This window comes from Procambarus clarkii, chromosome 49 (genome assembly GCF_040958095.1).
Source record: "Procambarus clarkii isolate CNS0578487 chromosome 49, FALCON_Pclarkii_2.0, whole genome shotgun sequence".
Taxonomy (NCBI): Eukaryota; Metazoa; Arthropoda; class Malacostraca; order Decapoda; family Cambaridae; genus Procambarus; species Procambarus clarkii.
In genome coordinates, this window is record NC_091198.1 from 29,672,240 (window position 1) to 29,960,597 (window position 288,358).

The 288,358-nt window shown below is 45.7% G+C and overlaps 1 protein-coding gene across 1 annotated transcript; it reads right to left on the reverse strand.

The window, feature by feature from the left end:
• Positions 1-18,188: 18,188 nt before the first annotated feature.
• LOC123763248 (tyrosine-protein kinase HCK) lies at positions 18,189-190,360 on the reverse strand. Its single transcript, XM_045750359.2, has 4 exons — positions 190,281-190,360; positions 167,897-168,384; positions 151,773-151,905; positions 18,189-21,045 (listed from the first exon to the last, which is right to left on the reverse strand). The coding sequence occupies exons 2-4, from the start codon at positions 168,372-168,374 to the stop codon at positions 20,955-20,957; spliced, it is 702 nt and encodes a 233-aa protein (XP_045606315.1). The 5' UTR covers positions 168,375-168,384; positions 190,281-190,360; the 3' UTR covers positions 18,189-20,954.
• Positions 190,361-288,358: the final 97,998 nt, after the last annotated feature.

The window sequence follows — 288,358 nt, forward strand, 5'->3', positions numbered from 1 at the left end:
TATTTAGATACATCTGTGAGACTCTTTCCATATATAGAGTTTGATACGAGTTTGAAAGACTTTTTTTTTATCGCGCATTTGGTACTGGCACGTTCACGAACATTGGTTTCAATGAAGTCTTTAAGGTAGCTCTCCTGCTCGAATTCGTAGATGTCGTGAACTTTAGCTACTTCTAATCCAACGCGGGTGAGCAACTGTAACAAGTCAAGACTAACCAGGTAGTCTTTCTGAGGAAGGTGAGAAGCAATTAATTTAGAGTTGTTTTTAGGCAGACCGCGACTTTCTTCTGTAAGAATATTCTTACTGTAGGGTGAAATGTGATCCTCAGTAATGCAAGTATGTGAAACAACTAGGGGCAGTTCATCTGTATACCTAGCTACCTCCGGTCGGACCTGCAGTGTATCACACAACACCCAATACCCCTTGGTCCCGTCACAAGGGATATTCTCCAAGCCTCGCTCTAGCAGCACGTCACGCTCATTGTGTGTCAGTTTCCGAATCCCCCCACGAGGGAGCAGTTCAGTCATACACGCCCCGTAAAGACTATTAAAATCGAGGTAAATGACGTAGCTACTATCTTCCCCTAGATCTAAGCCTGTGTGCTGGTTCTCCACATTCGTGTACTGTCTCGTCACACTGGTGAACCCACCTCGGAGATTCCGACGAAGTAAATCATATAACAATGGGTCTGACACAACATCAAGTTGAACTTTCAATTTAAGCAAGAATGCATCCCAAGCAAATGAGGGTAAAGAAATATAGTGTGAAATGTCTAATTTGTAGAGAAGAAGCATGGTGTCTCGCCAGACTGTGAACACATCAGCTAGCAAACCTGTGTCCACTTTGAGGTAAAGGAGCAGATACTCCCCTATGTTGCGACATTTAGCCAAATCAAAATTTTTTAAGGCTTGTTTATAATCTTTTTCTGACAACTCTTCGTCTTTTAGTGTATTGTAAAACTTATCGCGAGAAGGAAGGTGTGGTTCATCCAACACACTCATAGAGGATAAATAATCATAGCAGAATGATTGTTTACCCTTGAGCAGTTTTGGGATGGCCGCTTTATTTACACCTTTTAACATAGCCAAAGTGAATGTGGTAGGTTTCCCACTATCAATATGATCCTTGGCTATTCTTCCTAGCGAGCCGTTGAGAAGGGCTAAACTATACAAAAATCTTAAGTTGTTCACATCAACTTTCATAAATTAAAATCCATCCTTAGCTAATATATCTATTTCACTCCCTGGTCTATCTCTCATCTCGTTTAGGATTACTCCTAAATTATAGGAAGCATTGTGGGAAAAAGTGTATAGGAACTTGTATGAATTTATACACTGCAAATTACATCTATCACAGTAAGCTGCTTGATAATTGTGGAATCTTACTGTGTGGTCGTGATGACGGACTTTGATTACATCTTCTCCGTTAAAAGGTTCATCACAGAGTTCACAGGCCGTTTTTGTCTCAAATATTGCTTGCTGTTGCTGCGACATGTGAAGTTCATAGGATACTAACCCCTTCTTGATTCTAGCCCATGACGCTTCTAGCGTGGTTACAAAGTGATTGGCTGCATCTTTACCTAAATAAGTATCTTTCTCAACAATATTCATCTGTCTGTCAATGATAATGTACGCATACGCTACTGCGTTGTGACATGATTCTATCATTCCCGTAGCGTTCGAGTGGTCTAACATGCACTCAAAGTCATAAAAGCACATGAGACTAGGACCATATCCCCGTCCATAGTTACGGAAAGTAATCTTCCTCTCTGGTGGGTAAAATTTGATAGTCTGATGTACTTTGCATGTACTTTCATGAGCCTGCATGGGTCCTGGTGGGAGTGATATCAAACAACAATGACAAAAGCTGTGATGACTTGGGATGTGATCTGGATTGCTGCGCATATTACGTACATATTGGTTAAAATCCTTAATTAATACTAAGTGTTGAGCTTCCAACATCAGCAATGGTATGACATCTGTATATCCTCCTCTTCCCTTCCTAGCTAGTGTAATGTAGTGTCGTTGTCATTGTCGCATAGCATTTTCATCTCTTTCTAGTGAATAGATGAATATACTGACTTTATTAATTTTCTCTACCTTGTGAATATCCTCGAATGTTACTGCAGAATTGACATCTGCTGGCCAATTAATGTGTCTAAGAATCCATCTCGCTTCTCCACACCGTTTACGAATATTATCTAGATGCATCCCCTTGGCTAAACATTTATAAGCAGCAACACACTGCATAAGGCAAATATCAGCCTCTCCCTCTGGATTGAAAACCAACTGCTTTCCACGCAACCCTTCAGGATAGTCTACATGCGAGCCTAATCTTATCGGGTGTTCAATCTGACCACAGTTAATGTAAAACCCGGTGAGCCGCTCAACCAAGACATTGGACCCCTCCCTCTCTCCCAGGTACTGGGATATTTTCCCTGTCAATTCGTCAGCCCAAAAATTAATAAGTGTATCTACTTCCTCTCGAGTTACTGTTCGCCCCTCACCTGTATTGGAAACCCGTCGTTATTTATAGGATCCAAAAGATTCTCCTCCTCCTCACCGTCTTGTACATTTAAATTCCGCACATTTAGAGTGATGTCTGGGTAAGTTAGGAGTGATGGGTGTTGCGGAGAGAAAAGGGCGCGTATCTCATTAATGAAAAATTCACTGTATGTTCTTAGATAGAGTCCTGGGGAGGTGTTAACATGTTCTGGTATGGAGAATGAAAGCCGAACATACCCGCCATTATAGTTATCAATTCGATCCAGCAGCTGAGGTTGAATTTCTAGGGCAGGTGGGGGAGAGGGAGAGAGAGGCGGTGGGGGTTATGGGGGAGGGTTAGGGGGGGTGGGTGGTGGTGATAGTCCCTCTCCGAGATGAATGGGCGACACTGCGCGGTCAGCAATTATGCCAGACGGTGCTAACCACTCGCCCAACCACTGTATATATATATATATGTATGTATATATATATATATATATATATATATATATATATATATATATATATATATATATATATATATATATATATATATATATATATATATATATATATATATATATATATATATATATATATATATTGTTGGGGTTCTCAAGTTCTCTCTCTACTCGGTGAGCAACCTTAACTGTACCTAATCCTGGCAAGGTCGCCAATGTTGGGGTTTATACTCTATTCTTACTCTGGGGTGACCACCAGTTATCTCAAAGGTCACTCACCGTAGCCCAGCAGGTCTTCACTCTAATCCTTTCGGCGCCACTGCACACCAGGAGAGTATCCCAGTCAATCCCAACCGGCCTTCTGATTGAGAAGGAGTGGGAACACACTTACAATACAATACAATACAATTTTATTTAGGTAAGGTACATACATACAATAAATTTTTACAAGGATTGGTGGACTTAAAGGTAGAGCTAGTACATACAATGCCTAAAGCCACTATTACGCAAAGCGTTTCGGGCACACTTCTTGTTTACTTAACTGTTGTGTGGCCCGCCCCAACCATAGGGCTTTACTATTAACCACAAGGTCGCCAACTGGTGTTTTCGGTGTCCAGTAACACCTCAGTGGACTGGTTGAATTAGTGGTAGCCTTGGCAAGGTCACACTCAAAGGATCAGGAATCCGGCAGGTACTTACTCTTATCACTCTTTGCTTTCCAGTATAATATAGCCACAAGATCAATGGAGGGGATGATATAAACACAAAAGTAATTTTGTATTTTACTTAAAATGCATGAAAGATGTCACAAGGTCAATCAATAAATAGATCAGCTGATCCTGGCTGTGGCCGGTAGTTCCCACGAATATTATGCACTCACTAAGTGGCAACACCTCCCCCTCTCGTCAATGTCAAGAACAGCTGATCGCCTGGCTCCGCGCGAAAGTTTATTGCTTGTTTTCTAGATTCACGCCCGCTGTTTCTTTAAGTTCTCCAATATTACTAGAAACTCGCACACTCGATATTGGCAACAATAGCACGTATTACTTAGTTACACTATACTCGGGCTCAAACAGTCGTTTCTACAATCAATGCGACAATGACTCACTGTAATGGTTTTACCTGCCCTTCATTCAATGATATATTATGAAGTATTTAACACTGGAGTTTTCAGTACTTTCTCTCGTGGGCGATAACACAATAATTCACTGTACTCACAAATGATTAATCACTGCATGAACATAGACATATATAATGTATATAAATCAGACATCAATAAATGGTAAATAAATAGTTTCTGGGCACATAGCCTAACTTCCAAATACTGGCATAATATTATATATAATTTATCACTATATGTTCTCATCAAAGTCTCTAGAAAGATATACAAAACACAGTAAATTTATCACTTGTTCCAGGTGCCTGTACACACCAATAATAAACATGAATATTATAAGTACTCTTGATAGCACTATCCTGCACACTGGTGCTTTATTGTGACATGGGTGAGGCTTGCTCACGACATATAAAATCCTCAGGCTAGATAATATAGCCGAATAATATAGCTAACTAAAGGGGAATGGGGAGGGAAACTAGAAACACCTACTTCAACCTATCCTCCGATGAGAGTTGAGTTGTAGCTCCTGGTCCTCGTGTCGGGAATGCCCCCACACGCACGTTGTCGGGTCCTACCGGAACCACTCGTCGTCCCACCATTTAGCGCGTCGTCTCCGTGCCTTCTTCCCTGCAGGTCCGTACTCTTCCTTGACTTCTTGTAGGGTTGGAGCCGGTCTCCTGGCCGTCGACTTCTCCCAGCAACGGCTGCAGCCTACGTCTCAGCTGCAGTCGGTTGGAATCCCCCAATAGTCCTCTTCTTCCTCTGCTACCCAGTGGCTCTGTCAGCCACTACGCCGTCACGACTGGGTGAACTGCTTCAGACGTCGCCTACGTCACTGCACAGTCTTCACTTCTTCTTGCACAGTACCTGACTGGAGCACTTGTTGCTCAATAACCGTCGATTCCCTCTCTGGTTCAACACATGAACTAGGGAAGGCCTCACAGAGTACTGGCAGACTTCAGGTGACGCGTAAATCCACGGGAGCGGGAAACAACTGTCAAACTGACAGGACCAATCATCGCACGTCCAACCTCCTTGACTTGTCGTGTCTGACTGCTGGCGCCAGCGCGGCGCGCTGCCCGGACCCCCTTCCTTCGTGACGTCACTTTCGCCATGGGAGGTTTTCATTGGCTCTCGGTGCCACATTGCTGTCGGTGACCAATCCGGTGCCATTGACGTCACACAGTTTTGGCGGGAAACAGGAAAGCCGGCGCCATCTTGGCTTCCTAAAGGGCCTAAACCACAGGCCAAAATATTATTGTTTCTCAAATTTCTCGGCTCTCCGAGAAGACTCCACTCTCCCACATATATCAAATTGAAGCCTGCTACGTAGAGAACGCTTGGGTAAAGTGGACATGACTCTTACTGCAGGCGTGGGAGAAATATAAGGGGGGGGGGGAACACCGTCACATACCCCTCCCCTTAAAATAAGAGTCATGGCAGGTTAGTGCATACGGGATAGGGCATCTGCTACTACGTTGTCCTTCCCCTTGATGTGCTTGATTTTGATCTTTGTCAGACTCTCAGTGTTGGTGAGACGGGTGCCGTCCGCCCTGGACCACTTTCCTTCCTCCTCCGGGAGTTCTCGGTCCCCCTGTACACACAGAACCGTCTTCCGCTGGGGTTCTCGGGACACCGTTCCGTCCTGCCTGGCGGCTCTTCCTTCCACAGTGAAGAAAGGTCTCAGGCGGTCTACGTGACACACCTGTTTCTTTCGGGGTCTGTCCGGCTTCCCAATCTCGTACGACACTGGACCCAACCGTCGCAGCTCTTAGTATGGTCCCTCGAACCGCGACTCGGTCACCCTACCTTTACCTGGCAGCAAAACCATCACTTGGGATCCGACCTGAAAATCCCTCTGCGCAGCTCTCCTGTCGTACCACTCCGACATCTTACGCTGCGCCTCCTTCAGGTGTTTCCCAGCCAGTTCCTTCGCTAGGGTGAGACGTTCTTTGAACTTCTGGACATATTCGTTCACCGTTCCCACGGTCGCTCCTGGTGTCCATCGTTCCCTCAGCATGGACAGCATGGCATATATAACATAGATAAATGGAAAGTAAGCCTTCTCAGGACCCACACGTCCTCCTTTGGCCTCACTAATCAATTCGGGGAACTCCTCCTGCTGCAACTCTCCGAGACGAGTGCGGTCTACCCCTAGAGAACTGCTGAGGGTCACCTGCAACTCACCATTCGGGCTACCTTCGTCCTCCGCTCGTTCTCCGGGTCCTACGAAGAGGTGATCTATTCCCAGGCTGTCGGACGTCTCCTCAGCCCCATCAGATCCACAACCTCCTGGTTCTTCGCGCTGTCTCGGCATCACAGCACAAACTGGGAACGCCACCGGTGCGATTCCCTTCTCGCCCCCACAGGCGTTCAACTCTCCGCCTGTCTCCTTGTATTGTTCTAGGCACTCTTCGCGTTTTACAAGATTCGGAAGGACATATCCTCCACACGCGTCATTTCCCAAAATGACCTGCGCCTCCATCTTGGGCATTGATGTACAGACTCCCACCACAAGGGTCTGGCAGCCATAATCGGAATCCAAAGTTACCTGGTGTAGGGGCATCCTCACTGGGCCTCCCACAGTGGTCACGCTTGCCACCCCCACACTGGTACTTTCGTAACCCTCGGGGAACAGGGTCTCACTCACCAGGGTAAAATCAGCCCCAGTGTCTCTTAGCATCTTCACTGGGATGGGGTCTGCGTCCCCCATCCTTACGGTTCTTTGACACACGAATGGGTGAACTTTCTTCTCCCCATCCAGCACGGGTTCATCCCGCACTCTCTCGGCCCTCTGGTCCTCGAACATCACTAAAGCAACGTGTCCCCGCTGCTTAGGGCGTCTGCATTCCCGCGCGACGTGTCCGATTATTCCGCAGTTGTAGCAGCGGACCCTCGGCGGAGACCATCCGCCACCGCTCGCCTTAGCACTGCCTCCAGAGGCCGTCGCACCCTGTGTCTTTCTCGCACCACTTGTTGACTCCTTGGTCGCAGCAACCGCTCCCGAGCTCTCCGCTTGGTTCTTCTTGATCGGCTCTACAGCCCCTTTTGATCCTCGGGTGTCCCAACTTGAGAGGTGGGACTTGGGAGAACTCGCTCCTGTCCTCCATCCATCCGTCCTTCTATAAGTCCTATTGTTTCCGACGTATACGGGTGGTCGGTGCTGTCCCTCTCGGCGCGGGCGTAGTGCTTCCTCTAACATGTCGGCTCGGTCGGCTGCGGCCCTCAGGTTCTTTATGTCCGCCTCCTTTATCCTCACCCTGATCTCAGGAGAGAGCACGGACATAAACTTTTCCATGACCATTAGTTCCTTGACCTCATCGACCGACCTCGCTCCTTCAGAGTCCAGCCACTTAAGGAACTTTCTTTCCATGAGCCTCACCGTCTCCGCATGAGACTTTCCTGGTGAACGGGTACATTCCCTAAACCCCTTTCTGTAACGCTCCGGCGTGAGCTTGAAGGAATGGAGCACAGCTCTTTTAACCGCGTCGTAGTTGGTGCATTCTTGGAAGTCGAGCATAGTGTAGGCTTCACGAGCTTCACCTGTGAGCCTCCCTTGAACCAGCTCCGCCCACTCCGCCCTCGGCCACCTCTTCAGAGCAGCAACTCTCTCAAAGTGGTCGAAGAAACTTTCGGCTTCACTAGGCACATAGACCGGCAGGTCTCGTTCCCTCACTCGTCGGTCTTCCTGTTGTGGTGGAGCAGGTGCACCTAGTCCTAGTTCAGCTCGCTTCAGCTCTACCTCCTTGTTGGCTTCTATTTCCAGTTGTCTCAGCCTAACCTCTCGCTCGTGTTCTTCCCCGCGTAGCTGTGCTTCTCGCTCTTGTTCTTCCCTGCGTAGCTGTGCTTCTCGCTCCTCACGCTTCATCTGTGCTTCTCGCTCCTCACGCCTCAACTGTGCTTCTGCTTCTCGCTCTTCTTTGCGCTGCTGTGCTTCTCGCTCTTCTTTGCGCTGCTGTGCTTCTTCTCTCCTCAGCTGCGCTTCTCGCTCTTCTCTGCGCTGCTGTGCTTCTTCTCTCCTCAGCTGCGCTTCTCGCTCTTCTCTGCGCTGCTGTGCTTCCAGCTGCAGCTTCATTATTTCCAGCTTAAAGCTGTGCCTGCTGCCGCTGGATCCCCTGCTGCTTCCACCAATGCTCAGGTGTTCTCCCACACTGGCAGGTGTTTGGGGCCGTTCCTCCCCCAAAGCTTCGTCTCGTGCCCTGAGCTGTGCCATTATTTCTAATCTTCTTTCTCCTACTCTGGCAGATCTCAGCTTTATTCCAAAATGATTTGCTATTGCCTGTAACTGTGCCTTGGTGCACTCCTCCAGCACCTGTTCATCTCTAGAGTCAATAAACCTTGCTACTTTATCATCCTCCATCTTGTGCTATGAGTGATAACCTGCACCTGATCTCTAACACCACTGCCAAGTACCACCACTGCAACCTTTACTTCGATCGAAATCCTGGCAAGGTCGCCAATGTTGGGGTTCTCAAGTTCTCTCTCTACTCGGTGAGCAACCTTAACTGTACCTAATCCTGGCAAGGTCGCCAATGTTGGGGTTTATACTCTATTCTTACTCTGGGGTGACCACCAGTTATCTCAAAGGTCACTCACCGTAACCCAGCGGGTCTTCACTCTAATCCTTTCGGCGCCACTGCACGCCAGGAGAGTATCCCAGTCAATCCCAACCAGCCTTCTGATTGAGAAGGAGTGGGAACACACTTCTTGTTTACTTAACTGTTGTGTTGCCCGCCCCAACCATAGGGCTTTACTATTAACCACAAGGTCGCCAACTGGTGTTTTCGGTGTCCAGTAACACCTCAGTGGACTGGTTGAATTAGTGGTAGCCTTGGCAAGGTCACACTCAAAGGATCAGGAATCCGGCAGGTACTTACTCTTATCACTCTTTTCTTTCCAGTATAATATAGCCACAAGATCAATGGAGGGGATGATATAAACACAAAAGTAATTTTGTATTTTACTTAAAATGCATGAAAGATGTCACAAGGTCAATCAATAAATAGATCAGCTGATCCTGGCTGTGGCCGGTAGTTCCCACGAATATTATGCACTCACTAAGTGGCAACACCTCCCCCTCTCGTCAATGTCAAGAACAGCTGATCGCCTGGCTCCGCGCGAAAGTTTATTGCTTGTTTTCTAGATTCACGCCCGCTGTTTCTTTAAGTTCTCCAATATTACTAGAAACTCACACACTCGATATTGGCAACAATAGCACGTATTACTTAGTTACACTATACTCGGGCTCAAACAGTCATTTCTACAATCAATGCGACAATGACTCACTGTAATGGTTTTACCTGCCCTTCATTCAATGATATATTATGAAGTATTTAACACTGGAGTTTTCAGTACTTTCTCTCGTGGGCGATAACACAATAATTCACTGTACTCACAAATGATTAATCACTGCATGAACATAGACATATATAATGTATATAAATCAGACATCAATAAATGGTAAATAAATAGTTTCGGGGCACATAGCCTAACTTCCAAATACTGGCATAATATTATATATAATTTATCACTATATGTTCTCATCAAAGTCTCTAGAAAGATATACAAAACACAGTAAATTTATCACTTGTTCCGGGTGCCTGTACACACCAATAATAAACATGAATAATATAAGTACTCTTGATAGCACTATCCTGCACACTGGTGCTTTATTGTGACATGGGTGAGGCTTGCTCACGACATATAAAATCCTCAGGCTAGATAATATAGCCGAATAATATAGCTAACTAAAGGGGAATGGGGAGGGAAACTTTAAACACCTACTTCAACCTATCCTCCGATGAGAGTTGAGTTGTAGCTCCTGGTCCTCGTGTCGGGAACGCCCCCACACGCACGTTGTCGTGTCCTACCGGAACCACTCGTCGTCCCACCGTTTAGCGCGTCGTCTCCGTGCCCTCTTCCCTGCAGGTCCGTACTCTTCCTCGACTTCTTGTAGGGTTGGAGCCGGTCTCCTGGCCGTCGACTTCTCCCAGCAACGGCTGCCGCCTACGTCTCAGCTGCAGTCGGTCGGAATCCCCCAATAGTCCTCTTCTTCCTCTGCTACCCAGTGGCTCTGTCAGCCACTACGCCGTCACGACTGGGTGAACTGCTTCAGATGTCGCCTACGTCACTGCACAGTCTTCACTTCTTCTTGCACAGTACCTGACTGGAGCACTTGTTGCTCAATAACCGTCGATTCCCTCTCTGTTCAACACATGAACTAGGGAAGACCTCACAGAGTACTGGCAGACTTCAGGTGACGCGTAAATCCACGGGAGCGGGAAACAACTGTCAAACTGACAGGACCAATCGTCGCACGTCCAACCTCCTTGACTTGTCGTGTCTGACTGCTGGCGCCAGCGCGGCGCGCTGCCCGGACCCCCTCCTTCGTGACGTCACTTTCGCCACGGGAGGTTTTCATTGGCTCTCGGTGCCACATTGCTGTCGGTGACCAATCCGGTGCCATTGACGTCACCCAGTTTTGGCGGGGAAACAGGAGAGCCGGCGCCATCTTGGCTTCCTAAAGGGCCTAAACCACAGGCCAAAATATTATTGTTTCACAAATTTCTCGGCTCTCCGAGAACACTCCACTCTCCCACATATATCAAATTGAAGCCTGCTACGTAGAGAACGCTTGGGTAAAGTGGACATGACTCTTACTGCAGGCGTGGGAGAAATATAAGGGGGGGGGGGGAACACCGTCACAATATATATATATATATATATATATATATATATATATATATATATATATATATATATGTCGTACCTAGTAGCCAGAACGCACTTCTCAGCCTACTATGCAAGGCCCGATTTGCCTAATAAGCCAAGTTTTCCTGAATTATTATATTTCCTCTAATTTTTTTCTTATGAAATGATAAAGCTACCCATTTCATTATGTTTGAGGTCAATTTTTTTTATTGGAGTTAAAATTAACGTAGATATATGAAAGAACCTAACCAACCCCACCTAACCTAACCTAACCTATCTGTATAGGTTAGGTTAGGTTAGGTAGCCGAAAAAGTTAGGTTAGGTTAGGTTAGGTAGGTTAGGTAGTTGAAAAACCATTAATTCATGAAAACTTGGCTTATTAGGCAAATTGGGCCTTGCATAGTAGGCTGAGAAGTGCGTTCTGGCTACTAGGTACGACATATATCTATATATATATATATATATATATATATATATATATATATATATATATATATATATATATATATATATATATGTCGTACCTAGTAGCCAGAACGCACTTCTCAGCCTACTATGCAAGGCCCGATTTGCCTAATAAGCCAAGTTTTCCTGAATTAATATATTTTCTCTAATTTTTTTCTTATGAAATGATAAAGCTACCCATTTTATTATGTATGAGGTCAATTTTTTTTTATTGGAGTTAAAATTAATGTAGATATATGACCTAACCTAACCAACCCTACCTAACCTAACCTAACCTATCTCTATAGGTTAGGTTAGGTTAGGTAGCCGGAAAAGTTAGGTTAGGTTAGGTTAAGTAGGTTAGGTAGTCGAAAAACAATTAATTCATGAAAACTTGGCTTATTAGGCAAATTGGGCCTTGCATAGTAGGCTGAGAAGTGCGTTCTGGCTACTAGGTACGACATATATATATATATATATATATATATATATATATATATATATATATATATATATATATATATATATATATATATATATATATATATATATTATTAAATATGACCGAAAAAGTAAGATTAATAATTCTAACACGGATTTTCTCAATCTTTCGTACATTACGCTTCACTGTTGGAGGTAAATCAAAAATCAATTCTCCAAAATTCATTTTTATTTCTAGTCTGACGCGACACGGGCGCGTTTCGTAAAACTTATTACATTTTCAAAGACTTTAGTTCACAAATACACAACTGAATAGAACTTACGTATCTCCGATTTTATTGCACAACTATATTCTACCCACCTCAAGACTCCGCTCCAATATAAAAGCATCAAGAAATATGGACCAATAGGCTTTCTACAAATACTTCTATTCAATATCCATTGTTTCGTGTTCTGTCTTGTGTTGATGAAATTAATACCCAATTAATACTCTTGTTCTGTCTTGTGTTGATGAAATTAATACCCTATTAATACCACATTTTGTTCTGTCTTGTGTTAATGCCACATCACCCCTTCCACCTCACTCAAATGTAGATATAAAATCGGAGATACGTAAGTTCTATTCAGTTGTGTATTTGTGAACTAAAGTCTTTGAAAATGTAATAAGTTTTACGAAACGCGCCCGTGTCGCGTCAGACTAGAAATAAAAATGAATTTTGGAGAATTGATTTTTGATTTACCTCCAACAGTGAAGCGTAATGTACGAAAGATTGAGAAAATCCGTGTTAGAATTATTAATCTTACTTTTTCGGTCATATTTAATAATATATATATATATATATATATATATATATATATATATATATATATATATATATATATATATATATATATATATATATATATATATATATATATATATATATATATATATATATATGTCGTACCTAGTAGCCAGAACGCACTTCTTAGCCTACTATGCAAAGCCCGATTTGCCTAATAAGCCAAGTTTTTATGAATTAATGGTTTTTCGAGTACCTAACCTACCTAACCTAACCTAACCTAACTTTTTCGGCTACCTAACCTAACCTAACCTATAGAGATAGGTTAGGTTAGGTTAGGTAGGGTTGGTTAGGTTCGGTCATATATCTACGTTAATTTTAACTCCAATAAAAAAAATTGACCTCATACATAATGAAATGGGTAGCTTTATCATTTCATAAGAAAAAAATTAGAGACAATTTATAATTCAGGAAAACTTGGCTTATTAGGCAAATCGGACCTTGCATAGCAGGCCGAGTACGACGTTCTGGCTACTAGGTACGACATATATATATATATATATATATATATATATATATATATATATATATATATATATATATATATATATATATATATATATATATATATATATATATATCGTACCTAGTAGCCAGAATGCACTTCTCAGCCTACTATGCAAGGGTCGATTTGCCTAATAAGCCAAGTTTCCCTGAATTAATATATTTTCTCTAATTTTTTTCTTATGAAATGATAAAGCTACCCATTTCATTATTTATGAGGTAAATTTTTTTTATTGGAGTTAAAATTAACGTAGATATATGACCGAACCTAACCAACCATACCTAACCTAACCTAACCTATCTTTATAGGTTAGGTTAGGTTAGGTAGCCGAAAAAGTTAGGTTAGGTTAGGTTAGGTAGGTTAGGTAGTCGAAAAACAATTAATTCATGAAAACTTGGCCTATTAGGCAAATTGGGCCTTGCATAGTAGGCTGAGAAGTGTGTTCTGGCTACTAGGTACGACACACATATATATATATATATATATATATATATATATATATATATATATATATATATATGTCGTACCTAGTAGCCAGAACTCACTTTTTGGCCTACTATTCAAGGCCCGATTTGCCTAATAAGCCAAGTTTTCCTGAATTAATATATTTTTTCTAATTTTTTCTTATGAAATGATAAAGCTACCCATTTCATTATGTATGAGGTCAATTTTTTTTTATTGGAGTTAAAATTAACGTAGATATATGACCGAACCTAACCAACCCTACCTAACCTAACCTAACCTATCTTCATAGGTTAGGTTTGGTTAGGTAGCCGAAAAAGTTAGGTTAGGTTAGGTTAGGTAGGTTAGGTAGTCGAAAAACAAATAATTCATGAAAACTTGGCTTATTAGGCAAATCGGGCCTTGCATAGTAGGCTGAGAAGTGCGTTCTGGCTACTAGGTACGACATATATATATATATATATATATATATATGTCGTACCTAGTAGCCAGAACTCTCTTCTCAGCCTACTATTCAAGGCCCGATTTGCCTAATAAGCCAAGTTTTCCTGAATTAATATATTTACTATAGTTTTTTTCTTATGAAATGATAAAGCAACCCTTTTCTCTATGTATGAGGTCAATTTATTTTTATTGGAGTTAAAATTAACGTAGATATATGACCGAACCTAAACAACCCTACCTAACCTAACCTAACCTATATTTATAGGTAAGGTTAGGTTAGGTAGCCAAAAAAAGCTAGGTTAGGTTAGGTTAGGTAGGTTAGGTAGACGAAAAAACATTAATTCATGAAAACTTGGCTTATTAGGCAAATCGGGCCTTGAATAGTAGGCTGAGAAGTGCGTTCTGGCTATTAGGTACGACATATATATATATATATATGTATATATATATATATATATATATATATATATATATATATATATATATATATATATATATATATATATATATATTTTGTGACGGTGTCCTCTCCAGTTTCTCCCATATGCCAGCTGTTAGAGTCATATCAGCTTACCTGCAGGTTCTCTGAGGTGCAGGGAATCTTTTGATGTATGAGGCTTCCAGAATGGTTGCTTATTTTGGGAGGAATTTGCATTTGTAAAGTTGCAGGGAAGTGGAAAAGTCGCTCCCTGGGTACAACAAAATGGCGCCCTCTGGACTGCAAATCCACCATTTTGTGTACGGCGCCCCGCCGGTCGGTGATTGGCTGGCTGAGGTCACATGACTTCGTTGACCAATCAGAGCCCGCCCCAGGGTCTGTGACGTCACCGAGAGACCTGGCCCGCCCCCTGGAGCTCTAGGCGCTCAGAGATACTTGGCGATTCGTTGAGAGCGGACGTGCGCCGATTGAGCTCTCTGGGTTCCGAGGTCTAAGAGCCGCCTTAAGTGGATATACACAGCCTGACGAATGTATAGTGACTAACAAGGACTGCAGTACTTCAGGGAAGCGCGAGGAAGCCTAATCCAGCTGTGTAAGGGCGCTGAGGACCGTGTGCTGATAGTCTTGGAGAAGTCGAGAGTTACGACGGCTGGAGGAGTGAGTGAGTGACTCGTCGTCAGTGGAACTCCAAAGCATTCAAAGCAAACTCTACAGAGGTTTTGGTTTGGTGGGCTGTCCGGAAGAGTCAATCTATCGACCCTCAACGACATAACACTATTATTACGACCCACTACGTAATACACACTTTGTATTCTTCCTGCAGACCTTTTGTGATAAACTGGGATCAAGCGACACCAACCTGTTGCAACACGTTGGAAAGTATCGTCGCAGTAGCCTCGAGGCCCATACCTGTTGACTGCTCATGTGTTCCACTGTTGTTCTCAGACTGAAGTCTTCTGATCAAATAAGACTATCAGTTATTAAATTAACACCAGCAGAACTAACCTTAGAATAATTTTCCTGTCAATCGATAAATTATCCATTGGTAGGAAATGAGTAAATAATCCCCTAGTTATGTGTAGAGAATAAGATATCAATAGATTTATTTGTTCCCACATAGAGATGTGGGAGCACTTAAATCCTTACAGTCCACTCAATAAAACATACAGATTGCTAAGCTATCGTAATAAACAATAAAAAATCTATTATACATCATAAATTATAATTCATTAAATTAATCAATTAATTATCAATTAAATTAAACATTCATATTCCCCGAGTCAGATTCCCCACATTTATGATGATGACTTATTCATCAACATAAAATGAAGAGATGCAGCAATGATAATGACTTTGTCACTAAAAAAAAGAGATACGGCACGCCTTGCACACAAATGCTTAGACTGCATTAGTGAAGAGGCAAAGCAGATTGGTCTCAAAGTCAGCCCCACCAAAACAAAAGCCATGCCCATAGAAAATAGTGAAGCCCAAAATCCAGCTCAAAGTAAAGGGTTAACCAATTTAATGGGTGGACACTTATCAGTATTTAGGAATAATCCTGGACACATAAATTTTAATGCGAGGTCATTTACTTGCGAGTGAGAACTGCGGCTCGGACGGCAATCCTCAGGTTGCTCTCCTCCCTCTCTGTAGGAGCCAATCTGCAAGTCTTTCGCACATACTATATACAGGCAGTCAGGGCAGTGATCGACTATGCCGCACCTATCCTCACAAGCCTATCACATCCATAGAGGGAAAATATTGAAGTAGCCTAAAACAATGCTATGAGAGCTGCCATGTGAGCCCCTATGTGAACCAGGCTTGAAACTTTAAGACTGGAAACGGGTTTGTCCTCTCTTCAAGAAGGAATATCTTAAAGAACAGCTACGATTATCAGTAAGATAATTGTTTTCCCTGATCCAGTTCCAGTACGACAGGCCTTGATTGTTGGACTTGGCCAAAACAACGGAAACTCTAGGGCTGCCAGAGCGGTCAAAACCGTAAACAGACTACACTTAAAAAGTATGATTATGGATAGAGGAAGTGATCATCCACCCCAACTGGAACATTATCTAACACAATGCACAGTTACAAACCCATTAAAATTTCAACTTAAATTCAACAGAGCAGAAGAAGTTGTTAAACATATATGGCAAAATCTTACTGAAGCGACCATACGAGTCATAAATACTCATACTCCGCCCAAGTAAAACAGAAACAAGCAACACTTAGTGGGCCAGCCAGAGGCTTAGGGCCCGCGCAGGAATATTCCTGCAAACAAAAATCCACTCCCAAGCCACACTTGTTCCCCACGGTGGGGGGAGTCTGCCTTTAAAATAGTAATAGAAGGTCTTCCGTTGAAAAAGGCTGCCTATGATCCAACAACCCTAACGTGAATCATACAATAGTAAATGAGCAGCATAGCAGTAGCAGGAGCCACCCAGATCTTCACAGACGGATCGGTGGACACAGAATATAAGAGTTTTGGTGCTGCTCATTGCACGGACAACGAACAGGCATATTGGAGATTGGGAGGATTAGTATCATCAACCCAATGTGAGTTGTTTGCCATACAACAGGCATTTGCATATGTGATTGTACTAAACACTCAAAATGCAATCAAACACTCAAAAGCTGCACTTCAAATATTAGGAAAAACACTGTAAAGACAACTTGGAAATAATTACCACCAGTTTGTATCTTGCAGCAAAAGATTCAACATAACCCTAAACTGGATCCCATTCCATGCTGTAATCCCATACAATGAAACTGAAATAATCCTATGAAACTTCTAAATTGGCAATTGTCATCCAGTGATACATGAAATAATCCAACCCAACCCTGATTAAATAAAAATCAACGTCATAAAAAACTGGCACACCTCAACAAAGTCCATCTGCACCAGAGAGTAGCAGAAGATTCGTCCTCTGCAATATGGTATCATCAGGCCACCATGTTAGACAGGTTAAATATCCCAAAGAGAATCCACAGGGAAATAACAGTTCGGTTATATAGACTACATCAGGGTTACCGAGGTTGGTGAACCCCGACAGACGGAATGCATCTTCTGCCAAACAATCATAGAAAAGCCGCTACTTCACTATCTCCTGGAATGTCAAACAACCAACGACCTTAGAAGAGCTTTAAGAGTTCCTTAATCTTGCAGTAACCACCCTGGTTGATACCTGGTTGATGGGGTTCTGGGAGTTCTTCTACTCCCCAAGCCCGGCCCGAGGCCAGGCTCGACTTGTGAGAGTTTGGTCCACCAGGCTGTTGCTTGGAGCGGCCCGCAGGCCCACATACCCACCACAGCCCGGTTGGTCCGGCACTCCTTGGAGGAATAAATCTAGTTTCCTCTTGAAAATGTCCACGGTTGTTCCGGCAATATTTCTTATGCTCGCTGGGAGGACGTTGAGTAATCGCGGACCTGTGATGTTTATACAGTGTTCTCTGATTGTGCCTATGGCACCTCTGCTCTTCATTGGTTCTATTCTACATTTTCTTCCATGTCGTTCACTCCAGTACGTTGTTATTTTACTGTGTAGATTTGGTACTTGGCCCTCCAGTATCTTCCAGGTGTATATTATTTGATATCTCTCTCGTCTTCTTTCTAGTGAGTACATCCTAGTGAGTTTCTAGTTCAGTACCCTGAAGCCATCAACACTGCCACTCTTTAGGTATACACTCTCATAAATATTATCAAGCAGTATTCTCCTCCGCGACAGCAGCTTGACAATTTAAATGCGACCTGAACTTAATCTAATTAATTTCAAGAACATATGTAAATGAAGCAGAATAAAACAATGGGGCAATACTCATAAAAGGTGATGAAAGACACATTCGCAACAAAACAGAATTTATTAAACAAACTTACTCACTAATACACGATAATTCACGTTACATTAACTCGAGAGTGTGACTGCAACAGCTAAGCTATACCTGGGGCAGAAGGACGCGGTCCCACCACTCTGGTAAACGCGAGATCTCAGTCATGCATGGACAAAAGGTACAAAATGAACTAACTGAACACTTAAGAACACTGACTCAATTGTTATTCAATTGTTGTGTTACTCAATTGTTGTGTTATTCCATCATTGTGATTGCAGTTGCAATTAATAATGATGGATAACACAACAATAATCAAGACAACTTCTCTTCCTATTTCACTTGTCACTTGAACTGCAATAATCAAATAATTATGCTGAAACTTATCACTTGAACTGCAACAATCAATTAATTATGATAACACTTGTCACTTGGACTGCCACAATCAATTAATTATGATAACACTTGTCACTTGGACTGCCACAATCAATTAATTATGATAACACTTGTCACTTGGACTGCCACAATCAATTAATTATGATAACACTTGTCACTTGGACTGCCACAATCAATTAATTATGATAACACTTGTCACTTGGACTGCCACAATCAATTAATTATGATAACACTTGTCACTTGGACTGCCACAATCAATAAATCATGCTAACACTTGACGGCGACACACAAGTACAACACTGTAATGTAACAAAACACAATAGTCCATATATGAGAAAATGTATCATAAGTGTCACCTTGACACAAAACTGAATGAAATACTCACCCAATGGTGGCTGGTAAATATTACGTTTCACACACAATCCGTAATACCAATTCGATAACAATACCGCACTACTAAAATGCACACAAGTATTGCATATATTAAGTGTGGTGTATGTAACACTTTTTCCAGTGGCAGTGAACGGATACAGTACCACACAGACTGCTGTACCGACACCTGTCCTGTTGCTTCCTTGACCAATCTACCTCTCACCTGTACCGGGTGACAACGAGATCAATCCAGGTCAGACCATGCAGAGATCCTTTACTGCGAGAGGCCACTCAGTAAAACATCAAAACTATTGGGACCGACTTAAATGCCTAAACTATATTCTCTAGAGCGCAGGCGGGAGAGATACATAATAATTTACACGTGGAAAATATTAGAGGTGCTGGTTCCAACCCTGCATAAAGAAATAACAAAAAAAAGAGACCAGACGGCATGGTAGGATGTGCAGAATACCCCCGCTGAAAAACAAAGGTACAGTAGTTATGCTGAGAAAGAATTCTATCAACATCAGAGGCTCGAGACTGTTCCATACGCTTCCAATACACATAAGGAGCATAATTGTTTGAACCCTCGCATTGTTCAAGAAGAAACTTAATAAACACCTCTAAAGGATATCTGATCAACCAGGCTATGATTCAAATGTCCGGCTACGAGAAGCCGCGTCCAGCAGCCTGGTTGACCAGTCCAGGACCCAGTAGGCCTGGTCGAAGACCGGACCGCGGGGACATTGAGCTCCGAAATCATTTCAAGGTAACGTTAAGGCCGGCCTGTCATTCACAACACACATACATGGATTGATGGACTGTAGTCGCTCCGAAGTAATACTGTAGCAATGACAGGACGTGGTGGCATGTGAGTAACACAGTTGACCCAGGGTGTCAATCACGACAGTTTCCTCCAAGTGGAGAGGGGCCATGACGTCACGACTACCTCATGGCTGAGGCCCACGTCCACTGGATGGTTGGCCTCCTCTCTCCCTTCCCTGACTGCAAGCATGAAAAGTTTCCTCTGACTATTTGTCGAGGGTAAAATCCTGAGGAGGATGTATATATCCAACTTCTCCTCGCTGTAATTAACAAACGACTAGATATGTACGGGCCCTTGCAATACCCCTGGTCTTCGTATGCCATGAGCTCAGTGCCTAATATCCAACAAGGTATACTTGAGTCTTGAATTAACAAAACTCAACTTTGTGCACACACTCTGTGCACTCCTAAAACATTCTCGAAAATTCAACTGTCACTGCAGCCCGTCCTCCAAACAAAGTCCCAAAAGTGATTCCATCCTCCCGCCAAACTCCCTGTTTATGAATGAAAAGCGGTTTACAAACGACTCACAACTGATGACGTTCGAACACTTCCGGAACAAGTGCTTCACTGACGAAATGTGTTCGAAACACAACACTATAAACAGCCCGTCCTCCAAACAAAGATCCAAAAGTGATTCCATGCACAGCCCGTCTTCCAAACAAAGATCCAAAAGTGATTCCATGCACCAGCCAAACCCCTTGTTTAGGAATGAAAAGTGGTTTACACACGACTCACAACTGCTGGCGTTCGAACATATCCGGAACAAGTGCTTCACTGACGAATTTTGTTCGAACCACAACGCTGTAAATGCTTCACCCACGTACTACAAATACAAATAATCGCCAGCAGAACCTAAACACCTAACCTAACCTATTCTATGCCTATATATACACAATATACTAATATCTTATAATATTAATTTATACTTGCGAAAATTCCCGTTTTGAATGAACAGCATGTTAAAATTTATGAATGCGTCTGTGGGGTTGACCGCTGGATGTAATGGACTTGAGTCGAGGACGGGTTGACCTTCAAGGTTCAGAGGAGTTCCTGGACCTCGAGGGGGGAGAAGGTTTAGATTTGCTCCCGGATCTCGAAGGGGAGAAAGTTCAGATGTGCTCCTGGACCTCGAGGGGGAGAAAATTCATAGGTGATGTGATCCTGGACCTTGAGGGGAAGAAGGTTTAGATGTGCTCCTGGACCTCCAGGAAGGTAGAGGGAGCGTAGCCGTAGGTGTTCTTGACAAGCTCCATCACAAGCCACCAACTCTCGTCTCTGTCCAAAAGATATTCAATGTTAGGGTTCTGTAGTTCTCTGTTCGAAGGGTTTATACTACACTACTTCTTTGTTCTATTGTATTAATGTTCAGGACTACTGTTCCTGGTGTGTACTATTGTATTAGTGATCTGTACTACACTGTTCCTGCTGTGTACTCACCTAATTGTGCTTGCGGGGGTTGAGCTCTGGCTCTTTGGTCGCGCCTCTCAACCGTCAATCAACTAATGTACAGGTTCCTGAGCCTACTGGGCTCTAGCATATCTACATTTGACACTGTGTATGGAGTCAGCCTCCACCACATCACTTCCTAGTGCATTCCATTTACTAACTACTCTGACACTGAAAAAGTTCTTTATAATGTTTCTGCGTACAATTGTATTGGTGTTCAGTACTACCCTGTTACTGCTGTGTACTATTGTATTTGTGATCTGTTTTACACTGTTCCTGCTGTGTACTATTGTATTAGTGTTCTGTACTACACTGTTCAGGTTTTGTACTATTGTATTAGTGTTCTGTACAACTCGGTTCCTTCTGTGTACTATTGTATTAGTGCTCTGTACTACACTGTTCCTGCTGTGCACTATTGTATTAGTGTTCTGTTCTACACGGTTCCTGCTGTGTACTATTGTATTAGTGTTCTGTACTACACGGTTCCTGCTATCTACTATTGTATTAGTGTTCTGTATTACACTGTTCCTGCTATCTACTATTGTATTAGTGTTCTGTACTACACTGTTCGGGGTTTGTACTATTGTATTAGTGTTCTGTACAACACTGTTCCTGCTGTGTACAACTGTATTCTTGCTCTGTACTACACTGTACCTGCTGTGTATTATTGTATTAGTGCTCTGTACTACACTGTTCCTGCTGTGCACTATTGTATTAGTGTTCTGTTGTACACATATCGATACTTTGGTGACATGACGCAAGGCTAGCAGGACGTCGTGTACTTACTTGAGTCACAACAGTCGTCAGAGAGGGTTGTACTTTGTTTATCTTCTGGCAGTAGGAAGAACCCTAACTGTGTTCTCCTTCAAGAGGAGGGAATCAAGTAGGCGTTTATGTGTGAAGCCTGTTGGACGACTTCTCAGCCGTGCTCCTGACCTTATGTACTCAAGTCTGGAGCAGAAGAGCTGTGAGGCCGTCATAAAGAAACTTTGTTGGATGTCTTAGAGGACGACTTCTGGGAGCGCCACAGCTGAATGCCCTCGAGATACAAATTCTGCGGTAAGCTCATATAACAGATGTTACAGGGGTTGTGTTTGCTTGATCATGTGCCCAGATCATGGCAAGTGTTTATGTTTATAGGATATACATTTTTATTGTAGCAGTGAGCTAAAATTGAAGGTTACAGATAAGAGAACGTGCTGGAGGGAAGAGTGGTACATCTTCCATCGCCGAATGTCAAGTGGTGCCTGAGTGGGGGAGCCCCATAGCCTCGCGTCAGGGTTGGTGGCCCCAGCGATGTGTCAAGACATGTACCCAGAGTGGACTCACCGAGGATGGGGAGGACCATCGCAGCGCTGCATTAGTGTTTATAAAGATGGAGGAGTTTTATTTTCTGTGAATACATTTAATTACGTTTTATTAGGAAAACATTTATTATGGCATGGTGGTGGTGGATTTACAGGTTTGTTTGGGAGAACTGCAACGTTTGTGTGGAAGAAGTTAGTGAGAGTACTTCGTACCAGAGGAGGAATATGAGCATAACTGCAAGGTAGTGCAAGACTACAAGTTGAGGAGTGCAACTCCAGAAACATAATGAATTCTCGAGTAGTGTGGGAAGCTACACGTCGTTTGTGCGAAGCGTTTGGAGAGAGCTTCACTGACGTTTAAGGAGGACTTCATGTGCAGCTGATTGGAGGAACTGCAGGAGTTCCTTACATTATATTTTGAGGGCCCAGATTGATGATTGTAGTTGGGGACCTCGAGTAATGGAACAGAGGATCATATGGACCTTGATGTTAAAGGGAATGCTTGATTGCGTTTTGGCATGAAAGGCTCAGTGCAAGGTGAGAGATTGATTTTTTGTAAAGTAGGAAATATGTGAATATTTTTATTGTGCCATGTATAAAAATATTTACAGCCTAAAGCCTATTTACAGCCTATTCACAGTCTCCGTGGTGTAGTGGTAAGACACTCGCCTGGCGTTCCGCGAGCGCTATGTCATGGGTTCGTATCCTGGCCGGGGAGGATTTACTGGGCGCAAATCCTTAACTGTAGCCTCTGTTTAACGTAACAGTAAAATGTGTACTTGGATGAAAAAACGATTCTTCGCGGCAGGGGATCGTATTCCAGGGACTTGCCCGAAACCTACGCGTACTAGTGGCTCTACAAGAATCTAACAACTCTTGTATATATCTCAAAAAAAAAAAAAAAAAAAAATAAAGCAATGAAGGGAGCTGAAGATTGAAGACTGAAGTTTAAGCAGCAGCCTGATACAGTTATAGGATGGAGCCATAAGGAAATATTGGCAGTGTGAGCCGTACCCCTGAATAAAAAGGTGACGCTGAACCCCCACTCCCAGAACCAGACGCTTGCCAGGGTGATCTCCCACATAACTGCAAGCACTCCAGTGTCCATTGCTGGTCGACGGACGGTAGCGGGAGTGTGGCTGCCGAGGTCGGCTGTTTGTTCTGTCAGGGAGTGGTTGGGGTCTCTGTTCGACGGTAAGCGAATATCAAGGTTGGTCTAATAACCAAGTTTCATTGTATAAAAACCTCCCCCCCCCCACCTTCTGATAGAACAACTGGCCGACCCCTCACAGTGTTCAAGAGAGAACTGGATAAGCACCTCCAAGGGATACCTGATCAACCAGGCTGTGACTCGTACGTTAGGCTGCGAGCAGCCGCGTCTAACAGCCTGGTTGATCAGTCCGGCAACCAGGAGGCCTGGTCGACGACCGGGCCGCGGGGAGCTAAGCCCCGGAAGCACCTCAAGGTAAGGTAGGTAAAGTAATGTACATCTGTTACTGCTGTGTACTACACTGTTAATGTACTCTACAACTGTTACTGCAGTGTATTACACTGGTAATGTAAAGTACTACTGTTACTGCTGTGTACTACACTGGTAATGTACTGTACTACTGTTACTGCTGTGTACTACACTGTTATGTCTGCGTAATACACAGTTAATGAGGTGTACTACTCTTTATATTCTGTTTATTACACTGTAATAAAGTATAGACTTTGCTAAACTGTTAGTGGTATGGTCTGGGGTCTGACAGCTGATTGGACACAGCTTCGGATTCATAGTCCTGAGGTTCCGGGTTCGATCCCCGGCGATCGAGGAAACAAATAGGCAGAATTTCTTTCACCCTGATGCTCCTGTTACATAGCAGTAAATAGGTACCTTGGAGTTAGACAGCTGCTACGGGCTGCTCCCTGGGAGGGGGGGGGGGGCAGGACCTACATCGCAGAGCCGTAGTACCAGCATAAAGATGTTGGAGTGAGGATTTTATTTTCTGTGAATATATTTAATTATGTTTTGTTAGAAAAATATTTTTATTGGCATGGTAATGGAATTGTAGGTTTGTTTGGGAAGGAGTTTGTGGAGAAACTTTGAGGTTAGAGAAGAAGTTAATGGAGGAACTTGGAGGCGGGAGAAAAAGTGTGTGCTGAACTGTGTGGTAGAGCAGAACTACATGGTGAGGAGTTGATTTCAAGCAGTATAGAAGAACTACATGTGTCTCTGTGGAATCAGTGGTGAAACGTCACTGCTGACGAATTAGAACTCTGTTGTGCAGCAGATTGGGAGAACTGAAGGAGTGCCTTTCCTGATATTTTGGAGAACCTAGGATATATATTGATGTTGAGCCTCTAGAAGCAGAACAGAGGATCTTGGTGGACATATAATTGTATAAGGGGAGTGCTTGAATGCTTATTGGCATGTAACATGCAGTGTAAGGGGAGAGATGGATTTCTTCATTTGTTGGGGAATACCTATGTAGAAAAACACCATATTTCTGGTATTTCAGCCCCAAGCTGAATTTCATATACTTTTAGGGCTGAGGACACAGTATTGTTGTGACAGGATTTCAGCCCCAAGTAGTGAGGGAGTAGTAAGTGGTAAGCCAAGAGTTGGGCAGCCACTTGATATGGACAGTTGGTGAAGCCAGGATATGATATTGGAATGCTACCGGGTTGTAGCAGGTTAGAGTGTTGTAGGAAAATGTTATATTTTTTGTCATGTATTGTGTATCTTTTCTTTATATATTAAATGTATATGTTAGCTGGTTTTTGCTCTTGTCCGGGTGAGGTTCCCCAGAAAGTGGGAGAGAGAGAGAGAGAGAGAGAGAGAGAGAGAGAGAGAGAGAGAGAGAGAGAGAGAGAGAGAGAGAGAGAGAGAGAGAGAGAGACAGAGAGAGAGAGAGAGAGAGAGAGAGAGAGAGAGAGAGAGAGAGAGAGAGAGAGAGAGAGAGAGAGAGAGAGAGAGAGAGAGAGAGAGAGAGAGAGAGAGAGAGAGAGAGAGAGAGAGAGACGTCATGACTACGGACACGGTGGCAGAAGATACTAATTCCCGGAAGGGAGATGTAGGAGATCATTTCAAACAAGGAGAGAGTGGGGAGTCACGGCGGCTCGAGAAGGGTGTGTACCCAAGACAACGACTCCAGTGTTCGAGCCGCACCCCAAAATATGTGATGCTGAACCCCTCTCCAAGATCAAGAGGCATACAGGGCGATCTTCTAGGTAAATTACAAGCACTCCAGTGTCCATTGCTGGTTGACCTACGGTAGTGGGAGTGTGGCTGCTGAGGTCAGTTGTTTGTTCCGCCAGGGAGTGGGGACACTGTCCACCTGTACGCAAATAAAATTCTGGTGCAACAGCCAGAGCTCTCTTTTGGAGGTTTATGTCTCAAAAGTCACAACTCCCCCTCAGGGCAGAGCAGTATTTACCTAGTTGTGCTTGCGGGAGTTGAGTTTTGTTCTTTTGGCCCGCCTCTCAACTCTCAATCATCTCTTACTAACTACTAACTATTTCCCCCCCCCCCCCCCCACACACACACACACACAGTAAGATGACAAAATTATGAGAAGGATTAAAACAGAAGAGGACTGTTTGAGGCTTCAAGAAGACCTAGACAAGCTGAAGGAATGGTCGAACAAATGGTTGTTAGAGTTTAACCCAACCAAATGTAATGTAATGAAGATAGGTGTAGGGAGCAGGAGGCCAGATACAAGGTATCATCTGGGAGAGGAAATTCTTCAGGAGTCAGAGAAAGAAAAAGACTTGGGGGTTGATATCACGCCAGACCTGTCTCCTGCAGCACATATCAAGAGGATAATATCAGCGGCATATGGCAGGCTGGCCAACATACGAACGGCATTCAGAAACTTGTGTAAAGAATCATTCAGAACTTTATATACCACATATGTCAGGCCAATCCTGGAGTATGCAGCCCTGGCATGGAGTCCATATCTAGTCAAGGATAAGACTAAACTGGAAAAGGTTCAAAGGTTTGCCACCAGTCTAGTACCCGAGCTGAGAGGTATGAGCTACGAGGAGAGACTACGGGAATTAAACCTCACTTCGCTGGAAGACAGAAGAGTTAGCGGGGGATATGATCACCACATTCAAGATTCTGAAGGGAATTGATAGGTAGATAAAGACAGGCTATTTAACACAAGGGGCACGCGCACAAGGGTACACAGGTGGAAACTGAGTGCCCAAATGAGCCCCAGAGATATTAGAAAGAACTTTTTTAGTGTCAGAGTGGTTGACAAATGGATTGCATTAGGAAGTGATGTGGTGGAGGCTGACTCCATACACAGTTTCAAGTGTCGATATGATAGAGCCCAATAGGCTCAGGAATCTGTACACCTGTTGATTGACAGTTGAGAGGCGGGCCGAAAGAGCCAGAGCTCAACCCCCGCAAACACAACTAGGTAAGTACAACTAGTTGAGTACACACACACACACACACACACACACACACACACACACACACACACACACACACACACACACACACACACACACACACACACACACACACAGGAAGCAGTTTATAACAGCTGTCTAACTCCCAGGACCTAATTTACTGCTAGGTAACAGGTGCATCAGGGTGAAAGAAACTCCACCCATTTTGTTTCTGCCATCACCGGGGATCAAACCCGGACCCTAGGATTATGAGTCCAGAGCGCTGTCTACTCAGCTATCAGGCTCCATGTGTATGTGTATGTGTGTGTGTGTGTATTCACCTAGTTGTGCTTGCGGGGGTTGAGCTCTATTCTTTCGGCCCGCCTCTCAACTGTCAATCAACTGTTTATAAGGACTATTTTTTTCCACACTACACACACACACCCCAGGAAGCAGCCCGTGACAGCTGACTAACTCCCAGGTACCTATTTACTGTTAGGTAACAGGAGCATTAGGGTGAAAGAAACTCTGCCCCATTGTTTCTCGCCAGCGCCCGGGATCGAACCCGAGACCACAGGATCACGCATATAGCGTGCTGTCCGTTCAGCCACCGGCCCCCGAGGGTGTGTGTGTATGTGTGTGTGTGTGTGTGTGTGTGTGTGTGTGTGTGTGTGTGTGTGTGTATGTGTGTGTGTGTGTGTGTGTGTGTGAAGAGATCGGCAGTATATGTACTTGGAGAGTGTGAGGGAGTATATGGGAGAGATTGGGAGGATATGTGACAAGCAGTGTGTGGGGGGGGGGGGGGGGGGAGGTGTGTGTACAGATACGGGTAATATGTGTAGATTCTTTCATTGATGAAGGTTGTATCTAGTGATAATGGTGTTAGCGATATGGCGAGAGTGGGAAGGTGTGTGTTAAGGGGCTTATATGGAGGGTGTGTAATAAAAAGTTCAGGTAGGTATATGTGGCCAGAGATGGAGAGGTTGTGAGTGTAGTGAGATGGTAAGCTGTTTCTGAGGGGTGATTGGGATGGAATGTGTGTTGGGAGATGGGGAGAGCGTGCATGGGTGGACCTGCACTCAACTATCACCTGTGGCTCCTTGTAGCTGTTTGCACGCAACAACGGCCACACCCTGGTAAACCGCCTCGTCTGACGGGCAAAACCAGGTGAGGGTAGACGATGGTCTGAAACCCTCAGTGAGTAACAACATGTCTACCTATGCCTGGGAAGACTGGACCCGGCGGACTGTACAGAGGAAACCACCAGAATGGATCAAAAGGCAGGAAGGCGGACCCAGCAAAGCGTTGTGGAGCCCAACTAGGGCGCAGTGATACACCGAGAACACAACTTGCCGTCTTCTGCATCCTAACCTGCCATCTCCTGCCATCACAACTTATCTTGCTGCTGCTGGACACAAATAGGCTGGGATGAGAGAGTGAGGTTGACTATTTAGGCAGCTCTTCCTCACTTTCTTCTAAGTCATGCACACGTCATGACTTTAACGCATACCGCACAACCTTAAGTCCTGTGGTGATGGGCGACTGGTGAAGAAGGTGTGGGTACACTGGAAGCTGAAGTCACACACCTGTACACATGTGGCTCAGGGCATAGTGTCACTCTCTACTGTACCGAGGCAACAGCAGAGTTCGGCAGCCACCTGGGTGTCTGAGTAGCCCTCTTCAGGACACACTCTGCTCACCTCCAAGGAAGAAGCAGTTAGGAACGGTACCTACCTGCTACATAGCCTACCTACATAGCTACATAGCTACATAGGTACCTACATAGCCTGCTTCAATTCACCCTGGCTAGCAAGCCGCGGCTGGTGGGGATCATCAAAAGCTTTCTAACAAATACAAAAAAAAGTGAGAGTGATCAATCTGGGTACTCGGAACGTTGGAACTGTGCTGGATAACACCATCGCCGGGAAGATCTTGGCACGTATTCTGCTCAACCGACTCCTTCAGCACCTTGAGCAGGGGCTCCTATCTGACTCCTTCAGCACCTTGAGCAGGGTCTCCTATCTGACTCCTTCAGCACCTTGAGCAGGGTCTCCTATCTGACTCCTTCAGCACCTTGAGCAGGGTCTCCTATCTGACTCCTTCAGCACCTTGAGCAGGGTCTCCTATCTGACTCCTTCAGCACCTTGAGCAGGGTCTCCTATCTGACTCCTTCAGCACCTTGAGCAGGGTCTCCTATCTGAAAACTTAAGCAGCTTCTGCGCCGAACCTGGAACTGTCGATACGATATTTGTTGCATGACAGCTCCAAGGAAAAATGAGTGTGTGTGTGTACTCACCTAGTTGTACTCACCTAGTTGTGCTTGCGGGGGTTGAGCTCTGGCTCTTTGGTCCCGCCTCTCAACCGTCAATCAACAGGTGTACAGGTTCCTGAGCCTACTGGGCTCTATCATATCTACACTTCAAACTGTGTATGGAGTCAGCCTCCACCACATCACTTCCTAATGCATTCCATTTGTCAACCACTCTGACACTAAAAAAGTTCTTTCTAATAACTCTGTGGCTCATTTGGGCACTCAGTTTCCACCTGTGTCCCCTAGTGCGTGTTCCCCTTGTGTTAAATAGCCTATCTTTATCAACCCTGTCGATTCCCTTGAGAATCTTGAATGTGGTGATCATGTCCCCCCCTAACTCTTCTGTCTTCCAACGAAGTGAGGTTCAATTCCCGTAGTCTCTCCTCGTAGCTCATACCTCTCAGCTCGGGTACTAGTCTGGTGGCAAACCTTTGAACCTTTTCCAGTTTACTCTTATGCTTGACTAGATATGGACTCCATGCTGGAGCCGCATACTCCAGGATTGGTCTGACATATGTGGTATATAATGTTCTGAAAGATTCCTTACACAAGTTTCTAAAGGCCGTTCTTATGTTAGCCAACCTGGCATATGCTGCCGATGTTATCCTCTTGATATGAGCTTCAGGAGACAGGTCTGGCGTGATATCAACCCCCAGGTCTTTCTCTCTCTCTGACTTTTGAAGTATTTCATCTCCCAAGTGATACCTTGTATCTGGTCTCCTGCTTCCTACTCCTATCTTCATTACATTACATTTGCTTGGGTTAAACTCTAACATCCATTTGTTCGACCATTCCTGCAGCTTGTCCAGGTCTTCTTGAAGCCTCAAGCTGTCCTCCTCTGTCTTAATCCTTCTCATAATTTTGGCGTCGTCAGCAAACATTGAGAGGAATGAGTCTATACCCTCTGGGAGATCATTTACTTATATCAGAAACAGGATAGGTCCAAGTACAGAGCCCTTTGGGACTCCACTGGTGACTTCACACCAGTCTGAGGTCTCACCCCCTCACTGTAACTCTCTGCTTCCTATTGTTTAGGTACTCCCTTATCCACTGGAGCGCCTTACCAGTTACTCCTGCCTGTTTTTCCACCTTATGCATCAACCTTTTATGGGGTACTGTGTCAAAGGCTTTCCGACAGTCCAAAAAAATGCAGTCCGCCCACCCTTCTCTTTCTTGTTTAATCTTTGTCACCTGATCGTAGAATTCTATCAAGCCTGTAAGGCAAGATTTACCCTCCCTGAACCCATGTTGATGGGTTGTCACGAAGTCTCTTCTCTCCAGATGTGTTACTAGGTTTTTTCTCACAATCTTCTCCATCACTTTGCATGGTATATAAGTTAAGGACACTGGCCTGTAGTTCACTGCCTCTTGTCTGTCACCCTTTTTGTATATTGGTACTACATTAGCAGTCTTCCATATTTCTGGTAGGTCCCCCGTTTCCAGTGACCTACTATACACTATGGTAAGCAAAGTGCTCCTGCACACTCTTTCAATACCCATGGCGAGATTCCATCCGGCCCAACAGTTTTTCTCACATCCAGTTCCAAATGGTGCTTCTTGACCTCATCTCTTGTAATTTCGAACCCTTCCAAGGTCGCCTGGTTTGCTGCCATCTCTCCTAGCGCCGTGACTTCTTGTTCTATTGTAAAGACCTCTTGGAACCTCTTGTTGAGTTCTCCACACACCTCTTTGTCATTCTCTGTGTACCTGTCCTCGCCCACCCTAAGTTTCATCACCTGTTCCTTCACTGTTGTCTTCCTCCTGATGTGACTGTGTAGTAGCTTTGGTTCGGTCTTGGCTTTATAAGCTATATCATTTTCATACCTTTTCTCAGCTTGATCTTCTCACACTGACATACTCGTTCCTGGTTCTCTGGTATCTCTCTCTACTTTCTGGTGTTCTGTTATTACGGAAGTTCCTCCATGCCCTTTTGTTCAGCTCCTTTGCTTTCATACATTCCCTATTAAACCACGGATTCTTCCTTTGCTTCTCTGTTTTTTCCTGTCGGGCTGGGACAAACCTGCTTACAGCCTTCTGACATTTTTGGGTGACATAGTCCATCATATCTTGTACGGACTTGGTTCCGAGTTCTGTGTCCCAATGTATATCCCATAGGAATTTATTCATTTCCTCATAGTTTCCCCTTTCGGTACGCCAGCCCTTTGGTTCCCAGTTCTTTTTTGGGGGTGATAACTCCCATCTCAACCAGGTACTCAAAGCTCAATACACTATGATCACTCATTCCCAAGGGGGCTTCCAACTTAACTTCCCTTATATCCGACTCATTTAGGGTAAATATCAGATCAAGCAAGGCTGGTTCGTCCCCTCCTCTCTTTCTTGTCGGTCCCTTGACGTGTTGACTTAGAAAGTTTCTTGTTGCCACATCCAGCAGCTTAGCTCTCCATTTGTCTGGGCCTCCATGTGGGTCTCTGTTCCCCCAATCTATCTTCCCATGGTTGAAGTCTCCCATGATTAGAAGTCTGGATCCGTTCCTGCTAGCCACAGAAGCTGCTCTCTCTATTATATTGATGGTGGCCAAGTTGTTTCTATCATATTCCTGTCTGGGTCTTCTGTCATTCGGTGGGGGTTATATATGACTACTATTATAATTTTCTGTACTCCAGTTGCTATGGTGCCTGAAATGTAGTCACTGAAACCTTCACAGTTCTGAATTACCATCTCTTCGAAACTCCAACCTTCTCTTAGTAGCAAAGCTACACCACCTCCTCCTCTCCCTTCTCACTCTTTCCTCACTACATAGTAGCCCTGTGGAAACACTGCGTTTGTTATGATTTTCGTTAGCTTTGTTTCTGTGAGTGCTATTATGTCTGGGTTTTCTTCTAGTGCCCATTCTCCAAGTTCACTTGTTTTATTTGAAATCCCATCTATGTTAGTGTACATCGCCTTGAAGCTCACTGTCTTCTGTTCATTTTCATGTCCCTTTCTTGGCGAGCATTCTGCTGGTGTGGGAAGCTGTTCCGTGGGTGAGAGGATCTGGGAGGTGGTTTGCAGGGTCTCAGAGGATTTTGGGGTGGGGGGTGGGGGTTTATGGGAAGGGGGGACAGGTAGGGTGTGGGTTAAGGAGATAGGGGGGACATGGAGAATGCGGGGTGAGGGGGGAGGAGGGATAGGGAGGGTATGGGATGAAGGGGGAGGGGGGACAGGGGGGGGAAAGTGGGAGGGGGGCATGATGGGAATGGGGATGGGGTGTCAGGATCAGAATGGGGTGGGGGCAGGTAGGGTGAGGGGAAGGGAGGGTTTCTATGCAGAGGGGGGTGGTGGTGTTGCCCTCCCCTCTGGTGTTGCTGGGATGCTGGTTTTGGGTTCCCCTCTTGTCTCTGGGACTGTTGTGTTGGGGGCTGTGATTTCCTGGTTTGCTCCTCTCTCCCTGCGCTTCCTCCTTGCCTCTGCTGCCCTGGCTCTCTCCTCCTTCGTCCTGTCCCTCTGCAGGAATACTTTTTTGTATCCCTCCACATGCTGCAGACGACTCTTCCTTTCAAGAATATCCTCCTTCGTGGTTTCGTTTGTAAACACTACCTTTACAAGTCGGTTTCTGTCCTTGTTGTACCAGCCCAACCTGAAAATCTTCTCAGTGTTATGTACAGCCCCTTCCATCTGTAACCCCTTCAGTAGCCCATGTACTGCCTCTCTATCCTTGCCATTCCATTCTTGCCTGTTGGATCCTTCTTGTTCTTTGATGCCTACAACTACCACTGATCTTTTTCTCTCCAGCAGTTGAGTGGTGCACCTTGCTGCTTCCTGTGACGTAGCTGCTTGCATCGCTACCTCCCTCACTGTGTCCATTGCTTCTGAGCTCTTTTTCAGTATGTCCGCAAATGTACACAAGTCTTGGTGTACAAGGTTTATAACAGTCTTCTCGTTGTTAGCACTTGTTCTGGAAGGCTGGTGTGAGTAATTATGACTATTACTTGTGTTGCTTAAGGCTTCTTGCTTAGCCTCAGCTTTAATTACAGCTTCGGCTGCTGCTGCAGCTTTAGCTTTATCATTTTCTGGTTCAGATTCACTGATTATTACAGGTTCACTAAGAGTTTCATCTGCAACTTCACTTGTTTCTCTGGGTTCCTGTGAGGAGCTAGTTAATTCAGTAGCCTCATGCATTGAATTTATAGAATTCAGGGAATATTGAGAAGAGCTGTCTGAAAATTGATCAGACTCTGTAAATAAATTATTACGTGAAGTTGTATTAGATGAGATGGTAGAAAATGAAGGTTGAACTTCAGTTGTTGTTCATTCTTCGTCACGACAGACTACCCACAAATATACAATCTAGGATGATGCATCAAACGAGAATGGTATACTTAACATGAGCGTATCAAATACTAAGGTCTGCCGAAACTGCGTCTGCCAGTCCCAGGCGTCCACTGCTGTGTACGCGTAATTACAGGCCGTGGCTTCAATTGTTGACACGTTATTAACTGGCCGGGCACTGTAGAACACGTGAGGAGGTAATTGTTGACTATTGGTTGAGTTGCAACGTAATTATTGTTGGAAAACTCTTCAGTCACTACCACGCGTCTCGCCTCTCTGATCGCCAGGAATGCCTCGTGCGCAGTGGCGTCTCCGTCTCCGCCCTCCCTCAACCCGTCTCTCGCATTCACAACAGAAATTACTAATCACGGATAATTCTTTTCCGCGTAATTACTTGATGTAATGCGTTAATAAGAACTGGGTTGCAATTATAGGAAATTAAATAATATCATATTCTCGTTAAATGGTGTTAAACGAGAAATGGAAAGGATGTCTATTCCCTCCATAGCATTCGTACGTAACAGATAAAACTGCTACAAGATAATAATTTCAGTTAATAACTCTCGGTTTTGGATTATTGGGAGTTATATTTTCCGTAGTTAATTATTACACGGAATACTGTTAATTTTAGAGAACCACATTCAATTTTCTAACATATTGGTAATAAACGTGTCTAGATAGACATTATCTGACGCAATTTTGTTACTCGATGTCGTGAGAATTCTAGCACTAATGCGCAGATAAAAAATGTTAATTTATGTGGACACTACCATTAGTGAAATTAATAACTACTGTGGTTAGTATATAATAATGATGTATTAAAATACAATGGTAGTTTGTTAGTGTTGGAAATTTCCAACAACGTATATCAGAAACAGTATAGATACTAGGACTGACCCCTGCGGGACTCCACTAGTAACGTCTCGCAAATATGAGATCTCACCCCTCTCAGCGACTCGCTGTCTTCTGTTTCTTAGGTACTCCCTTATCCAAAGGAGTACCTTCCCTTTCACTCCTGCCTGCATCTCCAGCTTTTTCGCTAGCCTCTTGTGTGGTACTGTGTCAAAGGCTTTCTGACAATCCAAAAATATGATGTCTGCCCACCCCGCTCTTTCTTGCATTGGTCGTAGAATTCAATTAATCCTATGAGGCAGGACTTGCCATCCCTAAACCCATGTTGATGCTTTGTTACAAAGTTCTTTCACTCCAGATGTTCCACTGGCTTTTCGTAGAATCTTCTCCAGCTTGCATGGTATACAAGTTTGGGACACTGGCCTGTAATTCAGTGCCTCCTATCTATCCCCTCCTTCTTGTATATCGGGACTACATTAGCTGCCTTCCAAATTCTTGACAGTTCCCCTGTTACCATTGATTTGTTATACACCATGGAAAGTGGCAGACACAGTGCTTCCGCTTGTTATTGTGACTCCTTGTCTGCATCCTAGAGAATCTTACAATCTTCATCTGTTTCAACCCTCCTCATTTGTTTTGCATCATCTGCAAAGATCGATATAAAAGACTCAACTCCTCCAGTCAATTCATTTATATAAATGAAGAATAGAATGGGTCCAAGCACCGATCCTTGAGGCACCTCGCTTGTTACTCAACGCCAATTGGACTCCGTGCCTTTCACTGTCACTTTCTGAGACCTGTCTGTCAGGTAATTCCTTACCCATGATAGTGCATCTCTGTCTACTCTTGCCTGCCTCACAAGTTTGAATATTAGCCTTCTGTGTGGTACTGTATGAAAGTTTTTTTTTTGCATTCCAGAAATATGCAATCTGCTCATCCTTTTCTGTCTTGCCTTAAACTCGTTACCTTATCATAAATCTTTAGGAGGTTTCATCCCAAATCCTTATCAATACCCCTTCCAAGTGCTATATATTCGTAATGGCTTGGCACTTTCCCATGATAATACAATCCTCTTCACACCAGGAGATTCGTAAGGAATGATTTTCCTTCCCTAAAGTCGTGTTGCTTAGAGCTTTAGCCGTTCATTACTTACATTTCATTACAAACCTATTTCTCTGTAAGCATGCCACTAGTCTTAACCTTATAATTCTTACAAGAGCTTTGCAAGGGATGTTTGTGAACTACACTGGTCTGTAGTTAAGTATCTCTTCTTTATCTCTTTTATTGTAGATTGGCACAATATTTGCCTTCTTCCAGCATCTGGGCAATTACCAGAACCTGGCGCCTCGCCTCAGGAAAAGATAAACGCTCCCGGTGCTTCAAGTTGAGGACGGCTGCCTCATGCTTGTAATGGATTGAGGCACGGGAGAAGGTAGGATAGGCCTCACCGCAGTTGAGGCAACGAGCCTGGGGAGAAGTGCACTCCGACTTAGAGTGACCTTCGCCCTCACACAATGTACAGAGACAGTCCCAGAGCAGCGGAGGGCACCATGCCCAAACCTCCAGCACTTGTTACAAAGCCTAGGAGAAGGAATGTATTCCTGGACAGAGCACCTGGCACCAGCAAGAATGACAGAGGACGGAAGGGTCCTACCATCAAAGGTAATCTTCACAACCGGAAGGGGTTGACGGCGACGACCACGAGGGGGACGAGTAAACGAGTCTACCTGGAGGACAAAATGGCCTTGGGCATCAAGGATATGCCAAATATCATCGTGGCAGTCCTGCAGATTCCGAACACCGGTCGCAACATGGGGCGGGAGGAGAATAGTCCCAACACTGGCATTCAACTGAGCGGTTCTTTGAGACCCGAACAGGGATCTCGCCAAGGCAGGATAAGGCAGCCAAGCGGGAAGCTGCATCCTGAGAAGGAGCAGCAACGGCACGTGTACCGAAACGAGTGGGGTTGAAGGTAACAGAGGCATCCTCGGAATCAACCAGATGCCGATGGAGGGAGAAATCATCAGGAGGCGCAGAATCAAGAGGGAGGAGATCATAGTATTTGGCCCCATGAAGCGGGACCAAACAAGGCCTGATACACATCAGTACGGGAAGGAATCGAGCGAGTGCGGCCGTGGCGAGGACGGCGTTGAGAACCCCCAGAGAGAGAGAGGGGTTAAAAGGCACAGTAGGCACAACGAGAGACTTAGCTGCACCAGGGGACGAAGTGGTCACCACTGGGGGCTTGAGGCTCGACCCAACCACAGAGGAGGGAGGGGAGCTGGGGGAAGAAGTCAGGATGGTCAAAGGAGGAGCAAGGTCGGGGCCCAACGCAGCGGGGGCTACAGAGCCCGGTCTTCCAATACAGGCCGACTCGGGGGCTTGGTCGCCCACCCCACGAGCCTGAGAGGGTTCAACATAAACATTCATCGACATACAGACGAAGAGAGACAAATTTATCCACGAATGTGCCCCCATACCCACAATGGAGCCACAATTAGAGGCAGGACACCCAAAAGGAAGCTATCGCCGATCATGCCGGGGCCCCCTAGGGGTGCGTCGTGAGTATACGCCCTACAAACGCCACCTTAAGAACCGTCAGTCCGTCGAGATCGGGTTCAGCGACGAAAGGGGGATTGACAATAAAAGGTTCCCCTCGCTCTCGACGTCGGGTACTACAGTTCTACGGGTGCAAGAGTATGCCTCCTCAAGCACCCGGGCGTCAAAATAGAAGAAGTCCAAAGGAATAACCAAAACAAGCAAAAGGTTGGCAGGAAACGACAAGCAGATAGGAGAAGAGGGGGAGAAAAACGAAACATAAGGAAAAGGAAAAGCGATCCGGCACAATTAGAGAAGACAGCAGCAGAAGCGTAAGGCCACAAAAGGACAGAAGGTTGCTCAGGAATCTGTACACCTGTTGATTGACGGTTGAGAGGCGGGACCAAAGAGCCAGAGCTCAACCCCCGCAAACACAACTAGGTGAGTACAACTAGGTGAGTACAGAGGACTGTCCCACGGAGCATCACACTCCGGCAGCCGTCCACCAAGCCCCCTCGTGGCGTCAATGGGCCGGATGGAGAGGGGGCCCCATGCCCAAAAGTTTAGCTCTCATTCCGTGAGCCACTACTGTTGCTCTCTGCAATGCTACAAATGCTTTGTAGTTATCATCATATTCCTGCCTGAGTCTTCTGTTGTCTGGCGGTGGGTTGAAAATTGCCAGGACCACAATTCTTTTTTTCCATCTCCATCAGTGTCCCAATGGTGGAGTCTGTGTATAAATTTTCACTCTTATTCTTGAGTTCTTCAAATTTACACTCGCATTTTACTAGGAGTGCAACTCTTCCTCCTTGCCTTTGATGTCTTTCTTTCTTTATCACTAGGAATCCCTCCCCTCTCTCGGAAATATTACATCGGAGATCATGTTATTTATTTTCGTTTCCACTATTGCAATCAAATCTGGATAATTTTCACTTACTCTTTCTTTTATTTTCTCTGCCTTGTTTGTAACTCCGTCTTCGTTCGTGTACCAAATCTTCAGGCGCTTCCTGGTCACCCTATTCCCAGAGTTTTAAGTGTCAATCACTGGGTGGTGTTATGATCCCGAGTAGTTGAAAAACGAGTCTCCCCTTTGAGAATTATTCTATCAGGCCTGACCTGACTAGAAGGTCAAGGAAATATAGAGGTGAAGGATACATATGTAAAATAATTGGTTTGATTTGACAGATAATTTAAGAATGTGGGCAGTGAATAAGGAAGTAAGTAAATGACTTGACATAAGATGTGGAGAGTTTGCTGGAGGTGTGAGACTCGCTTGAGAGGAGCTTGATCTCACTTGAGCTGAAGAAATCGTGAGGGGAGGGTGTGCTCCATTTGAGCCCCTGTTAGAGAGGAACCCCTGTTTGATTTACCTTCAAGAGGAAGGAAGTGGACAGACGTCTCGACTGAGGAATAGGTTAGGAGGCGTGTCAGCTCAACTCAGGAAATGCAGAAGGTGTTGAGGAGGCAGTTAAAGCAGTTGTGTGTGTAGCTTGAGGCGCCCTGAGTGTCGCCACCCCGTCAGAGAGCGCCCTGTAGGAGACCTTTTTGTAGTAAGCACAATTTTAACCAGTTTACAGTGATTGGCTATAGTTGATTGTTTGCCCAGCGATCGTAGCGAATGTTTATTGATACATTAGACATATTTTATTAAGGCAGAAGGCCTAAAACAAGAGAGTAAAGATGGAGGAACGTCCTGGAGGGTGGAGCGACATCCACCCACTCCGACCGCTGGAGGGCATCTGAGGGGCCAGCTACCTCGAGGGCCCAGCGCGGGCGGAAGATGGACCAGCCCAAATGGGGGAGTCCACACTCACAGCATGTAGAGAGCAGAGAGAGATGTTGGGTGTAAACATAATGTGTGGTTTAATTCGTTTGTGTGTTTATTGGGAAACATTTTTACTGGCGTGTCAATGGGTTGCAGGTTTGTCTGGGGAAGGAGTTGCTGAGAACTTCGAAGTCAGCAGAGAGGGAGTAGTTGATGAGGCGCCAAGGTTGTGGAAGGTACTGAGCTCTGTGGGAGAGCAGCCATACAGTGAGGAAGAGAACCTCAAGGTGTGAGAAGAGGAGTAGTGGAATGAAGTTTCACATGCTTCTGTGATACCAGTGGTGAAGCACCATTGATGCTCAAGGAAAACTTCATGGTGCAGCAGCCTGGAAAAGCTGCGGAGGATCCTGGTAGATAAACCCAGAAGAACCTGATGATGTCAGGGTAGTGAACTCCCGGATGTGGAAGGGAAGTCCTTGTTGACGAATTGTAGGGAGTCGGTAGAGTGTTTGGTTGTCATTAGCATGCAAGACGCAGTGAAAGGTGAGTGATTGGTTGATTACCATTTTTGTGCCAAGAAGTATTTATACTGAAGTATAGAGTTACAACCGTAGGCTGGATTACCTGCAGAGACATGAATATGTGTTCTAGGACTGATAGGAGTTTGTATAGGACTGATAGGACTCCTGATAGGACTCCTTTTTGTATATTGGGATCACATTCGCCATCTTCATTATTTCTAGTAGGTCTCCAGTGACCTACTGTACACTATGGAGAGTGGCAAGAAAAGTGCCTCTGCACACTCTTTCATTACCCACGACGAGATCCCGTCTGGACCAACAGCCTTTCTCACATCCAGTTCCAACAGGTGTCTCTTTACCTTATCTCTCCTAATTTCGAATCCTTCCAAGAGCGCCTGGTTTACTTTCCCCTCTCCTAGTGCAGTGACCTCACCTTGCTCTATTGTGAAGAACTCGTGGAACCTATTGTTGAGTTCTTCTCACACCTCTTTGTCTTTCTCTGTGTACCTGTCCTCACCCATTTTAAGTTTCATCACCTGTTCTTTCACTGTAGTCTTCCTCCTGATGTGATTGTGTAGTAGCTTTGGTTCGGTCTTGGCTTTATTAGCTATATCATTTACATACCTTTTCTCAGCTGCTCTTCTCACACTAACATACTCTTTCCTGGTTCTCTGGTATCTCTCTCTACTTTCTGGTGTTATGTTATTACGGAAGTTCCTCCACTCCCTTTTGTTCAGCTCCTTTGCTTTCATACATGCCCTATTAAACCATAGATTCATCTTTTGCTTCTCGTTTTTTTTCCTGTCGGGCTGGGATAAACCTGCTTACCGCCTCCTGATACTTTTGGTGTGACACAGGCCATCATGTCTTGTACGGACTTAGTTCTGAGTTCTGTGTCCCATTGAAGGAATTTATTCATCTCCTCATAGTTTCCCTTTCGGTACGCCAGCCCTTTGTTTCCCTGTTCTTTTTTGGGGGAGATCATTCCTAGCTCAACCAGGTACTCAAAGCTCAATACACTATGATCGATCATTCCCAAGGGGTCCTCCAACTTAACTTCCCTTATATCCGAGACATTTAGGGTAAATATCAGATGAAGCAAAGCTGGTTCATCCTCTCCTCTCATTCTTGTCGGTCCCTTGACGTGTTGACTTAGAAAGTTTCTTGATGCCACGTCCAGCAGCTTAGCTCTCCATGTGTCTGGTCCTCCATGTGGGTCTCTGCTCTCCCATTTTATCTTCCCGTGGTTGAAGTCTCCCATGATTAGTAGTCTGGATCCTTCCAGCTAGCCACAGAAGCTGCTCTCTCTATTATATTGATGGTGACCATGTTGTTTCTATCATTCCTGTCTGGTTCTTCTGTCGTTCAGTAGGGGGTTAGTTATGACTACTACTATAATTTTCTGTCCTCCAGTTGCTATGGTGCCTGATATGTAGGCACTGAAACATTCACAGCTCTGATTAACCATCTCTTCAAAACGCCAACCTTTTCTTATCAGCAAAGCTACACCATCTCCTCTCCCATCTCTCTCTTTCCTCACTACATAGTAGTCCTGAGGAAACACTGCATTTGTTATGGTTTTCATTAGCTTTGTTTCTGGGAGTGCTATTATGTCTGGGTTTTCTTCTAGTGCCTATTCTCCGAGTTCACTTGTTTGTGTGTGTGTGTGTATGTGTGGGTGTGAGTGTGTGTATTTCACCTAGTTGTATTCACCTAGTTGTGCTTGTGAGGGTTGAGCTCTGCTCTTTTGGCCCACCTCTCAACTGTCAATCAACTGTTTCTAACTACTACTACTACTACTACTATTTTTTTTACATCACACACACACACACACACACACACACACACACACACACACACACACACACACACACACACACACACACACACACACACACACACACACACACATACACACACACACACACACACACCAGGAAGCAGCCTGTGACAGCTGACTAACTCCCAGGTACCTATTTACTACTAGGTAACAGGGGCATAGGGTGAAAGAAACTCTGCCCAATGTTTCTCGCCGGCGCCCGGGATCGAACCCGGGACCACAGGATCACATGTCCAGCGTGCTGTCCGCTGGGCCAGCTGGCCCCCGGCCGTGTGTATATACACCGAGTTGTGTTTGTGTTTGCGGGGGTTGAGCTTTGCTGTTTCGGGCCGCCTCTCAACTGTCAATCAACTGTTTACTAACTACTTTTTTTTCTCAACACCACACACACACACACCAGGAAGCAGCACGTGACAGCTGACTAACTCCCAGGTATCTATTTACTGCTAGGTAACAGGGACATCAGGGTGAAAGAAACTTTGCCCATATGTTTCTGCCTGGTGCGGGAATCGAACCCGCGCGACAGAATTACGAGTCCTGCACGCTATCCACCAGGCTACCAGGCCCCTGTGTGTGTGTGTGTGTGTGTGTGTGTGTGTGTACTCACCTAATTGTACTCACCTAGTTGTGCATGCGGGGGTTGAGCTCTGGATCTTTGGTCCCGCCTCTCAACCGTCAATCAACAGGTGTACAGGTTCCTGAGCCTATTGGGCTCTATCATATCTACACTTGAAACTGTGTATGGAGTCAGCCTCCACCACATCACTTCCTAATGCATTCCATTTGTCAACCACTCTGACACTAAAAAAGTTCTTTCTAATATCTCTGTGGCTCATCTGCGCACTCAGTTTCCACCTGTGTCCCCTAGTGCGTGTGCCCCTTGTGTTAAATAGCCTGTCTTTATCAACCCTGTCGATTCCCTTGAGAATCTTGAATGTGGTGATCATGTCCCCCCTAACTCTTGTGTCTTCCAACGAAGTGAGGTTTAATTCCCGTAATCTCTCCTCGTAGCTCATACCTCTCAGCTCGGGTACTAGTCTGGTGGCAAACCTTTGAACCTTTTCCATTTTAGTCTTATGCTTGACTAAATATGGACTCTATGCTTGAGCCGCATACTCCAGGATTGGTCTGACATATGTGGTATATAATGTTCTGAAAGATTCCTTACACATCTGTGTGTGTGTGTACTCACCTAGTTGTGCTTGCGGGGGTTGAGCTCTGGCTCTTTGGTCCCGCCTCTCAACCGGTAATCAACTGATGTACAGATTCCTGAGCCTACTGGGCTCTGTCATATCTACATTTGAAACTGTGTATGGAGTCAGCCTCCACCACATCACTTCCTAATGCATTCCATTTACTAACTACTCTGAAACTGAAAAAGTTCTTTCTAATGTCTCTGTGGCTCATTTGGGTACTCAGCTTCCACCTGTGTCCCCTTGTTCGCGTCCCTCCAGTGTTGAATAGTTCATCCTTGTTTACCCGGTCGATTCCCCTGAGGATTTTGTAGGTTCTGATCATGTCCCCCCTTACTCTTCTGTCTTCCAGTGTCGTAAGGTGCATTTCCCGCAGCCTTTCCTCATAACTCATGCCTCTTAGTTCTGGGACTCGTCTAGTAGCATACCTTTGGACTTTTTCCAGTTTCGTCTTGTGCTTGAAAAGGTACGGGCCGCATACTCCAGGATTGGTCTTACATATGTGGTGTACAAGATTCTGAATGATTCCTTACACAGTTTCCTGAACGCCGTTCTGATGTTAGCCAGCCTCGCATATGCCGCTGACGTTATTCTCTTTATGTGGGCTTCAGGAGACAGGTTTGGTGTGATATCAACTCCTAGATCTTTCTCTCTGTCTGTTTCATTAAGTACTTCATCTCCTATTCTGTATACTGTGTCTGGCCTCCTGTTTCCACTGCCTAGTTTCATTACTTTGCATTTACTCGGGTTGAACTTCAACAGCCATTTGTTGGACCATTCACTCAGTCTATCTAGGTCATCTTGTAGCCTCCTACTATCATCCTGTGTTTCAATCCTCCTCATAACTTTTGCATCGTCAGCAAACATTGAGAGGAACGAATCTATACCCTCTGGGAGATCATTTACATATACCAGGAACAGTATAGGTCCAAGGACTGACCCCTGTGGGACTCCACTTGTAACGTCTCGCAAATCTGAGACCTCACCACTCACACAGACTCGTTGTCTCCTGTTGCTTAGGTACTCCTCTATCCACCGGAGCACCTTCCCTTTCACTCCAGCCTGCATCTCCAACTTTCACACTAGCCTCTTGTGTGGTACTGTATCAAAGGCTTTCTGACAATCCAAAAATATGCAGTCTGCTCACCATTCTCTTTCTTGCCTTATTTTTGTTGCCTGGTCGTAGAATTAAAGTAACCCTGTGAGGCAGGACCTGCCATCCCTGAACCCACGTTGATGCTGTGTTACAAAGTTTCTTCGCTCCAGATGCTCCACTAGTATTTTTTCGCACAATCTTCTCCATCAGCTTGCATGGTTTGCAGGTTAGGGACACTGACCTGTAGTTCAGTGCCGCGTGTCTATCCCCTTTCTTGTATATCGGGACTACGTTAGCTGCTTTCCAAATATCTGGCAGTTCCCTTGTTGCCAGTGATTTGTTATACACTATAGTGAGTGGCAGGCACAGTTCTTTTGCTCCTTCCATTAGTATTCAAGGGAAGATTCCATCTGGGCCTATAGCCCTTGTCACATCCAACTCTAGTAAACACTTCCTTACTTCCCCGCTGGTAATCTCAAAGTCTTCCAGTGGTTCCTGGTTAGCTATTCCCTCACTTATCTCTGGAATTTCTCCTTGCTCTAAGGTGAAGACCTCCTGGAATTTCTTATTCAGTTCCTCAAACACTTCCTTATCATTTGTTGTGAATCCTTCCGCCCCTATCCTTAATTTCATAACCTATTCCTTTACTGTTGTTTTTCTCCTGATGTGGCTATGCAACAATTTAGGCTGAGTCTTTGCCTTGCTTGCGATGTCATTTTCGTATTGTCTTTCTGCCTCTCTTCTCAGCCTGACATATTCATTCCTGGCATTCTGGTATCTTTCTCTGCTCTCCAGTGTCCTTTTATTCTTATAGTTTCTCCATGCCCTTTTACTTTGCTGCTTAGCTAGCCTACATCTCTGATTAAACCATGGGTTTCTCATCTTCATTTCTCTGTTTTCTTTTTGGACTGGGACAAACTTGTTTGCTGCGTCCTTGCACTTCTGCGTGATGTAGTCCATCATATCTTGGGCCGTCTTTCCCCTGAGCTCTGTTTCCCATACTATATCTGTTAGGAATTTTCTTATCCCCTCATAGTTTCCCTTTCGGTATGCTAACCTCGGTATCCCTCCTCGAGTTCAATAACCCTTCTTCAATCAGGTACTCAAACACCAGTACACTGTGGTCGCTCATTCCTACTGGGTTCTCAAAACCGATTCCTCTTATGTCGGAGTCGTTCAGAGTGAAGACTAGGTCGAGTCTCGCTGGTTCGCCATTGCCTCTCATCCTTGTGGGTTCTCTGACATGCTGTGTGTGTGTGTGTGTGTGTGTGTGTGTGTGTGTGTGTGTGTGTGTGTGTGTGTGTGTGTGTGTGTGTGTGTGTGTGTGTGTGTGTGTGTGTAAAAAAACCATTAGTTATTAGTTAGTGACAGTTGAATGATTGACAATTGAGAAACTGACCAAAAGAGCAGAGCTCAACCCATACAAGAAAAACAAGGTGAATATAACTAGGAGAATACAATACCACTCTTCGCTGCCCAACCCAGGCCTCCATCTAGTTGACTTCAACCACAAAATAGCACTTTTCACTACCCGACCCAAGCCTCCATCCACCTGACATTAACCACACAACACTAAATCTCCTTTGCCTGACCCAGATCTCCTTCCACCTGACTTTACCTACATTACACCACATTCCGCTGATCGACCCAGACCTCCCACCTGACATCACCTCCCACCAATATCACTTTCTGCTGTCTGACCCAGGTCTCTACCCACCTGCCATCACTTATTCAATTCCAATCTCCGCTGCCGGACCCAGGCCTCCACCCACCTGATCTCATCCACACATTACTGCTCTCCGTTGACGGACACTACGCCATCACCCTCACAATATCACTTTCTGCTGCTTGTCCTAGACCTCCACCCATCTGCCATCATCCCACACATTACTGCTCTCTTCTGCCTGACCCAGGCCTCTTCCCACCTGATATTACCTACACAGTACACCTTACCACGTCCCGACCCAGGCCTTATCCCACCTGACATCACCTTCACAATCCCTCTCTCTGCTCCCCGACTTAGGCCGCCACCCACCTGACATCACCCACACAATACCACTCTCCAGATCCCGACCTAGGCCTTAACCCACCTGACATCACCCCTCACAATACTACTCGCCTCTTTCCGACCCAGGCTTTCACCCACTTGACATCACCTACAAAATACCACTGTCCACTGCTCAACCCGTGCCTCTACCCAACTGACATCACTCACACAATATAAATCTTTGCTACCCGACCCATGCCTACACCCATCTGAAATACCACTCACAATACCACTCGCTACTGCTCGACCCTGGACTCCGCCCACCTGACATCACCCACACATCTGGAGGGAAATAACTTTGTAACGCACCACCAACATGGGTTCAGACATGGTAAATCGTGCCTCACAGGTTTAATAGAATTTTATGACCAGGCAACGAAAATTAGGCAGGAAAGAGAAGGGTGGGCCGACTGCATTTTCCTGGATTGCCAAAAAGCCTTTGACACAGTACCCCATAAAAGGCTGTTAATAAAGTTGGAGCAAAAGGCAGGAATAAAAGGGAAGGTGCTACAGTGGATAAGGGAGTACTTAAGCAACAGGAAACAGCGAGTAACGGTGAGGGGGAGACATCAGAGTGGCGAGATGTCACCAGCGGAGTCCCACAGGGCCCAGTACTTGGACCCATCCTGTTTCTAATATGTGAACGATCTTCAAGAGGGTATAGACTCATTCCTCTCAATGTTTGCTGATGATGTAAAAATTATGAGAAGAATCAAGACGGATGAAGATAGACAGAGACTACAGGATGACCTGGATAAACTGGAGGAATGGTCTAGAAAATGGCTGCTAAAGTTCAACTCAGGAAAGTGTAAGGTAATGAAATTAGGCGAAGGGAACAGGAGGCTGAACACAAGGTATCATCTGGGAGGGAAAATCCTGCAAGAGTCAAATAGAGAGTAGGATCTGGGGGTTGATATCACACCGAACCTGTCTCCAGAGGCCCACATCAAAAGAATATCATCAGCGGCTTATGCTAAACTGGCCAACATAAGAACTGCCTTCAGAAACTTATGTAAGGAATCTTTCAGAACTCTGTATACCACTTATATAAGACCAATCCTGGAGTTTGCAGCTCCAGCCTGGAGTCCGTACCTAGTTAAACACAAGACAAAGTTAGAGAAGATTCAGCGGTATGCCACCAGGCCCGTCCCGGAACTGAGAGAATTCAGCTACGAGGAAAGACTAAAGGAGCTGAATCTCACATCCCTGGAAAACAGAAAAGTAAGGGGGAGACATGATAACCACCTACAAAATTCTCAGGGGAATTGACGGGATGGACAAAGACAAACTCTTCAGCACGGGTGGGACACGAACAAGGAGACTCAAGTGGAAACTTAGTACCCAGATGAGCCACAGAGACGTTAGAAAGAATTTTTTCAGTGTCAGAGTAGTTAATAAATGGAATGCACTAGGAAGTGATGTGGTGGAGGCTGACTCCATACACAGTTTCAAATGTAGATATGATAGAGCCCAGTAGGCTCAGGAATCTGTACACTAGTTGATTGACAGTTGAGAGGCGGGACCAAAGAGCCAAAGCTCAACCCCCGCAAGCACAATTAGGTGAGTACACAATACCACTCTCCGCTGCCCGAACCAGGCCTACACCTACCTGACATCACCCTCACAATATTACTCGCCACTACCCGACCCAGGCCTCCACCCAAATGATAACCCACACAATTCCACTTTCATATGTCAGACCTGGGCCTCCACCAATCCACACAATGCTGCTCTCCTCTCTGTTGCCCGACCCAGGCCTCCACCCACCTGACATCAACACAATACCACATTCTGCTGCTCGACCAAGACCTCCACCCACCTGACATTACCCACACAATACCACATTGTACCACATATACCACACGGGGTCTGGTAGCCGAGTACAGGGTCTAGGAGTTGAGAGGGCAGCGAGCAGTACTCTTAATTTTGTGGCCAGGGTTGGATTCCCGGACCAGGCAAAAACAAATGGGCAAAATTTCTTTCACCCTGAATGCCACTGTTACCTAGCAGTAAATAGGTACCTGGGAGTTAGAAAGCTGTTACGGAGCAGCTTTCAGTGTGTGTGTATGTGTGTGTACTCACCTAATTGTACTCACCTAATTGTGTTTGCGGGGGTTGAGCTTTGGCTCTTTGGTCCCGCCTCTCAACTGTCAATCAACTAGTGTACAGATTCCTGAGCCTACTGGGCTCTATCATATCTACATTTGAAACTGTGTATGGAGTCAGCCTCCACCACATCACTTCCTAGTGCATTCCATTTATTAACTACTCTGACACTGAAAAAATTCTTTCTAACGTCTCTGTGGCTCATCTGGGTACTAAGTTTCCACTTGAGTCCCCTTGTTCGTGTCCCACCCGTGCTGAAGAGTTTGTCTTTGTCCACCCTGTCAATTCCCCTGAGATTTTTGTAGGTGGTTATCTTGTCTCCCCTTACTTTTCTGTTTTCCAGGGATGTGAGGTTCAGCTCCTTTAGCCTTTCCTCGTAGCTCATTCCTCTCAGTTCCGGGATGAGCCTGGTGACATACCGCTGAATCGTCTCTAACTTTGTCTTGTGTTTAACTAGGTATGGACTCCAGGCTTGAGCTGCATATTCCAGGAATGGTCTTACATAAGTGGTATACAGACTCCTGAACGATTCCTTACACAAGTTTCTAAAGGCAGTTCTTATGTTGGCCAGTATAGCATATGCCGCTGATGATATTCTTTTGATGTGGGCCTCTGGGGACAGGTTCGGTGTGATATCAACCCCAGATCTTTCTCTCTATTTGACTCTTGCAGAATTTCACCTCCTAGATGATACCTTGTGTTCAGCCTTCTGCTCCCTTTGCCTAATTTCATTACCTTACACTTTCCTGAGTTGAACTTTAGCACCCATTTTCTAGACGATTCCTCAAGTTTGTTCAGGTCATCCTGTAGTCTCTGTCTATCTTCATCCGTCTTGATTCTTCTCATAACTTTTGCATCATCGGCAAACATTGACAGTAACGCGTCTATACCCTCCGGAAAATCGTTTACATGTATTAGAAACAGGATGGGTGCAAGTACTGAGCCCTGTGGGACTCCGCTGGTGACATCTCGCCACTCTGATGTCTCCCCCTCACCATTACTCGCTGTTGCCTGTTGCTTAAGTACTCCCTTATCCACTGGAGCACCTTCCCTTTTACTCCTGCCTGTTGCTCCAACTTTTTTAACAGTCTTATATGGGGTACTGTGTCAAAGGCTTTCTGGCAGACAGGAAAATGCAGTCGGCCCACCCTTCTCTTTCCTGCCTAATTTTTGTTGCCTGGTCATAGAATTCTATTAGACCTGTGAGGCACGATTTACCATCCCTGAACCCATGTTGGAGGTGTGTTACAAAGTTATGTCCCTCCAGATGCTCTACGAGCCCTTTCCTCACGATCTTCTCCATCGCCTTGCATGATATACAAGTTAGGGAAACTGGCCTGTTGTTTAGTGCCTCTTGCCTGTCGCCCTTCTTGTATATTGGGACTACGTTAGCCGTCTTCCAACTTTCTGGTAAGTCTCCTGTTTCCAGTGACCTGTTATACACCATAGAGAGTGGCACACTAAGTGCTTCTGCACCTTCCTTTAGTATCCATGGTGTGATTCTGTCAGGCCCAACAGCCTTTGTCACATCCAGCTCCAGCAGACACTTTTTGACCTCATCACTGGTGAGGTCAGATTCCTCCAAGGTTACTTGGTTTGCCTCCTCATTTAGTGCAGAGGCTTTTCCTTGTTTTATTGTGAAGACCTCCTGGAATCTCTTGTTGAGTTCTTCACACACCTCTTTGTCATTCTCTGTGTATCTGTTCTCCCCTTTTCTCAATTTCATCACTAGTTCCTACACAGCTGTTTTCCTGCTGATGTGGCTGTGGAGCAGCTTTGGTTGTTTCTTGGTTTTACTCGCTGTGTCATTTTCAAACTGTCTCTCTGCTTCCCTCCTCACTCTGAGGTACTCATTGCTGGCCCTCTGATATCTCTCCCTGCTCTCCGGTGTTCTGTTATTTCTGTAGTTCCTCCATGTTCTTTTACAGAGTTGCTTCGCTACCTTGCATTCCTGGTTGAACCATGGGTTTTTCTGTTTTTTTAGTTTTTCTCCTTTTGGACGGGAATAAACCAATCTGCAGCTTCCTGGCACTTCTGGGTGACAAAATTCATCATGTCCTGCACAGTCTTGTCTCTAAGTTCTGTTTCCCATGGTATTCCCCTGAGGAAGTTCCTCATCTCGTCATATTTTCCTCTTCGGTAATCTAGTCTTTTTCCCTCCGATCCCATCCTTGGATAGGTTATCCCTACCTCCACCAAGTACTTAAAAGTCAGTACACTGTGGTCACTCATTCCTATGGGGGCTTCAACTTTGACTTCCCTTATTTCTGACTCATTCAGGGTGAATATCAAGTCGAGTCTAGCTGGTTCATCATGTCCTCTCACTCTTGTGGGTTCCTTGCATTGCTGGCTCAGAAAGTTCCTTGTTGCCACTTCCAAGAGTTTAGCTCTCCACGTATCTGCACCATTATGTGGGTCCCCATTCTCGCAGTCTATCTTTCCATGATTCAAATCGCCCATGATTAAGAGTCTTGAGCCATTCCTGCAGGCAACTGAAGCTGCTCTCTCTATTATATAAATGGTTGCCATGTTGTTCCTATCAAACTCCTGTCTAGGTCTTCTGTCATTTAGGGGAGGATTGTAAATGACTGCCACTATTATCTTAGGTCCACCCATTGTTATAGTTCCTGTTATGTAATCTCTGAATCCGTCACATCCGGAATTTCCATCTCATCAAAACTCCAGTCCTTCCTTATCAGCAGGGCCACTCCTCCACCTCCTCTCCCTTCCCTCTCTTTCCTTACTATTAGTAGTCCTTTGGAAACACATCATCTGTTATGACTCCTGACAATTTTGTTTCCGTGAGTCCTATTACATCAGGGTTTTCCTCTTGCGGCCTTTATGCCAGTTCACTTGCTTTATTGGTAATCCCATCAATGTTTGAGTACATTACCTTGAAGCTCACTTTCTTATATCCAATTTCACCCTCACTCCCTACAAGTGTAGGAGGTTGTTATATGGTCATTGCTACTTGGGTAGGCTCATCCTCCTGTGAGGTAGTTGCCAGGGGTTCAGGGGGAGGTGGAGTGGGGGATGGAGGGCTTAGGTCTTTCTCAGGCCTGCTTGGGGTAGGAAGAAGTCCTGGGGTAAGAGGGCAGGGATTGCTTGGGAAGAGGGCACGCCCTCCTGCGGTGTAGTTGACAGGGGTTTGGGGGGAGGTGGGGTGGGGGATGGAGAACTTAGGTCTCGCCTGGGGCCTGCTTGGGGCAGGAAGAAGACCAGGGGCTGGGAAAGCAGGGGATACTTGGGGTAAGGGCCAGAGTCTGAGGAGAGCCTGTTTTTAGGCTTTTTATCTCCTCTTGTGCTGCACTTAGTTCTATTTACAACTTACATATAGTTTCCCTCAGGTCCTTCAATTCCCCACTGATTTCCTTCCAAGCCTTAGCAATCATCGCCATGTGTGACTCGTCCAGTCCCTCTCCTCCAGCTTTGTTCTGTTGTCTTACCATCCCGCTTGACCTGTATGTGTGTGTATGTGTGTGTGTGCGTGTGTGTGTGTGTGCGTGTGTGTGTGTGTGTGTGTGTGTGTGTGCGTGTGTGTGTGCGTGTGTGTGTGCGTGTGTGTGCGCGTGTGTGTGCGTGTGTGTGTGCGCGTGTGTGCGCGTGTGTGCGCGTGTGTGCGCGTGTGCGTGTGCGTGTGTGTATTTATTGTGGAGTTGGCATGGTGGGGGGTGGGGTTAACTGGTGGAGGGATGGAGGGAGAGAGAGAGAGGGAGTGAAAGGGAGAGATGGAGTGAAAGGGAATGAAGGAGAGGGAGTGAGGGGGAGAGAGGCAGAGCGGGGCAGAGAGGCAGAGCGGGGCAGAGAGGCAGAGCGGGGCAGAGAGGCAGAGCGGGGCAGAGAGGCAGAGCAGGGGAGAGAGGAAGGAGGGCAATCAGGTGGGTGAGGGACGGAAGGTCAGTTCCGGGGGTGAGGGGTGAGATTGGCTGTAGGCTGGTTTGTGCGTGTGTGTGTGTGTGTGTGTGTGTGTGTGTGTGTGTGTGTGTGTGTGTGTGTGTGTTTACACTGGCGTGTTATGGTGAGGGGGGGTGGGGGCTAGTCGCTGACAGTGTAATGTAACACACAGGTGTGAAAAAACTGGTACCAAGCTGAGACTCTCGAGCTACTTTTTCGTATTTTAACTTAAGTCCAAAGCTAATTATTATATAAAAAACACTGTACACCTTGTATGACTTACTCTGAGAGGCACTCGCCTCCAAGTAAACATCCCAAAACACAACTAGATGATCTATGATGCGATGTTCGCCTTAAGTGTTGACGTCCCTGTAGGCCAGAGCTCCTCTCCACGTGGTGGTCCAAATTCTTCCCTTCTCAGCCCGCTGGTGCCACTGTCTTGCCACAAACTCATTCTTTTTAAACAAAATTCTTATCCAACGTTAGAAGAATTCACTATGATGCGTTATAACTGCGTTGCTGTACCCTTCATATGACCAAAAACTATGTTTTGGGCTCATTGGTACGTAAATATCCCGAGAATACTGAACTAATTCGCGGACTGCCGTCCTACCCTTGTGCCTTCCCTGGCTGCCCTCTGTGTGTGTGTACTCACCTAGTTGTACTCACCTAGTTGTGCTTGCGGGGGTTGAGCTCTGGCTCTTTGGTCCCGCCTCTCAACCGTCAATCAACAGGTGTACAGGTTCCTGAGCCTACTGGGCTCTATCATATCTACACTTGAAACTGTGTATGGAGTCTCCATCACATCACTTCCTAATGCATTCCATTTGTCAACCACTCTGACACTAAAAAAGTTCTTTCTAATATCTCTGTGGCTCATTTGGGCACACAGTTTCCACCTGTGTCCCCTAGTGCGTGTGCCCCTTGTGTTTAATACCCTGTCTTTATCTACCCTGTCGATCCCCGTGAGAATCTTGAATGTGGTGATTATATCCCCCTTAACTCTTTTGTCTTCCAACGAAGTGAGGTTTAATTCCTGTAGTCTCTCCTCGTAGCTCATACCTCTCAGCTCAGGGACTAGTCTGGTGGCAAACCTTTGAACCTTTTCCAGTTTAGTCTTATCCATGACTAAATATGGACTATGCTGGGGCTGCATACTCCAGGATTGGCCTGACATATGTGGTATACAAAGTTCTGAATGATTCTTAACACAAGTTTCTGAATGCCGTTCGTATGTTGGCCAGCCTGGCATATGCCGCTGATGTTATCCTCTTGATATGTGCTGCAGGAGACAGGTCTGGCGTGATATCAACCCCCAAGTCTTTTTCTTTCTCTGACTCCTGAAGAATTTCCTCTCCCAGATGACACCTTGTATCTGGCCTCCTGCTCCCTACACATATCTTTATTACATTAAATTTGGTTGGGTTAAACTCTAACAACCATTTGTTCGACCATTCCTTCCTTCAGCTTGTCTAGGTCTTCTTGAAGCCTCAAACAGTCCTCTTCTGTTTCAATCCTTCTCATAATTTTGGCATCGTCCGCAAACATTGAGAGAAATGAATCTATACCCTCCGGGAGATCATTTACATATATCAGAAACAAGATAGGACCGAGTAAAGAGCCCTGTGGGACTCCACTGGTGACTTCACGCCAATCGGAGGTCTCACCCCTCACTGTAACTCTCTGCTTCCTATTGCTTAGGTACTCCCTTATCCACTGGAGCACCTTACCAGCTACACCTCTGTGTGTGTGTGTGTGTGTGTGTGTGTGTGTGTGTGTGTGTGTGTGTGTGTGTGTGTGTGTGTGTGTGTGTGTGTGTGTGTGTGTACTCACTTATCTGTGTCTGCAGGATCGAGTATTGACTCTTGGATCCCGCCTTTCGAGCATCGGTTGTTTACAGCAATGTCTATGGTCCTATTTCCCTATCATACCTAGTTTCAAAATTATGAATAGTATTTGCTTCCACAACCTGTTCCTTAAGTGCATTCCATTTTCCTACTACTCTCACGCAAAAAGAAAACTTCCTAACATCCCTATGACTCATCTGAATTTCCAGCTTCCACCCATGTCCCCTCGTTCTGTTACTATTCCATGTGAAACTTTTGTCTATGTCCATTCTGTCAATCCCCCTGAGTATTTTATACGTTCCTAACATGTCCCCCCCTCTCCATTCTTTCTAGTGTCGTAAGGCACAGTTCCTTCAGGCGCTCCTCATACCCTATCCCTCGTAACTCTGGGACGAGTCTCGTTGCAAACCTCTAAACCTTTTCCAGTTTCTTTGTATGCTTCTTCAGATGGGGACTCCATGATTAGGCGGCATACTCTAATACTGGCCTCATGTAGGCAGTGTAAAGCACCCTAAATGCCTCCTTACTTAGGTTTCTGAATGATGTTCTAACTTTTTTTTTTTTTTTTTTTTTAGATATATACAAGAGTTGTTACATTCTTGTACAGCCACTAGTACACGTAGCGTTTCGGGCAGGTCCCTGGAATACGATCCCCGCCGCGAAGAATCGTTGTTACAACCAAGTATCCATTTTACTGTTACGTTAACCTGAGGCTACAGTTAAGGATTTGCGCCCAGTAAATCCACCCCGGCCAGGATACGAACCCATGACAAAGCGCTCGCGGAACGCCAGGCTTTGTGTCTTACCACTACACCACAGAGACTGAGAAACTTTTGCCAGCGAAGAATATGCTGCTGTCGTTATCCTATTATTATTAATATGTGCTTTAGGACATAGATTAGGTGTTACGTCCATGCCCAGGTCTCTTTCTTGCGTCGTCCCAGGTAGGCAGTTCCCCTTCATTGTGTACTGTCCCTTTGGTCTCCAATCACCTAGTCCGATTTTTAGAAGTTTACATTTGCTTGTTGAACTCTAGTAGACATTTCTCTGACCTTCTCTGCAACCTGTGCAGGTCCTCTTGGAGGATCCTGCATTCCTCATCTGTCACAACTCTTCTCATCAAGTTTACGTCATCCGTGAACATTGACATGTAGGACTCTACCCCTGTAAACGTGTCGTTAACATATATTAGAAATAGAATTGGTCCCAGCACCGATCCTTGTGGTACTCCAGTCGTTACTGTTCACCAGTCCGACTTCCCGCCCCTTACAGTAACTCTTTGGCTCCTTCCTGTTAGGTAGTTCCTTATCCATGCTAGGACCTTTCCTCCCACCCCCGCCTGCCTCTCGAGTTTGAACAGCAGTCTCCGTGGTGTAGTGGTAAGACACTCGCCTGGCGTTCCGCGAGCGCTCTGTCATGGGTTCGTATCCTGGCCGGGGAGGATTTACTGGGCGCAATTCCTTAACTGTAGCCTCTGTTTAACGCAACAGTAAAATGTGTACTTGGATGAAAAAACGATTCTTCGCGGCAGGGGATCGTATTCCAGGGACCATAGGATTAAGGACTTGCCCGAAACGCTACGCGTACTAGTGGATGTACAAGAATGTAATAACTCTTGTATATATCTCAAAAAAAAAAAAATGTGTGGTACTGTATCAAAGGCTTTTTGGCAGTCCAGAAATATGCAGTCTACCCAACTATCTCAGTCCTGTCTTATCCTCGTTATTTTATCATAGTATTCCAAAAGGTTTGTTAGGCACGATTTCCTTTTCCAGAACCCATGTTGATGTTTGTTCACAAACCTAACGTTCTCCAGGTGTGCAACCAGTCGTAGCCTAATTATTCTTTCCAGTACTTTACAGGGGATGCTTGTCAGTGATACAGGTCTATAGTTAAGTGCCTCCTCCCTATCCCCTTTCTTGAAAATCGGTACGACATTTGCCTTCTTCCAGCAACTGGGCAATTCTCCCGACATAAGTGACTCATTAAAGATCATTACCAGAGTCACACTGAGGGCCTGTGCTGCCTCTTTTAGTATCCACGGTGATACTTTGTCTGGTCCAACTGCTTTATTTGCATCCAGTGTTGTCAACTGTTTCATTACCTCCCCTGCTGTCACCTCTATATCTGTATAGTCTTTGATCAACCTGTTCTCGCACTTTCTTTCAGTCAATATTGACTTATTAAACAAGTGCATATGTGACATACTAATTTATTGTGAATAATTTAGTTTACCTTGAAAAGCTTCATAGAAAACACCGACCTTACCTAACCTTCTTAGTATGATAAGATAAGCATCTTATTGTTTCGTAATTACAATTAATACGTAACCTATACCTATAATAGGTTAAGTAATAACTGTAATTACGAAGCAATAAGATGCTTATCTTAACATACTAAGAAGGTTAGGTAAGGTCAGTGTTTTCTATGAAGCTTTTCAAGGAAAACTAAAATATTCACAATAAATTAGTATGTCACATGCACGTATTTAATAAGTCAATATTGACTATACGAAAGTGGTAGAACGGGTTGCTTTCATCTAGGGTAATCTTTTCTAACAATGGGAGCTGCTCAGGCTCGGTAGTGAACACCCCTTGGAAACTGGCATTCGGTGCCTCTCAGATTTCCTTGTCACTTTCTGTATATGCCCCCTCTGTTTTCCTTAGTCTTGTCACTTGGTCGTTCACCGACATTTTTCTTCTTATATGGCTATGTAGTAATTTAGGTTGCTTTTTCGTTTTGATCGCAATATCGTTCTCATAGTCCCTTTCCGATGTTCGTCTTATGTTAATGTAATCGTTCCTAGCTCTGTTGCATCTGATCTGATCCTGTTGTCCTCTGTCCTTTGTCTTCTATACTTCCTCCACTCCCGCCTGCTGGCCATTTTTGCTTCCTGACACAGTCTACTAAACCATGGGTTATTATATTCCCTCTTATTTTTTCCCTTTACTGTTGGTATAAATCACTCTTCGACCTCCTGGCATTTCCGTATGACTAGGTCCATCATATCTTGGATTGTTTTTCCTCTAATTTCTTCCTCCCACTGCACTTCTCCCAGATAGTCCCTTATCCTCCTGTAGTCCCCTTTCCTGTAGTCAACTCTCCTTTCCCAGACCTATTGTCCCATGGTCACAAGTTTGAATTCCATCATGTAGTCAAAGACTAGGACCCAATGGTTACTGGCCCCTAGAGGTGTTTCATGCTCCAAATTCTCGATGTCTTCTACGTTCTGGGTGAAAATCAGGTCTAATAGGCTCGGTGCATCTCCTCCTCTTTCCCTTGTGTCTTCCTTCACATGTTGTGTTAGGAAATTCCTGTCTATAACATCTACTAACTTTCCTTCCCCACATTTCGTCCCTTCCATGGGGATTCCTTGATTCCCAATTTATCTCTCCATGATTTAGGTCCCCCATGACCAGCAGCTTTGCTCTCATTCTGTGAGCTAATGTTGCTGCCTTCTGCAGTTCATCTATGCATGCCTTGTTGTTTTCATCATACTCCTGACTGGGTCTTCTACTGTTTGGTGGGGGATTGTAGATTACCAAGATCACAATCTTCCTCCCATCTGCTGTCAGAGTTCCATGTATGAAGCTTGTGCTCTCATTGGTAACCTGATTTCTCAGGTCTTCAAACTTCCATTTTCGCTTTATTAGGAGTGCCACTCCCCCTCCCTGTCTCCGTGTCCTCTCTTTTCTTATCACCTGGTACCCCTCTGGAAAGATTGCATCCGAGATCATGTCATTTATTTTAGTTTCCACTATTGCAACTATGTCAGGATCTGCCTTACTCACTCTTTCTTTTATCTCTTCTGCTTTATTAGATACTCCATCAGCATTGGTGTACCAACCCTTGAAACTCTTCATGGAAACTCTGGTACCAGAGTTCGCCCTTTCTTCGGGAGTCTGGGGGATACCTGGGGGGTGTCTGGGGGTGAATGGGGGGGTGGGGGGATCCGGGGAGTGTCTGGCAGGTGAAAGGGGTCGGGAGGAGTGCTTGGGGGCGAATGGGGGCTGGGCATCTAGGAAGGTAGGTAGGAAGGTCTGGGGTAGGGCCTGGGTAGGTAGGTCTGGAATAGGAAGGGTATACTGGGTCTGAAGATTAGGGAGGGTCTGAGAGGCAGAGAGGGATCGAGAGGTAGCGTAAGGTTGGGAGTCAGATAGAGGTTGAGAGGTTGGGGGGGGGGAGGAGAAGGATAGAGGGGGTGGAGGGAAGAGGGGCAGATGGAACATTGATAGCGAGAATGGGAGGGAGGTTGTATTAGTCAGGGGGGAACTCAGGGGTAGGTGTGGACATTGGGGCAGAAGGGAGGGAAAGGGAAATGGAGGAAGAGGTGGGGGGCCCCCCGTCCCCCACGGATGGTTCATGTGCCCCCCCTCGCAAGGGTGGGGGTTACATGGAAGGAGAGGGGATGAGGAGGGGTGAAGGTTGGGCGGGGTTTGGGAGTTGAGGGGTTGAGAGCTTGGTGGGTTGAGGGGATGAGGGCTGTGCGAGTTTTGGAGGTTGAGGGGATGAGGGGGACCTTGGAATGTGGGATGAAGCAGATGGATTTGAATGCAATGGGGTCAGAGGGGTCAGGGGATGTGTTGGGGAGATAAGCAGGGGCAGGGAGGGGTGATTTGGAGAGGAAGTGACCTGGGAAGCAGGTGTGAGCTGGTTAGCATGGAGTGGGTCATGGGGTGGGGTTAGCACTGGGGTGTGTAGCTACGCTCAAATGGGAAGAGTTGTATCATGGAGGTTTGCTCGCCCTGTGGGCTATCTGTTCCTCTTTTGTCATGTATCTGTCAATATACACTTTGTAGTAGTTTTTGCTACCTCTGAATAAGTGTTTGTGATGCAGTATGTAATCCACTGTACCAGTGAACTGTAGTGAACTGTACCAGGACAGGTCGTTTCTTGTCACAGTTGTATGGCACAATGCGTCGGTGGACTTGCACCTCATTCCCTGCCATCTCGGCTCTGATATCTCTCAAGATCCCCTGTAGCTCTAAATCTTCAATCTCCATCCTTTCCTGCCTCGATGGTGCCTTGGCTTCAAGTAATCCATGGATTATGATTGACCTCGTTCTCAGTTCAGGGTTATGCTGATCGCCCCCCCCCCCCAGGCTGATCCCCACCCTTGTCACACTCGCTACTCCATCCCCCACCCCTCCCCCTTCCTTTGTCATGCTTCCCTTATTCCTGCCAAATTCATTTGTGAGCCTAGATATTTCTCCTTTCCATTCTACCTTGCTCTTCCTGATTTCCTCTTGAATATAATCCATAAACTCTTGATTGTGTCTTTGAACCTCGTTCTGTATCTTATTATAGATTTCACTTTTAATCCCCTGGATTAGATCATCTATCCAAACATCAGGGAGGCCGGTCGGCCGAGCGGACAGCACACTGGACTTGTGATACTGTGGTCCCGGGTTCGATCCCGGGCGCCGGCTAGAAACAATGGGCAGATTTTTTTTATCCTATGCTCCTGTTACCTAGCAGTAAAATGGGTGTTAGTCAGCTGTCACGGGCTGCTTCCTGGGGGTGGAGGCCTGATCGAGGACCGGGCCGCGGGGACACTAAAGCCCCGAAATCATCTCAAGATAACCTTAAGAATCCCTCTTCTCTACAAATTTCCCAATCATCTTCTCCACAAACCTATCCTCTTCTTCAGTCATAATACTGCTGGACCTAGACGCCCTTCCTGACTTATTCATTGCTATAATCCAACCTAACCCACAGTGGTTCCAAGTACCTTACCGACCTGCTAACACAATAGGCGAGTGAATCTCCAAGCGTCTCTCCACGTGGTGTTGAAAGGGTTGCTGCCGGGGCGAGGTCACGGTCACAGGTCTGCCCCACGCTGCACACTGCCACAGTGCTTCAACAACTATTCTCAATTACGCTACTTATACTGTTTTTCTTCACTACCTTATGGCTTTAGTCAAAACCCAAGCTTTTTCATTCACTTGGATACACTTTTTTACTTCGAAGTAGTCTGATGACACCTGCCACTCCACTAGTGACCCAAGAGCTCCCAACCCACGTCCATCCAACACGACAACAACTGACCAACTGTTGTCTGTTGTGTGTGTGTGTGTGTGTGTGTGTGTGTGTGTGTGTGTGTGAGAGAGAGAGAAAAAAAATAGTTAGTAGTTAGTAATAGTTGATTGACAGTTGATATTCAGGCCAAAAGAGCAAAGCTCATCCCCCACAAGCACAACTAGGTGAATACATTCAGCTGCCCGACCCATGCCACAACCCAGGCCTGCACCCACCTGACATCACCCACACACTGTGGGGTGGGAAGAGTGTCTGTTTCAAAGTGATGTACACAAATATAGATGTGATTACAAACAAGGCAAGTGAACTGAGCAAAAGAGTACAAGAGGTGAACTCGGATGTAATTGGACTCACAGAAACAAAACTCTCAGGAATCATAACGAATGCGGTGTTTCCTCAGGACTACACAGTAATATGGAAAGAGGGAAGGAAGGGGAGGAGGAGGCCCTGCAAATGATAAACGAATGGAGTTTCAAGGAGATGGTTATCCAGGCTTCGGGGGGTTCAGAGACTACATAACAGGCACCATGACAATGGGAGGACCAAGAGTAATAGTAACAGCGAAATATAACCCACCACCAAACAAGAGAAGACCCAGGCAAGAGTATAACAACAAATTGGCAGTTAACACTATAATTGAGAGGGCACAGGCTGCTGCCTGTAGAAACAGATCTCCCCTGCTCTTCATCGGGGATTTCAATTCAAGGATAGACTGGGAGAACAAGGAACCGCATGGAGGTGAGGATACATGAAGAGCTAAACTATTATAGCTGATGACAGAGAACTTTTTAAGCCAGCGTGTCAGGGAACCCACAGGAGTGAGAGTCAACGATGTACCAGCGAGATCCTACCTAGTCTTCACTATGAACGACTCCGACATAAGGGAAATCGGTTTCGAGGCCACCAGTATAAATGAGCGATGACAGTGTACAGACGTTTGAGTATATGGTCAAAGAAGGGTTAATGAACTCAAGGAAGAGAACTGAAAACAAAAGGCTGGCATCCCGAAAGGGAAACAATGAGGAGATAAGAAAATTCCTGACAGATATAACATGGAAACGAGGCTCGGGGGAAAGACGACCCAAGATATGATGGACTACATCACGCAGAAGTGTAAGGAGGCCGTAGACAAATTTGTACTGGTCCATAAGGAAAAAAAATGCAGATGAGAAACCCATGATTTAATCAGAGATGTAGGCTAGCTTAGCAACGAAGTACAAGGGCGTGGAGAAACAATTGAAATAACAGGACACTTGAGAGCAGAGATAGATTTCAGAGTGCCAAGAATGAGTATGTCAGGGTGAGAAGAGAGGCAGAAGGGCAATACGAAAATGACATAGCAAGTCAGGCAAAGACGCAACCTAAATTACTGCACAGCTACATCAGGAGAAATACTACAGTTAAAGAACCGGTAATGAAACTGAGGATAGGTGCAGACAGATTAACTGCAAAAGACAAGGAAGTGTGGGAGGAACTGAATAAGAAATTCCAGGTCTTCACACTAGAGCAAGGAGAAGTTCCAAAGAGAGGGAATGGTTAACCAGGAACCACTAGAAGATTTTGGGATTACCAGTGGGGATGTAAGGAAGCTCCTGCTAGAGTTGGATGTGACAAAGGAATCAATGCAATGGTCATTTAGGACCAGATGGAATCTCCTCTTGGATCTTAAAGAAAGGAGCAGAAGCACTGTGCCTACAACTTTCCATAGTGTATAACAAATCACTGGTAACAGGGGAACCGCCAAAATATTAGAAGACGGCTCATGTAGTCCCGATATACAAGAAGGGGGATAGACAGGAGGCACTGATCTACAGGCCAGTGTCCCTAACTTGCACACTATGCAAGTTGATGGAAAAGATTGTGCGAAAAAAAGATAGTGGAACATCTGGAGGAAAAGAACTTTATAACACAGCATAGCACAGAATTAATTGAATTCTACGACCATGTCACAAAAATCAGGCAAGAAAGAGAGGGGTGGGCAGACTGCATATTTTTGGATTGCCAGAAAGCCTTTGTCACGTACCACACAAGAGGCTACTGCAAAAACTGGAAATGCAGGCAGGAGTGAAAGGGACGATACTCCATTGGATAAGGGAACATCTAAGAATCAGAAGACAGCGAGTCACTGTGAGGGGAGAGGTCTCAGATCGGCGAGGCGTCACCAGTGGAGTCCCGCAGGGTTCAGTCCTTGGACCTATACTGTTTCTGATATATGTAAATTATCTCCCTGAGCGTAGAGAATCGTTCCTCTCATTGTTTGCTGAGGATGCAACAATTATTAGGAGGATTAAGACAGAGGAAAATAGTATGAGACTACTTCATGAAACGGACAGAGAGAAAGATCTAGGAATTGATTTCACACCAAACCACTGGTAACAGTGGTTTAACACTTCAGGACAATGGTCCTGAAGCCCCTATAAAAAGACTAACATCTGCAGTGTATGCGAGGCTGGCTAACATCAGAACTGTCTTCAGAAACCTATGTAAGGAATCATTCAAAATCTTGTATACCGCAGATGCAAGACAAACCCAGTTGTAAGAGGCCCCAGCATGGATCCCGAACCTTGTCAAGCACTAGACGAAGCTGGAAAAAGTTCAGAGGTATGCCACTAGGATAGTCCCGGAACTAAGAGGCATGAATTACGGGGAAAGGCTGCTTGAAATTCACCTCACGAAATTCTCAGAGGAATTGACAAGGTTGAAAAGGATAAACTGTTTAACATGGGTGGTACGCAAACAAGGGGGCACAGGTGGAAACTGAGTACCCAAATGAGCCACAGGGACGTTAGAAAGAACCTTTTCAGTATCATAGTAGTTAACAGATGGAATGCACTAGGAAGTGATGTTGGGGAAGCTGACTCTATACACAGTTTCAAATGTAGATATGATGGAGCCCAGTAGGCTCAGGAATCTCTACACCAGTTGATTGACAGTTGAGAGGCAGGACCAATGAGGAGGAGCTCAACCCCTGCAAGCACAACTAGATGAGTACAACTTGGCGAGTACACAAAACCACTCTCCACTGCCCAACCCAGGCCTCCACCCACCAGACATTACCCACACAATACCACATTCCACATCCCGTTCGACGCCTCCACCTACCTGACATCACCCACAAAAAGCACTCACCGCTGACCGACCTCCACTCACCTGCCATCACCAACACAAATACTGCTCTCCTTTCCGTGTGCCGACCAAGGCCCCCATCCAGCTGACATCACCCACACAATACCACTCTGTTGGAGAAAATTGTGCGAAAAAATCTAGTGGAACATCTGGAGCGAAAGAACTCCAGATGTTCACACAACACCAACATGGTTTCAGAGATGACAAGTCATACCTCACAGGATTAATTGAATTCTACGATCAGGCAACAAGAATCAGACAAGAAAGAGAGGGGTGGGCAAACTGCATTTTTTTGATTACCAGAAAGCCTTTGACACAGTGCCACACCAGAGACTAGTGCGGAAGCTGGAGATGCAGGAAGGAGTGAAAGATAAGGTACTCCATTGGATAAGGGAGAACTTAAGAAACAGAAGACAGCGAGTCACTGTGAGGGGTGAGGTCTCAGATTGGCGAGACGTCACCAGTGTGGTCCTGCAGGGTTCAGTCCTTGGACCTATACTGTTTCTTATACTGTATACGCAAATGATCTTCCAGATGGCATAGAATCATTTCTCTCATTGTTTGCTGATGATGCAAAAATTATGAGGAGGATTAAGACGGAGGAAGACAGTATGAGGCTACAAGATGACCTAGACAGACTGAATGAATGGTCCAACAAACGGCTACTAAAGTTCAACCCGAGTAAATGTAAGGTATTGAAACTAGGCAGTGGAAACAAGAGGCCAGACACAGGATACTGAATGGGAGATGAAGTCCTTCATGAAATGGACAGAAAGATCTAGGAGTTGATATCACACCAAACCTGTCTCCTGAAGCCCACATCAAAAGATGAAAAGAATAACATTTGCGGCGTATGCGAGGCTGGCTAACATCAGAACCGCCTTCAGGAACCTATGGAAGGAATCATTCAGAACCTTTTATACCACATATGTAAGGCCAATCCTGGAGTATGCGGCCCCAACATGGAGTTCGTACCTCGTCAAGCACAAGGCGAAGCTTGTTAAAGTTCAGAGATATGCCACTAGGCTAGTCCCAGAACTAAGAGGCATGAGCTACGAAGAAAGGCTGCGGGAAATGCACCTCACGACACTTGGTGACAGAAGAGTAAGGGGAGACATGATCACTACCTACAAAATTCTCAGAGGAATTGACAGGGGTAGATCAAGATAAACTGTTTAACACGGGTGGTACGCGAACATGAGGACACAGGTGGAAGCTAAGAACGCAAATAAGTCACAGGGACATTAGAAAGGACTTTTTCAGTGTCAGAGTAGTTAACAGGTGGAATGCATTAGGCAGTGAAGTGGTGGAGGTAGACTCCCTACACAGTTTCAAATGTAGATATGATACAACCCAGTAGGCTCAGGAATCTGTACATCAGTTGATTGACAGTTGAGAGGCGGGACCAAAGAGCCAGAGCTCAACTTCGGTAAGCACAATGAGGCGAGTACAATTAGGTGAGTACTCTCTGCTGCCCGACCCAGGTCTCCACCCACCTGACATCAACCACACAATACTGCTCTCCTCTGCCCGACCCAGGTCTCCACCCACCTGACATCAACCACACAATACTGCTCTCCTCTGCCCGACCCAGGTCTCCACCTACCTGACATCAACCACACAATACTGCTCTCCTCTGCCCGACCCAGGTCTCCACCCACCTGACATCAACCACACAATACTGCTCTCCTCTGCCCGACCCAGGTCTCCACCCACCTGACATCAACCACACAATACTGCTCTCCTCTGCCCGACCCAGGTCTCCACCCACCTGACATCAACCACACAATACTGCTCTCCTCTGCCCGACCCAGGTCTCCACCCACCTGACATCAACCACACAATACTGCTCTCCTCTGCCCGACCCAGGTCTCCACCAACCTGACATCAACCACACAATACTGCTCTCCTCTGCCCGACCCAGGTCTCCACCCACCTGACATCAACCACACAATACTGCTCTCCTCTGCCCGACCCTAGGCCTACACCCACCTGACATCAACCACACCATCCTATTTACCAGGAAGGAGGAAGAAATATTTGACATTCAGTACCTTCCTCCCTTGGGTAAAAGTGACATGTCTTTTAGGGAATAAAGTATGCAATGCGTTATAATCTGGAAGGAAATAAGAAGGTTGATGCAATTGAAAAACCTGACTTTAGGAGAGGACATTATGGCAACCTTAGAAATTTTTTTAGTGAGTATAATTGAACAGACTTGTTGCTAGGCAAGGAAGTGAATGAGATCTATGTCAAGTTTTGTGAAATATATGATAGTTACCTTGAGGTTACCTTGAGGTGCTTCCGGGGCTTAGCGTCCCAGCGGCCCGGTCGTCGACCAGGCCTCCTGGTTGCTGGACTGATCAACCAGGCTGTTGGACGCGGCTGCTCGCAGCCTGACGTATGAGTCACAGCCTGGTTGATCAGGTATCCTTTGGAGGTGCTTATCCAGTTCTCTCTTGAGCACTGTGAGGGGGTCGGCCAGTTATGCCCCTTATGTGTAGCGGAAGCGTGTGGAACAGTCTTGGGCCTCTGATGTTGATAGAGTTCTCTCTCAGAGTACCTGTTGCACCTCCGCTTTTCAACGAGGGTATTCTGCACATCCTGCCATGTCTTCTGGTCTCATGTGATGTTATTTCTGTGTGCAGGTTTGGGACCAGCCCCTCTAATATTTTCCACGTGTAAATTATTATGTATCTCTCCCGCCTGCGCTCACGGGAGTACAGATTTAGACTCTTTAGTCGGTCCCAATAGTTTAGGTGTTTTACCGAGTGGATTCTAGCAGTAAAGGATCTCTGCACGCTCTCCAGGTCAGCAATTTCTCCAGCTTTGAAAGGGGCTGTCATTGTGCAGCAGTACTCCACTCTAGAGAGCACAAGCGTTTTGAAAAGTGTCATCATCGGTATAGCATCTCTAGTGTGAAAAGTTCTTGTTATCCAACCTGTCATTTTTCTTGCAGTTGTGGCGGATACTTTATTGTGTTCTTTAAAGGTAAGGTCTTCCGACATGAGTACACCCAGATCCTTTACATTGCCTTTACGTTCTATGTTATGATTTGCCTGAGTTTTGTACGTGGTTTCCGTTTTTATATTTTCATTTTTTCCATAGCGCATGAGCTGGAACTTATCTTCGTTAAACACCATATTATTTTCTATAGCCCATAGAAAGACCTGATCTACATCTGACTGGAGGTTTGCCGTGTCCTCTATGTTGCCTACTCTCATGAAGATCCTAGTGTCATCTGCAAAGGATGATACAGTGCTATAGGTTGTGTTCTTGTCTATGTCCGATATGAGGATGAGAAAAAGTACTGGAGCAAGCACAGTACCCTGGGGGGACTGAGCTCTTGACGGTTGATGGGCTGGATTTTATTTTGTTGACTATTACACATTGGGTTCTGTTGGTCAGGAAATTGTAGATCCATCTGCCTATTTTTCCGGAAATTCCTTTTGAACGCATTTTATGTGCAATAACGCCATGGTCACATTTGTCAAAAGCTTTTGCGAAATCTGTGTAAATTACATCAGCGTTTTGTTTGTCTTCCATAGCATCTAATGCCATATCATAGTGGTCCAGCAACTGCGACAAGCAAGAGCGCCCTGTTCTGAAACCATGTTGTCCGGGGTTATGGAGATGCTGTGATTCCATGTATTTTGTGATCATACTTCTTAGCACTCTCTCAAAAATTTTTATGATGTGCGATGTTAGTGCTATCAGTCTGTAATTTTTTGCCTCTGCCTTATTTCCTCCTTTATGAAGTGGTGCTATCTCTGCTGTTTTTAGGATATCAGGAATAACGCCAGTATCTAGGTTTTGTCTCCACAGAATGTGGAGGGCCTGCGATAATGGTTTTTTACAGTTCTTGATGAATATGGAGTTCCAAGAATCCGGGCCTGGTGCAGAGTGCATAGGCATACTGTTTATGGCTTCTTCAAAATCCAGTGGGGATAGGGTGATGTCTGATATATGATTTGATGTTGGTATCATATCCATGAAAAATTCATTTGGGTTATCAATCTTTAGTGCGTTTAATGGCTCACTGAAAACAGAGTCGTACTGCTTCCTCAGTAGCTCGCTCATTTCTTTGTTGTCATCGGTGAAAGTTCCATCTCCCTTTCGCAGGGGCCCGATACTAGATGTGGTTTTTTATCTTGATTTTGCATTGGAGAAAAAATATTTCGGATTTCTCTCTATTTCACTGATGGCCTTTTCCTCTCTTTGCCTCTCCTGGGTTTTGTATGATTCTTGTAGCTTGCGTTCAATTGTTTCTATTTCTTTACCTAACCTTCTTCGCCGTTCTTGAGATAGCGTGCAACTCTCAAGTTGTTCCGCGATTCGTTTTCTTCGCCTATATAGGGAACGACGTTCCCGTTCCAATCTGCATCTCTTCCTCTTTTTTCTTAGGGGTATGCGGTTTGAACATATTTCTAGTGCTACTGAGCTTATTTTTTCCAGGCACTGGTTCAGGTTTGCATTTTCTAGCTGTTCTTCCCAGTTTATTTCTGTGAAGTCCTGGTTTATTTGCTCCCAGTTTATCTGTTATTATTGAAGTTGAATTTGCTGAAATCTCCTCCACCGGGAATCTGGACTGGTTTTGAAGGTCTACTCCCCATGGTTGTCATAACTTCAATTAAGTTGTGATCTGAGTAACAGGTATTTGTAATCATTATGTTCCTGATCAATTCATCATTATTAGTGAAAATGATGTCCAGCGTGTTCTCCTTCCTAGTTGGTTCTACTATTTGCTGGTTTAAGGCAAACCTGTCGCACATCCGTAGCAGGTCATTTGCATGTGACTGTTTATTTAGGCTACTTCCTGGTATTCTTTCTGATATTACTGTATTAACCAGGTGCTTCCATTTCAGGCGCCGTAGGTTGAAGTCCCCAACCAGGATGATGTTCGGAGCTGGATTTGTGAGGTTTTCCAAGCAGTGTTCTATTTTCATTAGTTGGTCTTTAAACTGCTGAGGGTTTGCCTCCGGTGACTTATATACAAGGACAACAACTACATTTAGGATCTCTATTTTGACTATCAGCACTTCCACCATATCATTTGAGGTGTTTAGCAGCTCAGTACAGATGAGTGTGTCTTTGATGTAGAGGCTGACCCCACCCTGAAGCCGGTGTTTCCTATCACATCTGAAAAGATTGTACTCTGAGATCCATATTTCACCATCATGGTAGTCCTTTGTATGGGTTTCTGTTAGGGCTGCAAACACTGCATTTGCCTCATGAAGGAGACCATCTATAAAGTGAACTTTGTTGGATTTGCGTGTTTTTATACCCTGGATGTTGGCAAATATAAATGATGTTATCGTGTTAATGGAAGTGCTGGATGCCTTACTTGGTGTTAATATCTGAGGCTCTGGTAAGGAGGCCACTGTGTTTGCGTCCAGGGTGTGTTGTTTTGGAAGTGATTCCTCCAGTTTTGGTAGTAGGACGGGTGTTGTCTGGTGTAGTACCTGTGTGCTTGTTGATAGTTTGTATTCCAGTCTTGTGGGTATCTCCGTTCCCCTCTGTAATCCTGTAGTGGTTCCATCTGACTGTTCCTCTCTCTTATATTTACTACTCTGTTTCTGCCTTCCTCTAAAAAATTTCCAGTAGTGTCATATTGATCTTCCCGTCTATAACGCTCTGTACCTCTCACGTGGAATTCCGGACACTGAAGATTGTAGCATTTTTTGTCCCTAATTGAAAATTGACATAATTTAGGGTGGAAGTATCTACACCCTGTTCCAAAACGGCATGTACCCCTCTCCAGCATGTTCCTGCATTTTCGAGGATGCAGAAAATGGCATTTTGCTCCTAATTTTCCATATTTGCATATTCCTTTAGCGTAGAATTTGCAAATGTGTTCCGGTTTTGCGTTTTTCAAGGTATTTATATCTGTGTCTGTCTTGTCTACCTCTTTATTGGAGCCATCTCCGTCTTTCGTTCCAATTCCTTCATTTATGCACTCTGTCTCACTGTTGCTCTCATCGTTTATATTACCTGGCTCTGCAATATTGCTGTTATTTTGTACCACAATAGCCTCTTTCTCCACACTACTGCTGCAGTTCTCTAAACTATCTGTTCCTGAGTTTTGGTCGTTATCCAATGTTGTCTTTTCCCAGTCCGCATATATCACTGGTAGCTTGTCTGTGAATGATAATCTCTGTGACTCGGGAATGTTTTTCATCAGATTAGTTATGTTCTCTAACATTAATCTGTCATCTTTGCAAACCCAGTAAATTCCTTGCCTTCTCATGCATCCTGGAGATACTTCTGTACAGCCGAGAAGGTACAAAAAAATTTATACCAAAACAGAGATGCAGAACTAGGAAACAGGATTGGTTCAACAGAAATTGCGAGAGGGCCGGAGACCAAAAGACACAAAAATGGAATCAGTACAGGAAGAGGCCAAACCCCCAAACATACCAGCGATACAAAGATGCGAGAAACAACTACACGGCATTGAGGAGAGAGGCAGAAAGATATTTTGAAAATGGGGTTGCAGACAAATGTAAAACAGAACCAGGTCTGTTCTATAAATTCATAAACAGCAAATTGCAGGTAAAGGATAATATTCAGAGGTTAAAAATGGAAAATAGATTCACGGAAAATGAAAAGGAAATGTGTGAAACATTAAACAAAAAGTTCCAAAGTGTGTTTGTACAAAATGAAATCTTCAGGGAACCAGATACAATAAGAATTCCAGAGAACAAAGAGTACATAGAGGTGTCTAGAGACGAAGTGGCAAAAATGCTCAAGGAGCTAAATAAGAACAAAGCAGTTGGTCCAGATGGAGTTTCACCATGGGTTCTGAGAGAATGTGCACCTGAGCTCAGCATTCCACTTCAACTGATTTTTCAGGCATCCCTGTGTACAGGAGTTGCAGCTGATGTGTGAAAAAAGGCTAACATAGTTCCAATCTACAAAAGTGGAAGCAGGGAAGACCCCCTTAATTATGGACCTGTATCATTGACAAGTGTAATAGTCAAAATATTGGAAAAAAAAATAAAACTAAATGGGTAGAACACCTGGAGAGAAATGATATAACATCAGACAGACAGTATGGTTTTCGATCTGGAAGATCCTGTGTATCGAATTTACTCAGTTTCTATGATCGAGCAACAGAGATATTACAGGAAAGAGATGGCTGGGCTGACTGCATCTATCTGGACCTAAAAAAGGCTTCCGATAGAGTTCCACATAAGAGGTTGTTCTGGAAACTGGAAAATATTGGGAGGGGTGACAGGTAAGCTTCTAATATGGATGAAAAATTTTCTGACTGATAGAAAAATGAGGGCAGTGATCAGAGGCAATGTATCGGACTGGAGAAATGACACAAGTGGAGTACCACAGGGTTCAGTTCTTGCACCAGTGATGTTTATTGTGTACATAAATGATCTACCAGTTGGTATGCAGAATTATATGAACATGTTTGCTGATGATGCTAAGATAATAGGAAGGATAAGAAACTTAGATGATTTTCATGTCCTTCAAGATGACCTGGACAAAATAAGTATATGGAGCACCACGTGGCAAATGGAATTTAATGTTAATAAATGCCATGTTATGGAATGTGGAATAGGAGAACAGACCCCACACAACCTATATATTATGTGAGAAATCTTTAAAGAATTCTGATAAAGAAAGTCCTGATCACCTGAGGACCACATAAAGAATATTTTGCGAGGAGCCTATGCCACGCTTTCTAACTTTAGAATTGCTTTTAAATACATGGATGGCGATATGCTAAAGAAATTGTTCACGAGTTTTGTAAGGCCAAAGCTAGAATATGCAGCGGTTGTGGGGTGCCCATATCTTATGAAGCACATCAACAAACTGGAAAAGGTGCAAAGACATGCTACTAAGTGGCTCCCAGAACTGAAGGGCAAGAGCTACGAGGAGAGGTTAGAGGCATTAAATATGCCAAAACTAGAAGATAGAAGAAAAAGAGGTGATATGATCACTACATACAAAATAGTCACAGGAATTGATAAAATCGATAGGGAAGATTTCCTGAGACCTGGAACTTTAAGAACAAGAGGTCACAGATTTAAACTAGCTAAACACAGATGCCGAATATAAGAAAATTCACTTTCGCAAACAGAGTGGTAGACGGTTGGAGCAAGTTAGGTGAGAAGGTGGTGGAGGCCAAGACCGTCAGTAGTTTCAAAGCGTTATATGACAAAGAGTGCTGGGAAGACGGGACACCACGAGCGTAGCTCTCATCCTGTAACTACACTTAGGTAATTACACTTAGGTAATTACACAATACCACTCGCCGCTGCCCTATCCAGAACTCCATCCACATTACATCACCAACACAATACTCACTTCTCGACACAGGCCTTCACCAACTTGACATCACCCACACATTTCCACTCATTCACTCAGTTTCATGCGCGTAATGAAACTGAGGATAGGGGCAGAATGGTTCACTACAAACGACAACGAAGTGTGCGAGGAACTCAATATGAAATTCCAGGAGGTCTTCACCTCAGAGCAAGAAGAAGTCCCAGAGATAAGAGAGGGAACATGAAACCAGATACCACTAGAGGAGTTTGTGATTACAAGTAGGGAGGTGAGGAAGCATCTGCTAGATTTGAACGTGACAAAGGCCCGGATGGAATCTCACCATGGATTCTAAAGGAAGGAGCAGAAGCTCTATGCCTGCTCTTTCCATGGTGTACAACAAATCACTGGTAACAGGTGAACTGCCAAAAATTTGGAAGACGCCAATGTAGTCCCAATATACAAGAAGGGTGATAGGCAGGCGGCACTGAACTACAGGCCAGTGTCCCCAACTTGCACTCCATGCAAGATGATGGAGAAGATTGTGCGGAAAAATCTAGTGGAACATCTGGAGCAGAAGAACTTTGTAACACAACATCAGCATGGGTTAAGAGATGGCAAATCATGTCTAACAAATTTAATTGAGGTCTATGACCAGGCAACAAAAATCCGGCAAGAGGGCTGGGCAGACTGCATATTTCTGGACTGCCAGAAAGCTTTTGACACAGTACCACATAAGAGACCAGTGCACAAACAGGAAATGCAGGCAGGAGTGAAAGGGAAGGTATTCCACTGGATAAGGGAGTACGTAAGCAACAGGACACAGCAAGTCACCGTGAGGGGTGAGGTCTCTGGGTGGCGGGGAGTCACCAGTGGAGTCCCCCAGGGATCAGTCCTTGGACCAATCCTGTTTCTGATATACGTAAATGATCTCCAAGAAGGAATTGACTCGTTCCTCTTGATGTTTGCTGATGACGCAAAAATTATGAGGAGGATCAAGACAGAGGAGGATCGTATGAGGCTACAAGATGACCTAGACAAACTGAATGAATGGTCCGACAAAGGGCTATAAAAGTTCAACCCTAGTAAATGTAAGGTAATGAAACTAGGAGGAGGAACTAGGAGGCCAGTCACTGGATATCCGAATGGGAGACGAAGTCCTTCACGAAACGGACAGAGAGAAAGATCTAAGAGTTAATATCACACCAAACCTGTCTCCTGAAGCCCACATCAAAAGAATAACATCAGCGGCCTATGTGAGGCTTGACATCAGAACTGCTTTCAGAAACCTGTGTAAGGAATCTTTTAGAACCTTGTATACCACATATGTAAGGCCAATCCTGGAGTATGCAGCCCCAGCATGGAGCCCGTATCTAGTCAAGCACAAGACAAAGCTGGAAAATGTTCAGAGGTATGACACTAGGCTAGTACCAGACCTAAGAGGCATGAGTTATGAGGACTGACTACGTGAACTGCACCTCACGTCGCTGGAAGACAGAAGAGCTAGGGGAGACATGATCACCACATACAAAATTCTCAGGGGAATTGACAGGGTGGACAAGGATGGATTATTTAACACGGGTGGTACACGCACAAGGGGACACAGGTGGAAGCTGAGTACCCAAATGAAACACAGAGACATTAGAAAGAACTTTTTCAGTGTCAGAGTAGTTAATAAATGGAATGCACTAGGAAGTGATGTGGTGGAGGCAGACTCCATACACAGTTTCAAATGTAGATATGACAGAGTCAAGTAGGCTCGAGAATTTGTACATCAGTTGATTGATTGTTGAGAAGCCGGACCAAAGAGCCAAAGCTCAACCCCCACAAGCACAACTAGGTGAGTACAACTAGGTGAGTACTCTCCCCGACCCACGCCAACACCCACCTGACTTCACTTACACAATACTACTCTCCGCTGCCAAACCAGGGCCACTACCTACGTGACATTACCCCACACAATACCACTCTCTGCTGCCTGACCGACGCCTCCACCTACCTGACATCACCCACAAAGAACCACTCTCCGCTACCCGACCCAGGCCTCCACCCACCTGACATCACCCACAGGATACAACTCCGTGCTGGCCATCCCAGGCCTCCATCAACCTGACATAACCCTTACAATACCACTCGCTACTACCCGTCCAATGCCTCCAACCACCTGACATCAACCACACATGATGATATGTGGGGGGAGGGGGCTGGTAGGGGCCTGGTAGGGGCCTGGTAGCCTGGTGGGATAGCACGCAGGACTCTTAATTCTGTGGCACGGGTTCGATTCCTGCACCAGGCAGAAACAAATGGGCAAAGTTTCTTTCACCCTGCATGCCCCTATTACCTAGGAGTAAGTAGGTACCTGGGAGTTAGTCAGCTAACACGGGCTGCTTCCTGTGGTATGTGTGTGTGTGGTGTGGAAAAAATAAGTAGTTAGTAAACAGTTGATTGACAGTTGAGAGGCAGGCCGAAAGAGCTAAACTCAACCCCCGCAAACACAATTAGGTGAATACACAATACCACTCTGCGCTGCCCGACACAGGCTTCCACCCACCTGACATAACACACACACACACACACACACACACACACACACACACACACACACACACACACACACACACACACACACACACACACACACACACACACACACACACACACACAATTGTGTGTGGATAATGGACTACTAATTATGGGAGACTTCAACCATGGGAAGATAGATTGGAAGAACAGAGACCCGCATGGAGGACCAGAAACATGGAGAGCTAAGCTGCTGGACGTGGCAACAAGAAACTTTCTAAGCCAGCATACCAAAGAGCCAACAAGAATGAGAGGAGAAGATGAACCAGCAATGCTTGATTTGATATTTACCCTAAATGAATGGGATATAAGGGAAGTTAAGATGGAAGCGCCCTTGGGAATGAGTGACCACAGTGTATTGAACTTTGAGTACCTGGTAGAGCTAGGACTTATCTCCCCCAAAAAGAACTAGGAATCAAAAGGCTGGCATACCGAAAGGGGAATTATGAACAGATGAGAAGTTTCCTAAGTGAAATACCTTGGGACACAGACCTCAGAGACAAGTCTGTACAGGGTATGATGGACTATGTTACCCAAAAGTGTCAGGAGGCAGTAAACAGGTTCATCCCGGCCCAAAGGGAAAAATCCGAGAAGCAACAGAAGAATCCATGGTATAATAGGGCATGTATGGAAGCGAAGAAACTGAACAAAAAGGCGTGGAGGAACTTCCGGAATAACAGAACACCAGAAAGCAGGGAGAGATACCAGAGAACCAGGAATGAGTACGTCAGGGTGAGAAGAGAAGCAGAGAAAAATTTTGAAAATGATATAGCAAACAAAGCCAAGACCGAACCAAAGCTACTCCACAGTCACATCAGAAGGAAAACAACAGTGAAAGAACAGGTATTGAAACTTAGAACAGGCGAGGACAGGTATACAGAGAATGACAGAGAGGTGTGTGAGGAACTCAACAAGAGGTTCCAGGAGGTCTTCACAATAGAACAGGGTGAGGTCACTGTGCTAGGAGAAAGGGAGGTAAACCAGGCGGCCTTGGAGGAGTTCGAAATTACGAGAGAGGAGGTCAAGAGACACCTGCTGGATCTGGATGTTAGAATGGCGGTTGGTCCAGATGGGATCTCACCATGGGTACTGAAAGAGTGTGCAGAGGCACTTTGCTTGCCACTCTCCATAGTGTATAGTAAATCACTAGAGACGGGAGACCTACCAGAAATATGGAAGACGGCGAATGTGGTCCCAATATACAAAAAGGGCGACAGACAAGAGGCACTGAACTACAGGCCAGTGTCCTTGACTTGTATACCATGCAAGGTGATGGAGAAGATCGTGAGAAAAAACCTGGTAACACATCTGGAGAGAAGGGACTTCGTGACAAATCGCCAACATGGATTCAGAGAGGGTAAATCTTGCCTTACAGGCTTGATAGAATTCTACGATCAGGTGACACAGATTAAGCAAGAAAGAGAGGGCTGGGCGGACTGCATTTTCTTGGATTATCGGAAAGCCTTTGACACAGTACCGCATAAGAGGCTGGTACATAAGCTGGAGAGACAGGCAGGTGTAGCTGGTAAGGTGCTCCAGTGGATAAGGGAGTATCTAAGCAATAGGAAGCAGAGAGTTACGGTGAGGGGTGAGACCTCCGATTGGCGTGAAGTCACCAGTGGAGTCCCACAGGGCTCTGTACTCGGTCCTATCTTGTTTCTGATATATGTAAATGATCTCCCGGAGGGTATCGATTCATTTCTCTCAATGTTTGCGGACGATGCTAAAATTATGAGAAGGATTAAAACAGAAGAGGACTGTTTGAGGCTTCAAGAAGACCTAGACAAGCTGAAGGAATGGTCGAACAAATGGTTGTTAGAGTTTAACCCAACCAAATGTAATGTAATGAAGATAGGTGTAGGGAGCAGGAGGCCAGATACAAGGTATCATCTGGGAGAGGAAATTCTTCAGGAGTCAGAGAAGGAAAAAGACTTGGGGGTTGATATCACGCCAGACCTGTCTCCTGCAGCACATATCAAGCGGATAACATCAGCGGCATATGCCAGGCTGGCCAACATACGAACGGCATTCAGAAACTTGTGTAAAGAATCATTCAGAACTTTGTATACCACATATGTCAGGCCAATCCTGGAGTATGCAGCCCCAGCATGGAGTCCATATCTAGTCAAGGATAAGACTAAACTGGAAAAGGTTCAAAGGTTTGCCACCAGACTAGTACCCGAGCTGAGAGGTATGAGCTACGAGGAGAGACTACGGGAATTAAACCTCACTTCGCTGGAAGACAGAAGAGTTAGGGGGGACATGATCACCACATTCAAGATTCTGAAGGGGATTGATAGGGTAGATAAAGACAGTCTATTTAACACAAGGGGAACACGCACAAGGGGACACAGGTGGAAACTGAGTGCCCAAATGAGCCACAGAGATATTAGAAAGAACTTTTTTAATGTCAGAGTGGTTGACAAATGGAATGCATTAGGGGGTGATGTGGTGGAGGCTCACTCCATACACAGTTTCAAGTGTAGATATGACAGAGCCCGATAGGCTCAGGAATCTGTACACCTGTTGATTGACGGTTGAGAGGCGGGACCAAAGAGCCAGAGCTCAACCCCCGCAAACACAACTAGGTGAGTACAACTAGGTGAGTACACACACACACACACACACACACACACAATACCAATCTCAGCTGTCCAAACCAGGCCTCCAACCATCTGATATTACCCTCACAATACAACTCTCCGCTGCCTGACCCCACACCTCCACCTACCTGACATCACCCTTAAAGTACCACTTTCCGTTGCCCGACCCAGATCTCCATCTACCTGACATAAGAAAAAAATACCACTCTCCGCTACCCATCCCAGGCCGTAACCCTCCTGATATTACCAATACAATAGCACTCTCTGCTTCTGGACCCAGGACAACCCGCTGACATCACCAACACAATACCACTCTCCACTACCCGACAAAGGCAACTGCCCCCACACATCACCCACACAATACCACCCTCCACAGTTGACCTAGGCCTTCACCCACCTGACATCACACTCACAATACCACTCTCCGCTTCATGACCCAGGCCTCCACCAACCTGACATCACACACACAATACCACTCTCCGCTTCATGACCCAGGCCTTCACCCACCTGACATCACGCACACAATACCACTCTCCGCTTCATGACCCAGGCCTCCACCAACCTGACATCACACACATACTAACACTCTCCGCTGCTAGACCAAGACCTCCACCCACCAGACATCAACCGCACAATTCCACTCTCCGTTTCCCGACACAGGCCTCCACCAACTTTACATCACCCATACAATACCACACTCTGCTGTGTGGTAGCAGAGGAGCAATAAAGAGGTTTATCTTGAGGAGGAGAGGATTTAGAGGAGCAGTAAACAGGCAGCAGGGGAGGCTGTAAACAGGTTTACCCGCCCAGACAGGAAAAAATCGAGAAGCAAAAGAAGAATCCGTGGTTTAATAGGGCATGTATGAAAGCAAAGGAACTAAACAAAAGTGTGTGGAGTAACTTCCGAAATAACAGAACACCAGACAGTAGAGAGATACCAGAGAACCAGGAACGAGTATGTTAATGTGAGAAGAGAAGCTGAGAAAAAGTATGAAAATGATATAGTTAATAAAGCCAAGACTGAACCAAATCTACTACACAGTCACATCAGGACGAAAACAGTGAAGGAACAGGTGATGAAACTTAGAACAGATAGAGACAGGTTCACAGAGAATGACAAGGAGGTGTGTGAAGAACTCAAGAGATTCCAGGAGGTCTTCACAATAGAACAAGGAGAGGTCACTGTGCAGAGAGAGAGATGGCAGTAAACCAGGCGACCTTGGAAGGATTAGAAATTACAACAGATGAGGTCAAGAGGCACCTGTTGGATCTGGACGTGAGAAAGGCTGTTGGCCCGGACGGAATCTCACCAAGGGTGTGGAAAGAGTGTGCTTTGCTTCCCACTCTCAATAGTGTATAGTAGGTCACTGGAAATGGGAGACTTACTAGAAATATGGAAGACGGCTAATGTAGTCCCAATATACAAAAAGGGTGACAGACAAGAGGCCCAGTGTCCTTAACTTGTATACCATGCATGGTGATGGAGAAGATTGTGAGAAAAACCCTAGTAACACATCTGGAGAGAAGGGACTTCGTGACAACCCATCAACATGGGTTCAGGGAGGGTAAATCTTGCCTTACAGTCTTAATAGACTTCTACGATCAGGTGACAATGATTAAGCAAGAAAGAGAAGGATGGGCGGACTGCATTTTTTTTTACTGTCGGAAAGCCTTTGACACAGTACCCCATGAAAGGCTGATTCATAGCTGGAGAAACAGTCAGGAGTAACTGGTAGAGCGCTCCAGTGGATAAAGGAGTACATAAGCAATGGGAAACAGAGTTACAGTGAGGGGTGAGACCTCAGATTGGCGTGAAGTCACCAGTGGAGTCCTATAGGGCTCTGTACTCGGACCTATCCTGTTTATGATATACGTAAATGATCTACCAGAGAGTATAGACTCATTCCTCTCAATGTTTTGCTGGCGACGCCAAAATTATGAGAAGGATTAAGATAGATGAGGACAGCTTGAGGCATCAAGAAGACCTAGAAAAGCTGCAGGAATGGTCGAACAAATGGTTGTTAAACTCTAACTCATGCAATTGCAATGTAATGAATATAGGTGTAAGGAGCAGGAGACCAAATACAAGGTATCATTTGGGAGATACTTCAAGAGTCAGAGAGAGAAACACCTGGTGGTTGATATCACGCCAGATCTGTCCCCTGAAGCTAATATCAAGAGGATAACATCAGCGGCACATGCCAGGTGTGGGAACCGACCTGTGAGATTTATATTTATTTAATTTATATGAATTTATATTTACGTTAATTTATATACTTCGATAGCAATTTGTATGATGTTAAGTGGACTGTATTTCTGCAATAATCTCATAATCTCACAAATCGATCCTCTACACATTAGGGGGGTTTATATTAATTGTATATATATGCAGCCAATCAAACTACAGTATTAACTACATACATTGAAAAGGTTCCTTATCTTATAGTACAGCAGGCCTTAATCCAAACAGGTATAACTAGGATGTAGACACCAAATTATCCTCTTTGAGGTAGCTTCCATCACCCAGTAACTGGTGCACAAAGTCTTGCTTCCTCGTCTTGACCTGTCAAAAGGGCGCTAGCTGTAAAGCCAGATTCCTATATATGACAGGTATATCAGAGAAAATACTGTACATGGAACAATGAAGACCTGGCTTAATTACCTTTAGTATGAGGCTACCACGTGCTCTAACCGGATCACCCTATATAATGACATTAATGGCCATAAATGAAAGATACATGGGTTTCGGAAAGAACACTTAACTTAATTTGTTGACAGCGTGTTGATAATGGTACACCTTTGGTTTCCATAACACTACGTCCAAGTAAAATTAACAGGAGCCGTATTTGCTCCCGTGTGCCTCTGGTCTAAGTATAAACAACAATGGCTGCCCTCCTCCCTCACTCTGACGCCTAGCTTACATTGTCCAGATTTCAGAAAGTGATAGAAGGGTCACATTTACTCTACTTTAATATTGATAATTAAGTTAATTTATATAAGATGTTTTTATGATGGTAAAGTCCAAAGATTAATGTATTTAAGAATAATTCCCACCATAATAAGTGGAGAATATAATAGTATGTGGTGATGATATCCCGTTTTCTATAGACGGTAATTCCACTACAAGTTATGTTTTCTATGGGTTAACTTGTTTATACAACACAGCTATTATCTGTCTGTATGATATATTAAATGGTGTCGGATTTTCCGACATAATTCCCCAGGGGCTGCTCACGGGTCGAAGTCCTATTTAGAACAGACGAACACCGATACTCCTCCTTCGAATTATTTGATTAATTTGATGTTAGTAGTTAGTAATCACACATTTGTGTGTCTGTTCGTACAGGACGGATGTCCCGTACTAGAGTTGCAGGGGTTAGAAGTCTAATGCAATTTCATTTCCCTGTCAACTCTTGAAAGGCTAATATTCAAGCCTTATTACATATTATTTAACCCAGAAGACTGGATGTGATCAAGTACTACAGTCAAGTATGATTCAGGGACTGCAGTGAGATCAGTGACATTAGATATAACTTGAAGTTTCTTCAGGTAACTGGTCACTGATATATAAACACTGAGGCCCATGGAATACATCTTGATTAAATAATAAATGTATCAAATCAGTCATCAGATTTATTGGGGTTTAATTTAGTTAATTGATTCAGAAGATTGAATAGCTCATCATTAAAGTAAAGTATAGTTCTGAGACTGCAGTGGGTTCAGTGACATTGGTCGCAGTGACTTGTAGCTGTTTTAGGCTACTGTTCACTGATTTGCCACTGAGGCCTCATGAACTCATCTTCAGCTTCAAATGATGATACTAACATCAACCTCTGTTGGTATAGTCAGCTGTAATCTCCTTAGTATAATGCTACTGGAGAAATATAATCAGCTGACAAATTTAGATGTCTACTGGTATTGTTTATCTGCAGGCATAGGTCTCCTCAGGCTTGATACTGGGCCTGAGAGTAATTTACCTCCTGCAGAGTTTAACATGGTTATACCCTGATATTTAGTAGGGCTACCGATGAATCGATGACAATAGTCTGTCCCTACAAGGAGACCGAAGTCGGTGAGGTGATCAGACTTAATATTATCTGCCAATTTTATTCCTCTATTTCTCAGGAATTTGGCTGTTGCTCTCAGACCTTGAACTTGTAGGTCTACTGGTATTTTGTCCACAACAATGGCTTGTACTCGACAGACGTACCTGCCTAAACGTACTGATGGTTGTACCACCTGGTAGACTTGAGGTCCTGCATCTGTTACAAACCCTGAGATATTGAATGACATCTGGGCTACAGGCCTTAATTGTAGTTCATCTGCCAACTTTTTAGTGACAAATGTTCTCTGGGATCCTTGGTCAAACAACCCACGGGTATGGACCTTGGCCCTCTTATTCAGGATGGTAATTTGGGCAGTAGGCAAAGTCGTATTACCTTTAGACTTTGCCGATTGGACACTCTTTGTTTTGTTGCACCTTGCAGTACTGTACTGAGGTGGGAATGCTATCTTCCACCTTGGGGTTTGGAGACGTTGTTTTGGTGTCTCTGCACAATGCTGCATGGTGCTGACCTTTGTTACACCTATTACAGGTGTGTAATTGGGTATCACAGTCGTTGATGTTATGTTTCCTGAGGCACCTCGTGCAATGTTGCAAATCTTTGAGTCGCTCAACACGGGCGTCACTATCAGGAAAATTAGGGCAGTGGTACATTGAATGTTTCTCATTGCAGAACAAACATGTTCCATAGCTTCCAATACCTTTGGTGTCACGTTCTTGGGTGACACAGTAACTATAGGCTTGGAGGGTCCCACTGCATATACGCCCACACTGCTACTGTTCCACTTTGGTGTTGAATTATATTGTCTAGATTGATTTGGAGTACCTTTGGTACTCTGTGGTTTACTATTATTGGTTTCTGAGGGTTTTACTTGGTGGTTTTAATTTGTCATGTGTTCGTAATTGATGAACTACTGACTTTAAACCTTCAGATATTTCATTCATGGATAAGATGCTTTTATTGTAATGAGCACTCATTTGTCTCAATATGTCCCTAGGTATTTTCTCTTGGACAATTATTTTCAAGACCCACTCAGCCCCATTTGTATCTGCTGTCAGGCTGAGGGCATTGATCAATGATTCTACCTCCAGCTTGAAGACTTGGAGTGAATCAGCTGAAGCCTCCGGTGGGGGTAAATGCAACAGCTCATGAACTAAATGTGATGTTCTTACTTCTGGATCAGCATAATTATCCTTGAGGAGTTTTACTGCCAGATCATAGCCGTCATTAGTTAATCTCAGATGGGATACTACTGTTTTAGCCTCACCTGATAATTGGCCTTGCAAATAAGAGAATTTACTACTCTTTGGTAAAGATTGTTTTGAGTCTACAAGGTCAACGAATTTGTTCCAAAATTCGTCCCAATCTTCCTCATCTTTTCCTGAGAAAGTGGGTAAATTAATTGGAGGGAGTCGAGCTTCTGCTTGACTCGTATTAGATGCAACTGTTGTTGTTGTTGCTGTTGCCTTGTTCTGGGCAATTAATTTGACATAAGGCTGTAACGTGGCCTGAGTGTGATCTTCATAATTCGCAAGATCAACCATAATGTCGTCTATTTCTGTTTCTGATAAATTGGTGTTGGCAAGTTCAGCCACATATGTTGCTATTTGGCATTTGACTTGCTCAAATTTACCTGCAGCTGCTTGATAATAGCTTTCCAGGTCAGCATAATCAACTTGAGATTGTTGTGACAAATCTTCACATTTCTTGATCTGTCTTGTTAAGTGGCCTTTAAGACCTGCAAGGGTTCTTTTCATTCTCCCTGCATTATCCATACTGGCTAGTTGGTGAAGCCTTGTGGGACTTGTACTTGGGTCGCTCATAATACTGAACAAACTCTAATGATAGCCTAGGGTAAATTCTGCACTCACTAGGCAATAATCCTACCTCTACTAGAGGTTAGCACTTAAAATTAATACACATTATATATATACAATCATACACACTAATGATTTGAGTGATAAACCAGTGTCACTGGAAGTACCTTTAGGTTAGCTCTTCTATATCACCCTAGGATGGTAGAGACACTAATTAATCACTCAAAGGTGTAATGATTATAAGTAAATTATTATATATACACAACTCAACTCGAGTTGATAAAAATTACACCCAAAATAGGGTCTGCACCATTCATTAATGGTGTTAAGTTGTTTAATATAGTACAACTGACTATGGTAATAATGGGACTAGGATGAACAATAAATAGTTCAACTAGTCAATGGTAAATATCCTACCCTGTTGTGGGTTGGCAATTAGTAAATATTATACTGTGATCACTAGTGCAATATATATTAAATAATTCTCTATTTGGAGAAATAATATACACAATTATTGATAATAGCCTCTTAATTAGCCTCTATGAAACTTCTAATATTATCTAGAAGTATTAAATATTATTAGTGACCTCGCGAAATAAACTCCACAAAATTCATAGATAATCTCTCGCGAAATGTAACACCACGAAATCCGTGAACAATCTCGCGACACAGTCACTAATTTGGCTGGCTTCTATATTAGCGCTGTCATTTCACGGAATAACACGCCACCAAATATCTGTGGGTGACCCTGAAACCGCTGATGAGGCAGATCTGAACTGAGCGGGGCTCGTGAACTCGTTCCAGGCAACGCCGCCGTCTTGACTGGCTTTGTTTAAATCACACTGCACTAGTTTATTTAATGAATCCACTGGTTAACTGGTTCATCCGGTACTAAGATGACCAAATGTGGGTTCTAAGGATCAAATAATCCGTCATTCCGGTTCGAAGATGACCAAATAATGTGGGAAACCGACCTGTGAGATTTATATTTATTTAATTTATATGAATTTATATTTACGTTAATTTATATACTTCGATAGCAATTTGTATGATGTTAAGTGGACTGTATTTCTGCAATAATCCCCCCTCCCCGCTCAGCTCGTTGTCGCCGTCTGGGGGCTTAGTGGGCGGCTGCCGGAGTGTGATGCTCCTTGGGACAGTCCTCTGTCCTTTTCTAGCCTTGTGCTCCTGCTGCCGTCCTCTCCAATTCTGCTGGGCATCTTTTCCTTTTCCTTCTGTTTCGTTTTTCTCCCCCCTCTTCTCCTATCTGCTTGCCGTTTCCTGCCGACCTTTTGCTCGTTCTGGTTCTTCCCTTGGACTTCTTCTACTTTGACGCCCGGGTGCTTGAGGAGGCATACTCTTGCACCCGTAGAACTGCAGTACCCGACGTCGAGAGCGAGGGGAACCTTTTATTGTCAATCCCCACTTCGTCACTGAACCCGATCTCGACGGACTGTCGGTTTCTTAAGGGTGGCGTTTGTGGGGCGTATACTCACGACGCACCCCTAGGAGGCCCCGACAAGATCGGCGATAGCTTCTTGTTGGGTGTCCTGCCTCTAATTGTGGCTCCGTGGTGGGTGTGGGGGCACATTCGTGAGTGAATTCTTCTTTTCGTCACGATGACAACCCCTGCTTCGGCTTCTTCTGGTTTACCTTCTCAGGCTCGTGGGGTGGGCGACCAAGCCCCCGAATCGGTCCGTATTGGAAGACCGGGCTCTGTAGCCTCCGCTGCATTGGGCGCCGACCTTGCTCCTCCTTTGGCCTCTCTGACTCCTTCCTCTGGCTCCCCTCCCTCCTCTGTGGTTGGGTCGAGCCCCAAGCCCCCAGTGGTGACTACCTCGTCCCCTGGCGCGGCTCCTTCTCTGGTTGTAACTACTGCACCTTTTAACCCCTCTCTCTCTGGGGGTTCTCACCGCCGTCCTCGTCACGGCCGCCCTCGCTCGATTCCTTCCAGTTCTGCTACCTATCAAGCCTTGTTTTGGTCCCGCTTCGTGGGCCAAATATTTTGATCTCCTCCCTCTTGATTCTGCGCCTCCTGACGATTTCTCCCTCCATCGACATCTCATTGATTCCGTGGATGCCTCCATTACTTTCAACCCCACTCGTCTCGGTACACGTGTCGTTGCTGCTCCTTCTCAGGATGCTGCTTTCCCGCTTGGCTGCCTTATCCTGCCTTGGCGAGACCCCCGTTCGGGTCTCGAAGAACGCTCAGTTGAATGCCAGTGTTGGCACTATTTTGCTCCCGCCCCATGTTGCGACCGGTGTTCGGGACCTGCGCGACTGCCACGACGATATTCGACATATCCTCGCTGCCCAGGGCCATTCTATTCTCCAGGTGGACACGTTTACTCGTCCCCCTCGTGGTAGTCGCCGTCAACCCCTCCGGGTTGTGAAGATTACCTTTGATGGTAGGACCCTTCCACCCTCTGTCATTCTTGCTGGTGCCAGTTGCTCTGTCCAGGAGTACATTCCTTCTCCTCGGCTCTGCAACAAGTGCTGGAGGTTTGGGCATGGTGCCCTCCGCTGCTCCGGGACTGTCTCTCTCTGTCCTTTGTGTGGTGGCGAAGGTCACTCTAAGTCGGAGTGCGCTTCTCCCCAGGCTCGTTGCCTCAACTGCGGTGAGGCCCATCCTACCTTCTCCCGTGCGTGTGTCCATTACAAGCTTGAAGCAGCCGTCCTCAACTTGAAGCACCGGGAGCGTTTATCTTTTCCTGAGGCGAGGCGCCAGGTTCGGCCGGCTTCCCGCCTTATGCTAATGTCTCTTATGCTCGCGTGTTGCGCTCTTCCTCTCCTCGTCCTTCCCGCCTTCCTCAGACTCACAACCGTTTCCGGGCCTTGGACCCTGATGCGCCCACTGCCCCCTCCTCTGTCCCTTTGGGTTCTCTCCCGAAGGATCCTCCTCCTGGTCCTCTGTCTGGGGTTCCCCTTCCTTCTACCCGGTCTGTCGTGTCTTCTGTGTCCTCTTCCTCGTCCCCCTCCGATCCTCCTTCCCATCCTCTTCCTCCATCTATCGGCTCTCCCCACCGCCTGTCGGTGCGGGCGGATGTCCATCGCTCTCCTAACGGCCGTCGTGTGTGCTCTCGTTCGGCTTCTCCTGTTGAGACACTGGAATCCGTTGCCCGGTACGTAGTTGCTGGGACACCTGTCTCTTTAAGTCAGAAGCGTAAGCCTGGCTCCTCTCCTTCCTCTTCCCCGGCAGGTAAGAAGGCTTCGCTTTCTTCCTCAGCTCCTCCTTCTGGCTCTGTTGCTCCTTCCCCTCCCGTTTCAGTGCTTGCGCCCCCTGTTCTGCTATGGAGGTTTCTTTGGCCCCTGCTTCCCTTTCGGTTGCTGCTCTTGCTGGGGTGCGCTCCCCTCTTTCTACTCCCCCTCTTCCTGCTGCTGTCCTTGACTGCTCCTCTCCGTTGTCTCCTCCTCTTCCTCCTCCTCCTCCGGACCCTGCCCGCCCGCCCTCTGATCTGTTCTCCCGTTTCCTTCCCTCCGTCTTTACTCAGTTTACCCATGCCCCCTAACCCTGACTTTGCTGACCCTGATCCCGACCCTGATATTCTTTAACGTGCTCTGTTGCTCTTTCGCCTTTGTTTCTTCCTTGTTCTCTGTTTTTGTCCTTTCTCTTCTCGTCGTTGTCCATTCTTCAATGGAACGTTCGAGGTTATTACGCCAATTTCCTCGAACTCCAACTTCTGATTTCGCGGTTTTCGCCCCTTTGTGTCTGTCTCCAGGAGCCAATGCTTGGTGCTCGTCCTGGTCGTTTTCGTGGCTATTCCTTTCTCTCCCCCCCCCCCCAGCCATTGCTGGGGCTTCTAATTCTTCTGCTCTCTTGATTCGGGCTGATGTTCCCTTTGTTCCTTTACTTTTTCCTTCGCCTCTCCATTGTTCTGCTGCTCGTATCTTTGTGGGGAAATGGTACACAGTTTGTTCCATTTATCTCCCCCCGAGTGTCCCGCTCTCTCTTCCTGATTTGAAACACCTCCTAGACTCCTTGCCAGAGCCTGTGCTCCTGCTGGGTGACTTCAATTGTCGTCATTCTCTTTGGGGTGACGTTCTGACGAATACCCGGGGTCGCCTCCTTGAGCCGTTTCTCCTCTCTTCTTCCCTGTCTCTTCTGAATTCTGGTGAGCCCACTCATTTGGACTCTCGGACTCGCACCCTTTCTTGTCTTGATCTTTCTCTCTGCTCTTCTTCTCTTTACTTAGATTTCACGTGGCAGGTTCTTGATGACCTCCATGGAAGTGATCATTTCCCCATCCTTGTTTCCTTTTTCTCTTTTTCGCCCTTCCCTCTCTTTCCCTAGGTGGCAGTTTGCCAAGGCGGACTGGACCCTATTTTCCCTCAGTGCTACTCTCTCTGACCTCTCCCTTCTGCCCCTCTCTCGCGCTCTCCTCCTTTTTCATGACACTGTCTTCAACGCTGCCCTCCGCTCTATTCCTCGCTCTTCCTCTCGGGGTCCACGGAAGTGCGTTCCCTGGTGGAATGCGGACTGTGCTCGGGCTGTCCGCTGTAAGCGTGCAGCCTGGAAGAGGCACCGCCGTAGGCAGACGACCGATTCTTTTCTTTTCTTTCGGAAAGCGAGTGCGGTGGCCCGTAGGGCCATCCGTACGGCTAAACGTGAATGTTGGGCATCTTATGTCTCAACACTTACGTCCGAAACCCCTCTGGCCCAGATCTGGAAGCGTATCCGCAAGATAGCGGGTAAGTTCGTTCCCGATGTTTCACCGGTCCTTCACCTCCATGATACTCTTGTGGCGGACCCGTTGCAGGTCGCTTCCGAACTGGGTTCCCACTTTTCTTCTGTTAGCTCTGGTCTTCATCTTCCCCAATCTTTCCTTCTTCGTAAACCTGTCCTTGAGTCTCGTCCTTTAGATTTCTGCACTCATCTTCAGCTTCCCTATAATGATCCCTTCTCTCTCTCTGAACTTCGTTCTGCCCTGGCCCTCTGCGGTTCTACGGCGGCGGGCTCCGATGGTATTCATTATGAGATGCTTCGCCATCTCCCTCCGAGCACGTCTCAGTATTTACTGAGTCTGTATAATCGGATCTGGGAGTCGTCGTCAGTCCCTGAGGATTGGCTCGATGCCGTTGTCCTCCCTGTTCGCAAACCGGGTCTCTGGGTACTTCCCCTAAGGACTTTCGCCCTATTGCTCTCACAAGTTGTGTCTGCAAACTCTTTGAACGTATGGTTAACGTTCGTCTGATGTGGTTCCTGGAACACCATCACCTCCTCTCCCCTTCTCAATTTGGTTTCCGCAAGTGCCGCAGCACGACAGATGTCCTGGTGAACTTGGAGGTCTATATTCGTACTGCTTTTGCTGCGAAGACCTCCGTTGTTGCCGTCCTTTTTGACCTAGAAAAGGCTTACGACACCACTTGGCGTTATCATATCCTATCTCAAACTTCATTCTTTTGGCCTTCGTGGTCATCTCCCTCTCTTTCTCCGCAGCTTCCTCTCTCGTCGTTCCTTTCGGGTGCGCCTTGGTACCGCTCTCTCTCCCTCTTTTCAGCAATACGAAGGTGTGCCCCAGGGTAGTGTTCTGAGCACTACTCTTTTTCTGGTTGCCCTCAATGGTCTTCTTTCCTCTCTTCCTTCTGGTGTCTTCTCCGCTCTCTATGTCGATGATCTTACCCTTTGTTGTCAGGGTGATGATTCGCCTTTCCTTCAACGCCGGCTTCAACTTGCCATTGATGCCGTGTCGTCTTGGGCCACAGGTCATGGCTTCAAGTTCTCTACTTCTAAGACTTGTGCCATGACTTTTACGCGGAAACGGGTTGTTCTTCGTCCCTCTTTGTCACTTTATGGTCATCCCCTTGAATACAAAGATTCCGCGAAGCTTTTGGGGTTATTCCTTGACACTCGTTTGTCTTGGCCTCCCCATATCTCTTACCTCCGTGTTGAGTGTTCTAAGGCCCTTATCCTCCTTCGGGTCCTGTCCCATACTTCTTGGGGGGCAGATAGGCGCACTCTCCTTGCTTTACATTCCTCTCTCGTCCTGTCTAAGCTCGATTATGGTTGCCCTGCTTACTCGTCTGCTTCTCCTTCTACTCTTCGCCGTCTTGATGCTTTGCACCATACTGGGTTGCGTCTCAGTTCTGGTGCCTTTCGTTCGACTCCCATCCTTAGCTTGTATGTTGACACTGGCTTCCTGTCTCTCCAGGACCGCCGTGATCGCTACTGTCTTCGCTATCTTGCGCGGTCCTTGCAACATCCTTCCTCTCGCCTCTGTCGTGCTTTAACTTTTACCCCTCCTGCGGTTCCTGTTCCTCTTCACCACCTCCCTCTTTCTGTCCGGTTATCTCGCCTACAGGATTCTCTTTCCGTTCGTATTTCTGATGTTTCTCCTCGTGTTGTTCCTTCCGAAATCATCTCAAGATAACCTTAAGAATCCCTCTTCTCTACAAATTTCCCAATCATCTTCTCCACAAACCTATCCTCTTCTTCAGTCATAATACTGCTGGACCTAGACGCCCTTCCTGACTTATTCATTGCTATAATCCAACCTAACCCACAGTGGTTCCAAGTACCTTACCGACCTGCTAACACAATAGGCGAGTGAATCTCCAAGCGTCTCTCCACGTGGTGTTGAAAGGGTTGCTGCCGGGGCGAGGTCACGGTCACAGGTCTGCCCCACGCTGCACACTGCCACAGTGCTTCAACAACTATTCTCAATTACGCTACTTATACTGTTTTTCTTCACTACCTTATGGCTTTAGTCAAAACCCAAGCTTTTTCATTCACTTGGATACACTTTTTTACTTCGAAGTAGTCTGATGACACCTGCCACTCCACTAGTGACCCAAGAGCTCCCAACCCACGTCCATCCAACACGACAACAACTGACCAACTGTTGTCTGTTGTGTGTGTGTGTGTGTGTGTGTGTGTGTGTGTGTGTGTGTGTGAGAGAAAGAGAAAAAAAATAGTTAGTAGTTAGTAATAGTTGATTGACAGTTGATATTCAGGCCAAAAGAGCAAAGCTCATCCCCCACAAGCACAACTAGGTGAATACATTCAGCTGCCCGACCCATGCCACAACCCAGGCCTGCACCCACCTGACATCACCCACACACTGTGGGGTGGGAAGAGTGTCTGTTTCAAAGTGATGTACACAATATAGATGTGATTACAAACAAGGCAAGTGAACTGAGCAAAAGAGTACAAGAGGTGAACTCGGATGTAATTGGACTCACAGAAACAAAACTCTCAGGAATCATAACGAATGCGGTTTTCCTCAGGACTACACAGTAATATGGAAAGAGGGAAGGAAGGGGAGGAGGAGGCCCTGCTAATGATAAACGAATGGAGTTTCAAGGAGATGGTTATCCAGGCTTCGGGGGGTTCAGAGACTACATAACAGGCACCATGACAATGGGAGGACCAAGAGTAATAGTAACAGCGAAATATAACCCACCACCAAACAAGAGAAGACCCAGGCAAGAGTATAACAACAAATTGGCAGTTAACACTATAATTGAGAGGGCACAGGCTGCTGCCTGTAGAAACAGATCTCCCCTGCTCTTCATCGGGGATTTCAATTCAAGGATAGACTGGGAGAACAAGGAACCGCATGGAGGTGAGGATACATGAAGAGCTAAACTATTATAGCTGATGACAGAGAACTTTTAAGCCAGCGTGTCAGGGAACCCACAGGAGTGAGAGTCAACGATGTACCAGCGAGATCCTACCTAGTCTTCACTATGAACGACTCCGACATAAGGGAAATCGGTTTCGAGGCCACCAGTATAAATGAGCGATGACAGTGTACAGACGTTTGAGTATATGGTCAAAGAAGGGTTAATGAACTCAAGGAAGAGAACTGAAAACAAAAGGCTGGCATCCCGAAAGGGAAACAATGAGGAGATAAGAAAATTCCTGACAGATATAACATGGAAACGAGGCTCGGGGGAAAGACGACCCAAGATATGATGGACTACATCACGCAGAAGTGTAAGGAGGCCGTAGACAAATTTGTACTGGTCCATAAGGAAAAAAAATGCAGATGAGAAACCCATGATTTAATCAGAGATGTAGGCTAGCTTAGCAACGAAGTACAAGGGCGTGGAGAAACAATTGAAATAACAGGACACTTGAGAGCAGAGATAGATTTCAGAGTGCCAAGAATGAGTATGTCAGGGTGAGAAGAGAGGCAGAAGGGCAATACGAAAATGACATAGCAAGTCAGGCAAAGACGCAACCTAAATTACTGCACAGCTACATCAGGAGAAATACTACAGTTAAAGAACCGGTAATGAAACTGAGGATAGGTGCAGACAGATTAACTGCAAAAGACAAGGAAGTGTGGGAGGAACTGAATAAGAAATTCCAGGTCTTCACACTAGAGCAAGGAGAAGTTCCAAAGAGAGGGAATGGTTAACCAGGAACCACTAGAAGATTTTGGGATTACCAGTGGGGATGTAAGGAAGCTCCTGCTAGAGTTGGATGTGACAAAGGAATCAATGCAATGGTCATTTAGGACCAGATGGAATCTCCTCTTGGATCTTAAAGAAAGGAGCAGAAGCACTGTGCCTACAACTTTCCATAGTGTATAACAAATCACTGGTAACAGGGGAACCGCCAAAATATTAGAAGACGGCTCATGTAGTCCCGATATACAAGAAGGGGGATAGACAGGAGGCACTGATCTACAGGCCAGTGTCCCTAACTTGCACACTATGCAAGTTGATGGAAAAGATTGTGCGAAAAAAAGATAGTGGAACATCTGGAGGAAAAGAACTTTATAACACAGCATAGCACAGAATTAATTGAATTCTACGACCATGTCACAAAAATCAGGCAAGAAAGAGAGGGGTGGGCAGACTGCATATTTTTGGATTGCCAGAAAGCCTTTGTCACGTACCACACAAGAGGCTACTGCAAAAACTGGAAATGCAGGCAGGAGTGAAAGGGACGATACTCCATTGGATAAGGGAACATCTAAGAATCAGAAGACAGCGAGTCACTGTGAGGGGAGAGGTCTCAGATCGGCGAGGCGTCACCAGTGGAGTCCCGCAGGGTTCAGTCCTTGGACCTATACTGTTTCTGATATATGTAAATTATCTCCCTGAGCGTAGAGAATCGTTCCTCTCATTGTTTGCTGAGGATGCAACAATTATTAGGAGGATTAAGACAGAGGAAAATAGTATGAGACTACTTCATGAAACGGACAGAGAGAAAGATCTAGGAATTGATTTCACACCAAACCACTGGTAACAGTGGTTTAACACTTCAGGACAATGGTCCTGAAGCCCCTATAAAAAGACTAACATCTGCAGTGTATGCGAGGCTGGCTAACATCAGAACTGTCTTCAGAAACCTATGTAAGGAATCATTCAAAATCTTGTATACCGCAGATGCAAGACAAACCCAGTTGTAAGAGGCCCCAGCATGGATCCCGAACCTTGTCAAGCACTAGACGAAGCTGGAAAAAGTTCAGAGGTATGCCACTAGGATAGTCCCGGAACTAAGAGGCATGAATTACGGGGAAAGGCTGCTTGAAATTCACCTCACGAAATTCTCAGAGGAATTGACAAGGTTGAAAAGGATAAACTGTTTAACATGGGTGGTACGCAAACAAGGGGGCACAGGTGGAAACTGAGTACCCAAATGAGCCACAGGGACGTTAGAAAGAACCTTTTCAGTATCATAGTAGTTAACAGATGGAATGCACTAGGAAGTGATGTTGGGGAAGCTGACTCTATACACAGTTTCAAATGTAGATATGATGGAGCCCAGTAGGCTCAGGAATCTCTACACCAGTTGATTGACAGTTGAGAGGCAGGACCAATGAGGAGGAGCTCAACCCCTGCAAGCACAACTAGATGAGTACAACTTGGCGAGTACACAAAACCACTCTCCACTGCCCAACCCAGGCCTCCACCCACCAGACATTACCCACACAATACCACATTCCACATCCCGTTCGACGCCTCCACCTACCTGACATCACCCACAAAAAGCACTCACCGCTGACCGACCTCCACTCACCTGCCATCACCAACACAAATACTGCTCTCCTTTCCGTGTGCCGACCAAGGCCCCCATCCAGCTGACATCACCCACACAATACCACTCTGTTGGAGAAAATTGTGCGAAAAAATCTAGTGGAACATCTGGAGCGAAAGAACTCCAGATGTTCACACAACACCAACATGGTTTCAGAGATGACAAGTCATACCTCACAGGATTAATTGAATTCTACGATCAGGCAACAAGAATCAGACAAGAAAGAGAGGGGTGGGCAAACTGCATTTTTTGATTACCAGAAAGCCTTTGACACAGTGCCACACCAGAGACTAGTGCGGAAGCTGGAGATGCAGGAAGGAGTGAAAGATAAGGTACTCCATTGGATAAGGGAGAACTTAAGAAACAGAAGACAGCGAGTCACTGTGAGGGGTGAGGTCTCAGATTGGCGAGACGTCACCAGTGTGGTCCTGCAGGGTTCAGTCCTTGGACCTATACTGTTTCTTATACTGTATACGCAAATGATCTTCCAGATGGCATAGAATCATTCTCTCATTGTTTGCTGATGATGCAAAAATTATGAGGAGGATTAAGACGGAGGAAGACAGTATGAGGCTACAAGATGACCTAGACAGACTGAATGAATGGTCCAACAAACGGCTACTAAAGTTCAACCCGAGTAAATGTAAGGTATTGAAACTAGGCAGTGGAAACAAGAGGCCAGACACAGGATACTGAATGGGAGATGAAGTCCTTCATGAAATGGACAGAAAGATCTAGGAGTTGATATCACACCAAACCTGTCTCCTGAAGCCCACATCAAAAGATGAAAAGAATAACATTTGCGGCGTATGCGAGGCTGGCTAACATCAGAACCGCCTTCAGGAACCTATGGAAGGAATCATTCAGAACCTTTTATACCACATATGTAAGGCCAATCCTGGAGTATGCGGCCCCAACATGGAGTTCGTACCTCGTCAAGCACAAGGCGAAGCTTGTTAAAGTTCAGAGATATGCCACTAGGCTAGTCCCAGAACTAAGAGGCATGAGCTACGAAGAAAGGCTGCGGGAAATGCACCTCACGACACTTGGTGACAGAAGAGTAAGGGGAGACATGATCACTACCTACAAAATTCTCAGAGGAATTGACAGGGGTAGATCAAGATAAACTGTTTAACACGGGTGGTACGCGAACATGAGGACACAGGTGGAAGCTAAGAACGCAAATAAGTCACAGGGACATTAGAAAGGACTTTTTCAGTGTCAGAGTAGTTAACAGGTGGAATGCATTAGGCAGTGAAGTGGTGGAGGTAGACTCCCTACACAGTTTCAAATGTAGATATGATACAACCCAGTAGGCTCAGGAATCTGTACATCAGTTGATTGACAGTTGAGAGGCGGGACCAAAGAGCCAGAGCTCAACTTCGGTAAGCACAATGAGGCGAGTACAATTAGGTGAGTACTCTCTGCTGCCCGACCCAGGTCTCCACCCACCTGACATCAACCACACAATACTGCTCTCCTCTGCCCGACCCAGGTCTCCACCCACCTGACATCAACCACACAATACTGCTCTCCTCTGCCCGACCCAGGTCTCCACCTACCTGACATCAACCACACAATACTGCTCTCCTCTGCCCGACCCAGGTCTCCACCCACCTGACATCAACCACACAATACTGCTCTCCTCTGCCCGACCCAGGTCTCCACCCACCTGACATCAACCACACAATACTGCTCTCCTCTGCCCGACCCAGGTCTCCACCCACCTGACATCAACCACACAATACTGCTCTCCTCTGCCCGACCCAGGTCTCCACCCACCTGACATCAACCACACAATACTGCTCTCCTCTGCCCGACCCAGGTCTCCACCAACCTGACATCAACCACACAATACTGCTCTCCTCTGCCCGACCCAGGTCTCCACCCACCTGACATCAACCACACAATACTGCTCTCCTCTGCCCGACCCTAGGCCTACACCCACCTGACATCAACCACACCATCCTATTTACCAGGAAGGAGGAAGAAATATTTGACATTCAGTACCTTCCTCCCTTGGGTAAAAGTGACATGTCTTTTAGGGAATAAAGTATGCAATGCGTTATAATCTGGAAGGAAATAAGAAGGTTGATGCAATTGAAAAACCTGACTTTAGGAGAGGACATTATGGCAACCTTAGAAATTTTTTTAGTGAGTATAATTGAACAGACTTGTTGCTAGGCAAGGAAGTGAATGAGATCTATGTCAAGTTTTGTGAAATATATGATAGTTACCTTGAGGTTACCTTGAGGTGCTTCCGGGGCTTAGCGTCCCAGCGGCCCGGTCGTCGACCAGGCCTCCTGGTTGCTGGACTGATCAACCAGGCTGTTGGACGCGGCTGCTCGCAGCCTGACGTATGAGTCACAGCCTGGTTGATCAGGTATCCTTTGGAGGTGCTTATCCAGTTCTCTCTTGAGCACTGTGAGGGGGTCGGCCAGTTATGCCCCTTATGTGTAGCGGAAGCGTGTGGAACAGTCTTGGGCCTCTGATGTTGATAGAGTTCTCTCTCAGAGTACCTGTTGCACCTCCGCTTTTCAACGAGGGTATTCTGCACATCCTGCCATGTCTTCTGGTCTCATGTGATGTTATTTCTGTGTGCAGGTTTGGGACCAGCCCCTCTAATATTTTCCACGTGTAAATTATTATGTATCTCTCCCGCCTGCGCTCACGGGAGTACAGATTTAGACTCTTTAGTCGGTCCCAATAGTTTAGGTGTTTTACCGAGTGGATTCTAGCAGTAAAGGATCTCTGCACGCTCTCCAGGTCAGCAATTTCTCCAGCTTTGAAAGGGGCTGTCATTGTGCAGCAGTACTCCACTCTAGAGAGCACAAGCGTTTTGAAAAGTGTCATCATCGGTATAGCATCTCTAGTGTGAAAAGTTCTTGTTATCCAACCTGTCATTTTTCTTGCAGTTGTGGCGGATACTTTATTGTGTTCTTTAAAGGTAAGGTCTTCCGACATGAGTACACCCAGATCCTTTACATTGCCTTTACGTTCTATGTTATGATTTGCCTGAGTTTTGTACGTGGTTTCCGTTTTTATATTTTCATTTTTTCCATAGCGCATGAGCTGGAACTTATCTTCGTTAAACACCATATTATTTTCTATAGCCCATAGAAAGACCTGATCTACATCTGACTGGAGGTTTGCCGTGTCCTCTATGTTGCCTACTCTCATGAAGATCCTAGTGTCATCTGCAAAGGATGATACAGTGCTATAGGTTGTGTTCTTGTCTATGTCCGATATGAGGATGAGAAAAAGTACTGGAGCAAGCACAGTACCCTGGGGGGACTGAGCTCTTGACGGTTGATGGGCTGGATTTTATTTTGTTGACTATTACACATTGGGTTCTGTTGGTCAGGAAATTGTAGATCCATCTGCCTATTTTTCCGGAAATTCCTTTTGAACGCATTTTATGTGCAATAACGCCATGGTCACATTTGTCAAAAGCTTTTGCGAAATCTGTGTAAATTACATCAGCGTTTTGTTTGTCTTCCATAGCATCTAATGCCATATCATAGTGGTCCAGCAACTGCGACAAGCAAGAGCGCCCTGTTCTGAAACCATGTTGTCCGGGGTTATGGAGATGCTGTGATTCCATGTATTTTGTGATCATACTTCTTAGCACTCTCTCAAAAATTTTTATGATGTGCGATGTTAGTGCTATCAGTCTGTAATTTTTTGCCTCTGCCTTATTTCCTCCTTTATGAAGTGGTGCTATCTCTGCTGTTTTTAGGATATCAGGAATAACGCCAGTATCTAGGTTTTGTCTCCACAGAATGTGGAGGGCCTGCGATAATGGTTTTTTACAGTTCTTGATGAATATGGAGTTCCAAGAATCCGGGCCTGGTGCAGAGTGCATAGGCATACTGTTTATGGCTTCTTCAAAATCCAGTGGGGATAGGGTGATGTCTGATATATGATTTGATGTTGGTATCATATCCATGAAAAATTCATTTGGGTTATCAATCTTTAGTGCGTTTAATGGCTCACTGAAAACAGAGTCGTACTGCTTCCTCAGTAGCTCGCTCATTTCTTTGTTGTCATCGGTGAAAGTTCCATCTCCCTTTCGCAGGGGCCCGATACTAGATGTGGTTTTTTATCTTGATTTTGCATTGGAGAAAAAATATTTCGGATTTCTCTCTATTTCACTGATGGCCTTTTCCTCTCTTTGCCTCTCCTGGGTTTTGTATGATTCTTGTAGCTTGCGTTCAATTGTTTCTATTTCTTTACCTAACCTTCTTCGCCGTTCTTGAGATAGCGTGCAACTCTCAAGTTGTTCCGCGATTCGTTTTCTTCGCCTATATAGGGAACGACGTTCCCGTTCCAATCTGCATCTCTTCCTCTTTTTTCTTAGGGGTATGCGGTTTGAACATATTTCTAGTGCTACTGAGCTTATTTTTTCCAGGCACTGGTTCAGGTTTGCATTTTCTAGCTGTTCTTCCCAGTTTATTTCTGTGAAGTCCTGGTTTATTTGCTCCCAGTTTATCTGTTATTATTGAAGTTGAATTTGCTGAAATCTCCTCCACCGGGAATCTGGACTGGTTTTGAAGGTCTACTCCCCATGGTTGTCATAACTTCAATTAAGTTGTGATCTGAGTAACAGGTATTTGTAATCATTATGTTCCTGATCAATTCATCATTATTAGTGAAAATGATGTCCAGCGTGTTCTCCTTCCTAGTTGGTTCTACTATTTGCTGGTTTAAGGCAAACCTGTCGCACATCCGTAGCAGGTCATTTGCATGTGACTGTTTATTTAGGCTACTTCCTGGTATTCTTTCTGATATTACTGTATTAACCAGGTGCTTCCATTTCAGGCGCCGTAGGTTGAAGTCCCCAACCAGGATGATGTTCGGAGCTGGATTTGTGAGGTTTTCCAAGCAGTGTTCTATTTTCATTAGTTGGTCTTTAAACTGCTGAGGGTTTGCCTCCGGTGACTTATATACAAGGACAACAACTACATTTAGGATCTCTATTTTGACTATCAGCACTTCCACCATATCATTTGAGGTGTTTAGCAGCTCAGTACAGATGAGTGTGTCTTTGATGTAGAGGCTGACCCCACCCTGAAGCCGGTGTTTCCTATCACATCTGAAAAGATTGTACTCTGAGATCCATATTTCACCATCATGGTAGTCCTTTGTATGGGTTTCTGTTAGGGCTGCAAACACTGCATTTGCCTCATGAAGGAGACCATCTATAAAGTGAACTTTGTTGGATTTGCGTGTTTTTATACCCTGGATGTTGGCAAATATAAATGATGTTATCGTGTTAATGGAAGTGCTGGATGCCTTACTTGGTGTTAATATCTGAGGCTCTGGTAAGGAGGCCACTGTGTTTGCGTCCAGGGTGTGTTGTTTTGGAAGTGATTCCTCCAGTTTTGGTAGTAGGACGGGTGTTGTCTGGTGTAGTACCTGTGTGCTTGTTGATAGTTTGTATTCCAGTCTTGTGGGTATCTCCGTTCCCCTCTGTAATCCTGTAGTGGTTCCATCTGACTGTTCCTCTCTCTTATATTTACTACTCTGTTTCTGCCTTCCTCTAAAAAATTTCCAGTAGTGTCATATTGATCTTCCCGTCTATAACGCTCTGTACCTCTCACGTGGAATTCCGGACACTGAAGATTGTAGCATTTTTTGTCCCTAATTGAAAATTGACATAATTTAGGGTGGAAGTATCTACACCCTGTTCCAAAACGGCATGTACCCCTCTCCAGCATGTTCCTGCATTTTCGAGGATGCAGAAAATGGCATTTTGCTCCTAATTTTCCATATTTGCATATTCCTTTAGCGTAGAATTTGCAAATGTGTTCCGGTTTTGCGTTTTTCAAGGTATTTATATCTGTGTCTGTCTTGTCTACCTCTTTATTGGAGCCATCTCCGTCTTTCGTTCCAATTCCTTCATTTATGCACTCTGTCTCACTGTTGCTCTCATCGTTTATATTACCTGGCTCTGCAATATTGCTGTTATTTTGTACCACAATAGCCTCTTTCTCCACACTACTGCTGCAGTTCTCTAAACTATCTGTTCCTGAGTTTTGGTCGTTATCCAATGTTGACTTTTCCCAGTCCGCATATATCACTGGTAGCTTGTCTGTGAATGATAATCTCTGTGACTCGGGAATGTTTTTCATCAGATTAGTTATGTTCTCTAACATTAATCTGTCATCTTTGCAAACCCAGTAAATTCCTTGCCTTCTCATGCATCCTGGAGATACTTCTGTACAGCCGAGAAGGTACAAAAAAATTTATACCAAAACAGAGATGCAGAACTAGGAAACAGGATTGGTTCAACAGAAATTGCGAGAGGGCCGGAGACCAAAAGACACAAAAATGGAATCAGTACAGGAAGAGGCCAAACCCCCAAACATACCAGCGATACAAAGATGCGAGAAACAACTACACGGCATTGAGGAGAGAGGCAGAAAGATATTTTGAAAATGGGGTTGCAGACAAATGTAAAACAGAACCAGGTCTGTTCTATAAATTCATAAACAGCAAATTGCAGGTAAAGGATAATATTCAGAGGTTAAAAATGGAAAATAGATTCACGGAAAATGAAAAGGAAATGTGTGAAACATTAAACAAAAAGTTCCAAAGTGTGTTTGTACAAAATGAAATCTTCAGGGAACCAGATACAATAAGAATTCCAGAGAACAAAGAGTACATAGAGGTGTCTAGAGACGAAGTGGCAAAAATGCTCAAGGAGCTAAATAAGAACAAAGCAGTTGGTCCAGATGGAGTTTCACCATGGGTTCTGAGAGAATGTGCACCTGAGCTCAGCATTCCACTTCAACTGATTTTTCAGGCATCCCTGTGTACAGGAGTTGCAGCTGATGTGTGAAAAAAGGCTAACATAGTTCCAATCTACAAAAGTGGAAGCAGGGAAGACCCCCTTAATTATGGACCTGTATCATTGACAAGTGTAATAGTCAAAATATTGGAAAAAAAAATAAAACTAAATGGGTAGAACACCTGGAGAGAAATGATATAACATCAGACAGACAGTATGGTTTTCGATCTGGAAGATCCTGTGTATCGAATTTACTCAGTTTCTATGATCGAGCAACAGAGATATTACAGGAAAGAGATGGCTGGGCTGACTGCATCTATCTGGACCTAAAAAAGGCTTCCGATAGAGTTCCACATAAGAGGTTGTTCTGGAAACTGGAAAATATTGGGAGGGGTGACAGGTAAGCTTCTAATATGGATGAAAAATTTTCTGACTGATAGAAAAATGAGGGCAGTGATCAGAGGCAATGTATCGGACTGGAGAAATGACACAAGTGGAGTACCACAGGGTTCAGTTCTTGCACCAGTGATGTTTATTGTGTACATAAATGATCTACCAGTTGGTATGCAGAATTATATGAACATGTTTGCTGATGATGCTAAGATAATAGGAAGGATAAGAAACTTAGATGATTTTCATGTCCTTCAAGATGACCTGGACAAAATAAGTATATGGAGCACCACGTGGCAAATGGAATTTAATGTTAATAAATGCCATGTTATGGAATGTGGAATAGGAGAACAGACCCCACACAACCTATATATTATGTGAGAAATCTTTAAAGAATTCTGATAAAGAAAGTCCTGATCACCTGAGGACCACATAAAGAATATTTTGCGAGGAGCCTATGCCACGCTTTCTAACTTTAGAATTGCTTTTAAATACATGGATGGCGATATGCTAAAGAAATTGTTCACGAGTTTTGTAAGGCCAAAGCTAGAATATGCAGCGGTTGTGGGGTGCCCATATCTTATGAAGCACATCAACAAACTGGAAAAGGTGCAAAGACATGCTACTAAGTGGCTCCCAGAACTGAAGGGCAAGAGCTACGAGGAGAGGTTAGAGGCATTAAATATGCCAAAACTAGAAGATAGAAGAAAAAGAGGTGATATGATCACTACATACAAAATAGTCACAGGAATTGATAAAATCGATAGGGAAGATTTCCTGAGACCTGGAACTTTAAGAACAAGAGGTCACAGATTTAAACTAGCTAAACACAGATGCCGAATATAAGAAAATTCACTTTCGCAAACAGAGTGGTAGACGGTTGGAGCAAGTTAGGTGAGAAGGTGGTGGAGGCCAAGACCGTCAGTAGTTTCAAAGCGTTATATGACAAAGAGTGCTGGGAAGACGGGACACCACGAGCGTAGCTCTCATCCTGTAACTACACTTAGGTAATTACACTTAGGTAATTACACAATACCACTCGCCGCTGCCCTATCCAGAACTCCATCCACATTACATCACCAACACAATACTCACTTCTCGACACAGGCCTTCACCAACTTGACATCACCCACACATTTCCACTCATTCACTCAGTTTCATGCGCGTAATGAAACTGAGGATAGGGGCAGAATGGTTCACTACAAACGACAACGAAGTGTGCGAGGAACTCAATATGAAATTCCAGGAGGTCTTCACCTCAGAGCAAGAAGAAGTCCCAGAGATAAGAGAGGGAACATGAAACCAGATACCACTAGAGGAGTTTGTGATTACAAGTAGGGAGGTGAGGAAGCATCTGCTAGATTTGAACGTGACAAAGGCCCGGATGGAATCTCACCATGGATTCTAAAGGAAGGAGCAGAAGCTCTATGCCTGCTCTTTCCATGGTGTACAACAAATCACTGGTAACAGGTGAACTGCCAAAAATTTGGAAGACGCCAATGTAGTCCCAATATACAAGAAGGGTGATAGGCAGGCGGCACTGAACTACAGGCCAGTGTCCCCAACTTGCACTCCATGCAAGATGATGGAGAAGATTGTGCGGAAAAATCTAGTGGAACATCTGGAGCAGAAGAACTTTGTAACACAACATCAGCATGGGTTAAGAGATGGCAAATCATGTCTAACAAATTTAATTGAGGTCTATGACCAGGCAACAAAAATCCGGCAAGAGGGCTGGGCAGACTGCATATTTCTGGACTGCCAGAAAGCTTTTGACACAGTACCACATAAGAGACCAGTGCACAAACAGGAAATGCAGGCAGGAGTGAAAGGGAAGGTATTCCACTGGATAAGGGAGTACGTAAGCAACAGGACACAGCAAGTCACCGTGAGGGGTGAGGTCTCTGGGTGGCGGGGAGTCACCAGTGGAGTCCCCCAGGGATCAGTCCTTGGACCTATCCTGTTTCTGATATACGTAAATGATCTCTAAGAAGGAATTGACTCGTTCCTCTTGATGTTTGCTGATGACGCAAAAATTATGAGGAGGATCAAGACAGAGGAGGATCGTATGAGGCTACAAGATGACCTAGACAAACTGAATGAATGGTCCGACAAAGGGCTATAAAAGTTCAACCCTAGTAAATGTAAGGTAATGAAACTAGGAGGAGGAACTAGGAGGCCAGTCACTGGATATCCGAATGGGAGACGAAGTCCTTCACGAAACGGACAGAGAGAAAGATATAAGAGTTAATATCACACCAAACCTGTCTCCTGAAGCCCACATCAAAAGAATAACATCAGCGGCCTATGTGAGGCTTGACATCAGAACTGCTTTCAGAAACCTGTGTAAGGAATCTTTTAGAACCTTGTATACCACATATGTAAGGCCAATCCTGGAGTATGCAGCCCCAGCATGGAGCCCGTATCTAGTCAAGCACAAGACAAAGCTGGAAAATGTTCAGAGGTATGACACTAGGCTAGTACCAGACCTAAGAGGCATGAGTTATGAGGACTGACTACGTGAACTGCACCTCACGTCGCTGGAAGACAGAAGAGCTAGGGGAGACATGATCACCACATACAAAATTCTCAGGGGAATTGACAGGGTGGACAAGGATGGATTATTTAACACGGGTGGTACACGCACAAGGGGACACAGGTGGAAGCTGAGTACCCAAATGAAACACAGAGACATTAGAAAGAACTTTTTCAGTGTCAGAGTAGTTAATAAATGGAATGCACTAGGAAGTGATGTGGTGGAGGCAGACTCCATACACAGTTTCAAATGTAGATATGACAGAGTCAAGTAGGCTCGAGAATTTGTACATCAGTTGATTGATTGTTGAGAAGCCGGACCAAAGAGCCAAAGCTCAACCCCCACAAGCACAACTAGGTGAGTACAACTAGGTGAGTACTCTCCCCGACCCACGCCAACACCCACCTGACTTCACTTACACAATACTACTCTCCGCTGCCAAACCAGGGCCACTACCTACGTGACATTACCCCACACAATACCACTCTCTGCTGCCTGACCGACGCCTCCACCTACCTGACATCACCCACAAAGAACCACTCTCCGCTACCCGACCCAGGCCTCCACCCACCTGACATCACCCACAGGATACAACTCCGTGCTGGCCATCCCAGGCCTCCATCAACCTGACATAACCCTTACAATACCACTCGCTACTACCCGTCCAATGCCTCCAACCACCTGACATCAACCACACATGATGATATGTGGGGGGAGGGGGCTGGTAGGGGCCTGGTAGGGGCCTGGTAGCCTGGTGGGATAGCACGCAGGACTCTTAATTCTGTGGCACGGGTTCGATTCCTGCACCAGGCAGAAACAAATGGGCAAAGTTTCTTTCACCCTGCATGCCCCTATTACCTAGGAGTAAGTAGGTACCTGGGAGTTAGTCAGCTAACACGGGCTGCTTCCTGTGGTATGTGTGTGTGTGTGTGGAAAAAATAAGTAGTTAGTAAACAGTTGATTGACAGTTGAGAGGCAGGCCGAAAGAGCTAAACTCAACCCCCGCAAACACAATTAGGTGAATACACAATACCACTCTGCGCTGCCCGACACAGGCTTCCACCCACCTGACATAACACACACACACACACACCACACACACACACACACACACACACACACACACACACACACACACACACACACACACACACACACACAATTGTGTGTGGATAATGGACTACTAATTATGGGAGACTTCAACCATGGGAAGATAGATTGGAAGAACAGAGACCCGCATGGAGGACCAGAAACATGGAGAGCTAAGCTGCTGGACGTGGCAACAAGAAACTTTCTAAGCCAGCATACCAAAGAGCCAACAAGAATGAGAGGAGAAGATGAACCAGCAATGCTTGATTTGATATTTACCCTAAATGAATGGGATATAAGGGAAGTTAAGATGGAAGCGCCCTTGGGAATGAGTGACCACAGTGTATTGAACTTTGAGTACCTGGTAGAGCTAGGACTTATCTCCCCCCAAAAAGAACTAGGAATCAAAAGGCTGGCATACCGAAAGGGGAATTATGAACAGATGAGAAGTTTCCTAAGTGAAATACCTTGGGACACAGACCTCAGAGACAAGTCTGTACAGGGTATGATGGACTATGTTACCCAAAAGTGTCAGGAGGCAGTAAACAGGTTCATCCCGGCCCAAAGGGAAAAATCCGAGAAGCAACAGAAGAATCCATGGTATAATAGGGCATGTATGGAAGCGAAGAAACTGAACAAAAAGGCGTGGAGGAACTTCCGGAATAACAGAACACCAGAAAGCAGGGAGAGATACCAGAGAACCAGGAATGAGTACGTCAGGGTGAGAAGAGAAGCAGAGAAAAATTTTGAAAATGATATAGCAAACAAAGCCAAGACCGAACCAAAGCTACTCCACAGTCACATCAGAAGGAAAACAACAGTGAAAGAACAGGTATTGAAACTTAGAACAGGCGAGGACAGGTATACAGAGAATGACAGAGAGGTGTGTGAGGAACTCAACAAGAGGTTCCAGGAGGTCTTCACAATAGAACAGGGTGAGGTCACTGTGCTAGGAGAAAGGGAGGTAAACCAGGCGGCCTTGGAGGAGTTCGAAATTACGAGAGAGGAGGTCAAGAGACACCTGCTGGATCTGGATGTTAGAATGGCGGTTGGTCCAGATGGGATCTCACCATGGGTACTGAAAGAGTGTGCAGAGGCACTTTGCTTGCCACTCTCCATAGTGTATAGTAAATCACTAGAGACGGGAGACCTACCAGAAATATGGAAGACGGCGAATGTGGTCCCAATATACAAAAAGGGCGACAGACAAGAGGCACTGAACTACAGGCCAGTGTCCTTGACTTGTATACCATGCAAGGTGATGGAGAAGATCGTGAGAAAAAACCTGGTAACACATCTGGAGAGAAGGGACTTCGTGACAAATCGCCAACATGGATTCAGAGAGGGTAAATCTTGCCTTACAGGCTTGATAGAATTCTACGATCAGGTGACACAGATTAAGCAAGAAAGAGAGGGCTGGGCGGACTGCATTTTCTTGGATTATCGGAAAGCCTTTGACACAGTACCGCATAAGAGGCTGGTACATAAGCTGGAGAGACAGGCAGGTGTAGCTGGTAAGGTGCTCCAGTGGATAAGGGAGTATCTAAGCAATAGGAAGCAGAGAGTTACGGTGAGGGGTGAGACCTCCGATTGGCGTGAAGTCACCAGTGGAGTCCCACAGGGCTCTGTACTCGGTCCTATCTTGTTTCTGATATATGTAAATGATCTCCCGGAGGGTATCGATTCATTTCTCTCAATGTTTGCGGACGATGCTAAAATTATGAGAAGGATTAAAACAGAAGAGGACTGTTTGAGGCTTCAAGAAGACCTAGACAAGCTGAAGGAATGGTCGAACAAATGGTTGTTAGAGTTTAACCCAACCAAATGTAATGTAATGAAGATAGGTGTAGGGAGCAGGAGGCCAGATACAAGGTATCATCTGGGAGAGGAAATTCTTCAGGAGTCAGAGAAGGAAAAAGACTTGGGGGTTGATATCACGCCAGACCTGTCTCCTGCAGCACATATCAAGCGGATAACATCAGCGGCATATGCCAGGCTGGCCAACATACGAACGGCATTCAGAAACTTGTGTAAAGAATCATTCAGAACTTTGTATACCACATATGTCAGGCCAATCCTGGAGTATGCAGCCCCAGCATGGAGTCCATATCTAGTCAAGGATAAGACTAAACTGGAAAAGGTTCAAAGGTTTGCCACCAGACTAGTACCCGAGCTGAGAGGTATGAGCTACGAGGAGAGACTACGGGAATTAAACCTCACTTCGCTGGAAGACAGAAGAGTTAGGGGGGACATGATCACCACATTCAAGATTCTGAAGGGGATTGATAGGGTAGATAAAGACAGTCTATTTAACACAAGGGGAACACGCACAAGGGGACACAGGTGGAAACTGAGTGCCCAAATGAGCCACAGAGATATTAGAAAGAACTTTTTTAATGTCAGAGTGGTTGACAAATGGAATGCATTAGGGGGTGATGTGGTGGAGGCTCACTCCATACACAGTTTCAAGTGTAGATATGACAGAGCCCGATAGGCTCAGGAATCTGTACACCTGTTGATTGACGGTTGAGAGGCGGGACCAAAGAGCCAGAGCTCAACCCCCGCAAACACAACTAGGTGAGTACAACTAGGTGAGTACACACACACACACACACACACACACACAATACCAATCTCAGCTGTCCAAACCAGGCCTCCAACCATCTGATATTACCCTCACAATACAACTCTCCGCTGCCTGACCCCACACCTCCACCTACCTGACATCACCCTTAAAGTACCACTTTCCGTTGCCCGACCCAGATCTCCATCTACCTGACATAAGAAAAAAATACCACTCTCCGCTACCCATCCCAGGCCGTAACCCTCCTGATATTACCAATACAATAGCACTCTCTGCTTCTGGACCCAGGACAACCCGCTGACATCACCAACACAATACCACTCTCCACTACCCGACAAAGGCAACTGCCCCCACACATCACCCACACAATACCACCCTCCACAGTTGACCTAGGCCTTCACCCACCTGACATCACACTCACAATACCACTCTCCGCTTCATGACCCAGGCCTCCACCAACCTGACATCACACACACAATACCACTCTCCGCTTCATGACCCAGGCCTTCACCCACCTGACATCACGCACACAATACCACTCTCCGCTTCATGACCCAGGCCTCCACCAACCTGACATCACACACATACTAACACTCTCCGCTGCTAGACCAAGACCTCCACCCACCAGACATCAACCGCACAATTCCACTCTCCGTTTCCCGACACAGGCCTCCACCAACTTTACATCACCCATACAATACCACACTCTGCTGTGTGGTAGCAGAGGAGCAATAAAGAGGTTTATCTTGAGGAGGAGAGGATTTAGAGGAGCAGTAAACAGGCAGCAGGGGAGGCTGTAAACAGGTTTACCCGCCCAGACAGGAAAAAATCGAGAAGCAAAAGAAGAATCCGTGGTTTAATAGGGCATGTATGAAAGCAAAGGAACTAAACAAAAGTGTGTGGAGTAACTTCCGAAATAACAGAACACCAGACAGTAGAGAGATACCAGAGAACCAGGAACGAGTATGTTAATGTGAGAAGAGAAGCTGAGAAAAAGTATGAAAATGATATAGTTAATAAAGCCAAGACTGAACCAAATCTACTACACAGTCACATCAGGACGAAAACAGTGAAGGAACAGGTGATGAAACTTAGAACAGATAGAGACAGGTTCACAGAGAATGACAAGGAGGTGTGTGAAGAACTCAAGAGATTCCAGGAGGTCTTCACAATAGAACAAGGAGAGGTCACTGTGCAGAGAGAGAGATGGCAGTAAACCAGGCGACCTTGGAAGGATTAGAAATTACAACAGATGAGGTCAAGAGGCACCTGTTGGATCTGGACGTGAGAAAGGCTGTTGGCCCGGACGGAATCTCACCAAGGGTGTGGAAAGAGTGTGCTTTGCTTCCCACTCTCAATAGTGTATAGTAGGTCACTGGAAATGGGAGACTTACTAGAAATATGGAAGACGGCTAATGTAGTCCCAATATACAAAAAGGGTGACAGACAAGAGGCCCAGTGTCCTTAACTTGTATACCATGCATGGTGATGGAGAAGATTGTGAGAAAAACCCTAGTAACACATCTGGAGAGAAGGGACTTCGTGACAACCCATCAACATGGGTTCAGGGAGGGTAAATCTTGCCTTACAGTCTTAATAGACTTCTACGATCAGGTGACAATGATTAAGCAAGAAAGAGAAGGATGGGCGGACTGCATTTTTTTTTACTGTCGGAAAGCCTTTGACACAGTACCCCATGAAAGGCTGATTCATAGCTGGAGAAACAGTCAGGAGTAACTGGTAGAGCGCTCCAGTGGATAAAGGAGTACATAAGCAATGGGAAACAGAGTTACAGTGAGGGGTGAGACCTCAGATTGGCGTGAAGTCACCAGTGGAGTCCTATAGGGCTCTGTACTCGGACCTATCCTGTTTATGATATACGTAAATGATCTACCAGAGAGTATAGACTCATTCCTCTCAATGTTTGCTGGCGACGCCAAAATTATGAGAAGGATTAAGATAGATGAGGACAGCTTGAGGCATCAAGAAGACCTAGAAAAGCTGCAGGAATGGTCGAACAAATGGTTGTTAAACTCTAACTCATGCAATTGCAATGTAATGAATATAGGTGTAAGGAGCAGGAGACCAAATACAAGGTATCATTTGGGAGATACTTCAAGAGTCAGAGAGAGAAACACCTGGTGGTTGATATCACGCCAGATCTGTCCCCTGAAGCTAATATCAAGAGGATAACATCAGCGGCACATGCCAGGTGTGGGAACCGACCTGTGAGATTTATATTTATTTAATTTATATGAATTTATATTTACGTTAATTTATATACTTCGATAGCAATTTGTATGATGTTAAGTGGACTGTATTTCTGCAATAATCTCATAATCTCACAAATCGATCCTCTACACATTAGGGGGGTTTATATTAATTGTATATATATGCAGCCAATCAAACTACAGTATTAACTACATACATTGAAAAGGTTCCTTATCTTATAGTACAGCAGGCCTTAATCCAAACAGGTATAACTAGGATGTAGACACCAAATTATCCTCTTTGAGGTAGCTTCCATCACCCAGTAACTGGTGCACAAAGTCTTGCTTCCTCGTCTTGACCTGTCAAAAGGGCGCTAGCTGTAAAGCCAGATTCCTATATATGACAGGTATATCAGAGAAAATACTGTACATGGAACAATGAAGACCTGGCTTAATTACCTTTAGTATGAGGCTACCACGTGCTCTAACCGGGTCACCCTATATAATGACATTAATGGCCATAAATGAAAGATACATGGGTTTCGGAAAGAACACTTAACTTAATTTGTTGACAGCGTGTTGATAATGGTACACCTTTGGTTTCCATAACACTACGTCCAAGTAAAATTAACAGGAGCCGTATTTGCTCCCGTGTGCCTCTGGTCTAAGTATAAACAACAATGGCTGCCCTCCTCCCTCACTCTGACGCCTAGCTTACATTGTCCAGATTTCAGAAAGTGATAGAAGGGTCACATTTACTCTACTTTAATATTGATAATTAAGTTAATTTATATAAGATGTTTTTATGATGGTAAAGTCCAAAGATTAATGTATTTAAGAATAATTCCCACCATAATAAGTGGAGAATATAATAGTATGTGGTGATGATATCCCGTTTTCTATAGACGGTAATTCCACTACAAGTTATGTTTTCTATGGGTTAACTTGTTTATACAACACAGCTATTATCTGTCTGTATGATATATTAAATGGTGTCGGATTTTCCGACATAATTCCCCAGGGGCTGCTCACGGGTCGAAGTCCTATTTAGAACAGACGAACACCGATACTCCTCCTTCGAATTATTTGATTAATTTGATGTTAGTAGTTAGTAATCACACATTTGTGTGTCTGTTCGTACAGGACGGATGTCCCGTACTAGAGTTGCAGGGGTTAGAAGTCTAATGCAATTTCATTTCCCTGTCAACTCTTGAAAGGCTAATATTCAAGCCTTATTACATATTATTTAACCCAGAAGACTGGATGTGATCAAGTACTACAGTCAAGTATGATTCAGGGACTGCAGTGAGATCAGTGACATTAGATATAACTTGAAGTTTCTTCAGGTAACTGGTCACTGATATATAAACACTGAGGCCCATGGAATACATCTTGATTAAATAATAAATGTATCAAATCAGTCATCAGATTTATTGGGGTTTAATTTAGTTAATTGATTCAGAAGATTGAATAGCTCATCATTAAAGTAAAGTATAGTTCTGAGACTGCAGTGGGTTCAGTGACATTGGTCGCAGTGACTTGTAGCTGTTTTAGGCTACTGTTCACTGATTTGCCACTGAGGCCTCATGAACTCATCTTCAGCTTCAAATGATGATACTAACATCAACCTCTGTTGGTATAGTCAGCTGTAATCTCCTTAGTATAATGCTACTGGAGAAATATAATCAGCTGACAAATTTAGATGTCTACTGGTATTGTTTATCTGCAGGCATAGGTCTCCTCAGGCTTGATACTGGGCCTGAGAGTAATTTACCTCCTGCAGAGTTTAACATGGTTATACCCTGATATTTAGTAGGGCTACCGATGAATCGATGACAATAGTCTGTCCCTACAAGGAGACCGAAGTCGGTGAGGTGATCAGACTTAATATTATCTGCCAATTTTATTCCTCTATTTCTCAGGAATTTGGCTGTTGCTCTCAGACCTTGAACTTGTAGGTCTACTGGTATTTTGTCCACAACAATGGCTTGTACTCGACAGACGTACCTGCCTAAACGTACTGATGGTTGTACCACCTGGTAGACTTGAGGTCCTGCATCTGTTACAAACCCTGAGATATTGAATGACATCTGGGCTACAGGCCTTAATTGTAGTTCATCTGCCAACTTTTTAGTGACAAATGTTCTCTGGGATCCTTGGTCAAACAACCCACGGGTATGGACCTTGGCCCTCTTATTCAGGATGGTAATTTGGGCAGTAGGCAAAGTCGTATTACCTTTAGACTTTGCCGATTGGACACTCTTTGTTTGTTGCACCTTGCAGTACTGTACTGAGGTGGGAATGCTATCTTCCACCTTGGGGTTTGGAGACGTTGTTTTGGTGTCTCTGCACAATGCTGCATGGTGCTGACCTTTGTTACACCTATTACAGGTGTGTAATTGGGTATCACAGTCGTTGATGTTATGTTTCCTGAGGCACCTCGTGCAATGTTGCAAATCTTTGAGTCGCTCAACACGGGCGTCACTATCAGGAAAATTAGGGCAGTGGTACATTGAATGTTTCTCATTGCAGAACAAACATGTTCCATAGCTTCCAATACCCTTTGGTGTCACGTTCTTGGGTGACACAGTAACTATAGGCTTGGAGGGTCCCACTGCATATACGCCCACACTGCTACTGTTCCACTTTGGTGTTGAATTATATTGTCTAGATTGATTTGGAGTACCTTTGGTACTCTGTGGTTTACTATTATTGGTTTCTGAGGGTTTACTTGGTGGTTTTAATTTGTCATGTGTTCGTAATTGATGAACTACTGACTTTAAACCTTCAGATATTTCATTCATGGATAAGATGCTTTTATTGTAATGAGCACTCATTTGTCTCAATATGTCCCTAGGTATTTTCTCTTGGACAATTATTTTCAAGACCCACTCAGCCCCATTTGTATCTGCTGTCAGGCTGAGGGCATTGATCAATGATTCTACCTCCAGCTTGAAGACTTGGAGTGAATCAGCTGAAGCCTCCGGTGGGGGTAAATGCAACAGCTCATGAACTAAATGTGATGTTCTTACTTCTGGATCAGCATAATTATCCTTGAGGAGTTTTACTGCCAGATCATAGCCGTCATTAGTTAATCTCAGATGGGATACTACTGTTTTAGCCTCACCTGATAATTGGCCTTGCAAATAAGAGAATTTACTACTCTTTGGTAAAGATTGTTTTGAGTCTACAAGGTCAACGAATTTGTTCCAAAATTCGTCCCAATCTTCCTCATCTTTTCCTGAGAAAGTGGGTAAATTAATTGGAGGGAGTCGAGCTTCTGCTTGACTCGTATTAGATGCAACTGTTGTTGTTGTTGCTGTTGCCTTGTTCTGGGCAATTAATTTGACATAAGGCTGTAACGTGGCCTGAGTGTGATCTTCATAATTCGCAAGATCAACCATAATGTCGTCTATTTCTGTTTCTGATAAATTGGTGTTGGCAAGTTCAGCCACATATGTTGCTATTTGGCATTTGACTTGCTCAAATTTACCTGCAGCTGCTTGATAATAGCTTTCCAGGTCAGCATAATCAACTTGAGATTGTTGTGACAAATCTTCACATTTCTTGATCTGTCTTGTTAAGTGGCCTTTAAGACCTGCAAGGGTTCTTTTCATTCTCCCTGCATTATCCATACTGGCTAGTTGGTGAAGCCTTGTGGGACTTGTACTTGGGTCGCTCATAATACTGAACAAACTCTAATGATAGCCTAGGGTAAATTCTGCACTCACTAGGCAATAATCCTACCTCTACTAGAGGTTAGCACTTAAAATTAATACACATTATATATATACAATCATACACACTAATGATTTGAGTGATAAACCAGTGTCACTGGAAGTACCTTTAGGTTAGCTCTTCTATATCACCCTAGGATGGTAGAGACACTAATTAATCACTCAAAGGTGTAATGATTATAAGTAAATTATTATATATACACAACTCAACTCGAGTTGATAAAAATTACACCCAAAATAGGGTCTGCACCATTCATTAATGGTGTTAAGTTGTTTAATATAGTACAACTGACTATGGTAATAATGGGACTAGGATGAACAATAAATAGTTCAACTAGTCAATGGTAAATATCCTACCCTGTTGTGGGTTGGCAATTAGTAAATATTATACTGTGATCACTAGTGCAATATATATTAAATAATTCTCTATTTGGAGAAATAATATACACAATTATTGATAATAGCCTCTTAATTAGCCTCTATGAAACTTCTAATATTATCTAGAAGTATTAAATATTATTAGTGACCTCGCGAAATAAACTCCACAAAATTCATAGATAATCTCTCGCGAAATGTAACACCACGAAATCCGTGAACAATCTCGCGACACAGTCACTAATTTGGCTGGCTTCTATATTAGCGCTGTCATTTCACGGAATAACACGCCACCAAATATCTGTGGGTGACCCTGAAACCGCTGATGAGGCAGATCTGAACTGAGCGGGGCTCGTGAACTCGTTCCAGGCAACGCCGCCGTCTTGACTGGCTTTGTTTAAATCACACTGCACTAGTTTATTTAATGAATCCACTGGTTAACTGGTTCATCCGGTACTAAGATGACCAAATGTGGGTTCTAAGGATCAAATAATCCGTCATCCGGTTCGAAGATGACCAAATAATGTGGGAACCGACCTGTGAGATTTATATTTATTTAATTTATATGAATTTATATTTACGTTAATTTATATACTTCGATAGCAATTTGTATGATGTTAAGTGGACTGTATTTCTGCAATAATCCCCCCTCCCCGCTCAGCTCGTTGTCGCCGTCTGGGGGCTTAGTGGGCGGCTGCCGGAGTGTGATGCTCCTTGGGACAGTCCTCTGTCCTTTTCTAGCCTTGTGCTCCTGCTGCCGTCCTCTCCAATTCTGCTGGGCATCTTTTCCTTTTCCTTCTGTTTCGTTTTTCTCTCCCCCTCTTCTCCTATCTGCTTGCCGTTTCCTGCCGACCTTTTGCTCGTTCTGGTTCTTCCCTTGGACTTCTTCTACTTTGACGCCCGGGTGCTTGAGGAGGCATACTCTTGCACCCGTAGAACTGCAGTACCCGACGTCGAGAGCGAGGGGAACCTTTTATTGTCAATCCCCACTTCGTCACTGAACCCGATCTCGACGGACTGTCGGTTTCTTAAGGTGGCGTTTGTGGGGCGTATACTCACGACGCACCCCTAGGAGGCCCCGACAAGATCGGCGATAGCTTCTTGTTGGGTGTCCTGCCTCTAATTGTGGCTCCGTGGTGGGTGTGGGGGCACATTCGTGAGTGAATTCTTCTTTTCGTCACGATGACAACCCCTGCTTCGGCTTCTTCTGGTTTACCTTCTCAGGCTCGTGGGGTGGGCGACCAAGCCCCCGAATCGGTCCGTATTGGAAGACCGGGCTCTGTAGCCTCCGCTGCATTGGGCGCCGACCTTGCTCCTCCTTTGGCCTCTCTGACTCCTTCCTCTGGCTCCCCTCCCTCCTCTGTGGTTGGGTCGAGCCCCAAGCCCCCAGTGGTGACTACCTCGTCCCCTGGCGCGGCTCCTTCTCTGGTTGTAACTACTGCACCTTTTAACCCCTCTCTCTCTGGGGGTTCTCACCGCCGTCCTCGTCACGGCCGCCCTCGCTCGATTCCTTCCAGTTCTGCTACCTATCAAGCCTTGTTTGGTCCCGCTTCGTGGGCCAAATATTTTGATCTCCTCCCTCTTGATTCTGCGCCTCCTGACGATTTCTCCCTCCATCGACATCTCATTGATTCCGTGGATGCCTCCATTACTTTCAACCCCACTCGTCTCGGTACACGTGTCGTTGCTGCTCCTTCTCAGGATGCTGCTTCCCGCTTGGCTGCCTTATCCTGCCTTGGCGAGACCCCCGTTCGGGTCTCGAAGAACGCTCAGTTGAATGCCAGTGTTGGCACTATTTTGCTCCCGCCCCATGTTGCGACCGGTGTTCGGGACCTGCGCGACTGCCACGACGATATTCGACATATCCTCGCTGCCCAGGGCCATTCTATTCTCCAGGTGGACACGTTTACTCGTCCCCCTCGTGGTAGTCGCCGTCAACCCCTCCGGGTTGTGAAGATTACCTTTGATGGTAGGACCCTTCCACCCTCTGTCATTCTTGCTGGTGCCAGGTGCTCTGTCCAGGAGTACATTCCTTCTCCTCGGCTCTGCAACAAGTGCTGGAGGTTTGGGCATGGTGCCCTCCGCTGCTCCGGGACTGTCTCTCTCTGTCCTTTGTGTGGTGGCGAAGGTCACTCTAAGTCGGAGTGCGCTTCTCCCCAGGCTCGTTGCCTCAACTGCGGTGAGGCCCATCCTACCTTCTCCCGTGCGTGTGTCCATTACAAGCTTGAAGCAGCCGTCCTCAACTTGAAGCACCGGGAGCGTTTATCTTTTCCTGAGGCGAGGCGCCAGGTTCGCCGGCTCCCGCCTTATGCTAATGTCTCTTATGCTCGCGTGTTGCGCTCTTCCTCTCCTCGTCCTTCCCGCCTTCCTCAGACTCACAACCGTTTCCGGGCCTTGGACCCTGATGCGCCCACTGCCCCCTCCTCTGTCCCTTTGGGTTCTCTCCCGAAGGATCCTCCTCCTGGTCCTCTGTCTGGGGTTCCCCTTCCTTCTACCCGGTCTGTCGTGTCTTCTGTGTCCTCTTCCTCGTCCCCCTCCGATCCTCCTTCCCATCCTCTTCCTCCATCTATCGGCTCTCCCCACCGCCTGTCGGTGCGGGCGGATGTCCATCGCTCTCCTAACGGCCGTCGTGTGTGCTCTCGTTCGGCTTCTCCTGTTGAGACACTGGAATCCGTTGCCCGGTACGTAGTTGCTGGGACACCTGTCTCTTTAAGTCAGAAGCGTAAGCCTGGCTCCTCTCCTTCCTCTTCCCCGGCAGGTAAGAAGGCTTCGCTTTCTTCCTCAGCTCCTCCTTCTGGCTCTGTTGCTCCTTCCCCTCCCGTTTCAGTGCTTGCGCCCCCTGTTCCTGCTATGGAGGTTTCTTTGGCCCCTGCTTCCCTTTCGGTTGCTGCTCTTGCTGGGGTGCGCTCCCCTCTTTCTACTCCCCCTCTTCCTGCTGCTGTCCTTGACTGCTCCTCTCCGTTGTCTCCTCCTCTTCCTCCTCCTCCTCCGGACCCTGCCCGCCCGCCTCTGATCTGTTCTCCCGTTTCCTTCCCTCCGTCTTTACTCAGTTTACCCATGCCCCCTAACCCTGACTTTGCTGACCCTGATCCCGACCCTGATATTCTTTAACGTGCTCTGTTGCTCTTTCGCCTTTGTTTCTTCCTTGTTCTCTGTTTTTGTCCTTTCTCTTCTCGTCGTTGTCCATTCTTCAATGGAACGTTCGAGGTTATTACGCCAATTTCCTCGAACTCCAACTTCTGATTTCGCGGTTTTCGCCCCTTTGTGTCTGTCTCCAGGAGCCAATGCTTGGTGCTCGTCCTGGTCGTTTTCGTGGCTATTCCTTTCTCTCCCCCCCCCCCAGCCATTGCTGGGGCTTCTAATTCTTCTGCTCTCTTGATTCGGGCTGATGTTCCCTTTGTTCCTTTACTTTTTCCTTCGCCTCTCCATTGTTCTGCTGCTCGTATCTTTGTGGGGAAATGGTACACAGTTTGTTCCATTTATCTCCCCCCGAGTGTCCCGCTCTCTCTTCCTGATTTGAAACACCTCCTAGACTCCTTGCCAGAGCCTGTGCTCCTGCTGGGTGACTTCAATTGTCGTCATTCTCTTTGGGGTGACGTTCTGACGAATACCCGGGGTCGCCTCCTTGAGCCGTTTCTCCTCTCTTCTTCCCTGTCTCTTCTGAATTCTGGTGAGCCCACTCATTTGGACTCTCGGACTCGCACCCTTTCTTGTCTTGATCTTTCTCTCTGCTCTTCTTCTCTTTACTTAGATTTCACGTGGCAGGTTCTTGATGACCTCCATGGAAGTGATCATTTCCCCATCCTTGTTTCCTTTTTCTCTTTTCGCCCTTCCCTCTCTTTCCCTAGGTGGCAGTTTGCCAAGGCGGACTGGACCCTATTTTCCCTCAGTGCTACTCTCTCTGACCTCTCCCTTCTGCCCCTCTCTCGCGCTCTCCTCCTTTTTCATGACACTGTCTTCAACGCTGCCCTCCGCTCTATTCCTCGCTCTTCCTCTCGGGGTCCACGGAAGTGCGTTCCCTGGTGGAATGCGGACTGTGCTCGGGCTGTCCGCTGTAAGCGTGCAGCCTGGAAGAGGCACCGCCGTAGGCAGACGACCGATTCTTTTCTTTTCTTTCGGAAAGCGAGTGCGGTGGCCCGTAGGGCCATCCGTACGGCTAAACGTGAATGTTGGGCATCTTATGTCTCAACACTTACGTCCGAAACCCCTCTGGCCCAGATCTGGAAGCGTATCCGCAAGATAGCGGGTAAGTTCGTTCCCGATGTTTCACCGGTCCTTCACCTCCATGATACTCTTGTGGCGGACCCGTTGCAGGTCGCTTCCGAACTGGGTTCCCACTTTTCTTCTGTTAGCTCTGGTCTTCATCTTCCCCAATCTTTCCTTCTTCGTAAACCTGTCCTTGAGTCTCGTCCTTTAGATTTCTGCACTCATCTTCAGCTTCCCTATAATGATCCCTTCTCTCTCTCTGAACTTCGTTCTGCCCTGGCCCTCTGCGGTTCTACGGCGGCGGGCTCCGATGGTATTCATTATGAGATGCTTCGCCATCTCCCTCCGAGCACGTCTCAGTATTTACTGAGTCTGTATAATCGGATCTGGGAGTCGTCGTCAGTCCCTGAGGATTGGCTCGATGCCGTTGTCCTCCCTGTTCGCAAACCGGGGTCTCTGGGTACTTCCCCTAAGGACTTTCGCCCTATTGCTCTCACAAGTTGTGTCTGCAAACTCTTTGAACGTATGGTTAACGTTCGTCTGATGTGGTTCCTGGAACATCATCACCTCCTCTCCCCTTCTCAATTTGGTTTCCGCAAGTGCCGCAGCACGACAGATGTCCTGGTGAACTTGGAGGTCTATATTCGTACTGCTTTTGCTGCGAAGACCTCCGTTGTTGCCGTCCTTTTTGACCTAGAAAAGGCTTACGACACCACTTGGCGTTATCATATCCTATCTCAACTTCATTCTTTTGGCCTTCGTGGTCATCTCCCTCTCTTTCTCCGCAGCTTCCTCTCTCGTCGTTCCTTTCGGGTGCGCCTTGGTACCGCTCTCTCTCCCTCTTTTCAGCAATACGAAGGTGTGCCCCAGGGTAGTGTTCTGAGCACTACTCTTTTTCTGGTTGCCCTCAATGGTCTTCTTTCCTCTCTTCCTTCTGGTGTCTTCTCCGCTCTCTATGTCGATGATCTTACCCTTTGTTGTCAGGGTGATGATTCGCCTTTCCTTCAACGCCGGCTTCAACTTGCCATTGATGCCGTGTCGTCTTGGGCCACAGGTCATGGCTTCAAGTTCTCTACTTCTAAGACTTGTGCCATGACTTTTACGCGGAAACGGGTTGTTCTTCGTCCCTCTTTGTCACTTTATGGTCATCCCCTTGAATACAAAGATTCCGCGAAGCTTTTGGGGTTATTCCTTGACACTCGTTTGTCTTGGCCTCCCCATATCTCTTACCTCCGTGTTGAGTGTTCTAAGGCCCTTATCCTCCTTCGGGTCCTGTCCCATACTTCTTGGGGGGCAGATAGGCGCACTCTCCTTGCTTTACATTCCTCTCTCGTCCTGTCTAAGCTCGATTATGGTTGCCCTGCTTACTCGTCTGCTTCTCCTTCTACTCTTCGCCGTCTTGATGCTTTGCACCATACTGGGTTGCGTCTCAGTTCTGGTGCCTTTCGTTCGACTCCCATCCTTAGCTTGTATGTTGACACTGGCTTCCTGTCTCTCCAGGACCGCCGTGATCGCTACTGTCTTCGCTATCTTGCGCGGTCCTTGCAACATCCTTCCTCTCGCCTCTGTCGTGCTTTAACTTTTACCCCTCCTGCGGTTCCTGTTCCTCTTCACCACCTCCCTCTTTCTGTCCGGTTATCTCGCCTACAGGATTCTCTTTCCGTTCGTATTTCTGATGTTTCTCCTCGTGTTGTTCCTTCCGAAATCATCTCAAGATAACCTTAAGAATCCCTCTTCTCTACAAATTTCCCAATCATCTTCTCCACAAACCTATCCTCTTCTTCAGTCATAATACTGCTGGACCTAGACGCCCTTCCTGACTTATTCATTGCTATAATCCAACCTAACCCACAGTGGTTCCAAGTACCTTACCGACCTGCTAACACAATAGGCGAGTGAATCTCCAAGCGTCTCTCCACGTGGTGTTGAAAGGGTTGCTGCCGGGGCGAGGTCACGGTCACAGGTCTGCCCCACGCTGCACACTGCCACAGTGCTTCAACAACTATTCTCAATTACGCTACTTATACTGTTTTTCTTCACTACCTTATGGCTTTAGTCAAAACCCAAGCTTTTTCATTCACTTGGATACACTTTTTTACTTCGAAGTAGTCTGATGACACCTGCCACTCCACTAGTGACCCAAGAGCTCCCAACCCACGTCCATCCAACACGACAACAACTGACCAACTGTTGTCTGTTGTGTGTGTGTGTGTGTGTGTGTGTGTGTGTGTGTGTGTGTGTGTGTGAGAGAAAGAGAAAAAAAATAGTTAGTAGTTAGTAATAGTTGATTGACAGTTGATATTCAGGCCAAAAGAGCAAAGCTCATCCCCCACAAGCACAACTAGGTGAATACATTCAGCTGCCCGACCCATGCCACAACCCAGGCCTGCACCCACCTGACATCACCCACACACTGTGGGGTGGGAAGAGTGTCTGTTTCAAAGTGATGTACACAAATATAGATGTGATTACAAACAAGGCAAGTGAACTGAGCAAAAGAGTACAAGAGGTGAACTCGGATGTAATTGGACTCACAGAAACAAAACTCTCAGGAATCATAACGAATGCGGTGTTTCCTCAGGACTACACAGTAATATGGAAAGAGGGAAGGAAGGGGAGGAGGAGGCCCTGCTAATGATAAACGAATGGAGTTTCAAGGAGATGGTTATCCAGGCTTCGGGGGGTTCAGAGACTACATAACAGGCACCATGACAATGGGAGGACCAAGAGTAATAGTAACAGCGAAATATAACCCACCACCAAACAAGAGAAGACCCAGGCAAGAGTATAACAACAAATTGGCAGTTAACACTATAATTGAGAGGGCACAGGCTGCTGCCTGTAGAAACAGATCTCCCCTGCTCTTCATCGGGGATTTCAATTCAAGGATAGACTGGGAGAACAAGGAACCGCATGGAGGTGAGGATACATGAAGAGCTAAACTATTATAGCTGATGACAGAGAACTTTTTAAGCCAGCGTGTCAGGGAACCCACAGGAGTGAGAGTCAACGATGTACCAGCGAGATCCTACCTAGTCTTCACTATGAACGACTCCGACATAAGGGAAATCGGTTTCGAGGCCACCAGTATAAATGAGCGATGACAGTGTACAGACGTTTGAGTATATGGTCAAAGAAGGGTTAATGAACTCAAGGAAGAGAACTGAAAACAAAAGGCTGGCATCCCGAAAGGGAAACAATGAGGAGATAAGAAAATTCCTGACAGATATAACATGGAAACGAGGCTCGGGGGAAAGACGACCCAAGATATGATGGACTACATCACGCAGAAGTGTAAGGAGGCCGTAGACAAATTTGTACTGGTCCATAAGGAAAAAAAATGCAGATGAGAAACCCATGATTTAATCAGAGATGTAGGCTAGCTTAGCAACGAAGTACAAGGGCGTGGAGAAACAATTGAAATAACAGGACACTTGAGAGCAGAGATAGATTTCAGAGTGCCAAGAATGAGTATGTCAGGGTGAGAAGAGAGGCAGAAGGGCAATACGAAAATGACATAGCAAGTCAGGCAAAGACGCAACCTAAATTACTGCACAGCTACATCAGGAGAAATACTACAGTTAAAGAACCGGTAATGAAACTGAGGATAGGTGCAGACAGATTAACTGCAAAAGACAAGGAAGTGTGGGAGGAACTGAATAAGAAATTCCAGGTCTTCACACTAGAGCAAGGAGAAGTTCCAAAGAGAGGGAATGGTTAACCAGGAACCACTAGAAGATTTTGGGATTACCAGTGGGGATGTAAGGAAGCTCCTGCTAGAGTTGGATGTGACAAAGGAATCAATGCAATGGTCATTTAGGACCAGATGGAATCTCCTCTTGGATCTTAAAGAAAGGAGCAGAAGCACTGTGCCTACAACTTTCCATAGTGTATAACAAATCACTGGTAACAGGGGAACCGCCAAAATATTAGAAGACGGCTCATGTAGTCCCGATATACAAGAAGGGGGATAGACAGGAGGCACTGATCTACAGGCCAGTGTCCCTAACTTGCACACTATGCAAGTTGATGGAAAAGATTGTGCGAAAAAAAGATAGTGGAACATCTGGAGGAAAAGAACTTTATAACACAGCATAGCACAGAATTAATTGAATTCTACGACCATGTCACAAAAATCAGGCAAGAAAGAGAGGGGTGGGCAGACTGCATATTTTTGGATTGCCAGAAAGCCTTTGTCACGTACCACACAAGAGGCTACTGCAAAAACTGGAAATGCAGGCAGGAGTGAAAGGGACGATACTCCATTGGATAAGGGAACATCTAAGAATCAGAAGACAGCGAGTCACTGTGAGGGGAGAGGTCTCAGATCGGCGAGGCGTCACCAGTGGAGTCCCGCAGGGTTCAGTCCTTGGACCTATACTGTTTCTGATATATGTAAATTATCTCCCTGAGCGTAGAGAATCGTTCCTCTCATTGTTTGCTGAGGATGCAACAATTATTAGGAGGATTAAGACAGAGGAAAATAGTATGAGACTACTTCATGAAACGGACAGAGAGAAAGATCTAGGAATTGATTTCACACCAAACCACTGGTAACAGTGGTTTAACACTTCAGGACAATGGTCCTGAAGCCCCTATAAAAAGACTAACATCTGCAGTGTATGCGAGGCTGGCTAACATCAGAACTGTCTTCAGAAACCTATGTAAGGAATCATTCAAAATCTTGTATACCGCAGATGCAAGACAAACCCAGTTGTAAGAGGCCCCAGCATGGATCCCGAACCTTGTCAAGCACTAGACGAAGCTGGAAAAAGTTCAGAGGTATGCCACTAGGATAGTCCCGGAACTAAGAGGCATGAATTACGGGGAAAGGCTGCTTGAAATTCACCTCACGAAATTCTCAGAGGAATTGACAAGGTTGAAAAGGATAAACTGTTTAACATGGGTGGTACGCAAACAAGGGGGCACAGGTGGAAACTGAGTACCCAAATGAGCCACAGGGACGTTAGAAAGAACCTTTTCAGTATCATAGTAGTTAACAGATGGAATGCACTAGGAAGTGATGTTGGGGAAGCTGACTCTATACACAGTTTCAAATGTAGATATGATGGAGCCCAGTAGGCTCAGGAATCTCTACACCAGTTGATTGACAGTTGAGAGGCAGGACCAATGAGGAGGAGCTCAACCCCTGCAAGCACAACTAGATGAGTACAACTTGGCGAGTACACAAAACCACTCTCCACTGCCCAACCCAGGCCTCCACCCACCAGACATTACCCACACAATACCACATTCCACATCCCGTTCGACGCCTCCACCTACCTGACATCACCCACAAAAAGCACTCACCGCTGACCGACCTCCACTCACCTGCCATCACCAACACAAATACTGCTCTCCTTTCCGTGTGCCGACCAAGGCCCCCATCCAGCTGACATCACCCACACAATACCACTCTGTTGGAGAAAATTGTGCGAAAAAATCTAGTGGAACATCTGGAGCGAAAGAACTCCAGATGTTCACACAACACCAACATGGTTTCAGAGATGACAAGTCATACCTCACAGGATTAATTGAATTCTACGATCAGGCAACAAGAATCAGACAAGAAAGAGAGGGGTGGGCAAACTGCATTTTTTTGATTACCAGAAAGCCTTTGACACAGTGCCACACCAGAGACTAGTGCGGAAGCTGGAGATGCAGGAAGGAGTGAAAGATAAGGTACTCCATTGGATAAGGGAGAACTTAAGAAACAGAAGACAGCGAGTCACTGTGAGGGGTGAGGTCTCAGATTGGCGAGACGTCACCAGTGTGGTCCTGCAGGGTTCAGTCCTTGGACCTATACTGTTTCTTATACTGTATACGCAAATGATCTTCCAGATGGCATAGAATCATTCTCTCATTGTTTGCTGATGATGCAAAAATTATGAGGAGGATTAAGACGGAGGAAGACAGTATGAGGCTACAAGATGACCTAGACAGACTGAATGAATGGTCCAACAAACGGCTACTAAAGTTCAACCCGAGTAAATGTAAGGTATTGAAACTAGGCAGTGGAAACAAGAGGCCAGACACAGGATACTGAATGGGAGATGAAGTCCTTCATGAAATGGACAGAAAGATCTAGGAGTTGATATCACACCAAACCTGTCTCCTGAAGCCCACATCAAAAGATGAAAAGAATAACATTTGCGGCGTATGCGAGGCTGGCTAACATCAGAACCGCCTTCAGGAACCTATGGAAGGAATCATTCAGAACCTTTTATACCACATATGTAAGGCCAATCCTGGAGTATGCGGCCCCAACATGGAGTTCGTACCTCGTCAAGCACAAGGCGAAGCTTGTTAAAGTTCAGAGATATGCCACTAGGCTAGTCCCAGAACTAAGAGGCATGAGCTACGAAGAAAGGCTGCGGGAAATGCACCTCACGACACTTGGTGACAGAAGAGTAAGGGGAGACATGATCACTACCTACAAAATTCTCAGAGGAATTGACAGGGGTAGATCAAGATAAACTGTTTAACACGGGTGGTACGCGAACATGAGGACACAGGTGGAAGCTAAGAACGCAAATAAGTCACAGGGACATTAGAAAGGACTTTTTCAGTGTCAGAGTAGTTAACAGGTGGAATGCATTAGGCAGTGAAGTGGTGGAGGTAGACTCCCTACACAGTTTCAAATGTAGATATGATACAACCCAGTAGGCTCAGGAATCTGTACATCAGTTGATTGACAGTTGAGAGGCGGGACCAAAGAGCCAGAGCTCAACTTCGGTAAGCACAATGAGGCGAGTACAATTAGGTGAGTACTCTCTGCTGCCCGACCCAGGTCTCCACCCACCTGACATCAACCACACAATACTGCTCTCCTCTGCCCGACCCAGGTCTCCACCCACCTGACATCAACCACACAATACTGCTCTCCTCTGCCCGACCCAGGTCTCCACCTACCTGACATCAACCACACAATACTGCTCTCCTCTGCCCGACCCAGGTCTCCACCCACCTGACATCAACCACACAATACTGCTCTCCTCTGCCCGACCCAGGTCTCCACCCACCTGACATCAACCACACAATACTGCTCTCCTCTGCCCGACCCAGGTCTCCACCCACCTGACATCAACCACACAATACTGCTCTCCTCTGCCCGACCCAGGTCTCCACCCACCTGACATCAACCACACAATACTGCTCTCCTCTGCCCGACCCAGGTCTCCACCAACCTGACATCAACCACTACTGCTCTCCTCTGCCCGACCCAGGTCTCCACCCACCTGACATCAACCACACAATACTGCTCTCCTCTGCCCGACCCTAGGCCTACACCCACCTGACATCAACCACACCATCCTATTTACCAGGAAGGAGGAAGAAATATTTGACATTCAGTACCTTCCTCCCTTGGGTAAAAGTGACATGTCTTTTAGGGAATAAAGTATGCAATGCGTTATAATCTGGAAGAAATAAGAAGGTTGATGCAATTGAAAAACCTGACTTTAGGAGAGGACATTATGGCAACCTTAGAAATTTTTTTAGTGGAGTATAATTGAACAGACTTGTTGCTAGGCAAGGAAGTGAATGAGATCTATGTCAAGTTTTGTGAAATATATGATAGTTACCTTGAGGTTACCTTGAGGTGCTTCCGGGGCTTAGCGTCCCAGCGGCCCGGTCGTCGACCAGGCCTCCTGGTTGCTGGACTGATCAACCAGGCTGTTGGACGCGGCTGCTCGCAGCCTGACGTATGAGTCACAGCCTGGTTGATCAGGTATCCTTTGGAGGTGCTTATCCAGTTCTCTCTTGAGCACTGTGAGGGGGTCGGCCAGTTATGCCCCTTATGTGTAGCGGAAGCGTGTGGAACAGTCTTGGGCCTCTGATGTTGATAGAGTTCTCTCTCAGAGTACCTGTTGCACCTCCGCTTTTCAACGAGGGTATTCTGCACATCCTGCCATGTCTTCTGGTCTCATGTGATGTTATTTCTGTGTGCAGGTTTGGGACCAGCCCCTCTAATATTTTCCACGTGTAAATTATTATGTATCTCTCCCGCCTGCGCTCACGGGAGTACAGATTTAGACTCTTTAGTCGGTCCCAATAGTTTAGGTGTTTTACCGAGTGGATTTCTAGCAGTAAAGGATCTCTGCACGCTCTCCAGGTCAGCAATTTCTCCAGCTTTGAAAGGGGCTGTCATTGTGCAGCAGTACTCCACTCTAGAGAGCACAAGCGTTTTGAAAAGTGTCATCATCGGTATAGCATCTCTAGTGTGAAAAGTTCTTGTTATCCAACCTGTCATTTTTCTTGCAGTTGTGGCGGATACTTTATTGTGTTCTTTAAAGGTAAGGTCTTCCGACATGAGTACACCCAGATCCTTTACATTGCCTTTACGTTCTATGTTATGATTTGCCTGAGTTTTGTACGTGGTTTCCGTTTTTATATTTTCATTTTTTCCATAGCGCATGAGCTGGAACTTATCTTCGTTAAACACCATATTATTTTCTATAGCCCATAGAAAGACCTGATCTACATCTGACTGGAGGTTTGCCGTGTCCTCTATGTTGCCTACTCTCATGAAGATCCTAGTGTCATCTGCAAAGGATGATACAGTGCTATAGGTTGTGTTCTTGTCTATGTCCGATATGAGGATGAGAAAAAGTACTGGAGGCAAGCACAGTACCCTGGGGGGACTGAGCTCTTGACGGTTGATGGGCTGGATTTTATTTTGTTGACTATTACACATTGGGTTCTGTTGGTCAGGAAATTGTAGATCCATCTGCCTATTTTTCCGGAAATTCCTTTTGAACGCATTTATGTGCAATAACGCCATGGTCACATTTGTCAAAGCTTTTGCGAAATCTGTGTAAATTACATCAGCGTTTTGTTTGTCTTCCATAGCATCTAATGCCATATCATAGTGGTCCAGCAACTGCGACAAGCAAGAGCGCCCTGTTCTGAAACCATGTTGTCCGGGGTTATGGAGATGCTGTGATTCCATGTATTTTGTGATCATACTTCTTAGCACTCTCTCAAAAATTTTTATGATGTGCGATGTTAGTGCTATCAGTCTGTAATTTTTTGCCTCTGCCTTATTTCCTCCTTTATGAAGTGGTGCTATCTCTGCTGTTTTTAGGATATCAGGAATAACGCCAGTATCTAGGTTTTGTCTCCACAGAATGTGGAGGGCCTGCGATAATGGTTTTTTACAGTTCTTGATGAATATGGAGTTCCAAGAATCCGGGCCTGGTGCAGAGTGCATAGGCATACTGTTTATGGCTTCTTCAAAATCCAGTGGGGATAGGGTGATGTCTGATATATGATTTGATGTTGGTATCATATCCATGAAAAATTCATTTGGGTTATCAATCTTTAGTGCGTTTTAATGGCTCACTGAAAACAGAGTCGTACTGCTTCCTCAGTAGCTCGCTCATTTCTTTGTTGTCATCGGTGAAAGTTCCATCTCCCTTTCGCAGGGGCCCGATACTAGATGTGGTTTTTTATCTTGATTTTGCATTGGAGAAAAAATATTTCGGATTTCTCTCTATTTCACTGATGGCCTTTTCCTCTCTTTGCCTCTCCTGGGTTTTGTATGATTCTTGTAGCTTGCGTTCAATTGTTTCTATTTCTTTACCTAACCTTCTTCGCCGTTCTTGAGATAGCGTGCAACTCTCAAGTTGTTCCGCGATTCGTTTTCTTCGCCTATATAGGGAACGACGTTCCCGTTCCAATCTGCATCTCTTCCTCTTTTTTCTTAGGGGTATGCGGTTTGAACATATTTCTAGTGCTACTGAGCTTATTTTTTCCAGGCACTGGTTCAGGTTTGCATTTTCTAGCTGTTCTTCCCAGTTTATTTCTGTGAAGTCCTGGTTTATTTGCTCCCAGTTTATCTGTTATTATTGAAGTTGAATTTGCTGAAATCTCCTCCACCGGGAATCTGGACTGGTTTTGAAGGTCTACTCCCCATGGTTGTCATAACTTCAATTAAGTTGTGATCTGAGTAACAGGTATTTGTAATCATTATGTTCCTGATCAATTCATCATTATTAGTGAAAATGATGTCCAGCGTGTTCTCCTTCCTAGTTGGTTCTACTATTTGCTGGTTTAAGGCAAACCTGTCGCACATCCGTAGCAGGTCATTTGCATGTGACTGTTTATTTAGGCTACTTCCTGGTATTCTTTCTGATATTACTGTATTAACCAGGTGCTTCCATTTCAGGCGCCGTAGGTTGAAGTCCCCAACCAGGATGATGTTCGGAGCTGGATTTGTGAGGTTTTCCAAGCAGTGTTCTATTTTCATTAGTTGGTCTTTAAACTGCTGAGGGTTTGCCTCCGGTGACTTATATACAAGGACAACAACTACATTTAGGATCTCTATTTTGACTATCAGCACTTCCACCATATCATTTGAGGTGTTTAGCAGCTCAGTACAGATGAGTGTGTCTTTGATGTAGAGGCTGACCCCACCCTGAAGCCGGTGTTTCCTATCACATCTGAAAAGATTGTACTCTGAGATCCATATTTCACCATCATGGTAGTCCTTTGTATGGGTTTCTGTTAGGGCTGCAAACACTGCATTTGCCTCATGAAGGAGACCATCTATAAAGTGAACTTTGTTGGATTTGCGTGTTTTTATACCCTGGATGTTGGCAAATATAAATGATGTTATCGTGTTAATGGAAGTGCTGGATGCCTTACTTGGTGTTAATATCTGAGGCTCTGGTAAGGAGGCCACTGTGTTTGCGTCCAGGGTGTGTTGTTTTGGAAGTGATTCCTCCAGTTTTGGTAGTAGGACGGGTGTTGTCTGGTGTAGTACCTGTGTGCTTGTTGATAGTTTGTATTCCAGTCTTGTGGGTATCTCCGTTCCCCTCTGTAATCCTGTAGTGGTTCCATCTGACTGTTCCTCTCTCTTATATTTACTACTCTGTTTCTGCCTTCCTCTAAAAATTTCCAGTAGTGTCATATTGATCTTCCCGTCTATAACGCTCTGTACCTCTCACGTGGAATTCCGGACACTGAAGATTGTAGCATTTTTTGTCCCTAATTGAAAATTGACATAATTTAGGGTGGAAGTATCTACACCCTGTTCCAAAACGGCATGTACCCCTCTCCAGCATGTTCCTGCATTTTCGAGGATGCAGAAAATGGCATTTTGCTCCTAATTTTCCATATTTGCATATTCCTTTAGCGTAGAATTTGCAAATGTGTTCCGGTTTTGCGTTTTTCAAGGTATTTATATCTGTGTCTGTCTTGTCTACCTCTTTATTGGAGCCATCTCCGTCTTTCGTTCCAATTCCTTCATTTATGCACTCTGTCTCACTGTTGCTCTCATCGTTTATATTACCTGGCTCTGCAATATTGCTGTTATTTTGTACCACAATAGCCTCTTTCTCCACACTACTGCTGCAGTTCTCTAAACTATCTGTTCCTGAGTTTTGGTCGTTATCCAATGTTGACTTTTCCCAGTCCGCATATATCACTGGTAGCTTGTCTGTGAATGATAATCTCTGTGACTCGGGAATGTTTTTCATCAGATTAGTTATGTTCTCTAACATTAATCTGTCATCTTTGCAAACCCAGTAAATTCCTTGCCTTCTCATGCATCCTGGAGATACTTCTGTACAGCCGAGAAGGTACAAAAAAATTTATACCAAAACAGAGATGCAGAACTAGGAAACAGGATTGGTTCAACAGAAATTGCGAGAGGGCCGGAGACCAAAAGACACAAAAATGGAATCAGTACAGGAAGAGGCCAAACCCCCAAACATACCAGCGATACAAAGATGCGAGAAACAACTACACGGCATTGAGGAGAGAGGCAGAAAGATATTTTGAAAATGGGGTTGCAGACAAATGTAAAACAGAACCAGGTCTGTTCTATAAATTCATAAACAGCAAATTGCAGGTAAAGGATAATATTCAGAGGTTAAAAATGGAAAATAGATTCACGGAAAATGAAAAGGAAATGTGTGAAACATTAAACAAAAAGTTCCAAAGTGTGTTTGTACAAAATGAAATCTTCAGGGAACCAGATACAATAAGAATTCCAGAGAACAAAGAGTACATAGAGGTGTCTAGAGACGAAGTGGCAAAAATGCTCAAGGAGCTAAATAAGAACAAAGCAGTTGGTCCAGATGGAGTTTCACCATGGGTTCTGAGAGAATGTGCACCTGAGCTCAGCATTCCACTTCAACTGATTTTTCAGGCATCCCTGTGTACAGGAGTTGCAGCTGATGTGTGAAAAAAGGCTAACATAGTTCCAATCTACAAAAGTGGAAGCAGGGAAGACCCCCTTAATTATGGACCTGTATCATTGACAAGTGTAATAGTCAAAATATTGGAAAAAAAAATAAAACTAAATGGGTAGAACACCTGGAGAGAAATGATATAACATCAGACAGACAGTATGGTTTTCGATCTGGAAGATCCTGTGTATCGAATTTACTCAGTTTCTATGATCGAGCAACAGAGATATTACAGGAAAGAGATGGCTGGGCTGACTGCATCTATCTGGACCTAAAAAAGGCTTCCGATAGAGTTCCACATAAGAGGTTGTTCTGGAAACTGGAAAATATTGGGAGGGGTGACAGGTAAGCTTCTAATATGGATGAAAAATTTTCTGACTGATAGAAAAATGAGGGCAGTGATCAGAGGCAATGTATCGGACTGGAGAAATGACACAAGTGGAGTACCACAGGGTTCAGTTCTTGCACCAGTGATGTTTATTGTGTACATAAATGATCTACCAGTTGGTATGCAGAATTATATGAACATGTTTGCTGATGATGCTAAGATAATAGGAAGGATAAGAAACTTAGATGATTTTCATGTCCTTCAAGATGACCTGGACAAAATAAGTATATGGAGCACCACGTGGCAAATGGAATTTAATGTTAATAAATGCCATGTTATGGAATGTGGAATAGGAGAACAGACCCCACACAACCTATATATTATGTGAGAAATCTTTAAAGAATTCTGATAAAGAAAGTCCTGATCACCTGAGGACCACATAAAGAATATTTTGCGAGGAGCCTATGCCACGCTTTCTAACTTTAGAATTGCTTTTAAATACATGGATGGCGATATGCTAAAGAAATTGTTCACGAGTTTTGTAAGGCCAAAGCTAGAATATGCAGCGGTTGTGGGGTGCCCATATCTTATGAAGCACATCAACAAACTGGAAAAGGTGCAAAGACATGCTACTAAGTGGCTCCCAGAACTGAAGGGCAAGAGCTACGAGGAGAGGTTAGAGGCATTAAATATGCCAAAACTAGAAGATAGAAGAAAAAGAGGTGATATGATCACTACATACAAAATAGTCACAGGAATTGATAAAATCGATAGGGAAGATTTCCTGAGACCTGGAACTTTAAGAACAAGAGGTCACAGATTTAAACTAGCTAAACACAGATGCCGAATATAAGAAAATTCACTTTCGCAAACAGAGTGGTAGACGGTTGGAGCAAGTTAGGTGAGAAGGTGGTGGAGGCCAAGACCGTCAGTAGTTTCAAAGCGTTATATGACAAAGAGTGCTGGGAAGACGGGACACCACGAGCGTAGCTCTCATCCTGTAACTACACTTAGGTAATTACACTTAGGTAATTACACAATACCACTCGCCGCTGCCCTATCCAGAACTCCATCCACATTACATCACCAACACAATACTCACTTCTCGACACAGGCCTTCACCAACTTGACATCACCCACACATTTCCACTCATTCACTCAGTTTCATGCGCGTAATGAAACTGAGGATAGGGGCAGAATGGTTCACTACAAACGACAACGAAGTGTGCGAGGAACTCAATATGAAATTCCAGGAGGTCTTCACCTCAGAGCAAGAAGAAGTCCCAGAGATAAGAGAGGGAACATGAAACCAGATACCACTAGAGGAGTTTGTGATTACAAGTAGGGAGGTGAGGAAGCATCTGCTAGATTTGAACGTGACAAAGGCCCGGATGGAATCTCACCATGGATTCTAAAGGAAGGAGCAGAAGCTCTATGCCTGCTCTTTCCATGGTGTACAACAAATCACTGGTAACAGGTGAACTGCCAAAAATTTGGAAGACGCCAATGTAGTCCCAATATACAAGAAGGGTGATAGGCAGGCGGCACTGAACTACAGGCCAGTGTCCCCAACTTGCACTCCATGCAAGATGATGGAGAAGATTGTGCGGAAAAATCTAGTGGAACATCTGGAGCAGAAGAACTTTGTAACACAACATCAGCATGGGTTAAGAGATGGCAAATCATGTCTAACAAATTTAATTGAGGTCTATGACCAGGCAACAAAAATCCGGCAAGAGGGCTGGGCAGACTGCATATTTCTGGACTGCCAGAAAGCTTTTGACACAGTACCACATAAGAGACCAGTGCACAAACAGGAAATGCAGGCAGGAGTGAAAGGGAAGGTATTCCACTGGATAAGGGAGTACGTAAGCAACAGGACACAGCAAGTCACCGTGAGGGGTGAGGTCTCTGGGTGGCGGGGAGTCACCAGTGGAGTCCCCCAGGGATCAGTCCTTGGACCTATCCTGTTTCTGATATACGTAAATGATCTCTAAGAAGGAATTGACTCGTTCCTCTTGATGTTTGCTGATGACGCAAAAATTATGAGGAGGATCAAGACAGAGGAGGATCGTATGAGGCTACAAGATGACCTAGACAAACTGAATGAATGGTCCGACAAAGGGCTATAAAAGTTCAACCCTAGTAAATGTAAGGTAATGAAACTAGGAGGAGGAACTAGGAGGCCAGTCACTGGATATCCGAATGGGAGACGAAGTCCTTCACGAAACGGACAGAGAGAAAGATATAAGAGTTAATATCACACCAAACCTGTCTCCTGAAGCCCACATCAAAAGAATAACATCAGCGGCCTATGTGAGGCTTGACATCAGAACTGCTTTCAGAAACCTGTGTAAGGAATCTTTTAGAACCTTGTATACCACATATGTAAGGCCAATCCTGGAGTATGCAGCCCCAGCATGGAGCCCGTATCTAGTCAAGCACAAGACAAAGCTGGAAAATGTTCAGAGGTATGACACTAGGCTAGTACCAGACCTAAGAGGCATGAGTTATGAGGACTGACTACGTGAACTGCACCTCACGTCGCTGGAAGACAGAAGAGCTAGGGGAGACATGATCACCACATACAAAATTCTCAGGGGAATTGACAGGGTGGACAAGGATGGATTATTTAACACGGGTGGTACACGCACAAGGGGACACAGGTGGAAGCTGAGTACCCAAATGAAACACAGAGACATTAGAAAGAACTTTTTCAGTGTCAGAGTAGTTAATAAATGGAATGCACTAGGAAGTGATGTGGTGGAGGCAGACTCCATACACAGTTTCAAATGTAGATATGACAGAGTCAAGTAGGCTCGAGAATTTGTACATCAGTTGATTGATTGTTGAGAAGCCGGACCAAAGAGCCAAAGCTCAACCCCCACAAGCACAACTAGGTGAGTACAACTAGGTGAGTACTCTCCCCGACCCACGCCAACACCCACCTGACTTCACTTACACAATACTACTCTCCGCTGCCAAACCAGGGCCACTACCTACGTGACATTACCCCACACAATACCACTCTCTGCTGCCTGACCGACGCCTCCACCTACCTGACATCACCCACAAAGAACCACTCTCCGCTACCCGACCCAGGCCTCCACCCACCTGACATCACCCACAGGATACAACTCCGTGCTGGCCATCCCAGGCCTCCATCAACCTGACATAACCCTTACAATACCACTCGCTACTACCCGTCCAATGCCTCCAACCACCTGACATCAACCACACATGATGATATGTGGGGGGAGGGGGCTGGTAGGGGCCTGGTAGGGGCCTGGTAGCCTGGTGGGATAGCACGCAGGACTCTTAATTCTGTGGCACGGGTTCGATTCCTGCACCAGGCAGAAACAAATGGGCAAAGTTTCTTTCACCCTGCATGCCCCTATTACCTAGGAGTAAGTAGGTACCTGGGAGTTAGTCAGCTAACACGGGCTGCTTCCTGTGGTATGTGTGTGTGTGGTGTGGAAAAAATAAGTAGTTAGTAAACAGTTGATTGACAGTTGAGAGGCAGGCCGAAAGAGCTAAACTCAACCCCCGCAAACACAATTAGGTGAATACACAATACCACTCTGCGCTGCCCGACACAGGCTTCCACCCACCTGACATAACACACACACACACACACACACACACACACACACACACACACACACACACACACACACACACACACACACACACACACACACACACACAATTGTGTGTGGATAATGGACTACTAATTATGGGAGACTTCAACCATGGGAAGATAGATTGGAAGAACAGAGACCCGCATGGAGGACCAGAAACATGGAGAGCTAAGCTGCTGGACGTGGCAACAAGAAACTTTCTAAGCCAGCATACCAAAGAGCCAACAAGAATGAGAGGAGAAGATGAACCAGCAATGCTTGATTTGATATTTACCCTAAATGAATGGGATATAAGGGAAGTTAAGATGGAAGCGCCCTTGGGAATGAGTGACCACAGTGTATTGAACTTTGAGTACCTGGTAGAGCTAGGACTTATCTCCCCCCAAAAAGAACTAGGAATCAAAAGGCTGGCATACCGAAAGGGGAATTATGAACAGATGAGAAGTTTCCTAAGTGAAATACCTTGGGACACAGACCTCAGAGACAAGTCTGTACAGGGTATGATGGACTATGTTACCCAAAAGTGTCAGGAGGCAGTAAACAGGTTCATCCCGGCCCAAAGGGAAAAATCCGAGAAGCAACAGAAGAATCCATGGTATAATAGGGCATGTATGGAAGCGAAGAAACTGAACAAAAAGGCGTGGAGGAACTTCCGGAATAACAGAACACCAGAAAGCAGGGAGAGATACCAGAGAACCAGGAATGAGTACGTCAGGGTGAGAAGAGAAGCAGAGAAAAATTTTGAAAATGATATAGCAAACAAAGCCAAGACCGAACCAAAGCTACTCCACAGTCACATCAGAAGGAAAACAACAGTGAAAGAACAGGTATTGAAACTTAGAACAGGCGAGGACAGGTATACAGAGAATGACAGAGAGGTGTGTGAGGAACTCAACAAGAGGTTCCAGGAGGTCTTCACAATAGAACAGGGTGAGGTCACTGTGCTAGGAGAAAGGGAGGTAAACCAGGCGGCCTTGGAGGAGTTCGAAATTACGAGAGAGGAGGTCAAGAGACACCTGCTGGATCTGGATGTTAGAATGGCGGTTGGTCCAGATGGGATCTCACCATGGGTACTGAAAGAGTGTGCAGAGGCACTTTGCTTGCCACTCTCCATAGTGTATAGTAAATCACTAGAGACGGGAGACCTACCAGAAATATGGAAGACGGCGAATGTGGTCCCAATATACAAAAAGGGCGACAGACAAGAGGCACTGAACTACAGGCCAGTGTCCTTGACTTGTATACCATGCAAGGTGATGGAGAAGATCGTGAGAAAAAACCTGGTAACACATCTGGAGAGAAGGGACTTCGTGACAAATCGCCAACATGGATTCAGAGAGGGTAAATCTTGCCTTACAGGCTTGATAGAATTCTACGATCAGGTGACACAGATTAAGCAAGAAAGAGAGGGCTGGGCGGACTGCATTTTCTTGGATTATCGGAAAGCCTTTGACACAGTACCGCATAAGAGGCTGGTACATAAGCTGGAGAGACAGGCAGGTGTAGCTGGTAAGGTGCTCCAGTGGATAAGGGAGTATCTAAGCAATAGGAAGCAGAGAGTTACGGTGAGGGGTGAGACCTCCGATTGGCGTGAAGTCACCAGTGGAGTCCCACAGGGCTCTGTACTCGGTCCTATCTTGTTTCTGATATATGTAAATGATCTCCCGGAGGGTATCGATTCATTTCTCTCAATGTTTGCGGACGATGCTAAAATTATGAGAAGGATTAAAACAGAAGAGGACTGTTTGAGGCTTCAAGAAGACCTAGACAAGCTGAAGGAATGGTCGAACAAATGGTTGTTAGAGTTTAACCCAACCAAATGTAATGTAATGAAGATAGGTGTAGGGAGCAGGAGGCCAGATACAAGGTATCATCTGGGAGAGGAAATTCTTCAGGAGTCAGAGAAGGAAAAAGACTTGGGGGTTGATATCACGCCAGACCTGTCTCCTGCAGCACATATCAAGCGGATAACATCAGCGGCATATGCCAGGCTGGCCAACATACGAACGGCATTCAGAAACTTGTGTAAAGAATCATTCAGAACTTTGTATACCACATATGTCAGGCCAATCCTGGAGTATGCAGCCCCAGCATGGAGTCCATATCTAGTCAAGGATAAGACTAAACTGGAAAAGGTTCAAAGGTTTGCCACCAGACTAGTACCCGAGCTGAGAGGTATGAGCTACGAGGAGAGACTACGGGAATTAAACCTCACTTCGCTGGAAGACAGAAGAGTTAGGGGGGACATGATCACCACATTCAAGATTCTGAAGGGGATTGATAGGGTAGATAAAGACAGTCTATTTAACACAAGGGGAACACGCACAAGGGGACACAGGTGGAAACTGAGTGCCCAAATGAGCCACAGAGATATTAGAAAGAACTTTTTTAATGTCAGAGTGGTTGACAAATGGAATGCATTAGGGGGTGATGTGGTGGAGGCTCACTCCATACACAGTTTCAAGTGTAGATATGACAGAGCCCGATAGGCTCAGGAATCTGTACACCTGTTGATTGACGGTTGAGAGGCGGGACCAAAGAGCCAGAGCTCAACCCCCGCAAACACAACTAGGTGAGTACAACTAGGTGAGTACACACACACACACACACACACACACACAATACCAATCTCAGCTGTCCAAACCAGGCCTCCAACCATCTGATATTACCCTCACAATACAACTCTCCGCTGCCTGACCCCACACCTCCACCTACCTGACATCACCCTTAAAGTACCACTTTCCGTTGCCCGACCCAGATCTCCATCTACCTGACATAAGAAAAAAATACCACTCTCCGCTACCCATCCCAGGCCGTAACCCTCCTGATATTACCAATACAATAGCACTCTCTGCTTCTGGACCCAGGACAACCCGCTGACATCACCAACACAATACCACTCTCCACTACCCGACAAAGGCAACTGCCCCCACACATCACCCACACAATACCACCCTCCACAGTTGACCTAGGCCTTCACCCACCTGACATCACACTCACAATACCACTCTCCGCTTCATGACCCAGGCCTCCACCAACCTGACATCACACACACAATACCACTCTCCGCTTCATGACCCAGGCCTTCACCCACCTGACATCACGCACACAATACCACTCTCCGCTTCATGACCCAGGCCTCCACCAACCTGACATCACACACATACTAACACTCTCCGCTGCTAGACCAAGACCTCCACCCACCAGACATCAACCGCACAATTCCACTCTCCGTTTCCCGACACAGGCCTCCACCAACTTTACATCACCCATACAATACCACACTCTGCTGTGTGGTAGCAGAGGAGCAATAAAGAGGTTTATCTTGAGGAGGAGAGGATTTAGAGGAGCAGTAAACAGGCAGCAGGGGAGGCTGTAAACAGGTTTACCCGCCCAGACAGGAAAAAATCGAGAAGCAAAAGAAGAATCCGTGGTTTAATAGGGCATGTATGAAAGCAAAGGAACTAAACAAAAGTGTGTGGAGTAACTTCCGAAATAACAGAACACCAGACAGTAGAGAGATACCAGAGAACCAGGAACGAGTATGTTAATGTGAGAAGAGAAGCTGAGAAAAAGTATGAAAATGATATAGTTAATAAAGCCAAGACTGAACCAAATCTACTACACAGTCACATCAGGACGAAAACAGTGAAGGAACAGGTGATGAAACTTAGAACAGATAGAGACAGGTTCACAGAGAATGACAAGGAGGTGTGTGAAGAACTCAAGAGATTCCAGGAGGTCTTCACAATAGAACAAGGAGAGGTCACTGTGCAGAGAGAGAGATGGCAGTAAACCAGGCGACCTTGGAAGGATTAGAAATTACAACAGATGAGGTCAAGAGGCACCTGTTGGATCTGGACGTGAGAAAGGCTGTTGGCCCGGACGGAATCTCACCAAGGGTGTGGAAAGAGTGTGCTTTGCTTCCCACTCTCAATAGTGTATAGTAGGTCACTGGAAATGGGAGACTTACTAGAAATATGGAAGACGGCTAATGTAGTCCCAATATACAAAAAGGGTGACAGACAAGAGGCCCAGTGTCCTTAACTTGTATACCATGCATGGTGATGGAGAAGATTGTGAGAAAAACCCTAGTAACACATCTGGAGAGAAGGGACTTCGTGACAACCCATCAACATGGGTTCAGGGAGGGTAAATCTTGCCTTACAGTCTTAATAGACTTCTACGATCAGGTGACAATGATTAAGCAAGAAAGAGAAGGATGGGCGGACTGCATTTTTTTTTACTGTCGGAAAGCCTTTGACACAGTACCCCATGAAAGGCTGATTCATAGCTGGAGAAACAGTCAGGAGTAACTGGTAGAGCGCTCCAGTGGATAAAGGAGTACATAAGCAATGGGAAACAGAGTTACAGTGAGGGGTGAGACCTCAGATTGGCGTGAAGTCACCAGTGGAGTCCTATAGGGCTCTGTACTCGGACCTATCCTGTTTATGATATACGTAAATGATCTACCAGAGAGTATAGACTCATTCCTCTCAATGTTTGCTGGCGACGCCAAAATTATGAGAAGGATTAAGATAGATGAGGACAGCTTGAGGCATCAAGAAGACCTAGAAAAGCTGCAGGAATGGTCGAACAAATGGTTGTTAAACTCTAACTCATGCAATTGCAATGTAATGAATATAGGTGTAAGGAGCAGGAGACCAAATACAAGGTATCATTTGGGAGATACTTCAAGAGTCAGAGAGAGAAACACCTGGTGGTTGATATCACGCCAGATCTGTCCCCTGAAGCTAATATCAAGAGGATAACATCAGCGGCACATGCCAGGTGTGGGAACCGACCTGTGAGATTTATATTTATTTAATTTATATGAATTTATATTTACGTTAATTTATATACTTCGATAGCAATTTGTATGATGTTAAGTGGACTGTATTTCTGCAATAATCTCATAATCTCACAAATCGATCCTCTACACATTAGGGGGGTTTATATTAATTGTATATATATGCAGCCAATCAAACTACAGTATTAACTACATACATTGAAAAGGTTCCTTATCTTATAGTACAGCAGGCCTTAATCCAAACAGGTATAACTAGGATGTAGACACCAAATTATCCTCTTTGAGGTAGCTTCCATCACCCAGTAACTGGTGCACAAAGTCTTGCTTCCTCGTCTTGACCTGTCAAAAGGGCGCTAGCTGTAAAGCCAGATTCCTATATATGACAGGTATATCAGAGAAAATACTGTACATGGAACAATGAAGACCTGGCTTAATTACCTTTAGTATGAGGCTACCACGTGCTCTAACCGGGTCACCCTATATAATGACATTAATGGCCATAAATGAAAGATACATGGGTTTCGGAAAGAACACTTAACTTAATTTGTTGACAGCGTGTTGATAATGGTACACCTTTGGTTTCCATAACACTACGTCCAAGTAAAATTAACAGGAGCCGTATTTGCTCCCGTGTGCCTCTGGTCTAAGTATAAACAACAATGGCTGCCCTCCTCCCTCACTCTGACGCCTAGCTTACATTGTCCAGATTTCAGAAAGTGATAGAAGGGTCACATTTACTCTACTTTAATATTGATAATTAAGTTAATTTATATAAGATGTTTTTATGATGGTAAAGTCCAAAGATTAATGTATTTAAGAATAATTCCCACCATAATAAGTGGAGAATATAATAGTATGTGGTGATGATATCCCGTTTTCTATAGACGGTAATTCCACTACAAGTTATGTTTTCTATGGGTTAACTTGTTTATACAACACAGCTATTATCTGTCTGTATGATATATTAAATGGTGTCGGATTTTCCGACATAATTCCCCAGGGGCTGCTCACGGGTCGAAGTCCTATTTAGAACAGACGAACACCGATACTCCTCCTTCGAATTATTTGATTAATTTGATGTTAGTAGTTAGTAATCACACATTTGTGTGTCTGTTCGTACAGGACGGATGTCCCGTACTAGAGTTGCAGGGGTTAGAAGTCTAATGCAATTTCATTTCCCTGTCAACTCTTGAAAGGCTAATATTCAAGCCTTATTACATATTATTTAACCCAGAAGACTGGATGTGATCAAGTACTACAGTCAAGTATGATTCAGGGACTGCAGTGAGATCAGTGACATTAGATATAACTTGAAGTTTCTTCAGGTAACTGGTCACTGATATATAAACACTGAGGCCCATGGAATACATCTTGATTAAATAATAAATGTATCAAATCAGTCATCAGATTTATTGGGGTTTAATTTAGTTAATTGATTCAGAAGATTGAATAGCTCATCATTAAAGTAAAGTATAGTTCTGAGACTGCAGTGGGTTCAGTGACATTGGTCGCAGTGACTTGTAGCTGTTTTAGGCTACTGTTCACTGATTTGCCACTGAGGCCTCATGAACTCATCTTCAGCTTCAAATGATGATACTAACATCAACCTCTGTTGGTATAGTCAGCTGTAATCTCCTTAGTATAATGCTACTGGAGAAATATAATCAGCTGACAAATTTAGATGTCTACTGGTATTGTTTATCTGCAGGCATAGGTCTCCTCAGGCTTGATACTGGGCCTGAGAGTAATTTACCTCCTGCAGAGTTTAACATGGTTATACCCTGATATTTAGTAGGGCTACCGATGAATCGATGACAATAGTCTGTCCCTACAAGGAGACCGAAGTCGGTGAGGTGATCAGACTTAATATTATCTGCCAATTTTATTCCTCTATTTCTCAGGAATTTGGCTGTTGCTCTCAGACCTTGAACTTGTAGGTCTACTGGTATTTTGTCCACAACAATGGCTTGTACTCGACAGACGTACCTACCTAAACGTACTGATGGTTGTACCACCTGGTAGACTTGAGGTCCTGCATCTGTTACAAACCCTGAGATATTGAATGACATCTGGGCTACAGGCCTTAATTGTAGTTCATCTGCCAACTTTTTAGTGACAAATGTTCTCTGGGATCCTTGGTCAAACAACCCACGGGTATGGACCTTGGCCCTCTTATTCAGGATGGTAATTTGGGCAGTAGGCAAAGTCGTATTACCTTTAGACTTTGCCGATTGGACACTCTTTGTTTGTTGCACCTTGCAGTACTGTACTGAGGTGGGAATGCTATCTTCCACCTTGGGGTTTGGAGACGTTGTTTTGGTGTCTCTGCACAATGCTGCATGGTGCTGACCTTTGTTACACCTATTACAGGTGTGTAATTGGGTATCACAGTCGTTGATGTTATGTTTCCTGAGGCACCTCGTGCAATGTTGCAAATCTTTGAGTCGCTCAACACGGGCGTCACTATCAGGAAAATTAGGGCAGTGGTACATTGAATGTTTCTCATTGCAGAACAAACATGTTCCATAGCTTCCAATACCCTTTGGTGTCACGTTCTTGGGTGACACAGTAACTATAGGCTTGGAGGGTCCCACTGCATATACGCCCACACTGCTACTGTTCCACTTTGGTGTTGAATTATATTGTCTAGATTGATTTGGAGTACCTTTGGTACTCTGTGGTTTACTATTATTGGTTTCTGAGGGTTTACTTGGTGGTTTTAATTTGTCATGTGTTCGTAATTGATGAACTACTGACTTTAAACCTTCAGATATTTCATTCATGGATAAGATGCTTTTATTGTAATGAGCACTCATTTGTCTCAATATGTCCCTAGGTATTTTCTCTTGGACAATTATTTTCAAGACCCACTCAGCCCCATTTGTATCTGCTGTCAGGCTGAGGGCATTGATCAATGATTCTACCTCCAGCTTGAAGACTTGGAGTGAATCAGCTGAAGCCTCCGGTGGGGGTAAATGCAACAGCTCATGAACTAAATGTGATGTTCTTACTTCTGGATCAGCATAATTATCCTTGAGGAGTTTTACTGCCAGATCATAGCCGTCATTAGTTAATCTCAGATGGGATACTACTGTTTTAGCCTCACCTGATAATTGGCCTTGCAAATAAGAGAATTTACTACTCTTTGGTAAAGATTGTTTTGAGTCTACAAGGTCAACGAATTTGTTCCAAAATTCGTCCCAATCTTCCTCATCTTTTCCTGAGAAAGTGGGTAAATTAATTGGAGGGAGTCGAGCTTCTGCTTGACTCGTATTAGATGCAACTGTTGTTGTTGTTGCTGTTGCCTTGTTCTGGGCAATTAATTTGACATAAGGCTGTAACGTGGCCTGAGTGTGATCTTCATAATTCGCAAGATCAACCATAATGTCGTCTATTTCTGTTTCTGATAAATTGGTGTTGGCAAGTTCAGCCACATATGTTGCTATTTGGCATTTGACTTGCTCAAATTTACCTGCAGCTGCTTGATAATAGCTTTCCAGGTCAGCATAATCAACTTGAGATTGTTGTGACAAATCTTCACATTTCTTGATCTGTCTTGTTAAGTGGCCTTTAAGACCTGCAAGGGTTCTTTTCATTCTCCCTGCATTATCCATACTGGCTAGTTGGTGAAGCCTTGTGGGACTTGTACTTGGGTCGCTCATAATACTGAACAAACTCTAATGATAGCCTAGGGTAAATTCTGCACTCACTAGGCAATAATCCTACCTCTACTAGAGGTTAGCACTTAAAATTAATACACATTATATATATACAATCATACACACTAATGATTTGAGTGATAAACCAGTGTCACTGGAAGTACCTTTAGGTTAGCTCTTCTATATCACCCTAGGATGGTAGAGACACTAATTAATCACTCAAAGGTGTAATGATTATAAGTAAATTATTATATATACACAACTCAACTCGAGTTGATAAAAATTACACCCAAAATAGGGTCTGCACCATTCATTAATGGTGTTAAGTTGTTTAATATAGTACAACTGACTATGGTAATAATGGGACTAGGATGAACAATAAATAGTTCAACTAGTCAATGGTAAATATCCTACCCTGTTGTGGGTTGGCAATTAGTAAATATTATACTGTGATCACTAGTGCAATATATATTAAATAATTCTCTATTTGGAGAAATAATATACACAATTATTGATAATAGCCTCTTAATTAGCCTCTATGAAACTTCTAATATTATCTAGAAGTATTAAATATTATTAGTGACCTCGCGAAATAAACTCCACAAAATTCATAGATAATCTCTCGCGAAATGTAACACCACGAAATCCGTGAACAATCTCGCGACACAGTCACTAATTTGGCTGGCTTCTATATTAGCGCTGTCATTTCACGGAATAACACGCCACCAAATATCTGTGGGTGACCCTGAAACCGCTGATGAGGCAGATCTGAACTGAGCGGGGCTCGTGAACTCGTTCCAGGCAACGCCGCCGTCTTGACTGGCTTTGTTTAAATCACACTGCACTAGTTTATTTAATGAATCCACTGGTTAACTGGTTCATCCGGTACTAAGATGACCAAATGTGGGTTCTAAGGATCAAATAATCCGTCATCCGGTTCGAAGATGACCAAATAATGTGGGAACCGACCTGTGAGATTTATATTTATTTAATTTATATGAATTTATATTTACGTTAATTTATATACTTCGATAGCAATTTGTATGATGTTAAGTGGACTGTATTTCTGCAATAATCCCCCCTCCCCGCTCAGCTCGTTGTCGCCGTCTGGGGGCTTAGTGGGCGGCTGCCGGAGTGTGATGCTCCTTGGGACAGTCCTCTGTCCTTTTCTAGCCTTGTGCTCCTGCTGCCGTCCTCTCCAATTCTGCTGGGCATCTTTTCCTTTTCCTTCTGTTTCGTTTTTCTCCCCCCTCTTCTCCTATCTGCTTGCCGTTTCCTGCCGACCTTTTGCTCGTTCTGGTTCTTCCCTTGGACTTCTTCTACTTTGACGCCCGGGTGCTTGAGGAGGCATACTCTTGCACCCGTAGAACTGCAGTACCCGACGTCGAGAGCGAGGGGAACCTTTTATTGTCAATCCCCACTTCGTCACTGAACCCGATCTCGACGGACTGTCGGTTTCTTAAGGTGGCGTTTGTGGGGCGTATACTCACGACGCACCCCTAGGAGGCCCCGACAAGATCGGCGATAGCTTCTTGTTGGGTGTCCTGCCTCTAATTGTGGCTCCGTGGTGGGTGTGGGGGCACATTCGTGAGTGAATTCTTCTTTTCGTCACGATGACAACCCCTGCTTCGGCTTCTTCTGGTTTACCTTCTCAGGCTCGTGGGGTGGGCGACCAAGCCCCCGAATCGGTCCGTATTGGAAGACCGGGCTCTGTAGCCTCCGCTGCATTGGGCGCCGACCTTGCTCCTCCTTTGGCCTCTCTGACTCCTTCCTCTGGCTCCCCTCCCTCCTCTGTGGTTGGGTCGAGCCCCAAGCCCCCAGTGGTGACTACCTCGTCCCCTGGCGCGGCTCCTTCTCTGGTTGTAACTACTGCACCTTTTAACCCCTCTCTCTCTGGGGGTTCTCACCGCCGTCCTCGTCACGGCCGCCCTCGCTCGATTCCTTCCAGTTCTGCTACCTATCAAGCCTTGTTTGGTCCCGCTTCGTGGGCCAAATATTTTGATCTCCTCCCTCTTGATTCTGCGCCTCCTGACGATTTCTCCCTCCATCGACATCTCATTGATTCCGTGGATGCCTCCATTACTTTCAACCCCACTCGTCTCGGTACACGTGTCGTTGCTGCTCCTTCTCAGGATGCTGCTTCCCGCTTGGCTGCCTTATCCTGCCTTGGCGAGACCCCCGTTCGGGTCTCGAAGAACGCTCAGTTGAATGCCAGTGTTGGCACTATTTTGCTCCCGCCCCATGTTGCGACCGGTGTTCGGGACCTGCGCGACTGCCACGACGATATTCGACATATCCTCGCTGCCCAGGGCCATTCTATTCTCCAGGTGGACACGTTTACTCGTCCCCCTCGTGGTAGTCGCCGTCAACCCCTCCGGGTTGTGAAGATTACCTTTGATGGTAGGACCCTTCCACCCTCTGTCATTCTTGCTGGTGCCAGGTGCTCTGTCCAGGAGTACATTCCTTCTCCTCGGCTCTGCAACAAGTGCTGGAGGTTTGGGCATGGTGCCCTCCGCTGCTCCGGGACTGTCTCTCTCTGTCCTTTGTGTGGTGGCGAAGGTCACTCTAAGTCGGAGTGCGCTTCTCCCCAGGCTCGTTGCCTCAACTGCGGTGAGGCCCATCCTACCTTCTCCCGTGCGTGTGTCCATTACAAGCTTGAAGCAGCCGTCCTCAACTTGAAGCACCGGGAGCGTTTATCTTTTCCTGAGGCGAGGCGCCAGGTTCGCCGGCTCCCGCCTTATGCTAATGTCTCTTATGCTCGCGTGTTGCGCTCTTCCTCTCCTCGTCCTTCCCGCCTTCCTCAGACTCACAACCGTTTCCGGGCCTTGGACCCTGATGCGCCCACTGCCCCCTCCTCTGTCCCTTTGGGTTCTCTCCCGAAGGATCCTCCTCCTGGTCCTCTGTCTGGGGTTCCCCTTCCTTCTACCCGGTCTGTCGTGTCTTCTGTGTCCTCTTCCTCGTCCCCCTCCGATCCTCCTTCCCATCCTCTTCCTCCATCTATCGGCTCTCCCCACCGCCTGTCGGTGCGGGCGGATGTCCATCGCTCTCCTAACGGCCGTCGTGTGTGCTCTCGTTCGGCTTCTCCTGTTGAGACACTGGAATCCGTTGCCCGGTACGTAGTTGCTGGGACACCTGTCTCTTTAAGTCAGAAGCGTAAGCCTGGCTCCTCTCCTTCCTCTTCCCCGGCAGGTAAGAAGGCTTCGCTTTCTTCCTCAGCTCCTCCTTCTGGCTCTGTTGCTCCTTCCCCTCCCGTTTCAGTGCTTGCGCCCCCTGTTCCTGCTATGGAGGTTTCTTTGGCCCCTGCTTCCCTTTCGGTTGCTGCTCTTGCTGGGGTGCGCTCCCCTCTTTCTACTCCCCCTCTTCCTGCTGCTGTCCTTGACTGCTCCTCTCCGTTGTCTCCTCCTCTTCCTCCTCCTCCTCCGGACCCTGCCCGCCCGCCTCTGATCTGTTCTCCCGTTTCCTTCCCTCCGTCTTTACTCAGTTTACCCATGCCCCCTAACCCTGACTTTGCTGACCCTGATCCCGACCCTGATATTCTTTAACGTGCTCTGTTGCTCTTTCGCCTTTGTTTCTTCCTTGTTCTCTGTTTTTGTCCTTTCTCTTCTCGTCGTTGTCCATTCTTCAATGGAACGTTCGAGGTTATTACGCCAATTTCCTCGAACTCCAACTTCTGATTTCGCGGTTTTCGCCCCTTTGTGTCTGTCTCCAGGAGCCAATGCTTGGTGCTCGTCCTGGTCGTTTTCGTGGCTATTCCTTTCTCTCCCCCCCCCCAGCCATTGCTGGGGCTTCTAATTCTTCTGCTCTCTTGATTCGGGCTGATGTTCCCTTTGTTCCTTTACTTTTTCCTTCGCCTCTCCATTGTTCTGCTGCTCGTATCTTTGTGGGGAAATGGTACACAGTTTGTTCCATTTATCTCCCCCCGAGTGTCCCGCTCTCTCTTCCTGATTTGAAACACCTCCTAGACTCCTTGCCAGAGCCTGTGCTCCTGCTGGGTGACTTCAATTGTCGTCATTCTCTTTGGGGTGACGTTCTGACGAATACCCGGGGTCGCCTCCTTGAGCCGTTTCTCCTCTCTTCTTCCCTGTCTCTTCTGAATTCTGGTGAGCCCACTCATTTGGACTCTCGGACTCGCACCCTTTCTTGTCTTGATCTTTCTCTCTGCTCTTCTTCTCTTTACTTAGATTTCACGTGGCAGGTTCTTGATGACCTCCATGGAAGTGATCATTTCCCCATCCTTGTTTCCTTTTTCTCTTTTCGCCCTTCCCTCTCTTTCCCTAGGTGGCAGTTTGCCAAGGCGGACTGGACCCTATTTTCCCTCAGTGCTACTCTCTCTGACCTCTCCCTTCTGCCCCTCTCTCGCGCTCTCCTCCTTTTTCATGACACTGTCTTCAACGCTGCCCTCCGCTCTATTCCTCGCTCTTCCTCTCGGGGTCCACGGAAGTGCGTTCCCTGGTGGAATGCGGACTGTGCTCGGGCTGTCCGCTGTAAGCGTGCAGCCTGGAAGAGGCACCGCCGTAGGCAGACGACCGATTCTTTTCTTTTCTTTCGGAAAGCGAGTGCGGTGGCCCGTAGGGCCATCCGTACGGCTAAACGTGAATGTTGGGCATCTTATGTCTCAACACTTACGTCCGAAACCCCTCTGGCCCAGATCTGGAAGCGTATCCGCAAGATAGCGGGTAAGTTCGTTCCCGATGTTTCACCGGTCCTTCACCTCCATGATACTCTTGTGGCGGACCCGTTGCAGGTCGCTTCCGAACTGGGTTCCCACTTTTCTTCTGTTAGCTCTGGTCTTCATCTTCCCCAATCTTTCCTTCTTCGTAAACCTGTCCTTGAGTCTCGTCCTTTAGATTTCTGCACTCATCTTCAGCTTCCCTATAATGATCCCTTCTCTCTCTCTGAACTTCGTTCTGCCCTGGCCCTCTGCGGTTCTACGGCGGCGGGCTCCGATGGTATTCATTATGAGATGCTTCGCCATCTCCCTCCGAGCACGTCTCAGTATTTACTGAGTCTGTATAATCGGATCTGGGAGTCGTCGTCAGTCCCTGAGGATTGGCTCGATGCCGTTGTCCTCCCTGTTCGCAAACCGGGGTCTCTGGGTACTTCCCCTAAGGACTTTCGCCCTATTGCTCTCACAAGTTGTGTCTGCAAACTCTTTGAACGTATGGTTAACGTTCGTCTGATGTGGTTCCTGGAACACCATCACCTCCTCTCCCCTTCTCAATTTGGTTTCCGCAAGTGCCGCAGCACGACAGATGTCCTGGTGAACTTGGAGGTCTATATTCGTACTGCTTTTGCTGCGAAGACCTCCGTTGTTGCCGTCCTTTTTGACCTAGAAAAGGCTTACGACACCACTTGGCGTTATCATATCCTATCTCAACTTCATTCTTTTGGCCTTCGTGGTCATCTCCCTCTCTTTCTCCGCAGCTTCCTCTCTCGTCGTTCCTTTCGGGTGCGCCTTGGTACCGCTCTCTCTCCCTCTTTTCAGCAATACGAAGGTGTGCCCCAGGGTAGTGTTCTGAGCACTACTCTTTTTCTGGTTGCCCTCAATGGTCTTCTTTCCTCTCTTCCTTCTGGTGTCTTCTCCGCTCTCTATGTCGATGATCTTACCCTTTGTTGTCAGGGTGATGATTCGCCTTTCCTTCAACGCCGGCTTCAACTTGCCATTGATGCCGTGTCGTCTTGGGCCACAGGTCATGGCTTCAAGTTCTCTACTTCTAAGACTTGTGCCATGACTTTTACGCGGAAACGGGTTGTTCTTCGTCCCTCTTTGTCACTTTATGGTCATCCCCTTGAATACAAAGATTCCGCGAAGCTTTTGGGGTTATTCCTTGACACTCGTTTGTCTTGGCCTCCCCATATCTCTTACCTCCGTGTTGAGTGTTCTAAGGCCCTTATCCTCCTTCGGGTCCTGTCCCATACTTCTTGGGGGGCAGATAGGCGCACTCTCCTTGCTTTACATTCCTCTCTCGTCCTGTCTAAGCTCGATTATGGTTGCCCTGCTTACTCGTCTGCTTCTCCTTCTACTCTTCGCCGTCTTGATGCTTTGCACCATACTGGGTTGCGTCTCAGTTCTGGTGCCTTTCGTTCGACTCCCATCCTTAGCTTGTATGTTGACACTGGCTTCCTGTCTCTCCAGGACCGCCGTGATCGCTACTGTCTTCGCTATCTTGCGCGGTCCTTGCAACATCCTTCCTCTCGCCTCTGTCGTGCTTTAACTTTTACCCCTCCTGCGGTTCCTGTTCCTCTTCACCACCTCCCTCTTTCTGTCCGGTTATCTCGCCTACAGGATTCTCTTTCCGTTCGTATTTCTGATGTTTCTCCTCGTGTTGTTCCTTCCTTGCCCCCGTGGAGGGTCCCTCTTCCGCGGTTTTGTACATCCTTGACCCGTATCACTAAAGCTTTTACCCCTCCTACAGTTCTAAAACGCCTTTTCCTCGAGCACTTTTCTTCTCACTCCCGCTCCGTTTCTGTCTTCACCGATGGGTCTAAGTCAGCGGACGGTGTTGGCTACTCTGTTGTTTTTCCTGATCGCACTTATATGTGTCGCTTGCCTCCGGAGACTAGCATCTTTACAGCGGAACTTTATGCTATTCTCTATGCTCTTCGTCTCCTGCTTTCTCGTTGTCAGTCTTCCTTTGTGGTTGTTGTTGACTCTCGTAGTGCCCTCATGGCTCTCGGGTCCTTTAATCCGGTTCATCCAGTAGTTGTCGAGATCCAGCATTGGCTGTTTCTCGTTCACAGTAAATTTAAGTCGGTTGAGTTTTGTTGGGTTCCCAGCCATATTGGTGTGTCTTTAAATGAGCGTGCGGATGCTGCTGCCAAGGAAGCTGTCCGCTCTTGTCCCATCTCTCGCAAAGGCATTCCGTATTCCGACTTTTACCCAGTTATCCATTCCTCAGTCCTTACCCGTTGGCAGGCTTCTTGGTTGTCTGTTACTGGTAACAAGCTACGTACTCTTAAATGTTGTGTTTCCTCGTGGCCGTCCTCCTTCCACCGTAACCGGCGGTGGGAAACAGCTCTGGCGAGGTTGCGTATTGGCCATACTCGCTTAACCCATGGTCACTTGATGGAGCGCCGCCCTGCTCCTTATTGTCCTAGTTGCATTGTCCCTCTTACGGTCGTGCATGTCCTTCTTGAATGTCCTGACTTCCAGGACGAGCGTGTGTCTTGCTTTCCGACCGCCCCTCGCGGTCACCTGTCCCTCGATAGCATTCTTGGTGACTCGGATACTTTTGATATCGTTCGCCTTATGCGTTTTTGTTCTCGTATTGGCATCCTTAGTGATATTTAGCGCCCTCTGATTATTTTGCGTACTTGATGGTGCTACATAGCCTTCCCGGTTTGGTGCCTTCTTTTGATAATTACTTACTTACTTCTGCAATAATCTCATAATCTCACAAATCGATCCTCTACACATTAGGGGGGGGGGTTTATATTAATTGTATATATATGCAGCCAATCAAACTACAGTATTAACTACATACATTGAAAAGGTTCCTTATCTTATAGTACAGCAGGCCTTAATCCAAACAGGTATAACTAGGATGTAGACACCAAATTATCCTCTTTGAGGTAGCTTCCATCACCCAGTAACTGGTGCACAAAGTCTTGCTTCCTCGTCTTGACCTGTCAAAAGGGCGCTAGCTGTAAAGCCAGATTCCTATATATGACAGGTATATCAGAGAAAATACTGTACATGGAACAATAAAGACCTGGCTTAATTACCTTTAGTATGAGGCTACCACGTGCTCTAACCGGGTCACCCTATATAATGACATTAATGGCCATAAATGAAAGATACATGGGTTTCGGAAAGAACACTTAACTTGATTTGTTGACAGCGTGTTGATAATGGTACACCTTTGGTTTCCATAACACTACGTCCAAGTAAAATTAACAGGAGCCGTATTTGCTCCCGTGTGCCTCTGGTCTAAGTATAAACAACAATGGCTGCCCTCCTCCCTCACTCTGACGCCTGGCATACATTGTCCAGATTTCAGAAAGTGATAGAAGGGTCACATTTACTCTACTTTAATATTGATAATTAAGTTAATTTATATAAGATGTTTTTATGATGGTAAAGTCCAAAGACTAATGTATTTAAGAATAATTCCCACCATAATAGGTGGAGAATATAATAGTATGTGGTGATGATATCCCGTTTTCTATAGACGGTAATTCTACTACAAGTTACGTTTTCTATGGGTTAACTTGTTTATACAACACAGCTATTATCTGTCTGTATGATATATTAAATGGTGTCGGATTTTCCGACACCAGGTTGGCTTACTTAAGAACGGCCTTTAGAAACTTGTGTAAGGAATCTTTCAGAACTTTGTGTACCACATATGTCACACCAATCCTGGAGTATGCGGTTCCAGCATGGAATCCATATCCAGTAAAGCATAAGACTAAACTGGAAAAGGTTCAACGGTTTGCCACCAGACTATTACCCAAACTGAGGGGTATGAACTACGAGGAGAGACTACGGGAATTAAACCTCACATCACTGGGAGACAGAAGAGTTAGAGGGGACTTGATCACCACATACAAGATTCTCAGAGGAATTGATAGGGTAGATAAAGGCAGACTATTTACCACAAGGGGCACACGCACTAGGAGACACAGGAGGAAATTGAGTGCCCAAATGAGCCAAAGAGACGTTAGAAAGAATTTTTTCAGTGTCAGAGTAGTAGACAAATGGAATGCATTAGGAAGTGATGTGGTGGAGGCTGACTCCATGCACAGCTTCAAGTGTAGATATAAAAAAGCCCAGTAGGCTCAGGAACCTGTACATTAGTTGATTGACAATTGAGAGGCGGAACCAAAGAGCCAGAGCTCAACCCCGCAAGCACAATTAGGTAAGTACGCTCTGCTTCCCGACCCAAAACACCACGCACCTGATATCACCCGTATATCATCACTCTCCGCTGCCACACAGACGCCTCCACCTACCTGATTACACCTACAAAGAACCACTCTCCGCTTCCCAACCCAAAAGACCACACACCTGATATCACCCTAACAATACCACTCTCCATTGGGTATCTCAGGATTTCACCCACCTGACATCACCCACGCAGTACCACTCTCTGCTGCCCGACCTAGGCCTCCACCTACATGACATCACCCATGCAATACCGCTATATTATACCACACGTAACTGGCCACAATATAGGCCAGTTACAAGGTATCTTTTGGGAGATGAAATTCTTCAAGAGTCAGAGAGAGAGAGAGAGAGAGAGAGAGAGAGAGAGAGAGAGAGAGAGAGAGAGAGAGAGAGAGAGAGAGAGAGAGAGAGAGAGAGAGAGAGAGAGAGAGAGAGAGAGAGAGAGAGAGAGAGAGAGAGAGAGAGAGAGAAAGACCTGGGGGGTTGATATCACGCCAGACCTGTTCCCTGAAGCCCATATCAAGAGTATAACATCATCAGCATATGCCAGGTTGGCTAACATAAGAACGGCATTTAGACACTTGTGCAAAGAATCATTCAGAACTTTCTATACCACCTATGTCAGACCAATTTCTGCAGTGTACAGCCCCAGCATGCAGTCCATATCTAGTCAAGGAAACTACTAAACTGGAAAAAGTTCAAAGGTTTGCCAACTAGACTAGTACCCGGGCTGAGAGGTATGAGCTACGATGAGAGACTACGGGAATTAAAACTCACGTCGCTGGAAGACAGAAGAGTTAGGGGGGACATGATCACCACTTACAAGATTCTCAGAGGAATTGACAGGGTAGATAAAGACAGACTATTTAACACAAGGGGCACACGCACTAGGGAACACAGGTGGAAACCGAGTGCTCAAATGAGCCACAGAGATATTAGAATTTTTTTTTTAGTGTCAGAGTGGTTGACAAATGGAATGTATTAGGCAGTGATGTGGTGGAGGCTGACTCCATACACAGTTTCAAGTGTAGATATGATAGAACCCAATAGGCTCAGGAACCTGTACACCTGTTGATTGACAGTTGAGAGGTGGGACCAAAGAGCACAAAGCACAAATAGGTGAGCACAAATAGACATCCACCCAACAGACATCACCCACACAATACCACTCTCCGCTGACCAACCCTGCCCTTCACCGTCTTGATATCACCCCCACAATACCACTCTCGGCTGCCCGACCCACGCCACCACCCACATGATATCACCCACACAATACCACATTCCGCTGCCCGACCCAGGCCTCCACCCTCCTGGCATCACTCACAATACGACTCTCCGCTCTTTCACCCACGCCTCCACCCACCTGACATCACCCTTACAATACCACTCGTTCGACCCAAGCCTCCACCCACCAAACATCAATGACACAATACTCTGCACCCCGACACAGGCCTCCACCCACCTTACGTCACCCACACAAAACTGTTCTCCGCTGCCCGACTTCACTACCCACGACATCACCCATCAATACCACTCCACCCACCTGACATCATCCACACAATACTGCTCTCCGCTTCCTGACCCAGACCTCCACCTGGGTCGTCACAATACAGTGTGATTCATTACAAGTTTCGGACAAGGAACTCGGCAATCACTGTTACCTAGCAGCAAATAGGTACCTGGGAGTTAGACAGCTGTTACGGGCTGCTTCGTTGGTGTTTATTCACCTGATTGTGCTTGTGGGGGTTGAACTTTGCTCTTTTGGCCCTCCTCTCAACTGTCAATCAACTGTTACTAACTACTAACTTCCCCCCTCCCCTCCCCACACACACACAGGGATTCAGGATGAAAGAAACTTTGCCCATTTGTTTCTGCCTAGACGGAAATGGAACCCAAAAGGCCACAGAATTACGAGTCCTGCGCGCTGTCCACTCAGCTACCAGAGTCCCCCCCCTCTGTGTGTGTGTGTGTGTGTGTGTGTGTGTGTGTGTGTGTGTGTGTGTGTGTGTGTGTGTGTGTGTGTGTGTGTGTGTGTGTGTGTGTGTGTGTGTGTGTGTGTGAAAAATTTAGTTAGTTGTTAGTAACAGTTGATTGATTGACAGTTGAGAGGGCGGGCCGAAAGAGAAGACCTCAAACCCCGCAAGCCAACTAGGTGAATACAATTAGGTGACCGAGCGCCACTGCCCGACCCAGACCATCACCCAGCTGACATCACCCACACAATAACACTCTCCGCTGCCCGACCCAAGCCTCCACCCAGCTGACATCACCCACACAATAACACTGTCCGCTGCCCGACCCAAGCCTCCACCCAGCTGACATCACCCACACAATAACACTCTCCGCTGCCCGACCCAAGCCTCCACCCAGCTGACATCACCCACACAATAACACTCTCCGCTGCCCGACCCAAGCCTCCACCCAGCTGACATCACCCACACAATAACACTCTCCGCTGCCCGACCCAAGCCTCCACCCAGCTGACATCACCCACACAATAACACTCTCCGCTGCCCGACCCAAGCCTCCACCCAGCTGACATCACCCACACAATAACACTCTCCGCTGCCCGACCCAAGCCTCCACCCAGCTGACATCACCCACACAAACCCCTCTACTGTGGCCGTCGCCGACCGGTGACTTACTCCTTGCTGATGAGCAGCATGTAGTCGCCCTTGTGGAAGGAGAGTTCACCCTGGAGGACGGCGGTGTAGTCATACTTGGCCAGCACCACGTAGGGAAAGCTCTTGACCAAGGAGCCCGGGTTCTCTGGGATCTCTGAGACACAAGAACACATACTATTTAATTATTATACTTATACAAACAATTATTTTTGTCAAAATTTAACATCTTCAAATGGAATCAGCCCAAAACATTTGTTGTTAATAAAATCTTAAATATTTTCACTAAAATATTTGATGCATGCACTGGGAGTATTTATTTAAAGAGCTTTAGTTAAACTTCAAAATTTTATGGTGAAATCAAATCCATGTGTAAGTGCATGTAAGGGAGAGAGAGTCCTTGTGTGTGTGAGGGGAGAGTCATGGTGTGTGTGTGTGAGGGGAGAATCATGGTGTGTGTGTGTGAGGGGGGGAAGAGTCATGGTGTGTGTGTGTGAGGGGGGAAGAGTCATGGTGTGTGTGTGTGAGGGGAGAGTCATGGTGTGTGTGTGTGTGAGGGGAGAGTCATGGTGTGTGTGTGTGAGGGGAGAATCATGGTGTGTGTGTGTGAGGGGGGGAAGAGTCATGGTGTGTGTGTGTGAGGGGGGAAGAGTCATGGTGTGTGTGTGTGAGGGGAGAGTCATGGTGTGTGTGTGTGTGAGGGGAGAGTCATGGTGTGTGTGTGAGGGGAGAGTCATGGTGTGTGTGTGTGAGGGGGGAAGAGTCATGGTGTGTGTGTGTGTGAGGGGGGAAGAGTCATGGTGTGTGTGTGTGTGTGAGGGGGGAAGAGTCGTGGTGTGTGTGTGTGTGAGGGGGGAAGAGTCATGGTGTGTGTGTGTGAGGGGGGAAGAGTCCTTGTGTGTGAGAGGGGAGAGTCCTTGTTTGTGTGTGAGAGGGGAGAGTCATGGTGTGTGTGTGTGAGGGGGGAGAGTCATGGTGTGTGTGTGTGAGGGGGGAAGAGTCATGGTGTGTGTGTGTGAGGGGGGAAGAGTCCTTGTGTGTGAGAGGGGAGAGTCCTTGTTTGTGTGTGAGAGGGGAGAGTCATGGTGTGTGTGTGTGAGGGGGGAGAGTCATGGTGTGTGTGTGTGAGGGGGGAAGAGTCATGGTGTGTGTGTGTGAGGGGGGAAGAGTCCTTGTGTGTGAGAGGGGAGAGTCCTTGTTTGTGTGTGAGGGGGGAGAGTCATGGTGTGTGTGTGTGAGGGGAGAGTCATGGTGTGTGTGTGTGAGGGGGGAGAGTCCTTGTGTGTGTGTGTGAGAGGGAAGAGTCCTTGTGTATGTGAGGGGAGAGTCCTTGTGTGTGTGAGGGGAGAGTCCTTGTGTGTGTGAGAGGGGAGAGTCCTTGTGTGTGTGAGGGAAGAGTCCTTGTGTGTGTGAGGGAAGAGTCCTTGTGTGTGTGTGTGCGAGGGGAGAGTCCTTGTGTGTGTGTGAGGGGAGAGTCCTTGTGTGTGTGAGAGGGGAGAGTCCTTGTGTGTGCGAGGGGAGAGTCCTTGTGTGTGTGTGAGGGGAGAGTCCTTGTGTGTGTGAGAGGGGAGAGTCCTTGTGTGTGTGAGGGAAGAGTCCTTGTGTGTGTGAGGGAAGAGTCCTTGTGTGTGTGTGTGAGGGGAGAGTCCTTGTGTGTGTGTGTAAGGGAAGAGTCCTTGTGTGTGTGTGTGTGAGGGGGCGAGTCCTTGTGTGTGTGTGAGGGGAGAGTCCTTGTGTGTGTGTGTGTGAGGGGAGAGTCCTTGTGTGTGTGTGTGTGAGGGGAGAGTCCTTGTGTGTGTGAGGGGAGAGTCCTTGTGTGTGTGTAAGGGAAGAGTCCTTGTGTGTGTGAGGGGAGAGTCCTTGTGTGTGTGAGGGGAGAGTCCTTGTGTGTGTGAGGGGAGAGTCCTTGTGTGTGTGAGGGGAGAGTTCTTGTGTGTGTGAGGGGAGAGTCCTTGTGTGTGTGAGGGGAGAGTCCTTATGTGTGTGAGGGGAGAGTCCTTGTGTGTGTGAGGGGAGAGTCCTTGTGTGTGTGAGGGGAGAGTCCTTGTGTGTGTGAGGGGAGAGTCCTTGTGTGTGTGAGGGGTGAGTCCTTGTGTGTGTGAGGGGAGAGTCCTTGTGTGTGTGAGGGGAGAGTCCTTGTGTGTGTGAGGGGAGAGTCCTTGTGTGTGTGAGGGGAGAGTTCTTGTGTGTGTGTGAGGGAAGAGTCCTTGTGTGTGTGAGGGGAGAGTCCTTGTGTGTGTGAGGGGTGAGTCCTTGTGTGTGTGAGGGAAGAGTCCTTGTGTGTGTGAGGGGTGAGTCCTTGTGTGTGTGAGGGGAGAGTCCTTGTGTGTGTGAGGGGAGAGTTCTTGTGTGTGTGTGAGGGAAGAGTCCTTGTGTGTGTGAGGGGAGAGTCCTTGTGTGTGTGAGGGGAGAGTTTTTGTGTGTGTGAGGGGAGAGTCCTTGTGTGTGTGAGGGGAGAGTCCTTATGTGTGTGAGGGGAGAGTCCTTGTGTGTGTGAGGGGAGAGTCCTTGTGTGTGTGAGGGGAGAGTCCTTGTGTGTGTGAGGGGAGAGTCCTTGTGTGTGTAAGGGGAGAGTCCTTGTGTGTGTGAGGAGAGAGTCCTTATGTGTGTGAGGGGAGAGTCGTTGTGTGTGTGAGGGGAGAGTCCTTGTGTGTAGATATGATAGAGCCCAGTAGACTCAGGAATCTGTACATCAGTTGATTGACGGTTCAGAGGCAGGACCAAAGAGCCAAAGCTCAACCCTCGCAAGCACAACTAGGTGAGTACACACACACACAGACTCTTATACTTTAGGGAACCTGATAGCTGAGTGGACAGCACCCTAGACTCTTAATCCTAGGGTTTGGGTTCGATCCTCGGTGATGGCAGAAACGACGTTGGCAGTGCATTTTCACCATGATGCCCTTGTTACCTAGAAGTAAATAGGTACCGGGGAATTAGACAGCTGATACGGGCTGCTTCCTGTGTGTGTACTCACCTATTTGTACTCACCTATTTGTGTCTGCTGGATCGAGCATTTACTCTTAGATCCCGCCTTTCCAGCCATCGGTTGTTTACAACAATAACTCCGGTCCTATTTCCCTATCATACCTAGTCTTAAAATTATGAAAAGAATTTGCTTCCACAACCTGCTCCTTAAGTGTATTCCATTTTTCTACTACTCTCACGCTAAAAGAAAACTGCCTAACATCTCTGCGATTCATCTGAGTTTCCAGCTTCAACCCATGTCCCCTCGTTCTGTTACCATTTTGTATGAACATTTCGTCTATGTATACTCTGTCAATCTCCCAGAGTATTTTATACTTTCCTATCATATCCCCCCCTTTCCCTTCTTTCTAGTGTCGTAAGGCATAGTTCTTTCAGGCGCTCTTCATATCCCATCCCTCGAAACTCTGGGACGAGTCTTGTTGCAAACTTCTGAACCTTTTCCAGTTTCCTTATGTGCTTCTTCAGATGGGGACTCCGTGATGAGGCGGCATACTCTAAGACTGGCCTCACATAGGCAGTGTAAAGCGCTCTAAATGCCTCCTTACTTATGTTTCTGAATGACGTTCTAACTTTTGCCAGTGTAGCATACGCTGCTGTCGTTATCCTATTTATATCTGCCTCAGGAGATAGATTATGTGTTACGTCCATACCCAGGTCTCTTTCTTGCGTCATCACAGGTAGGGAGTTCCCTTTCATTGTGTACTGTCCCTTTGGTCTCCTGTCACCTAGTCCGATTTCCATAACATTACATTTGCTTGTGTTGAACTTAAGTAGCCATTTCTCTGACCATCTCTGCAACCTGTTCAAGTCCTCTTGAAGGATCTACGATCCTCATCTGTCACAACTCTTCTCATCAACTTTGCGTAATCCGCAATCATTGACATGTAGGACTCTACTCCTGTAAACATGTCATTTACATATATTAGAAATGGAATTGATCCCAGCACCGATCCTTGAGGTACTCCACTCATTACTGTTCACCAGTTCGACTTCTCGCCCCCCTTACCGTAGCTCTTTGGCTCTTGTTAGGTAGTTCTTTATCCATGCTAGTGCCTTTCCTCTCACCCCCACCTGCCTCTCGAGTTTGAATAGCAGTCTCATGTGCGGTATTGTATGAAAGGCTTTTGGCAGTCAAGAAATAAGCAGTCTGCCCAACCTTCTCTGTCCTGTCTTATCCTCGTTATTTTTTGTCATAGAATTCCAGAAGGTTTGTTAGGCAAGATTTCCCTTTCCAGAACCCATATTGATGTTTGTTTACAAACCTAGCGTTCTCCAGCTGTGCAACCAGTCGTAGCCTAATTATTCTCTCACGTATTTTACAGGGGATGCTTGTCAGTGATACAGGTCTATAGTTAAGTGCCTCCTCACTATCACCTTTCTTGAAAATCGCTACAACATTTGCCATCTTCCAGCAATTGGACAATTCTCCCGACATAAGTGATTCATTAAAGATCCTTGCCAGAGGCACGCTGAGGGCCTGCGCTGCCTTTTTTAGTATCCACAGTGATACTTTGTCTGGTCCAACTGCTTTAGTTGCATCCAGTGTTGTCAACTGTTTCATTACCTCCTCTTCTATAACCTCTATATCTGATAGTCTTTCATCTAGAGTAATCTCTTCTAACAATGGGAGCTGCTCAGGCTCGGTTGTGAACATTCCGTGGAAACTGGCATTCAGTGCCTCGCAGATTTCTTGTCACTTTCTGTATATGCCCCCTCTGTCTTCCTTAGTCTTGTCACTTGGTCGTTCACCGACATTCTTCTTCTTATTTGGCTGTGTAGAAATTTAGGTTGCTTTTTCGCTTTGATCGCAATATCGTTCTCATAGTTTCTTTCCGATGTTTTTCTTATGTTAATGTAATCGTTCCTAGCTCTGTTGCATCTGATCCTGTTGTCCTCTGTCCTTTGTCTTCTATACTTCCTCCACTCCCGCCTGCTGGCCATTTTTGCTTCCTGACACTGTCTACTAAACCATGGGTTATTATATTCCCTCTTATTTTTTTCCTTCACTGTTGGTATAAATCTGTTCGGCCTCCTGGCATTTCCTTATGACTAGGTCCATCATATCTTGGACTGTTTTTCCTCCAATTTCTTCCTCCCACTGCACTTCTCCCAGATAGTCCCTTATCCTCTTGTAGTCCCTTTTCCTGTAGTCAACTCTCCTTTCCCAGACCTCTTTTCTCTTGGTCACAAGTTTGAATTCCATTATGAAGTCAAAGACTAGGACACAATGGTCACTGGCCCCTAGAGGCATTTCAAGTTCCAAATTCTCGACGTCTTCTACGTTCTGGGTGAAAATCAGATTTAATAGGCTCGGTGCATCTCCTCCTCTTTCCCTTGTGTCTTCCTTCACATGTTGTGTTAGGAAATCCTGTGTATAACATCTACTAACTTTCCTCCCTACGTTTCGTCCCCTCCATGGGGATTCCTTGATTCCCAATTTATCTCTCCATGATTTAGGTCCCCCATGACCAGCAGTTTCGCTCTCATTCTGTGAGCTAATGTTGCTGCCTTCTGCAGTTCATCTATGCATGCCTTGTTGTTTTCATCATACTCCTGCCTGGGTCTTCTACTGTTTGGTGGGGGATTGTAGATTACCAAGATCACAATCTTCCTCCCATCTGCTGTCAGAGTTCCATGTATGAAGCTTGTGCTCTCATTGGTAACCTGATTTCTCAGGTCTTCAAACTTCCATTTCCGCTTTATTAGGAGTGCCACTCCCCCTCCCTGTCTCTGTGTCCTCTCTTTTCTTATCACCTGGTACCCATCTGGAAAGATTGCATCCGTGATCATGTTGGGTTTTGGGGGATGAGGGGATGAGGAAGTGTGTGTGTGTGTGTGTGTGTGTGTGTGTGTGTGTGTGTGTGTGTGTGTGTGTGTGTTCACCTAGTATTCACTTAGTTGTGCTTGCAGGGGTTGAGCTCTGCTCTGATGGCCCACCTCTCAGCTGTCAATCAATCAACTGTTGCTAACTACCTTTTTATTTTCACACACACACACACACACACACACACACAATGATGGACTATGTCACCCAAAAGTCTCAGGAGGCTCAGAACAGGTTCATCCTGGCCCGAAAGGAAAAATCAGAGAAGCAAAAGAAGAATCCATGGTTTAATAGGGCATGTATGGAAGCAAAGGAACTAAACAAAAGGGCGTGGAGGAACTTCCGAAATAACAGAATACCAGAAAGCAGAGAGAGATACCAGAGAACCAGGAATGAGTATGTTAGTGTGAGAAGAGAAGCAGAGAAAAATTATGAAAATGATATAGCAAGCAAAGCCAAGACCGAACCAAAGCTACTCCACAGTCACATCAGGAGGAAAACAACAGTGAATTAACAGGTAATGAAACTTATAACAGGCGAGGACAGGTATACAGAGAATGACAAAGAGGTGTGTGAAGAACTCAACAAGAGATTCCAGGAGGTCTTTACAATAGAACAAGGAGAGGTCACTGCGCTAAGAGAGGGGGAAGTAAACTAGACGGCCTTGGAAAGGTTCAAAATTACGAGAGAACTCTCTGCTTCCAATTGCTTAGGTACTCCCTTATCCACTGGAGAACCTTACCAGTAACTCCTACCCCTCTCTCCAACGTATGTACCAGCCACTTATGGGGTACTGAGTCAAAGGCTTTCCGACAGTACAAAAAAATGCAGTCCGCCCATTCTTCTCTTTCTTGTTTAATCTTTGTCACCTCGTGGTAGAATTATATTAAGCCCGTAAGGCAAGATTTAACCCATGTTGATGGGTTGTCACGAAGGTCCTTCTCTCCAGATGTGTTACTAGGTTTTTTCTCACAATCTTCTCCATCACTTTGCATGGTATACAAGTTAAGGACACTGGCCTGTAGTTCAGTGCCTCTTGTCTGTCACCCTTTTTGTATATTGGGACTACATTAGCCGTCTTCCATATTTCTGGTAGGTCTCCCGTCTCCAGTGACCTACTATACACTATCGAGAGTGGCAAACAAAGTGCTCCTGCACACTCTTTCAATACCCATGGTGAGATTCCGTCTGGCCCAACAGCTTTTCTCACGTCCAGCTCCAATAGGTGCTTCTTGACCTCATCTCTTGTAATTTCGAACCTTTCCAAGGTCGCCTGGTTTGCTGCCACCTGTCCTAGCGCCGTGACTTCTTGTTCTATTGTAAAGACCTCTTGAAACCTTTTGTTGAGTTCCTCACACACCTCTTTGTCATTCTCTGTGTACCTGTCCTCACCCGTCCTAAGTTTCATCACCTGTTCCTTCACTGTTGTCTTCCTCCTGATGTGACTGTAGTAGCTTTGGTTCGGTCTTGGCTTTATTAGCTATATCATTTTCATACCTTTTCTCAGCTGCTCTTCTCACACTAACATACTCGTTCCTGGTTCTCTGGTATCTCTCTCTACTTTCTGGGGTTCTATTATTATGGAAGTTCCTCCACGCCCTTTTGTTCAGCTCCTTTGTTTTCATACATTCCCCATTAAACCACGGATTCTTCTTTTGCTTCTCGTTTTTTCCTGTCGGGCCGGAATAAACCTGCTTACTGCCTCCTGGCTCTTGGGTGACATAGTCCATCATGTCTTGTACGGACTTGGTTCTGAGTTCTGTGTCCCATTGAAGGAATTTATTCATCTCCTCATAGTTTCCCTTTCGGTACGCCATCCCTTTGTTTCCCAGTTCTTTTTTGTGGGCGATAATTCCTAGCTCAACCACGTACTCAAAGATCAATACACTATGATCACTCATTCCCAAGGGGGCTTCCAACTTAACTTCCCATATATCCGACTCATTTAGGGAAAATATCAGATCAAGCATGGCTGGTTCATCCTCTCCTCTCATTCTTGTTGCTCCCTTGACGTGTTGACTTAGAAAATTTCTTTTTGCCACGTCCAGCAGCTTAGCTCTCCATGTGTCTGGTCCTACAAGTGGGTTTCTGTTTCCCCAATCTATCTTCCATGGTTGAAGTCTACCATGATTAGTAGTCTGGATCCGTTCCTGCTAGCCACAGAAGCTGCTCTCTATTATATTGATGGTGGCCATGTTGTTTCTATCATATTCCTGTCTGGGTCTTCTGTCGTTCGGTGGGGGATTATATATGACTACTACTATAATTTTATGTCCTCCAGTTGCTATGGTGCCTGATATGTAGTCACTGAAACCTTCACAGTTCTGGTTTATCATCTCTTTAAAACTCCAACCTTTTCTTATCAGCATAGCTACACCACCTCCTCCTTTCCCTTCTCTGTCTTTCCTCACTACATAATAGTCCTGTGGAAACACTGCATTTGTTATGGTTTTCGTTAGCTTTGTTATGCGAGTGCTATTATGTCTGGGTTTTCTTCTAGTGCCCATTCTCCGAGTTCACTTATTTTATTTGTAATCCCATCTATGTTGGTGTACATTGCTTTGAAGTTCACTTTCTTCTGTTCATTTTCTAGTCCCCTTCTTGACGAGCGTTAAGTTCTGCTGGTGGGGAAAGCTGTTCCCTAGGTGAGAAGATCTGTGAGGTGGCTTGCAGGGTCTCAGAGGATTTATCAAGGGAAGGGGGGGACAGGTAGGGTGTGGGGTGAGGAGATAGGGGGGACATGGAGGATATGGGGGGGAGGGGGGATAAGGAGGGTATGGGATGAATGGGGTTGGGGGACAGGGGGGAAAGGTGGGAGGGGGGGACATGTTGGGAATGGGGGAGGGGTGACAGGGTCAGAATGGGATGGGGGGAGGGAGGGTTGGGTGAGCATTTGGGTGGGGGCTGGTAGGATGAGGGGAAGGGAGGGTTTCTATGCAGAGGGGGATGGTGGTGTTGCCCTCCCCTCTGGTGTTGCTGGGATGCTGGTTGTGGGTTCCCCTCTTGTTTCTGGGACTGTTGTGTTGGGGGCTGCGATTTCCTGGTTTACTCCTCTCTCCCTGCGCTTCCTCCTTGCCTCTGCTACCCTGGCTCTCTCCTCCTTCGTCCTGTCCCCTGCAGGAATACTTTTTTGTATTCCTGCACATACTGCAGTTGACTCTTCCTTTCTAGAATAACCTCCTTCGTGGTCTCGTTTGTAAACACCACCTTTACCAGTCGGTTTCTATCCTTGTTGTACCAGCCCCACCTGAAAACCTTCTCAATGTTTTGTTCAGCACCTTCCATCTGTAACCCCCTCAGTATCCCATGTACTGTCTCTGTCCATGCTATTCCGTTCCTGCCTATTGGATCCTTTCTGTTCTTTGATGCCTACAACTACCACTGATCTTTTTCTTTCCAGCAGCTGACTGGTGAATCTTTCTGCTTCCTGTGAGGTAGCTGCTTGCATGGCTACCTCCCTCACTGTGTCCATTGCTTCTGAGCTCTTTCTCAGTCTTTCCTCAAATGTTTCAGGTACAGAGGCATTTCTTTCTAATGCAACATTCCCACCTTCCCTTTGGATGATAATCTGATGCTCGGCCTCTTTACTTTTCTCTGTGAGGGATTTGATCTCCCTCGCTGATGTCAGCTCACTTTGCAGGTTGCTAATGGTAATCCTCATTTCATGTATCATCGTCAGTGTGTGTGTGTGTGTGTGTGTGTGTGTGTGTGTGTGTGTGTGTGTGTGTGTGTGTGTGTGTGTGTGTGTGTGTGTGTGTGTGTGTATTCACCTAGTAGTGTTTGCGGGGGTTGAGCTTTGACAGTTGAGAGGCGGGCTGAAAGAGCAATCAACTTTTTACTAACTACTTTTTTTCCCCACACCACACACACACCCCGGGAAGCAGCCCGTGACAGCTGACTAACTCCCAGGTACCTATTTACTGCTAGGTAACAGGGGCATTCAGGGTGAAAGATACTTTGCCCATTTGTTTCTGCCTCATGCGGGAATCGAACCTGTGTCACAGAATTACGAGTCCTGCACGCTATCCACCAGGCTACGAGGCCCCATATGTGTTTGTGTTTGTGTGTGTGTGTGTGTGTGTGTGTGTGTGTGTGTGTGTGTGTGTGTGTGTGTGTAATTACCTAAATGTAGTTACAGGATGAGAACTACGCTCGTGGTGTCCCGTCTTCCCAGCACTCTTTATCATATAACGCTTTGAAACTGCTGACGGTCTTGGCCTCCACCACCTTCTCACCTAACTTGTTCCAACCGTCTACCACTCTGTTTGCGAAAGTGAATTTTCTTATATTTCTTCGGCATCTGTGTTTAACTAGTTTAAATCTATGACCTCTTGTTCTTAAAGTTCCAGGTCTCAGGAAATCTTCCCTATCGATTTTATCAATTCCTGTTACAATTTTGTATGTAGTGATCATATCACCTCTTTCTTCTGTCTTCTAGTTTTGGCATATTTAATGCCTCTAACCTCTCCTCGTAGCTCTTGCCCTTCAGTTCTGGGAGCCACTTAGTAGCATGTCTTTGTGTGTGTGTGTGTGTGTGTGTGTGTGTGCGGAGTGTCCAGGGGTGTGTACCCACCTATTTGTGCTTGCAGGATCGAGCATTGGCTCTTGGATCCCGCCTTTCTAGCTGCCGTTTGTTTAATGCAAATACTCCTATTGTATTTCTCTATCATATCTAGTTTTAAAATTATGAATAGTGTGCTTCTACAACCAGCTCCATTAGTTCATTCTTTTTTGCCAGTACTCTCACGCTAAAACAAATCCTTCTAACATCTTCATAACTGAAGTTTAAACCACACACCAGAAGATAAGGAGTAATGATCGACTTGATAATGATCCGAAATGATAATGCCCCACAATCGACTTGATAATGACCCAGAATGGACCGAAACGTCTCCTCATCTTCTGCAGTGTGGTTTAGTCTTCATATCTTCAGCCACGTTTCTGTGACTCATCGTCGGCATCTCTGACTCGTCTAAGTTTCCAGCTTCCACTCATGTCTCCTTGTTCTGTTGGGTTTCAGTGTGTGAACGTTTCATATATTTCCACTCTGTCAATCTCTCCTAAGAATTTTATGTTTCTATCATATCTCCGCGCACTCCTCTGCTTTTTTCTAGCGTCGTCAGGTACAGTTCCTTCAGTCGCTCATCATTCCCCATCCCTCGAAACTCTGGGACGAGCCTCGTCACAAATTTCTCTACCTTTTTCAGTTTCCTTATGCTCTTCTTCAGGTGGGGGCTCAATGATGAGGCTGCATAATCTAAGACTAGTCTCATGTAGGCACTGTTAAGTGCTCTAAACGCCTCTTTAATTAGGTTTCTGAATGACGTTCGAACGTTTGCTAGTATAGAGTTTGCTGATATTGTTATCTGATTTATATGAGCCTCAGGAGTTAGAACTGGTGTTACGTTCACTCCCAGTGCACGTAACACTGAGTGCTAACACTCGAATCATCACAGGTAGGTAGTTCACGTTTATTGCGTACTGACCATTTGGTCTCCTTTCACCTAGACTCCTTTCCATAACTTTAAACTTGCTCATGTTGAACTCCAGTAGCCATTTCTCTGACCACCTCTGCAGCTTGCTCAAGTCTTATTGGAGGATTCTACAAACCTCATCTGTCACTACTCATCTCATTACTTTTGAGTCATCCACGAACATCGACATATAGGACGGACTCTTGTAGACATGCTGTTTATATATCTTAGAAATAGAACTGGATCCAGCACCGATCCTTTAGGTATTCCACACGCTACAGTTCGCCAGTCAGACTTCTCACCACTACTGTTGCTCTCTGGCTCCTGCCTGTTAAGTATTCCCATACCCATGCTAGGGCTTTCCGCTTATGCCAGCCTCTCAAGTTTGAATGGCAGTTTCCCGTGCGGTACTGTATCAAAATCATTTTGACAGTTAAGAAATATGCAGTCTGCCCTTCCTTTCCTATCGTGCCTTATTCTTATTACTTTATCATAGAATTCCAGGTTTGTTAAACATGATTTCCTTTTGTTTGAACCCCTGTTGGCGTTTGTTTACAAACTTAATTTTCTCTTAGTGTGTAACTAGCCTTAACCTAATTATTCTTTCAAGTACTTTACAGGGGATGCGTGTCAGTGATACTGTTCGGTACTTATTTGCTTCTTCCCTATCTCCTTTCTTGAAAATTGATACCACATTTGCCTTCTTCCAGCAACTGGGCAACGCTCCCTTCGTAAGTGACTCATTAAAGATCCTTGCTAGAGGCCAACTTAGGGCCTTCGTTGCCTCTTTTAGTATCCAGGGTGATGCGTTCTCTGGTCCAACTGCTATAGTTTCATCCAGTGTTGTTAGGTGTTTCATCACCCCGTCTGCTGTCACTGTAGGTGTTTCATCACCCCGTCTGCTGTCACTGTAGGTGTTTCATCACCCCGTCTGCTGTCACTGTATATATGATAGTCTTCTATCTCAGGTCATCTTCTCTTCTAACAATAAGAGCTGCTCAGGGTCGATTGTGAACTCTACATGGAAACTCCCTTCTGCTTCTCATTTTATGCTCCTTGGCACTGTCTCTTAAACCATTCGGTAATTATATTCCTTCCTACTTTTTTCCCTTACTGCTGGTATAAAACTCATTTCAGCCTTCTCGCATTATCACTTTACTAGGTCCATCATATCTTGCACTGTTTTTCCTCTAAATTATTCTTCTCTCTGCACTTCACTCAGATATTCCTTTTTCATCCTGTAATCCCATTTCTTATAGTCTACTCTCCTTTCCCAGACCTCTTGATCCGTGGTCACAGTTTTAAGCTCAATCATGTAGTCAAAGACTTGTACACAATGATCACTTACACCTAGGGGTATTTCGTGTTCGAAATTCGCAATGTTTTCCTAGTTCTTAGTGACAGATAGGCCTCATAGGAACGGCGTATCCGCTCCTCTTTTCCTTGTCTTCCTTCACATGTTGCGTTTTGAAATTCATGTCTGGCAGAGGGGCTCTGGGAGCCAGGGTCTCGGGGGTAGATGGAATCTGGGCAACTAGGGGAATCTGTGGGATGGATGGGGTCTGGGCAGCTAGGGGGGTGTGAAGGGCGTAATGGGTCTGAGAGGTAGGGTCTTAGAGGTGGAGTGAGGCTGAGAGTCAGAACGAGGGTGTGCCAGGGGCTGGGGAAAGCAGGAGTAGGAATGTGTTTTTTGGTAGAAAGTGGGAAAGTGAGAGGAGGGGGGCTTAAGATGGGAGTGGGGAGGAGCAAGGGTTTTAAAGGTAGGGGAGAGGCGAGTGGGAGAGATGCTGTCTCTCCCATACTCGCTAATCCATCCCCCACTAATCCAATATCCCCATCCATGCTGCTTTTCATGCCTTGACAACTCCTTGGCAAGCCTTGTACATTTGGCTTCCGTCTCGTCCCTCATCTTCCTGATTTCTCCCTGAATATTGTCCTCAAACCCTGGTTTTTGTCTCTCAAGCTCATCTTGTATGTGTTGAAATATCTCTTAATTTCCAGACTCAAATCCTCCATCCAATCGCTCCTCCTCAACACATTTCCCTGTCACCTTTGTAAACCTAACCTCTTCCCTGCTACTGCTTGACCTGGTCATCGTTCCTGATTTTGGCATTGCAGTAAACTACCTTAGCCAAGATTCGTCTCAATTATCTTACTCGGTCTACTTGCAAAAGGGGTGGGTGTACCCAGGCGTCTTCTCACAGAGGTGATGTAGGAGCAGGTGAGGTCGATAGCGGTGTGAGGTCAACTCGCCTCACCATTGGTCTACTTTACCCTCTTACGGTCAGCTAGGGCCAGTAACCGGGTTCTTTCTGTTAACATGTCTAATAACTTTTTCTTGATCCTACCCCAAGTCAATGGTAAGTTTTTAAGAACTGGCTGTGGCGAGTGGTAGTGCAAAGAATAAAGAGGGATAAACAATATGCAATTACACCTTCACCAATATATATTATCACCTTCACCGATATTATATATATATATATATATTATATATATCTTTAAGTATTACTTCATGTATTTACACTGTGTCGCTTTCACTCAGGACACTCAATAGATCCACAGTGTTCATCAAATCCCGGCAAGTCCACTACGTCCAGGTACATATCTTCCACACTCAATGATTATCACCGGTGAGTTCACCTTCCTCAACATGGGCCAGTCCACTTACCGTATCATCACCATGTCCCAATACCCCACATCCACTCTCCAGAAACACACTGGTGGAGGGTTTCAGCAACACGCTGACAGGGGTCTCGAATAATCACGTACAAAAGTAACTAACACCCTGCCAGAAGTCTCTAGCAACAGCACTTCTCAACAGACGCACTACTGTCGCCTTGTAACTCTTCTTCGCCAAATCCCGAGTACGTCAGTCCATACAACACTGCATAAATCCAGCAGCTAACACACAGCTACTACCAATGGTAGCCACTTTGTCCTCATACAGGACCAAGTCAGGAGTTTTGGACTGCCCAAGGTGGACTACCCTTCTCAGCGCAATCGCCTCCTCACATCACCTCTGTGAACATAAACGTCATTAGCTAGACAGACAGTATACTGGGTGGCCTTGGGATAAAACTCTTTCACCTGAACTGAAACTATAATTGTATTCACAACCTAGATACCGTTATGCCATCCACCAGAGGTCATCATCATTGATGACCTCTAAACTGAGGTATGAAACAGGAGCCTTGCACCGACGCCCCACCGCCAACAGATGGCGCTGTCTTTGTGTCGCCTAATACTTGGGAGTTGGAGTGCAGGTCCATAGATGGCGCCGAAATCGCCACTCCCAACTCCGGCGATGGTGTTGATACCGTAACACACCCCAGTAACTATTATTTTCAAATATATTAATTCTACTTTCTTCACTTTCTTATGGTTTGTATCAGTTTACCAGATAATCATTTACTCGTCCGCACTTTTCTCTGGGATGTAAACGTTTAACCCTCCCAAATTAATAGAAGACACTGGATCTTCCCAGCCCACATCCCTCCACTACCTCTTGACAACTTGTGTGTGTGAGGGGAAGTTTCCATGTGTATGTGAGGGAAGTCCATCGATGGGGGAGGGGGAGAATCTATGCAGGAGTGTAAGAGTCCATGAGTGTGTGAGGGGAGAGTGCATGAGTGTGTGAGGGGGGAGATTCAATGTGAATGTGAGGGGAGAGTCCATGAGTGTGTGAGGGGAGAGTCCATGTGTGAGGGGAGAGTCCATGAGTGTGTGAGGGGAGAGTCCATGAGTGTGTGAGGGGAGAGTCCATGAGTGTGTGAGGGGAGAGTCCATGGGAGTGTGAGGGGGGAGATTCAATGTGAATGTGAGGGGAGAGTCCATGAGTGTGTGAGGGGAGAGTCCATGAGTGTGTGAGGGGAGAGTCCATGAGTGTGTGAGGGGAAAGTCCATGAGTGTGTGAGGGGAGAGTCCATGAGTGTGTGAGGGGAGAGTCCATGGGTGTGTGAGGGGAGAGTCCATGAGTGTGTGAGGGGAGAGTCCATGAGTGTGTGAGGGGAGAGTCCATGAGTGTGTGAGGGGAGAGTCCATGAGTGTGTGAGGGGAGAGTCCATGAGTGTGTGAGGGGAGAGTCCATGGGAGTGTGAGGGGGGAGATTCAATGTGAATGTGAGGGGAGAGTCCATGAGTGTGTGAGGGGAGAGTCCATGAGTGTGTGAGGGGAGAGTCCATGGGTGTGTGAGGGGAGAGTCCATGAGTGTGTGAGGGAAGAGTCCATGAGTGTGTGAGGGGAGGGTCCATGGGTGTGTGAGGGGAGAGTCCATGAGTGTGTGAGGGGAGAGTCCATGGGTGTGTGAGGGGAGAGTCCATGAGTGTGTGAGGGGAGAGTCCATGAGTGTGTGAGGGGAGGGTCCATATGAGTGTGTGAGGGGAGAGTCCATGAGTGTGTGAGGGGAGAGTCCATGAGTGTGTGAGGGGAGAGTCCATGAGTGTGTGAGGGGAGAGTCCATGGGTGTGTGAGGGGAGAGTCCATGAGTGTGTGAGGGGAGAGTCCATGGGTGTGTGAGGGGAGAGTCCATGAGTGTGTGAGGGGAGAGTCCATGAGTGTGTGAGGGGAGAGTCCATGAGTGTGTGAGGGGAGAGTCCATGAGTGTGTGAGGGGAGAGTCCATGAGTGTGTGAGGGGAGAGTCCATGAGTGTGTGAGGGGAGAGTCCATGGGTGTGTGAGGGGAGAGTCCATGAGTGTGTGAGGGGAGAGTCCATGAGTGTGTGAGGGGAGAGTCCATGAGTGTGTGAGGGGAGAGTCCATGAGTGTGTGAGGGGAGAGTCCATGAGTGTGTGAGGGGAGAGTCCATGAGTGTGTGAGGGGAGAGCCCATATCTGAGATAGGTGAGTGTAATGGTAAGGACTTACCTCTCCTAGTGAGACTCTTGGTCATCTGCAGTACCTTGTGGACCTCAGTCACCTCCTCCCTGGACCCCTTCCAGTCCTCTACGATAATCTTCATGGTCACTGGGCCTTGTGTCTCGAGATGTATCTGGCCGGTGATCTCTGGAGGACAGTTATCCTTCTTCTCTTGTTCGGGTCCCGGGTCCTCTCCACTTTTGTCCCACAGGAAACCTGCGTCATCCTTCCTAACCGAGAGGGAAGCCTTCAACCCAAGACTCTTTTCTCCTGGCTGACAGTCTTCGTTATTAATGTCCCCTGGCTGACAGTCTTCCTTATTCCTGCCTCCTGGCTGGGAGCAAACCTCACCATAGGTATCTGGGAGTTCAAATCCTTTATAAACACCGACAGTTGCAAGATGTTGTGGGAGGTCTGCCTGGCCGGAGCAACTGTAGCGGCCGGACGACCTGTGGGAACGGTTCCTGGTGCTGTGCCTGGCGCCCATCTTGACACACCTGCTGAGTGGACTCGAGTTATTGGTCATTGACACACGTGCATGCTTACCAAGGGGGGGTCAGCTAAGTTGTTGTGGGTCCCCTCTCTCACTGAGGTACCGAAACATAACACTGTTGACGCCCTTGCTAAACTTGCAGTATATAAACACAATGTTGAACACAATCTTGGCCTATCAATAGAACTGTAAAGAGTGTCATTACACGAGAACTATTAGAAGATTCGAAGAGAGCAGAAGACTGTAAAGAGGATCCAGAGGGAGATGTAAAGAGGGAGACATCATCTCTGTGAGGGAGTAGCGACGCCTGGACCCACAGTAACAAGTGGGAAGGCCTGCTGGAAACATCTAATGTCAGTTAAGTAGTGTATGATTGTGTTTTAGCTCTATGGTGTTTAATCCGTCTGGCAGTTTCATTAAGAAATAATACTTATATGATTGTGTGTGTGTTCTTTAATGTTGAATATAAGCACATTATAATATTTTGTGTTGATCCTTATAAGTAAACTGTTGTTATCGTTAATATAGTATTGTTTTCACCCCCCCCCCCCTTCCCCATAGATAGGCTTGCAATATAATACTTTTTGGTGATTATAATATCTATGAAGGTAGCAAGAGCACAGCGACATTCAGGATTATAACAGGTGCACAGTAAATTATCACTCACACGATGATTTTGGGTGAAGAGTAAGCTGCTCGCAGGATGAGTGTGGGGTGCAAAGTAAACTACTACTCACAGGATGAGTATTGGGTGCACAGCTAACTACCACTCAGAGGATGAGTTTGGGTGCACCGTAAACTACTACTCACAGAATGAGTATGAGGTGCACAGTACACTTCCACTGACAGAATTGAGAATTGGGTGCACAGTAAACTACCACTCACAGGATGATAATAATGGGGTGTGCAATAAACTATTGCTCATAGGATGAGTATTGATATTAGTATAGGTGCATGACAGCTGAGTTGACAGCGCTCAGGATTCGTAGTTCTGCTGTTCCAGGTTCGATCACATGTGGAGGCGGAAACAAATGGGCAGTTTCTCTCACCCTGATTCCCCTGTTCACCTAGCAGTAAACAGGTATCTGGAAGTTAGACAGCTGCTACAGGCTAGTTCCTGGTGGAGTGTAACAAAATGGAGGACTGGTCGAGGACCGGGCCTGAAATAACCTCAAGATAACCTCAAGATAGAGTGCACAGTATACTACCATTCACAGGACGAGTATGTGTTGCACAGCAAACTACCACTCACAGGACGAGTATGTGTTGCACAGTATAATACCACTCACAGGATAAGTATGTGTTGCACAGCAAACTACCACTCACGTGATGAGTATGGGGGGTGCAAAGTATATTACCACTTACAGGATGAGTATGGATGCACAGTAAACTACCACTCACAGGATAAGTATGTGGGGTGCACAGTATGCTACCACTCACAGGATGAGTATGTGGGGTGCACAGTATACTACCACTCACAGGATGAGTATGGGATGCACAAACGTCGTCGTTGTCTCTTCAATTTCTAATGTGTGGTTTTGTTAACTACTTAGACTTATGTTCTCTGTATACACATGCATTTGAATAAAAATTATAATTAATATTATTATGATCTGAAAGTTTTCCTTGATAGATGTAATAGAACCCATGAGCACAAGAACAGAAAAAAATATAACTTTGATATCTTTAGAGTCAAACTAAATCTGTGCAAACACTCCTTGCAATTAAAAGAACTCAGTAAATGGAATTCACTCACTAATGAATTAACAAAAAATCAACCTATGCCTTATTCAAAAGTAAAACTAAAAAGTACTTAATTTCATCCTCAAAGTCTCCTAACTTGTGCTTCAAACTCACACTGAATCTTGTACTACCCACTTTCCAGTATTAGTACAGTATTTAAAACACACATCTTCACCAGTGTAATCACCTCTCTCAATTTATATTGAAGTGTTATGTTGACATAAAATTTTGCTACAATGTACCTTTTCATCTTTCTAGATATGTTAGATTAAGGACCTGTCCGAAATGCTATTCATGTTAGTGGTTTTGCAGCAATGTAAAAATACCAATATTATGTAATTTTACAAACCCATTGTACCTTCTTGTAAATAAAAATTATTATTATTAATAATAATAATATTATTATTATTATTATTACTAGCTGTACCCGGCCCCGCGTTGCTGTGGCTCAGCAACACATGTGGCTCAACAACACATGTGCTTTCCTTAGCCACAACAACCTTCCCATTGTCTCCCAGTCCTCCCCCACCATTCCCCCCTCCCCCATCCCCATCGTCCTCCTAACCATTCCCCACTCCCCTATCACGTCGTCTACTCCAGCATTCCCCCATCCCTCCCCAGTACATTTGTCCTTCCCATCATCCTCCTAACCATTCCCCACTCCCCTATCACGTCGTCTACTCCAGCATTCCCCCATCCCTCCCCAGTACATTTGTCCTTCCCATCATCCCCCACTCCACCGCCCCCTTGTCCTCCACACCATCTCCCACTTCCTCGTCCCCCTTGTCCTCCACACCATTCTTCCCTCCCCCGTCCCATCGTTCACCCTACCATCCCCCACTCCCCAGTCCCCTTGTCCTCCCCACCATTTTCCATTCCCCTGTCCCCTCGTCCCCACCTTCCCTAACTCCCCCTTCCCCTGGTCCTCAAAACCAATACCCTCTTCACCGCCTCCTCATCCACCCCCACACTTCTGTCCCCTCGTTAGGAACTTCAAATGATCTGATGTTCCCATCATCGAAATAAAGAAAAACAGTTAAAAAAAACGAAGTGAAAAAACATACGTTTTTGAAAAACAGCGCCATCTGTTGCACATAATAGCAACATGCACGCTATACTAAATATGTCACGAATTCCATTTCAATGTTTCCGACTGCATTGATAAATTTTATTTTCATAGATTTTGATTTATTTGATTTTTTATTGAATTATTTTGTATAACATTGTGTTGGAATTGAGCTGTGTTGTTTACTATACCGTTCATTTCGTAAGTTTAAGTATAGATGCCACACCTGTGGCAGGTAAAACTATGCTTTTCTTGAAAAACAATGCCACCTGTTGCACGTAAGAGCAACACACACATTCTATACTAAATATGTTACAATTTCATTTCAATGTTTCTGATTGCATTGATTAATTGAATTTTCATAGATTTTGATTTATTTTCATTTTGATGTAATTATTTTGTGTGAATTGTATTGGAATTGAATTGTGTTGTTTACCATACCGTTCATTTCGTGAGTATAGTTTATTTTTTTATTTTTTCATACTTTCATTTCATTTTTTAACTGTTTTTCTCATATTTCAGTGATGGGAACATCAGATCAATTGATAATCCCAATTTTCTGATGGGAACATCAAACCATTTGGGAAGGCATCGGACGACGGAGTGGGGAATGGTGGGGATTACGAGGAGACGGAAGTGAGAGATGGTGGGGAGGACGAGGGGACAAGGGAGGGGGTAATGGTTGGAAAGGACGAGGGGACGGGGGAGTTTGGGATGGTAGGGACGAGGGGCTGTGGGAATGAAGAATAATGAGGAGGACAAAGGGACAGGGGAGTGGGGCATGGTATGGAGAAAGAGGGGATGGTGGAGTGGGGCATGGTATGGAGAAAGAGGGGATGGTGGAGTGGGGAATGGTTGGGAGGCCGAGGAGACGATTGAGGTGGGGGAATGGTGGGGAGGACTGGGGGCACAGGGAAGGTTGCTGTGGCTCAGCAACGCATAGCCGGGTACTACTAGTATAAATAGAAATGTAAATGTTCGTATGTTCAAAATCGCTAATCTTCGAAAGTTCTTTACCGATTGCTTTGAAATTTACACACAATGTTCAGTTCGAGTCCGAGCGGATTTTTATATACATGCTATATAGATGTCACATCAATGATGGGGAAAAACATGTTTTATTGAACAAGTGTTTTTTCATGTGTTTTTCATTTGTTTTTCATGTGAGGGGAAATCTTAGAAACCTCTTTACCGATTGCTTTGAAATTTTTACACAACATTCCATTTGAATGTGCGCGTGTTTTTTTATACCTACTATACAGATGCCACACACCTGTGACAGGTACAAACAAGCTTTTTTTGAAAAACAGTGCCATCTGTTGCTCGTAAGAGAAACACGCTTATTCAAACATACCATTCCGTTCATTTCGTTAGTATAAGTATAGATGCTACACCTATGACAAAAAAAAAAATTCAAGGGAAAGTGAAAAGTTACTACGACTATATAGCACTTGGAAGGGGTCAGAATAAGGATTCGGAATGGGACGGGGGGAAGGAATGGTGCCCCCACTACTTGGACGGTCGGGGGATTCAACACCAACCTGCATGAAGCGAGACCGTTGTTCTACCGTCCAGCACAAGTGGTTAGGCGACACACCAATGACAGATAAAAACATGATTTTTTTTTTAAACAGCACAATCTGTGTCATGTAAGAGCAACATACGCTATATTAAATATGTTACGATTCCATTTCAATGTTTCCAATTTCATTGATAAATTGTATTTTCATAGATTTCAATTTTTTATCGTTTTGATTTAATTATTTTGTGTGACATTGCATTGGAATTGAGCTGTGTTGTTTCCCATACCATTGATTTCGTGAGTATAGTTTATTTTTATTTATTTTGTCATTGTTTTTCATTTTGTTTTTTAAACTGTTTTTCTTTTATTTTGGTGATGGGAACATCAGATCATTTGATGTTCCTAATTTTATGATGGGAACATCAGATCATTTGGCAATGCATCGTGCGAGGGAGTTGGGAATGGTGGGGAGGACGAGGGAACGGGAGTGGGGGATAGTAGGGAGGACGAGGGGACAGTGAAGGGGGTATTGGTGGTGAGGACGAGGGAGTTGGAGAAGGTGGGGACGAGGGGACAGAGGAATGGCAAATGGTGGGGAGAACAAGGCGACAGGGGAGTGGGGGATGGTAGGAGGACGAGGGGACGGCGGAGGAAAGAATGGTAAGGAGCATGAGGGGGACGAGGGACTGAGAGATGGAGGGGGGGGGATGAGGGGACGGTGGAGTGGGGAATGGTTAGGTGGACGAGGGGATGGTAGGAGGGACAAATTGACTAGGAAGGGAGAGGAGGGGGGTAATGGAGGAGTGGACGAGGGAACAGGGAAGTGGGGAATGGTTGAGAGGACCAGGGGACGGAGGAGGGGAGGAATTGGGGGGGAGGACTGGGAGACACGGGAAGGTTGTTGTGGCTCATGTGGCTCATGCGTTGCTGTGCCACATGAGCTATGGCAACGCATGGCCAGGTACAGCTGGTGAAAAAAAAAATGAGCAATACTCACGAAATGAATGGTTTGGGAAACAACACAGCTCAATTCCAACGCAATGTCACACAAAATAATTAAATAAAAAAGAAAATAAATTGAAATCTAAGAAAATTCAATTTATCAATGAAATTGGAAACTTTGAAAGGGAATCGCAACATATTTAGTATAGCGTATGTTGCTCTTAATTGACACAGAGGGTGCTTTTTAAAGAAAAAATATGTTTTTACCTGTAATAGGTGTGGCATCTATACTTATACTCATGAAATGAACAGAATGGTAAACAACAAAGCTCAATTCCAATGCAATGTCACACAAAATAATTCAATCAAAATGAAAATAAATCAAAATCTATGAAAATTCAATTTGTCAATGCAATCGGAAATATTGAAATGGAATCGTAACATATTAGGTATAGTGTTTGCTGCTCTTACGTGCAGCAAATGGCGCTACTTTTTTAAAAAAAGAATGTTTTTACCTGTCACAGGTGTGGCATCTTTACTCATACTTAAGAAATGAACAGTATGGTAAACAACACAGCACAATTGCAATGCAATGTCACACAAAATAATTTAATCAAATTGAAAATAAATCAAAATCTATGAAAATTCAATTAAATAATTCAATCGGAAACAATGAAATGGAATTGTAACATATTTAATATAGCGTGTGTTAATATTACGTGCAACAGATGGGGCTGTTTAAAAAAAAAAAATTCCTGTCACAGGTGTGGCATCTATATAGTAGGCATAGAAAAACACACGCATATTCGAATGGAATGTTGTGGAAAAATTTCAAAACAATCGATGAAGAATTTTTAGAGATTACAGCATGTGTTGCTCTTATGTCCTACAGATGGCGCTGTTTTTCAAAAAAACATGATTTTTCCTGTCACAGGTGAGGCATGTATATAGTATGTATATAAAAACACGCGTTTGTTTGAATGCAACGTTGTGTCAAAATTTAAAAGCAATCGGTAAAGATGTTTCGAAGATTTCCCTCACATGAAAAACACTTGAAAAAAAACACTTGTTCAAAAAAAGGATGTTTTTTTCCCATCATTGATGTGACATCTATATAGCATGTAAATAAAAACATGCTTGGAATCGAATTGAATGTTGTGTGAAAATTTCAAAGCAATCGGTAAAGAATTTTCGGAGATTAGCGATTTTGAACAAACTACCATATCCATTTTTATTTATATAGACTAGCTATACCCGCCACGTGTTGCTGTGGCTCAATCTGGTTAATTGGGAAAGAAAGAAAAGAGAAAGTGCACGTTTCTAATATGTTTAATTTCACAATGCTTGTGGGTATACAATATTTTGTGTTATTCTATTGTCTGTAGAGATATAGAGATTGTCTGGTTTGCCGACTCTAGAACACGCAACATATAATTGTCCATGAGAGAAGCAATCCGTGTCTAGATATAAATTGCAAAATTCTAAAGATTGGCCCTGAGCTTTGTTGATGGTGATTGCAAACGGCAATCGAATTGGAAATTACAATCTCCTAAGTTGAAATGGCATATCAGTTGGAATAATAGGAATGCGAGGAATGAGGACATCTTCACCTTTGAAAGGTCCTGTCAACATTGTTGCTTCTGCGACGTTGTTGTTTATTTTTTTTACTGCAAGGTGCGTGGCCGAGCAAAGTTTTTGGCTGGTTGATATTTCACAACATAATTATTGGAAAGCCGAATTTCAGTTGACGTACGTGTGTTGGTATCCATGGTAGATCGAGTGAATTCAACAATTCTGTTGGATAATTAACCGCTTCATCTGCTTCCTCAACAGTATCGACGGACTTGTATGTGACAGCCATGCTCTGGATGTTAGACTGAATAATATTGTTTAGTTCGTAGACGTCTTTGTTCTTGGCCGCAAGAATAGCTCGTTCACTCAGCCAATCATGACTCTTATAATTGGTTTGAATATTGGGAAATATTTTTTCAACCAATTCTTCTTTTGTGGGTTGCCCTTTTCGCCGGCAGGGGGTGTGGGTGTCTCTACCCTTCCTGCTGTCCCTGACTGGTGTTGACGAGGCGCTTTTGCGATGAGCGGCCATCTTCCCGCTGTCGTGAGGGTAAACTCCGTGGGGTTGGTGATACCATTTGGGTCCCCTGCTTGCGGGTGTTTGTTGCTTGGGTTCCGGATGACTTGGCGTCCCCGGTGGGTGAACGTGACTCTTGGGGGTGGTTGCGTTGGGAGGCGTTCTTCTTCTTCTTCTTGAGAATAGGTGCAGTTTGCATGAAGGGGTAACCCTCCCGATGACTGCACCAGGACAGATGTAAGGAGACGCGTTGATGGTGAGGAGAAGAAAGTCAAAAGCGGTAGATGTGATGGGCCGTAGAGAGAGGAGTGGCGACGAAAACAGAGGCGAACGTTAGAGGGAGACTCCCCGCACCGGGGGGCGGGGAGTCGTGGTCACGGCGGCAGCTGATCCAGGCACGGCGTAGCCGTGTGCGCAAGATGGGAACTAATACTTCTCCGAAAACTTGCGAATCGGAAAGCGCAAGCAGTACGCTTCCCAAATCACCCACAGGTCGGCGGGCAGCCGGCCATCAGGCAGTACCCTCGGCTGAGACATCCTATCCGGCACCCTATAAACAAACACCTTCTCAGACGATACCCAGATAGTGGACGAGCACCATGGGATCGAAAGCACCCGGGCATCCCAATAAGGGCCCAACGCCGGACCCTCACAGGGCACGACCCCAGCAGACGGGACTAGGCAACCACCAGACCGGGGCAATGAAGGAGGGGGAACAGCAGGGGATGCAGGCGCGGCAGCGACCCCACCACAGGGCACAGGAGCCGAGGCCCCCCGGCGCACATCTTTCCGCAACATCACGACGAGGTCCCGATCATCAGGGACAACCCCCCACTGCGGGGATCCAACAGCAGGTGACACAGGAAGGGGGACACAGGTAGCAACTTCGGAGCCCCGCACAGCACCATCATCCACGGCGGGGGACGCCAGCTGAGCACCATACTCCCCCACCTCGTCCCATGGCACACCACTAAGGGGAGACACACTCCGAGCCCGCCGCAAACGCTTCGAGACAGGCCGCACCACACCACGCCCAGCAGGCCCCTCCGCAGGCATGGCCACCATCGTTACATCCACACAGGCCACACCCGCACCGTCCGAAGAGTCCACAGAGGCCACATCACCCACACCGTCTACATCATCCACGGAAACAGCCTCAGAACACCGACGTGCACGCTTCTGCAAAGGAATGGAAAGAGCAGAACTACAGTCGTTAACACACACAGGCACGGCAGGCACCTCCCCCTGCCTGAAGCACCCCCTCCAAAACAGCAGAACCCGCGTCCCCGGGAGCCGTTACCACATCCACAGGCGGGGGTGGGACATGAACCTCCACCGGGACACCCTGCACTACACGCAGCGCAGGCGACGCCCCGTCACCCTCACACACCGGCTCAACAACCCCAGGGGCCACAGCAGTCACCTGACGTGTCGCACGGGCCAGAGAACTCGCCTCAACAGGCGGAGCAGCAGACAGGCAGTCAGGCGCCTCAGGCACAGCACCCACACCGTCCGAACGCAACAGGGGCGGAAAATCCTCCGCACGAAGAACATGTACCCGACCAGTTGCTCCCACGTCGCACGCCGCAACCAGATGACGTACGTGACCACACCGATAACAGGTGCGCGGTTGACCCCGGTACTGGCAGCGGAGCGTGTAACCCAACACGGATATCGACGACGGTACACTAAGGTGGGACCAAAGAGCCAGAGCTCAACCCCCGCAAGCACATCTAGGTGAGTACACTTCAGCGACATCGTCAGGGTGCGGAAGCCGTCAAGCATACCAACACAGTGCTCGGCAACGACCTTATTCCATCGAACACTTAACACAGCCCCAAACCGTTCGAAACAGGAGGTTAAAAAGTCGCCCTGAAATTCGAAGGGGGCACCATGCACCGTCACAGACGTCAAGGTGACACTGAGATTCACTACCTTAACGGAGCCAGCAGTATCAGGGAGAGGGTAAACACGCCCCTCACACCGCTCGAGAAACGCCTGAAAGGCAGCCTGGAGGCGGAACTTGACTACAGCACGGTGGCCCTGAAGCAGCTGGATGCCCACCAGGTCCGACAGCTCCACATGCAGCACGTCCACCAGGGCGACACCAACCAATGGATGGTCCACCGGCACCGTAAACGCCAGACCAGCTGACAGCGTCCTCGTCATTGGAGGGCGAGACGTCCCCATGGCTAAGCAAACGTCACCCTGTCAGTGGCAAACCACCACCAGCAGGGCAAACAAGCGATCACCCAACGTAAACACTAGCCAGAAGCGGAGAGACCTCAGGAACGTCCGACCTGGCCGGCGGTCACCACGCAACTCTCGGGAGGCGTTCAATGTGCAGTTCCCACGGGTCTTGTTCCCGGGCGAGTATGTCCGATGGTTTTTTTTTTTTTTTTTTTTTTTTGCTATTTGTAGTGTTGTGTGCCACTCTGGCGTTTTGTTTGCCCTACTGTCTTCTGTGCCCGCGCCTCTCCCTTTGTTTGTGGAGGGGCCGGTGTTTTGCAGAGTGTGTTCTTCTTTATGTATTTGAATTTGTGTTGTCACTTTCCCCTATGTATTCTCTTCATGTATTACTATGTTGTATTGTATTTTCTTTTTATTTTTCCTTTTGTTTATATTTATGGTTTGTTTGTGTGTGCATTGTCTTGTCTTATGTTTCATTTTATACATTATGATGTGTTTTGTTGTCGGTCCTTCCGGCCGGTGCTTGTTTGTTTTGTTTTATATTGTTCCTAAGTTTTGTTTATTTGCTTACATTATTTACTTGTTTGTTATTGTTATTATTTTACATTTTGTCTTGATGTATGCTGTGTTTCTCAGGCGTTCCTCCATTTTGTGTCTTGATGTATGCTGTGTTTCTCAGGCGTTCCTCCATTTTTGTTAATTGTTGTCCTGTGATGTCGGTCCTTCTGGCCGGTGGCTTCTTATTTTGTTTGTTTTGTTTTCTGTGATATTTTATTGTATTTATTGTCTTTACCTTGCATGCTTGCATGTAAAAATAAAAAAAAATAAAAAAAAATAAAAAATTCTTCTTTTGATGTCACTAAATTCTAGAAGTTATGAGGCAATGAAATTCGTCCTGAGGTCAGATCAACCGGCACGTTTCCGTTCCCAATTTCTAGAAATTGATGTGAGAATATCTCAGCTGATGGATCATTTTGAAGCTGGACACACATATTTGTAGTTAATTTTAACGTCTTTACGTGGCGCCACAAAGTAGAGTATTTCAGTGTAGCATTTATTTTGTCTGCTGGTGTCAATCGAAGAATTACAAGTAATGTGTGCCTGAAATCTCCTGAAAGCATTATTAACGCGTTCCCAAATGGACTGGTGTTTCCACACAAATCTTGCAATGATCGATCAAGAGCCTCGAGCGATTTTTTGTGGGCCATTGTACATTCATCACAAACAATAAGTTTGCATTTCTCCAATACTTTTTCCATGCCAGATCATTTGGAAATGTTGCACGTTGGAGTTTCAATGAATTGCATTTTCAATGGCAATTTCGAAGCAGAAGTAGCAATGGAACGTTGTGTGAAAATTTTAAGGCAATTGGTAAAGAACTTTCGGAGATTAGCGATTGGTAAAGAACTTTCGGAGATTAGCGATTTTGAACAAACGAACATTTTCATTTTTATTTATAAAGATTATTATTATTATTATTATTATTATTATTATTATTATTATTATTATTATTATTATTATTATTATTATTATTATTATTATTATTATTATTATTATTATTATTATTATTATTATTATTATATACTGTAGAATTCTATAGAATATCATTTGTATGAATTCGTGCTTATTAACAAACTTAGGTATACACAGCAATGTGCTGCTACCCTATTCTATATGAAAGATTACACAGTGTAGATAAAAAACTAGCCTTAAGTTCATCTAATATTTCCATTTCAAAAGATGGTTAGTCGTACATGGAATCAGGGGAGCATATGCCAGCCTCAGTACAAAAACAAATCAACTCTGATTAACCCTTAAGCCGCTAACGGCTTTTTGGCCTGCAACACCGCCAGATGCAACAAAAAAAAATTCTTCATATAAAAGAGTTCATTTGTGTTCCCTGAGTACGATGAAAAAATTAATTTTACTGACCAGTGACGTAAATGAGCTGAAAACTTGGCCGATGACGTCGCAGATCTTCGTCGTGTGAGTGTGCTCCGTCCCGGGAGAGTTAGGCGCGGCGTTAAAGCAGTCCCTGTTGCCGCGAATACATTTTTGCGGAATTATTTACAGTATGTATGGCGTATTTTACAACCATTTTTTTCGCTGATATTGTACAATATATGCACACTTGATGTTGCATTATAATACAACTGTTATAAATTCAATACACTTACATATTAGTGTCACATGTATGTGCACCAAAATGTTTTATTTTTCTGGAAATATAAAATGGATTATGAATTGTTTTCAATATATATATACATTCACTCACTCAGTATTTACATGTTATTGCACCATTATTGGACATTTAGAAGTCCTCCAGACTGTGATACTCGTCGAAAGACTTGACAGAGCACAGAGACCTCACACGCTGGGCACCATGTTAGCACCAATTTACGTTTCTGGTTTTACATTGTGCACACACAATGCTCTCACGTTGGCGTACTGCATACTTTCCAGTCGGTGGTAAATTCCTTATTTTGTGTGCCAGAACGGCCTCCTTGAAAGCGGTCCTAGGTATGGGTGTATGGTGCAATATTGGGTTCACAATGGGCCTTTGTATGCCAGGAATTGGTTTGCAAATCTTTTCTAGTAATTGTGTCACTACAGTAAAACTGAACACACTGAAATTTAGTTTACCACATGTTTTGATAAGATATATAGTGTAACTGTTCAGCTTTGTTACGTCAACAGAGTGAAAAACATCTTCTTGGTACACTTCACTGTTTTCCATACACACTCTACTGCTCCCACCATCATATCACATTTATCCACCAAACGCATGATGATGTTACAGTCCAAAACATAATCTACTTTATATAATAGTTGTTTCGTGGTTTTGTTCACCTTGCCACTGGCAAGGTGAACAGTATTGTATCATTGTGAACGGTGGTCAACATGTTCACTTCACACCTGTCTTTCCACCGCACTGAAAGCATGACACCAGTTTTATTTAGCTCGCAATCACCAACCTGCATAGCAGTGTCAAACACTGGCATTTCCCTTCGTTTTGCCTTCACTGTGCCACACCCCCAGTTCTATTATCAAGCCAGAACCTAGTTACCTAGGGACTGGTCCAATAGTTTTCTGTGAATAATATGTGGCCCTTCTTCAGCCATGTTGAAGCAAGCAGTGACTTCACCACACTACCTGAGAAGCCAGCTTTGTCATTAGCAGGAATGTCTGCATTTGTATCATTATTCATTATCATGTGTAACACCATTCCTGTTTCAGTCACAGAGTATAAGGAATTTCAATCCAAATCTGTGGTGATTGCATGGAATATACTGCTTGAAAGCAAGACGTCCTTCGAAAAGCATAAGGGATTCATCAATTACCAGCTTCTGAGCTGGTACATACAGTGGTATACAGTGCCAAAAACACATACATTTCACCTAAAGTCGTATCTTTCCAACGCTGTAATTGTAAAAATCGGATAACTCCTCACTAATGAGATCAGACGCATATTTGTTCGTTTCCTGAACAATATGTTCCCTGAGCGGCTCATCAAAATATGCGGTAAAGTAGTCCATTTCACACATATCGTTTCCTGTATCAGGGAAAAGGTCTTTATTCCCAACATCTGAATTGTCAAAGGCGGGGAATTTCTCGAACAAAATCTTCCACATCACTCTACACAAATACACCTGGTGTTCTTTGAGAGGCAACAGCGGCACCACGGCGAGGAATCCGTGGACCAGTAACTGAAGCCCGTCTAGTAACAGTACGGGCGGGAAGGGACGGAAAATTAATTGACGATGAGGGTCTTTGTTCGTCAGTGTTGGAGTCAATATTAGATTCATCACCCTCCTGGAACAATTTCTGATTTACTTCCTTCTCAGTCAGAGCTCGTGATGCTCGCTGCTTTGAGCGGGATTGGTTGCTGGAATGTGATGCGAATGCCATGGTCTCTGTTGGGTAACTGGGACCTGCAGACATTGGCGGCCTACAATGGATTTATTTTTCAAGATGGCGTCTGTTTACAATTGGGATCGGTTTAACTATAGCTGCCCCTATCCCTTGCAGGGCATTTAAAATTATGCATTTGACCCTCAGTCTTATATGTACAATGTGTGTGGTTTTGTGAATGTAACTCCTTACATACATGTATGTTTTGTGCGGTTTAAGGGTTAAACAACTAGCTATAAGTTCATCTAATATTAAAATCTCACAGGATGGTTAGACATATATGGAATCAGGGGAGAAAATACCAGCTTCAATACAAAAACAAATCAGCTGTGACTAAAAATTAGGAGAGAACATATACCTAACTCCCACTAATTCCTCTGATGTTAATGAGATAATCCTTCCTCTTAAAACAAAGTCAAGTGCCCCTGGTGATATACCAACTCTAATTTACAGGAAAAAATACCCAGATTTCTAGCTCCTGCCATTGCATTGTTCAAAAAAATCCTTTGAACTTCAAACCTTCCGGATATTCTAAAAAAAATGAGTTACCCCAGACCATAAATGTGGTGATCTCACTGATGTCAACAATTTCAGACCTATAAAAATTCTGCCAATCTTGTCAAAAATATTTGAAAAGCTAATCTACAAGCAGCTATTCTCTTATCTAGCTAAACACTATACTTTGCTCTTGCCAATATACCATCAGACCAAAAAAAAAAAGCCCTAATGATGCACTAATCAGTATAATTAACTTGATACATGCAACTCTTGATGAAAAGGAGTTCCCGGTTGGGTTATTTGTTGACCTACATAAGGCTTTTGACACTGTCAAACACTACAACTTCTTAAATTACATCATTGTGAAATCAGAGGTCACTCCCTCCATTACCTTCAGTCTTACCTTAGTGACAGACTCCAGTATGTTTCTGTGAATGATTCAGTTTCTCTCACCCTACCCATCAACATCAGTGTTCCACAGGGCAGCATACTTGGCCCTCTATTCTTTGTCATCTACATTAATGACCTTCCAAATGCCTCTCAACAACTCATCCCAATTTTATTTGCTAATGACACAACCTTCATTTTCTCCAGTCCTAACCGTCTTACTCTGAACGATACAGTGAATTCTGAACTAAATATAGTCCATCTTTGGCTAACTACTAACAAACTCACCCTTAACATTGACAAAACCAATTTTTTTGGTAATGTCCTCAGATCAAATTAATCTAAGAATAAACAATATCCAAATTAGTAACAAAGTAGACGGTAAATTCCTTGGTGTTCTCATCGATAACAAGCTGAATTTTAGGGGCCATATTCAAAATATTGCAAAAAAAGTTTCTAAAATTGTTGGCATTCTTTCTAAGATCAGATATTATGTACCTCGCCCTACCCTGGTAACGCTCTATTACTCTCGCATCTATCCTTATCTCAATTATTATATTTGTGCTTGGGGAATCTACTACCCAAAATCTACGTCTTCAGAGTACTTAACACAAATATGCTATAATAAAAATAACAAACTCTGGCCCCAGACTGCACTCGGATCCCTAACTTAAATCTTTGAATATGTTAGATATTAAGTCACTGCACATCCTCTCAAGTGTGCTGTATATATTTAAAATTCTGAACTGTAATGCCAATCTGACCTTAAACGCTTCCTAGAAGATTGTAACAGAACCCATGGGTACCACACCAGTAACAATTACGTATCTGATATTCCAAGAATGCAACTTAACCAAACTAAAAAATTATCTGCAAATCAAGGGCCTAGAATATGTAATGATCTTCCCAATCACATCAAAGGCTGTACCTCTCTCAACCAGTTTAAGAAAATAACTAAGTAGTATAGTACCTAATAAATACCAAATAACCTAGTTTACCCCTTTAATGTCAACCCATGTCTTGCTATTTTCAAACAATACAAGTTGGTTTGTTGACCAACTTCAATAACTACTGATTTCTGCCTTCCCCCCCCCCCCTTCCCGTTTTTTCCCCATTACAATACAATTTATGCTTTGATCTCAATTATTATTAAGTTTTAGTATAAGTGTTTTTTCCCACACCTTGCCCAAAACCCTGTGCGTATTAGTGGCTTTAGGCATTGTGTGTACTAGCTCTATCTAGAAATCCAACATTATGTTTGTAACTCATCTTGTATGTACTGTATGTACTTTTACCTGAATTTTGATTTGATTTGAACATGAAATGTCAGGCTAATCTATTAGCCTCCACCAGCAAAATCTGGGTACAGCACAAGAATATCTTCCAATATTCCTGAGTGTATGAAGTTCTGAGTACAGTATTATAAAAAACTTAATTCATTAAGAAAGTATTAGTGTATTTCTAATCCACACTACAAATGACAAGGTCAATAATGATCAAATTTTTTTAAGGGCCACCGTGTAATTATGGGGTCGGAGATAATAAAGGATAGTTAATTCCCAGGCACAGATAACAAAGGGAGATATGGATTAATTAATTAATAATATACTTTCTCAACACTATGTACCTTCATGCATATAAATAAATAAATAAATAAACATACAACATGTGAATCTTCACTTGTATAAAATGTATACATACAAAGATACACACATTTTGGACAATCTGAATGTCCAGAATATCAAGCATTATATTATCATCTGAATGCACCAAGTTCATATATCTAAGATCACTGAAGCTGGAGACTTGTGATGTATATCAACCGAATATGATTCCTATATCCATGCTGACCGAATCCCTTCCTGTCCTCTGGACACTGGTTAGTTTTCTTATTGAGAGATGCAGTTTATGTGAGATGCTTCTTCACCCACAGGGTTATTAACCAATGGAACAGCCTACCCTCCGAGGTCGTCAATGCCAAAACTGTTAACTTTTGAAGTACAGCTGGAAATGATCATCAAGGTAAATGGGAGGGGGGGGGGGGGACACTCAATAAGCTGCAGGCTTCCTGTTCTCGTCGAGGCCACTAGTGTTAGTGGCTCTTGTTACTAACCTTACCTCCTGTGGAGGTTAGTTTCTATTATAAAGTATTTGTTAGAATAGGGGAATTTATTAGATAATGTTTTCTTGAAAGAATTATGCAGCTGGCTGGCAACTGCGGTATCACCCTGCAAGCAAAGTAGTACCTTTCACCTGGAGATTGTTAATGAAAGACGTGTATTGGAATAGCATAACTATGTGAAGATAAAATGGACTCAATAAAAAAACCTGCATGGGGAATATGGTAAATGAAGTCAATAAAAGGTTTGATTGGAAATGTTAAAGAATAGAGTATTAAGGAGCGATGACACTAGAAGGGCAGACTCCATTTTTTACCTGATGCGGATCACTGGTCTGCATTTTCTGAGGGATTTCTCCGGCCATACAATCAGATAAGCCATTGTATAATAGTAACAGGGTTGCAAGGAAGGGTAGGGTACACTGACAGTTTTCTGAACAGTATTTTTGAGAGAGAGTCCAGGTTTCCTAGGGGTTTAGAAATGTGTGTCACCGGTTGACAGGTGTGGTGGCTGTGTCCAGTCCCAGCTTTGACTAAAAACCATGGGGAGCCAAGAGCACGTTTGGGTGATTATTATTATAACATGTTACCTTCGGAATGATTTTGAGTTGTAAGGAGTGAATTTATGTCATGTAATATATCGTGCGTCTTATTCATATAAATCATTGTCTTATATATACTCGGCTGTTTTCCCTACTCCTTGAATTTACTTTGGTTCACGTAAAAGCCATTATTTCCCCTAGATATCATTAAAATACATGAGCATCCCCTCCACCCCCTAATTGTGACAAAAATAGGGTGGCTTGTCCAAAAGGACGTCACATATTGTGAAGCCTAATCGAGAGCCTGATAAAAGTGCGTGACCTGTACGTCAAACTTGACATAAAAACTGTGTAGCTTATTTCTTTACTTTGATTTGTGTAGAAATTTAGTTTTCTTAATATTGGTATAATATGAGTTTATGTATTCTATTACATTATTTGTGTTTATTTTGTTAACCTTTAAGAAAAGTGTTTAAAATTGAATGTGTTCTCGAGTGCTAAAAATTACCAGTTGGCAGGGCAGTCAAGTGAACTAAGCACTGTTCCCAATCAGTTTTTTCCAAACTAATTCCCAGCTTAAAAAGTGGTGTTGAGGCTTAAATTTGTGTTTGAGTCAGCTGTATCTTAGCACACAAAAAATGGATTTTATAACAACAAATTGTTGACAATCTCAGTGTTGAGGGTTTGAAAGCAGCAAATAGTCTATCCTAGCGGCCGATGGCAAGCTCTATGGGTCATTATTGCACATGGGAATGGTGAAGATGGAACTGCTAAGAAAGATAATGATGCACTGGGTAGATGAGCAAATTCTCCCGCAGGAAATATTAGAGCAGTCCCAGTCCACTAGGGGTGCAAATGTTGTAGCTACAGGAAATGTGGAGAATCAAACGCAGCGGCAGGTAGAATTGGAATTAAGGAAGTTGCAGTTTGAAGCAGAACAAACTCAAAGGAGGCTAAAGGTAAAGCAAGCTCAGAAGAGGCTAAAGGCAGAACAAGCTCAGAAGAGGTTAGAAAAAGAAGAAGCTCAGAAAAAATGGTAGTCAGAGATTAGGCTAGCAGAATTGGGAATTAGATCAGAAAATACAGGGGTGGCTGATTTTGTAACACCTGGGCAGTTAAAAGTTAACAAAAATTTCAAGTTTCCTCTGTTGATCGAGTCCACTTTTTTACTCATTTTGAAAAATTGGCAGAGTATGGAATGGCCTGAAACAAAATAGGTATATCTTCTTCAAGGTCAGTTGGTGGGAAAGGCACAGAGGATATTTGAAGCTGTGCGTTGAGTGACAGTTTTGATTATGACAAGGTAAAGGCTGCCATCCTTACTGCTTATCAACATGTTGTGGGGAAAATGACCTGTGAGATTTATATTTATTTAGTTTATATTAATTTATATTTTACATTAATTTATATTTTTCGATAGCAAACTGTTTGATGTTTAACTTTAACTGTATGATTTAAAAATTCTTCCCACAACTCGCATCCATACACATTCTGGTGGGCTTATGGTTTATATATAGTCATCAGGGAGCCGGGGGCTGAGCGGACAGAACACTGAACGCGTGATCCTGTGGTCCCGGGTTCGATCCCGGGCGCCGGCGAGAAACAATGGGCAGAGTTTCTTTCACCATGATACCCCTGTTACCTAGCAGTAAATAGGTACCTGGGAGTTGGTCAGCTGTCACGGGCTGCTTCCTGGGGGTGGAGGCCTGGTCGAGGACCGGGCCGCGGGGACACTAAATCCCCAAAATCATCTCAAGACAACCTCAAGATCAATATAAATTATTGGTTAGTAGACATTTACTATTGTATTAGACTGTATATGTTAGTATATGGACTATATATGGAGGCCTTATCTTTATGGATGATGCGTAGACAACCAGATATGGACATGGATGAATACTCCTCGTGGTTGAGGCTGGCCTCAACACAAGTACTGGTGTACTAGGTAGCTAGTGTTACTACTTCTTCCTCTTCCCCTTCAATTGCACCTGTCAAAGGGCACTCACAAACAAAAGCAGTAATCCTAAATAGGACAGCTATATAAGGGGAAACATTAGGTAAGTTTAATAAAGAGATAATAATATTGCTCACCCTATTTTGTGTTTCGACTCGTGTTCTAACCAGTTCACCCTATAGCTACCTAACATAACTGGCCAGGAATGTATAGATAATAAATGGGTTTCGGTAAGTACACCTCCCTGATTTGTAGACGAAGATCGTGTTGATAATGAGAGCACTTTACAACCCATAACACTGTTGTCCAAGGGAAAAATTAGCAGAGCTAGATTTGCCCCAGCAAGACTTGTTAAATTAAATGGCGACAGACTGTGGCCTCCCCTCCACTACCGCCTCAGCTATTCACCATTTTGTCAAAAAGTGGAGAGAGGACCTACATTTAATATATTTACGTACTGATAATTAAGTTGGTACAAGAGGAAATGTTTTTATAAAGTTTACAGTCCAAAAACTGATGAATTAAGGATGTTTCCCATTATTTAGCTGGTGAATTTAATTGCGACATGTGGCAATAAAATCCCCCATTTTCTAGTGAGGAAAATTCCACTCTGCTACGTCTTCTACGAGAGATTAAAGCACTAATTCTAGGGTTAATTTGTTATTACAAAACAACAGCAATATTATCTGCATATTGCATTAAATGTTGGTAAATGGTGTAAGTTTTCCAACACTTGTTACTGAGGCTTATAGGCAAAAGTTTAGACAGCTGAGATGAGACCCAGGTCAAAATTTGGCAGAATTTGCACAAGAGAAATATAAAATATTAAACTATAATACAAACTACACTACAACAGTACTAATCAACCAACAACGCTACCACAGTACTCATCAACTAACAACACTACCACAGTACTCATCAACCAACAACACTACCACAGTACTCATCAACCAGCTACACTACCACAGTACTATTGAACCAACAACATTACCAAAGTACGTATCAACTAGCTACACTACCACAAACTCATCTACCTGATATACCTCCACAGTACTCATCAACCAGCTACACTACCACAGTACTCATCAACCAGTTACACTTCCACAGAACTCTTCAACCAGCTACACTACCACAGTACTTACTAATCAGCTACACTACCACAGTACTCATCAATCAGCTACTCTACCACAGTACTCATCAACCAGCTATACTACCACAGTACTCATCAACCAGCTACACTACCACAGAAATCAACAAACTACACTACCACAGTACTCATTAACTAGCTACACTACCACAGTAATCATCAACCAGCTACACTACCACAGTACTCATCAATCAGTTACACTTCCACAGAACTCATCAACCAGCTACACTACCACAGTACTCATTAACCAGCTACACTACCACAGTACTCATCAATCAGCTACACTACCACAGTACTCATCAACCAGCTACACTACCACAGTACTCATCAACCAGCTACACTACCACAGTACTCATCAACCAGCTACACTACCACCGTACTCATCAACCAACAACATTACCAAAGTACGCATCAAATAGCTACACTACCACAGAACTCATCTACCAGAAATATCTCCACAGTACTCATCAACCAGCTACACTACCACAGTACTCATCAATCAGCTACTCTACCACAGTACTCATTAACTAGCTACACTACCACAGTACTCATCAACCAGCTACACTTCCACAGAACTCATCAACCAGCTACACTACCACAGTACTCATTAACTAGCTACACTACCACTGTAATCATCAACCAGCTACACTACCACTGTACTCATTAACTAGCTACACTACCACTGTAATCATCAACCAGCTACACTACCACAGCAATCATCAACCAGCTATACTACCACAGTACTCATCAACCAGCTACACTACCACAGTAATCATCAACCAACTACACTACCACAGTAGTCATTAACTAATTACACTACCACAGCAATCATCAACCAGCTACACTACCACAGTACTCATCAACCAGTTACACTTCCACAGAACTCATCAACCAGCTACACTACCACAGTACTCATTAACCAGCTACACTACCACAGTACTCATCAATCAGCTACTCTACCACAGTACTCATCAACCAGCTACACTACCACAGTACTCATCTACTAGCTATACGTCCACAGTACTAATCAACCAGCTACACTACCATGGAACTCATCAATCAGCAACTCTTCCACAGAACTCATCAACCAGCTACTCTACCACAGTACTCATCAACCAGCTACACTACTACAGTACGCATTTTCCAGTTACACTACCACATTACTCATCTACCAGCTACTCTTCCACAGCACTCATCAACAGGTACACTACCACAGTACTAATCACCCAGCTACACTACCACATTACTCATCAACCAGCTACACTTCCATGGTACTCATCAACCAGCTGCACTTCCACAGTACTCATATATCAGCTACACTTGCACAGTACTTATCAACCATCTACAGTACCACAGTACTCACCTACGATCTACACTTCTCAGTACTCATCAACCAATAACACTACCACAGTATTCGTCAGCCAGCTACACTACAACAGTTCTCATCCACCAAAAACACTTCCACAGTACTCATCAAGCAGCAACACTACCACAGAACTCATCAACCAGCTACGCTACCACAGTAATCATCTTTCAGCTACACTTCCATAGTACTCATCTACTATCTACACACCCACTGTGCTCATCAACCTGCTAGACTGCCACAGTACTCATCACCCAGCTATACTACCACAGTACTCATCAACCAACTACACTACCACAGTACTCATCAGCAAGCTACACTACTTCAGTACTCATCAACCAACTATACTACCACAGTACTCATCAGCCAACTTCACTACCACTAGCATTAATCTTCCAGTACACAAAATAACCATGTATACATTACCCAGTTTTGTGTGAGACGAGAGGTGTGGGAAGTGTGGTGATGGTGGGTGAAAGGAACACTAAGCGGATGTCCCCACAAGGGACCCGCCCCACTGGAGGGCTGCGCAACACACCACAGATAAGCTCTACCTCATTACCGCCACCACGACTCATATTGAAAAGTTCCTGATAAAACTGTGATATTTACTCAACTGCTGATGTTGGTATGTTTACTCAACTGGTGGTGTAGGGATGTTTACTCAACTGGTGGTGTTGGAATGTATACTCAACTGGTGGTGTTGGAATGTTTACTCAACTGGTGGTGTAGGGATGTTTACTCAACTGGTGGTGTTGGAATGTTTACTCAACTGGTGGTGTTGGAATGTATACTCAACTGGTGGTGTTGGAATGTTTACTCAACTGGTGGTGTAGGGATGTTTACTCAACTGGTGGTGTTGGAATGTTTACTCAACTGGTGGTGTTGGAATGTATACTCAACTGGTGGTGTAGGGATGTTTACTCAACTGGTGGTGTTGGAATGTTTACTCAACTGGTGGTGTTGGGATGTATACTCAACTGGTGGTGTTGGAATGTTTACTCAACTGGTGGTGTTGGAATGTTTACTCAACTGGTGGTGTAGGGATGTTTACTCAACTGGTGGTGTTGGAATGTTTACTCAACTGGTGGTGTTGGAATGTATACTCAACTGGTGGTGTAGGGATGTTTACTCAACTGGTGGTGTTGGAATGTATACTCAACTGGTGGTGTAGGGATGTTTACTCAACTGGTGGTGTTGGAATGTTTACTCAACTGGTGGTGTAGGGATGTTTACTCAACTGGTGGTGTTGGAATGTATACTCAACTGGTGGTGTAGGGATGTTTACTCAACTGGTGGTGTAGGGATGTTTACTCAACTGGTGGTGTAGGGAATTTTACTCAACTACTCATCTAATTGTACTGACCTAACTGTGCTTGCGGGGGTTGAGCTCCGGCTCTTTGTTTCTCAACTGTCAATCAACTAATGTACAGATTCCTGAGCCTACTGGGCTCTATCATATCTACATTTGAAACTGTGTATGGAGTCAGCCTCCACCACATCACTGCCTAATGCATTCTGTCTGTTAACTACTCTGACACTGAAAAAGTTCTTTCTAACGTCCCTGTGGCTCATTTGGGTACTCCGTTTCCACCTGTGTCCCCTTGTTCTCGTACCACCAGTGTCAAACAGTTTATCTTTATCTACCCTATAGATATAGGGGAGCCGGTCGGCCGAGCGGACAGCACACTGGACGTGTGATCCTGTGGTCCTGGGTTCGATCCCAGGCGCCGGCGAGAAACAATGGGCAGAGTTTCTTTCACCCTATGCCCCTGTTACCTAGCAGTAAAATAGGTACCTGGGTGTTAGTCAGCTGTCACGGGCTGCTTCCTGGGGGTGGAGGCCTGGTCGAGGACCGGGGCGCGGGGACACTAAAGCCCCGAAATCATCTCAAGATAACCCTCTCAATTCCTCTGAGAATTTTGTAGGTACTGATCATGTCTCCCCTTACTCTCCTGTCTTCTAGTGTCGTGAAGTGCATTTCTCGCAGCCATTCTTCGTAACTCATGCCTCTTAGTTCTGGGACTAGCCTAGTGGCATATCTCTGAACTTTTTTAAGCTTCGCCTTGTGCTTGACAAGGTACGGGCTCCATGCTGGGGCCGCATACTCCAGGATTGGTTTTACATATGTGGTATACAAGGTTCTGAATAATTCCTTACACAGGTTCCTGAAGGCAGTTCTGATGTTAGCCAGCCTCGCATACGCCGCAGATGTTATTCTTTTGATGTTGGCTTCAGGGGACAGGGTTGGTGTGATATCAACTCCTAGATCCTTCTCTCTGTTTCATGGAGGAATTCATCCCCCATTCTGTATCCTATGTCTGGCGTCCTGTTTCCACTGCCTAGTGGAAATAGGTGTTGGTATGTTTACTCAACTGGTGGTGTTGGGATGTATATTCAACTGCTGGTGTTGGGATGTTTACTCTTCTGGTGGTGTTGGGATCTTTACTCAACTGGTGGAGTTGGGATATATACTCAACTGATGGTGTTGGGATGTTTACTCATCTGGTGGTTTTGGGATGTTTACTCAACTGCTGGTGTTGGGATGAATACTCAACTGGTGGTGTTGGGACTTTTACTCAACTGATGGTGATGGGATGTTTTCTCAACTGGTGGTGTTGGGATGTTTACTCAACTGATGAAGTTGGGACTTTTACTCAATTGGTGGTGTTGGGATGTATACTTAACTGGTGGTGTTGGGATGTTTACTCAACTAGTGTGGTTGGGATGTTTACTCAACTAGCAGTGTAGGGATGATTACTCAACTCGTGTTGGGATGTTTACTGAACTGCTGGTGTAGGGATATTTACTCAATTGCTGGTGTTAGGATAGTTACTCAGCTGTTGGTGATTGCATGTTTACTCAACAGGTGGTGTGAGATGTTTACTCAACTACTGGTGCTAAGTTGTTTACTAAAATGAGGGTGTTGAGAGGTTTAATCAACTAATGGCTTTGCGATGTTAACTCAACTGCTGGTGCTGGGAAGTTTTCTCAACTGCTCGTGTTGGAATGTTTACTCAATTGGTCGTGCTGGAAACTTTACTCAACTGTTGATGTGGGATGTTTACTCAACTACCAGTGCTGGGTTGTTTACTCAATGGGTGGTGTTTGGGATGTTTACTCAACTGCTGATGCTGTGAGGTTTACTCAACTTCTGGTGGTGGGATGTTTACTGAAGTGGTAATGCTGGGACGTTTACTCGACTGGAAATGCTAGGATGTTTACTCAACTGTTGGTGTTTGGATGTTTACTCAACTGGTGGTACTGTGATGTTTACTCAACTACAGGTGATGGAATGTTAACTCAAATGTTGGTGCTGGGATATTTACTAAACTGCTAGTGTTAGAATGTTTACTTAACTGCTGGGGGCTTGGAAGCTTACTCAACTGCTCGTGTTAGAATGTTTACTCAACTGGTGGCGCAAGAAAGTTTACTCAACGGAGGATATTGTGATGTTTACTGAACTAATGGAGCTGGGATGTTTACTCAACTACTGGTGCTGGACAATTTACTCAACTGCTGGTGTTGGGATGTTTTCTCAACTACTGTTGCTTCGATCGGTACTCTGATACCCATCTTTTATACGCGATGATACTCAAGAAGAAAATGCTGAGATGTTTACTCAAATGTTAGTGTTGGAATGTTTACTCAACGGCTGGAGTGGTGACGTTTATTCAACTGTGGTACTTTGATGTTTACTCATCTTCTGGTGCTAAAATATGTATTAGACTTGTGGTGCTGGGATGTTTAATCAACTTTGGGTGCTGTAATGCTTACTTAACTGTTGTTGCTGCGATGTATACTCAACTGGTGGTGCTCGGATGTTAACTAAGCTGGAACGTTTACTCAACTGGTAATGCTGGGATGTTTACTCAACTGGTAATGCTGGGATGTTTACTCAACTGGTAATGCTGGGATGTTTACTCAACTGCTGATGTTGTGATGTTCACTCATCTGGTGGTGTTGGAATGATTATTCAAATAGTGGTGTTAGGGCGTTTACTCAACTGGAGGTGTTGGGAATTTTTCTCAACTGGTGGTGATGAGATGTTTACTCAACTGCTGGTGCTGGGATGTTTACTTAACTGATGGTGCTGGGATGTTTATTCAACTGGCGGTGATGGGAGATTTACTCAACTGGTGATGATAGGATGTTTACTCAACAGCTGGATGTTTACTCAACTAGGGGTGTTGGAATGTTCACTCAACTGCTGGTGTTGTGATGTTTACTTAACTGGTGGTGATGGAATGTTTACTCAACTGATTGTGCTGGTGTGTTTACTCATCTGGTGGTGTTGGGGTGTTTTATAAACTTCATTTGCTGGGATGTCTACTCAACTGTTTTGCTGGGTTGTTTACTCAACTGAAGGCTATCTTGAGGTTATCATGAGATGATTTCGGTGCTTAACGTCCCCGCGGCCCGGTCCTCAACCAGGCCTCCTTTTTCTTACCACCCCCCCCCCCAGGAAGCTGCCCGTAGCAGCTGTCTAACTCCCAGGTACATATTGTCGGGGTTCACCTCCAATGAGAGGGGAAAGGGGCGAGTAACAGTACAATCAAGGTCACTCACCGTAGCCCTGCAGGTCTTCACTCTATTCTCGCGGCGCCACTGTACGCCAGGAGAGTATCCCAGTCAATCCCAACCGGCCTCTGATCGAGAAGGAGTGGGAACACAACTTGTTCACTTAACTGTTGTATGCCCGCCCCAACATAGGGCTCTACTACTAACCACAAGGTCGCCAACTGGTGTTTTCGGTGTCCAGTAACACGTCAGTGGTTTTGTTGAATTGTGGTAACAGTGGCAAGGACACACTCAATAGATCTGATATCAGGCAGGTATTTACTTCTATCACTCTCTGCTTTCAGGTATTACATAGCCACAAGAAATATGGAGGGGATGATATAAACACCAATGTACTTTGTATTTTACTTAAAACTCATTCAAAGACATCACAAGATTATATCAATAAGCAACAGTTGTTTCAGGCAGGAGTCGCTCGTTCCCACACATATAATATGAACTCACCAAGCCGGCAATGCTCCCCCTCTCGTCAATGTCAAAATCAGCTGGGCGACTACCCCCTCCCCCCCCGCCGCGCGAATGTCACTTTATCTGTTTGCTTGTTTTCCTGGCGTCACGCGCTCTGTTTCTTTAAGTTCTCAAAGATCACTAGAAGATCGAACACACAATATTTGCGACAACAACACGTAAACACTTAGCTACACTGATCTTGTGCTCAATCAAACATTTCTATATTAAAGGTGACAATAATTCACTGTCATGGTATTACACACTGCCCTTCACTTAATGATAACGTATGCAAGTATATATCACTGGAGTTCTCAGTAATTCCTTCCGTGGGCGATAACACAATTAATCACTGCACACATGAATGATCATTCAATACACAAGCATAGACATATATATATATATGTGGATGAGTCAGAGACGTCAATAATGATAATAACATAGTTACTGGGCACATAGCCTAACTCCCAAATACTGGCATATTTATATATATATATATTCTCTCACTATATGATCATGTTAAAGTCTCATTAAAGACATTATCAACACAGTAAATTCATCAATTACTCCGGGTGCCTGCATACACCAATAATAATCATAAATATCGTGAGTACTCTTTATAGTCCCACTGCACACTTGTGCCTTACTGTGACATAGGTGAGCCTTGCTCACGACATACAAAATACTCAGGCTAAATAATATAGCTGACTAAAGGGGAATTGGGAGGGAAACTAGTATCACCTACTTCCACCTATCCTCCGGTGAGAGTTGAGTTGTAGCTCCTGGTCCTGGTTCCTGCCTCGTGTAGGGAACGCCCCCACACATACACTGTCATGTCCTCCAGGAACTCAATCAACGTTCCACCGTAAGCGCGTCGTCTCCGTGCCTTTTCACTGCAGGTCCGTGCTCCTCCTCGACTTCTTGTAGGGTTGGAGTCGGTCTCCCGGCCGTCGCCTTCTCCTCCCAGCTACGGCTGCCCGCCTACGTCTCGGCTGCAGTCGTTCGGATTCCCGAATAGTTTCCTTCTTCCACTGCTTCCCGGTGGCTCGGTCCAGCCACTACGCCGTCACAAACAGGTGAACTGCCTCAGACGTCGCATACGTCACTGCACAGACTTCACTTCTTCTCGCACAGTACCTGTCCTGGAGCACTTGTTGCTCAATATCCCGTCGATTCCCTCTCTGGTCCAACACATGAACGAAGGAAGACCTCACAGAGTACTGGCAGACTTCGGGTGACGCGTAAAATCCATGGGAGCGGGAAACAACTGTCAAACTGACAGGACCAATCTTCGCACGTCCAACCACCTTGACGTGTCGTGTCAGACTGATTCCCTCCGGAGGATTGGCTCAGCAACTACGTCATCACTGTGGAGCTATCAGCCGTCGCATACGTCGCTGCCTAGACTCCACTCTTGCACAACACCTGTTCCTGGAGCACTTGTTGCTCAATATTCTGTCGATTCCTTCTCTGGTCCAACACATGAACGAAGGAAGACCCCACAGGTGATGGCAGACCACGGGTGATGCGTAAGTCCTCCGGAGACGGGGTAAACTGTCCAACTGACAGGACCCCCCAGCGCACGTCCGACCTCCTTGATGTGCTGTCTTAGACTGATGACGCCAGCGCGGCGCTCTGACCGGACCCCCCTTCCTTCGTGACGTCACATTCGCCATGGGAGGTTTTCATTGGCTCCCTGTGCCACGTCGCTGTCGGCGACCAATCTGGTGTCACTGACGTCACACCGTTTTGGCGGGAAAACAGAAGAGCCAGCGCCATATTGGCTTCCTAAAGGGCCTAAACCACAGCCCAAAATACTCTTCTTTTATAAATTTCTCGGCACTCCGAGAACACTCCACTCTCCCACATATACCAAACTGATGCCTGCGACGTAGAGAACGCTCTGGTAAAGTGGACATGACTTTTACTGCAGGCGTGGGAGAAATATAAGGGGGGCAACACCGTCACAATATTTACTGCTAGGTAACAGGGGCATCAGGGTGAAAGAAACATTTTGCCCATTTGTCTTCGCCTCCACCGGGGGATCGAACTCGGAACCTCAGAACTTCGAATCCGAAACGCTGTTCCTGTTCTACTAGTCCTGCTGGGATGTTTACTCAACAGGTGGTTTTGGATTGTTTATTCTACTGCTGGTGTTGGGAATTTTTCTCAGCTGACGGTGCTGGGATGTTTACTCAGCTGGCATTGTTGGAATGTTTACTCACCTGTATGAGCTTGCATGATTACTCAACTTTCGGTTCTAGGAAATTTGCAAAATCAATGGTGTTGGGAGGTTTACTCAACTGCTGGTGCCGTGATCTTCACTCAACTGATGGTGTTGGGATGTTTGTTAATTATCCCAGCTCCCAGCATCCCAAAAGTGTTTCGATGTTTACTGAACTGGAATTATTGGAATGTTTACTCAAGTGCTGGTGTTGGGGCGTTTACTCAACTGCTGGTGTTGGGGCGTTTACTGAAGTACTGCTGCTGGAAATTATAAATAACTGTTGTTGGGTGAACTTTTACCTAACTGCTGAAGCTCAGATTTTACTCAACTATTGATGTTTCAGGAGAATTACTCAACTGGTGATGATTGGATGTTTACTCAACTGCTGGATCAAGGATAACTCAAATACTGGTGCTGGAATGCTTACTCAACTGGTTGTGTTAGGATGTTTACTCAACTAGGGGTGATGGAACGTTCACCCAACTGCGGGTGCTGGAATGTTTATTTAACTGATTGTGCTGGGATGTTAACTCATCTGGTTTTGCTGGGATGTTTTACAAACTAAATTTGTTGGGATGTTTACTCAACTGGTTGTGCTGGGCTATTTACTCAAATGGAGGTGCAGGGATGTTTACTCAACTAGTCCTGCTGGAATGTGTTTTGAACAGTTAGTTTTTGGGTGTTAATTCAAATGCTGGTGTTGGGATATTGACTCAACAGGTGGTGTGGGGAATGTTTACTCAACTAACGATGCTTAGATTTTTACTCAACTGATGGTGCTGTGATGTTTTGTCCGCAGGTGGTTTTGGGATGTTTACTCAACTGATGTTGGGATGTTTACTCAACTGGTGGTGTTGGGAACTTTACTCAACCGCTGGTGATGAGATGTTTACTCATCTGCCGATGATGGGATATTTACTTACTGGTGGTTGCTGGTTTTTTAATCAACTGCTGGTACTTGGATGTTTACTCAACTGGTGGTGTTGGAATGTTTACTCAGCTGGTGGTGATTCGATGCTAACTCAATTGCTAGTGTGGGGATGTTTACTCATCTTCTTGTGTTGGGATGTTTACTGAACTGCTTGAACTTGGATGTTTACTCAACTTGGGCTGGGATATGTACTCAATTAGTGGTGTTGGGAGTTTTACTCAAGTGCTGGTGTTGGGATGTTTACTCAACTGGTGGTGCTGGGATGTTTACTCAACTGGTGGTGCTGGGATGTTTAGTCAACTGGTGGTGTTGGAGTGTATATTCAACTGATGGTCTTGGGATGTTTACTCGTGGTGTTGGGACGTTTACTCAACTGCTGGTGATGAGATGTTTACTCGCCTGCTGTGTTAGGATGGTTACTCAACTGATTGTGTTGGGATGTTAACTCAACTGCTGGGTAAGATAATTTAAATCAACTGCTGGTGTTGGGAGGATTACTCATCTGGTGCTGCTGGGATGTTTACTCATCTGTTAATGTTGGGATGTTTACTCAACTCGTGGTGTTGTGATGCTTATTTAATTGCTGGAGTTGGGATGTTTACTCAACTGCTGGTTTTTGGATGTTATCTCAACTAGTGGTGCTGTGATGTTTGATAACTGATAGTGTCTGGATAGTTAATGAACTGGTATTGTTGGGAAGTACTCTACTGCTGGTTCCTCTAATGACTTGTGACTGGCCAGCTCACAAGTCATTCAAACAAACATTTCAAAACAATACATTGAAATATTATATATAAACACAATAAACATATACACCTGCAAGTGTATAGCACTACAGTGATTACTATACCGGATATATAAGTAGTAGTAGGCATACTTCAGTCTCAGAAGACTATGGAGACTCTGGTTGGCAATCCTTCTAGGGCGCAGTGCTTGGGTTGTTGGATATGGAGGAGAAGCTGTTATCCATGCAGCAGGTCCCCCCCTCTCCACGTTGCTGAAATTTTCCAATGGAAAGGCAAACGCCAATACACTTGGTTCCAGCACCGTCGCGGAGCTGCCAGTACGAGGTTGAAGTCAACAACAAACAGTCTTAGGGGGCTCCAACTCCGTTTATTTCCATGGAGGTTGACTCCTGAAGCCTTTCCCAAAACTGAGTATGGCTGCAAGGCAGCGGAGGTTTGAAATCTGGCTTTTCCTTCCCCTAGACGAGCTGCTTTCCCAGGCTGTCTAGTCCCATCTACCAGGATCTGCTCGTTTTAAGGCACCAGAGGCACGTCCTCGCCTCTTCTCCTGTCAGTAAAAGCTGTTCCGCCGGACTTAGAGACTAAGCCACCCGTGCAGGCCAGGAGTTGAACTTGGTTGTTAGGGGCTATTTGAGACGTACGCTGTAAGGGAGCTTTTTATAGGTCGTAGGGGCTCGTCCCACATGACTACCCCCTGGCAATGACAACCCTTGGAACCAAGGATATATAAGTAAATGGTGTCATATGTACAATTCGTCAAAAAAGTTGTCACAATGTACAGCTGCTATACACTGGGTCATAACAACCTTCTCTCTATAGAGACCGTCCAGGAGCCCTCACAGAAGACGTGTCTGCGTGAGGTCCCATTGTTTCTAAGGCAGAAATCTTCGCCACAAACCCGATGCTTTCCTTTGGGTGCATTGTTCACTGGATGGTGTGTTCCTGGCTACGAGGTTCCTGGTTGGTTGCCGGAGTTTCTTCCTTTCCCCCCTTAGACTAAACTTTAACTAGATATAAGAAAAGATGCCCAAGTGGGCGAGCAGGAAGTGGGGACAGAAAAAGTGTGGGGAGAAGAAAGACATTAGGAGGAGAATAAGTTCTCAGGGAATAACCCTGCTGTTTGTCGTTAAATCGCGGCATTCGAGGCAAGTACTCGAGTTGGGCGTTCAGTGACAGCAACAGGGACATCTTCAATATCATATCATCGCAGTGATTGGCTCTAAAGCGTCAGGGCTTAATTTTACGGATGGTAGGTGCTGGTTTCTTAGAACAAGGAATCATCGAAAGAAGATCAGGAAGTCAGGAAGAGGGTCATGGAGAGTGGAGAAGAGATCATTTGTGTTACTTGGGGCCCTGGGACGGTTTGTGAGAAAATCAATGCGGTGTCCATGACGAGAAAGAAGTCGGTCAATCAGTTTGGTGAGTAGAGTTTTCTAATAAACATTGATGGCTAAAATGTTAGTGTTGTCATGAAGGCTTTCACTGGTGACGAAATCCTGCCAATGAGTATTAAGTATCAATCTAAGAGCTCTGTTTTGGATCCTCTGAAGTTTTAGTTTATTAGTAGGTGCAGCTAAGGAAAGAGCAAGGGGAGCATACGTTAAAAAGAGGTCTAATAAGTGCTTTGTAGAGGTGCAATTTTGTGTTAGGTTTAGCAAACCTTAGTCTGTATAATTTCTCTATGGTTATTTCCCTATAATTACACCTATGGTCTGGTGAACTATTGCATGTTTATGTGCAATGTATGAAAACATAGTTGTTGATAAAGTGTTAGGCCAAGAACTGTGGTTGAAAGAGATACTGAAATGTTAGTGGGAATTGGAGAGAGTGAATAGTTTTTTATAGGGAGAGTGCGTGCGTTTCGCTTAAAGAAAAAGTACGTGATTTTAGATTTTGCAGAGTTAGTTTTGATGCAATATTCATACTCCTATTCTGTTACTACATAAAGTTAGCTTTGTGATTTTCGTGAGAATGCGTCTATCGAGTTGCTGGTGACAAGGTGAGAGACGTCATCAGCATAGCAGATGTTTAATGATGTAACGTGAATAGGGTCAGGGATGTCTTTAATGTAGATGAAGTAATACCAGATTCTTGGGGAACGCTTGCATGTAAGTCAAAGTAACACGAGTGTCTTTGGAAGAAGTTAATCTTCATTGTCCTGTCGTCTAAGTAATTACAGAGTAATTTAGAGGTGATAAGTGGTTGGTTAAAGTTGTTGTAGCGTTTGAATTTTAGGCCGTCATGCCAGCATCAAAGGCCTTTTCTCCTTCTCTTGTGATGAGTGCAGTCTTTAGTCGTCCATGATGGATGATAATGATGAAAATTGTCATAATGATGAGAGCGTCTTGTGTGGACCGGTAAGGTCTGAATACAAACTGTTAGTGCAACCCGTCCTCACACTAGGCTATTTAAAGCAGCAGCCGTCCTCCCCAGACGCATTCGTAAATTTTATCATACTGTGTATGGAAAAAATTAGTTTGTTCTCATATATAAATTAATATTATTATACATAAAAATTCTATGTATAGCTAGGTGCTTAGATTTTGTTGAAGGTTATTTGTTTTTTAAATACGTGGGTGAAGCATTTATAGAATTGTAGTTCGAACAAAAAATAGTATGTGAGCGAAGCACTTGTTCCGGAAGTGTCAGTTTTGAGTCGTGTGTAAACCGTTTTTCATTCATAAACTGGGGGACTTTGCGGCTCTATTAATGAGCTTGGATCTTTGTATGCGAGTACGGGCCAACCCGTTCTCACACCAGGCTGTTTAAAGCAGCGGCCGTCCTCTCCAGACGCATTCATCAATTTTAACATACTGTGTATTAAAAAAAAATTTGTTCTCATATATAAATTAATATTCTCATACATATAAATTGTATATATAGTTTGACGTAGGTTAGGTTAGGTGTTTAGGTTCTGTTGGTAATTATTTGTATTTATATGTTCGTGTGGTGAAGCATTTATAGAATTATGGTTCGAACAGAGGACATGAGCGGAGCACTTATTCCGGAAGTGTTCGGACGTCATCAGTTGTGAGTCGTGTGTAAACCACTTTTCATTCATAAACGGGGGGGTTTAGCGGCTGAATTAAAGAGCTTGGATCTTTGTATGCGAGAACGGGTTGTACGGGCTGGTTAGTGCGGTCAGTCCTCATAAACAAAGGCCAAAGTCCATTCCATGCATCCCTCAAACCTCCTGTTTATGAATGAAAATCAGTTTACACTCTCAATGAGTTAACATATTTAACCCCCTTGTCACCTAGAGCGGGCAAGGTATCCTAAGTCTCTTTGTTACACTTTTTAAATTAAATTTTAATTTAATTTTTAATTAGTCATTTATTGGACTAAATTGATTGAGTGCATTAATATTTTCTTTAGTTCTTATTAATTATAGGATCATAACTAAACTATTTATAGTTAATAATCGTTAGATTAAATTTGCCTATGTTTATTATTCAAGTTTTTTCTTTGCTTTCATCTATTACCTAAGTTGCCTAGCCTCGCCATACTCCCTTACTCCATTGTACCCCTGGCTTTGCCTGTGTCTCAAGATGCAAATTAATACTTACAGTGTACCTGAGAGTACTTGTAAGCAATCTACCTCATTTTTCTTTTTCTTTTTTCTTTATTTTGTGATTGTCTTGTATAGTCTTGTTTATATTTATATTTTCCCCTCCCTTTTTATATCAAAATTTTATTTTGTAATTGCCGTTCTTGCCTTGTTTTCCTGCAACCAGCCTTCTTATGCGAACAAGTATTGATCCAGAACTAAACCTCTTATCCACTATCTATGACAATCATCACTTTAATGATCAAAATTGCAGATATTTTACAGCACATGATGTAAACAATGTATTAACACTTAATCACAATATCTCTGTAATTAACTTGAATGTAAGATCTCTAAGCAAACACTTCGATGATGTTAGTGCCTTGATTGAAACTATTGACAACAAGTTCTCTTTTATTATACTTACTGAAACGTGGTTAAAAGAGGATACTACTCAACTCTTTAACATGCCAAACTACTCAGAAATTCACAACTGTCGTCCAATTCAGAGAGGTGGTGGTACTGCTCTTTACTACCACCAAAGAACTAACATGCTTAAAAGTAATTAGAACTAGAGACTGCTGTGGGGAGTATATCTTCGCCAGTTTCAGAGTCAAGGGTGCTGAGTCTATCCTGACTGTGGGTGCAGTCTATAGAATTCCTAACACTGATGTGTCCGAATTCATCTCTAACCTTAGAAATCTAATACTAGATAACTGATTGAACAAAAACCATCTAATAAACGCAGGTGGACTTTAATATTGATCTCTGCGAGCTTGAAAACCCTACTTCTGCCAGCTTCCTCAACTGTATGAATTCCTGCTTCCTCATACCCTTAATCACTAGACCTACTAGAATCACCGATAATACTGCAACGACTCTTGATCACATCTGGACCAACATAACCTTTCAGCTTACTTCAGGGATAATCATCGATAGCACTACAGACCATTACCCCACATTTCTCCTAACTAATATTAACAAACCACCTCTAAAGACAAGGGAGATAGGCTGCACAATGAAACTGCTATAGGCAATTTTATACTTGCTGCTGCTAATGTCAACTGGGAGTCCGAATTAGGTAACATAGGGGACTTCAACCTAGCAGTGCAATCCTTTCTTCAAAAAACTCTCAGCCTTTATAACACCCACTGTCCTATGCTAATGAAACAAGTCACAACTAAAAGGCTAAACAATTCTTGGCTTACAAAGGGAATACTTAAATCCATTAATAAAAAACATGACCTTGAGAAGACGTATAGGTTAGGAATCGTCTCCAAAGAATTTTCAAAGAATTACTCGTCATTGCTATCTAAAATAATTAGCAGAGCCAAAACTAAATACTACGAAGATAAATTTACCAAAACAAAGGGCAACATTAAGAAAACATGGGGCACAATTTTACAAATAATGGGATCTAAGAAGATTTAAAATAACAAACCAATACTCCTGTCCAATAACGATGGTCAGCTTACAGCCTCTGATACTGCTATTGAGTTCAATAGGTTCTTCTCTTCCATTGAGTCATCTTTTGCAAATGATATTCCATCTTCCAGTACTGATGTTCAGGACTATCTTGCAGGTAACTATCCACAGTCTCTGGGCCAGATTCACGAAGGTACTTACGAAGGTTTTTCTTCTTAGCTACGAATGTTTTCCTTCTTAGCGCCTTCGTGGCGGCTACGTCGGTATTCAGGTAGCTACACTAAGTCGAAAAACCTTTGTAAGTTTGGTCCGGGATCTAAGTGTGGTGTCGATTACTCGTAGCTTTACATAAACTGGATATAACTAAATTTTTCTCTACTACATAACACTGGGATCGATTTTAAGATTTTGGAACATGAACAAAATATTATAGCTGGTGAATCTCGTGAAGAGGAGTCCTTCGTGTTAGTTATATATGCATTCTCTGCTTGAAACTTAAAGTAAATATGTCTTTTATGATAGTAGAATTCGGTTTATAATAGCAAGATATTATACTCATAGTTATTAGGTAAATAAACACTGGTGAACATGGAATATGAGAGAAGGTGATGAGCCCTGCCTGATGGGATCATTTACTATCAACAAATGCCCCTGTTCACCTAGTAGTAAGGGTGTACCTTAGCTATACATACCCATTTCTAATTTATTAATTTGGTTTTATTTTGAAATTAAATCTGGGTGAGACATAAAATAAAAATATGCTGCACAAATGATGTTAGGTAAGGAGAAGGGAAAAAAATGTCAAAAACTTTATTCACTGAATAATTAAAGCTATAATTATGACTATATGGACTATTAAAAAAGAGAGATGGAAGTAGGGGTCCAAGACCTCTTCCTGTTACACAACTTGGGTGTAGAACAAGTAATTATCAAAAGAAGGCACCATGCCGGGAAGGCTATGTAGCAGTAAGGCAGTGAGGTGAGGCGGCTACTTATTTGAGAAATGCTTATTTTATTTACCTTATAAGCTGATGCAACTTATTTTATTTGAGGAATACTCAGCTGATTCCTCTACATTTAGCATGGAGCAAATTTGTGTCCAAGACCTCTTCCTGTTAGACAATTTGGCTGTGTGTAACCAAACTAGAAGTGCTCTACAAATCAAGGGACCCAGAATGTGGTATGACCTCCTGAATCATGTCAAAGTCTGTACCTCTCTCGACCAGTTTAAAAGTAAAACCAAGTACTACCTAATTAACTCCATGTAACCTACCTTATTCCCTAAATGTCAACCCATGTCTTGCTATTTTTTAAACAATGCTGTTCACCAACATGTGCAATTGCTGATTTCTGCTATGTTACCCTCCTTTTTTTATTCCTTCTTTCAACACAATACCTAATCCCGATTACTATTAAGTTTTAGTCTAAGTGTTTTTTCCCCCACACCTTGCCCGAAACGCTATGAGTATTAGTGGCTTTAGGTATTGTATGTACTAGCTCTGCCTATAAATCCAACATTATGATTGTAAATCAACTGTATGTACTTTTCATGAATAAAATTTATTTATTATTATTTATTTATTAATCAGTAAGTAAGTGTTAAAAGAAGGCACCAAGCTGGAAAGGCTACGTAGCACCATTGTGTGTAACAATAAATAATTTTTTTGTTTAACAAATAATGCACCTGTATGGGAAAACAAATCCTGTCAGCTGTAAAAATATTGATGCAGTTATTTAAATAAAAGAATATAATGAAAGAAATATTACTGGTTTATTTTTATCCTATCTTTTTGTACTGTACAGTATATCCAAGGAAGTGAAAAATTGAGACATAATGCACAATTTAATGAATGATTAAAAAATTATTAGCATGGCTTAGCAGTTCAAAAGAAATATGACTATTACATATCAACATGAGATCTTAATGATCCATGGTTAACATGATTTAATAAGGATAATACAGTACTTGTTATAATACAAACTATAATTTAAAATCTTTATTACTGATTTTTTTTATTAAGAAGATTAGGTATACACAGCAATGTGCTGGTACCCTATTCTATATGGAATATTACACAGTGTAGACAAAAAAACTAGCTATAAGTTTATCTAATGCTCCCATCTCACAGGATGGTTAGACATACATGGAATCAAGGTACAAAATACCAGCCTCAATACAAAAAACAAATCAACTCTGACTAAACAATTCTTCACAATTTTCACAAGAGGTAAGCACTGAATCATGGAAACATTATAATTACTCTTACCAGTTTCTACAAGACTCCTCTCAAACAACGTATTTTTTAACATGTTTAGGTATACACAGCAATGTGCTGCTTCCCTATTCTGTATGAAGGACCACACAGTGTAGATCAAAAACCAGCTTCAAGCTCATCCAACATCCTCACCTCACAAGATGGCCAGTCATACATGAAATCAGAAGAGAACAAAATGCTTAAGGCTGATCTATTAGCCTCCACTGGCAAAATCTGGGTGCAGCACAAGAATATCTTCCAATATTCCTGAGTGTATGAAGTAATTACAGAGCTCAAAGTACCTCATACTATTTGGTCTGAAGTCACTGATAACAGGGCAATCACAGATATAGTGTTGGAGAGTATGTTCTCTCAAGAGGACTGAAAACAGATGTTTTTTCCACCAAGAGGGCTATAAACCCATGGAACCGCCTACCCGCTGAAGCCGTAAATAACAAATTCCAGTTAAAAAATATCTTTAAGGCAATTGACGGGCCCTTTAACAAGCAGCCGGTTTTCTGTCCTCTTCGAGGCCACTAGATAGTTAGTGGCCCTTGGGTAAATTCAGAAAATTTATACAATAATTGTCAGCGCATCTTCCGAGCAACAAGGACAGCTACACAGTATCTCTTAGAATTACGTAGGTAAACAACAAATGTAACATATTTGTTTACTACAATGTCGGTGCTGGCTGTAGAAGTTGAAAAAACATAGTTTTACTTCGAAATATACTAATTTTTAAAGAAAATTCGACGTAAATAGGAGGCAGTAGAGCTCCGATAAGCCAGCGCTAAATGCTCAATATGAAGAATGTTGCCTGCTCTCTGATTGGCCAAATGAAACACAGTAGTGATCTCTATCGGCACGCAGGCGAACCAACAAATATCTTCCTAAGTGGACCTACCTGAATTGCACCTAAGCATCTTACAAAAAAGCCTCCAGATCTTTAGCCCCTGCTATTGCATTCCTCTTCAACAAGTCACTTGAACTCCAAACCTTTCCAGATATTCTAAAAAAAAGCGAGAGTAACCCCTGTCCACAAATGTGGTGATCTCACTGATGTTAACAACTTCAGACCTATATCAATCCTGCCAAACTTGTCAAAAATGTTTGAAAAACTAATCTACAAACAGCTTTACTCTTATCTAGCCAAACACAATATACTTAGCTCTTGTCAATATGGCTTCAGACCCAAAGAAAACACTAACGATGCACTTATTAGTATGATTAACTTGATACATGCAGCTCTTGATAAAAATTAGTTCCCTGTTGGGTTATTTGTGAACCTGCATAAGGCTTTTGACACTATCAACCACCAAAACCTTCTTCTTAAATTACATCATTATGGAGTCAGAGGTCACTACCTGCAATACTTCAAATCTTACCTTACTGACAGGCTCCAGTATGTTTCTGTGAATAATTCAATTTCTCCCACCCTACCCATCAACATTGGTGTTCCTCAGGGCAGCATACTTGGCCCTCTCCTCTTTCTCATCTACATTAATGACCTTCCAAATGCCTCCCAACAACTCAAACCAATTCTATTTGCTGACGACACAACCTTCATTTACTCCAGTCCTGACCCCTTGCTCTAAATGTTACAGTGAATACTGAGCTAAATAAAGTCCATCTTTGGCTAATTACCAACAAACTCACCCTCTACATTGACAAAACTTTCTATATTTTGTTTGGCAATAAATCCTCAAATCAAATAAATCTCATGATAAATAATACCCAAATTTGCAACAAAATAGATGGCAAATTCCTTGGCGTACTCATTTGCCACAAGCTGAATTTCCAGAGACACATTCTAAATATATAAAAAAAAGTTTCAATAACTGTTGGTATTCTTTCTAAGATCAGATATTATGTGCCTCACCCTGCCCTGGTGACGCTCTATTACTCCCTCATCTATCCTTATCCCAACTATGGTATTTGTGCTTGGGGCTCTACTACCCAAAATCATTTACGTCCTCTAATTACTCAACACAAAGCTGCTATTAGGATAATATCCAACTCTGGCCCCAGACATCACTCCGTACCCCAACTCAAATCTCTGAATATGATAGATATTAAGTCACTGCACATCCTCTCATGTGTGTATGTATATATATATATATATATATATATATATATATATATATATATATATATATATATATATATATATATATATATATATATATATATAATCTTTGGAGAACACCCACCAGTGGGCCTCGAACCCAGAAAGCACAACTACCTTCCATAACTAGTACGCCTTAACCCACTACACCACTCAAACCCTTAAAAGAAGTAGAGACTTCGAGGTATATATACACCAGTCCAAAGATTGTTAATCTTCACTTGTGGTTTATGCAAGTATAGGCTTATAACATGGACACAAGTCTCCCACATTAACAATGGTTTGATGAAAAACGTATAGTAACCTCTCACTGTTCTGGTGCCCTTGGGAAGTGGGGATATTTGAGGTGTATATATACCTCGAAGTGTCTACTTCTTTTAAGGGTCTGAGTGGAGTAGTGGGTTAAGGCGTACTAGTTATGGCAGCTACTGGAAGGTAGTTACAATACAATACAATTTTATTTAGGTAAGGTACATACATACAATAAATATTTACAAGGATTGTTTGACTTATAGGTAGAGCTAGTACATACAATGCCTAAAGCCACTATTACGCAAAGCGTTTCGGGCATGATAAACTTAACAGACAAGCTTAATACTAATTGAGCATAATGAGTAGAATGAAAACAAGAAATGAAAACATAGATGAAAAAGCAGCACAAATACAATTATGTCGACAAACAGCGCTCTTTAAAGAAAAAAACAGACATTGGTTGACAATAGAAGGGTAAGGTAGGTTACAGGGAATTTATTAGGTATAGCTTCGCTTTTAACTTAAACTGGTTGAGAGAGGTACAGTCTTTAACATGGTTGGGAAGGTCATTCCACATTCTGGGCCCCTTGATTTGTAGAGCATTTCTAGTTTGATTAAGTCGTACTCTAGGAATATCAAAACTGTATTTATTTCTGGTGTGATGCTCATGGGTTCTGATACAACCTTCTATGAAGCTTTTGAGATCAGGATTGGCATTATAGTTTAGCGTTTTATATATGTATAATACACATGAGAGAATGTGCAGTGACTTAATGTCTAACATATTCAGAGATTTAAGTAGGGGTACCGAGTGATGTCTGGGGCCAGAATTGGATATTGTCCTAATAGCAGCTTTGTGTTGAGTAATTAGAGGACGTAAGTGATTTTGGGTAGTAGAGCCCCAAGCACAAATACCATAGTTGAGATATGGATAGATAAGGGAGTAATAGAGAGTCACCAGGGCAGGGCGTGGTACATAATATCTGATCTTAGAAAGAATGCCCACAGTTTTTGAAACTTTTTTTGATATGTTTAGAATGTGTCCCTGGAAATTAAGCTTGTGGTCAATGAGAATGCCAAGGAATTTGCCATCTAATTTGTTACAAATTTGGGTATTGTTTATTTTGAGATTTATTTGATTAGAGGATTTATTGCCAAACAGAATATAGAAGGTTTTGTCAATGTTAAGGGTGAGTTTGTTGGCAGTTAGCCACAGATGGACTTTATTTAGCTCAGTATTTACTGTGGCATTTAGAGCAAGGGGATCAGGACTGGAGTAAATGAAGGTTGTGTCGTCAGCAAATAGAATTGGTTTGAGGTGTTGGGAGGTATTTGGAAGGTCATTAATGTAGATGAGAAAGAGGAGAGGGCCAAGTATGCTGCCCTGGGGAACACCAATGTTGATGGGTAGGGTGGGAGAATTTGTATTATTCACAGAAACATATTGGAGCCTGTCAGTAAGGTAGGATTTGAGGTATTGTAGGGAGTGTCCTCTGACTCCATAATGATGTAATTTAAGAAGAAGGTTTTGGTGGTTGACAGTGTCAAAAGCTTTATGCAGGTCCACAAACAACCCAACAGGGAACTCATTTTTATCAAGAGCTGTATGAATCGAGTTAAGCATACTAATAAGTGCATCGTTAGTGCTTTTTTTGGGTCTGAAGCCATATTGGCAAGGGCTAAGTATATTGAGTTTGGCTAGATATGAGTAAAGCTGCTTATAGATTAGTTTTTCAAAAATTTTTGACAAGTTTGGCAGGATAGATATAGGTCTGTAGTTGTTAACATCTGTGAGATTACCACATTTGTGGACAGGCGTTACTCTCGCTTTTTTTAGAATATCTGGGAAGGTTTGGAGTTCAAGTGACTTGTTGAAGAGCAAAGCAATAGCAGGGGCTAAAGATCTGGAGGCTTTTTTGTAAATTAAAGTTGGTATCTCCTCAAGGGCACCAGACTTGGTTTTAAGGGAAAGGATTATCTCATTGACGTCAGTGGAATTAATAGGCTTTAGGTACAGAGACTGTGGATAGTTACCTGAAAGATAGTCATTAATGTCTGTACTGGAAGATGGAATATCATTTGCAAGGGATGAACCAATGGAAGAGAAGAACCTATTGAACTCAATAGCAGAATCAGAGGCTGAAAGCTGACCATCGTTATTAGACAGGAGAGTCGGTTTGTTATTTAAAGACTTCTTTGATCCCAATATTTGAGAAATTGTTCTCCAAGTTTGTTTAATGTTGCTCTTTATTTGGGTAAATTTATCTTCGTAGTATTTAGTTTTGGCTCGTCTAATTATCTTAGAGAGCAATAATGAGTAATTCTTTGAGAATTCTTTGGAGACAATTCCTAACCTATACTTCTTCTCAAGGTCATGTTTTTTATTAATAGATTTAAGTATTCCCTTTGTAAGCCAGGTATTGTTAAGCCTTTTGGTTGTGACTTGTTTTGTAAGCATAGGACAGTGGGTATTATAAAGGCTAAGAGTTTTTTGAAGAAAAGATTGCACTGCTAGGTTGATGTCCACTATGTTACCTAACTCGGACTCCCAGTTGACATTATCAGCAGCAGTTATAAAATTGTCTATAGCAGTTTCATTGTGTAGTCTAAAACGTATCACTCTTGACTCAAGAGGTGGTTTGCTAATGTTAGTTAAGAGAAATGTGGGGTAATGATCTGTAGTGCTATCGGTGATTATACCTGAAGTAAGCGGAGAGGTTATGTTTGTCCAGATGTGATCGAGCGTCGTGGCAGTGCTATCAGTGATTCTAGTAGGTCTAGTGATTAAGGGTATGAGGAAGCAGGAATTCATACAGTTGAGGAAGCTAACAGCAGTGGGGTGTTCAGGCTCGCAGAGGTCAATATTAAAGTCCCCTGCGATAATTAGGTGGTTTTTGTTCAGTCTGTTATCAAGTATTAGATTTCTAAGGTTTGAGTTGAATTCGGACACATCAGTGTTAGGAATTCTATAAACTGCACCCACAGTCAGGACAGACTCGGCACCCTTGACTCTGAAGCTGGCGAAGATATACTCCCCATAGCAGTCTCTGGTTCTAATTTCTTTTAAGCATGTTAGTTCTTGGTGGTAGTAAAGAGCAGTGCCACCACCTCTCTGAAGTTGACGACAGTTGTGAATTGCTGAGTAGTTAGGCATGTTAAAGAGCTGAGTAGTATCCTCTTTCAACCATGTTTCAGTAAGTATAATAAAAGAGAATTTGTTGTCAATAGCTTCAATCAAGGCACTAACATCATCGAAGTATAGGCTGTGCGAAGTATAGGCTGTGAAGTTGTGCTTTCTGGGTTCGAGGCCCACTGGTGGGTGTTTTCCAAAGATTGTTAATCTTCACTTGTGGTTTATGCAAGTATAGGCATATATATATATATATATATATATATATATATATATATATATATATATATATATATATATATATATATATATATATATATATATATATATATATATATATATATATATATATATATATATATATATATATATATATATATATAAAACGCTGAACTGTAATGCCAATCCTAACCCTAAAAGCTTCATTGAAGGTTGTAACAGAACCCATGAGCACCACACCAGAAACAAATACTTTTTAGTTATTCTAAGAGTACGACTTGATCAAAATAGAAATGCTCTACAAATCAAGGGACCCAGAATGTGGAATGACCTTCCCAATCATGTTAAAGACTGTACCTCTCTCAACCAGTTCAAGATTAAAACTAAGCACTACCTAACTAACTCCCTGTAGTTACCCATATAATGTCAACTGTTATGATCTCAGCCTGCAGGAGAAACGAGTCTCCCTCCTTGAGAGTTATTCATCAAGCCTGACTTGATTAGAAGGTCTAGCAAATATTGAGGTGATAACCCATATGTAAAATAGTTGCTTGGATATGTATAACAGTTTGAGATTTTGGGCAATGAAGAAGAAAACAGATAAATGACTGGCTAGGAGATGTGGACATTTTGCTGGAGGCGTGAGGCTCGCTTCTGGAGGGGCTTTGACCTCACTTGAGTGCCAGACATCGCAGGGGAAAGCCGCGCTCCGTTCGAGCTCCCGTCAGAAGGGAACCCCTAGTGATATATCTCGAAGAGAAGAGAAGTATGCAGATGTGCCAGCTGTAGAATCGAGCTGGGAACGTTGTGGTCTCAAGTCCTGGTCGACGAGCAGAGTTTAATAAGCTGTTCAGAGTCATTTTTGTGGGCTGTGTGGAGCGCCCTGACCAGACGCCGTCAGAGGGAGAGCGCCCTCGACCAGACGATCTGTGGTAAGCACGGTATACGCCAGTTCATAGTGATTGCTTGTAATTGGTCGTGTGCCCAGCGACAGTAGCGATGTTTATATGTAAGTTAGACAAGTTTTAATAAGGCAGAAAGCCTGAAATAAGAGAGTGAAGAGGGAGGAACACGGAGCGACGTCCGTCCCCTCTGAGCGCTGGCAGGCGACTGAGGGAGCCCGGCTCCTGACGGAGGAAGACCCCAGCGAGTGAGGACTGCCGCCAGGCGAGGTGGAGTATGGACCCGCCCAAAACGGGGGAGTCCACTCTCACTGTATGTAGAGGACAGATAGAGGTTTGAGGCAAGCATATTGTGTGGTTATTTTTGTTTATGTGTTAAAGGGGAACATTTTATTGGAGTGTCGATGGGTTGCAGGTTTGTCTTTGGGGAAGAAGTTGCTGAGAACTTCGAAGCCAGCATAGATGAGGTAATTGATGAGACTCCAAGGTAGTGGATCAGAGGACCTCGAGCTGTGAGAAGCAGTGAAGAGGAGTGTCACGTGCTTCTGTAGAGGTGGTGAAGCACCATAGTTGCTCGAGGGAACTTCATGGTGTAGCAGCCAAGAGAGCTGTGGAGGACCCTAGCAGAAGGGTGAAGCACCGTAGTTGCTCAAAGAAACTTCATGATAGCAGCCTGGAGGAGCTGCAGAGGATCCTGGTAGTGAAGCCCGGAAGAACCTGAAGATATCAGGGTAGTGATCTTCCAGAGGTGGAAGGGAAGTTCTGGAGGATTGCTTGTAGGGAGTTGATAGTGTTTGGTTGTCATTAGCGTGCAAGACGCAGTGAGAGGTGAGTGACTGTTTGCATTCTTATGTCAAGGAGTTTTTTTTTATACTGAAGTTTAGAGTTACAGACGTAGGCTGGATTACCTGCAGTTGTATGCGTTCTAGGACTGATAGGGTGATCAATTGATCATTGCGGTGTATCAAGGAACATTTATGCTGATATATGTTATTCCATTCACATGCTGATTTTCATTGTACACATTTATATATATATATATATATATATATATATATATATATATATATATATATATATATATATATATATTTCTCTTGTTGATGGTGCAACAGTGTATGTAGACTTGATCAACTTGAGGAGGTTGATAGTATCAGGTGGTGAACCAGGAGATAGGATACCACTTGGTAAACTGATAATAGAGTTCTGATGGTGTTGGAGAGCAACCTGATTGTAATAGTATAGAGTATAGGATTCATTATTAATATATGTGTGTATGTATTGTGTATGTGCTTTGTCCAGTAAATGTATTCCAATTTGCTGGTGTTTGCCCTTGTCCTAGTGAGGCTTCCCATGAAATAGTACAAAAGGAGAGAGAGAGAGAAAGAACCAAGAACCACTGCTGTGGACAGGGTAGAAAGTAATACTAATAAGTCAAAGGGGGATTGAGGAGATCATATCACCTAAGGAGAGAGTGGGGAGTCACAGCGGCTCGAGTGGGTGTGTGCACGTGACAACGAGGCTAAGTGTTGGAGCCGCATCCCCTAAATGTGTGACGTTGAGCCCCTCTCCAAGGGCCAGAAGCGCCTAGTGTGATCTCCTAGTGAAGTAAAAGCACTCTACCGAGTTGTGAGTTGGGTTGTCCGTAGAGAAGGATCAACGACGACAACGCCAACCAACCCACAGACTATAATAAAATTGGGGGCCTGTGTCCGGGAGAGTGAACTGACACACCCACACCCTGTTCAAGAGTGGATTGGTACACCCTTGCTGAAATAAACTGCGTGACCGCAGGTGTATATTCTCTCTCTTGGGAAGACTCACAGGACAAAGATGGATAAGGTGCAAGCGTTTGTGGAGTCAGGCAAGCCTGAGGACTTGGAAAGTTGGACGAGGGATCAGTTAAAACAAATAGCAATAGAAAAATGTGGCATTAGGTTGAAAGCATCTACAGTAGCTGGGATGAAGGATGAGATCCTGAGGCAGTTAAGAGCCAAAAGTGAAGCGACAGAACAAGGGGCCCAGAAAGGAGCTGAAAGTGGAAAGGAGGATGATGGGCAGGATGAAGTGAGATCCCAGGGATCGAGTAGGAGCAGCAGGAGTAGCCGCAGTAGCAGGAGTAGCCGAAATAGGAGCTTGGAGAGATTCCAGTTAGAGCTCCAGATGCAGCAACAACGAGAGGACAAGGAGAGACAGTTCCAGCTGGAAAAGTTGAAATTAGAACTCCAGATGAAAAATGAAGCCGAGAAGGAAAAAGAGAAAACCAGGCTGGAAGTAGAAAGAGAAAACAAGAGTAAGAGAACTGGAGTTGGAACAAGAGAAAGAAAAAGAGAAAGCAAGACTAGAGATGGAGAAAGAAAAAGAGAAAGCAAGACTAGAGGTCGAAAAAGAAAAAGAGAGAACAAAACAAATGCAGATAGAAGCGAACAGAACCTTGGCTGAGCAAAGGATTGAACATGGGTTGCCAGAGAGCACCACCCAGGTATCACACTCACCAGATGTTAGGGTTAGGGAGAAGGACATTCCCTTGTTTGTTCCCGAAGAGGCAGAAAGCTTTTTCGAGCATTTTGAAAAGGTTGCAAGCATCAAAGAGTGGCCACAGGAGGAATGGGCTCAGCTGGTCCAGTTAAGATTGACCGGTGCAGCCAGGGAGGCATACACCCAATTGTCACTGGAAGAGTGCCAGGATTATGCCACAGTAAAGAGCAGCATATTGCGCTCGTTTATGTTAACCCCAGAAGCATATAGGAAGCGCTTCAGAGAAATGATCAAAGTTGGAGCGTGTACGTTTGCTGAGACAGCAAGAGATCTGGAAAGACGATTCCAGAAGTGGATTGAGGCTGCTGGAGTTGGATCTTACGCTGACCTGAAGCAACTGATGGTCATGGAGAAGTTCTTGGAGATGATGCATCCCGAAGCAAAGTTCAAGATCCAAGAAGCAGGGATAAAGGAGGTGAAAGATGCCGCAGATAGGGCGGATATGATTACTGAAGCATACAAGAGCTTGAGGGAAAACAGAGTGAGAAGCGAGGCGAGATGCAGCAATGGCAGACCCAATGGAGTCTGGGGAGGAAGAAATTATGAAAGACCCAGAAGAGTCTGGGGTGAGAAAAATTTTGATAAATGGGCAGATAAAAGTAAGTACCCTAAAACTCAGAAGAGTAGGTCGCGCACTTCATCTGAAAGTGAGGTTGGAGGAGCTAAACAAGAAACTAATCGTTATCCTGGAAATCAAGAGTCCAGTAAAACCCCTCAGAGTGCAAGTAGTGTACCTGGCCCGAGGAATTCTCATGCGAGTGGGCAGAGTCAGAGCTACTCTGGTACATATAGAAGAGACTTTTCCCAGATGAGGTGTTACAATTATAACGGATTGGGTCACGTGATGCGAGATTGTCGGCAGGGCAAGAGAGTTGTGACCCTGGCCATGTGTGACCCCCGAGGTAAATATGCCAATGTGTTCCAAGACAAACCACAGAGATCAAACTTAATGAACGAGAGGTATAGGCCGTTCATGAGTAAAGGTTGGATCAGTATAGGAGGCCAACCTGAGGTAGAAGTGGGCATCTTAAGGGATACCGGAGCTAATCAGAGCTTGATTGCGAGAAGCCTGATTGGGAATGATCGACGGTTAGCTGGCAGGAGTAAGATGAGAGTATATGGGTTATTGTCTGAGAGTGACATGCCCGTTTGTACTGTCCAGCTAAGGTCGGAATATGTGTCGGCAGAGGTGATGTTGGGAGTGTGCCCCGACATATCTATTCCAGGAGTCCAAGTGATCCTGGGGAATGACTTGTGCGGGACAAAGGTGTTGCCAAGAGTCATGGCGGAGACTGTGCCAGAGGAGAGCCCAGAAGGCCACGGCACAGGTGGGACACCTGAGAGTGTGAACCTGACGGACATCCGAGGAGATGAGTCAGGAGACCGCCAAGCCATTGAAAACCCTGTCTCGGTAGTGATGAAGGCAGAGGTGGCCGACAATTAAGGAAGACACTGGAGATGATTAGAGAGTGTCGATTCAACCAGTAGAAGATATCGACGTAGATATAGCATGGCTGTTTGAGGAAGGTCTAGCCCAGGAAAATGAAGTCTCGGTGAGGTCAAAAGTGAAGATGGCCCAGCCGAGGAGGACTCATGTGAAGAGAGCGGACCTGAGTAGAGCCCAGACTGCTGAAATTAAGAGTCGGAAGGCGAATGCAACTGTGCGGAGTAGGAATGAGGAAAGATGTGGACAGACTGAGGACGGGAGTAGAGCGTCAAGTGGTCCACGAGCACAGAGGCATATGGATAGTGGAGTTAAGTTGTTTGAGGTGTCAGGAGTTGACATGTTTCACAGAAAACGTGGAGAAGAGATAGTGAAGAAGAGTAATAGCCGAGAAAATGAAAGGAGAAGAGACAGTATGTGTGGAGAGATGCTTACGAGCACTCTGGGAGAGGTAAAGCGACATGTACGGTCGAGTGCTGTTGAGTGTAGTACAGTGCTCGAAGAAACTTTTAGGGAACGAAGAAGAGTTGAAGGAGAAGAAATGGAGTGGTACAGAGGTGAGAAGTGTGAGAAGAGGATGAGGATACAAGCATGGAGGAGTAGAAGAAAGCCGAGGACTCGATGGAAGTCAAACAGGATGAGGTCTCGGATAAATGAGGAGACGAAAGGGAGGATCGTCGGTGAAGACGAGGGAGTGAAGTATGATGACAGGAGACGAAAGTATAATGGCAGTAGATGGAAGTGTGAAGACGACAGAGGAGGTACAGACAGTAGACGTCTGACTCTGGATGTGAAGAGAAGAAGACGAGGAAACGGAGGGTGGAAACAATAAGTAAAGTGGACCGATGGAGTGCAGGCGTCTAAGCAGGACAGCCTAGCCAACAGGTGCCAGAGAAGTCAAATCGTTTATGAGAAGATCGTATTTCTGGAGAGTTGTGAGCCAGATGTTGCAAGGAGCAACGAACTAGTTGTAGACTCCTACGGGAGTATGTAAACAGACTAACTGGTCGAACCAATCGGTTGAAGAACGAGACAGTGTGGTGGCGGATGTATTATCCCGAGCTTTGCCACTGGAATAACTCTCAAAAATAAGGGGAGGGGAGTGTTATGATCTCAGCCTGCAGGAGAAACGAGTCTCCCTCCTTGAGAGTTATACATCAAGCCTGACCTGATTAGAAGGTCTAGCAAATATTGAGGTGATAACCCATATGTAAAATAGTTGCTTGGATATGTATAACAGTTTGAGATTTGGGGCAATGAAGAAGAAAACAGATAAATGACTGGCTAGGAGATGTGGACATTTTGCTGGAGGCGTGAGGCTCGCTTCTGGAGGGGCTTTGACCTCACTTGAGTGCCAGACATCGCAGGGAAAAGCCGCGCTCCATTCGAGCTCCCGTCAGAAGGGAACCCCTAGTGAAATATCTCGAAGAGAAGAGAAGTATGCAGATGTGCCAACTGTAGAATCGAGCTGGGAACGTTGTGGTCTCAAGTCCTGGTCGACGAGCAGAGTTTAATAAGCTGTTCAGAGTCATTTTCGTGGGCTGTGTGGAGCGCCCTGACCAGACGCCGTCAGAGGGAGAGCGCCCTCGACCAGACGATCTGTGGTAAGCACGATATACGCCAGTTCATAGTGATTGCTTGTAGTTGGTCGTGTGCCCAGCGACAGTAGCGATGTTTATATATAAGTTAGACATGTTTTAATAAGGCAGAAAGCCTGAAATAAGAGAGTGAAGAGGGAGGAACACGGAGCGACGTCCGTCCCCTCTGAGCGCTGGCAGGCAACTGAGGGAGCCCGGCTCCTGATGGAGGAAGACCCCAGCGAGTGAGGACCGCCGCCAGGCGAGGTGGAGTATGGACCCGCCCAAAACGGGGGAGTCCACTCTCACTGTATGTAGAGGACAGATAGAGGTTTGAGGCAAGCATATTGTGTGGTTATTTTTGTTTATGTGTTAAAGGGGAACATTTTATTGGAGTGTCGATGGGTTGCAGGTTTGTCTTTGGGGAAGAAGTTGCTGAGAACTTCGAAGCCAGCATAGATGAGGTAATTGATGAGACTCCAAGGTAGTGGAGCAGAGGACCTCGAGCTGTGAGAAGCAGTGAAGAGGAGTGTCACGTGCTTCTGTAGAGGTGATGAAGCACCATAGTTGCTCGAGGGAACTTCATGGTGTAGCAGCCAAGAGAGCTGTGGAGGACCCTAGCAGAAGGGTGAAGCACCGTAGTTGCTCAAAGAAACTTCATGATAGCAGCCTGGAGGAGCTGCAGAGGATCCTGGTAGTGAAGCCCGGAAGAACCTGAAGATATCAGGGTAGTGATCTTCCAGAGGTGGAAGGGAAGTTCTGGAGGATTGCTTGTAGGGAGTTGATAGTGTTTGGTTGTCATTAGCGTGCAAGACGCAGTGAGAGGTGAGTGACTGTTTGCATTCTTATGTCAAGGAGTTTTTTTTATACTGAAGTTTAGAGTTACAGACGTAGGCTGGATTACCTGCAGTTGTATGCGTTCTAGGACTGATAGGATGATCAATTGATCATTGCGGTGTATCAAGGAACATTTATGCTGATATATGTTATTGCATTCACATGCTGATTTTCATTGTACACATTTATATATATATATATATATATATATATATATATATATATATATATATATATATATATATATATATATATATATATATATATATATTTCTCTTGTTGATGGTGCAACAGTGTATATAGACTTGATCAACTTGAGGAGGTTGATAGTATCAGGTGGTGAACCAGGAGATAGGATACCACTTGGTAAACTGATAATAGAGTTCTGATGGCGTTGGAGAACAACCTGATTGTAATAGTATAGAGTATAGGATTCATTATTATTATATGTGTGTATGTATTGTGTATGTGCTTTGTCCAGTAAATGTATTCCAATTTGCTGGTGTTTGCCCTTGTCCTAGTGAGGCTTCCCATGAAATAGTACAGAAGGAGAGAGAGAGAGAAAGAACCAAGAACCACTACTGTGGACAGGGTAGAAAGTAATACTAATAAGTCAAAGGGGGATTGAGGAGATCATATCACCTAAGGAGAGAGTGGGGAGTCACAGCGGCTCGAGTGGGTGTGTGCACATGACAACGAGGCTAAGTGTTGGAGCCGCATCCCCTAAATGTGTGACGTTGGGCCCCTCTCCAAGGGCCAGAAGCGCCTAGTGTGATCTCCTAGTGAAGTATAAGCACTCTACCGAGTTGTGGGTTGGGTTGTCCGTAGAGAAGGATCAACGACGACAACGCCAACCAACCCACAGACTATAATACAACCCATGTCTGTTGTTTTTAAACAATGCTGTTTGTCGACCAAATTGTATTTTTGCTGTTTTTCTGCAGTTCCCCCTTTTTATTTTTATATTGTCTCAATACATTTTATACTTTAATCTCAATTAGTATTAAGTTTTAGTCTTTAGTGTTTTTCCTGCCCGAAACGCTTTGCGTAATAGTGGCTTTAGGCATTGTATGTACTAGCTCTATCTATAAATTCAGCAATATTTGTATCACCCCTTGTATGTATGTACTTTACTTGAATAAACATTTGAATTTGAATTTGAATTTGAATTGATGACGTCAGAACACTTCCGAAACCAGTGCTTCATTGAAGACTTATGTTCGAATCACAATGCAATAAACCCAGCCCGACCTCCGAACAAAAACCCAAAAGTGATTCCATGCGCCTGTTAAACTCCCTGTTTATGAATGATAAACGGTTTACACACGTCCCACAACTAATGACGTTCGAACATTTCCGAAACAAGTGCTTCACTGACGAGTTTTGTTCGAATCACAACACTGTAAATGCTTCACCCACGTACTAGAAATACAAATAATCGCCAACAGAACGTAAACACCTTACCTAACCAATGCCTATATATGTACAATATGCTAATATATTGTAATATTAATTTATACCTGAGAAAATTCCTGTTTTGAATGAACAACATGTAAAAATTAATGAATGCATCTGTGGGGTCGATCACTGGATGTAATGGACTTGAGTCGAGAACGGGCTGCTATAAATTCTTCACCAACGTACCACAAATACAAAAAATCGCCAACAGAACCTAAACACCTAACAATAGGTAAATATGGACCGTAAGCTAATAAAACAATATTAATTTATATTTAAGAAAATTCCTATTCTGAATGAGCAGCACGTTAAAAATGATGAAAGTGTCTTTGGAGTCGACAGCTGGATGGAATTGACTTGGTATAAAGATGGGGTTGGGTTCGCGAGTAGATCATTGTCTGCCAAGTGCATTCAGAGTCTCATGTTAACTGGTCTTTCAAAGACTTTGCCAATTGTCTGTAGAAGGCTAATTGGTCTGCAATTTCTCGGGTCGATATGAGGTTATCTTGGTTTAGGAATGATAACACCAGTAGTGGTTTTGAAGGGGAGAGAAATATACCCAGAGGTAAGAGAGGCGTTGAAAAAGTTGGTGAGAGAAGCAATGATGGAAACAGAGAGTTGTCAAAGGCGCTCTATCTTTATGAATGTGAAGAGTAAGGTATGAAGCTGAGAGGATTGCGAGCAGGAGCAAAATGATCACAAGATCGTCGGGAAGTTAGGTCTTCGCCATATAAGTTAAAGGCTGTACCTGAAGTTGTCTTGAGAAAGAATTAATTATTGGAGCGTTGTAGGTGCGAGAGGCGATAGTTGTGGCAAACATCATAATTCGTAGCCGAGGGAGGAAGAGTAGTGTCTACTGGAGCCGGGTTGGCAGATGTCAGAGGAGTGATATTTGTGTCAGATGTGAAGGTGGATGGAATACCAGGAGCGGGTTCAGTGGGGTGAGAGCCAGGGTCAGTGGGTTGAGTGGGGGATGTAGTGGAATGAGAGGCGGGGTCAGTGTGGTGAGAGACAGGGTCAGTGGGGGGGAGAGGCAGATTCAAGATGAGAAAGTCTCTCAGCAGTGCGAGGTTGTGATAGTCTGTGGTAGTCATCTATGGCAGGTGGTCCATTTTCTGTGTCAGTCGAGGAGGCACTGGCGTTGGAGGCATGGGAGACTGTAGAAGTCGTAGTGTGTAGATGCCGAGTCGTATAGGTTACCGGCTGAATAATCAGATGCCAAGTGAACCCTGTCCCCTGGCGTTCCCTCTAACACACATCCCTCTCAACCTCATCTAGGAACCAAAGTGTATTATAGTTCTGCCTTTCCATTCAATTTTTTTTCATTTTACCTTTTATTTCTTGTTTATCCCTCTGTTTTATATCGTTCATTTCTCCATTTGTCATTCACATTATTGGTTAATTGTTGTTATTTTTATTCCATTTACATCATTTAAATTTTTAATATTGCTTTTTTATCAATCTAAATTATACTGTAATTTCAAAAAATTATAGCAAGTAGATTTACAGCTGAGTTAGGATTTTAATGTTCTGTAATCACTTACTTTATTGAATCTTGACTCCATTGTATCTACGTGCAAGCTGATATTGACCCCTGAACTAAATCTGCTGTCATAAATCTACAATAACCAGTATACTGATCATCACTACTGCAGGTATTACACAACAAACCTTGCAAAAAAACTCCAAAATAACACGTGCCTATCAGTATTCAACCAAAATGTCAGATCACTTGGTAAACAGTTTGATGATATGAATTCACTGCTCACAGCACTAGGTACTAAACTATCGTTCATTATTTAAACAGAAACATAGCTAAGTAAAGACCATACCCAACTTTACAACTTAGCCGGTTATAAAGCCATTCAGATCTGTAGACCAAATAAAAAAGAAGACACAGCTATCTATTACCAAAATACCTTCATTTGCAATAGTCATTAATGATGGAGATGACTACTGTGAATGTACCTTTGTTCAATTTTCGATTATATCGCTTAAATCCTCTTTGGCTATTGGAGCTATCTATAGATTTTCCAATACTAATAATCTATATTCTCAGATAACCTAAGGAATCGAATTCTAAACACCAAGCTCAACAAAATTCCCATCATTCTAGGAGGTGACTTCAACGTTGACCTGTGTCAACAAAATAGCCCTCAAGTCGACTATTTAATAAACAGCTTGAACTTGTGTATGCTAATCCCCCACAGTTACTAAGCCCACCCGAAGAACTCAAACATCCGCTACTACCTTGGATCATAACTACCATAACAGCTGCATCTGGTATAATCACTGACAGAACAACTGACCACTTTCCTACCTTTCTTATATTAAACATGGGCATAACACCATCAGATACCTAGCAACTTACCTTCAGGCTACACAGTGAAGCAGCAATAGGCAATCTCACAAATGCACTTCACAATATAAACTGGGAATCTGAATTCAATAATACACAGGATATAACTTCATTAGCCAACATCTTCCTCTCCAAAACTCTAAGCCTCCATAACACGCACTGTTCTCTCCTCACCAAGCAAGAAAATACCATAAGATTAAACAACCCCCTGGCTCACAAGTGGCATACTAAAAGTAATCAACAAGAAACAATGAAAAAACCTTAACTGGCTTAGTTACAAAAGAAGAGATACTCATCAATGCTTACCAGTATAATAAGAAGATGGAAAACTTTCCTATTATGAGAATAGATTCAAAGAAGCAAAAGGAAACATGAAATGCAGATGGAACACCATCTCTAACATCCTAGGATCTAAACAACAATCACATAACAAGGATATAAAACTCACTAAAGATGGTTATACACTTGCATCAGATTTAGAAACGGCAACTGAATTTAATAGCTACTTTTCATCAGCTGGTGCTTGCCATGGCAGATAAATCCCACAGACCCAGACACATGTTACTACATATCTTACCAGCAGCTTTCCTAACTCTCTTCTCCTTTTACCAGTCAACCGGACAGATGTTATGTCCATCATTCATTTACTAAAAACCAAAGCTGGCAACATTAGTGAAATACCATCTATGGAACACAAGAGTGCCTCCCATGACCTTGCACTACCCATAGCTCTGCTATTCAGCTTGGGTGAATTTATCTAGAGCAGGGTTCTTTAAAAAGATAAAAATAAGGTCTTCAAAGGCAATGAAGAATTTTATGTTGGTGGTATTAGCATACTTGAGGTGAGAAGTGGGAGCAATACCAGAGGCAGTGAAGAAAGTCAAGTGTTACAGTCAAAAGTGTCAATGGGTGTACTGCCAGCAGGAGTGCAGTGCTAATTTTATAAGTGCCGGAGCTCTGGTGGGCCTGACAAAAGCCCATCATTTCCCTTCCTGTTTCTATATATGTCACACGATTAAGCATTTCATGCTTGTACTCACTAGTTATCATAAAATATAATTATGAAACAAGCAAAGAAATAACATCAATCATGGATTTATCAATTTAATAAGTTAAAACACTCAGTACTCACAAAATACAACCAGTGAGAAGTTTCACAAGTTTCCACAAAGGGCCAGATGTAAGATGTTTTCGGGGGTCTGAAGCAAATCTTGTCCTGATGCCATCTGCCGATCTGTGGTACCGCAGCCATGATATGGCATATGGCTCGGGATTCCACTGAACTAGAGGAGGTCCGTGAAATTTAACAAACATAAGTGCTGATACATGATTTATGAGAGTTCTTGAGCGTGTTTTTGTTATTATCAGGTTCATGTGACTGAATCCCCTCTCACACTCAGCATTACTAATTATTACTAATCATTACTAATCATAATCTCAATCATTACTAATCACGAATCATAGACATCAATAATGGTAATAACATAGTTACTGGGCACATAGCCTAACTCCAAATACTGGCATATTTATATATATATTCTCTCACTAAATGATCATATTAAAGTCTCATAAAAGACGTTATCAACACAGTAAATTCATCAATTACTCCGGGTGCCTGCACACACCAATAATAATAATAAATACCATGGGTACTCTCTATGTAGTCCCACTCTGCACACTGGTGCCTTACTGTGACATAGGTGAGCCTTGCTCACGACATACAAAATACTCTGGCTAAATAATATAGCTGACTAAAGGGGAATTGGGAGGGAAACTAGAATCACCTACTTCCACCTATCCTCCGGTGAGAGTTGAGTTGTAGCTCCTGGTCCAGGCTCCTGCCTCGTGTAGGGAACGCCCCCACACACACTCTGTCGTGTCCTCCAGAAACTCAATCAACGTCCCACCATAAACGCGTCGTCTCCGTTTCTTTCCACTGCAGGTCCGTGCTCCTCCTCCACGTCTTGTAGGGTTGGAGTCGGTCTCCCGGCCGTCAACTTCTCCTCCCAGCTACGGCTGCCTGTCTACGTCTCGGCTGCAGTCGTTCGGATTTCCGATTAGTGTCTTCTTCACTGCCTCCCAGTGGATTGGCCCAGCCGCTACGTCGTCACTGTGAAGCTATCAGACGTCCCAGACGATACTGCCTAGACTCCACCTGCACAGCACCCGATCCAGGAGCACTTGATGCTCAATATTCCGTCAATTCCCTCTTCGGTCCACACATGGAACGAAGGAAGACCTCTGGCGTACTTGCAGACTACGGGTGACGCGTAAGATCCACGGGAGTGGCGTATTACTGTCAGATTGACAGGATCAACCTTCACACATCCGCCCACCTTGACGTGTCGTGTCAGACTGATTCCCTCCGGAGGATTGGCCCAGCCACTATGTCATCACTGTGAAGCTATCAGCCGTCGCATACGTCGCTGCCTAGACTTCACCTGCACAACACCTGTCCCTGGAGCACTTGTTGCTCAATATTCCGTCAATTCCTTCTTCGGTTCAACACATGAACGAAGGAAGACCCCACAGGTGATGGCAGACCACGGGTGATGCGTAAATCCTCCGGAGACGGGGTAAACTGTCCAACTGACAGGACCCCCCAGCGCACGTCCGACCTCCTTGATGTGCTGTCTTAGACTGATGGCGCCACCGCGGCGCGATGACCGGACCCCCCTTCCTTCGTGACGTCATATTCGCCATGGGAGGTTTTCATTGGCTCCCTGTGCCACGTCGCTGTCGGCGACTAATCTGGTGTCACTGACGTCACACAGTTTTGGCGGCAAAACAGAAGAGCCAGCGCCATATTGGCTTCCTAAAGGGCCTATACCACAGGCCAAAATACTCTTCTTTTACAAATTTCTCGCCACTTCGAGAACACTACATTCTCCCACATATATCAAACTGATGCCTGCGACGTAGAGAACGCTCGGGTAAAGTGGACATGACTCTTACTGCAGGCGTGGGAGAAATATAAGGGGGAGAACACCGTCACAATACTCACCTAGTTCTCACCTAGTTGTGTGTGTGTGTGTGTATGTGTGTGTGTGTACTCACCTAGTTGTACTCACCTAGTTGTGTTTGCGGGGGTTGAGCTCTGGCTCTTTGGTCCCGCCTCTCAACCGTCAATCAAGAGGTGTACAGATTCCTGAGCCTATTGGGCTCTATCATATCTACACTTGAAACTGTGTATGGAGTCAGCCTCCACCACATCACTTCCTGTGTGTGTGTGTGTGTGTGTATGTGTGTGTGTGTGTGTGTGTGTGTGTGTGTGTGTGTGTGTGTGTGTGTGTGTGTGTGTGTGTGTGTGTGTGTGTGTGTGTGTGTGTGTGTGTGTGTGTGTGTGTGTGTGTGTGTATGTGTGTGTGTGTGTGTGTGTGTGTGTGTGTGTTTTGTGGCAAAAAAAACAAAATAAAATCATTTCATATGACAGATGGGAAGCGAGCCGAAAGAGCCAGAGCTAAACCCTCGCAAGCACAATTAGTTGAATACTCTCGGCCACTCGCTCCTAACACTTTGCCGTTGGGGGGGGAGGGGGAGAGACTAACACTTTGCCGGTTGGGGGGAACTAACACTTTGCCATGGTAGGACAAACACTTTGCCATGGGGACTAACACTTTGTCGTGGGGGGACAAACACTTTGCCGTGGGGGGACAAACACTTTGCCGTGGGGGGACAAACACTTTGCCGTTAAGGGGGGCTAACAATTTGCCGTGGGGGACAAACACTTTGCCGTTGGGGGATAAACACTTAATTTGACGTGGGGGGCCTAACACCACGCAAGCAGTATGCCAGCAAAATCGAGCGAGCGAGTGGCCCGCGAAACCGAGCGAGCGAGAGGCCCGCGAAACCGAGCGAGCGAGAGGCCCGCGAAACCGAGCGAGCGAGAGGCCCGCGAAACCGAGCGAGCGAGAGGCCCGCGAAACCGAGTGAGCGAGAGGCCCGCGAAACCGAGCGAGCGAGAGGCCCGCGAAACCGAGCGAGCGAGAGGCCCGCGAAAGAGCCAGCGAGAGGCCCGCGAAACCGAGCGAGCGAGAGGCCGGCGAAACCGAGCGAGCGATAGGCCCGCAAAAATCGAGCGAGCGAGAGGCCTGCAAAACAGCGCGAGCGAGAGGCCCGCAAAACAGCGCGAGCGAGAGGCCCGCAAAACCGAGCGAACGAGAGGCCTGCAAAACCGAACGAGCGAGAGGCCTGCAAAACCGAGCGAGCGAGAGGCCCCCGAAACCGAGCGAGCGAGAGGCCCGCAAAACCGAGCGAGCGAGAGGCCCGCAAAACCGAGCGAGCGAGAGGCCGGCGAAACCGAGCGAGCGATAGGCCCGCAAAAATCGAGCGAGCGAGAGGCCTGCAAAACAGCGCGAGCGAGAGGCCCGCAAAACAGCGCGAGCGAGAGGCCCGCAAAACCGAGCGAACGAGAGGCCTGCAAAACCAAACGAGCGAGAGGCCTGCAAAACCACGGCCGTGTTAATCCCCCCCACGGCAAAGTGTTAATGCCCCCCACGGCAAAGAGTTAGTCCCTCCCACGGCAAAGTGGTACTCCCTCCCACGGCAAAGTGGTAGTCCCTCCCACGGCAAAGTGGTAGTCCCTCCCACGGCAAAGTGGTAGTTTCTCCCACGGCAAAGTGTTAAGGTAGGAATCTGGTGTTCCTACAAGATTCTTCCTCAGTTCACGAACTGTGGTTCACTGAGGTCGTGCCCTGCCCCGGGTCACGGGAGTCACGGGCTGCGGCGTTATGCGCAGAGTGTGTGACACTGGTGTTGTCACGGGTGTGGTCATGGTGCTGGTCACGGGGGTGGTCACTGGGGTATGCCACAGGTGGTGTCCTGAAGCACCAGGTCTGTGTCACAGGTGACCTTGGTCGTGACCTGGGTCGTATCCTGCCCCGGGTCACGGGAGTTACGGGCTGCGGTGTTATGCGCAGAGTGTGTGACACTGGTGGGGGGCGTCACAGGGGTAGTCACGGGGGTGGTCACTGGGGTATTCACGCGGGTGGTCACCACCAATTATGCCACAGGTGGTGTCCTGTAGCACCACGTCTGTGTCACGGGTGACCTGGATCGTGACCTGGGTCGTATCCTGCCCCGCCTGCCCCGGGTCACGGGAGTCACGGGCTGCGGTGTTATGCGCAGAGTGTGTGACACTGGTGTAGTCACAGAGGTAGTCACTGCAGGTGGCACCGTCAACTCCGACTCCTTCACTTAGGACTCTACTGGCCCCGTCAACTCCGTCTCCTTCACTTAGGACTCTACTGGCCCCGTCAACTCCGTCTCCTTGAGGGAGGACTCAACTGGGTCCAGGTCGAGAAGGATACTAAGGGTCCTGATGAAGGCCCACCAGACGGCCACCTCGAGGACGCCCGTGACGAAGCAACTGGACATGGTCCAGCAGGTCCAGGGGGTCGTGAAGGTCCCGGGGCGTGGAGGGACGATCACCTTCAAGAGGGGGACTTTACTCAACAGTCCCCGCCAGCTGGAGTCGTACTGCCGCTAGAGGAGGCGCAGACGAAGGTGATCCTGGACCACACCCCAGACGTACCACAACACGCGACACACCACCGCCACCACCATCATAATGGAGGAGTTGATTCTATCAGTACTCATTATTTATGTTTTATTATTACTAAAAAGTATTTTGTTTTTTTTACAGAATTATATTAATTTGTTGCTGTATTGTTCATCGGTAATGTTTGGAAATGAGATGTGTTACAACATGCAGAAATACGACACGCACCCGGCAGCTACCAGGTGATTGTAGTGGAGTAGCTACCTGGTGATTGTAGTGGTGTAGTTACGTGGTGATTGTAGTGGTGTAGCTACCTGGTGATTGTAGTGGTGTAGCTACGTGGTGATTGTAGTGGTGTAGCTACGTGGTGATTGTAGTGGTGTAGCTACCTGGTGATGGTAATGGTGTAGCTACCTGGTGATTGTAGTAAAGTAGCTACCTAGTGATTGTAGTGGAGCAGCTACCTAGTGATTGTAGTGGAGTAGCTACCTGGTGATTGTAGTGGTGTAGCTACGTGGTGATTGTAGTGGTGGAGCTACCTGGGGATTGAAATGGTGTAGGTATGTGGTGATTGTAGTAGTGGAGCTACCTGGTGATTGTAGTAAAGCAGCTATACCTAGTGATTGTAGTGGAGCAGCTACCTAGTGATTGTAGTGGTGTAGCTACCTGGTGATTGTATTGGTGTAGCTACCTGGTGATGGTAGTGGTGTAGCTACCTGGTGATGGTAGTGGTGTAGCTACCTGGTGATTGTAGTGGTGAAGCTCCCAGGTGATGGTAGTGGTGTAGCTATCTGGTGATGGTAGTGGTGTTGCTACCTGGTGATGGTAGTGGTGTAGCTACCTGGTGATGGTAGTGGTGTAGCCACCTGGTGATGGTAGTGGTGTAGCTACCTGGTGATGGTAGTGTTGTAGCTACCTGGTGATGGTAGTGGTGTAGCTACCTGGTGATGGTAGTGGTGTAGCTACCAGGTGATGGTAGTGGTGTAACTACCTGGTGATGGTAGTGGTGTAGCTACCAGGTGATGGTAGTGGTGTAGCTACCAGGTGATGGTAGTGGTGTAGCTACCTGGTGATGGTAGTGATGTAGCTACCAGGTGATGGTATTGGTGTAGCTGCCTGGTGATGGTATTGGTGTAGCTACCTGGTGATGGTATTGGTGTAGCTACCTGGTGATGGTATTGGTGTAGCTACCTGGTGATGGTATTGGTGTAGCTACCTGGTGATGGTATTGGTGTAGCTACCTGGTGATGGTATTGGTGTAGCTACTTGGTGATGGTAGTGATGTAGCTACCTGGTGATGGAAGTGGTGTAGCTACCTGGTGATGTTAGTGATGTAGCTACCTGGTGATCGTAGTGGTGTAGCTACCTGGTGATGGTATTGGTGTAGCTACCTGGTGATGGTATTGGTGTAGCTACCTGGTGATGGTATTGGTGTAGCTACCAGGTGATGGTAGTGGTGTAGCTACCTGGTGATGGTAGTGGTGTAGCTACCTGGTGATGGTAGTGGTGTAGCTACCAGGCGATGGTAGTGGTGTAGCTACCTGGTGATGGTAGTGGTGTAGCTACCTGGTGATGGTAGTGGTGTAGCTACCTGGTGATTGTAGTGGTGAAGCTCCCAGGTGATGGTAGTGGTGTAGCTATCTGGTGATGGTAGTGGTGTTGCTACCTGGTGATGGTAATGGCGTAGCTACCTGGTGATGGTAGTGGTGTAGCCACCTGGTAATGGTAGTGGCGTAGCTACCTGGTGATGGTATTGGTGTAGCTACCTGGTGATGGTAGTGGTGTAGCTACCAGGTGATGGTAGTGGTGTAGCTACCTGGTGATGGTAGTGGTGTAGCTACCAGGCGATAGTAGTGGTGTAGCTACCAGGTGAAGGTAGTGGTGTAGCTACCTGGTGATGGTAGTGGTGTAGCTACCTGGTGATGGTAGTGGTGTAGCTACCAGGTGATGGTAGTGGTGTAGCTACCTGGTGATGGTAGTGGTGTAGCTACCAGGCGATGGTAGTGGTGTAGCTACCAGGCGATGGTAGTGGTGTAGCTACCAGGTGAAGGTAGTGGTGTAGCTACCTGGTGATGGTAGTGGTGTAGCTACCTGGTGATGGTAGTGGTGTAGCTACCAGGTGATGGTAGTGGTGTAGCTACCTGGTGATGGTAGTGGTGAAGCTAGCAGGTGATGGTAGTGGTGTAGCTACCTGGTGATTGTAGTGGTGTAGCTACCAGGTGATGGTAGTGGTGTAGCTACCAGGTGATGGTAGTGGTGTAGCTACCAGGTGATGGTAGTGGTGTAGCTACCAGGTGATGGTAGTGGTGTAGCTACCTGGTAATGGTAGTGATGTAGCTACCAGGTGATGGTAATGGTGTAGCTACCAGGTGATGGTAGTGGTGTAGCTACCAGGTGATGGTAGTGGTGTAGCTACCAGGTGATGGTAGTGGTGTAGCTACCAGGTGATGGTAGTGGTGTAGCTACCTGGTGATGGTAGTGATGTAGCTACCAGGTGATGGTATTGGTGTAGCTACCTGGTGATGGTAGTGGTGTAGCTACCAGGTGATGGTATTGGTGTAGCTACCTGGTGATGGTATTGGTGTAGCTACCAGGTGATGGTAGTGGTGTAGCTACCTGGTGATGGTAGTAGTGTAGCTACCAGGCGATGGTAGTGGTGTAGCTACCTGGTGATGGTAGTGATGTAGCTACCTGGTGATGGTAGTGGTGTAACTACCTGGTGATGGTAGTGGTGTAGCTACCTGTTGATGGTAGTGGTGTAGCTACCTGGTGATGGTAGTGGTGTAGCTACCTGGTGATGGTAGTGGTGTAGCTACCTGGTGATGTTAGTGATGTAGCTACCTGGTGATGGTAGTGGTGTAGCTACCTGGTGATGGTAGTGGTGTAGCTACCTGGTGATGTTAGTGATGTAGCTACCTGGTGATGGTAGTGGTGTAGCTACCTGGTGATGGTAGTGGTGTAGCTACCTGGTGATGGTATTGGTGTAGCTACCTGGTGATGGTAGTGGTGTAGCTACCAGGTGATGGTAGTGGTGTAGCTACCTGGTGATGGTAGTGGTGTAGCTACCAGGCGATGGTAGTGGTGTAGCTACCAGGTGAAAGTAGTGGTGTAGCTACCTGGTGATGGTAGTGGTGTAGCTACCTGGTGATGGTAGTGGTGTAGCTACCAGGTGATGGTAGTGGTGTAGCTACCTGGTGATGGTAGTGGTGTAGCTACCAGGCGATGGTAGTGGTGTAGCTACCAGGCGATGGTAGTGGTGTAGCTACCAGGTGAAGGTAGTGGTGTAGCTACCTGGTGATGGTAGTGGTGTAGCTACCTGGTGATGGTAGTGGTGTAGCTACCAGGTGATGGTAGTGGTGTAGCTACCAGGTGATGGTAGTGGTGAAGCTACCAGGTGATGGTAGTGGTGTAGCTACCTGGTGATTGTAGTGGTGTAGCAACCTGGTGATGGTAGTGGTGTAGCAACCAGGTGATGGTAGTGGTGTAGCTACCAGGTGATGGTAGTGGTGTAGCTACCAGGTGATGGTAGTGGTGTAGCTACCAGGTGATGGTAGTGGTGTAGCTACCTGGTGATGGTAGTGTTGTAGCTACCTGGTGATGGTAGTGGTGTAGCTACCTGGTGAAGGTAGTGGTGTAGCTACCTGGTGATGGTAGTGGTGTAGCTACCAGGTGATGGTAGTGGTGTAACTACCTGGTGATGGTAGTGGTGTAGCTACCAGGTGATGGTAGTGGTGTAGCTACCAGGTGATGGTAGTGGTGTAGCTACCTGGTGATGGTAGTGATGTAGCTACCAGGTGATGGTATTGGTGTAGCTACCTGGTGATGGTATTGGTGTAGCTACCTGGTGATGGTATTGGTGTAGCTACCTGGTGATGGTATTGGTGTAGCTACCTGGTGATGGTATTGGTGTAGCTACCTGGTGATGGTATTGGTGTAGCTACCTGGTGATGGTAGTGATGTAGCTACCTGGTGATGGTAGTGGTGTAGCTACCTGGTGATGTTAGTGATGTAGCTACCTGGTGATGGTAGTGGTGTAGCTACCTGGTGATGGTATTGGTGTAGCTACCTGGTGATGGTATTGGTGTAGCTACCTGGTGATGGTATTGGTGTAGCTACCAGGTGATGGTAGTGGTGTAGCTACCTGGTGATGGTAGTGGTGTAGCTACCTGGTGATGGTAGTGGTGTAGCTACCAGGCGATGGTAGTGGTGTAGCTACCTGGTGATGGTAGTGATGTAGCTACCTGGTGATGGTAGTGGTGTAGCTACCTGGTGATGGTAGTGGTGTAGCTACCTGTTGATGGTAGTGGTGTAGCTACCTGGTGATGGTAGTGGTGTAGCTACCTGGTGATGGTAGTGGTGTAGCTACCTGGTGATGTTAGTGATGTAGCTACCTGGTGATGGTAGTGGTGTAGCTACCTGGTGATGGTAGTGGTGTAGCTACCTGGTGATGTTAGTGATGTAGCTACCTGGTGATGGTAGTGGTGTTGCTACTTGGTGATGGTAGTGGTGTAGCTACCTGGTGATGGTAGTGGTGTAGCTAACTGGTGATAGTAGTGGTGTAGCTACCTGGTGATGTTAGTGATGTAGCTACCAGGTGATGGTAGTGGTGTAGCTACCAGGCGATGGTAGTGGTGTAGCTACCTGGTGATGGTAGTGGTGTAGCTACCTGGTGATATTAGTGATGTAGCTACCTGGTGATGGTAGTGGTGTAGCTACCTGGTGATGGTAGTGGTGTAGCTACCTGGTGATATTAGTGATGTAGCTACCTGGTGATGGTATTGGTGTAGCTACCTGGTGATGTTAGTGATGTAGCTACCTGGTGATGGTAGTGGTGTAGCTACCTGGTGATGGTAGTGATGTAGCTACCTGGTGATGGTAGTGGTGTAGCTACCTGGTGATGGTAGTGGTGTAGCTACCTGGTGATGGTAGTGATGTAGCTACCAGGTGATGGTAGTGGTGTAGCTACCTGGTGATGGTAGTGGTGTAGCTACCTGGTGATGGTAGTGATGTAGCTACCAGGTGATGGTAGTGGTGTAGCTACCTGGTGATGGTAGTGGTGCAGCTCCCTGGTGATGATAGTGATGTAGCTACCAGGCGATGGTAGTGGTAGACCTACCAGGTGTTTCCACCTGTGTCCCCTTCTTCGCATACCACCAGTGTTGAATAGTTTATCCTTGTTTACCCGGTCGATTCCTCTGTGGATTTTGTAGGTTGTGATCATGTCTCCCCTTACTCTTTTGTCCTTCAGGGTCGTAAGGTGCATTTCCCGCAGCCTTTCCTCGTAACTCATGCCTCATAGTTCTGGGACTAGTCTAGTGGCATACATTTGGGCTTTTTCCAGCTTCGTCTTGTGCTTGACAAAGTACGGGCTCCATGCTGGGGCCGCATACTCCAGGATTGGTCTTACATATGTGGTGTACAAGATTCTGAATGATTCCTTACACAGGTTCCTGAACGCTGTTCTGATGTTAGCCAGCCTCGCATATGCCGCAGACGTTATTCTTTTTATGTGGCTTCATGAGACAGGTTTGGTGTGATATCAACTCCTAGATCTTTCTCTCTGCCCGTTTCGTTAAGTACTTCATCTCCTATTCTGTAGTCTGTGTCTGGCCTCCTGTTTCCACTGCCTAGTTTCATTACTTTGCATTTACTCTGGTTGAACTTCAACAGTCATATGTTGGACCATTCACTGAGTATTTCTAGGTCATCTTGTAGCCTCCTACTATCATCCTCTGTTTCAATCCTCCTCATAATTTTTGCATCATCAACAAACATTGAGAGAAACGATTCTATACCCTCTGGGAGATCATTTACATATATCAGAAACAGTATAGGTCCAAGGACTGACCCCTGCGGGACCCCAATTGTAACGTCTTGCCAATCTGAGACCTCACTCCTCACACTGACTCGTTGTCTCCTGTTGCTTAGGTACTCCTTTATCCAATTGAGTACCTTCCCTTTCACACCGGCCTGCATCTCCAGCTTTTTCACTAGCCTCTTGTGTGGTACTGTATCAAAGGCTTTCTGACAATCCAAAAATATGCAGTCTGCCCACCCTTCTCTTTCTTGCCTGGTCGTAAAATTCAAGTAACCCTGTGAGGCAGGACCCGCCATCCCTGAACCCATGTTGATGCTGTGTTACAAAGTTCTTTCGCTCCAGATGTTCCACTAGCTTTCTTCGCACAATCTTCTCCATCAGCTTGCATGGTATGCAGGTTAGGGACACTGGCCTGTAGTTCAGTGCCTCCTGTCTATCCCCTTTCGTGTATATCGGGATTTTTTTATTTTTTTTTTATTTTTTATTTTTTTTTTTATTTATTTATTTTTTTTTTATTATTTTCTACCACAGACGTGGCCACACATTTACAATGCTAACTAGCATATATACATTTTCTTCTGTCCTCCATGGACAGGGTTAGAGAAGTGTTAAACATACAGTTCAAGGGTTTATTGAACACTCAACCACAGAAGGTGATTCGGTGCTTTTAAAATGCTAAGCTAACCTACATACGTAAATACATAGATACACAGATTTACGTATGCCCTACATAAAGTATTAGATGTGTCTTTTACATAGTGTCATTAATGTACATTCACAAAGGTGAAATGTAATTTTGATCAGCTTCCATATATGCTTTATACCCATACATATACATACACACACACACATACACATACATATATACACACACATGCATTCACATACATTTGTCTCATTTACCCTGACAGGGTGAGGTAGCTGATAAAGAAACTAGTGTGCAATTAAGCACTTAATCACTGAAGGTGATGAAGGTGCTTTTACAAGCTCACGTTATATAGTTACATCATATATATATACATTGTATGATTGATATATTACATGGTCAATTTTGGATACAAGTCCAATATATCATCAAATGTTCCAGTACTCATATAGTAACTACAGAGTTCAGCATACCTTAGCCCAGGTGGGCGAAAGTCAGTCAGTATGGGACATTCTACAATATAATGTTCAAGGGACTACGTTAGCTGCTCTCCAAATTTCTGGAAGTTCCCCTGTTACCAGTGATTTGTTGTACACTATGGAGAGTGGCAGGCACAGTTCTTCTGCTCCTTCCATTAGTATCCAAAGGGAGATTCCATCTGGGCCTATAGCCCTTGTCACATCCAACTCTAGTAAACACTTCCTTACTTCCCCGCTGGTAATCTCAAAATCTTCCAGTGGATCCTGGTTAGCTATTCCCTCTCTTATTTCTGGGATTTCTCGTTGCTCTAAGGTGAAGACCTCCTGGAATTTCTTATTCAGTTCGTGACACACTTCCTTTACGTTTGTAGTGAATCCTTCTTCCCCTATTCTTAATTTCATAACCTGTTGCTTTACTGTTGTTTTTCTCCTGATGTGGATATGCAGTGTTATAGTCTGTGGGTTGGTGGTGTTGTTGTCGTCGTTGTTCCTCCTTTACGGACAACCCAACCCACAACTCGGTAGAGTGCTTATACCTCGCTAAGAGATCACACTAGGTGCTTCTGGCCCTTGGAGAGGGGCTCAACGTCACACATTTAGGGGATGCGGCTCCAACACTTAGCCTCGTTGTCACGTGCACACACCCACTCGAGCCGCTGTGACTCCCCACTCTCTCCTTAGGTGATATGATCTCCTCAATCCCCCTTTGACTTATTAGTATTACCCTCTACTCTGTCCACAGCAGTGGTTCTTGGTTCTTTCTCTCTCTCTCTCCTTCTTTACTACCTCCTGGGAAGCCTCACTAGGACAAGGGCAAACACTGGCAAATTGGGATTCATTTACTGGACAAAGCACATACACGATACATACACACATATAATACTAATGAATCCTATACTGTATAATATTACTATCAGGTTGCACTCCAACATCATCAGAACTCTATCATCAGCTTATCAAGTGGTGTCCTATCTCCTGGTTCACCACCTGATACTATCAACCTCCTTAAGTTGATCAAGTCTACATACACTGTTGCACCATCAGCAAGAGAATATATATATGTATCTATAAATGTGTACAAAGAAAATCAGCATTTGAATGCAATAACATATATCAGTATAAATGTTCATTGATACACAACAATGATCAATCGATCACTCTATCAGTCCTAGAACGCATACGTCTGTAGGTAATCCAGCCTACGTCTGTAACTCTAAACTTCAGTATAAAACACTCCTTGACATAAGAATGCCAACAATCACTCACCTCTCACTGCGTCTTGCACGCTAATGACAACCAAACACTATCAACTCCCTACAAGTAATCCACCAGAACTTCCCTTCCACCTCTGGAAGTTCACTACCCTGGTATCTTCAGGTTCTTCCGGGCTTCACTACCAGGATCCTCTGCAGCTCCTCCAGGCTGCTACCATGAAGTTTCCTTGAGCAACTGTGGTGCTTCACCACCTCTACAGAAGCACGTGACACTCCTCTTCACTGCTTCTCCTCACAGCTCGAGGTCCTCTGCTCCACTACCTTGGAGTCTCATCAACTACTCCCTCTGTGCTGGCTTCGAAGTTCTCAGCAACTTCTTCCCCAAAGACAAACCTGCAACCCATCGACACTCCAATAAAATTGTTTCCCCTTTAACACATAAACAAAAATAATCGCACAATATGTTTGCCTCCAACCTCTATCTGTCCTGTACATACAGTGAGAGTGGACTCCCCCGTTTTGGGCGGGTCCATACTCCACCTCGCCCGGCGGGCCTCCTCATTCAGGGAGGGTCCTTCACCGTCAGGAGCCGGGCTCCCTCAGTTGCCCGCCAGCGCTCAGAGGGGACGGACGTCGCTCCGTGTTCCTCCCTCTCCACTCTCTTATTTCAGGCCTTCTGCCTTATTAAAACATGCCTAATTTATCAATAAACATTGCTACTGTCGCTGGGCACACGACCAACTACAAGCAATCACTATGAACTGGCTTAAATCGTGCTTACCACAGATTGTCTAGTCGAGGGCGCTATCCCTCTGACAGAGCTTGGTCAGGGCGCTTCCACGGCCCACAATAATGCCTCTGGGCGATTTAATATCTGCTCGTCGACCAGGACTTGAGACCACAACGTTCCCAGCTCGATTCAACAGCTGGCACATCTGCATACTTCTCTTCTCCTCGAGATATATCACTAGGGATTCCCTTCTGACGGGAGCTCAACGGAATGCGGCTTTCCCCTGCGATGTCTGGCACTCAAGTGAGGTCAAAGCCCCTCCAGAAGCGAGCCTCCAGCAAAATGTCCACATCTTCTAACCAGTCATCTATCTGTTTTCTTCTTCACTGCCCACAATCTCAAATTGTTTATCATATCCAACCAGCTATTTTACATATGTGTTATCACCTCTATATTTCTTAGACCTTCTGGTTAGGTCAGGCTTGATGGAATAATTCTCAAAGGGGAGACTCGTTTTTCGGCTACCTGGGATCATAACACTCCCTCCCCCTTGTTTTGAGAATTATTCTAGTGGCTAGGCTCGAGATAACGCATCAGCCACTACATTGTCTCGCCCTCTTATGTGCGTTATCACCAGGTCATACTCTTGGAGCGATAAAAACTATCTGGTTAATCTCTGGTTTGCATGCTTCATTTTCTTCAGGAATACTAGGGGATTATGGTCTGTATACACCGTCACTGGGTGTCCTCCCCCACTCACATACACTTCAAAATGTTTCAATGCCATCACCAGGGCCAAAGTCTCTTTCTCGACTGTACTGTACGACCTCTGGTGCTTAACGAACTTCTTCGAGAAGAAGGACACGGGGCGGTAAATTCCATCATTCTGCTGCGTCAGTACAGCTCCAGCCCTTATATCACTGGCATCTACAAATAACGTAAACGGCGCTCCAAAATTGGGTGACACTAGTACAGGTGCCTCAGTCAACAGTCTTTTGGCCTTCTCAAACGCTTCTTGTGCTGTTCCATTCCACTCCCACTTCTTGCTCTTTGACAGCAAACTCGTCATAGGAGCGGCTATGGTGGAGAAATTTTCACAGAACTTCCGGTAATACCCGGAAGTTCTTGTTGAGATACTGAGGTATCTCAACAATTCTTTCTTACTCCTGGGCACCGGGAAGTTGTCAATGGCCTCCACCTTTGTTCTCACCGGAGCAACCTCGCCTTGCCCTACTATATATCCAAGGTACTCCAGGCGGGCTCTCCCGAACTCGCTTTTTGCTAAGTTGATCGTCATGTTGGCCTTCTCCAACCGATCGAACAAATCTAAAAGTCGATCCACGTGATCCTTCCAGGAATCAGCGAACACCACAATATCATCGATGTACACTGCACATCCAGTCGTGCCTTGTAATACCTGATTCATTACTCGTTGAAAACAACTACCACTATTCTTCATTCCGAACGGCACCACTTTATATTGGTACAAGCCGTCGGGTGTCACGAACGCTGAGATCCTCTTGGCCTCTTCGGACGAGGGAATCTGGTAGTATCCCTTCAACAGGTCTATCTTCGAGACATACCGTGCACTCCCAATCCGATCTATGCAATCGTCAATGCGCGGTATCGGAAACGAGTCAGCGACTGTGACTGCATTCACTTTCCTATAATCGGTGCAGAACCGGTACGTGCCGTCACTCTTCTTCACGAGGAGGCACGGCGAACTCCAGTCACTGTCGCTAACCTCTGCCAAGTCGTTATCTAGCAGATACTTCACTTCTGCTCTCATTGCCGCCGCTTTCTCCGGGTTAACTCTGTAAGGGTGTTGCTTGATGGGGTCAGCACTCCCTACATTCACTTCGTGCACCGTTCCGCGGTGTCTTCTAGGCACGTCCGTGAATAACGACTTATTCTTCCGTAGGATCTCCACTAGCTCCTGGCGTTGGTCATCCTCCAAATGACCCAGACGCTCACCTATCTTGGCCAGGCTTTCCGTATTTGATATCTTCGCGCCATCGGCCCTCTCTAACTTACAGTTCTCCTCTTCTATCCCTTTGCCATCTCCTACACAAAGCACAGTCGCCTGCAATGGGGTTTCCATCTGTTCTTCATCGCCTAGAGGCTTATCTCTGTCATAGTACCTCTTTATCATGTTCACGTGGCAAACCTGTGACTTCCTCGGACGATCTGGCATGTGGATTACATAATTCACATCCCCTAATGCCTTCTGGATGGTATATGGTCCACAAAACCTCAACTCATATATACTTCCTTTCACCGGCAGTAGGACTAACACCTGATCTCCTTCTTGAAATTTCCTGCCCTTCGCCTTCCTGTCGTGGTACCTTACCATCTCTGCCTGGGATGTCCTCAAATTTTCCTTGGCCAAATCTCTGGCCCTAGAGAGTCGCTCTCTAAAAGTTTTCACATATTGTCCCACGTCCACCTTAGGCCTATCCACAGTGAGCTGCTCCTTCAGCGCGCCCACTGGGCTCCTCACGGAGTGTCCGTACACCAGTTGAAATGGGGTGAATCCGAGTGATTCTACTACCGCATCCCTGATGGCGAACAACACGGATGGTAATGCCTCGTCCCAACTACTCCCTTCCTGTGCGCAGTATATCCTCAACAAGCTCTTCAGCGTTCCATGGAAACGCTCCAACGCTCCCTGCGACTGAGGGTGATACGGTGACGAGCGCACTTGCTCTACCCTCCATCCTTTCACAGTTTCCCTAAACAACTTCGACTGGAAGACACTACCCTGGTCTGTCTGGATAACCCTGGGCATTCCTACCCACGCAATGTAGTTCTGTAGTCTATCCAGAACGGCTCTCGACGTCACTCTTCTCAGGGGGATCGCTTCGGGGAAACGGGTGGCCGTGCACATTATGGTCAGTAAGTACTCGTGGCCTTTTTTGGTCCTTGGCAACGGACCTACACAGTCTATCAAGACTCTCTCAAAAGGCTCGCCAAATGCCGGTATGGGCTTTAAGGGTGCCCTTGGTATAGCCGGAGCCGGCTTACCTACACGTTGGCACGCCAAACATGTCCTACAATATTTCTTTACCTCCTTCCACACGTTCGGCCAGTAGAAGTGCTCCTGCACCTTATTTAAGGTCTTCTTCACCCCTAAGTGCCCTGCCATATCTACGGAGTGGGCTAGTTCTAACACAGCCGCCCTTAACTCCTTCGGCACTAACACTTGGTGCTTCTCCAACCATACCTTATCTGCGCCGGCTTTGTCCGGTCGCCACTTCCTCATTAGTACATCATCGTCCAAGTAGTAGTACACGGGGGACTCCGGACATGAGTTTCCCCCTTTGGCCTCCCTGATTAGATCCATAAACTCCTCTTTCTGAGCCCTAATCAGGTCCGCTCGGTTCACGCGGAACTTTTCAGGTAGGGTCATCTTCACTTCCTGTCTCACCGAATCCTCATTATTCTGAGCTGGATCTTCATCGAACAGCCCAGACATGTCCATGTTGACCTCCTCCCTTGGTGGAGTCGACACTGCTATATCATCTCCAATGTCTTCCTCGGCGGCTACGTCCGACTCTGTCACTACACAGGCCGGGTATACGATGACTTGACTGTCCTCTGCCTCATCTTCAAGGATGCTGGCTAGATCTATCTTGTCCGGCGTTCCACTTGTACCGCGGTCCTTCTGGTTCACCTCCGGCACAGCTTTTACTATCAGCTCTGGCAACACCTTGGACCCACACAAGTCGTTCCCCAGGATCACTTGGACTCCTGGAACAGGTATGTTGGGGCACACTCCCAACATCACCTCCGCCGACAAATAATCTGACTTAAACTGGACAGCACACACGGGCATGTCACTCTTAGACAACAACCCATGAACCTTTATCCTCCTACTGCCAGCTAACAGTCGATCATTTCTTATTAGGCCTCTAAAAATTCAAGCTCTGATTGGCTCCAGTATCCCTGAGGATACTAACCTCCACCTCGGGTTGACCTTCTATGCCGACCCAACCTTTACTAATGAACGGCCTATACCGCTCGTTCATCAAATCTACCTTCTGTGGTTTGTCTTGTTGTACATCAACGTACTTCTTCCGGGGATCACATGTCGTCAGGGTCACGACTCTCTTGCCCTGCCGACAATCTCGCATCATGTGACCTGATCTGTTGCACTTGTAGCATCTCATTTGGGAGAAATCTCTCCTATACGCCCCCGAGTGGCTCTGACTCTGCCCACTCGTATTGGAGTTCCTCGGGCCAGATGTACTACTCATACTCTGTGGAGCTTCATTGGACTCTTGTCTCCTCTGCACATTTTTATTTTCCTGCTTACCTCCAGCAGGCGGACTCGGCAACTTTCCTTCCTGGGGCTTAAAACTAGCTGGTCTGCTTGTCTGCCACCAAAACTTCTTCCTCCCCAGACTCCACTGGGTCTGCTATTGCTGCGTCTCGCCTCGCTTCTCACTCTGTTCTCCCGTAAGCTCTTGTATGCTTCAGTAATCATATCCGCCCTATCTGCGGCATCTTTCACCTCCTTTATCCCTTCTTCTTGGATCTTGAACTTTGTTTCAGGATGCATCATCTCCAAGAACTTCTCCATGACCATCAGTTGCTTCAGGTCAGCGTAAGATCCAACTCCAGCAGCCTCAATCCACTTCTGGAATCGTTTTTCCAGATCCCTTGCTGTCTCAGCAAACGTACACGCTCCAACTGTGATCATCTCTCTGAAGCGCTTCCTATAAGCTTCTGGGGTTAGCTGAAACGAGCGCAATATGCTGCTCTTTACTGTGGCATAATCCTGGCACTCTTCCAGTGACAATTGGGTGTATGCCTCCCTGGCTGCACCAGTCAATCTTAACTGGACCAGCTGGGCCCATTCCTCCTGTGGCCACTCCTTGATACTGGCTACTTTTTCAAAATGTTCGAAGAAGCTCTCTGCCTCTTCGGGAACAAACAAGGGTATGTCCTTCTCCCTAACCCTAACATCTGGTGAGTGTGATACCTGGGTGGTGCTCTCTGGCAACCCATGTTCAATCCTTTGTTCAGCCAAGGTTCTATTCGCTTCTATCTGCATTTGTTTTGTTCTCTCTTTTTCTTTTTCGACCTCTAGTCTTGCTTTCTCTTTTTCTTTCTCCATCTCTAGTCTTGCTTTTCCTACTTCCAGCCTGGTTTTCTCTTTTTCTACTTCCAGCCTGGTTTTCTCTTTTTCTACTTCCAGTCTGGTTTTCTCTTTTATCTGGAGTTCTAATTTCATCTTTTCCAGCTGGAACTGTCTCTCCTTGTCCTCACGCTGCATCTGGAGCTCTAACTGGAATCTCTCCAAGCTCCTATTCCGGCTACTCCTGCTACTGCGGCTACTCTTGCTGCTCCTACTCGATCCTTGGGATCTCACTTCATCCTGCCCATCATCCTCCTTTCCACTTTCAGCTCCTTTCTGGGCTCCTTGTTCTGCCGCTTCACTTCTGGCTCTCAACTGCCTCAGGATCTCATCCTTCATCCCAGCTACTTTAGATGCTTTCAACCTAATGCCACACTTTTCTGCTATTTGTTTCAATTGATCCCTCGTGCAACCTTCCAAGTCCTCAGGCTTGCCTGACTCCACAAACGCTTGCACCTTATCCATCTTTGTCCTGTGAGTCTTCCCAAGAGAGAGAATATACACCTGCGGTCACACAGTTTATCTATTTCAGCAAGGGTGTACAAATCCACTCTTGGACAGGGTGTGGGAGTGTCAGTTCACTCTCCCGGACACAGGCCCCCAATTTGTTATAGTCTGTGGGTTGGTGGTGTTGTTGTCGTCGTTGTTCCTCCTTTACGGACAACCCAACCCACAACTCGGTAGAGTGCTTATACCTCGCTAAGAGATCACACTAGGTGCTTCTGGCCCTTGGAGAGGGTCTCAACGTCACACATTTAGGGGATGCGGCTCCAACACTTAGCCTCGTTATCACGTGCACACACCCACTCGAGCCGCTGTGACTCCCCACTCTCTCCTTAGGTGATATGATCTCCTCAATCCCCCTTTGACTTATTAGTATTACCCTCTACCCTGTCCACAGCAGTGGTTCTTGGTTCTTTCTCTCTCTCTCTCTCTCCTTCTTTACTACCTCCTGGGAAGCCTCACTAGGACAAGGGCAAACACTGGCAAATTGGGATACATTTACTGGACAAAGCACATACACGATACATACACACATATAATACTAATGAATCCTATACTCTATAATATTACAATCAGGTTGCACTCCAACATCATCAGAACTCTATCATCAGCTTATCAAGTGGTGTCCTATCTCCTGGTTCACCACCTGATACTATCAACCTCCTTAAGTTGATCAAGTCTACATACACTGTTGCACCATCAGCAAGAGAATATATATATGTATCTATAAATGTGTACAAAGAAAATCAGCATTTGAATGCAATAACATATATCAGTATAAATGTTCATTGATACACAACAATGATCAATCGATCACTCTATCAGTCCTAGAACGCATACGTCTGTAGGTAATCCAGCCTACGTCTGTAACTCTAAACTTCAGTATAAAACACTCCTTGACATAAGAATGCCAACAATCACTCACCTCTCACTGCGTCTTGCACGCTAATGACAACCAAACACTATCAACTCCCTACAAGTAATCCACCAGAACTTCCCTTCCACCTCTGGAAGTTCACTACCCTGGTATCTTCAGGTTCTTCCGGGCTTCACTACCAGGATCCTCTGCAGCTCCTCCAGGCTGCTACCATGAAGTTTCCTTGAGCAACTGTGGTGCTTCACCACCTCTACAGAAGCACGTGACACTCCTCTTCACTGCTTCTCCTCACAGCTCGAGGTCCTCTGCTCCACTACCTTGGAGTCTCATCAACTACTCCCTCTGTGCTGGCTTCGAAGTTCTCAGCAACTTCTTCCCCAAAGACAAACCTGCAACCCATCGACACTCCAATAAAATTGTTTCCCCTTTAACACATAAACAAAAATAATCGCACAATATGTTTGCCTCCAACCTCTATCTGTCCTGTACATACAGTGAGAGTGGACTCCCCCGTTTTGGGCGGGTCCATACTCCACCTCGCCCGGCGGGCCTCCTCATTCAGGGAGGGTCCTTCACCGTCAGGAGCCGGGCTCCCTCAGTTGCCCGCCAGCGCTCAGAGGGGACGGACGTCGCTCCGTGTTCCTCCCTCTCCACTCTCTTATTTCAGGCCTTCTGCCTTATTAAAACATGCCTAATTTATCAATAAACATTGCTACTGTCGCTGGGCACACGACCAACTACAAGCAATCACTATGAACTGGCTTAAATCGTGCTTACCACAGATTGTCTAGTCGAGGGCGCTATCCCTCTGACAGAGCTTGGTCAGGGCGCTTCCACGGCCCACAATAATGCCTCTGGGCGATTTAATATCTGCTCGTCGACCAGGACTTGAGACCACAACGTTCCCAGCTCGATTCAACAGCTGGCACATCTGCATACTTCTCTTCTCCTCGAGATATATCACTAGGGATTCCCTTCTGACGGGAGCTCAACGAAATGCGGCTTTCCCCTGCGATGTCTGGCACTCAAGTGAGGTCAAAGCCCCTCCAGAAGCGAGCCTCCAGCAAAATGTCCACATCTTCTAACCAGTCATCTATCTGTTTTCTTCTTCACTGCCCACAATCTCCAATTGTTTATCATATCCAACCAGCTATTTTACATATGTGTTATCACCTCTATATTTCTTAGACCTTCTGGTTAGGTCAGGCTTGATGGAATAATTCTCAAAGGGGAGACTCGTTTTTCGGCTACCTGGGATCATAACACTCCCTCCCCCTTGTTTTGAGAATTATTCTAGTGGCTAGGCTCGAGATAACGCATCAGCCATTACATTGTCTCGCCCGCTTATGTGCGTTATCACCAGGTCATACTCTTGGAGCGATAAAAACTATCTGGTTAATCTCTGGTTTGCATGCTTCATTTTCTTCAGGAAAACTAGGGGATTATGGTCTGTATACACCGTCACTGGGTGTTGTCACGTGGGGGTGGGCGGTCCGGGGCTCTGCTAACACTCGGCTGCTAGGGGCTCAAAAGGCCCAAATACTCAGCCCCTCCGACTCCCTGGATTCACCGGAGTCTCCTTGGTCACACAAGATAGGACCAACAATGCCCACCTCCGCAGGTCTTTGCTTCCACCACAAAGGGGTGCCACTGATTCACCCTGGAAGCCCTTCAGTCAACCACGGGGAAACTGCTATTAACAGTTCCGGCCTAGACCCGTGGGGGAGTGAAGGAAGACTCAGGCTTACCTATAACCATAACCTCCCTGAGTCTTGCCCGCCAGACAAAAAAAAGGTTGCAGGAACTCCTTTCCCGCCTGTCTTCTCTATCTTCCTCTTAGCAAGGTCGCCAGCTGGGTTATTATATCTGCACCCCAGCAATGCAGTTCAGTGGGTGTATCATATATCGTTTGTAGCCAGAAATGTATGCTCATAGAGAAATATCACAAATGGAGGCACACTCAAACACAGTAATAAAATGTGTGGATTTACTGACGCAAATTACATGAACACACACACACAATCACAAGTAATACATGGATATGGAATATGGATGATGAGTCTGGAGATCGTCAGCCTCTTCTTCCACGACCTCCAACACTCCTTCAAATGGGCAGGAAGACAGGAGTCTCACACTCTCACAGGAGGGCCTCTTCACCACGTCGGCACCTCTTCTTCACTGTCCTGCCATCCATACACACTGTCCTCTCTGACAGTCCTGGACACAAGCTGCATTGCAGCCTATTCTACCATTAAAGCAATAAAGTCTTGCTGCCACATACACAAGTAAATATTGTGGCCTAACTAGCCTACTCATACAAGGGGTAATGGGAGGGAAAAATGATCTACCTTACACTCCTGGCTCACGACGCCTGTCCCTTGATGGTGTGAGGTTCCCACGCTTCCTTGGGTCGATCCTCGACGATCCAGGGCGTTCCACAGGTCCTCAGGTGTCGTGAAGCCTTCGCGTCGTCGCCGTTCCAATCCCTGAGATTCAGCTGCCCCAATCCTGGTTCATCGATGGGCGCTGAGCTAATCACTATCTTCCCCCACACTCGCCTCTCCCACAGGGCGTCGCTCCTTGTCCTAGGCACGGTGTCGTCCTTCCAAGATTCTCAGTGGATGTGACCCCAGTCACAGCTAGCTTGCTCGCCCACCTTCCAGACCTCAACGTCCAGCCAGCGGCGCCGCCCAGCGTCGTCGCCGACTATTTTCCAAGTTTGGGCACTTCTCTGCTCACTGAACTTGGTTCCTCTTTGGCTTCCCAGAAGCGCAGGGTCTCCAATAACTATGTTGGCGGCGATGGTCAGCTCAATCCACTGGACAAGGCTTGCAGAGCCTCCAATTCTTGAGAGCAGACCGAGGCGCGTCCTGTCGCTTCCACGGTCAGTACAACTCTGACGTTGGCGCCGCCCGGGGCACTCGGTGACGTCATGGCGGGCCCTGATTTGTCGCCCGCGACCTACGTCGGCCAATCCGCGATCGGCATAGTGTCCCTTCCACAAGGTCACATCTGCCGTAGGGGATACTGTTTCATTTATAACAGGGCGCCAATTTTCCTTTATTTACAACTTATAATATAACCTCCTTCCATAAAATGGCAGCCAGTCTGGTCGCCACATATATCATTAGACTCCCTGAACCTCAGAGAATCAGTAGGGAGAGCTGATATGACTCTTTAAGCCGGCAAACGAAAGAAATAGGAGAGGGCACCGTAACATACCCCTCCCCTTAAAATAAGAGTCATATCGGAAGAGCAGCACTCAAGAGGGCAATCTATACTCTTGCTCCCTCCGTTCCTGAAGTGTCACTCCTCCAGTTGGTGACGTGGCTCGTTCCACCTTGCCAGTCACTTGTCTCATTATATCTCCACCTCGCATAGGACCGGGTGTGATGGGTGTTCCCTGAACACCTACAAGAAATCCTCTCTCCGTGGCTACGAGTGTACTCCCACGGCTCGTTACCACCGTAAGATTCAGTGCATGCAGCGCCTCCACCGCGTCGTGCACTCCGAGATAGTCTTGCATTTCCATTGCGTCCTACAGGTACTCCATGTTTCCTCTCATGATCTCCTCTTCGCCAATCTTCTCTCTTCTCGGTTCCTCTTCTCCCGTAGGTGCGTTGTCTCCTCACAGTGGCACTTGTAACCTGTACTCCATCCAGCAGCTTCCTCTCTTCCACACTAGGCTTTTGCGATGGCCCAATGCCCCTCTGGTTAGGCTGGCGCCTACCCTGGGTGTACCTATTCCCTGCTTTCTTCGTATTGCCTTTCCTATACCATTCGCTCCTTCGCTCCCGACGAACATCTTCACTCCTCCATGAGATTCTCTTCCCTGCAGACGTCTTCTTCGGTTCGTGGTTGGGCTCTTCCACCTCCCTGTGGCTCACCTCACCACGGTGGTTCATCTGGCACCTACCACTATTCATCTGGCTGGCATAGGGTGCACTGCGTCGTGGCTCCTCCACTCTGCCCCTCACTGCCGTTCGCTCATCCACTGAGCTTACTTTATTCACGTTTCTGTATGGAGGGAGTGCGGTCTGCAGCCTCTTCACCGCCCCAGGCGTTTGTACAGCTGCTCCTCGCCACTCCTCCACACGCATCATCAGGCTTAGTCGGAGGTCTTCGTCGGGGTTTTCCACTACCTCCGACGACCTCTCTGCACTCTCGCCCTCGTTGTCGTCGTCTCTGGCGACGTTTTCCCTGTCGAAGTCGGCTTCCTCACTATTATTTGGAGCGACTGATACCTCACCTGGCAGGGTTGTACCGCTGCTTGAAACATAGGCACTCCTGGCCCAATCGGGTTGTATCCTGCCTCCTCCGAGGTCATTACCCAGCACCATCTGTACATGCTCTAGGGGTAACTTAGGGGCTACAGCTACTATAGCTCTCTCGACTCCGTAGTCGGCAATCAGCTGTACTTCGTGAAGTGGCAACCTGTATTCCTCCCCCACACTGCGTATCCTCACCACTCCCACAGGTGAATCATTAAATTCCTTGGGGAGAATACTCCTGGTCACCATACTTATGTCAGCACCCGTATCTCGAAGCACGGCAACCTCCACTGGGTCTGACTTTCCAAACTTCACGTTGGCCCCGAAAACGAAGGGATGTTCACCCAACTTCATTTCCCAACCATTCACGTTGGGTCCACTATAATATGGGGTGTGAACAAACACTCTCTCCTCTTCCAACATTAATCCTACATTCCTTTGGTGCTCCTCACACTCGCGGGCATAATGTCCTCTCACACCACAGTTGTAGCATCGGCCACCTCCCCTGGGCGGCCACTCGCTAGTCACTCTGGCGGTACCACTTGCAGACGTCCCCTGGGTCCTCCTTGGACTCCCTGTCGTCGTGTCCGGGACTGCAGCACTTGCTCCCGAGTTAGGTCCACTGCTCACAGCTTGGGGCTTCCTCCCCGCGTCTCTTGAGCTCTTGAACCACGTTACTTCATCGGGCACACTACTCTTGGGAGAATCCCCACCCGTCCTCGCTCCTCCTGAACTCCTAAAGTTCCCTCCCGACCTGGGGTAAGGCGAGTGTCTGGGCGGCCCCTCCCTCCTGATATGTAGTGCCTCCTCCAGCATGTCGGCTCGATCCGCTGCAGCCTTCAGGTCCTTAATACCTGCTTCTCTCAACCTTACTTGCAACTCAGGATGGAGCACTGACATAAACTTCTCCATCACTATCAGTCGTTTGATATCATCCACCAACTCCGCTTCCTCCGCCTTCAACCATCGTAGGAATTTCCGTTCCATATCCCTGGCGGTCTCGGCATAAGTCTTTCCCGACGCTCTTGTACACTCTCTGAACCGCTTCCGGTACATCTCCGGAGTCAGCCGGAATGAGTGGAGAACCGCATTCTTAATCGCGTCATAACTAGTACACTCCTCTAGGTCCAGCATGTTATAGGCTTCCCGGGCCTCTCCAGTCAACCTGCCCTGGACCAGAGCAGCCCAATCATCTTCCGGCCACTCCTTCAGAGTCGCTATCCGTTCAAAGTGTTCGAAGAACGCCTCAGCTTCTTGTGGTTCGAACGTAGGTAAGTCACGTTCCCTTACCTTGAGGTCATCCCGCCGTGCAGGTAGTGAGGGCAGACCACGTTTAACGCGACGCAATTCGACTTCTTTCTTTGCCTTTATCTCCTCCAGTCGCAGTTGTCTCTCTCCTTCTTCTCGCTGCAGCCGAGCTTCTCGCTCCTCTCGCTGCAGCTGCAGCCGTGCTTCTCGCTCCTCTCGCTGCAGCTGGGCTTCCAGTTGCATCTTCATTATTTCCAGTTGCAGGCTCCTCTTACTACAGCTGGACCTTCCACTGCTCCCATGTTCACTGTGAATTCTCTCCACACTGGTAGGCGCTTGGGGTGGCCCTAGTCGGGACGGTTCACCTTGCGACGGCTCTCCTCGGGACGGCTCCTCTTGAGATGGCTCCTCTCCCGTCGCTTCCTCTCGAGCTGTGAGCTGTGCCATGATCTCTATCCTTCGCTCCGCTACCTTAGTCGTCCTCAACCTGATCCCAAAGTGGTTTGCCACTTGTTGGAGCTGGGCCTTGGTACACTCCTCCAAAATTCTCTCGTCCCTTGTGTCAATAAATTTCTTTACTTTGTCTTCCTCCATCTCTATATCATTGAGCATACACGACAGCACAGACAAGTTAGTAGGCACTAATTTCACCGTTTCAGTCCCTTAGCTGGTTGAGTAACAGTACCACCGAATTCACTGGCCACACTGTATTAGTACCCTGGCAACACTTGTCTTGCAATTTGGTCCACACTGTAGCTTGATCCACGCTTCCTGGCGAGGTTCCCAGTCCTTGGCTACTGGGGTTCGAATCCTGGCAAGGTCGCCAGTTCTCTTGTCACGTGGGGGTGGGCGGTCCGGGGCTCTGCTAACACTCGGCTGCTAGGGGCTCAAAAGGCCCAAATACTCAGCCCCTCCGACTCCCTGGATTCACCGGAGTCTCCTTGGTCACACAAGATAGGACCAACAATGCCCACCTCCGCAGGTCTTTGCTTCCACCACAAAGGGGTGCCACTGATTCACCCTGGAAGCCCTTCAGTCAACCACGGGGAAACTGCTATTAACAGTTCCGGCCTAGACCCGTGGGGGAGTGAAGGAAGACTCAGGCTTACCTATAACCATAACCTCCCTGAGTCTTGCCCGCCAGACAAAAAAAAGGTTGCAGGAACTCCTTTCCCGCCTGTCTTCTCTATCTTCCTCTTAGCAAGGTCGCCAGCTGGGTTATTATATCTGCACCCCAGCAATGCAGTTCAGTGGGTGTATCATATATCGTTTGTAGCCAGAAATGTATGCTCATAGAGAAATATCACAAATGGAGGCACACTCAAACACAGTAATAAAATGTGTGGATTTACTGACGCAAATTACATGAACACACACACACAATCACAAGTAATACATGGATATGGAATATGGATGATGAGTCTGGAGATCGTCAGCCTCTTCTTCCACGACCTCCAACACTCCTTCAAATGGGCAGGAAGACAGGAGTCTCACACTCTCACAGGAGGGCCTCTTCACCACGTCGGCACCTCTTCTTCACTGTCCTGCCATCCATACACACTGTCCTCTCTGACAGTCCTGGACACAAGCTGCATTGCAGCCTATTCTACCATTAAAGCAATAAAGTCTTGCTGCCACATACACAAGTAAATATTGTGGCCTAACTAGCCTACTCATACAAGGGGTAATGGGAGGGAAAAATGATCTACCTTACACTCCTGGCTCACGACGCCTGTCCCTTGATGGTGTGAGGTTCCCACGCTTCCTTGGGTCGATCCTCGACGATCCAGGGCGTTCCACAGGTCCTCAGGTGTCGTGAAGCCTTCGCGTCGTCGCCGTTCCAATCCCTGAGATTCAGCTGCCCCAATCCTGGTTCATCGATGGGCGCTGAGCTAATCACTATCTTCCCCCACACTCGCCTCTCCCACAGGGCGTCGCTCCTTGTCCTAGGCACGGTGTCGTCCTTCCAAGATTCTCAGTGGATGTGACCCCAGTCACAGCTAGCTTGCTCGCCCACCTTCCAGACCTCAACGTCCAGCCAGCGGCGCCGCCCAGCGTCGTCGCCGACTATTTTCCAAGTTTGGGCACTTCTCTGCTCACTGAACTTGGTTCCTCTTTGGCTTCCCAGAAGCGCAGGGTCTCCAATAACTATGTTGGCGGCGATGGTCAGCTCAATCCACTGGACAAGGCTTGCAGAGCCTCCAATTCTTGAGAGCAGACCGAGGCGCATCCTGTCGCTTCCACGGTCAGTACAACTCTGACGTTGGCGCCGCCCGGGGCACTCGGTGACGTCATGGCGGGCCCTGATTTGTCGCCCGCGACCTACGTCGGCCAATCCGCGATCGGCATAGTGTCCCTTCCACAAGGTCACATCTGCCGTAGGGGATACTGTTTCATTTATAACAGGGCGCCAATTTTCCTTTATTTACAACTTATAATATAACCTCCTTCCATAAAATGGCAGCCAGTCTGGTCGCCACATATATCATTAGACTCCCTGAACCTCAGAGAATCAGTAGGGAGAGCTGATATGACTCTTTAAGCCGGCAAACGAAAGAAATAGGAGAGGGCACCGTAACAGTGTCCTCCCCCACTCACATACACTTCAAAATGTTTCAATGCCATCACCAGGGCCAAAGTCTCTTTCTCGACTGTACTGTACGACCTCTGGTGCTTAACGAACTTCTTCGAGAAGAAGGACACGGGGCGGTAAATTCCATCATTCTGCTGCGTCAGTACAGCTCCAGCCCCTATATCACTGGCATCTACAAATAACGTAAACGGCGCTCCAAAATTGGGTGACACTAGTACAGGTGCCTCAGTCAACAGTCTTTTGGCCTTCTCAAACGCTTCTTGTGCTGTTCCATTCCACTCCCACTTCTTGCTCTTTGACAGCAAACTCGTCATAGGAGCGGCTATGGTGGAGAAATTTTCACAGAACTTCCGGTAATACCCAATCACACACACACACACACACACACACACAGTGTGTGTGTGTGTGTGTGTGTGTGTGTGTGTGTGTGTGTGTGTGTGTGTGTGTGTGTGTGTGTGTGTGTGTATACTCACCTAGTTCTCACCTAGTTGTGTGTGTATGTGTGTGTGTGTACTCACCTAGTTGTGTTTGCGGGGGTTGAGCTCTGGCTCTTTGGTCCCGCCTCTCAACCGTCAATCAAGAGGTGTACAGATTCCTGAGCCTATTGGGCTGTATCATATCTACACTTGAAACTGTGTATGGAGTCACACACACAGGAAGTGATGTGGTGGAGGCTGACTCCATACACAGTTTCAAGTGTAGATATGATACAGCCCAATAGGCTCAGGAATCTGTACACCTCTTGATTGACGGTTGAGAGGCGGGACCAAAGAGCCAGAGCTCAACCCCCGCAAACACAACTAGGTGAGTACACATATACACACACACACACAACTAGGTGAGAATACACACACACACACACACACACACACACACACACACACAGCCTCCACCACATCACTTCCTGTGTGTGTGTGTGTGTGTGTGTGTGTTTTGTGGCAAAAAAAAATCATTTCATATGACAGATGGGAAGCGAGCCGAAGGAGCCAGAGCTAAACCCTCATAAGCGCAATTAGTTGAATACTCTCGGCCACTCGCTCCTAACACTTTGCCGTTGGGGGGGGGAGAATAACACTTTGCCGTTGGGGGGGGAGAGAGAATAACACTTTGCCGTTGGGGGGGGGGGGGAATAACACTTTGACGTGGAGGGACTGACACTTTGCCAGCCGGAGGGGGGGGGGGGGAATAACTTTTTCCCGGTGTGGGGGGACGGGGGGGAAATAACACTTTGCCGTTAGGGGGATAAACAGTTAATTTGACGTGGGGGGCCTAACACCACGCAAGCAGTATGCCCGCAAAACCGACCGAGCGAGAGGTCCTCGAAACCGAGCGAGCGAGAGGCCCTCTAAACCGAGCGAGCGAGAGGCCCGCGAAACCGAGCGAGCGAGAGGCCCGCGAAACCGAGCGAGCGAGAGGCCCGCGAAACCGAGCGAGCGAGAGGCCCGCGAAACCGAGCGAGCGAGAGGCCCGCGAAACCGAGCGAGCGAGAGGCCCGCGAAACCCAGCGAGCGAGAGGCCCGCGAAACCTAGCGAGCGAGAGGCCCGCGAAACCGAGCGAGCGAGAGGCCCGCGAAACCGAGCGAGCGAGAGGCCCGCGAAACCGAGCGAGCGAGAGGCCCGCGAAACCGAGCGAGCGAGAGGCCCGCGAAACCGAGCGAGCGTGAGGCCCGCGAAACCGAGCGAGCGAGAGGCCCGCGAAACCGAGCGAGCGAGAGGCCCGCGAAACCGAGCGAGCGAGAGGCCCGCGAAACCGAGCGAGCGAGAGGCCCGTGAAACCGAGCGAGCGAGAGGCCCGCGAAACCGAGCGAGCGAGAGGCCCGCGAAACCGAGCGAGCGAGAGGCCCGCGAAACCGAGGAAGCGAGAGGCCCGCGAAACCGAGCGAGCGAGAGGCCCGCGAAACCGAGCGAGCGAGAGGCCCGCGAAACCGAGCGAGCGAGAGGCCCGCGAAACCGAGCGAGCGAGAGGCCCGCGAAACCGAGCGAGCGAGAGGCCCGCGAAACCGAGCGAGCGAGAGGCCCGCGAAACCGAGCGAGCGAGAGCCGCGCGAAACCCAGCGAGCGAGAGGCCCGCAAAACCGAGCGAGCGAGAGGCCCGCAAAACAGCACGAGCGAGAGGCCAGCAAAACCGAGCGAGCGAGAGGCCCGTAAAACAGCACGAGCGAGAGGCCTGCGAAAGAGAGCGAGCGAGAGGCCCGCGAAACCGAGCCAGCGAGAGGCCCGCAAAACAGCACGAGCGAGAGGCCCGCAAAACCGAGCGAGCGAGAGGCCCGCGAAACCTAGCGAGCGAGAGGCCCGCAAAACAGCGCGAGCGAGAGGTCCGCAAAACCGAGCGAGCGAGACGCCCGCAAAACCGAACGAGCGAGAGGCAAGTAAAACCGAGCGAGCGAGAGGCCCGCAAAACCGAGCGAGCGAGAGGCCCGCAAAACCACGGCCATGTTAATCCCTCCACGGCAAAGTGTTAGTCCCCCCACGGCAAAGTGTTAATCCCCCCCACGGCAAAGTGTTAGTGCCCCACGGCAGTGTTAGTGCCACCCTTGGCAAAGTGTTAGTCCCTCCCACGGCAAAGTGGTAGTCCCTCCCACGGCAAAGTGGTAGTCCCTCCCACGGCAAAGTGGTAGTCCCTCCCACGGCAAAGTGGTAGTCCCTCCCACGGCAAGATGCTAGTTTCTCCCAGGGCAAAGTTTTAGTCTTTCCCACGGCAAAGTGTTAAGGTAGGAATCTGGTGTTCCTACACCAGGTTCTTCCTCAGTTCACGAACTGTAGTTCACTGAGGTCGTGACCTGCCCCGCCTGCCCCGGGTCACGGGAGTCACGGGCTGCGGTGTTATGCGCAGAGTGTGTGACACTGGTGTTGTCACGGGTGTGGTCACGGATGTCGTAACGGGGGTTGCCCCGGGGGTGGTCACCACCAATTATGCCACAGGTGGTGTCCTGTAGCACCACGTCTGTGTCACGGGTGACCTGGATCGTGACCTGGGTCGTATCCTGCCCCGCCTGCCCCGGTACACGGGAGTTACGGGCTGCGGTGTTATGCGCAGAGTGTGTGACACTGGTGTTGTCACAGGGGTAGTCACGGGGGTGGTCACTGGGGTATTCACGGGGGTGGTCACCACTAATTATGCCACAGGTGGTGTCCTGTAACACCACGTCTATGTCACGGGTGACCTGGATCGTGACCTGGGTCGTATCCTGACACGCCTGCCCCGGGTCACGGGAGTTACGGGCTGCGGTGTTATGCGCAGAGTGTGTGACACTGGTGTTGTCACAGGGGTAGTCAAGGGTGTGGTCACGGTGCTGGTCAGGGGGCTGGTCACCACCAATTTTGCCATAGGTGGTGTCCTGTAGCACCAGGTTTGTGTCACGGGTGACCTGGGTGGTGACCTGGGTCGTATCCTGACACGCCTGCCCCGGGTCACGGGAGTTACGGGCTGCGGTGTTATGCGCAGAGTGTGTGACACTGGTGTTGTCACAGGGGTAGTCACGGTGCTGGTCACGGGGGTATTCACGGGGGTGGTCACCACCAATTATGCCACAGGTGGTGTCCTGTAACACCACGTCTATGTCACGGGTGACCTGGATCGTGACCTGGGTCGTATCCTGCCCCGCCTGCCCCGGGTCACGGGAGTCACGGGCTGCGGTGTTATGCGCATAGTGTGTGACACTGGTGTTGTCACAGGGGTGGTCACGGGGGTGGTCAGGGTGCTGGTCACGGGGGTGGTCACCACCAATTATGCCACAGGTGGTGTCCTGTAGCACCACGTCTGTGTCACAGGTGACCTGGATCGTGACCTGGGTCGTATCCTGCCCCGCCTGCCCCGGGTCACGGGAGTTACGGGCTGCGGTGTTATGCGCAGAGTGTGTGACACTGGTGTTGTCACACGGGTAGTCACGGGGGTGGTCATGGGTGAGGTCACGGGTGTGGTCGTGGGGGTGGTCACCACCAATTATGCCACAGGTGGTGTCCTGTAGCACCACGTCTGTGTCACAGGTGACCTGGATCGTGACCTGGGTCGTATCCTGCCCCGCCTGCCCCGGGTCACGGGAGTTACGGGCTGCGGTGTTATGCGCATAGTGTGTGACACAGGTGTTGTCACAGGGGTAGTCACGGGGGTGGTCACGGGTGTGGTCACGGGGGTGGTCACGGTGCTGGTCGCGGGGGTGGTCACCACCAATTATGCCACAGGTGGTGTCCTGTAGCACCACGTCTGTGTCACAGGTGACCTGGATCGTGACCTGGGTCGTATCCTGCCCCGCCTGCCCCGGGTCACGGGAGTTACGGGCTGCGGTGTTATGCGCATAGTGTGTGACACAGGTGTTGTCACAGGGGTAGTCACGGGTGTGGTCACGGGTGTGGTCACGGGTGTGGTCACGGTGCTGGTCGCGGGGGTGGTCACCACCAATTATGCCACAGGTGGTGTCCTGTAGCACCACGTCTGTGTCACAGGTGACCTGGATCGTGACCTGGGTCGTATCCTGCCCCGCCTGCCCCGGGTCACGGGAGTCACGGGCTGCGGTGTTATGCGCAGAGTGTGTGACACTGGTGTTGTCACAGGGGTAGTCACTGCAGGTGGCACCGTCAACTCCGACTCCTTCACGTAGGACTCCACTGGCCCCGTCAACTCCGACTCCTTCACTTAGGACTCTACTGGACCCGTCAACTCCGTCTCCCTCACTTAGGACTCTACTGGCCCCGTCAACTCCGTCTCCTTCACTTAGGACTCTACTGGACCCGTCAACTCCGTCTCCTTCACTTAGGACTCTACGGGACCCGTCGACTCCGTCTCCTTGAGGGAGGACTCAACTGGGTCCAGGTCGAGAAGGATACTAAGGGTCCTGATGAAGGCCCACCAGACGGCCACCTCGAGGACGCCCGTGACGAAGCAACTGGACATGGTCCAGCAGGTCCAGGGGGTCGTGAAGGTCCCGGGGCGTGGAGGGACGATCACCTTCAAGAGGGGGACTTTACTCAACAGTCCCCGCCAGCTGGAGTCGTACTGCCGCTAGAGGAGGCGCAGACGGAGGTGATCCTGGACCACACCCCAGACGTACCACAACACGCGACACACCACCGCCACCACCATCATAATGGAGGAGTTGATTCTATCAGTACTCATTATTTATGTTTTATTATTACTAAAAAGTATTTTGTTTTTTTACAGAATTATATTAATTTGTTGCTGTATTGTTCATCGGTAATGTTTGGAAATGAGATGTGTTACAACATGCAGAAATAAGACACGCACCTGGCAGCTACCAGGTGATTGTAGTGGAGTAGCTACCTGGTGATTGTAGTGGTGTAGGCACGTGGTGATTGTAGTGGTGTAGCTACCTGGTGATTGTAGTGGTGTAGCTACGTGGTGATGGTAGTGGAGTAGCTACCTGGTGATTGTAGTGGTGTAGCTACTGTGGTGATTGTAGTGATGTAGCTACCTGGTGATGGTAGTGGAGTAGCTACCTGGTGATTGTAGTGGTGTAGCTACGTGGTGATTGTAGTGGTGGAACTACCTGGTGATTGTAGTGGTGTAACTACGTGGTGATTGTAGTGGTGGAGCTTACCTGGTGATTGTAGTAAAGTAGCTACCTAGTGATTGTAGTGGAGCAGCTACCTAGTGATTGTAGTGGTGTAGCTACCTGGTGATTGTAGTGGTGTAGCTACCTGGTGATGGTAGTGGTGTAGCTACCTGGTGATTATAGTGGTGAAGCTCCCAGGTGATGGTAGTGGTGTAGTTACCAGGTGATGGTAGTGGTGTAGCTACCAGGTGATGGTAGTGGTGGAGCTACCAGGTGATGGTAGTGGTATAGCTACCTGGTGATGGTAGTGGTGTAGCTACCTGGTGATGGTAGTGGTGTAGCTACCTGGTGATGGTAGTGGTGTAGCTACTAGGTGATGGTAGTGATGTAGCTACCTGGTGATGGTAGTGGTGTAGCTACCAGGTGATGGTAGTGGTGTAGCTACCTGGTGATGGTAGTGATGTAGCTACCTGGTGATGGTAGTGGTGTAGCTACCAGGTGATGGTAGTGATGTAGCTACCTGGTGATGGTAGTGGTGTAGCTACCAGGTGATGGTATTGGTGTAGCTACCAGGTGATGGTAGTGGTGTAGCTACCTGGTGATGGTAGTGGTGTAGCTACCTGGTGATGGTATTGGTGTAGCTACCTCGTGACGGTAGTGGTGTAGCTACCAGGTGATGGTAGTGGTGTAGCTACCAGGTGATGGTAGTGGTGTAGCTACCAGGTGATAGTAGTGATGTAGCTACCTGGTGATGGTAGTGGTGTAGCTACCTGGTGATGGTAGTGGTATAGCTACCTGGTGATGGTAGTGGTGTAGCTACCTGGTGATGGTAGTGGTGTAGCTACCAGGTGATGGTATTGGTGTAGCTACCTGGTGATGGTAGTTGTGTAGCTACCTGGTGATGGTAGTGGTGTAGCTACCAGGTGATGGTATTGGTGTAGCTACCTGTTGATGGTATTGGTGTAGCTACCTGGTGATGGTAGTGGTGTAGCTACCAGGTGATGGTAGTGGTGTAGCTACCAGGTGATGGTAGTGGTGTAGCTACCTGGTGATGGTAGTGATGTAGCTACCTGGTGATGGTAGTGGTGTAGCTACCAGGTGATGGTAGTGATGTAGCTACCTGGTGATGGTAGTGGTGTAGCTACCAGGTGATGGTATTGGTGTAGCTACCTGGTGATGGTATTGGTGTAGCTACCTGGTGATGGTAGTGATGCAGCTACCTGGTGATGGTAGTGGTGTAGCTACCAGGCGATGGTAGTGGTGTAGCTACCTGGTGATGTTAGTGATGTAGCTACCTGGTGATGGTAGTGGTGAAGCTACCTGGTGATGGTAGTGATGTAACTACCTGGTGATGGTAGTGATGTAGCTACCTGGTAATGGTAGTGGTGTAGCTACCAGGTGATGGTAGTGATGTAGCTACCTGGTGATGGTAGTGGTGTAGCTACCTGGTGATGGTAGTGGTGTAGCTACCTGGTGATGTTAGTGATGTAGCCACCTGGTGATGGTAGTGGTAGACCTACCAGGTGTTTCCACCTGTGTCCCCTTGTTCGCATACCACCAGTGTTGAATAGTTTATTTTTGTTTACCCGGTCGATTCCTCTGAGGATTTTGTAGGTTGTGATCATGTCTCCCATTACTCTTTTGTTCTTCAGGGTCCTAAGGTGCATTTCCCGCAGCCATTGCTCGTAACTCATGCCTCATAGTTCTGGGACTAGTCTAGTGGCATACATTTGGGCTTTTTCCAGCTTCGTGTTGTGCTTGACAAGGTACGGGCTCCATGCTAGGGCCGCATACTCCAGGATTGGTCTTACATATGTGGTGTACAAGATTCTGAATGATTCCTTACACAGGTTCCTGAACGCTGCTCTGATGTTAGCCAGCCTCGCATATGCCGCAGACGTTATTCTCTTTATGTGGGCTTCAGGAGACAGGTTTGGTGTGATATCAACTCCTAGATCTTTCTCTCTGCCCGTTTCGTTAAGTACTTCATCTCCTATTCTGTAGTCTGTGTCTGGCCTCCTGTTTCCACTGCCTAGTTTCATTACTTTGCATTTACTCTGGTTGAACTTCAACAGTCATTTGTTGGACCATTCACTGAGTATTTCTAGGTCATCTTGTAGCCTCCTACTATCATCCTCTGTTTCAATCCTCCTCATAATTTTTGAATCATCAACAAACATTGAGAGAAACGATTCTATACCCTCTGGGAGATCATTTACATATATCAGAAACAGTATAGGTCCAAGGAATGACCCCTATGGGACCCCAATTGTAACGTCTCGCCAATCTGAGACCTCACTCCTCACACTGACTCGTTGTCTCCTGTTGCTTAGGTACTCCTTTATCCAATGGAGTACCTTCCCTTTCACACCGGCCTGCATCTCCAGCATTTTCACTAGCCTCTTGTGTGGTACTGTATCAAAGGCTTTCTGACAATCCAAAAATATGCAGTCTGCCCACCCTTCTCTTTCTTGGCTGGTCGTAAAATTCAAGTAACCCTGTGAGGCAGGACCCGCCATCCCTGAACCCATGTTGATGCTGTGTTACAAAGTTCTTTCGCTCCAGATGTTCCACTAGCTTTCTTCGCACAATCTTCTCCATCAGCTTGCATGGTATGCAGGTTAGGGACACTGGCCTGTAGTTCAGTGCCTCCTGTCTATCCCCTTTCTTGTATATCGGGATTTTTTTATTTTTTTTTTATTTTTTATTTTTTTTTTTATTTATTTTTTTTTTTTTATTATTTTCTACCACAGACGTGGCCACACATTTACAATGCTAACTAGCATATATACATTTTCTTCTGTCCTCCATGGACAGGGTTAGAGAAGTGTTAAACATACAGTTCAAGGGTTTATTGAACACTCAACCACAGAAGGTGATTCGGTGCTTTTAAAATGCTAAGCTAACCTACATACGTAAATACATAGATACACAGATTTACGTATGCCCTACATAAAGTATTAGATGTGTCTTTTACATAGTGTCATTAATGTACATTCACAAAGGTGAAATGTAATTTTGATCAGCTTCCATATATGCTTTATACCCATACATATACATACACACACACACATACACATACATATATACACACACACATGCATTCACATACATTTGTCTCATTTACCCTGACAGGGTGAGGTAGCTGATAAAGAAACTAGTGTGCAATTAAGCACTTAATCACTGAAGGTGATGAAGGTGCTTTTACAAGCTCACGTTATATAGTTACATCATATATATATATATACATTGTATGATTGATATATTACATGGTCAATTTTGGATACAAGTCCAATATATCATCAAATGTTCCAGTACTCATATAGTAACTACAGAGTTCAGCATACCTTAGCCCAGGTGGGCGAAAGTCAGTCAGTATGGGACATTCTACAATATAATGTTCAAGGGACTACGTTAGCTGCTCTCCAAATTTCTGGAAGTTCCCCTGTTACCAGTGATTTGTTGTACACTATGGAGAGTGGCAGGCACAGTTCTTCTGCTCCTTCCATTAGTATCCAAAGGGAGATTCCATCTGGGCCTATAGCCCTTGTCACATCCAACTCTAGTAAACACTTCCTTACTTCCCCGCTGGTAATCTCAAAATCTTCCAGTGGATCCTGGTTAGCTATTCCCTCTCTTATCTCTGGGATTTCTCGTTGCTCTAAGGTGAAGACCTCCTGGAATTTCTTATTCAGTTCGTGACACACTTCCTTGACGTTTGTAGTGAATCCTTCTTCCCCTATTCTTAATTTCATAACCTGTTGCTTTACTGTTGTTTTTCTCCTGATGTGGAAATGCAGCAAATTAGGATGAGTCTTTGCCTTGCTTGCGATGTCATTTTCGTATTGTCTTTCTGCATCTCTTCTCATCCTGACATATTCATTCCTGGCATTCTGTGTGAGTGTGTGTGTGTGTGTGTGTGTGTGTGTGTGTGTGTGTGTGTGTGTGTGTGTGTGTGTGTGTGTGTGTGTGTGTGTGTGTGTGTGTGTGTGTGTGTGTATTCTCACCTAGTTGTGTGTGTGTGTGTATATGTGTACTCACCTAGTTGTGTTTGCGGGGGTTGAGCTCTGGCTCTTTGGTCCCGCCTCTCAACCGTCAATCAAGAGGTGTACAGATTCCTGAGCCTATTGGGCTGTATCATATCTACACTTGAAACTGTGTATGGAGTCAGCCTCCACCGCATCACTTCCTCTGTGTGTTGTTATGATCTCAGCCTGCAGGAGAAACGAGTCTCCCTTCTTGAGAGTTATTCAGCAAGCCTGACCTGATTAGAAGGTCTAGCAGAAATTGAGGTAATAATCCATATGTAAAATAGTTGGTTGGATATGTGTAACAGTTTGAGATTATGGGCAATGCAGAAGAAAATAGATAAATGACGGGCTAGGAGATGTGGACATTTTGCTGGAGGCGTGAGGCTCGCTTCTGGAGGACCTTGACCTCACTTGAGTGCCAGACATCGCAGGGGGAAGCCGCGCTCCGTTGAGCTCCCGTCAGAAGGGAACCCCTAGTGATATATCTCTAAGAGAAGAGAAGTGTGCAGACGTACCAGCTGTGGAATAGAGCTGGGGACGTGTGGTCTCAAGTCGTGGACGATAATTAGTGAATATTAAGCCGCCCGGAGGCATTATTGTGGGCCGTGGAGCGCCCTGACCAAGCCTCGTCAGAGGAAGAAGCGCCCTCGACCAGACGTTCTGTGGTAAGCACGATATACGCCAGTTCATAGTGATTGCATTGTAGTTGGTCGTGTGCCCAGCGACAGTAGCGATGTTTATTTATAAGTTAGACATGTTTTAATAAGGCAGAAAGCCTGAAATAAGAGAGTGGAGAGGGAGGAACACGGAGCGACGTCCGCCCCCTCTGAGCGCTGGCGGACGACTGAGGGAGCCTGGCTCCGGATGGAGGAAGACCCTCCCAGCGAGTGAGGACCGCCGCCAGGCGAGGTGGAGTATGGACCCGCCCAAAACGGGGGAGTCCACTCTCACTGTATGTAGAGGACAGATAGAGGTTTGAGGCAAGCATATTGTGTGGTTATTTTTGTTTATGTGTTAAAGGGGAACATTTTATTGGAGTGTCGATGGGTTGCAGGTTTGTCTTTGGGGAAGAAGTTGCTGAGAACTTCGAAGCCAGCAGATGATGTAGCTGATGAGACTCCAAGGTAGTGGAGCAGAGGACCTCGAGCTGTGAGGAGAAGCAGCAGTGAAGAGGAGTGTCACGTGCTTCTGTAGAGGTGGTGTAGCAGCCAAGAGAGCTGTGGAAGAACCTAACAGAAGGGTGAAGCACCGTAGTTGCACAAGGAAACTTCATGATAGCAGCCTGGAGGAGCTGCAGAGGATCCTGGTAGTGAAGCCCGGAAGAACCTAAGGATATTAGGGTTGTGAACTTCCAGAGGTGGAAGGGGAAGTTCTGGTGGATTACTTGTAGGGAGTTGATAGTGTTTGGTTGTCAGTAGCGTGCAAGACGCAGTGAGAGGTGAGTGACTGTTTGCATTCTTATGTCAAGGAGTGTTTTATACTGAAGTTTAGAGTTACAGTCGTAGGCTGGATTACCTACGGATGTATGCGTTCCAGGACTGACAGTGATTGATGGATCATTGTTGTGTATCAATGAACATTTATACTGATATATGTGATTGCATTCAAATGCTGATTTTCTATATATATATTATCTTGCTGATGGGGCAACAGTGTATGTAGACTTGACCAACTTGAGGAGGTTAATAGTATCAGGTGGTAACCAGGAGATAGGATACCACTTGATAAGCTGATAATAGAGTTCTGATGGTGTTGGAGTGCAACCTGATTGTGATATTATAGAGTATAGGATTCATTATTATTATATGTGTGTATGTATCGTGTATGTGCTTTGTTCAGTAAATGTGTCACAATTTGCTGGTGTTTGCCCTTGTCCTAGTGGGGCTTCCCAGGAGGTAGTAAAGAAGGAGAGAGAAAGAACCAAGAACCACTGCTGTGGACAGGGTAGGAGGTAATACTAGTAAGTCATAGGGGATTGAGGAGATCATATCTTATCTAAGGAGAGAGTGGGGAGTCACAGCGGCTCGAGTGGGTGTGAGCACGTGACAACGAGGCTAAGTGTTGGAGCCGCATCCCCTAAACGTGTGACGTTGAGCCCCTCTCCAAGAGCCAGAAGCGCCAAGGGTGATCTCCTAGTATAAGCACTCTACCGAGTTGTGGGTTGGGCTGTCCATAGAGAAGGATCAACGACGACAACACCAACCAACCCACGAGTCTATAATAAATTGGGGGCCTGTGTCCGGGAGAGTGAACTGACACACCCACACCCTGTCCAAGAGTGGATTTGTACACCCTTGCTGAAATAGATAAACTGTGTGACCGCAGGTGTATACTCTCTCTCTTGGGAAGACTCACAGGACAAGATGGATAAGGTGCAAGCGTTTGTGGAGTCAGGCAAGCCTGAGGATTTAGAAGGTTGCACGAGGGATCAATTGAAACAAATAGCAGAAAAATGTGGCATCAGGTTGAAAGCATCTAAAGTAGCTGGGATGAAGGATGAGATCCTGAGGCAGTTGAGAGCCAGAAGTGAAGCGGCAGAACAAGGAGCCCAGGAAGGAGCTGAAAGTAGAAAGGAGGATGATGGGCAGGATGAAGTGAGATCCCAGGGATCGAGTAGGAGCAGCAAGAGTAGCCGCAGTAGCAGGAGTAGCCGAAATAGGAGCTTGGAGAGATTCCAGTTAGAGCTCCAGATGCAGCGTGAGGAGAGACAGTTCCAGCTGGAAAAGATGAAATTAGAACTCCAGATGAAAAATGAAGCCGAGAAGGAAAAAGAGAAAACCAGGCTGGAAGTGGAAAAAGAGAAAACCAGGCTGGAAGTAGAAAAAGAGAAAACCAGGTTGGAAGTAGAAAAAGAGAAAACCAGAGTAAGGGAACTGGAGTTGGAACAAGAGAAAGAAAAAGAGAAAGCAAGACTAGAGGTCGAAAAAGAAAAAGAGAGAACAAAACAAATGCAGATAGAAGCGAATAGAACCTTGGCTGAGCAAAGGATTGAACATGGGTTGCCAGAGAGCACCACCCAGGTATCACACCCACCAGATGTTAGGGTTAGGGAGAAGGACATTCCCTTGTTTGTTCCCGAAGAGGCAGAGAGCTTCTTCGAGCATTTTGAGAAAGTAGCCAGCATCAAAGAGTGGCCACAGGAGGAATGGGCCCAGCTGGTCCAGTTAAGATTGACCGGTGCAGCCAGGGAGGCATACACCCAATTGTCACTGGAAGAGTGCCAGGATTACGCCACAGTAAAGAGCAGCATATTGCGCTCGTTTCAGTTAACCTCAGAGGCTTATAGGAAGCGCTTCAGAGAAATGAGCAAAGTTGGAGCATGTACGTTTGCTGAGACAGCAAGAGATCTGGAAAAACGATTCCATAAGTGGATTGAGGCTGCTGGAGTTGGATCTTACGCTGACCTGAAGCAACTGATGGTCATGGAGAAGTTCTTGGAGATGATGCATCCCGAAACAAAGTTCAAGATCCAAGAAGCAGGGGTAATGGAGGTGAAAGATGCCGCAGATAGGGCGGATATGATTACTGAAGCATACAATAGCTTGAGGGAGAACAGAGTGCAGAATGAGGTGAGACGCAGCAATGGCAGATCCAGTGGAGTCTGGGGAGGAAGAAATTATGAAAGACCCAGAAGAGTCTGGGGTGAGAAAATTTTTGATAAATGGGCAGATAAAAGTAAGTACCCTAAAACTCAGAAGAGTAGGTCGCATACTTCATCTGAAAGTGAGGATGGAGGAGCTAAACGAGAAACTGATCGGTATCCGGGAAATCAAGAGTCCAGTAAAGCTCCACAGAGTACGAGTAGTACGTCTGGCCCGAGGAACTCCAATACGAGTGGGCAGAGTCAGAGCTACTCTGGTACATATAGAAGAGACTTTTCCCAGATGAGATGTTACAATTGTAACGGATTGGGTCACGTGATGCGAGATTGTCGGCAGGGCAAGAGAGTTGTGACCCTGGCCATGTGCGACCCCGGAAGTAAATATACTAATGTGTTCCAAGACAAACCACAGAGAGCGAACTTAGCGAACGAGAGGTATAGGCCGTTCATGAGCAAAGGTTGGATCAGTATAAGAGGCCAACCTGAGATAGAAGTTGGTATCTTAAGAGATACCGGAGCTAATCAGAGCTTGATTACGAGAAGCCTGATTGGGAATGATCGACGGTTAGCTGGCAGGAGTAAGATGAGAGTATATGGGTTATTGTCTGAGAGTGACATGCCCGTATGTACTGTCCAGCTAAGGTCGGAATATGTGTCGGCAGAGGTGATGTTGGGAGTGTGCCCCGACATACCTATTCCAGGAGTCCAAGTGATCCTGGGAAATGACTTGTGCGGGACAAAGGTGTTGACAAGAGTCATGGCGGAGACTGTGCCAGAGGAGTGCCCAGAAGGCCACGGCACGGGTGGGACACCTGAGAGTGTGAACCTGACTGACATCCGAGGAGATGTGTCAGGAGACCGCCAAGCCATTGAGTACCCTGTCTCGGTAGTGACGAAGGCAGAAGTGGCCGACGAGGAAGACACTGGAGAAGGTGAGACAGTGTCGATTCAGCCGGTGGAAGAGATCGATGTAGATATAGCACGGCTATTTGATGAAGGTCCAGCCCAGGAAAATGAAGTCTTGGTGAGGTCAAAAGTGAGGATGACCCAGCCGAAGAAGAATCATGTGAAGAGAGCGGACCTGAGTAGAGCCCAGACTGCTGAAATTAAGAGTCGGAAGGTGAATGCAACTGTGCTGAGTGGGAATGAGGAAGGATGTGGACATACAGAGGACAAGAGTAGAGCGTCAAGTTGTCCACGAGCACAGAGGCATTTGGGTAGTAGAGTTAAGTTGTTTGAGATGTCAGGAGTTGACATGTTTCACAGAAAACGTAGAGTAGAGATAATGAAGAAGAGTAATAGCCGAGAAAATGAAAGGAGAAGAGACAGTATGTGTGGAGAGATGCTTACGAGCACTCTAGGGGAGGTAAAGCGACATGTACGGTCGAGTGCTGTTGGATGTAGTACAGTGCCCGAAGAAACTTTTAGGGAACGAAGAAGAGTCGAAGGAGAAGAAATGGAGTTGTATAGAAGTGAAAAGTGGGGGAAGAGGATGATGATGCAAGCATGGATGAATAGAAGAAAGCCGAGGACTCGATGGAGGTCAAACAGGATGAGCTCTCGGATAAATGAGGAGACGGAAGGGAGGATAGTTGGTGAAGACGAGGGAGTGAAGTATGATGACAGGAGACGAAAGTATAAGGGCAGTAGATGGAAGTGTGAAGACGACAGAGGAGGTACAGACAGTAGATGTCTGACTCTAGACGTGAAGAGAAGAAGACGAGGAAACGGAGGGTGGAGACAGTAAGTAGAGTGGACCAATGGATTGCAGGCGTCCAAGGAGGACAGCCTAGCCAAGAGGTGCTAGAGAAGTCAAATCGTTTGTGAGAAGACCATGTTTCTGGAGAGTTGTGAGCCGGATGTTGCAAGGAGCAACGAACTAATTGTAGACTCCTAAGGGGGTACGTAAGCAGATCAACCGTTCGAATCAATCGGTTGAAGAAAGAGACAGTCTAGTGGCGGATGTATTATCCCGAGCTTTGCCACTGGAATAACTCTCAAAAATAAGGGGAGGGGAGTGTTATGATCTCAGCCTGCAGGAGAAACGAGTCTCCCTTCTTGAGAGTTATTCAGCAAGCCTGACCTGATTAGAAGGTCTAGCAGAAATTGAGGTAATAATCCATATGTAAAATAGTTGGTTGGATATGTGTAACAGTTTGAGATTATGGGCAATGCAGAAGAAAATAGATAAATGACGGGCTAGGAGATGTGGACATTTTACTGGAGGCGTGAGGCTCGCTTCTGGAGGACCTTGACCTCACTTGAGTGCCAGACATCGCAGGGGGAAGCCGCGCTCCGTTGAGCTCCCGTCAGAAGGGAACCCCTAGTGATATATCTCTAAGAGAAGAGAAGTGTGCAGACGTACCAGCTGTGGAATAGAGCTGGGGACGTGTGGTCTCAAGTCGTGGACGATAATTAGTGAATATTAAGCCGCCCGGAGGCATTATTGTGGGCCGTGGAGCGCCCTGACCAAGCCTCGTCAGAGGAAGAAGCGCCCTCGACCAGACGTTCTGTGGTAAGCACGATATACGCCAGTTCATAGTGATTGCATTGTAGTTGGTCGTGTGCCCAGCGACAGTAGCGATGTTTATTTATAAGTTAGACATGTTTTAATAAGGCAGAAAGCCTGAAATAAGAGAGTGGAGAGGGAGGAACACGGAGCGACGTCCGCCCCCTCTGAGCGCTGGCGGACGACTGAGGGAGCCTGGCTCCGGATGGAGGAAGACCCTCCCAGCGAGTGAGGACCGCCGCCAGGCGAGGTGGAGTATGGACCCGCCCAAAACGGGGGAGTCCACTCTCACTGTATGTAGAGGACAGATAGAGGTTTGAGGCAAGCATATTGTGTGGTTATTTTTGTTTATGTGTTAAAGGGGAACATTTTATTGGAGTGTCGATGGGTTGCAGGTTTGTCTTTGGGGAAGAAGTTGCTGAGAACTTCGAAGCCAGCAGATGATGTAGCTGATGAGACTCCAAGGTAGTGGAGCAGAGGACCTCGAGCTGTGAGGAGAAGCAGCAGTGAAGAGGAGTGTCACGTGCTTCTGTAGAGGTGGTGTAGCAGCCAAGAGAGCTGTGGAAGAACCTAACAGAAGGGTGAAGCACCGTAGTTGCACAAGGAAACTTCATGATAGCAGCCTGGAGGAGCTGCAGAGGATCCTGGTAGTGAAGCCCGGAAGAACCTAAGGATATTAGGGTTGTGAACTTCCAGAGGTGGAAGGGGAAGTTCTGGTGGATTACTTGTAGGGAGTTGATAGTGTTTGGTTGTCAGTAGCGTGCAAGACGCAGTGAGAGGTGAGTGACTGTTTGCATTCTTATGTCAAGGAGTGTTTTATACTGAAGTTTAGAGTTACAGTCGTAGGCTGGATTACCTACGGATGTATGCGTTCCAGGACTGACAGTGATTGATGGATCATTGTTGTGTATCAATGAACATTTATACTGATATATGTGATTGCATTCAAATGCTGATTTTCTATATATATATTATCTTGCTGATGGGGCAACAGTGTATGTAGACTTGACCAACTTGAGGAGGTTAATAGTATCAGGTGGTAACCAGGAGATAGGATACCACTTGATAAGCTGATAATAGAGTTCTGATGGTGTTGGAGTGCAACCTGATTGTGATATTATAGAGTATAGGATTCATTATTATTATATGTGTGTATGTATCGTGTATGTGCTTTGTTCAGTAAATGTGTCACAATTTGCTGGTGTTTGCCCTTGTCCTAGTGGGGCTTCCCAGGAGGTAGTAAAGAAGGAGAGAGAAAGAACCAAGAACCACTGCTGTGGACAGGGTAGGAGGTAATACTAGTAAGTCATAGGGGATTGAGGAGATCATATCTTATCTAAGGAGAGAGTGGGGAGTCACAGCGGCTCGAGTGGGTGTGTACACGTGACAACGAGGCTAAGTGTTGGAGCCGCATCCCCTAAACGTGTGACATTGAGCCCCTCTCCAAGAGCCAGAAGCGCCAAGGGTGATCTCCTAGTATAAGCACTCTACCGAGTTGTGGGTTGGGTTGTCCATAGAGAAGGATCAACGACGACAACACCAACCAACCCACGAGTCTATAATAGTGTGTGTGTGTGTGTGTGTGTGTGTGTGTGTGTGTGTGTGTGTGTGTGTGTGTGTGTGTGTGTGTGTTTGTGTGTGTGTGTGTGTGTGCGTGTGTGTGTGTGTTTTGTGGCAAAAAAACAAAAAAAAATCATTTCATATGACAGATGGGAAGCGAGCCGAAAGAGCCAGAGCTAAACCCTCATAAGCACAATTAGTTGAATACTCTCGGCCACTCGCTCCTAACACTTTGCCGTTGGGGGGGGGGGGAGAATAACACTTTGCCGTTGGGGGGGGGGGGAGAGAATAACACTTTGCCGTTGGGGGGGGGGGGGGAATAACACTTTGACGTGGAGGGACTGACACTTTGCCAGCCGGAGGGGGGGGGGGAATAACTTTTTCCCGGTGTGGGGGGGGGGGGGAAATAACACTTTGCCGGTAGGGGGATAAACAGTTAATTTGACGTGGGGGGCCTAACACCACGCAAGCAGTATGCCCGCAAAACCGAGCGAGCGAGAGGCCCTCGAAACCGAGCGAGCGAGAGGCCCGCGAAACCGAGCGAGCGAGAGGCCCGCGAAACCGAGCGAGCGAGAGGCCCGCGAAACCGAGCGAGCGAGAGGCCCGCGAAACCGAGCGAGCGAGAGGCCCGCGAAACCGAGCGAGCGAGAGGCCCGCGAAACCGAGCGAGCGAGAGGCCCGCGAAACCGAGCGAGCGAGAGGCCCGCGAAACCGAGCGAGCGAGAGGCCCGCGAAACCGAGCGAGCGAGAGGCCCGCGAAACCGAGCGAGCGAGAGGCCCGCGAAACCGAGCGAGCGAGAGGCCCGCGAAACCGAGCGAGCGAGAGGCCCGCGAAACCGAGCGAGCGAGAGGCCCGCAAAACAGCACGAGCGAGAGGCCAGCAAAACCGAGCGAGCGAGAGGCCCGCAAAACAGCACGAGCGAGAGGCCCGCGAAAGAGAGCGAGCGAGAGGCCCGCGAAACCGAGCCAGCGAGAGGCCCGCAAAACCAAGCGAGCGAGAGGCCCGCAAAACCACGGCCATGTTAATCCCTCCACGGCAAAGTGTTAGTCCCCCCACGGCAAAGTGTTAATGCCCCCCCACGGCAAAGTGTTAGTCCCTCCCACGGCAAAGTGTTAGTCCCCCACGGCAGTGTTAGTGCCACCCTTGGCAAAGTGTTAGTCCCTCCCACGGCAAAGTGGTAGTCCCTCCCACGGCAAAGTGGTAGTCCCTCCCACGGCAAAGTGGTAGTCCCTCCCACGGCAAAGTGGTAGTCCCTCCCACGGCAAAGTGGTAGTCCCTCCCACGGCAAAGTGGTAGTCCCTCCCACGGCAAGATGCTAGTTTCTCCCAGGGCAAAGTTTTAGTCTTTCCCACGGCAAAGTGTTAAGGTAGGAATCTGGTGTTCCTACACCAGGTTCTTCCTCAGTTCACGAACTGTAGTTCACTGAGGTCGTGACCTGCCCCGCCTGCCCCGGGTCACGGGAGTCACGGGCTGCGGTGTTATGCGCAGTGTGTGACACTGGTGTTGTCACGGGTGTGGTCACGGATGTCGTAACGGGGGTTGCCCCGGGGGTGGTCACCACCAATTATGCCACAGGTGGTGTCCTGTAGCACCACGTCTGTGTCACGGGTGACCTGGATCGTGACCTGGGTCGTATCCTGCCCCGCCTGCCCCGGTACACGGGAGTTACGGGCTGCGGTGTTATGCGCAGAGTGTGTGACACTGGTGTTGTCACAGGGGTAGTCACAGGGGTAGTCACGGGGGTGGTCACTGGGGTATTCACGGGGGTGGACACCACTAATTATGCCACAGGTGGTGTCCTGTAACACCACGTCTATGTCACGGGTGACCTGGATCGTGACCTGGGTCGTATCCTGACACGCCTGCCCCGGGTCACGGGAGTTACGGGCTGCGGTGTTATGCGCAGAGTGTGTGACACTGGTGTTGTCACGGGGGTGGTCACGGGTGTGGTCACGGGTGTGGTCACGGTGCTGGTCACCACCAATTTTGCCATAGGTGGTGTCCTGTAGCACCAGGTTTGTGTCACGGGTGACCTGGGTGGTGACCTGGGTCGTATCCTGACACGCCTGCCCCGGGTCACGGGAGTTACGGGCTGCGGTGTTATGCGCATAGTGTGCGACACTGGTGTTGTCACAGGGGTAGTCACGGGGGTGGTCACGGGGGTGGTCACTGGGGTATTCACGGGGGTGGTCACCAACAATTATGCCACAGGTGGTGTCCTGTAGCACCACGTCTGTGTCACAGGTGACCTTGGTCGTGACCTGGGTCGTATCCTGCCCCGCCTGCCCCGGTACACGGGAGTTACGGGCTGCGGTGTTATGCGCAGAGTGTGTGACACTGGTGTTGTCACGGGTGTGGTCACGGGTGTGGTCACGGGTGTGGTCGCGGGGGTGGTCACCACCAATTATGCCACAGGTGGTGTCCTGTAGCACCACGTCTGTGTCACAGGTGACCTGGATCGTGACGTGGGTCGTATCCTGCCCCGCCTGCCCCGGATCACGGGAGTTACGCGCTGCGGTGTTATGCGCATAGTGTGTGACACAGGTGTTGTCACAGGGGTAGTCACGGGGGTGGTCACGGGTGTGGTCACGGGGGTGGTCACGGGTGTGGTCACGGTGCTGGTCGCGGGGGTGGTCACCACCAATTATGCCACAGGTGGTGTCCTGTAGCACCACGTCTGTGTCACTGGTGACCTGGATCGTGACCTGGGTCGTATCCTGCCCCGCCTGCCCCGGGTCACGGGAGTCACGGGCTGCGGTGTTATGCGCAGAGTGTGTGACACTGGTGTTGTCACAGAGGTAGTCACTGCAGGTGGCACCGTCAACTCCGACTCCTTCACGTAGGACTCCACTGGCCCCGTCAACTCCGTCTCCTTCACTTAGGACTCTACTGGACCCGTCAACTCCGTCTCCTTCACTTAGGACTCTACTGGCCCCGTCAACTCCGTCTCCTTCACTTAGGACTCTACTGGTCCCGTCAACTCCGTCTCCTTCACTTAGGACTCTACTGGCCCCGTCAACTCCGTCTCCTTCACTTAGGACTCTACTGGCCCCGTCAACTCCGTCTCCTTGAGGGAGGACTCAACTGGGTCCAGGGTCGAGAAGGATACTAAGGGTCCTGATGAAGGCCCACCAGACGGCCACCTCGAGGACGCCCGTGACGAAGCAACTGGACATGGTCCAGCAGGTCCAGGGGGTCGTGAAGGTCCCGGGGCGTGGAGGGACGATCACCTTCAAGAGGGGGACTTTACTCAACAGTCCCCGCCAGCTGGAGTCGTACTGCCGCTAGAGGAGGCGCAGACGGAGGTGATCCTGGACCACACCCCAGACGTACCACAACACGCGACACACCACCGCCACCACCATCATAATGGAGGAGTTGATTCTATCAGTACTCATTATTTATGTTTTATTATTACTAAAAAGTATTTTGTTTTTTTACAGAATTATATTAATTTGTTGCTGTATTGTTCATCGGTAATGTTTGGAAATGAGATGTGTTACAACATGCAGAAATACGACACGCACCTGGCAGCTACCTGGTGATTGTAGATTGTGGTGTAGCTACGTAGTGATGGTAGTGGTGTAGATACGTAGTGATGGTAGTGGTGTAGCTACCTGATGATGGTAGTGATGTAGCTACCTGGTGATGGTAGTGGTGTAGCTACCTGATGATTGTAGTGGTGTAGCTACCTGGTGATTGTAGTGGTGTAGCAACCTGGTGATGGTAGTGATGTAGCTACCAGGCGATGGTAGTGGTGTAGCTACCTGGTGATGGTAGTGATGTAACTACCTGGTGATGGTAGTGGTGTAGCTACCTGGTGATGGTAGTGGTGTAGCTACCTGGTGATGGTAGTGGTGTAGCTACCTGGTGATGGTATTGGTGTAGCTACCTGGTGATGGTAGTGGTGTAGCTACCTGGTGATGGTAGTGATGTAGCTACCAGGTGATGGTAGTGGTGTAGCTACCTGGTGATGGTAGTGATGTAGCTACCTGGTGATGGTAGTGGTGTAGCTTCCTGGTGATGGTAGTGATGTAGCTACCAGGCGATGGTAGTGGTGTAGCTACCTGGTGATGGTAGTGATGTAACTACCTGGTGATGGTAGTGGTGTAGCTACCTGGTGATGGTAGTGGTGTAGCTACCAGGTGATGGTAGTGGTGTAGCTACCTGGTGATGGTAGTGGTGTAGCTACCTGGTGATGGTAGTGGTGTAGCTACCTGGTGATGGTAGTGGTGTAGTTACCTGGTGATGGTAGTGATGTAGCTACCAGGCGATGGTAGTGGTGTAGTTACCTGGTGATGGTAGTGATGTAGCTACCTGGTGATGGTAGTGATGTATCTAACTGGTGATGGTAGTGGTGTAGCTACCTGGTGATGGTAGTGGTGTAGCTACCAGGTGATGGTAGTGGTGTAGCTACCAGGTGATGGTAGTGGTGTAGCTACCTGGTGATTGTAGTGGTGTAGCTACCTGGTGATGGTAGTGGTGTAGCTACCTGGTGATTGTAGTGGTGTAGCTACCAGGTGATGGTAGTGGTGTAGCTACCTGGTGATGGTAGTGGTGTAGCTACCTGGTGATTGTAGTGGTGTAGCTACCAGGTGATGGTAGTGGTGTAGCTACCTGGTGATGGTAGTGGTGTAGCTACCAGGTGATGGTAGTGGTGTATCTACCTGGTGATGGTAGTGATGTAGCTACCAGGTGATGGTAGTGGTGTAGCTACCTGGTGATTGTAGTGGTGTAGCTACCAGGCGATGGTAATGGTTTAGCTACCTGGTGATGGTAGTGGTGTAGCTACCTGGTGATGGTAGTGGTGTAGCTACCTGGTGATGGTAGTGGTGGAGCTACCAGGTGATGGTAGTGGTGTAGCTACCTGGTGATGGTAGTGGTGTAGCTACCTGGTGATGGTAGTGGTGTAGCTACCTGGTGATGGTAGTGGCAGACCTACCAGGTGATGGTAGTGGTGTAGCTACCTGGTGATGGTAGTGGTAGAGGTACCAAGTGATGGTAGTGGTATAGCTACCAGGTGATGGTAGTGGTATAGCTACCTGGTGATGGTAGTGGTGCAGCCACCTGGTGATGGTAGTGGTAGAGCTACCAGGTGATGGTAGTGGTATAGCTACCTGGTGATGGTAGTGGTGTAGCTACCTGGTGATGGTAGTGATGTAGCTACCTGGTGATGGTAGTGATGTAGCTACCAGGTGATGGTAGTGGTGTAGCTACCTGGTGATTGTAGTGGTGTAGCTACCAGGCGATGGTAATGGTTTAGCTACCTGGTGATGGTAGTGGTGTAGCTACCTGGTGATGGTAGTGGTGTAGCTACCTGGTGATGGTAGTGGTGTAGCTACCTGGTGATAGTAGTGGTGTAGCTACCTGGTGATGGTAGTGGTGTAGCTACCTGATGATGGTAGTGGTGTAGCTACCTGGTGATGGTAGTGGTAGCTACCTGGTGATGGTAGTGGTGTAGCTACCTGGTGATTGTAGTGGTGTAGCTACCTGGTGATGGTAGTGGTGTAGCTACCAGGCGATGGTAGTGGTGTAGCTACCTGGTGATGGTAGTGGTGTAGCTACCTGGTGATGGTAGTGGTGTAGCTACCAGGCGATGGTAGTGGTGTAGCTACCTGGTGATGTTAGTGATGTAGCTACCTGGTGATGGTAGTGGTGGAGCTACCAGGTGATGGTAGTGGTGTAGCTACCTGGTGATGATAGTGGTGTAGCTACCTGGTGATGGTAGTGGTGTAGCTACCTGGTGATGGTAGTGGCAGACCTACCAGGTGATGGTAGTGGTGTAGCTACCTGGTGATGGTAGTGGTAGAGGTACCTGGTGATGGTAGTGGTGTAGCCACCTGGTGATGGTAGTCTTAGAGCTACCAGGTGATGGTAGTGGTATAGCTACCTGGTGATGGTAGTGGTGTAGCTACCTGGTGATGGTAGTGATGTAGCTACCTGGTGATGGTAGTGATGTAGCTACCAGGTGATGGTAGTGGTGTAGCTACCTGGTGATTGTAGTGGTGTAGCTACCTGGTGATGGTAGTGGTGTAGCTACCTGGTGATGGTAGTGGTGTAGCTACCTGGTGATAGTAGTGGTGTAGCTACCTGGTGATGGTAGTGGTGTAGCTACCTGGTGATGGTAGTGCTGTAGCTACCTGGTGATGGTAGTGGTGTAGCTACCTGGTGATGGTAGTGGTGTAGTTACCTGGTGATGGTAGTGATGTAGCTACCAGGCGATGGTAGTGGTGTAGCTACCTGGTGATGGTAGTGATGTAGCTACCTGGTGATGGTAGTGATGTAGCTACCTGGTGATAGTAGTGGTGTAGCTACCTGGTGATGGTAGTGGTGTAGCTACCTGGTGATGGTAGTGCTGTAGCTACCTGGTGATGGTAGTGGTGTAGCTACCTGGTGATGGTAGTGGTGTAGTTACCTGGTGATGGTAGTGATGTAGCTACCAGGCGATGGTAGTGGTGTAGCTACCTGGTGATGGTAGTGATGTAGCTACCTGGTGATGGTAGTGATGTAGCTAACTGGTGATGGTAGTGGTGTAGCTACCTGGTGATGGTAGTGGTGTAGCTACCTGGTGATTGTAGTGGTGTAGCTACCAGGTGATGGTAGTGGTGCAGCTACCTGGTGATGGTAGTGGTGTAGCTACCTGGTGATTGTAGTGGTGTAGCTACCAGGTGATGGTAGTGGTGTAGCTACCTGGTGATGGTAGTGGTGTAGCTACCAGGTGATGGTAGTGGTGTATCTACCTGGTGATGGTAGTGATGTAGCTACCAGGTGATGGTAGTGGTGTAGCTACCTGGTGATTGTAGTGGTGTAGCTACCAGGCGATGGTAATGGTTTAGCTACCTGGTGATGGTAGTGGTGTAGCTACCTGGTGATGGTAGTGGTGTAGCTACCTGGTGATGGTAGTGGTGGAGCTACCAGGTGATGGTAGTGGTGTAGCTACCTGGTGATGGTAGTGGTGTAGCTACCTGGTGATGGTAGTGGTGTAGCTACCTGGTGATGGTAGTGGTGTAGCTACCAGGTGATGGTAGTGGTGTAGCTACCTGGTCATGGTTGTGGTGTAGCTACCAGGTGATGGTAGTGGTGTATCTACCTGGTGATGGTAGTGATGTAGCTACCAGGTGATGGTAGTGGTGTAGCTACCTGGTGATTGTAGTGGTGTAGCTACCAGGCGATGGTAATGGTTTAGCAACCTGGTGATGGTAGTGGTGTAGCTACCTGGTGATGGTAGTGGTGTAGTTACCTGGTGATGGTAGTGATGTAGCTACCAGGCGATGGTAGTGGTGTAGCTACCTGGTGATGGTAGTGAAGTAGCTACCTGGTGATGGTAGTGATGTAGCTAACTGGTGATGGTAGTGGTGTAGCTACCTGGTGATGGTAGTGGTGTAGCTACCAGGTGATGGTAGTGGTGTAGCTACCTGGTGATTGTAGTGGTGTAGCTACCAGGTGATGGTAGTGGTGTAGCTACCTGGTGATGGTAGTGGTGTAGCTACCTGGTGATTGTAGTGGTGTAGCTACCAGGTGATGGTAGTGGTGTAGCTACCTGGTGATGGTAGTGGTGTAGCTACCAGGTGATGGTAGTGGTGTATCTACCTGGTGATGGTAGTGATGTAGCTACCAGGTGATGGTAGTGGTGTAGCTACCTGGTGATTGTAGTGGTGTAGCTACCAGGCGATGGTAATGGTTTAGCTACCTGGTGATGGTAGTGGTGTAGCTACCTGGTGATGGTAGTGGTGTAGCTACCTGGTGATGGTAGTGGTGGAGCTACCAGGTGATGGTAGTGGTGTAGCTACCTGGTGATGGTAGTGGTGTAGCTACCTGGTGATGGTAGTGGTGTAGCTACCTGGTGATGGTAGTGGCAGACCTACCAGGTGATGGTAGTGGTGTAGCTACCTGGTGATGGTAGTGGTAGAGGTACAAAGTGATGGTAGTGGTATAGCTACCAGGTGATGGTAGTGGTATAGCTACCTGGTGATGGTAGTGGTGTAGCCACCTGGTGATGGTAGTGGTAGAGCTACCAGGTGATGGTAGTGGTATAGCTACCTGGTGATGGTAGAGGTGTAGCTACCTGGTGATGGTAGTGATGTAGCTACCTGGTGATGGTAGTGATGTAGCTACCAGGTGATGGTAGTGGTGTAGCTACCTGGTGATGGTAGTGGTGTAGCTACCAGGCGATGGTAGTGGTGTAGCTACCTGGTGATGTTAGTGATGTAGCTACCTGGTGATGGTAGTGGTGGAGCTACCAGGTGATGGTAGTGGTGTAGCTACCTGGTGATGGTAGTGGTGTAGCTACCTGGTGATGGTAGTGGTGTAGCTACCTGGTGATAGTAGTGGCAGACCTACCAGGTGATGGTAGTTGTGTAGCTACCTGGTGATGGTAGTGGTAGAGGTACCAAGTGATGGTAGTGGTATAGCTACCAGGTGATGGTAGTGGTATAGCTACCTGGTGATGGTAGTGGTGTAGCCACCTGGTGATGGTAGTGGTAGAGCTACCAGGTGATGGTAGTGGTATAGCTACCTGGTGATGGTAGTGGTGTAGCTACCTGGTGATGGTAGTGATGTAGCTACCTGGTGATGGTAGTGGTGTAGCTACCTGGTGATTGTAGTGGTGTAGCTACCAGGTGATGGTAGTGGTGTAGCTACCTGGTGATGGTAGTGATGTAGCTACCTGGTGATGGTAGTGGTGTAGCTACCAGGCGATGGTAGTGGTGTAGCTACCTGGTGATGGTAGTGGTGTAGCTACCTGGTGATGGTAGTGGTGCAGCTACCTGGTGATGGTAGTGGTGTAGCTACCTGGTGATGTTAGTGATGTAGCTACCTGTTGTTGGTAGTGGTGTAGCTACCAGGCGATGGTAGTGGTGTAGCTACCTGGTGATGGTAGTGGTGCAGCTACCTGGTGATGGTAGTGGTGTAGCTACCTGGTGATGTTAGTGATGTAGCTACCTGTTGTTGGTAGTGGTGTAGCTACCAGGCGATGGTAGTGGTGTAGCTACCTGGTGATGTTAGTGATGTAGCTACCAGGTGATGGTAGTGGTGTAGCTACCTGGTGATGGTAGTGGTGTAGCTACCTGGTAATGGTAGTGGTGTAGCCACCTGGTGATGGTAGTGGTGTTGCTACCTGGTGATGGTATTGGTGTAGCTACCTGGTGATGGTAGTGGTGTAGCTACCAGGCGATGGTAGTGGTGTAGCTACCTGGTGATGGTAGTGGTGCAGCTACCTGGTGATGGTAGTGGTGTTGCTACCTGGTGATGGTATTGGTGTAGCTACCTGGTGATGGTAGCGGTGTAGCTACCTGGTGATGGTAGTGGTGTAGCTACCTGGTGATGGTAGTGGTGCAGCTACCTGGTAATGGTAGTGGTGCAGCTACCTGGTGATGGTAGTGGTGTAGCTACCTGGTGATGGTAGTGGTGTAGCTACCTGGTGATGGTAGTGGTGTAGCTACCTGGTGATGGTAGTGGTGTAGCTACCTGGTGATGGTAGTGATGTAGCTACCAGGTGATGGTAGTGGTGTAGCTACCTGGTGATGGTAGTGGTGTAGCTACCAGGCGATGGTAGTGGTGCAGCTACCTGGTGATGTTAGTGATGTAGCTACCAGGTGATGGTAGTGGTGTAGCTACCTGGTGATGTTAGTGATGTAGGTACCTGGTGATGGTAGTGGCAGACCTACCAGGTGTTTCCACCTGTGTCCCCTTGTTCGCATACCACCAGTGTTGAATAGTTTATCCTTGTTTACACGGTCGATTCCTCTGTGGATTTTGTAGGTTGTGATCATGTCTCCCCTTACTCTTTTGTCCTTCAGGGTCGTAAGGTGCATTTCCCGCAGCCTTTCCTCGTAACTCATGCCTCATAGTTCTGGGACTAGTCTAGTGGCATACATTTGGACTTTTTCCAGCTTCGTCTTGTGCTTGACAAGGTACGGGATCCATCCTGGGGTCGCATACTCCAGGATTGATCTTACATATGTGGTGTACAATATTCTGAATGATTCCTTACACAGGTTCCTGAACGCTGTTCTGATGCTAGCCAGCCTCGCATATGCCGCAGACGTTATTCTTTTTATGTGGCTTCAGGAGACAGGTTTGGTGTGATATCAACTCCTAGATCTTTCTCTCTGCCCGTTTCGGTAAGTACTTCATCTCCTATTCTGTATTCTGTGTCTGGCCTCCTGTTTCCACTACCTAGTTTCATTACTTTGCATTTACTCGGGTTGAACTTCAACAGTCATTTGTTGGACCATTCACTGAGTATTTCTAGGTCATCTTGTAGCCTCCTACTATCATCCTCTGTTTCAATCCTCCTCATAATTTTTGCATCATCAGCAAACATTGAGAGAAACGATTCTATACCCTCTGGGAGATCATTTACATATATCAGAAACAGTATAGTTCCAAGGACTGACCCCTGCGGGACCCCAATTGTAACGTCTCGCCAATCTGAGACCTCACCCCTCACACTGACTCGTTGTCTCCTGTTGCTTAGGTACTCCTTTATCCAATGGAGTACCTTCCCTTTCACACCGGCCTGCATCTCCAGCTTTTTCACTAGCCTCTTGTGTGGTACTGTATCAAAGGCTTTCTGACAATCCAAAAGTATGCAGTCTGCCCACCCTTCTCTTTCTTGCCTGGTCGTAAAATTCAAGTAACCCTGTGAGGCAGGACCCGCCATCCCTGAACCCATGTTGATGCTGTGTTACAAAGTTCTTTCGCTCCAGATGTTCCACTAGCTTTCTTCGCACAATCTAATCAAATCATTGACGAATCATGTCATTATAACTTGTAAATAGCTCAGTAATCTGTTTATATCTTTGGAGATGCGGCGTCTATGTATATATCCACGTCGTCTCAATAGGCATTTAGTGCAGAGTAAGAAGAAAGCCTAAACCTCTTACAGAGAAATAATATTTCAGCAGAAATTAGGTGGTATTTAATCGGGCCAGTAGTCTTTTTTCAAGGACACACATTTCACTTAGCAGTGATTTTATACATACTTTGAGTTTCAGAAGTTTGAGAGCCTTTCATGGATGTTGTCGTGACCATACGGTGCTGCAAATTGTTCACAAGACTAGTATGAAAATATTGATAATTAATGGAGACAATTTTCATGTTGCTTGTTATGGTAATTCCTCCAAACTTTCCCTTTTCTATTGCCTTTTGAGCTTCTAAATTTGTAGTGCCAGATTCTTCGTTTAGTCCATGCAATGACTTTATGCTCCGTTGAATCAGTTTGTATGCATATACAATCAAAGTAGTGCGTTTCTGTAAGCACTCTGAAAATAAAACAAGTTTATGCAACGTGTCATTCATTAAAGCTAAATCCAATAAAAACTGTTCTAAAGTTAGCTTTTTCAACAGAACTTCATAAGTTTTTCTATCACTTCCAAATCTTGTTTCTTCTGTCACTACTTTTTCCAAATGAAAACAAAGTGCTTCATAATTTTCCACACTCCTGTAACCGTTCGAAACGAGCTGGCCTCCCAACTTGTGCTCAGATCACGTCCTATTTTGCAAATCTGTTGTTCAAATTTAGAGGCACTTTCAGATAGTTCCTCTTGATTTAGAGGTAATCTACCGTAAAGTGAGTACAATTTGTCCATAAATGTTTGAAAATTATTAATTTCAATAACTTTTCACACTGAATCACCTACTGCAAGTTCTAATCTGTGATTAAAACAACGCCAAATTATTATACCAGGGTAATGTTCCTTGAGAATAGTTGCAACGACAGATTTGACACCATACATGACACTTGCCACATCACTAGCAATTGCTACAAGGTTCTGTTTCAAATATAAGTCATTAAACCCATGATAATTGAGACAGCTCAATAGATGTCATGCAATAGCTGCTGCTTTCTGATCAGGTAGTTCAATTAGATTCAAGAACAGGAAATGGGGATAACATTCCTTATTACTTTTACATTTCAAGTAAACTATAAAAGTTGTTTTAATGCTCAGGCTTGTTGAGTCATCAATGAGAAAATAAATTTTGTCATTTATCTGCTTGATAAGCTGGCAAATTTTCTTTTTCGTATTAGTGGCTGTGATTAATTATCTCTATTTAAACTACAGAAATGTAGACCCATTCCAATGTCAACATCATTTTGCTTTTGTAGTTTCAGTAAGCCAAAGTGATCAGAGTATGGCATGTCATTCTCAGCTAAATAATATGCCGGAAGAAAAATTGAACAAATTGTCTTTAGATGCGAAGCATTCGTGGCATCACACAATTTTCTAAAGGCATCTTCACTAGCTCCATTTTCTACACGTAAAGCAGCAGTGTGTGCATTCGATAGTTTATGATAAAAAAAAATTGTTCTGTGTGAGATGCAGAAGGCATTACTGGGGATGGCACTGATTCAAGTGACCTCAGTCAGAAAGAACTGCACTGACAACAAACAAGTGCTGCAAGAGCAGCTTATTACTTTAAGACTGTAGTAGGTGGCGTAGAGCCGCCGCCAATGTCCATATCCTTGGCACTCTGTTATCTACTGGGTCGTGGAGCTCCTGTAACTGCTGATCGCAGTTGTCAGGGTAGCTCTATTGATTCTCACACCAATATTTCTTTCGTGTGCATGGCTATGAAATTGATCCGAGTCCAGAAGTATCCAAAACAACATATAACCCACTTTAAGTGTAACGCAGAGCCTAATTCAGTTTAATTCAGAGTATTAATTCAGATATAATACATTGAAAAGCTGTCCAACTTTTGCCTTATTCAGGAACATAACAAAAAAATCCTAATTACATCTTCATAGTTTCCTACCTAGTGCTTTAAACTCGCACTGTATCTATATGTACCCAATATATATGTGCCTAAGGGGGCGATAGAAAAGTTTCGGAAAAGTTGTTCAATGTCAACCAATATTTTTTGACTAGTTGTATATGAAAAGTGCTGAAATTGTCCCAAGTTTCAGTACTGCAGCGTAAATAGAAAGGGAGATTTTTTTTTCAACGTTTTTTACATATTTTCAAGTCTACACTTCAGCACACACGTTTCAGATATAATTATTCTGTGACACTTTTCTGACACATTAGCATATAATAAAGGATTGCTAGTTTGAGAATTTCCAAAACATCTTTAGTTTTCCTAATACAAATTTTCAAAGTTCCCCCCAAAAATTATGCAAATATGGCAAGTTTATTGCTATTATAAAATCAATAAATGAGCTTAGAGAAAAAAGCTCTCTAGGAAATGTAGAGCCCTCCACATATACTGTGTACGTTTCATGTAAATTGAATAAAAAATTAAACAGTTTTGTAAACGTTTATGTCAATTGAAAAAAAAACCAGCAAATAATAAAGTCTAAGGTTGCAAAATCTGTGGCTGAGGTTGACATCAACCAATTTTCTCCAAAATTGGCATCCTTACAGATAGGCTTATGTGCAGTCAGGTATGTAAGTTTTATGCAAATCGTCCGAAAAAAAAATTGAAAAAAAAAATCATTTTTTTTAACTTAAATTTTTTTCCAATTAAACTAATTATAATATTTGTTTAAAACATGCTATTGTGATAGCAGAGTCATAGCTATGATCTCAGTTGATACTTTTGTTTGATAATCGTTTTTGACCATTTTGGCATAATTTTCACACCTACTTTTTTTTTTCTCCCTTCTTATTTATGCTACGATGCTGAAACTTGGACCAGATGAAACACGTTTCATAGAGAACTTGTCAAAATAGTTTGATTGAAATCGAACGAGTTTTCATTTATTGAATTTTTGGAACCACACTCCCCCTAAGCTATACAACTTTACCATTGTGATCATTGCTGTCATGTTATATGTGTGCTCTCAAAATGCTTTATTGTGCCTACTAATGTTATAATATATATAAATGATTTAGATTCAGGTTTGAGCAGCAATATTTGCAAATTTGCTCATGATACAAAAATCAGGAGGGAAATAAACACGAAAAAAGACTCGCTATCACTTCAAGAAAATTTAAATAAGGTTTTTAAATGGTCAAAAGATTAGCAGATGCAGTTTTATGCCGATAAATGTAAGGTTTTGAGGCTAGGTAATGTTGATAGAGGTACAAGATACGAGCTACAGGGTGTTGAGATTGCGAAGTCGGACTGCGAAAGGGATCCCACAATTAGCCTAACGTGTATTATGGTAAAGTTACTTGAATCGATAATTGCAAATACCATTCGTCTACATCTTGAAAAACATAAATTAATATATGATTCACAACATGGTATTACAAATAGCCGTTCAAGTTTAACAAATTTGCTATCATTTTACCCCAGCATAGTTGAGGCAGTTGATTGTGGTAAGGATTGTGATGTTGTGTACCTTGACTTTAGCAAAGCTTTTGATACAGTGCCACGTGAAAAACTGATTAAAAAGATCAGTTCGTGATAGCTCGTGGTATTGGGGGGTACCACATTAAGTTGGATTATGGCATTTTTATACCAAAGGAAGCAGAGAGTTAGTATAAATGGTGGTTAAGTCCGACTAGGAAAATGTTGTAAGTGGAGTTCCTCAAGGCTCTGTCCTGGGACCTCTGTTATTCATAATATATAAAAATTATTTATATTCTGGTTTGAGCAGCAACATTTGCAAATTTGCATTTTTTTTTTTGCAGGGATATTTCTGCACGGGCCCTAAGCCTTTGGCTGGCAGGGCGAGACAGCAAGGCGCGTCTAATTGCACCGTTGCCTCTGTTCACCTAGCAGTAATTAGGAACTTGGTTGTTAGTCGACCGTTGTGGGTCACTTTCTGAGGAATGGTCAAATACCGTTCATATTCGAGAAAACTTCGAATTTCCCATAAAACATGGAATTTGCCGATAATAGGAGGAATATAAACACGGAATCGGGAGGGAAATAAACACTGAAAAAAGACTCACTATCACTTCAATACAATCTAAATAGGGTTTTGAAATGGTCAAAAGATTGGCAGATGCAGTTTAATGCTGACAAATGTATGGTTTTGAGGCTAGGTAATGACGATAGAGTTACAAGATACGAGCTAGATGGTGTTGAGATCGCGAAGTCAGATTGCGAAGAGGATCTGGGAGTTGTGATTAGTAAGAATTTAAAACCAGAAGATCAATGTATGAATGTTCTTAATAAGGGAAATAAGGCAATCTCTTGTATTTATTAATCAAAGCATTAGTGACAAAATACCTAGTATTGTTCTTCAGCTATATCTTGCTCTGGTTAGGCCCCATTTAGATTATGCAGTTCAATTTTGGTTGCCATACTATAGAAGGAATATAAATTTACTTGAACGTGTCTACCGTAGAATGACAAAGTTAATTCCCCAAATTAGAAACCTCTCATATGACAAAAGATTAACTAAGCTTAAATTGCATTCACTGGAAAGGTGAAGAGTTAGGGGTAACATGATAGAGGTTTACAAGTGAATGAATGGACATAACAATGGGGACATTAATAGGGTATTAAAAGTATCAACACAAGACAGAACACGAAACAGTAGGTATAAATTGGATAAGTTTAGATTTAGGAATGACATGGGTGAATACTGGTTCGGTAACAGGGTAGTTGATATGTGGAATCAATTACCTCGTTACCTAAGGACCTCTAACTCATTTGTCGTGTTGGTGGACGAGTGCTGTGGTGAGCCTGCAGTTCGTCTGAAATAGAAAGCAACGAAAAGCAACAAAGCACAGGTCCCTCAAAGTGCTCAGAAGGTAAAGGAAAAAACTAAGCGAATTTTGGCTTGGGAAATTCCTAGGTGAGGTATTTGGATAAAACTTTTTGTGCCAGAGATATTGGGAACAGGTTAAGGGTTTGCTATCCGGGAGCTGGAATTGGTGATATTGTTGGCAACATGAAGAAACAAGTGATGTGGGTGAAACAAATTGGCAAAATGATCAGGGAATGAGAAGGGCCTCAAATAACAATAAACTTAAGAGTATATTACACTAACAGTAGGTTAGGTTTAAGAAAGCCATAAAATTAGTTTGGAGCAAGGGAGTTGGAAATGAATGGTTGTCGAGAGAACTTGGTGTCAGTTGCCGGCTGGAAAGATATTGCAAATCAAATGCAATATCTTACATAGATAACTGGGAACACTTCTATGGAAGAAATGAAATGAAATGTATGCTCGGGATGGGGTGCATCTATCGAGGGCTGGGGATGTTGTTGTTGCGAACTCGTTGGAACCAGTGGTTGGAGACGTTTGTTTGGGTTTGGGTTTAAACTTTTAGTAGATTGTGGTATGGTAATTGATATGGAGAAGGAGGTAATAAAAGTATGTGTTTATCGGAGAAACAAATTGACAAAATGATCAGGGAAAGAGAAGGGCCCCAAAATAACAATACACTTAAGGTATGTTACACTAACAGTAGAAGTATAAGAAACAAAATAAACGATTTCAATGCTCTTGTCTGCACAGAATAAAAATAGGTATTATTGCACTTACCGAAACGTGGATGAATAAAGAAAACAGAGAACTATTAGCTGAATATTAAATAAATAGATTTAAACTATTTCACTCAGATAGATATAATAGACGATGAGGGGGAGTAGCCATATATGTTAGGGAAAATTTGAAATGTAGTCTCAAAGAGGGAATCAAAACTGAGCCACACACAGAATCTATTTGGATAGAATTAAATGAAAGAGCAAATAATCTTATAAAAGGAGTTATATACAGGTCGCCAAACTTGAACAGGACGAAAGCAAAGCACCTATGGGATGAAATATCTAGAGCATCTAGGTCTAGCAGTATTTGTGTCATGGGTGACTTTAATTTTAGTGGAATAAATTGGTTTAACAGAACAGGGAATACTGAAGCAGGAGATTTTCTAAAATTAATTAATGATTGCTTTCTTAGCCAACACATTAAGGAACCAACGCGGAAAAATAATATTTTAGATTTAGTGTTAACTAACAGGGAAACACAAATTAATGACATCGAAATAGGGAGTGAGCTAGGGAACAATGATCACAAAGAAATCAGATTTAACATAGAATGGAATAGATCTGTAGGAGAAAATTCTGTTAAAGTGCCAGGTTTTCGAAAAGCTGATTTCAATAGTCTAAGAAATTTCTTGGGTCAAATCGATTGGAAAGTCTTGGGCATGGGGAATGGGCCGGTCTTGGAGCGAGACATGAACCCAGCGATAGGTGACGTAAAAGAGGATTTCGATGTGGATTGAAAAAATAACTTATTTAAAAATATTCTAAGCAAAGCACAGGAACGTAGTGTACCATACAAATTGAATAGATCGAATACTAATGACCCAAAGGGTCTGAAGATCTGAAAGATAGGTAATAAGAGAGAGAGTGATACAATAGGATTAAGAATGAGGAAGTCAATATAGAACAGGAATTCGTACAACTGCTAATAGGGAAGTGATTATGTTTGAATTAGCGAGAATGGATATAGGGGGACATTTATTACAATGGATACGAGGCTATCTTACCAACCGGAAGTCCTCTGCACTGTTCCAAGGCTACAAGAGTGAAACTAAAGTAATGCAACTAGGCACCCCACAAGGAGGAGTACTTAGTCCTACCTTGTTTAATGTTCTAATTAATGCTTTATTAAAATCAATCCAAACTAGTCCGGCAAACATCACTATCAGCTATGCAGATGACATCCTTGTGCATACTAAAACCCACCGCGAAATGTAAACAGTCTTAAATTGTATACATACAGCTTGTGAGAGCCTTGGTCTTGTAATCAACGCTGCTAAAACTAAGGTATTTAACAGACAAATTGGCAACCGCAAAAGTGGACCACGAAAACTTAAGATAGACAACATACCAATAGACTATGTCTCTTCTTTCAAATACCTTGGAGTCTCTGTCCCTTGTACCTCAACTGCATCAACATCAACAATGTACATCAACAATGTAGAGACAGACTCAAGGCTCTCAGAACTGTAGTGGGGTACAGCCCGAAATATGGTGTTAATATTAGAATAGCAAGAATGATGTATTTAGCGTATATAAGGTCTCTGATAGACTATCATGCACCAGCTTTGGTCCTGCAGAATGACAAAAGTATTGATAGACTGGAAAAAATGCAAAATGAAGCACTCAGAATTATACTTGGCTGTCCTATAACTACCAAAGTTCTCAACATGCGGAAAGAATTAAATATACTTAGCATTCGAGATAGAATATTTTAAACTAATCTTATGATGGGACTAAAGCTGCTGCGTGATAACAAAAACAACATTGTGTCAGTTGCACTGTTAGAACACATACGAAATGGAACTAGCTAGTCTAAATGGATTCAAAGAACTGCCACTCATATTAAAATGATGGGACTGCACGATGTATATACAGATGAAAGAGTACAGCACTTCCTTCCACCCTGGCAGATAGTACCTTTTGACATCCTGACCCCTGCATACCCCACCAAGAAACTAATCACAAGCAACCCTCATGCTCAGCTTGCTGCTAAATTAAGCACCATAGAACACATTCACAATATACAAGCTGAAAACAACATTGCACAGACCATATACACTGACGGATCACTCAATACAGCTACAGGGAGGGCAGGAAGTGCTGTTATTGCTCATCAGCCCGATGGCAGAATAATTCAAAGAAATATCCGAATTAGTAACTGGGCGTCCACAATGCAAGCCGAGTTGGTAGCGATACTGGTAGCACTCGAAATTATTGACAACACTGAAGTAGACAGCTTAATTATTTCTGACTCCCTATCCTCACTACGAGCAATAAACAGTTTGCAATCAAGTAATAACGTGTTTGTCTTGGAAGCTAGACGTAGATATGTAAGAATACTTAGCAAGAGGGTAAATATAAAAATGTTGTGGATTCCTTCTCACATTGGCATGCAGGAACATGACAAAGTTGACGCCCTTGCTAAGGCTGCAGTAAATAAAGACAGTATTGAATGGAATCTTGAGTTATCAAATAGGTCCCTTAAAAGTGTCATTAGACGAGAACTCCTAGATGGATTTGAAGAAAGTAGAACAGTGCAAACTGGAACTAGTAGGTCCATTGTTCATCACAATGAAATGTGTGAAGTAAAACATGTGTATGGGGCAAGTAACAAAGTCAGTAGACTAACAGATGTTGTCACAGCTCGTATAAGACTTGGCTACAAGTATCTCTGGCAGTTCGGCTTGTATAGGGATCTAGATGAAGTAAAGTGTAAAGTGTGTGGACATAGGCAGGGACACACACTCGAACACTATATCTTGGATTGTTGTAAAATTGAGCCTTTTAGAGGTGAATCTAAGCTCACTCTGTATGATATGGCAACCTATCTTATTACCATGGATAAATTACCTGAAATCCTTGCACTGTACCCACATTTTGCTT

Coding starts and splice junctions, on each gene's coding strand:
- LOC123763248 (XM_045750359.2), bottom strand. CDS start 168,374: ATGGGCGCCAGGCACAGCACCAGGAACCGTTCCCACAGGTCGTCCGGC. Junction 151,906..167,896: donor CAAGAGTCTCACTAGGAGAG/GTAAGTCCTTAC, acceptor CTTGTGTCTCAG/AGATCCCAGAGAACCCGGGC. Junction 21,046..151,772: donor ATGCTGCTCATCAGCAAGGA/GTAAGTCACCGG, acceptor TCTTTTGGACAG/AGACGAGAGTTGGTGGCTTG.